At 47.4% G+C, this 252,952-nt stretch overlaps 3 protein-coding genes across 7 annotated transcripts; 2 read left to right on the top strand and 1 right to left on the bottom strand.

The window, feature by feature from the left end:
* The first annotated feature begins 37,026 nt into the window (after positions 1-37,026).
* SLC35F4 (solute carrier family 35 member F4) lies at positions 37,027-180,774 on the top strand. Of its 4 annotated transcripts, none has more exons than XM_083438033.1 (8): positions 37,027-37,170; positions 160,295-160,483; positions 164,312-164,609; positions 165,365-165,584; positions 172,077-172,202; positions 175,030-175,222; positions 178,720-178,809; positions 180,279-180,774. In XM_083438033.1, exons 1-8 carry the CDS (start codon positions 37,068-37,070, stop codon positions 180,518-180,520), a joined length of 1,461 nt encoding a protein of 486 aa, XP_083294159.1. In that variant the 5' UTR covers positions 37,027-37,067; the 3' UTR covers positions 180,521-180,774. The 4 variants fall into 4 exon arrangements, with proteins under 4 accessions (XP_083294159.1, XP_083294161.1, XP_083294162.1 ...); XM_083438034.1 differs by lacking the exon at positions 37,027-37,170 and adding an exon at positions 142,211-142,570; XM_083438035.1 differs by lacking the exon at positions 160,295-160,483 and having other exon boundaries at positions 37,028-37,170.
* A 10,400-nt stretch (positions 180,775-191,174) lies between these two features.
* Positions 191,175-205,210, top strand: CCDC198 (coiled-coil domain containing 198). Its single transcript, XM_083439524.1, has 6 exons — positions 191,175-191,805; positions 194,457-194,539; positions 199,557-199,643; positions 200,935-201,024; positions 202,789-202,951; positions 204,381-205,210. The coding sequence occupies exons 1-6, from the start codon at positions 191,580-191,582 to the stop codon at positions 204,626-204,628; spliced, it is 897 nt and encodes a 298-aa protein (XP_083295650.1). The 5' UTR covers positions 191,175-191,579; the 3' UTR covers positions 204,629-205,210.
* A 7,007-nt stretch (positions 205,211-212,217) lies between these two features.
* Positions 212,218-232,184, bottom strand: NAA30 (N-alpha-acetyltransferase 30, NatC catalytic subunit). 2 transcript variants are annotated; one of them, XM_083438753.1, is made up of 5 exons: positions 231,977-232,184; positions 229,058-229,969; positions 222,720-222,843; positions 220,523-220,578; positions 212,218-214,156 (listed from the first exon to the last, which is right to left on the bottom strand). In XM_083438753.1, exons 2-5 carry the CDS (start codon positions 229,964-229,966, stop codon positions 214,019-214,021), a joined length of 1,227 nt encoding a protein of 408 aa, XP_083294879.1. In that variant the 5' UTR covers positions 229,967-229,969; positions 231,977-232,184; the 3' UTR covers positions 212,218-214,018. The 2 variants fall into 2 exon arrangements, with proteins under 2 accessions (XP_083294879.1, XP_083294878.1); XM_083438752.1 differs by lacking the exon at positions 231,977-232,184 and adding an exon at positions 230,117-230,340.
* Positions 232,185-252,952: the final 20,768 nt, after the last annotated feature.

Raw genomic sequence — 252,952 nt, 5'->3', positions numbered from 1 at the left:
CACATCTGTTTAGGTGGAACGGAACGTCAATATCCTAACATTGACGGCAGGAAGAGAGGAGAACTGGGCATCCCCTTGGTGCTGTGTTTCTTCACAAGAAAACACAGTTATACTATGGAACTTCCCGCCACAAGAGGCAGTGACAGCCACAAACTTGGATGGCTTTAAAAAAGGATTTGACACATTCATGTAGGAATGGCCTGCGAGTGCTCCAGTTGGAGAACAGCCTTCACCAAAGGTGTCACGGGCTTTGAATACACTCGAACTCAGGACGCAAGGGAGAAACAAGCTAAGAGAAAGGCGCGTTTATCAAACTCTTACCATGATCAGCTCCCGCCTGGAAACCTATGTCCCCACTGTGGAAGGATGCATGGATCTGTGGAAGGATGCATGGCCTCCACAGTCACTTATGGACTCACTTTTAAGACCGTGTTTATGGAAGACAATCTTACTTGGCTACGAGTGATCGCCAAAGAAGAAGACATATCTCAACCCTTTCTTTTAATATACACAGTTTTCCTTGGAAATCTCCACTGTGAAGCCTGGAGAAGTGTGAATTTTTGAGGGACAGCTTCCATTTTTGTGCCAAAAATGGAAGCAAGAAGAATTACCGACGAAAGAAGAATGGAGGATGAAATTGATGGCCTATGCAGAGTTAGATAAACTAACAGGAAGAATTCGAAATCTGCGGAACCAGAGATTCACAGAAGACTGGAGTAAATTTACGGACTATTTGAAAAGTAATTGTGAGGGTCAGATTACGTTTGTAGGTTTGCAAGAAGTTTTGTGAGGTGAATTATTTGAATTATTGCAAAAATGGATAAAGGGGAGGATGGTTAGTTAAGATAATTAAAGGCAATATGAAATGCAGAAGAAGTGATAAGAATGGTGGATCATCAGAGGTGCTGATGGAAGTCCAAAAACAGATTGTATAAGATGTGAAGTTTTGTGGTAGGTATTATAATTTATACGTTAAATTTTATATATATATATATATATATATGTTGTTGTTGTTGTTTAGTCGTTCAGTCGTGTCCGATTCTTCGTGACCCCATGGACCAGAGCACGCCAGGCTCTCCTGTCTTCCACTGCCACCCGCAGTTTGGTCAGATTCATGTTTGTATCTTCGAGAACACTGTCTAACCATCTCGTCCTCTGTTGTCCCCTTCTCCTTGTGCCCTCCATCTTTCCCAACATCAGGGTCTTTTCCAGTGAGTCTTCTCTTCTCATGAGGTGGCCAAAGTATTGGAGCCTCAGCTTCATTTTGAAGGACAGCTGCATTTTGATGCACGAATTGGTTAGGGAATTGGGAATGAGGTGGGTTCAAATGAAAGCAAACTCTCCCAACCCCTAGGTGAGGGTGAACAGGGCCCCCTTCACAAGAGAATCTCTTTGGAGACTGGTCTCCTTGCTACTCAATTGCTGTTGCAGTTGATGATAAGAGTCCTAAACCCCAGGAACATTTTTCCTGTTAACCTGCAGATTGGGCTCGTACTGCTGCAGCCTTTCCGAAACTGATGAGAGTGTTGCTGCTGCTGCTGCTGCAGCAATAATCTACTGACTCAGAAAAAGGCCGCCTGTTATTTGTTGACATCTCCACCTGGCATTTCCTTATCTTGTAGAGCCTCGGTTTTGTCTCAGGATGGAAAAAGGAAGCTGGCAAGGTGACGCTTCACCTCCAAAGGGAGAAACAAGCTGACTTTATGTGTCTGGCATTTTGACAACGGAGGCCCTTTGCTTCCGACCAGCTCCTGGCTTTCAGAGATGTCCCAAATGCCCGATGCTCACCTGCTTGTAGATATTTCCTTGGACTGCGATGCTTCCTGCAAACGGCTGCCAGGATGCTTGCAATAACAACATCCCCACTGAAGCACCAAGGTTGCACTCCAGAATGGCAAAACGCAGACTATCTGTGCTTTCAGATGCATCGCCAGAATTTTGCAATTAAAGTGGTGCAACCGATCCAATGCAGAAAGACATAACAGACCTTTTGAAAACAGGGAAGAGAAGGGGAAATGAACTGAAAAGTGTGGGATGGATGAACGATCAGCAGGAAGACATGTAAACACCATGCAAGCAAATCTCGACGGATGCTCTTTGTCGTATCAACTCCCCACAAACAAATTAGTAGGAATAATCCGTGCAAACTTTGCACACACATTCCTCTGGGGAACTACACACAGGGACAATCTAATCTATAACAGGTTATACCCCATAATTTATTGACTGTATTTAGTTGAGGGATTTATGCTCTGCCTTTCAACAAGTTCCCAAGGTTGATTTGTTTGCCGGGGAGGTTGTAAAACGTTGTGAAAAACAAGTGTCACCCCACACATTTCCAGGACACTTTCCTTATTGCAAAAAGTCTGGTGTTTTTTTTGGGGGGGGACATATTCGTTATGCAAAATCAATTTAAGAACGTAAGGAGAGTTCTGATGGACCAGGCCAAGCTAGCATGAACCTTCTGGCAGAAGGGGAGATCTTGCTTCTTTTAAAGTTGGGGGGGCGGGTTTCAGCCTGGGGGCTTTCTTCCCTAGTGGGCAGCTTTCTTAGGGCTACATGCCAATGGTGGGTGAGGCAGCTAATAATAATAATAATAATAATAATAATAATAATAATAATAATAATAAAAACTACAGTGGTACCTCAGGTTAAATACACTTCAGGTTACAGATGCTTCAGGTTACAGACTCTGCTAACCTAGAAATATTACCTCGGGTTAAGAACTAATCTGTCAAGGTCGGAGAACTGGGCCAAAACAAACAAGATGAATTTTAACAGGGAGAAATGTAAAGTATTGCACTTGGGCAAAAAAAATGAGAGGCACAAATACAAGATGGGTGACACCTGGCTTGAGAGCAGTACATGTGAAAAGGATCTAGGAGTCTTGGTTGACCACAAACTTGACATGAGCCAACAGTGTGACGCGGCAGCTAAAAAAGCCAATGCAATTCTGGGCTGCATCAATAGGAGTATAGCATCTAGATCAAGGGAAGTTATAGTGCCACTGTATTCTGCTCTGGTCAGACCTCACCTGGAGTACTGTGTCCAGTTCTGGGCACCACAGTTCAAGAAGGACACTGACAAACTAGAACGTGTACAGAGGAGGGCAACCAAAATGGTCAAAGGCCTGGAAACAATGCCTTATGAGGATCGGCTAAGGGAGCTGGGCATGTTTAGCCTGGAGAAGAGGAGGTTAAGGGGTGATATGATAGCCATGTTCAAATATATAAAAGGATGTCACATAGAGGAGGGAGAAAGGTTGTTTTCTGCTGCTCCAGAGAAGCGGACACGGAGCAATGGATACAAACTACAAGAAAGAAGATTCCACCTAAACATTAGGAAGAACTTCCTGACAGTAAGAGCTGTTCGACAGTGGAATTTGCTGCCAAGGAGTGTGGTGGAGTCTCCTTCTTTGGAGGTCTTTAAGCAGAGGCTTGACAACCATATGTCAGGAGTGCTCTGATGGTGTTTCCTGCTTGGCAGGGGGTTGGACTCGATGACCCTTGTGGTCTCTTCCAACTCTATGATTCTATGATTCTATGATTCTATGATTCTATGACTTTGCTTCAGGATGAGAACAGAAATTGCGTGTTGGCAGCGAGAGGCCCCATTAACTAAAGTGGTGCTTCAGGTTACGAACTGTTTCAGGTTAAGAATGGACCTCCAGAATGAATTAAGTACTTAACCCAAGGTACCACTGTAACAACAACAACAACAACAATAACATACCACTTAAAATAATCTCTAAGCAGTGTAAAGGTAAAGGGACCCCTGACCATTAGGTCCAGTCGTGACCGACTCTGGGGTTATGGCGCTCATCTCGCTTTATTGGCCGAGGGAGCCGGTGTACAGCTTCCAGGTCATGTGGCCAGCAGGACTAAGCCACTTCTGGCAAACCAGAGCAGCGCACGGAAACGCCGTTTACCTTCCTGCCAGAGCGGTACCTATTTATCTACTTGCACTTTGACGTGCTTTCGAACTGCTAGGTTGGCAGGAGCAGGGACAGAGCAACAGGAACTCACCCCGTCGCAGGGATTCCAACCATCGACCTTCTGATCGGCAAGCCCTAGGCTCTGTGGTTTAACCCACAGCGCCACCCGCGTCCCTCCTAAGCAGTGTACAAGTGGCTTAATACAACAAAAATTCAAACCAGCAGTTAAAACTGTAAAATCAAAATTCAGTTAAAATGCCTGGATGAATTTTTGTTTCAAGTCTTCGGCAGCTGCCAGAAGTTCAACAGGTAGCGACTCTTACCTTTGCATAGTAGGCTACAGCCTAGCCATGCAAAAGTCCGGGGTTTCTATTCTACTCCTCTCTCCCTCCAAGCATTCAAGAGGCATCGTTCATAGAATCATGGAACTGTCAAGCTGGAAGGTACAATGCAGGAATCTCATCTAAAACTAAAGCATCCATGACAGGTGCCCATCCAACTTCTGCTTAAAAACCTCCAAGGGAATGAGAAATTCCAAAAAGAATGGTTCAGATTTATGGTGTACTTAGAGAAAACCGTACATCAATAAAGACACTCAGAGGACTGAAATAAAACTCACAACGTTTATTGTAAACATTTGATTAGACCACAAGATGTAATGCTGTAATATAATAAGGAATGTATGTCTAAAGTATAATACAAAAATTTATTAAGGAATTATATACTTTTATAGAATGTGTGTGTGTGTGTGTGTGTATACACAGTGGTGCCCCGCAAGACGAATGCCTCGCAAGACGGAAAACCCGCTAGACGAAAGGGTTTTCCGTTTTCAGAGGTGCTTCGCAGGACGAAATTCTCTATGGGCTTGCTTTGCAAGACGAAAATGTCTTGCGATTCTTGAGGTTTTTTTCCGCTCCCCACCCCCTTTTTCTAAGGCGCTAAGATGCTAATAGCCTTTTAGCAGCTAATCCGCTAATCCCTTAAGCCTTTAATAGCCGCTAATAGCCACTAAACCGCTAATAGCGCTAATCCGCTAATAGGGTTGCTTCGCAAGACGAAAAAACTGCTAGACGAAGAGACTCGCGGAACGGATTAATTTCGTCTTGCGAGGCACCACTGTATATCACGCTTAAGCAAGAGCAATGTAGAGATGTGAAGGGAAGTTAATTCGGATAAGATATAGATTTAAAGGAGAATAATATTGTTAAGATATTTGGAAAAAAATAATAAAAATTATTGGGGGGGGGGACCTCCAAGGAAGGCAAGCAAAAAACCAGAGGGGTGTGGCTTGGGTCCCCCCCCCTCCCCAGGGAGCCAGGTAAAAAGAGGTCTGGTGGGTTTTATTTGTCCCGCGAGACTGAGGCTCCCTGGACATTAAATGATGCCTGTTTGCCTGGATAGCTCAGTTGGTTAGACCATGGTGCTGATAACACCAAGGTTGCAGGTTCGATCCCTGTATGGACCAGCTGCATATTCCTGCATTGCAGGGGTTGGACTAGATGATCCTCAGGGTCCCTTCTACTCTACAGTTCTATGATTCTATGATTCTATGATGGATGACTCTCCCACAGCAAATAAATAACAAGGCATTTCTTTGGGGCAGAAATTACAAATTGCAGCCGCGAAAGCAGCCAGAGCAACGATGGGCTGTTCATCAACTCCCCCATTTTCCAAGGCAACCTGTCGCACGTTCGGATAGATAGACAGAAGACGACTGATGCTATCGGCCCATTTGCTGAAGCAGAGACACTGAGTTAGCTTCCTGTCAGCTTTGCCGTCTCATTGTCCTGAGCGAGGAGGACATTGTCTCTAGTCAGCAGGTTTCTTCAGCGGGTACCAAGCTCAGAGACCTGACAATTAGGGGATGTGCTTGGCTCTGTCAAACATGGGCGGGCGCCTTAGATTGAGTCAGAGCAAATCTAGTGCAGCATCTTCTGCAGATAGGGCTGGCGATAGCCTCTGCCTGAAACACTGGACAGCTGTTGCCAGTCAGTGCAGGGGATCTTGAGCCATCTGGATTATCATGTGTAGTGGCAATAATCATGCTTCAATTTATTATCTGCCATCAGGTCCCGGGTGGGCTGTTGTTCTTGTTTAGTCGTTTAGTCGTGTCCGACTCTTCGTGACCCCCCGGACCAGAGCACACCAGGCACTTCTGTCTTCCACTGCCTCCCACAGTTTGGTCAAACTCATGTTAGTAGCTTTGAGAACACTATCCAACCATCTTGTCCTCTGTCGTCCCCTTCTCCTTGTGCCCTCCATCTTTCCCAACATCAGGGTCTTTTCCAGGGAGTCTTCTCTTCTCATGAGGTGACCAAAGTCTTGGAGTCTCAGCTGTCCTTCCAGTGAGCACTCAGGGCTGATTTCCTTCAGAATGGAGAGGTTTGATCTTCTTGCAGTCCATGGGACTCTCAAGAGTCTCCTCCAGCACCAGAATTCAAAAGCATTGATTCTTCGGCGATCAGCCTTCTTTATGGTCCAGCTCTCACTTCCATACCTCACTACTGGGAAAACCATGGCTTTAACTAGATGGACCTTTGTTGGCAAGGTGATGTCTCTGCTTTCTAAGATGCTGTCTAGGTTTGCCATTGCTTTCCTCCCAAGAAGCAGGCGTCTTTTCATTTCATGGCTGCTGTCACCATCTGCAGTGATCATGGAGCCCAAGAATTTCAGTATTGTTTCCAATACTGAAATTTAAGCAGCTGTAGCCCAAGGGTGGGCTACAGCTGCTTAAATTTTGGTACTGGAAACAGTTAAAGCGAATGACAGTTGCGGGAATAGTGCCCTTGGAATTATAGGTACTCAAAATACGCATGAGAAGAACTAAGCAAGGGAAGTTTGGAATGCGAAGGTTGAGTTTGCAGGAGAACCACAAGAGAAGCACGGAACAACAAATGTGCAGGAGCTATGCCTTGTGATTAGACCAATAGAAACTAGGAGAAGAAAGTGCTGCCATTTTGGTACATAACTGTCCTTTAAAATAATAATAATAATAATAATGCAGTGGTACCTCTGGATGCGAACGGGATCCGTTCCGGAGCCCCGTTCTCATCCAGAGCAGAACGCAACCCGTGTCTGCACATCTGTGCATGCGCGGGTCGTGATTTGCCGCTTCTGCGCATGCGCGTGACATCATTTTGAGCATCTGCGTATGCGTGAGCGGCGAAACCCGGAAGTAACCCATTCCGGTACTTCCGGGTCGCCGCGGAGCACAATCTGAAAATGCTCAACCTGAAGCGACTTTAACCCGAGGTATGACTGTAATAATAATAATAATAATAATAATAATAATAGTTTTTAAAATATATATCCCTCCCATCTTGCTGGGTGGCTTACAATGCAACAAAGCATCAAACATTACAAAACTAAATAATAACAACCAGAATAATAATAATAATAATAATAATAATAATAGTTTTTAAAATATATATCCCTCCCATCTTGCTGGGTGGCTTACAATGCAACAAAGCATCAAACATTACAAAACTAAATAATAACAACCAGAATAATAATAATAATAATAATAATAATAATAATAATAGTTTTTAAAATATATATCCCTCCCATCTTGCTGGGTGGCTTACAATGCAACAAAGCATCAAACATTACAAAACTAAATAATAACAACCAGACTAATAATAATAATAATAATAATAATAATAATAATAATAGTTTTTTAAATATATATCCCTCCCATCTTGCTGGGTGGCTTACAATGCAACAAAGCATCAAACATTACAAAACTAAATAATAACAACCAGAATAATAATAACAATAATAGCAATAATAAACAGTTTACACTTACTGTATACCCAAATTAAAATAACCGCCAACCCCAACTAAACATGTAAGCAACATCAACCCGACAAAAACAAAACAGGAACCTCCTTTTGCTTGTAAGTATATATATGTTTACGGCATTTTTTTTTCATATCTGCACACTCTCCAACATTTCCCTGATTAAAATGGGGATAATAATAATAATAATAATAATAATAATAATAATATACCCCACCCATCTTACTGAGTTGCCCCAGCCACTCTGGGTGGCTTCCAACATATATAAAAACATAATAAAACATTAAACTTTTAAAAACGTCCCTATCCAGGGCTGCCTTCAGATGTCTTCTAAAGGTTGTATAGTTACTTATCTCTTCCTGCTGTGTGTTTAAAGGGGGTATGTAAAACTCGGCTAAGTTATAGAGCTTGCTAGCACAAGTTAGGATGGATATTGAGACATCTGAAGGCAGCCCTGTTTAGGGAAGCTTTTAATGTTTGATGCATTACTGTATTTTAATGTTTTGTTGGAAGCTGCCCAGAATGGCTGGGGAAGCCCGGCCAGATCAGTGGGGTATGTATGTATGTATGTATGTATGTATGTATAAATAAATAAATAAATAAACAAATAAATAAATAAATATTAAACAATATATCCTCTCCTGCCTCCTTGAACACTCCCACAGCAGTGACCCAAGCGACATCTACTCCAACCCCCTGAAATGCGGGAGATTCTGTCTAAAATCAGGAAGAGCTGCTTGACACTTGGAAAGTTGTGAGCTTTCCTTCCTTGGAAGTTTTTTAGCAGAAGTCGGAAGGCCATCTGTCATGGATGCTTCAGGTGAGATTACTGCATTGCAGCGGGTTGGACTGGTAGTTGAACCCTGGGGGTCCCTTCCACGATTCTACGATTCTTTGACAAGACGGCCTTGAACCCACTCAAAGCATTTTGAAATTCACTGCGGGCAGAAGTTGCTGGATTAGATTCGTGTTAAAGGGGGGAATTGGATAAATTCATACGTTTAAAGAAGATTGGAAAATGTTTATTGAATATATGGGATGGGAAATTGTGTACACTTGAAAATGGTGGCAAGCATTAATTCAACAGTGTAAAATTTTTTGATGGATGTAATAATGGAATACTGAATGGTTTAGTTTATGTAAAATATGCAGGGATTTATGTTATCCAAAATGAACCATGGAAAGAGAAAGAAGTCATTGATATTTAATAATAATAATAATAATAATAATAATAATAATAATAATAATAATAATAATAATAAATTTATTTATACCCCGCCCTCCCCAGCCAAAGCTGGGCTCAGGGCGGCTAACAACAATAATAGATTTATACCCCGCCCATCTGGCTGGGTTTCCCCAGCTGCTCTGGGTGGCTTCCAACAAAATATTAAAAATACAATAAAACATCAGACATCAAAAACTTCCCTAAACAGGGCTGCCTTCAGATGTCTTCGGAAAGTCAGGTAGTTCTTTATTTCCTTGACATCTGACATTTTAAGGTTGTTTAAATGAATACTCTAAATTGTAAAACAGAAAATTTAAGGGGGAAAAATATATATTTTTTAAAAAGTGTCATAACACTAGGATCAAGGGCAAACGGACCATAGCTCAGTCAATCTCTCTCCTGGCCTAACCTACTTTGCAGGGTTGGTGTGAGGCTGAAAGGATGCGCTCATGTACTTCACCGTGTTTGATAGATGGCCAAAGCCCAGCTGCAGCTCAGAAACGAGAGCTTTTAATATTGGGCATTGTTGCTGTCCAGAGACTCTTTTCATTAGACTATAGACAATCCATTCTTTGACAGCCTGGGTTACTCTTGTCATATTATTTACTACCTAAATGAAATATTTCTATTGATTGCTCTCTGAGTGGTGCAGTACAGGCATGCAGATCCAATGCGCTGGAAGAATTCCCGGAACGGTTGTTGTTTTAAGTCTGTTGTAGCAAGAAGCAAAACGCAGAGACTCTTGTGGCACCTTAAAGACGAACAAATTTAGGGTGTTGTAAGCCAGGGTTTCAGGGACGCGGGCGGCGCTGTGGGTTAAACCACAGAGCCTAGGACTTGCCGATCAGAAGGTCGGCGGTTCGAATCCCCGCGATGGGGTGAGCTCCCGTTGCTCGGTCCCTGCTCCTGCCAACCTAGCAGTTCGAAAGCATGAAGTGCAAGTAGATAAATAGGAACCGCGGGAAGGTAAATGGCGTTTCCCTGCGCTGCTCTGGTTCACCAGAAGCGGCTTAGTCATGTTGGCCACATGACCCGGAAGCTGTACGCCGGCTCCCTCGGCCAATAAAGCGAGATGAGCACCACAACCCCAGAGTCAGCCACGACTGGACCTAATGGTCAGGGGTCCCTTTACCTTTACCTTAAGCCAGGCTTTATCAACCTGGTACCCACCAGAGGTTTTGCAGGACTAACCTCACGACTGGATTACTGTAATGTTCTCTGTGTGAAGCTTCCCTTAGAGTTGATCTAGAACAGGGGTCAGCAAACTAACTGCACCTTGGGCCGGTGTCTCCAGCGCTGATCGTGCGGCTGGCTGGAGGACGGGGGAGCGCGTGCCCATACTTGTGCGCACACGCTATTTTTCGGTTTGGTGGGTGTGCGTCAGTAAACGAGGGGAATTAAGACTAAGAGAGCTGAGTGGGGGGAGCTTCCACACTGGGGACATAGGCTTCCAGGGGGGAGTTGATCACGGTGAGGGTTTGCCAGGAGTGCCTTCCTCTTAGCACGTTTCTCCCTCTCATCCTGAGTTTGAGCATCTTGAGTTGTTGGTGTATATACTACTTAAAGATTAGCCTTGAGAGAGTCTCTAAACCTCTGTTGTTGACCACCAGCATTATGCTTTCCATTTTAAAGTTCAGAGTAGAGTAGTTGCTTTGGAAGACGTTCATCAGGCATCTGCACAACATGACCAGTCCAACGAAGTTGAGCAGGTCTTCCAGCAATCACAGCCAACTTAGATTAGCAGAATCACTTTCTAGGCAAAGCCAAATAATATTCAGTAGGCCAAATAAGTTTGGGAGCCTCTGCTCTAATGGCTTTCTTCCCACTTCTGTCTCATCTCTCCCACTTTAGTTGCACACATTTTAAGCTTGCCTTTTGAAAAAGAAGATTTGGAAATCATTGCACAATCAACAGCACAAGTTCTTCTTCCACTGTCAGAAGCTGTATACTGGGCACCGTAAGGCGGGGAAGAATCCTGTTGCACTGTGGTCTTGCTTGCATGATATACCCATCTGGTTGGCCACTGTGAGAGCAGGATATTGGAAGAGATGGTTCTTTGGCCTGATCCAGCCCCAACAACCTCAGATATGCAGATGACACAACCTTGATGGCAGAAAGTGAGGAGGAATTAAAGAACCTTTTAATGAGGGTGAAAGAGGAGAGTGCAAAATATGGTCTGAAGCTCAACATAAAAAAATAATGAAGATCATGGCCACTGGTCCCATCACCTCCTGGCAAATAGAAGGGGAAGAAATGGAGGCAGTGAGAGATTTTACTTTCTTGGGCTCCATAATCACTGCAGATGGTGACAGCAGCCACGAAATTAAAAGATGCCTGCTTCTTGGGAGAAAAGCAATGACAAACCTAGACAGCATCTTAAAAAGCAGAGACATCACCTTGCCAACAAAGGTTCGTATAGTTAAAGCTATGATTTTCCCAGTAGTGAGGTATGGAAGTGAGAGCTGGACCATAAAGAAGGCTGATCGCCGAAGAATGGATGCTTTTGAATTATGGTGCTGGAGGAGACTCTTGAGAGTCCCATGGACTGCAAGAAGATCAAACCTATCCATTCTGAAGGAAATCAGCCCTGAGGGCTCACTGGAAGGACAGATCCTGAAGCTGAGGCTCCAAGACTTTGGCTACCTCATGAGAAGAGAAGACTCCCTGGAAAAGACCCTGATGTTGGGAAAGATGGAGGGCACAAGGAGAAGGGGAGGACAGAGGATGAGATGGTAGGATAGTGTTCTCGAAGCTACCAGCATGAGTTTGATTAAACTGCGGGAGGCAGTGGAAGACAGGAGGGCCTGGCATGCTCTGGTCCATGGAGTGACGAAGAGTCGGACACGACTAAACGACTAAACAACTACAATTCCCCATTCACTGTGTGTGCTTGTGCACAAGCTTGGAGTCAACTCTCCCTTGTGAAACTGGCCTGCTGGTGATTTATGCTATAATTAAATCCCCGGCAAGGCAGCAATTTATTACCGGCCCGACAACGTCGGCACTGATATAATTGAGTTATTGCCCGGTGATTTACAATAACGAAGCCGTCCCCTCCAAGATCAGGGGAACACATTTTGTGGAGAGATTATGGTAACAGGAACCTTGATTAAAATGTCTCCGAGGGGGGAAGAAGGCCGTGGCCACGGAAAGCTTTAAATCATCGCCAGAGATTCCCTCTTGGCCTGGCGGGGAAGGAATCCCAATGAATTTTATTTAATTCCTGTAACGCAGCTGCCTTTTCCGTGAGATGGACAGAGGTCGATGCTCTTCCAGAAACCTGGGGACCTGATAAGGAACAAGGACCCCCAGGAGACCAGACTGAAGATTGGTTGGATTAAGAAACATAAGGCACTCCCTTATATCTTTTTTTTTATATAAATAATTTTTATTCGATTTTTCCAATATAAAATTTATACAGTTCATACATCTTTTTTATATCCATTCTCTTTTTTGACTTCCCTCAACTTGACTGATACTCCTTCCCTTCTTAATTTCTTACACATTTCTAAAACCTTACTTCTGTTATTTTTATAAATTAAATCTTATTTTACTCATATTCTAATATTTCTTCTTACAGAGCTTCATTAAAGCTTACAAGCGTTATTTGATTTTCACTTAGTTTGTGCATATACTCTGTAAACTTTTCCCAGTCTTCTATAAATCTCTGATCTCGTCGATTTCGGATCCTTCCCGTCAGTCTATCAAGTTCTGCATAGTCCGTCATCTTCATTCTCCGTTCTTCTAGTGTAGGTAGCTTCTCTTGCTTCCATTTCTGAGCCATCAGTATTCTTGCTGCAGTCACTGCATATAAAAATAGCTTCCTTTCTTTCTTGTTTATCTCATTCCCTGTAATACCAAGTAAAAACGCTTCTGGTTTCTTAACAAAAGTGTACTTAAACATTTTCTTCAATTCATTATATATCATTTCCCAAAAGCTTTTTACTTTCTTACACTCCCACCACATATGATAGAATGTACCCTCTTTTTCTTTACATTTCCAACATTTGTTACATCCTTTATACATCCTTGCTAACTTCACTGGTGTTACATACCATCGAAAGGCACTCCCTTATATCAAGTCCATATCTGTCCATATAAGCCTAGCCTTTGCCAACTTGATGCCAGATGAGTTGGATTATAACTCCTAACAGCCCCGACTGGCATGTCATAGAATTACAGAGTTGTAGAGTTGGAAGGGACCCTGAGGGTCATCTAGTCCAACCCCCTGCAATGCAGGAATCTCAGCTAAAGCCTCCATGTCAGATGACCATCCAACCTCTGCTTAAAAGGAAGGAGAGTCTACCACCCCCCAGGGGAAGAAGAAGAGTTTGGATTTGATATCCCGCTTTATCACTACCTGAAGGAGTCTCAAAGCGGCTAACAATCTCCCTTCCCTTCCTCCCCCCACAACAAACACTCTGTGAGGCGAGTGGGGCTGAGAGACTTCAGAGAAGTGTGACTGGCCCAAGGCCACCCAGCAGCTGCATGTGGAGGAGCGGGGAAGCGAACCCGGTTCACCAGATTACGAGTCCACTGCTCTTAACCAATACACCCCACTGGCTCCAGGGGAGGCCGTTCCACTGTTGAACAGCTCTTGTTCTCAGAAAGTTCTTCTTGATCTTTAGTTGGAATCTCCTTCCCTGCAACTTGAAGCCATGGGTTCGAGTCCCACCCTCCAGTGCAAGAGAAAACAAGCTTGCTATATACCCTTCAGTCTCCTCTTTTCCAGGCTAAGCATGCCCAACTCCCTCAACCGTTCCTCATAAGGCTTGGTTTTGTTGCAGGAATTTATGTATAGGGGTTTTTTTTTTGGGGGGGGGAGGTTGCCCCTCCAGCAGATATCATGCACATGCAGCCCACTACCAAAATCAGCACAATTGCTTTTGTGACTTTTGTGATTTGTCCCCACAAAACACTTCATCACAGTTTCTTCCTATCTATTCAAAGGGCTTTTGCTGCACAATACCAAATGTAAGAATTCACCGATAAATGTATCTATGTACTGGCTCACTGGGAATATGTCAGAAATTCATATAGACATGTGAGCTCAGCTACTCAGCAGCCCCTCTGCCTGAGTGATAATTCCTGGCATCCTGATACCTGAGTGCCAGACAGGTAGCCATTCCAGAAATAATAAACCCAGATGAAGACAAAAGGGTGTGAAATAGGGAAATGTAAATAGCCTTTTTGTTCCACTTGATGGGTGTTTGGTGGAGGGCAAGGAGAACCATGGGGCAGGGTCCAGGATGCTCAGATTACTGCCACCAGACCTCCCCTTTCATGAATGTAACCGTGATGTATTAGTGATGTAGTTTGGGGGGGTGTAACATGGGGATTAGCAGCTAATAAAAGTTTGGGGGCTGTTTTGCTCAGGGCTTCCATCTTGTTCCACCTTGTGGCAGGTGGGAGTCCTGTCGTGACAGTCTTCAATCAAGACCAAGCCTACTGGCTGCTGTTTTGCTCTGGTATTCCTGGCTGGTGTCCTTGTTTTTTTGTCCAAGGGAGCTCTCAGATTTATCCGTTAACAGTTTCCAGACCCTTGATTATCTTGGTCACCCTCCTCTGCACACCTTCCAGCATGTCAACATCCTTCTTAAATCGGGGTGCCCAGAGTTGGACGCAGGACTTCAGTTATAGTCTGACTGAGGCCACAATTGTAGTCTTGGACTCTTCAGAAAATAAGGACTCACTCCTCTTCCTCCATTCTGCTCTCAGCTTGCTGCTTCTTCTTTCCTGTAAATGCAGGGTCAGTCCCTAGCATCTCCACACAGAGTGTGATGGCCTGGGATTCAGACTCGGAGGCTGAACCTGAGGAATCCCAGCCTGCTCAGGATTCCCCGCCTCCAGAACCAGCTAAGCCAGGGCTGGGGCATGAGCCTGAAGGGTCCTCACCTGTGCTGGGTCCTCAGGTGCAGGCACCAGCTGAGTCTGCTCTGGCTCCTGAGGTGATGGAGGACCCATTGCTTGCAGGTGCTCCACTCTCAGCCCCGTCAGAGGAAGCGGAGGTTGCCTCTGGGTCCGGTGACCCTCCAGCCTTTCCTGAGCTGCAGAGTCTCAGGGCAGAGAGGCGGAGGGAACTAAGTTCCCGCAGGAGGAGTGCTCGCCTCCAGGCCAGGAGAGGCGAGTCACCAGAGGATCGGGGCCACCCTATGCCTCGGAGCAGATAAAAGCCAGCCAGCCCCAGTCCCAGGTTGTGGGAGCAACATTGTTGGTAGCCTGTTCCTGCCTGCACCCTGTCCTGTTCTCCTCCTGGAGCTCCTGACCTCACCCGACTCCCTGCCTTGGACCCCGCTTCAGCCTTGATGGACAGCCTCCATACCGCACCATCGACCTCAGACTGGACTCAGACTTTGCCGCACAGTTAACCCTCGAGACCAGCACACAGAGCTTGAAACAGCTGCCAGCCAGTGTAAGTAAGGCTGAGCCAGATGGGCCAATGGTCAGACTCAGTCTAATGTAGCCACCTGTTTTCCTACATGACGCCCGATGCTGGTATGTTGTGGTGCCAGGCACGCATCCTGCCTGCTTCCAGTTAGCGTCTCCTGTAATTTGGTGCAGGGATCTGAAGCCAAGTGCAGGGCAGGTGAACGTTTCGCCACCAGGAGGAGCAGGATCCCAGTTTTTCTGCTAAGATACAGAGCGGACAAGGGAACAGACTTGCTCTGTTAAGCTGGCTGCTACTGCTTCACTCATTGCAAGTTTGCACAATTGCATGGATGGCAGTTTTGCAACAGCAGCAATTCAGAATCAAGGTATCTGCTTTGTCTCCAAGAATCAGGACCATCAAGTCCAGCACCCTGTTCTCAAAGTGGCCAACCAGATGCCTGTGGGAAACCCGAAAGCCGGATTCGAATACAAGAGCAATTCTCCCCTTCTGTGCTTTCCAGCTGGTGTTCAGAAGCACTGCTGCTTCTAGTTGTGGAGGCAGAGCACAGCACCAACGTGGCTAGCGGTACAGTCTGTTCAGGCTGTTAAGCCTGAGTGCAGGGACTGTCTGACTGCTGTGCTTGTAAGCTGCTCCTTCTTGACTAAAGAGCAAGGTAAACATGCTCTAAATAAATGAACAGGTCTCCTATGGGCCCCACCATCCCAGGGTGCAGCTCATGTTCTCTTGGTTTTCATTGCACACATCATTAGAGCTGTTCAGCAGAATCCTTGATCTGGACCTTAGCCAAAAAGGTTGCACTCTGGCAAAAGCGTCAGAGAAGGCTGGTATATTCCCATTAAACTTACAACAAACGCACATGTCCTTGGGAGACCCTAGGATCCCTCATTCCTGAACATTTCACCTGGTTGCCCAAGGCCTCAGAATGCTGGACTGCCCTCAGCTAAAGCATCCATGACAGGTGGCCATCCAACCTCTGGAGGTGAAAGTCCACGTCTTTCTTTCTCCATTGCAAAAACTGCCCGTTTACACTGGTCCTGTGCTTCAATGAGAGCCTTTGCTCTTGGAACATCCAGGCCCAAATATGTGGCCTTACAGGACTCCTCCAGTTTGGATGACACCCCATAACTCATCCTTTAGTAGCCTTCTACTGTAAGAGCCAGATACAGAACAGGGCAACTGTCCTTTAAAAGAGCAAGCAGCTCCTGAGAGGGGCCAGCTAGCCCTCCTAAGGCCTGAGAAAACTTGCCTGGCCACACCTGGTACATATCTCCACATGTGGTGGGAATGCACAAAAACCCAGCCTTTCTAGAATTCGATATTCCAAGAATTAATAAAATAACAGAAGGGAGCCCTGTGGGATCAGGCCAGGGGCCTCTCTAGTTCAGCATCTGGTTTTCACCGTGGTTAATCAGATGCCCAATGGCAATGAGACAGTGCCTGCTTGATGTGTAACCAGAGATAGCTCCAAGGCAGGCGTAGGTGCCACCACACCAAAGGCCCAGCAAAGGCCCTCACCTGCAAAGGGCAGTGATTGACTGGGTATATAAGCAGTCCGGAGGTGTATGCTAGAACCATCATCTTAAGCTTAGCTTGGTAGCTAATCTGCAGCCGGTGCAATTCTTTCAGCAGTGGCGTAACATGGAGGTGACAGTCTGCCCTGGTGAGGAGTTGAGCTGGTTACAGCTTTCAGGCCAACTTCAAGGGCAGCCCCACATAGAGCACATTGCAGTAATCCAGCCTGGAGGTTACCAGCCTGGAGGTTACCAGAGAAAGCTAAACTGGTACGACCTGGGATAAGAAGCTGTCTCCCAGGCAGGTTGATGGGGAGATGTTTTACCGGTTGCTGAGAAATGTCACAGCGGCCATTGCTGCAGCTGGTGTTCAGGCATCTTGGCTCTCCTCCTTGTCATCCACATGCACAAAGCAATCTGTTTCACGAAAGCACAGATCCAGGCCAGACAGGGTATAAAATGTTACAGGCGCAGCAGAGAGGATTCAACCACAACAAATGTCTGCGGCGCTCCTTTTGCTGGAAGAGTTACCAGCAGCCCTCGATTAATGGCCTTTGCAAAACACACGCAGGGCTTGCAAGGACAACTGCGTGCAAATCATTCCTTACGAGCAAAGCCAGCGAGAAAAGTTTATTAAAAGCTGTCTCGTTTCTCAGAACGACAGCAAGGAGGCCTGCTTCCAAACTCCTCCGAATCCATGCATATTTGGGGGACTTTCCAGACGCGGGTGGCGCGTGGGACGCGGGTGGCGCTGTGGGTAAAAGCCTCAGTGCCTAGGACTTGCCGATCGTAAGGTCGGCGGTTTGAATCCCCGCGGCGGGGTGCGCTCCCGTCGTTCGGTCCCAGCGGCTGCCAACCTAGCAGTTCGAAAGCACCCCCGGGTGCAAGTAGATAAATAGGGACCGCTTACTAGCGGGAAGGTAAACGGCGTTCCGTGTGCGGCTCTGGCTCGCCAGAGCAGCGATGTCACGCTGGCCACGTGACCCGGAAGTGTCTTCAGACAGCGCTGGCCCCCTGCCTCTTGAGTGAGATGGGCGCACAACCCTAGAGTCTGTCAAGACTGGCCCCTACGGGCAGGGGTACCTTTACCTTTACCAGATTTTGTAGGCTGCTGGATCCAATAGGCTCTGTCTACACCTGCACAGAGTAGACTGGATAGGAGCTGGTGCACCTCTCAAGTAGATAATTCCAGTAAGGCAAATCTTCTCCATTGTTGGAATAACTTATTATTGGGTTTTATAAACAAGGATCCTAGGAGTAGTAGATGATACAAACAAATGGACCAGGTCTTCCCATGTCACTTGTCTATCACAAAAATAGCACAATACATTTGCAGTAATGTCCATGACTTATTGATGCTCAGTGGGTAAGTTTTTGGTTCATGAACTGGTTTAAACAAAAACAAAGGGAAGCATAGTTTATTTGTTAATCTCTCAAGGAAGGCTGTTGTTATGTACTGAAGTTCTCACCCTGGGCCAGCAGGGGAATACTGTAGATAGTTTTCACTCAGGTCCGCATATGCGAATAAGGAATTGAAAGTGACGTTCGTGATTGGATAGTCACAAAAAGTTGTTACTGCTTCTTTGTAGTGGAGCTCTATATAAGCAGGTTGGCTGAACCCTTCAGTCAGTTCTGTTCTGGCCTTTGAATAAACAAGAGCTGTCTGAAGAACCGCTGTGTCATCTGATATGTTCACCCACAACTTAACAGCTGTCTCCCAAACTGCTTTGTACCAGTTGTCTACCATTATGCTGTAAAGGTATTTCTAGTATCTGGTTATGTTGCATCTCAACACTTGCAATAAATGGTTCATTAATTCTTTATTATGTAAATCCTGCTTCTTGTCGTGAAATATATTTAGTAAAGCGAATTCTGGTTCAACTTGTTGTTCTGTTATTTTATTAATTCTTGGAATATCGAATTCTAGAAAGGCTGGGTTTTTGTGCATTCCCACCACATGTGGAGATAAGTACCAGGTGTGGCCAGGCAAGTTTTCTCAGGCCTTAGGAGGGCTGGCTGGCCCCTCTGAGGAGCTGCTTGCTCTTTTAAAGGACAACTGCCCTGTTCTGTATCTGGCTCTTACAGTAGAAGGCCAGTAAAGGATGAGTTAGGGGGTGTCCTCCAAACTGGAGGAGTCCTGTAAGGCCACATATTTGGGCCTGGATGTTCCAAGAGCAAAGGCTGTCATTGAAGCACAGGACCAGTGTAAATGGGCAGTTTTTGCAATGGAGAAAGAAAGACGTGGACTTTCACCTCCAGACGTTGGATGGCCACCTGTCATGGATGCTTTAGCTGAGATTCCTGCATTGCTGGACATTTGACTAGATGACCCTCTGAAATTCTAGGGTTCCTTGTTCCTAAAAGACCCTGATGTTGGGAAAGATTGATGGCACAAGGAGAAGGGGACGACAGAGGACGAGATGGTGGGACAGTGTTCTTGAAGCTACCAGCATGAGTTTGACCAAACTGCGGGAGGCAGTGGAAGACAGGAGTGCCTGGCGTGCTCTGGTCCAAGGGGTCATGAAGAGTCGGACACGACTAAACAACAAATGACCTGGAGTCAACAGTGGGCAGTTAGGTGGCCATGTTTGAGGGTGACACCAAGGCAGTGAGCACTGAATCAGGTTGCTGTGAGCTCCAGAAGAGCTTGGAGCCTTTGCTCTTGGAGAGCCAGTGTGGTGTAGTGGTTAAGAGCGGTAGATTCGTAATCTGGGGAACTGGGTTCGTGTCTCCGCTCCTCCACATGCAGCTGCTGGGTGACCTTGGGCCAGCCACACTTCTTTGAAATCTCTCAGCCCCACTCACCTCACAGAGTGTTTGTTGTGGGGGAGGAAGGGAAAGGAGAATGTTAGCCGCTTTGAGACTCCTTAAAGGGAGTGAAAGGCGGGATATCAAATCCAAACTCTTCTTCTTCTTCTCCAACGTGAAGGAATGGTCAATGTTCTCCACACAAAGCAGGTGCTGTTCCGCTGAGCCACAGCCCTTTCCCTTGCCTTGCCAAAACTTACGACATGCGTCAAAAACGAAAGAGAGCAGGCAATTATTTGTTCACAGAATTAGGTTGCATTCATTAGCTCATGGGGAAATGCTCGTGTTTCTGAAAATAATAATAAATAATAATAATAATTTTTTATTTATACCCCGCCCTCCCCAGCCAAGGCCAGGCTCAGAGCGGCTTACAAGCAATAATAAAAACAAGATGAATGATTACAACTTAAAAACAAAAGTAAAATACAACATTAAAATAATGGAACATTAAAATATTAAAATGTAGCCTCATCGCAGGAGAAGGAAAAGAAAAAAGAAAGAGAGGGAGGGAGGGAATCAAATTGGCTCCAAGCCAAAGGCCAGGCGGAACAACTCTGTCTTACAGGCCCTGCGGAAAGAAATCAGATCCTGCAGGGCCCTGGTCTCATGAGGCAGAGCGTTCCGCCAGGCCGGGGCCAGTGTTGAAAAGGCCCTGGCTCTGGTTGAAGCTAATCTAACTTTCTTAGGGACTGGGACCACTAGGGTGTTATAAAATGCGATAACCACGTTGAGGTCCTTGTAGCATTTCGCTTGGTTATCAGTTGCACCCCGCGCATATTCTTCAGCCACTGCATTCTGTTAAAAGGCAATGACATCATTCACCTGGGTTGCTTGCTACAGGTAGAATTTGCTGGCCACGCTACTGCGGATATTTCTGCTCCCCTTTGCATCAGAACGTAGCAGAAGAGTCCCTCCCTTCCCTGCGCTTGGCCCTTTGCCCACCCGCGGCATGAAAACTGCTTCTGCTAACATTTCTGACTCTCCTGCTTAGTGGAGATGTCAGTCACTTGGATTGGTTCCATTTGCACGAGTCCCTCATTCTGCTTACGCAGAGCTTCTTCGAGGGGAGCAGCCCCACTATCTTCCTCAACTTGGTTCTTTCAGAGACAAGAGAAAGTTCACAGCCCCACTGGTTCACGAACGTAGGAGTCTGTGATGGCCCGGGATTCGGACTCGGATGCTGAACCGGAGGGATCCCAGCCTTCACAGGATTCCCCGCCTCCAGAACCAGCTGAGCCAGGGCTGGAGCTTGAGCCTGAAGGGTCCTCACCTGTGCTGGATCCTCAGGTGCAGGCACCAGCTGAGTCTGCTCTGGCTCCTGAGGTGATGGAGGACCCATTGCCTGCAGGTGCTCCACTCTCAGCCTCGTCAGGGGAAGGTGAGGTTGCCTCTGGGTCCGGTAACCCTCCAGCCTCTCCTGAGCTGCAGAGGCTCAGGGCAGAGAGGCGGAGGGAACTAAGTTCCTGCAGGAAGAGTGCTGGCCTTCAGGCCAGGAGAGGCGAGTCACCAGAGGATCAGGGCCGCCTCATGCCTCGGGGCAGATAAAAGCCAGCCAACCCCAGTCCCAAGTTGCGGGAGAAACATTGTTGGTTGCTAGTTCCTGTCTGAACCCTCTCCTGCTTTTCGGACAGAGCTCCTGACACGCCCTGGCTCCCTGCTTGCAAGCCTGTTCCTGACTTCACCCGGCTCCCTGCCCTGCACCCAGATTCAGCTACTACGGACTGCCTCCTCGTTGCACCTTTGTCCACGGACTGGACTTGGACCTCGCCTCTTGGGTAACCCACGGGACCAGCACAGAGTCTTTCATCTACTACAGCATTGACCTCACTGACGGGCAGTAGCTCTACAAAGGTTCAGGCAAGGAACCCTTCTAGTCCCCTACGGACATGCCAGGATTTGAACCCAGGACCTTCTCCATGCAAGGCAGATGCTCTGCCACTGAGCTACGGCCCTAGAATGGGAGAAGAGTCCAGAGCCCACCTCGCCCAGAATCCTGCTCTCACAGTGGCTGAGATGCCGACGGAAATCCTGAAAGCAGGACCTGAGCGGAACAGCATTCTCCTGGTTTGTGATTCCCAGGAACCGGTATTCAAAGGGATGCGGCTTCCATCAACTGGAGGCAGGATGCCTTAGTCATAACCAATAGCCGTTAATAGGTTGCCCACTGTCAGGAGTCAGCAGTAAGGAAGCAGAACTCCATTGCCAGTTAATGAACATACAACGTGGCCTAGTGGTCTCAGCAACACATTCCTGCAGGATTTATCTTCCTGCAAAAAACAGCATAAAACACATGTGTGGCTAGCGGTACAGTCTGTTCAGACTGTTAAGGCTGAGTGCAGGGACTGTCTGACTGCTGTGCTTGTAAGTTGCTGAATAACAATAAATTCAGAATTCAAAAATCAATTTAGGGGGGAAATCCACCCAATAAACATTAGATGATCACCAGGGCTAGCTGGCTAAATTGGTCCTATTTGGGCCAGCAAGGAGACCAGGGGAGAATTAGCTGTGGGATCCCAGAGCGGGTAATCTTTATAAAAAAGGGAGGGGGAGGGAAGGAAGGGGAATAAAAGATCAGGCTAAGTTCAAATTGAAAGCCAGGTGGAATAGCTCTGTCTTACAGGCCCTGCGGAAGGAGGTTAAATCCTGCAGGGCCCTGGTCTCCTGGGACAGAGCATTCCACCAGGTCGTAGCTGGAATTAACAACCACACCTGGAGACCCAGGGTTTTGTGACTCCTGATGTACAGGAAAAATTGTTTTGTTAAACTAAATCCTTACACAGTGCTTCAATACAAACAGATAACAATCCTAAAAGGAAGACTAGGTTGACGTCCCTGTAGCAGGAAAACCCCCCCCCCATCATTCAGTTTGTACAGACTTCACACACACTCACACTCACACACTACATACGCTACACTTCTGTTATAAATTCATAGAAAATCAACCATACATCAGATTTGCACTGTTCCACTTTTATTCTACTCCATATTTCAAGGACTAGCTAAGGGGGGTGCCCTGGTGATGGTCAGCCATAATCCCCTAAGCGAGCAGTCACATACCTGGCTACTGCACCTGGTGGGGCATGATAAGCGAGATAAGCATCCTGATGGGCTCAGGCTCATCTCATCATGGACACAATGGACTGCATACGGTTGTATATTCAGAGCAGACAGCAACAAAAGGACCATGGCCGGATTCCCCTCAGGGGAAAGGAAACTGCACCTTTTCTTTGTTATTCACAACTGGTTCATGGGAGGGGGAGAAAGGAGGAACCAGCCAGGTGACAAGACACTCAGGTTACCACCACAACTCCTCCCTCAACCCCTCCTTTCTGTAATGTATGCATGATGTTTCTGGGGGTGGGCTTGACCTAGAGGAGGGGAATTTCAAAAGTTTTTATAAGGTCTTGCACACCATTGTTCTGGGTCTTTCCTCTCTCCTGCGAGTGAGGGGAACACCCTGCTGCAACAGTACAATAAAGGCCAAGCCTACAGGCTGCTGATTTGCTCCAATTTACTCTGGTTGGTGTCTTTACTTTTTGTCCAAGGGAGCCCTCGGATTTTTCCTGCAACATCCCCGAAAAGCAGACACAATGGCAACAGCCAAGAGGCTGTTGACATTCTTAAGGAGTCTCTGAATGTCGCCTCTAAATGGACTACCATGTCCTGGCTGCGCTTCCTTGTGGCTTGGACAAGAGCCACAGAAGCAATTCTGCAGGATGAGTTTCTTCTACCTTATTATGACCGCCAATATTTATATATGCCCAGCATGTCTACGGAAGGAAAAGAAGAGATTCCCCGAACAGGAGGGCTTGGAAATGACTTGGAACTTTGCAGCTTGTTCCTCATCCTGTATTGTTATAACCTTCAGGTGCGTCTCCTTAGCTTCCCCTTTGTGCTCCAAAGGGTAGAACTCGAACCCATGGCTTCAAGTTACAAGAACAGAGATTCCAGCTAAACACCAGAAAAAACTTTCTGACAGTAAGAGCTGTTTGACAAGGGAACGGTCTCCCTTGGAAGGTGGTGGACTCTCCTTCCTATTAAGCAGAGGTTGGATGGACATCTGTCATGGATGCTTCAGTTGAGATTCCTGCATTGCAGGGGGTTGGACTAGATGGCCCTCGGGGTCCCTTCCAACTCTACAGTTCTACTATTCTATTGTCTACACAGATTGGCAGCAGCGCTCCCGGGTTTCATACAGGGGGTATCTCTAAGCCGTGGTTAGACAAACTAAGGCCAGGGGGCCAGATCCGGCCCAATCGCCTTCTCAATCCGGCCCACGGATGGTCCAGGAATCAGCGTGTTTTTACATGAGTGGAATGTGTCCTTTTATTTAAAATGCATCTCTGGGTTATTTATGGGGCCTGCCTGGTGTTTTTACATGAAAAGAATACAGTGGTGTCCCGCAAGACGAATGCCTCGCAAGACGGAAAACCCGCTAGACGAAAGGGTTTTCCGTTTTTCGATGCGCTTTGCAGGACGAATTTCCCTATGGGCTTGCTTTGCAAGACGAAAATGTCTTCCGAGTCTTGAGACTTTTTTTTGCTCCCCACCCCCTTTTTTTAGGCCGCTAAACCGCTAATAGCCTTTTAGCAGCTAATCCACTAATCCCTTAAGCCTTTAATAGCCGCTAATAGCCACTAATAGTCGCTAAACCGCTAATCCGCTAATCCGCTAATAGGGTTGCTTCGCAAGACGAAAAAACCGCTAGACGAAGAGACTCGCAGAACGAATTAATTTCGTCTTGCGAGGCACCACTGTATGTGCTTTTATTTGAAATACATCTCTGGGTTATTTGTGGGGCATAGGAATTCGTTCAATTCCCCCCCTTCAAAGTATAGTCCCCCCCCCCGAAGGTCTGAGGGACAGTGGACCAGCCCCCTACTGAAAAAGTTTGCTGACCCCTGCTCTGAGCTTTACCTTTCATACAAACTGCACCCAGCCGGAGCCTTAAAGTGAAGCAGAATTAAAACTTTCAGCTGCATATTAAAAGCCATTAAAAGCCACATGGAAAAGAGACGTCTTTACTGCCTGCCTAAAATCAATCTGGGATGGGGCCTGATGGATGCTGCGGCTGATTGTTTTTAGGGATGCTAAATTGTCCCAAACGGGGCGGTGTGTGAAATCAATCAAACACTCTCACCTATCTCAGCATAAAACCGAGAGGTCTTGGGAGGCTCCAGGGCCAAAGACCAGCTCGTTCAAAGCCCAGCTCAGGGAAAAGGAGTTTTGGCATTTCATTAGCCAGCTAATGCTTGCGCAGTCCTTTGATGCTGTTTCGAGATGCTAAGCCGGCAACAGTCAGTGGGGACGTAATGATTGCACCTTGGGCTGTTAAATAGCATTTTGATCATAATTGCTTTTCTTTCCTTCTGCTGATACGGAGGATCTGATTGTCGGACCGTCCAGGGATTCTTGACCTTTAAAATAAAATAAAAAATCTGCCTTGCACCCAGAATAAGAAAATGCAGAATTATCGGGAAGCCGGTTTCTATCGATTTCATGGGCCAAAAAGCTGGGGCCACACAGCTTAAAATCTGCCCCCCAACTCAGTAAAGGCTGTGTGGATGGATGGCTGGACATTTCATGGAATCAGAGAGTTGAAAATGATCCTGAGGGTTGTAATGCTTTGAAAGAGAATATGATGAAAATCATGTATAGATGGTATATTACACCAGTGAAATTAGCTAAAATGTATAAGACAAATAATAAATGTTGGAAATGTAAAGAAAAAGAAGGAACATTTTATCATATGTGGTGGGAATGTAAAAAAGTAAAGAACTTCTGGGAAAAGAAAAAGAAAAAAAAAGAAAAGAAAATGATCCACCATCATCATCCAGCCCAGACACTGAGGTCCAGTGCTGAGGGCCTTCTGGCGGTTCCCTCCCTGCAAGAAGTGAGGTTATGGGGAACCAGGCAGAGGGCCTTCTCGGTAGTGGCGGCCGCCCTGTGGAACGCCCTCCCAGCAGATGTCAAGGCAATAAACAACTATTTTACTTTTAAAAGACAACTGAAGGCGGCCCTGTTTAGGGAAGTTTTTAATGCCCGATGCTGTATTGTTTTTAATATTTGGTTGGAAGCCGCCCAGAGTGGCTGGGGAAACCCAGCCAGATGGACGGGGTATAAATAATAAATTATCATCATCATCATCTAGTCCAGCCCCCTGCTATGCAGGAATCCCTACACGTGGTTCCCAACCCAATTTGAAACCAGGAATGTGCCCTGTCTAAAAGCCAGGAGACCCACTGCCACTCTGTATGGCCTATTGGTCCAGCGTCTCATTCCTACACCGGAAGGAGGTGGGTGGCGCTGTGGTCTAAGCCACTGAGTCTCTTGGGCTTGCCGATCAGAAGGTTGGCTGTCCGAATCCGCGCAGCAGGGTGAGCTCCCGCTGCTCTGTTCCAGCTCCTGCAAACCTAGCAGTTTGAAAGCACACCAGTGCAAGTAGATAAATAGGTACCACTCCGGCGGGAAGGTAAACGGCGTTTCCGTGCAATCTTGTTTCCGTCACGGTGTCCTGTTGAGCCAGAAGCGGTTTATTCATGCTGGCCACATGACCCGGAAAACTGTCTGTGGACAAACACTGGATCCCTTGGCCTGAAAATGGAGAGGAGTGCTGCACCCCATGGCCAAATTCAACTGGATTTAGCTTTCCAGGAGTCCTTTACCTACAGCGGAAGGTCACAAACAGGACCCTGAGTGCAGCAGCTCCCTCCCCAAAACGATGGTGCCAGTGATTCTCTGTGTGAGTCTACGGAATGGCCTAGTATTGCTCAGAGGGGCATTATGGGGGGAAGGAATGGTGCCCCACTGTGTGCCATATATTGTTGTTGTTTAGTCGTTTAGTCGTATCCGACTCTTCGTGACCCCCTGGACCAGAGCACGCCAGGCCCTCCTGTCTTCCACTGCCTCCCGCAGTTGGGTCAAATTCCTGCTTGTAGCTTCGAGAACACTATCCAACCATCTTGTCCTCTGTCGTCCCCTTCTCCTTGTGCCCTCCATCTTTCCCCACATCAGGGTCTTTTCCAGGGAGTCTTCTCTTCTCATGAGGGGGCCAAAGTCTTGGAGCCTCAGCTTCACGATCTGTCCTTCCAGTGAGCACTCAGGGCTGATTTCCTTCAGAATGGAGAGGTTTGATCTTCTTGCAGTCCATGGGACTCTCCGGAGTCTCCTCCAGCACCATAATTCAAAAGCATCCATTCTTCGGCAATCAGCCTTCTTTATGGTCCAGCTCTCACTTCCATGCATCACTACTGGGAAAAGCATAGCTTTGACTATATGGACCTTTGTCGGCAAGGTGATGTCTCTGCTTTTTAAGATGCTGTCTAGGTTTGTCATTGCTTTTCTCCCAAGACATGCCATATATATATATATATATATATATATATATATATATATATATATTTATACACACACACACACACACACACACATATATATATGGCACATGCTTTCCTTTCCAAAGAATTATGGTATCTGTAGTTTGTTAAAGGTGCTGGGAATTGCAGTTCTGTGAGGGGTGGACTTGGGGCTTCCGTAATTTGACCATCCCCAAATGGGCTACAAAATACCACCCAGAAAATTCTGAGGATGCCAAATTCGTCACCTGGCAGCCTGAGCGCCCACCCTTTCCATCTTCCCACTACAAATACCCCATTCATTTTGCCCACAAGATATAATGTTGTAACTCTCAGAAGATAGCCTCTGAACAAAGAGAGGCTTGTCCAAACGCCCTTGGCAATTTTTACTCAAGTGACAGAATTGAGATATTATTGGATGGACTATGCATTGCCCTGAAGGACTTGGCATCTCACTTTACCGCTAGATTTTTCTCACGTATTTGACAGGTGCTTGTGTGCTTTAAAATGTAGGGAGGACACAGCCTTTTAAAGACAGTGCATGATGTTAATTACACGCCTTGTGGGGCTGCTGTAGGTTAGTCCAGGGTTAGATTTTGGTAACGTGGCGCTCTGTGCGGGAAGACGTTTTGGCGCTCCCCTAAATATTTCTGATTTTGCATGCCCTCTTCCCTTCTGTACATGCTCTCAAGTGTGCTACGCCATAGCTGCGGCAACTCAACCGCCCATCTCAACTGGGCCTGAGTAAAGGTAAAGGGACCCCTGACCATTAGGTCCAGTCATAGCCGACTCTGGGGTTGCAGCGCTCATCTCGCTTTATTGGCCGAGGGAGCCGGCATACAGCTTCCGGGTCATGTGGCCAGCATGACTAAGCCGCTTCTGGCGAACCAGAGCAGCGCACGGAAACGCCGTTTACCTTCCCGCCAGAGTGGTACCTATTTATCTACTTGCACTTTTTGGGGTGCTTTCGAACTGCTAGGTGGGCAGGAGCAGGGACTGAGCAACAGGAGCTCACCCCGTCGCAGGGATTCGAACCTGAGTAGGTACCCGTAGGGTTTTTAAAATAATAATAATAATAATAATAATAATAATAATAATAATAATAATTATTCTTTTGAGCTTCTTTAGCTCGGCACCCTGTGCGGGATAACTGCTTGCACCTCCCTAAATCTGGCACTGTCTAGCCTTTCCACTTACAACAATGGTGAGTAGTTGTTTTTTTAACCGAGGGCCACATTTTCTACTGTGCAACCTTGCAGGGGCCACATACAGTTGATGCTTGGGGCAATGAATATGCGTTTTACCTTTGCACAGTAGACTAGTATTTTGTGCACAGTTGTCTATATCTTCCATACAGCCAAGCAAGAGCAGTTGGGGAAACCCAGCCAGATGGCGGGGTATAAATAAGTAATAATAATAATCATAATAATAATAATCAGAGGCAATACCAGAGTTCAAGGTATGGGTGCCAGCTCCATAGGGCTGAGCCCTTTTGGTTCCCCCTTATATTTTGGGGGCTGGTGCTGGGACCCCCCAAAGTCCAAATGAAGCACAGAGTCTCCTTTTCCTCCTCCTGCTGCTACAGCAGAGGTTTGAAGCAGCCTCCTGCCAGTGGTAGCACCAAGAGGAGGAGATGTCAGCCATTGACACTGCACGGCCGCCATGTTTGGCCCCTCCAGATGTCCTGACATCACATGTGCAACATGCCCCCCCCCCAATCGCCCTCGCAAGCTGGCACCTCTGGTTCAAGGGCACATTCCAGTTAGGTAATGTTGTGGATTGGTTGGATGCAGAGGAATGGTGGGGAGGAACCAGCTGCGTAACCCCCAGGGGAAGGAGGCTCAGAGCCCAGGCGGTGGTGGTAGGACAACAAAGAGAGATCAGAGGGAGAAGATGGGGAGGAGGTGTCAGTAGCTGGAGAGCTAACCGGCCTTAGTGAGCTGGAGGAGTCTGTGGCAGAGAGCAGTCCAGAATCAGAGGTAGAAGCTGAAGCAGGAGAGGAAGGTGGCCAAAAGGCAGAGATGAGTCAGGCTGGGGAAGAAGCCAAGGGCTTCCCCCTCCTGCTGCTACAAGCTATGGTTACCAGATTTTTTTCAGTGAATCAGGGACCCTTTTTTTTTTTTGAAGCTGAGTAGCAACAGGGAGCCAGTAGTGGGGATGGTGAGGCAAAAGACCCCAGGCACAAGCACACATGCATTTTGTATAAAGGTGCAAAGCCCTTCTTTCTGTTGGGATACTGCCAGGGAGACGGAGCCATCAGGCAGGCCCCAATCATCTCCAGACGATCACCGGTCTCCCGTGGAACAGTGTCATTCAATGAGCCTGTCTCCCGTGGAACAGTGTGAGTCAATGAGCCTCAGGGACTCTAAGACTCGTGCACACCCTTTTCAGCAGTCTCCACAATGGAAGATTCAGATAGGAGAGCATATATACAGCTTTATTTAACGTAGATCAGAACAAAGGAAAAACATGACTGCTTGCCTCCGTGTCCAGAAAAACAGCCGGAACAAAAACTATATACAGTGGTACCCCGCAAGACAAATGCCTCGGAAGACGAAAAACTCGCTAGACGAAAGGGTTTTTCGTTTTCTGAGGTGCTTCGCAAGACGGATTTTCCTAAGGGCTTGCTTCACTAGACGAAACAGCCCTGCCTCTCCTGTCATGGCGACGGTCTCACGCTCGCTTCCCCGCTCCTCCGGCTCCCTCCCACCTTCCGGCTGACGGCTCCTCTTGCTCCCTCCCACCTTCCGGCTGACGGCTCTTCCGGCTCCCTCTGACCTTCCGGTTGCCTCGCGCCGCTGCCCACCGCCCTCGCGCCCTCCTCTGAGAGAGCCGCTGCCGCCAGCAGCCAGTGTTGCAGCCAGAGTCGCGCTCCTGAGCCCCGCCGCCCTCCAGCAGCCGCGTCGCACGGTGGCCACAAGGCGCGGGTGAGTCCGAGGTACCGGCTGCGGCAGCTGTCCTGCTTCTCCCCTCCCCTCCCCGCCGTTGTTAGTGTTAAAATGCAGTGGTGCTTCGCAAGACGAAAAAACTCGCACAACGAAAAAACTCGCGGAACGAATTAATTTCGTCTTGCGAGGCACCACTGTACAAAAGGGAAGTTCCCAGGCATGTGATACACAACAATCATGCCTGGCCATTTAAGGTGGAACGGAAATATCCTAACATCCTCCCCCTTTCCTGCGAAACATAAATGCGTAGGGTTTTTTTAAAAACTGGGCAATGGCGCTGTGCGCCCATGACTCCCGAGCCTTCCCCGATCTCCTTCCCCCTTCCCTCTTTATTTTGACAGATCAGGGGAGGCTCGGGAGTCACGGGCGGCCAGCCGTTGCCCAGGAGGGGCCAGCCTGGTAGTGCAGTTGGCTCTGGTTGGCTTCAGGAGCTGCTCGCTGCCTGCTGCCGTGGCGCAGGTAAAATGGTGGGTGCCACGGCAGCGAGCAGCACCTGAAGCCAGCCAGAGCCAACTGCACTAACAGGCTGGCTCCAGACTGCTGAGGCTGCCGCTGCCACATTTCCCAGAGACCGATTCGCAAATCTGGGGACATTCCAGGGACAGAATTTGTCCGGGGACAGATTTGCAAATCCGGGGACTGTCCCCAGGAACTGGGGATGTTTGGTAACCCTACTACAAGCTCCCTTCCTGCATGTGTGCTGGTCCCGGGGGGGTTAACCGTGCGGCGTGGTCTAAGTCCGGTCCTAGGTCGAGGGTAAGGAGGCTGTCCGTCAGGGGCGAAGCGAGGTCCAAAGCAAGGAGTTGGGCGTGGTCAGGAACTCAGGAGAGCAGGACAGGGTGCTGGCAGGAACAGGTTACCAACGATGTTGCTCCCTCAACCTGGAACTGGGCGGGCTGGCCTTTCTCTCCTCCGAGGCATAGGGCGGCCCCGGTCCACAGGTGCCTCACCTCCCCTGGCCTGGAGGCGAGCACTCCTCCTGCGGGAACTTAGTTCCCTCTGCCTCTCTGTGGAGAGGCTGGAGGGTTACTGGAACCAGAGGCAACCTCAGCTTCCCCTGACAGGGCTGGGAGAGGAGCACCTGCAGGCAATGGGTCCTCGATCACCTCCGGAGCCAGAGCAGACTCAGCTGGTGTCTGCTCCTGAGGATCCGGCACAGGTGAGGGCCCTTCAGATTAAAGCCCCTGCCCCGGCTCAGCCGGCCCTGGAAGCGGGGACTCCTGTGCAGGCTGGGATTCCTCAGGTTCAGCCTCTGAATCAGATTCCCAGGCCATCACAGCATGTCTCCCAGAACCAGAAGAGGTATGAAAAGGGCAGAGGAGAGGTTGGCTTCACGCAGGCACAGTCTCTGATTGCTTGGAAGAAACCTGGGACAGGAGGAGACATGGACAGCTCTGGGGAGGCATGGACTTTTAGCCTTGGCAAGTGATTCATGGGGCAAGACCTACCGGGGTGAGCTGCTGCGCTCATTCGGCCGACACTCTGCCAGGTCTGTGCCGATCCCGTTCTTGCTGATAAAGAGTTAACTCCAATGTGCCTGGTGTGATTTACAGCCAGCTCACTCCTGTCAGGTAAGAACACTCAAGGATGGGGAGCAGAGGCAGCAAGAGGCGTGGCCTGGGGAAAGAGGGTGTGGCTAGGCAGAGGGTGTGTCCTGGGGACAGTCAGGAGAGCCAGAGAAAGAGGACTGGAGAGTCCCCACCCCCAACCGGCTTACAAAAATTGTACAAACTTGACATGAGCCAACAGTGTGACGCGGCAGCTAAAAAAGCCAATGCAATTCTGGGCTGCATCAATAGGAGCATAGCATCTAGATCAAGGGAAGTAATAGTGCCACTGTATTCTGCTCTGGTCAGACCTCACCTGGAGTACTGTGTCCAGTTCTGGGCACCACAGTTCAAGAAGGACACTGACAAACTGGAACGTGTCCAGAGGAGGGCAACCAAAATGGTCAAAGGCCTGGAAACGATGCCTTATGAGGAAGGGCTAAGGGAGCTGGGCATGTTTAGCCTGGAGAAGAGGAGGTTAAGGGGTGATATGATAGCCATGTTCAAATATATAAAAGGATGTCACATGCAGGAGGGAGAAAGGTTGTTTTCTGCTGCTCCAGAGAAGTGGACATGGAGCATTGGAGCCAAACTACAAGAAAGAAGATCCACCTAAACATTAGGAAGAACTTCCTGACAGTAAGAGCTGTTCGACAGTGGAATTGGCTGCCAAGGTGTGTGGTGGAGTCTCCTTCTTTGGAGGTCTTTAAGCAGAGGCTTGACAACCATATGTCAGGTGTGCTCTGATGGTGTTTCCTGCTTGGCAGGGGGTTGGACTCGATGGCCCTTGTGGTCTCTTCCAACTCTATGATTCTATGATTCTATGAAAAATGTTTGTGCTTCAGGGGAATGAGTGCCTCTGAGCTCAACTGGAGTTCCTGAGTGGAGGGAATTTTCCTCACCAGTCCAGCTATGAGGTGGACTCTCCATCCGCCAGCCCCACCAAGAAAGCACAGACAATTGGGAAAGGAATTGAAAATAGAACTGTCAACATCACAATCCATTACCTGACCGCAGATGGAACACCGTGCGCTGTTCTGGTCGCCTCAAAAGGATATTGCAGAGTTGGAAAAGGTTCAGAAAAGGACAACCAAAATGATCAAGGAGACGGAACGACTCTCTGGTGAAGGAAGGAAGAAGAAGAAGAAGAAGAAGAGTTTGGATTTGATACCCCGCCTTTCACTCCCTTTAAGGATTCTCAAAGCGGCTAACAATCTCCTTTCCCTTCCTTCCCCACAACACTCTGTGAGGTGAGTGGGGCTGAGAGACTTCAGAGAAGTGAGACTGGCCCAAGGTCACCCAGCAGCTGCATGTGGAGGAGCGGAGACGCGAACCCGGTTCCCCAGATTACAAGACTACCGCTCTCAACCACTACACCACACTGGCTGCAGTGTTTGGGACTTTTGTCGCTTAGAGAAAGTGGGAGGAGGAAGAGACATGAAATTTATGAAATTATGCCTGGCACAGAGGAAGTGAATAGAGAAAAGTTGTTCTCCCTCTCTTGCAATATTAGAAGATTCAAAGGAGATTAAAGAAAGAACTTCTTCACACAGCACATAGTTAAAACTATGGAACTCACTGCCACAGTAACGGCCATCAACTTGGATGCCTTTCATGATTGGACAAATTTATGGAGGGGAAAAAGGCTATCAAGCTCTACCAGCCAGGATGACAATGTTCTATCAGAGCCACGTTCAAAATTCCCCAGGTGTCAGGCTTGTTTTGGTACTGGTGTGGGTCCAGTTGTAACTGTGTGGAGATTTCTAGGCACCAGGTTGGCAAGCACAGTTTAAAAACCTCTGCCTTAGTCCATTTCCACTGTGTGTGTTCCTCTTTCTTGCATACTGGGACGAGTGAACTGTTGTAAGAGCAAGCTACAGTCAAGCAATGCAGTTCAGATCATAGAAGTCCTTTGTGGCTTAGGGCCCTCGTATCTGCGGGACCGCCTCTCCTGGTCTGCTCCGCAGAGGACCTTAAGGTCCATGAAGAACCATAGTTTAGAGGTTTCTCCCTTGCATCCTGAGTTCGAGTGTCTTCAAAGCCCATGACACCTTTGGTAAATGCTGTTCTTCAACTGGAGCGCTCGCAGGCCAGTGTTTCCCAGTTGTCAGTGTTTATACTACATTTTTTTAGCTTTGCCTTGAGAGAGTCTTTAAACCTCTTTTGTTGACCACCAGCATTACGCTTTCCATTTTTAAGTTCGGAATAGAGTAGTTGCTTTGGAAGATGATCATCAGGCATCCGCACAACACGACCAGTCCAATGAAGTTGATGTCGAAGAACCATTGCTTTGACACTGGTACATATGTGAACATTTAGAAGGTAGCTACAATCAGACACGGGTGATTAGGGAATTAGGGTGATTAGGGAATTAGGGACGCGGGTGGCGCTGAGGTGCCTAGGACTTGCCGATCGTGAGGTCGGCGGTTCGAATCCCCCTGGCGGGGTGCGCTCCCGTCGCTCAGTCCCAGCGCCTGCCAACCTAGCAGTTCGAAAGCACCTCCGGGTGCAAGTAGATAAATAGGGACCGCTTACTAGCAGGAAGGTAAACGGCGTTTCCGTGTGCTGCTCTGGTTTGCCAGATGCAGCTTGTCACGCTGGCCACGTGACCTGGAAGTGTCTTCGGACAGCGCTGGCCCCCGGCCTCTTAAGCGAGATGGGCGCGCAACCCCAGAGTCGGACACGACTGGTCCGTACAGGCAGGGGTACCTTTACCTTTACAGACATACAGATACGGAGTATCTACCTCAGGGGTCGGCAAAGTTTTTGTGGCTTGGGCCAGTTTATGGTCTTGCAGACCATGGGGTGTGTGTGTGCGCGCGCATGCATGTGCAAACGCTATTTCCGGTGCTCCTTCTGGTGTGGAGGAGGCGTGTGCAAGCTTCCCATTGGCTACAGGAGCTTCCTTCAGCCAATGGGAAGTCGGCCAGCGTCGTGGAAGGTGGTCCCCTCTCTGCTCTGCACCAGTTTAGCATAGCACATGGGAGCCGGCCGAGTGGGCGGCGGGGGTCCATGGGCCGGTTAAATGACCCCCCCCATGGGCTGCTTGTGGCCCATGGGCCTTAGGCTGCCGACCCCTGATCTACCTGTTCATATTTTCTATCAATGAAATCCTGAGTGCCTGGTCAAATTCTAAGCCATACGAAATGTTTATTGCATATTTACAAAAGCAATGCACACAAGTTAATACATTAGCAGGATTTTTTTTAAAAACCACTTGTAATATTATAGAGAATGTACAAAAAATGGAAGTGATCAGACTTTATTGACGTGAATGAATGTAAATAATATAAAGTAACCAGGGGAAGGGTTGGAGGGAACTCAGGGGATTCAAGTAATCGCATACTGTGGATTCAATACTGATTGTGTATATAGTTGCTTTAAATGTTTTATTTCATGCTTTTTTAATGCAATGTTTTTGTGAAAATTAATAAAAATATTACACAAGAAATTCTAAGCCATGCTGTCTGCAGTTTCAAATAATGTGTATATATTTGTTTAAAAAATGTGGTCCTGCAGAAAGCAAAGACCAGAAGGAAGGCTCCTTAAAATAAATCATAAAAGAAGGCAGTGCATTGTAGGAATATAATGCCTAGTGTTGCTATTTTTACTGCACCTGCTCAAAGCTGAGATGGGTTAAAATAGAGGGTTTTAATGACCATGTGGCAACAGTGACCCGCTTTCCAATGGAGTAATTATACTCATGGTTGTACCTGGCTGGCCCACTGGGAGTGTGAATGCTTGGGCTGACAGCTGTTTAGAGTCAGTGGGGCTGATCAGGGATGCCAACTTGAACGAAATATAGTGGGGGCCCAGATAAGCCCTGCCGCACACAACTGATCACATGATGCAGGTGGTGCTGTGGTCTAAACCACTGAGCCTAGGGCTTGCTGATCAGAAGGTCGGCGGTTCAAATCCCCGTGACAGGGTGAGCTCCCCTTGTTCGGTCCCAGCTCCTGCCCACCTAGCAGTTCGAAAGCACGTCAAAGTGCAAGTAGATAAATAGGTACCTCTCTGGCGGGAAGGTAAATGGCGTTTCCGTGCGCTGCTCTGGTTCGCCAGAAGCGGCTTAGTCATGCTGGCCACATGACCCAGAAGCTGATCGCCGGCTCCCTCGGCCAATAAAGCTGCAACTCCAGAGTCATTCGTAACTGGTCCTAACAGTCAGGGGTCCCTTTACCTTTATCTATAACACTTCAGAGTGTTCAGTGTGCTTTTTGCTGATCAGAAGGACAGCAGTTCGAATCCCCGCGACGGGGTGAGCTCCCGTTGCTCGGTCCCTGCTCCTGCCCATCTAGCAGTTCGAAAGCACACCAGTGCAAGTAGATAAATAGGTACCGCTCCGGCGGGAAGCCTTTCTGTGCGCTGCTCTGGTTCGCCAGAAGCGGCTTAGTCATGCTGGCCACATGACCCGGAAGCTGTCTATGGAAAAAACACCATCTCCCTCTGCCTATAGAGCGAGATGAGCGCTGCAACCCCAGAGTCGTCCACGACTGGACCTAACGGTCAGGGGTCCCTTTACCTTTAGGTAAGCCCCGCCCCCACAATTGATCACATGATGCAGTGCACATACACCATTTGAGTGGGAGCGCCCATCAACTTTGTGGCCCCCCCCCAAATATTATATTGTAGGGGCCAGAGACCCCATACCCCCTGGGAGTCGGCTCCTTTGGTACTGATAATGTCAAAGGTTGCAGGTTTGATCCCCGTATGGGACAGCTGCATATTCTCTGCATTGCAGGAGTTTGGACTGAATGATCGTCAAAATCCCCCCCCCCCCCGAAGAAAACCTCTTGAGCTCACGTCTATCCTCTCCTGTCTTTTAAAAACTTTTGCTCCTCTCATGCTCTGGGCTTCAGTGAGGAGTCAGGATACCAACGTCCCCCCCCCAACAAAAGACGACACAGCCCCCCGGTCCATTTGCCCCCCCCCCCCAATCCCCACCTTTAGAACCCACGTTCCTCTTCCCTTCCCCCCTTACCCAAAACGTGGCTCTCCTGATGCTCTTAAGGGGTCTTCAACGAGGAGGCAAAACACGACCCACAACACGCTTGGTCCATTGCCCCCCCCCCATCCTACCAAACTTTTGCTCCCTGTCGGTGCTTTGCAGCTTCGTTGTGGCTGTGTCTCCCCCCCCCCCCATAAAAGGACCAGGAATAGGAAGGGGGACTGGATAGCCCTGGGGGAAAGTGCGCAAAAACTTCTAGGTGGCCGGCGTGGGTGCGTGTTGGGAGGGGGGCGCATTTGGACGGAGGAGGAGGTTGGCTCAGCTGGCGAGAGGGAGGGGAGGGAGAAGTGGAAGGGGGGGGGAGAAGAGAGAGAGGCTGCAGCCTCTGCGATCATGCGGAGGAGCCGCTCTTTCCACGGTGGAGAAGCAGCGATAGCAGCAGCAGCAGCAGCAGCAGCGCAGGCATCCCCGAGCGCAGACGGATCGCGCCCCTCCCGGGTCGTGTCCGCCTCCACCGCCTCGCCCCCGGCTCCCCTCTGCGCCGTCCCGGGCTGGCTCCGCCGCCGCTGTCCCCGGCCGAGCTGCCCCCGCAGCCGCTCTGCATGGACGTCAAGGCGGCGCCCAACGGGGTGGCCACCATCGAGGACCGGATCCTGCGCATCACCGGCTACTATGGATACTACCCGGGCTATTCCAGCCAGAAAAGTGAGCGCGAGTGCCGTGATCCGGGGAGGGGGGGGGGAAGGATCTTGGAAGGGGGGGGTATTTCGAAATATTATATGAAATATTATTTTTTTGGAGAGGGGGTCTGTTTCTCCGGTGGGGGGGGGGGAGAAAACTGCAGAGAAGTAAGTGACTCCTTGGTGGGGGGGGGGTCGGGGTGCGGGGGGGGGGAGAGAACAAGCCAGGATCCCTCCATCTCTTACGTTTGCACGCTCCCCCCCCCCTTTGCAGCTCTAAAGTGGGAGGGGGGGAGAAGAGAAAGTGCGATGGATTCTGGGGAGGGGGCGGTGGAGAGGGGAAAGTGGGGGGGGGGCTGGTCTGTGTCTTCCTTGCTTGTGTGTGTGTGGGGGGGTGTCCTCTCCAGACCCCTTTTGCATTTTAAGCCGCTTTGTGATGCGCTGTGGAGGGTGGTTGTTGCAAAATTGTGCACAGTTTTTTGTTTTAAAAAGGTTGTATTTGGGGTGTATGTGTGCGTAAAAGCACGAAGGAGCCTGCAGAGTGTGTGTGTGTGTGTGTGTGTGCACGTGTGAAAGAGAGGTTTGCTGCTGCTGCTGGCTAGCAGCTCTTGAGGACTTGCCGCATCAAGTGTCGAGGGGCACGTGGGAACGGGCTGCCCGTGGGATGGGGCTGCAGTAATCGTGCGGGGAGGTCGACCCTGCTGCACGTGTGAAGAGGGAGGCACAGACTGCGGTTGTGGAGGGTCTCCTGACAGGTGGCGGACACGACAGAGGTGCTTAAAGTGGTGCCTTGGGTGGAGAAACCGGGGGGGGGGGCACTTCTTTGCACATCATGAGCATGTGGGACTCACCGCCACATGATCCGCTGACAGGTTATCAGCCCAGAGGGATTTTGAAAGGGTTTTGGCCCCAGCCTTGGCTGGTGTTCGGGATGGTGAAATTCAGAGGTAGAAAGTGCTTTGAACCCCACCCTTTGCACTGATTTAGCATGCTTAAGCCTGCAGTCTTTTGCCTGCTTACCTGGGAGTAAGCCCCAATGCAGCCAAGCAGATATGTGCAGAATTGCATTGTGAAGACGGTCTTGGATTTCAGCCAAACTATTTGGAAAAAACACCCCGCGATTCCACATTCTGCAGCGGTGCAACTTTCCTGGAAAAGTTTCAAGATTTTTATTTATTTTAAACATGTATAAACCTCTTTAGTAGAAAGCCAAAAGTGCCTAAGCTGGTGTATTAATAACAGGCCCCGTGATTATTATTATTGTTTGGTGGAATAACAGCAATAATAATTTGCCACCTACAAATAAACATTAGCAGCATTATCTTTTATCATCTGAATCTACTGGGGATCTGTCACCGCTTTGATTTGCAGTCCAGAAAGGGACCACTGGCATTTATTAGAGCTCAACATGATCCTGAGAGGAGGCCAATATTCAAGTTTTACGGGCAACTTTTATAACCTTTCATCTACCTGCAGTGAGGAGTGCGGCTTGTTATGTGCAGAATGGAAAGGATTTTGTCTCTCTGCTAAGAAAACCACATGCCATTGGAACGATAAGATGAACGTTCATTTGTCTAATTTGTCTTGGCTTCTATGTCTTAATTCACTGTAGTGGAAATTCGGATGTAGTTCTTTGGCTTTTCGCTGCTTCTTCTTTTTTGCAATTCTGGCAGAAAGCATGAAATGGCACATTATGGGGGTTGAAAAGGCATTTTAAGGGTGGCTGTGCAACCTGAAGTTCTTAAATCACACGTGCAACCATGGCAGTGGTGAAAGTGAGCAGAAAGACTGCTACGGTTTGTGGTGTCGTGGGAATAGCATCGTAAGATATTGGATGTTTCCATTACAGTGGTACCTTGGGTTAAGTACTTAGTTCATTCCGGAGGTCTGTACTTAACCTGAAACTGTTCTTAACATGAAGCACCACTTTAGCTAATGGGGCCTCCTGCTGCCGCCGCACCGCTGGAGCACGATTTCTGTTCTCTTCCTGAAGCAAAGTTCTTAACCCGAGGTACTATTTCTGGGTTAGCAGAGTCTGTAACCTGAAGTGTATGTAACCTGAAGAGTATGTAACCTGAAGAGTATGTAACCTGAAGCGTATATAACCCGAGGAACTACTAGTTTTGGACCAGGCTTCCCAAAACACTACTTGGGCAGTGATTCATTTTTTAAAAAAGGAGGGGGGTGCTGGAATTTTTCACAACTGGAGTCCTTAATTGTGCAATCATAGAATCATAGATTCTATGATTAGGGACCCTGAGGGTCATCTAGTTCAACCTCTTGCAGTACATGAATCTCAAGCATTCAGTGGTAGAGCATCTACAATCACAGGTTCAATCCCCAGTGTCTCCTTGTAGGCCTCAAGGAGATGCCTGCCTGAAATGGCAGAGAGCTGCTGCCAGCCCGTGTAGACAATATGGAGCTAGATGGACCAGTGGTCCGACTCAGGAAGTATAAGCCAGTGGCCTCTGTTCCTAAGGAGTGCAGAAGGTAAAGGGACCCCTGACCATTAGGTCCAGTCGTGGCTGACTCTGGGGTTGCGGCGCTCATCTCGTTTTATTGGCCAAGGGAGCCGGCGTACAGCTTCCGGGTCATGTGGCCAGCATGACTAAACTGCATCTGCCGAACCAGAGCAGCGCACGGAAACGCCGTTTACCTTCCCGCTAGAGTAGTACCTAGTTATCTACTTGCACTTTGACGTGCTTTCGAACTGCTAGGTTGGCAGGAGCAGGGACCGAGCAATGGGAGCTCACCTAGTCGCGGGGATTCAAACCGGTGACCTTCTGATCGGCAAGTCCTAGGCTCTGTGGTTTAACCCACAGCGCCACCCGTGTCCCAAGAAGCACAGAAAAGGAACGGTTAAGTAATCCAATCTGGGGGACTGGATTTCCTTGGCCAAGCTCTTCCTGCCGATGATGTCGTTGCAGCTAGGAAGTGATGCAAAACATGCTCCTTCTTCCTGATTGGGTATTGTTGTTGTTGTTGTTTAGTTGTTTAGTCATGTCCGACTCTTCGTGACCCCATAGACCACACCACGCCAGGCACTCCTGTCTTCCACTGCCTCCCGCAGTTTGGTCAAACTCATGCTGGTAGCTTCGAGAACACTGTCCCACCATCTCGTCCTCTGTCGTCCCCTTCTCCTTGTGCCCTCCATCTTTCCCAACATCAGGGTCTTTTCCAGGGAGTCTTCTCTTCTCATGAGGTGGCCAAAGTCTTGGAGCCTCAGCTTCAGGATCTGTCCTTCCAGTGAGCACTCAGGGCTGATTTCCTTAAGAATGGAGAGGTTTGATCTTCTTGCAGTCCATGGGACTCTCCAGAGTCTCCTCCAGCACCATAATTCAAAAGCATTCATTCTTCGGCGATCAGCCTTCTTTGTGGTCCAGCTCTCACTTCCTTACATCACTACTGAGAAAACCATGGCTTTAACTATACGGACCTTTGTTGGCAAGGTGATGTCTCTGCTTTTTAAGATTTTAAAATGTTGGTTTCCCTGATTTCCGATTCTTCCCGTAATTTTTGCCATTTTGGCATAATCCGCCAACTTAAATCTGCCATTCGTCTCTGGTGGCCAAGAGGTCTACAGATAGCTTCAAGTCCTGGTGTCTCATCTCTCCCTTCTCAGTTGGAGACAGAGATGCTTTTGGGTACCAGTTGCTGGAAACCACAGGAGGAGAGAGTTGCTCTTGGGCTTGGATCCTGCATCTGGTTATCCACTGTGAGAAGAGGACTCTGGACTCGGTGGGCCACCGGCCTGATCCTGCAGCTGCTTCAAGGTAGCAGGGCCCTGCATTACCTTGGAGTTATCTGTGTTGTCTTCTTTTGGCTTAGGGCCCTCGTAGTTACGGGACCGCCTCTCCTGGTCTGCCCCGGAGAGGACCTTAAGGTCCATGAATACCGGTAATCATAGTTTAGAAGTCCCAGGCCCTAAGGAAGTCAGATCATCCTCCGCCAGGGCCAAGGCCTTTTCAGTGATGGCTCCGACCTGGTGGAATGCTCTGTCCCAGGAGACCAGGGCCCTGCAGGATTTAACTTCCTTCCGCAGGGCCTGTAAGACAGAGCTATTCCACCTGGCTTTCAATTTGAACTTAGCCTGATCTTTTATTCCCCTTCCTTCCCTCCCTCTCCCCTTTTTATGAAGATTCCCAACTCTGGGTTCCCACTGCTAATTCTCCCCTGGTCTCCTCGCTGGCCCAAATAGGACTAATTTAGCCAGCCAGCCCTGGTGATCATCTAATGCTTATTGGATGGATTCCTCCCTAAATTGATTTTTGATTTTATTGTTATTCACGTTTTATACCGTATTTTATGCTGGGGTTTTTTTTGTAGCATTAATTAGGTGTTTTAAATTTGTTGTTAGCAGCCCTGAACCTGGTTTTCTGAACCGGGAAGGGTGGGGTATAAATCAAAAATTATTATTATTATTATTATTTTGCATGGGGTCTGGGGGAAGTCTGGGGGAAGTGACTTCTCATTACTGCAAGCTCTGAGCAGGGTGTGGGTGTGATACATCTGGGCCCCCCCCCTACATGATTACAGCATTTGAGACCTGGCACCTTTGAGCAGAACAGAGCCCCCCCCCCCAAAATATATATGGGTGGGAGTTGGATATGGCTCCTGAACAGGTCTTGTATCACTTTTACAGCCCGTGGCTTCCCCTGAATCATCCTGGGAACCTTAGTTTGTTAAGGATGCTGGCAATCGTACCTCTGCCGGGCGTGGTGAACTACAATTCCCAGGATTCCTTTGGGGGAAGCTTAAAACGTCTTGCAATTGTATCGCGTGGATGTGGCCAGCAGTCTCTTCATATGTTCTTAACTACCCTTTGTTATAATGTCAAAAGGTTGCGCGTATTTGTGGGGGTTGGACTAAATGTCCTCCCGGGGTCCCGTTCCAAGTTGGTGGCTCTCTGGATTCTGGAAGAGAGAAAGAGAAAGATTCTAGAAAAGTGAAAGAGAATCTTCCTCAATGGATCTGGCTTGGCATATTCCCTTGCTTGGTAAATTAGAGGTGATGGGTTGCCATGGGAACCAAATAATAGGCCGATGGCCCTTAATGGTTGGCCTTATAAATGGGCGACTGGGATGCTTCTACCCCTTGCTAAGGAATGTGGTAACCCAACTGTCTGTGAGGAAAGGGCAGCCTCCAGCTGGTAACAGGCTGAGGGCAGAGGCATCGCAGGCTTAAGCTAGATGTGCCCTCGAATGTATAGTAACTTGGGACGGATCCTGTTTCTCCTCCTGATTCTCACTGCCAGATGTCAGCCTGCTTGCACTGTGACATCACAGGAAAGCCCCTTATGCAGACCCTTGGTCCATCTAGTTCAGTATTGTCTGCTCTGACTGGCAGAAGCTCTCCAGGGTTTCAGATGGGGAGCGTTTCCAGCCCTAACTGCTGACATTTGAACCCGGGACCCGCTGCATGCAAAGCTGACAGCTCATTCCCTTAACCAGGAGCCTTGAGGGGCAGCCATGGGATCTCTCCCCTGAATCTCTTCTCTCTATGGGGCGGGCAGGGTATCCATATTGTAGCCTTATTGGAGTTCACCGATTGGGTCTGCGTTGCTCCCGGACAGGAGGAAGGAAGTCAAATTACACCAAGGGTTGGTTCAGAGAAAGAGTTCTTTATTTCTGCTCTCCAGAACAGCAGAAAGGCACCTGCGTGGTCAGTCCACAGCAAGCCCAAAGAAATGAGAAGTTTCATGCAGTATATATATCCTCCAGGCACTCTCTCCCTCCTTCCCCAGGAATCCAGCCACATCAGCCTATACACGCAGGTTGACATCACATATGTTCCTGCTCCGGTATTCTTAACCATAAAAGGGTTTTCCTTCCTGTACTTCTGACCATAAAAGGGTATTCCTGTTCCTACTCTTATCTTGGAGCAAGAGGTCACCAACTCCAAGAACACACTCTGGCGCTGTTCCCGGACTAGGTCTGTGCGTCAGGACGTAAGATAAGACCTAGACATGTCATCCCTACTCCACTGGAACAGCCAAGGTCATCCTTGCCGTCACGAACTGATAAAGGAGAGGGCTCTGAGCACTTGTTTATACAGCCTGGTTTTTGTTTATACATTGACTCAGAGCTCAAGTTAATGGATTTTAGCTAAGGAAAAATAGGGATTTTGGTGCCTGTTTCAAACGGCCTGCACAGTCATTTTTGGGTTTGGGAAACCCGTTCCTTCAATATGGCTCAGTAAGCACTGCATCTCTGGCAGAGTCATGGGGTGTGTGTTTGTGTGTGTGTGTGGACAGTGTATGAACCTAACACAGCTTCATTCATTTTTGGCTGCTGTTTTGTTAACGTTGTTTATTTTGTTTTATAGATTTCAGGTGTTCCATTGATTCGTTAATCATATAGAACGACTCTTGCTTCAATTGTGACGTTTCGCCTATTTTGTAGTTGTCTCTTTGCAAACTGTGTTCTCTAATTGGTTCACTGACGGCCTGTTGATTCTTCACTGTGATTTATGCTGTATCTCTGATGTTCTGTTATTGTGCCACCAAGTTGCTATTATTTATTGTTTGTCGGCCGCTTTGGGAATCATTTGAATCACAGCATAGAAATATAAGCAATCAGTCAAATCAATTAATCGCCGGGGCAGGTCTAACGATAGTGTGACGATGCAGCGGCTCAGGGGTGTAGAAGAAAAACACACTGCGCATGCTCAGAGGCCTATTGAGTCTAGGACTTGGTTGCCAGCCATGGCCAGCCAGACTCTTGTAGGGTGTTAAAGCAAAAGACCCTTTACTGTACCTTGTCTAGAGGAGGGTTGGAAAGTCACTGGCCTTGCAGGTGTTTTTGGACTCCAACGCCCATCAGCTCTAGCCAGCATCTCCAATAGTGAAGGATGATGGTGTAGCCTTCTTAGACTTTACTGATTGGGTCTGCGTTCCTCCTGGGAGGGAGGAAGGAAGTAAAATGACACCAAGGTTGATTCAGAGAAAGAGTTTATTCTGCTGTCCGGATAGCAGAAGGCACTTGCGTGGTCAGTCCACAGCAAGTCCAAAGAAATGAGAGATACATGCAGTATATATATCCTCCAGACATCCTCTCCCCCCTTCCCCAGGAATCCAGCCACGTCAGCTTATACACGCAGGTTGACATCACAGATGTTCCTGCTCCGGCACTCTTAACCATAAAAGGGTATTCCTCTTCCTGTTCCTAAACTCTTATCTTGGAGCAAGAGGTCACCAACTCTAAGAGCACTCCTGGCGCCGTTCCTGGGTCTCTTGTCAGACCTGGCAAGGTCTGTGGTCTTTGTGGTCAGGATGTAAGACCCAGCTGTGCCATCCCTGCTCTACTTTGGAATGGACAAGGCCATTCATTGCCGTCACGGACGGATAAGGGAGAGAGCTTTGAGCACTTGTTTATACAGCTGGGTTTTGGCTCAAGAGCTCAAGTTAAAACATTTTAGAAATGCTCCCTTGGAGAAGGAAAAATGCGGATTTTGGGTCCCATTTCAAACTGACTGCCAGGTCAGGTTTTGGAGTTTGGGAAACCCATTCCTTCAATGGGAGTTGTAGTCTAGCCTTGTCTGGCCTGAGGAATAACAACACATATTCTCTGTTCCGGAAAAGCTGTAGCTGTAAAGAAGATTCTTTGTTTGTTGGCATTTATGTCCCACCTTTTTCTCCAAGGAGCTCAAATGATCACCTGTGGTTCTCCACCTCCCACACAACAACCCTGTGAGGCACGTTTGGCCGAGAGGCAGTGACTGGCCCAATGTCACCCAGTGAACTTTGTGGCCAACTGGAGATTTGAACCCTGGTCTCCCAGGCCGTAGCCCGACACTCTAACCACTGTGCCACCCTGTTACCCATCGGGAAGGTCTTGGGTTCCAATCTCCAGCCTCTCCTGACAGGGCTAAGAAAGACTCCTGCCTAAAACCTTTGAAAGCTGCCACCTGTCTGTGTACGGATGGTACTGAACAGTGCAGACAATGGCTTGGCTTTTTCCTATAATGGACCTTTTGTGTGGTCCTGTGTGTGAAAAGATTCTTTCCTGGACCACATAACACCGGTCCTGAAAGACCTACACTGGCTCCCAGTATGTTTCCAAGCACAATTCAAAGTGTTGGTGCTGACCTTTAAAGCCCTAAACAGCCTCGGCCCAGTATACCTGAAGGAGCGTCTCCACCCCCATCGTTCTGCCCGGACACTGAGGTCCAGCGCCGAGGGCCTTCTGGCGGTTCCCTCATTGCGAGAACTGAGGTTACGGGGAACCAGGCAGAGGGCCTTCTTGGTGGTGGCTCCCGCCCTGTGGAACTCCCTCCCATCAGATGTGAAGGAAATAAGCATCTATCCTATCTTTAAAAGACACCTGAAGGCAGCCCTGTTCAGGGAAGTTTTTAATGTATGACATATTAGTGTATTTTTGGTATTTGTGGAAGCCGCCCAGGGTGGCTGGGGAAACCCAGCCAGATGGGTGGGGTACAAATAATAAAGTATTATTATTATTATTATTATTATTATTATTATTATTATTATCCTCAGGTGTGCCGTTTACATTTTTCCTTCCAGTGTGTAAACTAGGCAGTGTGGGATCAAACCGTTTCCTTCTGTGCTGCCTTAACGGAGAACTTCTCCGGCGAAAGAAATTTCGTTTTAAAGAGCCGAGCCACAAGCGAGCCGCCCTTGCTGGAATAGAACATTTCTGCGCTGGACGGTTTCAATTAGAAACTCTTTGTTTCTTTAAGCTGTAAGACAACCTTCTCGCCCCAAGCAGAAGTGATTCATGTTTATACATGGACGGGAAATGACCCATCGCGGCTTTTACTGCTTTTGGCATAATTTCTCCATTTGGCACGGCCTGAGGTGGCTGTGGACAAGACACTTTTAAAAGGCAGTGATTTAAGGAATGTCCGAGGCGAAAATTCAGACAGAGCTGCACTGGGGAATGCAAAAGATAATCCATAGGTTTTGGGGGACAGGGAAGCTGTGTATATATAGGTCGGGAGACAGGGGAACGGTGACTCCCCTGTTGCTTGGGGACTGGGGAACTGCAAAAAGACCAGTTTCCGCGTCCCTAATTTTCAGAAAGCGGGTGTTTAGAAAGGAGAGAGGGGGATGCGGAAATCCACTTTCCAAATGAGCAATGCAGCTAGCAGTAAATTAAAAAAAGGACGATGCCCGTTACTCCCTCCTAAGCCTTTTGCTCGTGATGAAAGTAAAGAGAATTTGGCATCAAACAACTGTGCTCTTATTGCAGCAAACTGGCAAAGACGATTATGTAAGACAATTGTTTGTAGGGCGCGTCTGACGGCCTTCGCTGATTTGTCTCCTGCCAGCTGTGAGCTTTTGAAGAGGATACTTGAGGCAAAGAGAGAGGATAATGCTTCGGAACGGATGTGCACAAAAGGAGAACAATGTTTCTGTCGTGCGACGAGCAGCGTTCAGAAATGGGCAGAACCTCCCTCCCTCTGTGGCTCCCCCACCCTGGTTACCTGCCCACCACCAGGATTTTTGTTGGTCTGTCGCTTGTTGTTCTTTAGTCGTTTAGTCGTGTCCAACTCTTCGTGACCCCCTGGACCAGAGCATGCCAGACACTCCTGTCTTCCACTGCCTCCCGCAGTTTGGTCAAACTCATGCTGGTAGCTTTGAGAGCACTGTCCCACCATCTCGTCCTCTGTCGTCCCCTTCTCCTTGTGCCCTCAATCTTTCCCAACATCAGGGTCTTTTTCAGGGAGTCTTCTCTTCTCATGAGGTGGCCTCAGCTTCACGGTCTGTCCTTCCAGTGAGCACTCAGGGCTGATTTCCTTCAGAATGGATTGGTTTGATCTTGTCTGTCGCTAAACTTCTTTAAAAAGGTAAAGGGACCCCTGATCATTAGGTCTAGTCATGGCCGACTCTGGGGTTGCGGCGCTCATCTCGCTTTATTGGCCAAGGGAGCCGGCGTGCAGCTTCCGGGTCATGTGGCCAGCATGACTAAGCCGCTTCTGGAGAACCAGAGCAGCGCACGGAAATGCCGTTTACCTTCCTGCCAGAGTGGTACCTATTTATCTACTTGCACTTTGATGTGCTTTCGAGCTGCTAGGTTGGCAGGAACACCAGGAGCTCACCCTATCACAGGGATTGGAACCGCTGACCTTCTGATCAGCAAGCCCTAGGCTCTGTGGTTTATCCCATAGCACCACCCGCGCCCTAAAACTTAAAACCTAAAACCTAAACTTCTTTAAAGGTAAAGGTACCCCTGCCCGTACGGGCCAGTCTTGACAGACTCTAGGGTTGTGCGCCCATCTCACTCAAGAGGCCGGGGGCTAGCGCTGTCTGAAGACACTTCCGGGTCACGTGGCCAGCATGACATGGCTGCTCTGGTGAGCCAGAGCCGCACACGGAACACCGTTTACCTTCCCGCTAGTAAGCGGTCCCTATTTATCTACTTGCCCCCGAGGGTGCTTTCGAACTGCTAGGTGTGCAGGAGCTGGGACCGAAAGACGGGAGCTCACCCTGCCACGGGGATTCGAACCGCTGACCATACGATCGGCAAGTCCTAGGCACTGAGGTTTTACCCACAGCGCCACCCGCCTAAACTTCTTTAGGTTCCTATAAACTTCTCTCAACAGCCTTAGAAATTAGCCATGTGTGTTTTGCGACTGGCGTGTGTTCAATGGCGACCACGTGGAGATCTCTGGATGCCAGTTTGGCGACTGACATCTCCACCTGGCTGGCCCCTCCAGCTTTCTTATGCAGGTCAGCCGATTAGCTGATTTATGGCACCTTTTCCTCCAAGAAGTGCATGGTTAACCCCGCTTCTCCGTTAGTCCCTACGACGACCCTGTGAAGTAGGTTACGAGGCTGCGACTTGATTCTGAGGTCACCCAGTGAGCTTCATGACTAAGTGGGGTTTTGAACACTCATCTCCCGAATCCTAGTTTGGTGCTCTGACCACTACACCACACTGTCTTCCTAGAGTACTTCTGCTATGGGACGGCTCTATAAATTAAGCAGGTAAATAAATATAGGTAAAGGTAAAGGGACCCCTGACCATTAGGTCCAGTCCTGGCCGACTCTGGGGTTGCGGCGCTCATCTCGCTTTATTGGCCGAGGGAGCTGGTGTACAGCTTCTGGGTCATGTGGCCAGCAAGACTAAGCCACTTCTGGCTAACCAGAGCGCACGGAAATGCTGTTTACCTTCCCGCTGGAGCGGTACCTATTTATCTACTTGCACTGGTATGCTTTCGAACTGCTAGGTTGGCAGGAGCAGGGACCGAGCAACGGGAGCTCACCCTGTCATGGGGATTCGAACTGCCGACCTTCTGATCGGCAAGCCCTTGGCTCAGTGGTTTAACCCACAGCGCCACCCGTGTCCCGTAAATAAATATAGGGAGAGCCAAATGTCACTTAGAGAAGGATCTGAACTATTTCCCTTGAAGCTGGAATCTGTTTTATTCTGGATTCTTTTATTGGATGTTTAATGTGTTGCAAACTGTTTTGAGCCCCCCCCCCCTTTAAAACATAAAGCAGTATAGAAATGAAATGGATAAGAATAAATTATAATAATAATAAATTCCATTGCAAAAAAAGGGGCCCAGATATTGCATTGTGGCGACCACAGCCTAGGTTCAAGGTGCCATTAGGCAATTATAGCTTAAATATCTGAGTTTCTGTCACTGCTCAGAGGCACCTCAGAGGCATTGGTTTCTTTCGTAGGTTTTTGGAGGCCCCAACACCCCCTTGAACCTCCACATTTCTGTAACGCTGTCAAGATTTACAGACCTGCCAGAGTGCTTTATCCAAAGATCCATCGCGAAGAAATAAGCAATGAATAATCTGAAACGTCTTTTGGCACCAGCTAGCATCCTGTTTTTAGATACCGCGAGTCCGATTTCAGGTTACATATTGAAACGGCAGAGAAGAGGTCGCAAGGAGCAAACAATAATCTCGGAGAACAAACACAAATAAAAAGCGTCTGCTTTGAGCCGGGAGATCTGGGAAGTCCACGTCCCAATTTGTCGCATTGAAAATGTCAGCTTCTCCATTCCTGTGTGACACGCTAATCTTTTTTCTCAGCCTGTCATTCAGGGAGGTAGCGGAATCTGTCAGTTCTAGAGCATCCACTTTAGAGGCAGAAATACCCCGCCTGAAATCTTAGAGGGCTGAGCTGCTGCCGGTCAGTGTGGGCAGTAAAGGGCTAGATGGACCAGTGGTTTGACTTGGTGTGAATCCATTTCTGATGTTCTTCTGCTAAACAGTTTCCTGTGATCAAAAGCATCGCAATCCTGGAATAAGAGGAAGGGGTCTTCTTATGGATCCGGAATTGGTTAATTAATAATAATAATAATAATTTATTACAGTGGTACCTCGGGTTAAGTACTTAATTCGTTCCGGAGGTCCGTTCTTAACCTGAAACTGTTCTTAACCTGAAGCACCACTTTAGCTAATGGGGCCTCCTACTGCCGCCAGAGCATGATTTCTGTTCTCATCCTGAAGCAAAGTTCTTAACCCGAGGGACTATTTCTGGGTTAGCGGAGTCTGTAACCTGAAGCATATGTAACCTGAAGTGTATGTAACCCGAGGTACCACTGTATTTATACCCTGCCCATCTGGCTGGGTTTCCCCAGCCACTCTGGGCGGCTTCCAACAAAATATTAAAATACAGTCAAACATCAAACATTAAAAGTTTCCCTAAACAGGGCTGCCTTCAGATGTCTTCTAAAAGTCTGTTGTTGTTGTTTTCTTTGACATCTGATGGGAGGGCGTTCCACAGGGCGGGCGCCACCACCGAGAAGGCCCTCTGCCTGGTTCCCTGTAGCTTTGCTCCTCACAATGAGGGAACCGCCAGAAGGCCCTCGGTGCTGGACCTCAGTGTCCGGGTAGAACGATGGGGATGGAGACACTCCTTCAGGTATAGTGGACCAAGGCCGTTAGCAGAGAGTAGGAAAAAACCAGATAGTTCTCCGAATGGAGGGATGCAGAAGGTGGAGATTCCCCAAGGATCAGTATTGGGACCTGTGCTTCATAGCTCTTTCACAAAGTATCTGGAGTCTGAGTCAAGGAGTGAGATAGCCAAGTTTGCTGATGCTACTAAATGGTCCAGGGTCATTAAAACAAAAGGATGGCAAAGAGGTTCAAAAGGAACTCTCCAAATTGAGTGGATTGGCAGGGAAGTGCCGAATGCGAGTCAATGTAAATGGGTCCGTAGGGATAGAGGATGGAGCAAGCTGCTCCGGAAGGTAGGACCCAAATCAACGGCCTCAAGTTACAAGAAAGGAGATTCCGACAAAACACCAGGACAAACCTTCTGATGGTAAGAGCTGTTTGACTGTGGGATGGAAGGCTATGGTGTTGGGTTGTTGGTTTATTTCATCAATCTATGATTGATAGGGTGGTACCCAGAGATTATGTAGAGTGCACTTAACATTCTTCTAGTCTGCGGTGATAAACAGGGGATGTATATAGTTAGATAGGAAGGTCATGACATCACTTAGAGACTTGGAGCTATCCGTGCCAGGGTTGTTTGGAAGGCAATGTACAGAAGTACCACCTACGCAGGATCTCTAAGAATTCAACAGGAAGGCAACACAGGAAAGGAATACAGGAAGGCCATATTCCAGTAATACAGGAAAGGAATACTCTACACTATGGGTTCTCCTTCCTTGGAGATGTTTAAGCAGAGTTTAGATGGCCACCTGTCACTGATGCTTTAGTTGAGATTCCTACATTGAAGGGGGTTGGACTAGATGACCCCTGGGGTCCCTTCCAACTCTGTGATTCTATACTTTTGGGCTTCCCTGAAGAGGCAACTGTGTTCTGGGCCCGGGGGGAACCCGTGAAACGCATTCTAAGTCCAGTCCCAAATTCAAGGATTCCGGAGGAGTCAGTCTGACAGGGCCAAGGCAGGACACGAGGCAGGAAACCAGGCAAGGACAGGTACAGGATCTCAGGCAGGATCTGGCATACAGCAATGTTGCTCCCGCAACCTGGGGCGGGGTCCGACAGCCTTTTATCTTTGTCAGGGTAGCGGCCGGTCCTGATCCCCCGGCGACTCACCTCCCTGTTTCGCCAGAAGGTGAGCACTCCTCCTGCGAGTACTCAGGTCTCTCCTTCTCTCAGACCTTAGTCTCTGCAGCTCGGGAGACGTTGGTGGGTTACTAGACCCAGAGGCCGCCTCAGCCTCCCCTGACCCAACCGGTAGTGGAGCAGCTGTGAGTGATGGCCCAGCTGAAGGCAACGAGGTCATCCCCGCATCTGGAGCCAGGGCAGGCTCAGGCCCTGACTCAGCCCAGCTGGTGTTTGTTGCAGGGGAACCTGTGCAGACTGGGGCTCTTCAGAATCAGGCCCCAGACTTGGTTCAGATGATGCCTGAGGCAAAGGATCTGGTGCAGACTGAGTCTCCTCTGGTTCCGAGTCTGAGTCCCAGGCCATCACAATCTGGTTGGCCACCACAAAAGCAGGAATCCACCTCAGATGGCCCCTTTGCCTGATCTAACAGGGCTTCACTTACCTTCTCAGTGGGATGTTGTCTTTTCGGCATGGATGGAAAACGTTTATGTTTCTTCAGGTTGTGGACAGCATTTTAATGTGGTGATTTTATCCTGTTTTTCTCCTCTGCGACATCTACTCTCCGTCAGTGGGAAAAACCCCCCCAAATGCATCTGAAAGGCTGTTTGGTTAGAAAAAGAAACTAGCAAATTATTTCATCAGGAAGTGAGGATTTTCTTATTCCAACAGACTGGTTGCTTTTGATTTTGGGGCTGGTGCTGTGTTGTTTTTATTGTTAATTAGGTGTGTGTTGTGGGTTACACCACAGAGCCTAGGACTTGCTGATCAGAAGGTTGGCAGTTCGAATCCCCGCAATGGGGTGACCGTTGCTCGGTCCCTGCTCCTGCCAACCTAGCAGTTCAAAAGCACATCGAAGTGCAAGTAGAGAAATAGGTACTCCTCCGGCAGGAAGGTAAACGGTGTTTCTGTGTGCTGCTCTGGTTCGCCAGAAGCAGCTCAGTCATGCTGGCCACATGACCCGGAAGCTGTACGCGGCTCCCTCAGGCAATAAAACGAGATGAATGCCGCAACCCCAGAGTCGGCCACGACTGGACCTAATGGCTTAGTCATGCTGGCCACATGATCCGGCTCCCTCGGCCAATAAAGCGAGATGAGAGCCGCAACCCCAGAGTCGGCCATGACTGACCTAATGGTCAGGGGTCCCTTTACCTGACTACAATCTTCCAATACAGTCATACCTCGGGTTACAGACGCTTCAGGTTGCGCATTTTCGGGTTACGGATGTGCCGAAACCCTGAAGTACCGGAACGGGTTACTTCTGGGTTTCTGCGCTCGTGCATGCGTAGAACTGCCAAATCGCGCTTTGCGCATGCAGAAGACCAAATTGCAACCTGCGTGCGCGCAGACGTGGCGCTGTGGGTTGTGGACGCTGGAGGTTGCGAATGTGCCTCCCGCACGGATCATGTTCGCAACCCGAAAATCCACTGTATTTCTTAATTGCTGAAGCTAGACATTTCGAACGGGGAGGGAAAATAGTTCATTTACGCAGTCCTCATTTCTCGCTGTGCATTATGCACACTGTTCCAGCTCCTTTGAGTCAGAGGAGGGAAGATTGAGGGGAGGCAGAAAAAAAAAACCAGGGGGAAAAAAAGGGTATGTAGGCTTTTAAGTCATTTGGGTAATTTAGAAAATGTTACACTTAATCTTTTGTAAAAAGTACAGGCCTCTGTTTCTCTTAGCGGCACTCCTGCTGATTCTCTCTCCACCCCCTGTAAGGAAAAAAAGGACAAGCTGCTGTTTCAGGAGGTTTCTAAAGCAAACACCCACATATCGTACTCAGGACTAAAAGTGTGTGGGACACTCGAGGACCCTTTGCTTTCAATAACACTTGCACAAGTTGGGGTTTTTTTTTGGGGGGGGGGTAGGAGGGTGAAAATCCTGCTTCATTTCCAGTTCATGCACTGCAAGTTGCTGCTGAAATAATGCATTTTTTTTAAAACACCACAAACTGGTGTTATAAGAAAAATGCTGCTTCCTTTTCCTTATGGGGTATCTAAGAGCTAGTATAGAGTCCTTATGTAGGTCCTCTATCGGTAGGAGAAAATAACAGAGGCCAACCAGAGAATATTGAGGAGTGTAGCAGGAACCCCCCCCCCCCATCATTCAGTTTGTACAAACTTCACACACACACACACACTCACACACTACATACGCTACACTTCTGTTATAAATTCATAGAAAATCAACCATACATCAGATTTGCACTGTTCCACTTTTATTTTACTCCATGAAGGAAGGACTACAAAATGGGGAAGGTTTGATACAGGCCACCATAATCCCTTGAGCATAGCAGCACATCCACAGGAGCCCTGCCCAGTTGCTATGCCAACCCTGATGGTCCTAGACAGAAGACCATCAACTACACTACAGACTGCATTCAACACGGACTATAACAAAAGAACAGTGATTGGATTTCCCCTCAGGGGGCAAGAAACTGCGACTACCTTTGTCTTCAGAAAATGACTCATGGGAGGGGGGGGGAGAGGGGAACCAGCCAGGTGACAGGACACTCAGGTTACCACCACAACTCCTCCCTCAACCCCTCCTTTCTGTAATATATGCATGATGTTTCTGGGGGTGGGCTTGACCTAGAGGAGGGGAATTTCAAAAGTTTTTATAAGGTCTTGCACACCATTTTCTGGGTCTTTCCTCTCTCCTGTGAGTGAGGGGAACACCCTGCTGCAACAGTTCAATAAAGGCCAAGCTTACAGGCTGCTGATTTGCTCCAATTTACTCTGGTTGGTGTCTTATTTTTTGTCCAAGGGAGCCCTCAGATTTTTCCAGTAACAGGAGCAAAGCAGCTAGTAAGCCTGATCTTTATTAAACTGTTGCAACCGCCCATCTGTGGCTTCCCACATATTAATAATAATAATAATAATAATTTTTTAAAAACTTCCCTATACAGGGCTGCCTTCAGATGGCTCTGGGGTCGGATAACTCCATACTCTAAAGCATTTATCCAATGAAAATAGGAACGTCCCAAGGAAAGTGGGACATTCCGGGATCAAATCAGAAACGGTAAAGCCAGGACTGTCCCTGGAAAATAGGGACACTTGGAGGGTCTGGGACTTACATAGGTTTGATGATGCAAAGCGTGGAGATAGACTTTCTTCTCTCTCTCTTAAATCTTCCCACATTTGGCTTCATTTGGAGGTCCGCAAATTCTAGTGATGTGAGAGAGGGAGAAAAGCTAACCAAGCTATAGCTTAGCGGCCCCCATCTCTTGGGGGCCCCCAAAAAATGTAAAGGAAAAAAACAACAACTGGATGTACATTTCCAAAATCTAAGATAAAAAACAAATAAATTAAAACTTACATACAGCAACAGTGTTTGGTGTTGTGTAGGCTCCTGTGATGTAAGTCATGGGCCCCGCCTGCTAGCCTGCTCCCTAAAATATCACTGGTTTGCTCCTTTCTATATATAGGGTGCCTACATTTTGCATGGACTGGTTGCAGGGCAACATGTGCAAATGACTTGAGATACCGTATTTTTCGCCCTATAGGACGCACATTTCCCCCTCCAAAAATGAAGGGGAAATGTGTGTGCGTCTTATGGAGCGAATGCAGGCTTTCGCTGAAGCCTGGAGAGAGAGAGGGGTCGATGCGCACCAACCCCTCTCGCTCTCCAGGCTTCAGGAAGCTCTGCGCAACCCTCGGGAGACCGGCTCCGAGGGTTGTGCAGAGCTGCCTGCAGTCCTGGGCTCAGCGCAGCTCTGCATGGCCATCGGGAGCGGGGCGTGATGTCCCGCCCGGCTCCCGGTGGCTGCGCAGAGCTGCCTGCAGTCCTGGGCTCAGCGCAGCACTGCGCGACCATCGGGAGCAGGGCGCGAAGTCCCGCCCGGCTCCCGATGGCTGTGCAGAGCTGCCTGCAGTCCCGGGCTCAGCGCACTTCTCCCCATCACCAGCCCCACAAGCTCGGGGGACAGTGGGGAGGCGGAACGCGCCTTCCCGCTGTTCCCCAACCTGGTTCTTCCAGCCCCGCACCTGGGGGGGAAATAATTTTTTTTTCTTTATTCCCCCCCCCAAAAAAAAACTAGGTGCGTCCTATGGGCCGGTACGTCCTATGGGGTGCAAAATACGATACCTATCAGGTCCATAAATTACCATCTAGCATATATTCAACACAAAACACAGCGGTGAAAAGGGCCTGAATGCCGCAACTTTTCCTTGTGGGGGAGTCATTCCATCCCTTTGATCACTGGGGTGGCCGTTTTCTGAACCAGGGTGACGCTGTGGTCTAAACCACTGAGCCTCTTGGACTTGCCGATCAGAAGGTCGGGGGCTCGAATCCCCGCGACGGGGTGAGCTCCCGTTGCTTGGTCCCTGCTCCTGCCAACCTAGCAGTTCCAAAGCACGCCAGTGCATGTAGATAAATAGGTACCATGGTGGTGGGAAGGTAAACAGCGTTTCTGTGTGCTCTGGCACTTGCCGCAGTCCTCTGTGCGCCAGTAGCAGTTTAGTCCTGCTGGCCACATGACCCGGAAAGCTGTCTGTGGACAAACGCAGGCTCCCTTGGCCTGAAAGAGAGATGAGCGCTGTAACCCCATGCACTGGTACCTTGGGTTACAGATGCTTCGGGTTACGCATTTTCAGGTAATGGACGTGCCAAAACCCGGAAGTACCGGAATGGGTTACTTCCAGGTTTTGGTGCTCGCGCATGTGCAGAAATGCTGAATCGCACTTTGCGCATGCGCAGAAATTTTGAATTTCGAAATTTTGAAATACTTTATTGTCACTTGTACAACTTGTATACGGTGAGATTACACGAACACCCCCCACTCAGCTCTCTTAGTCTTAATTCCCCTCGTTTACTGACGCACACCCACCAAACCCAAAAGTCAGTTGCCCTGTTGTTATCTTTTCATTCATCAGCCTAACAGCCCACAGATAGAAGCTGTTCTTTACCCTGTTGGCGCGACTAATCATGCTTCTATATCTTCTGCCCGAGGGCAGGAGATCAAGAAAGTGCCGGCCAGGGTGTGAATCATCCCTGAGAATTTTCCTCACTCTCCTGCAGCAACGGTCTTCCGTGATGTCATCCAGCGGATTCATGGGACAGCCCATAATATCTTGTGCTGTATTCACCACCTTCTGTAGGCACTTCCTACCAGTTGATGTCAAAGCAGCGTACCACACCATGATGCAGTATGAAAGGACAGTTTCTATTGTTGACCAGTAGAAGGAGATCATCAAATGTTGATTGACAACGTTCTTTCGCAATACTCTGAGGAGATGGAGTCTCTGTTGGGCTTTCTTAGCCACCTGGGTTGTATTTATTTTCCATGTAAGGTCGTCACTGAGATAAACTCCTAGGAATGGTGTCACACATGCGCGCAGACGTGGCACTGCGGGTTGCGAACGTGCTTCCCGCACGGATCACGTTCATGACCCGAGGTTCCACTGTACAGTGGTACCTCGGGTTAAGTACTTAATTCATTCCGGAGGTCCGTTCTTAACCTGAAACTGTTCTTAACCTGAAGCACCACTTTAGCCAATGGGGCCTCCTGCTGCTGCCGCGCCGCCGGAGCATGATTTCTGTTCTCATCCTGAAGCAAAGTTCTTAACCCGAGGTAATATTTCTGGGTTAGCGGAGTCTGTAACCTGAAGCGTATGTAACCCAAGGTTCCACTGTACTCGCCTTTGACTGGACTTAACCGTCCAGGGGCCCTTAACCTCACACCTTTCTGAGCCTTTTTCCAACTCTGCAATATCCTTTTTGGACTGTGCACAGGATGTGGTCGCACCGTAGGTTTGTGCAACAGCATTATAATATTGTCCGTTTCATTTCCATTTCCTTTACTCATGATCCCTAGAAAGGGATTTGCCTTTTTCCACGGCTGCCACTCACAGGGCTGACCCTTGTTTGTCCTCTGCCATGGATGGCTCAGTTAGTCCTACTCGCTATATAAGTTTCCCCTCTTGTAAAATTTCCTTGCAGCTTTTAGCCCAAGGTGCCTTCCCTTGCAAGGAACAAACAAACAAATCTGCAAGCTGTTAAGAGTGTGCCTCTGTTTAGCCCAACTTGAGTCTCTTTGATCGTCTGCAGAAGCCGGAGGCTCAAATGGACCCCATCTTTTATTTATACAAATCCTTTGTTCTTAAAGATGTATGAATTACTTCGGTTTGCTAAGCTGCTGTTATTGCTTTGAGAAAAAGCCCGTTAATACGCTGTCTTTTCCACTTCCCCTTTCCACCTCCTCCCCTTTCTTCTGAGTTCTGCAATATGAATGCTGGACGAAGCCTGCCATTTCCATTTGTCATGTCATACATATGCGCTTGCTATACGGAAGTGGATTTTGGAAGTTTAAAATTAGGGTGCCCTTTAAGGGATCATAGAGCCGTAGTGCCGGAAGGGACTCCAAGGGCCATCTAGTCCAACCCCCTGCAATGCAGGAATCTCAGCTAAAGCATCCATGGCAGATGTCCATCCAACCTCTGCTTAAAAACCTCTAAGGAAGGAGAGCCCATAATTTCCTGTGAGAGGCGGTTCCACTGTCAAACAGCTCTTACTGTCAGAAAGTTCTTCCTGGTGTTTAGTCGGAATCTCCTTTCTTGCAACTTGAAGACATGGGTTCGAGTCCTCCCCTCCAGAGCAGAAGAAAACAAGCATGCTCCATCTTCCAAGTGACAGCCCTTGAGATATTTCACTAGCAGAAGGGGAATCCGGCAACAACTTCTTCTTCTTCTTCTTCTTCTTCTCCTCCTCCTTCTTCTTTTCATTTCTGTACCACTTTTTCTCCTTTTCCATGATCCTCTTTCTGCAAGCAGGTAGAGTTTGTTGGCACTAAAGGGTTAAGAGGTAACAAGTCGCTCTAATCACTGAGCAGCTGGAAGTCATTAAGCATCCAGGAAGGTGAGTTAGTTTGTATAAATAGTCAGTTCACCCGTGTGTTTTCCCTCCGCCCCTTTTTTGACCTGACTTGCAGACTCAGTTTGTGGCCATGGGCGTGTTTGCTGATATGAGTTAAGTTTAGAGTAAAAGTTTTCTTTATGCCGGAGATAAAAGCATGTGTGCTTTATCGCCAGGGTTTTTCTTTTGTAAATAAAGTTTTTTTTTCCTGAGTTCCAAATTGCTTGCTCCAGGATTCTTCACTGAAAGGTACTGACTCTCCTGCCTTCTTCAACCGCTGCACGAAATTCTCTGCTGAGATAAGATTTATGGCGTTGGAAGCGCACTGGACGTTTACTTAACATTAAACTAATTAAAGTTTAATGGACAGAGTTATTGTTGTGTCCAGAGGCTTCTCATAGGCATCTGTGAGAAAAGGATGCACGGGACTTTGCTCTGACCCTGCAGGCTGGCTCTTACGTTCAGAGGTAAATTACTTAGGTATCTGGTGAAACGTAGTGTGTTTCAGACGGCAGCCTTGGCGCGATCCGTTTCCAGTTCTGGCAGGAAGAGATATGTAAAGATCAGGCATTGACTCGCTCAGAACAAACCAAAATCAGGAACTGTGCACTGGATTTGAGCGGAAAGATGTCAAGAGAGAGAGAGAGAGAGAGAGCAGGGCTCCAGTACCTTTGTGTAGAAAAGCGAATTTCAACAGGTGCCGTTTGTGATGCAAGCTGCCCCTGCTGAAACCCCTTCTCTTGCACAGGTGGGATCTGTAGTTCAAAACATTGGAGGGCACCAGGTTGCAGAAGGCTGCCATGTTTCTTGGTTCTAACACCCCAGAGGACAGGATCACAATTCAAAACGACCTTGACAGATTAGAGAACTGGGCTAAAACAAACAAGATGAATTTTAACAGGGAGAAATGTAAAGTATTGCACTTGGGCAAAAAAAATGAGAGGCACAAATACAAGATGGGTGACACCTGGCTTGAGAGCAGTACATGTGAAAAGGATCTAGGAGTCTTGGTTGACCACAAACTTGACATGAGCCAACAGTGTGACGCGGCAGCTAAAAAAGCCAATGCAATTCTGGGCTGCATCAATAGGAGTATAGCATCTAGATCAAGGGAAGTAATAGTGCCACTGTATTCTGCTCTGGTCAGACCTCACCTGGAGTACTGTGTCCAGTTCTGGGCACCACGGTTCAGGAAGGACACTGACAAACTGGAACGTGTCCAGAGGAGGGCAACCAAAATGGTCAAAGGCCTGGAAACGATGCCTTATGAGGAACGGCTTGTGGTCTCTTCCAACTCTATGATTCTATGATTCTAGTCCAGCAATGCTTCCATCAAACCCACAAATGGGGAAGGGTAGCTACAGTCCTCTCCTCTGTGGTTGTCCCATAAGGAACTAGCATCTGGAGATCTGCACCCTCCAGACAACTGGTTTCTTGGGGATTCATCCTGGTTTGCTTGCACTAAGTTAACAGGGAGGTTAGGCTCATGTCAGGGGAACACCATATGTTTAAAGCACCTTTGGCGCTGTGGTCTAAACCACTGAGCCTCTTGGGCTTGCTGGTCAGTAGGTCGGCGGTTTGAATCCCCGCGATGGGGTGAGCTCCCGTTGCTCTGTCTCAGCTCCTGCCAACCTAGCAGTTTGAAAGCATGCCAGTGTGAGTAGATAAATAGGTACCACTGTGGCAGGAAGGTAAATGGTGTTTCCGTGTGCTCTGGTTTCCGTCACGGTGTCCCGTTGTGCCAGAAGTGGTTAAGTGCTGCTGGCCACAAGACCCAGAAAGCTGTCTGTGGACAAACACCGGCTCCCTTGGCCTGAAAGTGGAGATGAGTGCCACAAACCCATAGTTGACTTTGACTGGACATAACTATCCAGGGCTCCTTTACCTTTACATAAAGCACCTTTATGCCACTTTAACAGTCATTGTTGTTGTTGCTGTTTAGTGGTTTAGTGGTGTCCGACTCTTCGTGACTCCCTGGACCAGAGCATACCAGGCACTCCTGTCTTCCACTGCCTCCCGCAGTTTGGTCAAACTCATGCTGGTAGCTTCGAGAACACTGTCCAACCATCTCGTCCTCAGTTGTCCCCTTCTCCTTGTGCCCTCAATTTAACAGTCATGGTTTCCCCCAAAGAATGCTGGGAGCTGTTGTCTACCCACTCACAGAAGTACGGTTGAAAGCAGCCTTAACAAACTACATTTCCCAGGATTCTCTGGGGGATAAGTCATGTGAGCTAAACATGTGTTCATCCTACCTCTTCCTGAAGATATTCAAGTTCAGCTTGTTGCAATGCAGGAAATTGCAGTTGTCCTATACGGGGATCGAACCTGCAACCTTGACGTTATCAGCTCCACGCTCTAGCCAACTGAGCTATCCAGATGTTTAACTGGTAATCAGTCACAGCCAGTCCATCGTTTGAAAAATAAGACTTTAGAGCTGTCTCAATCTCAAATGGCAATTAGATGTTTTGTTTTGTTGACTATAACCTTGGTTTAAGGAGCCATCTGGTGCCTAGCTTATATATCTGCGTTTCTAACACTGCTTGTTTAACCATCTCCCATTGAAAACTGGGGGGCTTTCTAAAGAGATGGGACTTGTTGCAACCGCTTCATTCCTCTGATTATATTGAGACAAATGCTGGAGTCAGCTGTGCGCACATTAGATGAGATTTATGTCGAAGCGTCTTGGGGTGCCTGCTGATCGATGGAAAACACAGAAATTGCTTTATTGCGATCTGAGAAGCTGCTTTTTCTTGAGCTTGAGCATGTTTGTGCGGTTATAGGTCTTGACAGTCAAAGTGCTTGCACTTATCGCGACATTTTGTAAGTGCTCCTTTGCTTCGGCTGCGAGTGGCCCCCTGAGAAAAGTTTGGTGTGCGTGAATAAAAATATAGAGAGAAAAACATCTGGGTCACACCAACCCAGAACGAACAACAAAAGTGTCTTGCAGCTCCTTAAAGACTAAAAACTAGTTTATTGTGGTAGAACCTGTGTGTCAACCAGATCCCACTTCACAGGAAGCGTGAAACTGTGTCTTCTCTTGGCAGACATATTTGTGCATTGCCTTGGGAGCAGATGGGAGGGGAAAGAGGTAATCTCTCCAAGATGAAAGGCCATAAGATTATAAGAAGAGATTATTGGATCAGGCCCATGTGTGGTCCAGCATCTTGTTCTAACAGTGGCCTGAGGGACGGGTGGCGCTGGGGTCTAAACCACTGAGCCTCTTGGACTTGCCGATCGGAAGGTTGGCAGTTCGAATCCCTGCGACGGGGTGAGCTCCCGTTGCTCTGTCCCAGCTCCTGCCAACCTAGCAGTTCGAAAGCACACCAGTGCAAGTAGATAAATAGGTACCGCTCCGGCAGGAAGGTAAATGGTGTTTCCGTGCGCTCTGGTTTCTGTCACGGTGTCCCGTTGCACCAGAAGCAGTTTAGTCATGCTGGCCACATGACCTGGAAAGCTGTCTGTGGACAAATGCTGGTTCCTTTGACCTGAAAGCGAGATGAGCTCTGCAACCCCATACAGTGGTACCTCGGGTTGCAGATGCTTCAGGTTACAGACTTCGCTAACCCAGAAATAGTACCTCGGGTTAAGAACTTTGCTTCAGGATGAGAACAGAAACTGCGCGGCAGGAGGCCCCATTAGCTAAAGTGGTACCTCAGGTAAAGAACAGTTTCAGGTTAAGGACGGACCTCCAGAATGAATTAAGTTCTTAACCCGAGGTACTACTGTAGTCACCTTTGACATAAGAAGAAGAAGAGTTTGGATTTGATATCCTGCTTTATCACTACCCGAAGGAATCTCAAAGCGGCTAACATTCTCCTTTCCCTTCCTCCCCCACAACAAACACTCTGTGAGGTGAGAGGGGCTGAGAGACTTCAGAGAAGTGTGACTGGCCCAAGGTCACCCAGCCATAGCTGTCAACCTTCCCTTTTTTTGCGGGAAATTCCCTTATTCCTGTGCCATTTCCCGCTGCTTCCTGCTGCTATCCCGGATTGTAAGATATCCCATAGACTGTCCCCAGGACAGGTGAGGCTGCTGATCCCTTATTTTCGAGGCTGCTGATCCCTTGTTTTCAAATCTGAAAGTTGACAGCTATGCACCCAGCAGCTGCATGTGGAGGAGCGGGGAAGCGAACCCGGTTCACCAGATTACGAGTCTACCGCTCTTAACCACTACACCACACTGGTTCTGTACCTTCACCCTTACCTTCTAACAGGGGCCAATCAGTTGCCTGCGGGAACCCCACAAGCAAGATCCAACCGCAAGCTAAGCAGTTGGCTCCTTACCTCTCTCGCCCTGACCTAGCCACTGTGATCCACACGACGGTCACCTCCAGACTGGATTATTGTAACTGGCTCTACGTGGGGCTGCCCTTGAGACTGACCCAGAAACTCCAGCGGGTGCAGAATGCCGCAGCGAGACTCCTTACGGGGTCCTTGCCACAGGATCACATTCACCCGGTGCTATACCAGTTGCACTGGCTCCTGGTGGAGTACAGGATCAGGTTTAAGGTGCTGGTTTTAACCTTCAAAGCCCTATACGGCCTAGGACCCTTGTACCTACCGGACCGCCTCTCCTGGTATGCTCCGCAGAGGAACTCACGGTCTTCAAATAAAAACATCTTGAAGGTCCCAGGCCACAGAGAGGTTAGGCTGGCCTCAACAAGAGCCAGGGCTTTTTCGGCTGCGGCTCCCACCTGGTGGAACGCTCTGTCACAAGAGACTAGGGCCCTGCGGGTCTTGACATCTTTCCACAAGGCCTGCAAGACAGAGCTGTTCCACCAGGCCTTTGGTCAGGGTGCAGTCTGACTCCCTCCTTTGTCAATCTTTACAAAACTTTAGTTTATGGTTGCCATCAATTTTGATTTTAATTATTTTTTATAATGTTTTTATAATGTTGCACTATTTTAGTGTTGTTAGCCGCCCTGAGCCCGGCTTCGGCTGGGGAGGGCAGGATATAAATAAAATTTATTATTTTTATTATTATTATTATTATTATTATTATTATTATTATTATTAAGAACTCTCTCCCTTCCTGTGGTTGCTGGCAACTAGTAATTAGAAACATTACTGCCTCTACAGCGTTAGAAATTAGCCAGGCGCGTTTTTCGTTCTGCCACCTATTTCTCCAAGGAGTCCACGGTTCACCCTCTTCCTTCATTAATCCCTACAGCGACCTTGCGAGGTAGACTGCGAGGCAGGGACTGACTCCAAGGTCGCCCAGTGAGCTTCATGGCTGAGTGGGCATTTGAACCCTGATCTCCCGGGTTCCAGTCTGATACTCTAACCACTCCACCACACTACCGGTGTGCAGCACTAGTGGGGAGAGTGCTGTTGCACTTGGGTTTTGCATCTGGGCTACCGTTGTTGCAGACGGGCCGCTGCCTTGATCCTGTTTTGGAGTCTCTGGCAGATGAAACTGATGGACTACATGGAAATGGCGGAAATGACCGGCAGAATCCAGGGAGAAGAGTCGATGGAAGAAGATTGGAAAAAAATTAAAGTATATTTACAGAAATATTGCAAAATTAATGAATGTTAGAAGAATATTGGAATGAAGCTACATGGTTTTAGCAGAAGTGTTATTAAGAATTATATGAATATTAAGTGTTAATGTGTTAAAGTGGAAAATTTAAAGTTAAATTGTGTTAGGATAAATTATAGAACAAAAATTGAAGAAGAGGGAAAGGATTTGTTGAACCTGTTAATTTGAACTAGAATACAGAAAAGGGAGGTGCGAGGAAGTCGAGGAAATAAGCTAATGAAAGATATAGATATAAAATTTGGATGTGTGTGTGTTTTTTTTTTATGTTGTATTGTATTCTTTTTATTGTTGATGTATTGTTTGTTGAATCCATGTATTGTTTTTCTTCATTGTTTTTCTTTTTATAATTATAAAATATCTAATAAATATTATTATTATTATTATTTTAAAAAGATCCTGTTTTGGAGTCTCGCCTTCAACAATCAATAATATGTGCACTTTCTGTGTTTCCGTCCTGCATTTACGGAGTTCATCATCAGGACTCGAGATTTGTCTGGCTGGAGACCTTGATTATTTGAGATGCATGTGTTAAGGTCTTTTATTCTTCTGTTTTTAGAAGCAGGCGTTTAACCTCCGAGTTAACCTTCATTTCCTTTTTCTTGCTCTTGAGATAATGCTGCTGATTTCATTTGGATTTCACCATCTCCTCCCCCTTTTGTGTTTAATGCTGTTCTGTGCTTTGATAACTCATTTGAGTTGAAGATCCGATTATAAATCCCCAGAGAAATAAATAACTGTACACTGACGGGGCTTATAAAAGCGCTATTAATAACTTAGATCCCCTGAAAACTTGAGCTTTGGCTAACTTCTGTGCCTCTTGATCTCCCCCCAAGCCTCTGAGCATGTGCTGTGTGCTATTCCTCTGCCCAAGACCCTCCAGCGGGCTCTATTCCTTTTAGAAGAAGCGGGGTAGATTGCCTGCGGTCAGAGGGATCAGCTTCAGATAAGCCGAAGCCTCAGGAAATCTCCTTTTGCAAACAAATCCCCATTCCGCTGCCTCTGCCTACATTGGAGTGTGCGGCTTAGGGTATCTTCAATCTCACCGGAAGCATATTTTGAGCCTTGAGATTCCCTGGGGACTTTGTCCCTTCCCACTATTCTGTTGCAGGCTGCAAAGCAAATGTTGTTTCTGCTCGTTCGGTGGAAAAAGCCACGGCACCCCTGTCTGCAGCTCCTGAACATCACACACTTTCTCAAAGACGCTTTGCTGCAAGGTGCTTCTGGGTACCAGTTGCTGGAGGCTGCAGGACCTGTGTTCGAATCCTGTTTGTGGGATTTCAAGTGGGGCACCTGGCTGATGGGAAGCTGAACTAGAAGGGCCACCGGCTTGACCCAACAGAGTCTCTTCTGATGTTCTGGTGTCCTTAGGCAAAGGTCAAGAGTTGCAGACTTCATTTCAGAGCTCTGTATGTCTGCATTTTAAATTGCATTTTAACCTGTACTTTAAATTGGTCCCCCCCCATTATGTTTTTACCATTATTTTACTAGCAGTGGCGTAGCGTGGGGGGTGCAGGGGGGGCCGGCCGCACCGGGCGCAACATCTGGGGGTTAGGGTTAGGGGGCGCAAATCCACGGGTTAGGGGGCGCAAATTACTTGCCTTGCCCCGGGTGCTGACAACCCACGCTACGCCACTGTTTACTAGTATTAGCTGCCCTGAGCCCGGCTCTGGCCAGGGAGGGTGGGGTATAAATAAATTATTATTATTATTATTATTATTATTATTATTACTATCATCATCATCATCATCTTTATCGTTATCATTATTACTATTATTATAGCAGGGGTCAGCAAACTTTTTCAGCAGGGGGCCAGTCCACTGTCCCTCAGACCTTGTGGGGGGCCAGACTATATTTTGAAAAGAAAAGAAAAATGAACGAATTCCTATGCCCCACAAATAACCCAGAGATGCCTTTTAAATGGACACATTCTACTCATGTAAAAACACGCTGATTCCAGGACCGGACTGAGAAGGCGATTGGACTGGATCTGGCCCCAGGGCCTTAGTTTGCCTACCCATGTTTTATAGGATGGCATCAGCTTTCCTGAGTTTTTAAGGGATTATAAAAGAGACGAAGTGTCTTGAGCCTTGGTGTGAAGAGCTTGGGAGCGCCATGATCAAATATTCATGATGAACATTGGTGCTTATTTGAAACTATAAATCCTACAACAGTTTCTTGCACATTCAACAGTTTGCTGATTAGCATTCTTCTGTCTGGGCTTTACGAGGACAATAATAGCGAAGGGTTATGAGCACTTCAGAGTTGTCGTTAGATACACAAATACGTTGGCGCCACTTGAGAATGAAAAGGAAATTTTCCAAGCGTTCCTAAAATGAGAATAAGTGAGAATTTGCTAAGCCTGGCTACTTGCAGTCCAAGATTATTGTAGCCTCCTCCTTATATGAATAGAAGATTTTTTTTATATTATGGTCACAGACCAAAAACATGGAACGTACAATTAGAAACATGCAACTAGTTTAATACAACTAAAGATAAACATGCTTTTCTCAAAGAGCCAACAAGACAATTCTCCTGGAAAAGAATGTTTCAGCTGCCTTGGTAATATGGGAAGGAAAGTCCCTTTAAGTGAAACTGTACAAAATCTACTTAAAGTGTTCCCAGGAGGGTTCTTAATGGAGGGAGAGAATTGTCCTCTCTGAACAAGTTACAGTGCAGAATAACGTGTTCAGCAGCTCTGTTACTCTATCTCCACACAGGTAGAATCATTTGTTAACCAGGACCTTGTTTAAATCTTGATACCTTTAAAAAAAAATACATTTGTAATTAATATTTACATATGTATTAAGGTAAAGGGACCCCTGACCATTAGGTCCAGTCATGACCGACTCTGGGGTTGCGGTGCTCATCTCGCTTTATTGGCCGAGGGAGCCTATGTACAGCTGGCCAGCAGGACTAAGCCGCTTCTGGCGAACCAGAGCAGCGCATGGAAACGCCGTTTACCATCCTGCCGGAGTGGTACCTATTTATTTACTTGCACTTTGACATGCTAGGTTGGCAGGAGCAGGGACTGAGCAACAGGAGCTCACCCCATCACAGGGATTCGAACTGCCGACCTTCTGATCGGCAAGTCCTAGGCTCTGTGGTTTAACCCACAACACCACCCACATCTTTATATCATTTATATCATTGCATTTTTTGTACGTTTTCCAATTCTAATTACGCTCACTACAAAATGGCTCAAAATTTAAATAAATGTAGAAAGGTAGAAAATTTCTCATTACAAGTCTTCAGATAACCCTGCTAGGGATGTTAATTGCTAACAATAATCTTTCAAATATCATATACATTTACTCCAGTCCTTTGGGAATATAGTGGTACCTCGGGTTAAGTACTTAATTCGTTCTGAAGGTCCGTTCTTAACCTGAAACTGTTCTTAACCTGAAGCACCACTTTAGCTAATGGGGCCTCCCACTGCTGCCGCGCCGCCAGAGCACGATTTCTGTTCTCATCCTGAAGCAAAGTTCTTAACCTGAAGCACTATTTCTGGGTTAGCGGAGTCTGTAACCTGAAGCGTATGTAACCTGAAGCGTATGTAACCCGAGGTACCACTGTACTTGATCGTGCTGGTTTCAGATTTTTCCTGTCGGCTTCGCCAGTTCTGCAAAGCCCATCATCTTCATCTACTACTCTTCCCCTCAGCTAATACTCTCACTGGCTTGGGCCACGACCACCGTAATCCTAAAGCAGCAACACAGAGGTGGCTGAGCCATTGATGCAGACCCAACACGAGGAAATGCAAAACGAAAATGCTGCTCAGCATTGCGGCCGCCTTCTGAGGAGATTTCACCCCTCCCATACCCAAGAATCTCCTGAGCAGTCTGCTGATTCTGCAGAGAGGAGGAGGCGTGTTCTTATATCTACTTATTCTGCTCCAGCACCACATCAGAGAGAGAGTCGGTCAGTGAGTGAGTCGGTCAGTGAGAGAGTCAGTGAGTGAGTCAGTCAGGGAGAGAAAAAGACTGAGTGTTATCTCTGAGTAGATAAGGTCGCTGCAGAAAGCAGCTGTAAGACTCAGTGCAGTCCAGCATCTCCATTTGTATATAGTTTGTATAGTACAGTAGCTGTTAGTGAATAAAAGAAGATATTCTTCAGCGCTGTCGTCCGTGTGATTTATGCTCTGTACTCTGCTGTACAATGACTGTCTTCTTGTTGGAGTGATTTGCGGTGCTCACAGCTCTGAGTTGTGAGTCCACGGCACTTGGACCTGTTCCGCAGAGGAAGGTGGTCTCTGGAAGTGCCATCCAGCTCGCCTAGCCCAGTCGGGGCTGAGGTGGATGAGTCCAGTTGGTGACACTGGCTCAAGGGTGATGGTGACACCTTCAACCCTACACGGTGGGGCGGTGTCTCATTTCTGCGCAAAGCAGTGTTATAATAATAATAATAATAATAATAATAATAATTTATTATTTGTACCCTGCCCATCTGGCTGGGTTTCCCCAGCCACTCTGGGCGGCTTCCAACAAAGATGAAAAATACACTAAAATGTCACATATTAAAAACTTCCCTGAACAGGGCTGCCTTCAGATGTCTTCTGAATGTCAGGTAGTTGTTTATCGCTTTGACATCTGCTGGGAGGGCGTTCCACAGGGTGGGCGCCACTACCGAGAAGGCCCTCTGCCTGGTTCCCTGTAACCTCACTTCTCGCAGCGAGGGAACCGCCAGAAGGCCCTCGGCGCTGGACCTGAGTGTCCGGGCAGAATGATGGGGGTGGAGATGCTCCTTCAGGTATCCTGGACCAAGGCCGTTTAGGGCTTTAAAGGTCAGCACCAACACTTTGAATTGTGCTCGGAAATGTACTGGGAGCCAATGTAGGTCTTTCAAGACCGGTGTTATATGGTCTCGGCGGCCGCTCCCAGTCGCCAGTCTAGCTGCCACATTCTGGATTAGTTGTAGTTTCCGGGTCACCTTCAAAGCTCAGATATCTAAGCTAGGTGCCAAATCCTTAAAACAGGGTCACACTCGCCCAAACGGAACACTTGGTTGCCATTCTGGGGCTGGACGGCTCAAAAGTCATATTTTTCAATACAGGCTTTTGTCACAGTGAATCCAGATAAATATAATGGATAGCAATCTAGAGGATGTGTTACTCGGGTGTGAAAATAGTCCAGATTCATGGATCCCCAGGCATGGACCTTCAGATGGTGGAGGCTTCGGGTGCCATCCTAGCACCTGGGCATCTTCACTTGGTCACAAGTGGCTGATTTTGTTGTTGTTTAGTCGTTTAGTTTTGTCCCACTCTTCGTGACCCCCTGGACCAGAGCACGCCAGGCACTCCTGTCTTCCACTGCCTCCCGCAGTTTGGTCAGACTCATGTTTGTAGCTTCGAGAACACTGTCCAACCATCTTGTCCTCTGTCGTCCCCTTCTCCTTGTGTCCTCAATTGTTCCCAGCATCAGGGTCTTTTAACAACAACAATTTATTTATACCCCACCCATCTGGCTGGGTTTCCCCAGCCACTCTGGGTGGCTTCCCACAGAATATTAAAATGCAACAGTCCATTAAACATTAAAAGCTTCCCTAAACAGGGCTGCCTTCAGATGTCTTTTAAAAGTCTGGTAGTTGTTTTTCTCTTTGACATCTGGTGGGAGGGTGTTCCACAGGGAGGGCGCCACTACTGACAAGGCCCTCTGCCTGATTCCCTGTAACTTGGCTTCTCGCAGTGAGGGAACCACCACAAGGCCCTCGGAGCTGGACCTCAGTGTCTGGGCAGAACGCTGGGGGTGGAGATGCTCCTTTTCCAGGGAGTCTTCTCTTCTCATGAGGTGGCCCAAGTATTGGAGCCTCAGCTTCAGGATCTGTCCTTCCAGTGAGCACTCAGGGCTGATTTCCTTCAGAATAGATAGGTTGGATCTTCTTGCAGTCTATGGGACTCTCAGGTGGCCTATAGCCAGGTGCAATATGCGCCTGGCGAATTTCAATCACAAAGGATCCTGCCAAACCCTTGGAAGTTTTGGGGTGGTAGTTTTTTTTATGGTGTTACTCTTCGTGTCTCTTCTCTCAAATAAAGCCACCCACCGCCACCCCTCCCACCCCCGCGATGATTTCTGCACTGCCACAAAACAACAGCGGGATGCCTTTCTAGTTGTAGACGTCATGTAAAATCTGACATCCCTTTGAAGAACGCTGCTATTTTGGTTCGAGAGGGCTTTGTCCCCCTGCCTCCCCCCCCCCCCGGGTTTGTTTTTCCGCTTTACTTTGTCCTCGCCAAGCTGCTATTTTGCCGAAATGCTTTTCAGATCAGATTATGGCAAATCAATTGAGCTCTTTGCTGAAGACTCTGGTGTCGGTGGGCGCTGCGTCCGAACGGTTCCAAACTTTGTTGGTATACCATTCGCAAAATGGGTGGTGTCACCCTCCCCGGGGGGGGGGTCAGCGGGATTATTTTGGGGTGATGCCAAGAGGCAAGGGGGTGGCAGAGTGGCCGTAGCCAGAGGGGTAAAGGACTACAGACTTCGAATAGCTTCTCTCGCTGGATCGTCAGTTTTGTTGAGTTAATTAATGAAACTAATAGCTCAGTTGGTAGAGTGTAAGATGCTTAGGGTCATGGGTTCGAATCCTGTGTTGGTGGAAAGACTTCTGCTTTGGGCCAGATGACCGTCAGGGTCCCTTCCAACTCGTTCTAGGATTTTATGGGTTTTGTGCAGTAAAGGTGCAATTAAGGGTTACTGCATTGAATTTTATTGTGCTATCATCTTCCATAGTGGGTTATGCCAACAACGGTTCTGAATAATGCTTTTTTATAGGGCAAGGTAGGGGGCCCTGAGGGCTAGTTTATGGAACCAAGAGAGGGTGTGACCCCCCCAAATTTGGGAGCCACTGGGGCATAGTTATAGATGTGGTCATTACCGGGCCATATTTGGTGCCATGTTGAGTTCACTCAAATGCCCGAAGCATTTTGGGCTCATCCAGGTGATTTAATGTGGATAGCAGAGCTTCCTGTTGCCAGGAACGCCATCATACCTGACAGCTGTAACTCTGTTAACTGTCTGCATGATGTTCTCCTCTGAATCACTTCCTTTAAAAAAAGTAAAAAATATTTTCAGATATATACATTTCACTAGGGATGCGGGTGGCGCTGTGGGTTAAACCACAGAGCCTAGGACTTGCTAATCAGAAGGTCGGCAGTTCAAATCCCCGCGACGGGGTGAGCTCCCGTTGCTCGGTCCCTGCTCCTGCCAACCTAGCAGTTCGAAAGCATGTCAAAGTGCAAGTAGATAAATAGGTACCACTCTGGCGGGAAGGGAAACGGCGTTTCCGTGCACTGCTCTGGTTCACCAGAAGCGGCTTAGTCATGCCTGCCACATCAGGGGTCCCTTTACCTTTATACATTTCACTGATTTCACAATCGTTTTGACATTTTAAAACTTGACTTCCTTCCCCCTCTTTCTTTGGTTATTTAAATTTATTTTTATTATCTTCTGCATATCCAAATTAACATAACTTATTTATTTATCTTCTATAAATATATACTCTTAAGTAGCTGCAGGTTATTACAATAACCCCGCCAGTGTTTTCATCTATAATCTTACAATTTATCTGTAAATATTCAAGAAACCACTTCCATTTCTTATTCTTCTGAATTTTTTTTTGCCATTTCTCCATATTCCATAAGTTTCATACATTGCTGGGGCTTCTTCTTCTTTCCATTTTTGGGCAAGTAACATTCTTGACTCCTCTGAATCACTTGCTTCCCACATTTCCTGCTCAATAAAGTTTTTCTCCTCCTTTCTCCTTTTTGACGTATCCATTTCATGATAAAATCTGGATTCAGGGAGGGGGGAAGTGTCGAAAGGCGGCGACTCAGAGGAGACTGTCATGGGACAACGCAGAGGTACAGGGAGTTTCCTCTCCGCAAAACATGATGGTATGGAAGAGGCAAAGGGTGCGTGGAGACAAGCTGCCATTGCTACAATTCCCAGAGTTCCCTAAGAAGAGGGATTGATTGTTAAGCCACTCTGGGAACTCTGGTTTGTGAAGGGAACGGGAGCTCACCCCGTCACGGGGATTTGAACCGCCGGCCTTCTGATCGGCAAGTCCTAGGCTCTGTGGTTTAACCCACAGCGCCACCTGCGTCCCTTTGCAGCTATATAGCTGAGTCCATAATCAAAGTTCAGAGAGAGAGTGAGAGAGGTGAGGTGTGTGGCTGGGAAGGGTTTCAGCGGCCAGGTGGAATATATTGAGCATATGATAGTCTTAATGGGAGATACAAATGTGGTAGTCTCTCTAGAGATGGATAGAACTATAAGACAAACAGAAACTAAGGAAGGGAAACTACCCATAACTTTTTTCAAACTGGTAGAGAATTTTGATGTGATAGATATTTGGAAATTTAACCCCCCCCTGGACAGGGAATACACATTTCTCTCAGAACGGTATTAGTCCAGTGGAAGAATCGACCCAGTATGGCTTTTGAGAGAGTTAGTGACACAGGCCGAAAAGGTAGAGGTACAACCCAAAACACTTTCGGATCAAAATTCAATTTTATTAGCATTAAAAGGAGAAAAAAATATCCTGACTAGATGGAAATTAAATGAGGAGCTTTTAGACAATCAGAATATTTTACAAAAAGCAGAAAAAGCCCCGCGGGATTATTTTGAATTAAATTTAAACAAGGAAAAATCCAAAAAGGTTGTTCGGGATGCCCGCAAAGCGGTAATGAGAGGGGTTTTTCATCCAACAGAATGCTTATTAGAAGAAAATTAGGGAAGGAAAAAAGAAGTACAGTGGTACCTTGGGTTAAGAACTTAATTCGTTCTGGAGGTCTGTTCTTAACCTGAAACTGTTCCTAACTGGAGGTACCACTTTACCTAGTGGGGCCTCCCACCGCTGCGATTTCTGTTCTCATTCTGAAGCAAAGTTGTTAACCGGAGGTATTATTTCTGGGTTAGCGGAGTCTGTAACCTGAAGTGTCTGTAACCTGAGGTACCACTGTATTGAATGAATTGATTGAAAAAGAAAAGGAACTGGTCATAAAACCAGGGAACGAGGTAATAAAACAAACAATAAAAATGCTGGAGAGCCGCGTTCAAATCCTGGGGCTCTCCTCCCCCCCTCTGGCACAGAAGGAGGCAGACCTATAGAGCAGGGCAGCTGGGGCACAGTACCTTTTGCCTGGCATGCTATGCTAACACCGAGCGAATCTAAAAATAATTCTAAATGGGACTAAACGTGGAACACGAAAGAAAAAAGGCGGTGGCAGTGCAATGTTAATTGCTGAGCAAACCACCTCTCCGCAAACTGTTTGTTCAGCTCCAATTAAACTTTCAAATTTCCGTCCTGGCACCAGCAAAAACGAAATCGATGGAAACCATCGCCTGACTCAGGGCTTGCTGGACTGGATTGCAAGATTCTTACTCTGCTGCAGTTGTTTGATTTTAGGCTGCTTCCAAACAGACCGTCCCCGCCGGTGCATAAAGGGAGTTAATTTCGAACTTGGCTGGGCGCTTGTTTGCAGGTATCTGTCTATCAGTATTCTGGGTAGAATTGATTTTCCTTTCCTGGTTCGGTAATTACTTCTGCAAAGCCTAATTTGCAAAATTGAAAGCAGCGGAGGGGAACCAGGTCGTTCATAATGCGTTTAGGCATTGTTTAGCTCCAGTCTACTGCTTTTTCTACCTTACTTTCCCCCCATGGAAGATGGAAAAATTATAACCAGAAGTCCACGGGTCTTTGCTGCTAAAGCAATATAGGGACCTCCTACACAGAAACAGGAACTCGGATGGCATGTCATCAAGAGGGCAGCCCTAAAAGAAGCAGATAGATCATTTAAAACATTTATATTCTGCCTTTCCTGACAGTTCATGGTGTCTATAATAGTGAAATGGAATAAAGCGTAGATATGAATTGGGAGTGGGGTCAGTCTGGATGATTCCCCGAGTCCCTTTCAATTTTGAGGATCCTGTATTTGTGGGGTAAACTGCCAAACCGTTTCTTTTATTGAGGTAATTATTTTGGGTAGCTAATTAATCACCCCAATTAGCATAAGCAAGCGATAGCTCAGTCAATAGCATGCGAGACTCTTTTTTGTAATAATAATATTTTATTGAAAGGTTTTCGATTATAAAGAAATAAAGTGATACACAGAAAAAAGAAGAAAATAAAAATAAAAAGGCACAAAATGTGTAGAGAATATCTCCCCAAAATACCCTAACCCATTCTTTTTATAAGTTTGATATTGTTATCCTAATGCATATGTAAATATTAATAGCCTAATACATTTTGTATAAACTCACTCCAACATTGTCATATTTGTCCAAACAAAGTCTACGTCTGTAAGAAACCTGTTCATAAGTTGCGAGTGTTATCTTATTATTGATCCATTTGTTGACCATATCTTTATTCTTCCGATTCGTCACACATTTATTCAAAATCCAGTTAAAACTATTTCAGCTTAATTAAATCAACAGAACTGATGAACTTGATCCAGCGATACCAGCTTTTCAAAGACTGATGGTACAGCTCCATTGCCTCCCTGACACCCGCTTGCCTCTTTGCACCCCCTAAGCAATCCCACGGCCACCCCCCGGGGATGGCATCCTACGTTTTGGGGATCCCAGATTTGGACGAACTCGAGGCATTTGGCCCAGTGATGTGACTCTGTATAAGGCAGAGGCTTCTTTAAGCCTCACCCAAACCTCAAATGGGACAGGACGCGGGTGGCGCTGTGGGTTAAACCACAGAGCCTAGGACGTGCTGATCAGAAGGTCGGTGGTTCAAATCCCCACGACGGGGTGAGCTCCCATTGCTCGGTCCCTGCTCCTGCCAACCTAGCAGTTCAAAAGCACACAAAAAAGTGCAAGTAGATAAATACTTGCTCCAGCGGGAAGGTAAACGGCGTTTCCGTGCGCTGCTCTGGTTCACCAGAAGCGGCTTAGTCATGCTGGCTACATGACCCGGAAGCTGTACGCCGGTTCCCTCGGCCAATAAGGCGAGATGAGCGCCGCAACCCCAGAGTCCGTCACGACTGGACCTAATGGTCAGGGGTCCCTTTACCTTTACCTTTAAACCTCAAACAGGTGGGGGGGGGGGGAGGAATCCTGCAAAGATGCCAGAGCAAGACCAGGCAGCCTTCAATGAAGCTGATTGAGACCCAAAGGCTTCCTAATGAGCTTGCAGCAGAACATCATCAGGGGCTGAAGGGAGTCCCGGCTCCTTTTAATTGCAGCCCAGAGGTCTGAAGCTCCTTCTTTGCAGAGCAACCCAGGGGTAAGGCGACCGTTTGCAAAGACACGGGGGGGGGGGGAGAAAACAATGATTTGCATAGGGTGGTTGGAATACGGGCATGGACATTCAGTGGCCTAGCACACACTGCCGGTGCCCGGGGTGAGGGCACATGCCGCCCCTTGCGGTGCTGTGCGCTCTGGGGGAGGGGGATGCAGAGAGTGAATGGCGCTTCGCCGCTGATGCCGCTGGAACGACCACGCGCCAGAGCCAAGCAGGGTTGCATTGCGGGTGCAGCAAACAGCACGCTCATGCTCCCCTGCCAGCGCTGCACCGCTCTGTGATGCTGCAGGGCTGCGTGAGGAGGATGCAACAGGCATGCGCCCCTCCTGCTCAGCTTGCAACATCGCTCAACATGCTTGTTGCAGCCGCCAAGGGCCGTGGGCAGGCAGGGCGGCAAGGAGCCAAATACCACCTCCTCCAAATGCGCCTGGGGGGGGGGGGCCACAATCCCTCTGGTCCTCCCCTTGATCAGCATTGGCTAGCTCAGTGTCAGGAGTCCAGGTTCCCAGCTTGATAAGACAGTAAGCGTAGGTAAATAATAATAATAATAATAATAATAATAATAATAATTTATACCCCGCCACTCTGGGCGGCTTCCAACAGAATATTAAAATACAATAACCTATTACACATTAAAAGCTTCCCTAAACAGGGCTGTCTTCTAAAAGTCTGGTAATTGTTTTTCTCTTTGACATCTGGTGGGAGGGCGTTCCACAGGGCGGGTGCCGCTACCGAGAAGGCCCTCTGCCTGGTTCCCTGTAACTTGGCTTATTGCAGTGGGGGAACCAACAGAAGGCCCTTGGCACTGGACCTCAGTGTCCGGGCAGAATGATGGGGGTGGAGACTCTCCTTCAGGTATACTGGACCAAGGCCGTTTAGGGCTTTAAAGGTCAGACCCAACACTCTGAATTGCGCTCGGAAACGTACTGGGAGCCACTTCCTCATGAGCCATCGCTAGGGTGCTGAAAAGTGCCCTCTGCCTTGGAGCTCCTTGCTCTCCTACTTTCAAGGCCTGCCAGGTTCTGGGAGATGGAAGGGGTATAAATAATAAATTATTATTATTATAAGTGAGAGAGACAGAGTGGGTGAAGATTCACTCGGGGCAATGCCATTATTCAGAGAGGCTGCATTCCCGAGCCCCTGTCTGTGAATACTGAATAAAAGCAGATGGTAAGGACTTTTTCCTGGTCTTGTCCGTTCTTGGCAGCTTGGTTTCTTTGCCGCCTGACCTCTGGCTGGCCAGTGCGAGAACAGGATGCTGGTCTAGATGGGCCCTTGGCCTGATCCTGCAGGCTCTTGTCAGGTTCTTATGCATGGTGTGCAGTACAGTGGATCAAGCGGTCCCAGGGGACTGTGGCCAGAGCTCCACCTCTCAGACCCCGCTTGTCCCTGGGAGGGAACAGGAGTTCCCTGACCGCGCCTGCGTTTTTGCTCAGCTGCGGCCGGTTCCTGATTAAAAGCATCCCGGAAGCCTTGCTTCCTTCCAGCCTTGCCTGCTTTGCCAGGCGCTCCTATTGCTTCAATCAATTTTAAATTTGTGATACTGATGATCGCAACAGAAGCCGCTGCCTGGTCACGTGGCCACGGGGAGCTAAAAATAATACTCTCCGCGGAGCTTTACTTATTTCATGCTCCGAAGCCCCAGAAGTGTTTGTTTGAGGGGAAAAACATATTATGAAGATAGCACTTAATGCTATTCAGACACACTTCACAAATAATTTACCAGGGGAGGGGAGGGGAAATAATATTCACTGGAAATCATGAGCTCCTGGAGTGCCTGGCAATATTTATCCTAATCACGGCGCTAGTAAGCTCGGCTTGCCCTCTTCAGATTTGCGTCTTCTCTTTATCGTTTCTTTGTTGTTGTTTAGTCGTTTAGTTGTGTCCGACTCTTCGTGACCCCCTGGACCGAGCACGCCAGGCACTCCTGTCTTCCACTGCCTCCCGCAGTTTGGGCAAACTCATGCTGGTAGCTTCGAGAACACCATCCAACCATCTCGTCCTTTGCCATCCCCTTCTCCTTGTGCCCTCCATCTTTCCCCACATCAGGGTCTTTTCCAGGGAATCTTCTCTTCTCATGAGGTGGCCCCAAAGTATTGAAGCCTCAGCTTCAGGTTCTGTCCTTCCAGTGAGCACTCAGGGCTGATTTCCTTAAGAATGGATCGGTTTGATCTTCTTGCAGTCCATGGGACTCTCAAGAGTCTCCTCCAGCACCATAATTCAAAAGCGTCAATTCTTCGGCGATCATCCTTCTTGATGGTCCAGCTCTCACTTCCATACATCACTACTGGGGAAACCATAGCTTTTACTATATGGACCTTTGTTGGCAAGGTGATGTCTCTGCTTTTTAAGATGCTGTCTAGGTTTGCCATTGCTTTTCTCCCAAGAAGCAGGCATCTTTTAATTTTGTGGCTGCTGTCACCATCTGCAGTGATCACCCAATCTCTGTTTAAGAACCATCAAGGAAGGAGAGACCACTACTTTCAAAGGGAGTTCACTGTCAAATGGCTCTCAGAAAGTTCTTCCTGCTCTTTAGTTGGAATTTCCTTTTTTTTTGTCATTTGAATCTGTTGGTTGGGGTCGTACCCTCCTGAGCAGGAGAAAGCAAGCTGTTTTCCATCACTGGAATGCACAAAAATAGGACAACAATTCCCATATGTTACACAGTTAACACAAGCCTGGCTTTACTCCATCAACCTCACAAAAAAGATGGGGTTTTAAATTGCATCTAAAAGGATATAAATTTGGAAGGAGAGGCGCTTCAATGGGGAGGTCATTCCAAAGATATGGAGCCACCACAAAAAAGGCTCTTCCATGAGTCCCTGCTCCCACTGTTCATTGAACACCAGGACCACCAGCAGCTATGGACAAAAACATACTTGTAGATTCCAACTAAACATCAGGAAGAACTTTCTGACAGTAAGAGCTGCTCGCCAGCGAAATGGATTCCCTCAGGAGTTTGTGGACTCTCCTTTGAAAGTTTCTAAGCAGAGGTTGGATGGCTGTCTGTCATGGATGCTTTTAGTTGAGATTTCTGCATTAACACCCTCTTCTTTCTGTAACTGAGAAGACCACGCATTTCGCAAATTAAAAATTGTTTACTTACAAACTCCCCAAAGGTCAAATTCATGTGATTCAGAAATGTTGCACAGGCAGGAAGACTTGGCTTAGTTACAAAATGGTGAGAGTGTAAGACCTTTCCTTTGTTCCTTTCCCTTGGAGCGCTCAGGAGTGGCTTTCAAAGAGTCAATTGCCTGCAGTAATATAATTATTTATTTTGCCATGACAAAAATGGTACAGACAAGCTAATGCTCATTGCCTGCCCCCGAATTCTGAGCGAGCCAGCTTTTTATACATTAGCAGAATACAATACCACCTGATTTCTTGTAAACCACCTGATTTCTGGGAAATCGAAAGTTATAGTAAGTTCCTATTACCATGTAAGGTCTTGGCCTCCCCCCTTCCTGCAATCTCCCTCTTCCCTGCCATGACCCCCACAACACCACGGCCATGTGCATTCCTGAGTTTGCTTATCTCTTTACAACCTTGAATAATAAACATTTGAGCCTGTTACATCAATGCCAGCCTTGTTCTCTTGACGGACCTCTCCTTTCTAAGAAAGCCCTTTGGGGGGGGGGGTTCTTATGGCCCTACAAGAGTTCCTCAATAATGGCTTGTGAAAGCCATGCAGTCTGAGCTGGAACAACCAGCTCAAACCTCTTTATACACTGAGTGGACTCCTTTTAGATCTATTTTTTCCTTGCAAACCACACACAGGTTGACTGGAGGAGAACAAATTCCTCATAAGGTGAGGGGAAGTGACCTAAGCTGGCAGGAGAGCTTACTCTATGGTATTAACCCATTTGTGTGTTAATAATGTTGGTTATATGAGACTGGTTATCCCACAAATACAAGTCAGAAACATCACCAGGGAGAGGACGCCATAGTTGTTTCCAATCTCTGGTGATTCTAGCCCTTGTGAATTCTTCCTTGGTAAGCCTCATTCCTGGTTTCTGTTCCTTGGCTGCCCTAAATAAGCCCTCCCTAAAGCATTTGAAAGGGACGCGGGTGGCGCTGTGGGTTAAACCACAGAGCCTAGGACTTGCCGATAGGAAGGTTGGCAGTTCGAATCCCCGCGACGGGGTGAGCTCCCGTTGCTCGGTCCCTGCTCCTGCCGAAAGCAGTTCGAAAGCATGCCAGTGCAAGTAGATAAATAGGTACCGCTCCGGCGGGAAGGTAAATGGCATTTCCGTGTGCTGCTCTGGTTCACCAGAAGAGGCGTAGTCATGCTGGCCACATGACCGGAAGCTGTACGCCGGCTCCCTTGGCCAATAAAGCGAGATGAGCGCCACAACCCCAGAGTCGGTCACGACTGGACTTAATGGTCAGGGGTCCCTTTACCTTTATCTAAAGTATTTGAAACCGTTATTTTCATCTCTTATCATTTGCCACCGGACGTTCATGGTTCAGGACAGCCTTCCCTAGCTTGGTGCCCTCCATATTTTTTTGGACAATGACTCCCATGAGCCTGGTGGGAGTTGTAGCACAAAGTACCTGGTGGACATACAGCTGGGGAACGGTGTTCCGAACCCTGAACACAGGCGACAAATGGTGGGGGAATCAAGAGAAGGTTTCCAGTCATTGGAGGGAGGGAATATATCTACGACTTCGAAACATTTCGGATGAGAGCGAGTCAAAGGCAGTTGACTGGAGAAAGACGCTTCCTTTCTGCTGCCTGGCTACTTACCCTTCAACTCACACAAAGCTGCTTCCATCTGGCTGTTGACACAATAAATACATGAATCAAAGAAGCCAGCAAGCTGTTGCAATGTGCCCTCCTTTATTTGTTCTTTCTTTTCCTCCGCCCTCTCTCCTTTTTTCTCTTTAGCCTTGTTTTGTTTTGACAACAAAGAAGCTCAGGAATCCCTTGATAACAATTATTTAGATAATCATTCCATCTGAGTAATAAAGAGGCATTTCCAGCTCGCTACAAAGAGCTATCATTATTGTTAATTGTTCACGCAGCCCTTTTTCGCGGGCAAAACGCTTCTTCATTGGCTGCACACGGGCGATTATTTCTGCGGCGCAAATGAGGAGATGCCACAAGCGAAATTGCGCAAGTAAAACATCGGTGGATCGGGCAGCTGGCAGAATTAAAGGGAATCATAGAATCATAGAATCATAGAATCATAGAGTTGGAAGAGACCACAAGGGCCATCGAGTCCAACCCCCTGCCAAGCAGGAAACACCATCAGAGCACTCCTGACATATGGTTGTCAAGCCTCTGCTTAAAGACCTCCAAAGAAGGAGACTCCACCACACTCCTTGGCAGCAAATTCCACTGTCGGACAGCTCTTACTGTCAGGAAGTTCTTCCTAATGTTTAGGTGGAATCTTCTTTCTTGTAGTTTGTATCCATTGCTCCGTGTCCACTTCTCTGGAGCAGCAGAAAACAACCTTTCTCCCTCCTCTATGTGACATCCTTTTATATATTTGAACATGGCTATCATATCACCCCTTAACCTCCTCTTCTCCAGGCTAAACATGCCCAGCTCCCTTAGCCGATCCTCATAAGGCATTGTTTCCAGGCCTTTGACCATTTTGGTTGCCCTCCTCTGTACACGTTCTAGTTTGTCAGTGTCCTTCTTGAACTGTGGTGCCCAGAACTGGACACAGTACTCCAGGTGAGGTCTGACCAGAGCAGAATACAGTGGCACTATAACTTCCCTTGATCTAGATGCTATACTCCTATTGATGCAGCCCAGAATTGCATTGGCTTTTTTAGCTGCCGCATCACACTGTTGGCTCATGTTAAGTTTGTGGTCAACCAAGACTCCTAGATCCTTTTCACATGTACTGCTCTCAAGCCAGGTGGCACCCATCTTGTATTTGTGCCTCTCATTTTTTTTGCCCAAGTGCAATACTTTACATTTCTCCCTGTTAAAATTCATCTTGTTTGTTTTGGCCCAGTTCTCTAATCTGTCAAGGTCGTTTTGAAGTGTGATCCTGTCTTCTGGGGTAAGCGGGAAGCGGCAGGATTGGGATCTAGCTTGCGTTTTAGATTTAGATTTAAATTAAATTTAAATTTAGAAATTTTATTTGTCATTGTCCGTATATACACAGTATACACAACAACGAAAATCAAACACCCACCCAAAGACCGGCTTCACATACACATTTGCACGTACCTCCAACACTCTCATCCCATTCAGACATAATCTATAAAACATACATAATCCAGAATATAACATGACCTATTAAAAGCATAACATGACCTAAACCCTATCTCATTCCTTCCTACTCCCTACTTCCTATTTCTTACAACTGGCCCTGAGATCATTATTTAGTGCAATCAGAGCTCTTGGATAGAAACTATTCAGAAGGCGTGTGGTTCGTGTTTTCATTGTCCTATATCTTCTGCCCGAAGGCAACAGTTCAAAGAAGTTGTGAGCAGGATGGGTGGGATCTCTCAGGATATTGTGTGACTTCTTCAAAGTGCGAGACGTGAAGATCTCATCCAGGGTTGGTAGCTGGAGCCCTATAACATTCTGGGCAATTTTGTTATTCTCAGTAAAGCTTTTTTATCCATTTCAGAGCTGCTTCCATACCACGATAATATACTATAGGTTAAGACACTCTCGATGGTACTGTGATAATAGGACAGGAGTAGGTGCTGAGATAGATTCAGTCCCCTGAGCATTCTCAGGAAATACAACCTCCCCTGCACCTTCCTCACAACCATGTTAATATTTGCAGTCCATGAGAGGTCCTCAGAGATATAAATGCCCAGGTATTTAAAACTACCAACCCTCTCCACCTCCTCGCCATACTAGAAACCGGTCTCCGGAGTGCCGAGCCGCTGCAAGTGCTTGCGCCGCCATCTTGCGCCATCTTTAAACTAATGACTCAAATCCATCCTGCAGGGTTTGCGTGCGTAGACTAAAATGTGCATATTAGATAGATTGGAAATGGTTGTGGGTTTTTTAAAGCCATAAAATTGCAGAGTTGGCAGGGACCCCCAAGAGGTCATCTAGTCCAACCCGCTGCAAGGCAGGGATCACACCGTAAGAATCCCTGGCAGATGGCCATCCAACTTCTAATTAAAAACCTCCAGCAAAGGAGAGCCCACCACTTCCCGAGGGAGTCTGTTCCACTGTCAAACGGCTCTTGCCATCAGAAAATTATTTCTATTGTTTAGCTGGAATTTGTCCTTTTTGCCACTTGAATCCATCAGTCTATCCTATCCTCCAGAGTCCTGTCCTCCAGAGCATCAGAAACAAGCTGTTTTCTGTCACAGGGAAGCACAATTAAAAATAGGGCAATAATTCCCATAAGTCACAAAATTATCATAAGTACAGTCGTACCTTGTTTCTCAAATTTAATCCGTTCTGGGAGCCCATTCGACTCCTGAAATGGTTCGAAAAACTAAGGCGTAGCTTCCGATTGGCTGCAGGAGCTTCCCGCAGCCAATCGGAAGCCGCATTGGACATTCGGCTTCCGAAAAACGTTTGCAAACCGGGACACTCACTTCCAGCTTCCAGACATTTGTTCAGTGTGTCTGGGGCTGACTCAGGATGGCCGCCCATCAACAGACAGAGTTTGAGTCAATCAACCTAGCAGTTTGAAAGCACACCAGTGCAAGTAGATGAATAGGTACAGCTGCTGCGGGAAGCTAAACAGCGTTTCCATTCGCTCTGGCTTCCATCACGGTAACCCCTTGTGCCAGAAGCAGTTTAGTCCTGCTGTCCACATGACATGGAAAGCTGTCTGCGGACAAACGCCGGCTCCCTTGGCCTGAAAGCGAGATGAGCGCCACAACCCCATAGTCGCCTTTGACAGGACTTAACCGTCCAGGGGTCCTTTACCTTTTACCTTTTTTACCTGAGCTGCCCAAACGGCAAGACCACACCCTCCCGCATCCTCGCTGATGTGGTCCAAAGGAAAACAGAGCAAGATGTTTGGCACCAGCTTGGCTGCAGGAGTTGCCGGAAGGAGATGTAGAAGGCCCCATCCAACCGTCTTAGGGACTCTGGATTTGCATAGAGTTTACTCCTTAGGTCTTTCTTCTCCCAAAGATGTCCTGCAAGGCAGTGGAGGTTTAGGACCAGAGTCTTCCTTCTCTGAGTTGGGCTGCCTTCCCAGGTTGATGAGCCCCATCTACCTCTCGCTCCCATCTACAGCACGTGCAGAAACTGCAATCTTGACTGTTCAACCCACTCTTGGCCTCGTCTGTTCCATCTGCCAGAGCCTGTCTTCACGTACAAAGGAAGTCCCTAACTCACTGAAGGTTTGAGACCCATCAGCAACTCTCACCTGGTTTAGCTGCCCAGTCGAAGCCATTGTTGGGGTGTGGCTGCTGTTGCCTGTTGACAGCTTCTAGGAGCCACAAATGAGAACCACCCTGATCTTGAAGCAGAGCAGTTTCTAGTCTGCAAGTCAACCTTCCTCGCTGGTGGTGGCAGCTGCTGGGAGTTGTTCTCCAAAGCCCCCGTAGGGAATGAAGGCAGCAGATATTTCTCCTCCCTCTGGGTTTTCTCCCAAAGCCTTTCTCATGAATGAGTAAAGATACAAGGCAACGGCGAATCTGTCAGGAGTTCAGCCTACACTCGAGTAGGACCCTGGCAGAGACACATGCCCGACTGGCATGTTCCCTCCCTCCTAGTCTTTCGTTCGGGAGCTTCAAAAGCTTTCTTCTGCCCGAACATCACAGCGACCGATGCCAACAGACACTGGCACACATAGGGATCTGCAGAGTTTGCGCAGTTGCGTAACAGACCTCAGCAACTCAGCATTTTGGCTAATCTACTTTATTTACATATAAACACACATGGAGCACTGCAACATGGCTCCCTCTCTCTCTAGCATCAGACAGCAAAGAGAAAAAGAACAAAGGACAATAGTCCCACTTCATAGAACATGGTAACACAAACATCTTGTCTCCATCACTTCCCACTCTGTGGAGTCGAAACGTATACCGTCATGTGATAGACAACAATCCCATGACTGCAATCACGGAGCAGGAATTCTAACAGAATCAGCTATTCCTCAAGGTGCCATGGGTCTCTGTGTCGTCCTTCACCAACTTGTCGCCCTCCAAATGTTTCGGGCTACAACTTCTGTCAGCTCCAGACGGCACAGAGGGCACCAGGTTGACGAACAATGGCCTCAGTTGTTTTCGCTGCAATGTGCTAAAACAGCCTCACCCCAACCAGATACTTCAAACTACAGTCCCCACCACCTCTGATCAGTAGTGGGGCTGGCAGGGGCTGATGGGACTTGTGGTCCGGAAGATCTGGAAAGCGCCCAGCTGGGGAGAGCTAGGCTAAGCCCATTTCCACGGAGCCGGCTGCTCCATTTTTAGCACAAAACCCATCCCATCCCATGCAAAGAGGCAAACCTGGGCCCAGCTTCCTTCCAGCCTTGCCTGCTTTGCCAGGCGCTCCTATTGCTTCAATCAATTTTAAATTTGTGATACTGATGATCGCAACAGAAGCCGCTGCCTGGTCACGTGGCCACGGGGAGCTAAAAATAATACTCTCCGCGGAGCTTTACTTATTTCATGCTCCGAAGCCCCAGAAGTGTTTGTTTGAGGGGAAAAACATATTATGAAGATAGCACTTAATGCTATTCAGACACACTTCACAAATAATTTACCAGGGGAGGGGAGGGGAAATAATATTCACTGGAAATCATGAGCTCCTGGAGTGCCTGGCAATATTTATCCTAATTACGGCGCTAGTAAGCTCGGCTTGCCCTCTTCAGATTTGCGTCTTCTCTTTATCGTTTCTTTGTTGTTGTTTAGTCGTTTAGTCGTGTCCGACTCTTCGTGACCCCCTGGACCAGAGCACGCCAGGCACTCCTGTCTTCCACTGCCTCCCGCAGTTTGGTCAAACTCATGCTCGTGGCTTCAAGAACACTGTCCAGCCATCTTGTCCTCTGTCGTCCCCTTCTCCTTGTGCCCTCCATCTTTCCCAACATCAGGGTCTTTTCCAGGGAGTCTTCTCTTCTCATGAGGTGGCCAAAGTGTTGGAGTCTCAGCTTCAGGGTCTGTCCTTCCAGTGAGCACTCAGGGCTGATTTCCTTCAGAATGGATAGGTTTGATCTTCTTGCAGTCCATGGGAATCTCCAGAGTCTCCTCCAGCACCAGAATTCAAAAGCATCAATTCTTTGGCGATCAGCCTTCTTTATGGTCCAGCTCTCACTTCCACACATCACTACTGGGAAAACCATGGCTTTAACTATACGGACCTTTGTTGGCAAGGTGATGTCTCTACTTTTTAAGATGCTGCCTAGGTTTGTCATTGCTTTTCTCCCAAGAAGCAGGCGTCTTTTAATTTTATGGCTGCTGTCACCATCTGCAGTGATCAACCAATCTCTGTTTAAGAACCATCAAGGAAGGAGAGACCACTACTTTCAAAGGGAGTTCTCTGGCAAATGGCTCTCAGAAAGTTCTTCCTGCTCTTTAGTTGGAATTTCCTTTTTTGCCATTTGAATCTGTTGGTTGGCGTCGTACCCTCCTGAGCAGGAGAAAGCAAGCTGTTTTCCATCACTGGGATGCACAAAAATAGGACAACAATTCCCATATGTTACACAGTTAACACAAGCCTGGCTTTACTCCATCAACCTCACAAAAAAGATGGGGTTTTAAATTGCATCTAAAAGGATATAAATTTGGAAGGAGAGGCGCTTCAATGGGGAGGTCATTCCAAAGATATGGAGCCACCACAAAAAAGGCTCTTCCATGAGTCCCTGCTCCCACTGTTCATTGAACACCAGGACCACCAGCAGCTATGGACAAAAACATACTTGTAGATTCCAACTAAACATCAGGAAGAACTTTCTGACAGTAAGAGCTGCTCGCCAGCGAAATGGATTCCCTCAGGAGTTTGTGGACTCTCCTTTGAAAGTTTCTAAGCAGAGGTTGGATGGCTGTCTGTCATGGATGCTTTTAGTTGAGATTTCTGCATTAACACCCTCTTCTTTCTGTAACTGAGAAGACCACGCATTTCGCAAATTAAAAATTGTTTACTTACAAACTCCCCAAAGGTCAAATTCATGTGATTCAGAAATGTTGCACAGGCAGGAAGACTTGGCTTAGTTACAAAATGGTGAGAGTGTAAGACCTTTCCTTTGTTCCTTTCCCTTGGAGCGCTCAGGAGTGGCTTTCAAAGAGTCAATTGCCTGCAGTAATATAATTATTTATTTTGCCATGACAAAAATGGTACAGACAAGCTAATGCTCATTGCCTGCCCCCGAATTCTGAGCGAGCCAGCTTTTTATACATTAGCAGAATACAATACCACCTGATTTCTTGTAAACCACCTGATTTCTGGGAAATCGAAAGTTATAGTAAGTTCCTATTACCATGTAAGGTCTTGGCCTCCCCCCTTCCTGCAATCTCCCTCTTCCCTGCCATGACCCCCACAACACCACGGCCATGTGCATTCCTGAGTTTGCTTATCTCTTTACAACCTTGAATAATAAACATTTGAGCCTGTTACATCAATGCCAGCCTTGTTCTCTTGACGGACCTCTCCTTTCTAAGAAAGCCCTTTGGGGGGGGGGGTTCTTATGGCCCTACAAGAGTTCCTCAATAATGGCTTGTGAAAGCCATGCAGTCTGAGCTGGAACAACCAGCTCAAACCTCTTTATACACTGAGTGGACTCCTTTTAGATCTATTTTTTCCTTGCAAACCACACACAGGTTGACTGGAGGAGAACAAATTCCTCATAAGGTGAGGGGAAGTGACCTAAGCTGGCAGGAGAGCTTACTCTATGGTATTAACCCATTTGTGTGTTAATAATGTTGGTTATATGAGACTGGTTATCCCACAAATACAAGTCAGAAACATCACCAGGGAGAGGACGCCATAGTTGTTTCCAATCTCTGGTGATTCTAGCCCTTGTGAATTCTTCCTTGGTAAGCCTCATTCCTGGTTTCTGTTCCTTGGCTGCCCTAAATAAGCCCTCCCTAAAGCATTTGAAAGGGACGCGGGTGGCGCTGTGGGTTAAACCACAGAGCCTAGGACTTGCCGATAGGAAGGTTGGCAGTTCGAATCCCCGCGACGGGGTGAGCTCCCGTTGCTCGGTCCCTGCTCCTGCCGAAAGCAGTTCGAAAGCATGCCAGTGCAAGTAGATAAATAGGTACCGCTCCGGCGGGAAGGTAAATGGCATTTCCGTGTGCTGCTCTGGTTCACCAGAAGAGGCGTAGTCATGCTGGCCACATGACCGGAAGCTGTACGCCGGCTCCCTTGGCCAATAAAGCGAGATGAGCGCCACAACCCCAGAGTCGGTCACGACTGGACTTAATGGTCAGGGGTCCCTTTACCTTTATCTAAAGTATTTGAAACCGTTATTTTCATCTCTTATCATTTGCCACCGGACGTTCATGGTTCAGGACAGCCTTCCCTAGCTTGGTGCCCTCCATATTTTTTTGGACAATGACTCCCATGAGCCTGGTGGGAGTTGTAGCACAAAGTACCTGGTGGACATACAGCTGGGGAACGGTGTTCCGAACCCTGAACACAGGCGACAAATGGTGGGGGAATCAAGAGAAGGTTTCCAGTCATTGGAGGGAGGGAATATATCTACGACTTCGAAACATTTCGGATGAGAGCGAGTCAAAGGCAGTTGACTGGAGAAAGACGCTTCCTTTCTGCTGCCTGGCTACTTACCCTTCAACTCACACAAAGCTGCTTCCATCTGGCTGTTGACACAATAAATACATGAATCAAAGAAGCCAGCAAGCTGTTGCAATGTGCCCTCCTTTATTTGTTCTTTCTTTTCCTCCGCCCTCTCTCCTTTTTTCTCTTTAGCCTTGTTTTGTTTTGACAACAAAGAAGCTCAGGAATCCCTTGATAACAATTATTTAGATAATCATTCCATCTGAGTAATAAAGAGGCATTTCCAGCTCGCTACAAAGAGCTATCATTATTGTTAATTGTTCACGCAGCCCTTTTTCGCGGGCAAAACGCTTCTTCATTGGCTGCACACGGGCGATTATTTCTGCGGCGCAAATGAGGAGATGCCACAAGCGAAATTGCGCAAGTAAAACATCGGTGGATCGGGCAGCTGGCAGAATTAAAGGGAATCATAGAATCATAGAATCATAGAGTTGGAAGAGACCACAAGGGCCATCGAGTCCAACCCCCTGCCAAGCAGGAAACACCATCAGAGCACTCCTGACATATGGTTGTCAAGCCTCTGCTTAAAGACCTCCAAAGAAGGAGACTCCACCACACTCCTTGGCAGCAAATTCCACTGTCGGACAGCTCTTACTGTCAGGAAGTTCTTCCTAATGTTTAGGTGGAATCTTCTTTCTTGTAGTTTGTATCCATTGCTCCGTGTCCACTTCTCTGGAGCAGCAGAAAACAACCTTTCTCCCTCCTCTATGTGACATCCTTTTATATATTTGAACATGGCTATCATATCACCCCTTAACCTCCTCTTCTCCAGGCTAAACATGCCCAGCTCCCTTAGCCGATCCTCATAAGGCATTGTTTCCAGGCCTTTGACCATTTTGGTTGCCCTCCTCTGTACACGTTCTAGTTTGTCAGTGTCCTTCTTGAACTGTGGTGCCCAGAACTGGACACAGTACTCCAGGTGAGGTCTGACCAGAGCAGAATACAGTGGCACTATAACTTCCCTTGATCTAGATGCTATACTCCTATTGATGCAGCCCAGAATTGCATTGGCTTTTTTAGCTGCCGCATCACACTGTTGGCTCATGTTAAGTTTGTGGTCAACCAAGACTCCTAGATCCTTTTCACATGTACTGCTCTCAAGCCAGGTGGCACCCATCTTGTATTTGTGCCTCTCATTTTTTTTGCCCAAGTGCAATACTTTACATTTCTCCCTGTTAAAATTCATCTTGTTTGTTTTGGCCCAGTTCTCTAATCTGTCAAGGTCGTTTTGAAGTGTGATCCTGTCTTCTGGGGTAAGCGGGAAGCGGCAGGATTGGGATCTAGCTTGCGTTTTAAACTAATGACTCAAATCCATCCTGCAGGGTTTGCGTGCGTAGACTAAAATGTGCATATTAGATAGATTGGAAATGGTTGTGGGTTTTTTAAAGCCATAAAATTGCAGAGTTGGCAGGGACCCCCAAGAGGTCATCTAGTCCAACCCGCTGCAAGGCAGGGATCACACCGTAAGAATCCCTGGCAGATGGCCATCCAACTTCTAATTAAAAACCTCCAGCAAAGGAGAGCCCACCACTTCCCGAGGGAGTCTGTTCCACTGTCAAACGGCTCTTGCCATCAGAAAATTATTTCTATTGTTTAGCTGGAATTTGTCCTTTTTGCCACTTGAATCCATCAGTCTATCCTATCCTCCAGAGTCCTGTCCTCCAGAGCATCAGAAACAAGCTGTTTTCTGTCACAGGGAAGCACAATTAAAAATAGGGCAATAATTCCCATAAGTCACAAAATTATCATAAGTACAGTCGTACCTTGTTTCTCAAATTTAATCCGTTCTGGGAGCCCATTCGACTCCTGAAATGGTTCGAAAAACTAAGGCGTAGCTTCCGATTGGCTGCAGGAGCTTCCCGCAGCCAATCGGAAGCCGCATTGGACATTCGGCTTCCGAAAAACGTTTGCAAACCGGGACACTCACTTCCAGCTTCCAGACATTTGTTCAGTGTGTCTGGGGCTGACTCAGGATGGCCGCCCATCAACAGACAGAGTTTGAGTCAATCAACCTAGCAGTTTGAAAGCACACCAGTGCAAGTAGATGAATAGGTACAGCTGCTGCGGGAAGCTAAACAGCGTTTCCATTCGCTCTGGCTTCCATCACGGTAACCCCTTGTGCCAGAAGCAGTTTAGTCCTGCTGTCCACATGACATGGAAAGCTGTCTGCGGACAAACGCCGGCTCCCTTGGCCTGAAAGCGAGATGAGCGCCACAACCCCATAGTCGCCTTTGACAGGACTTAACCGTCCAGGGGTCCTTTACCTTTTACCTTTTTTACCTGAGCTGCCCAAACGGCAAGACCACACCCTCCCGCATCCTCGCTGATGTGGTCCAAAGGAAAACAGAGCAAGATGTTTGGCACCAGCTTGGCTGCAGGAGTTGCCGGAAGGAGATGTAGAAGGCCCCATCCAACCGTCTTAGGGACTCTGGATTTGCATAGAGTTTACTCCTTAGGTCTTTCTTCTCCCAAAGATGTCCTGCAAGGCAGTGGAGGTTTAGGACCAGAGTCTTCCTTCTCTGAGTTGGGCTGCCTTCCCAGGTTGATGAGCCCCATCTACCTCTCGCTCCCATCTACAGCACGTGCAGAAACTGCAATCTTGACTGTTCAACCCACTCTTGGCCTCGTCTGTTCCATCTGCCAGAGCCTGTCTTCACGTACAAAGGAAGTCCCTAACTCACTGAAGGTTTGAGACCCATCAGCAACTCTCACCTGGTTTAGCTGCCCAGTCGAAGCCATTGTTGGGGTGTGGCTGCTGTTGCCTGTTGACAGCTTCTAGGAGCCACAAATGAGAACCACCCTGATCTTGAAGCAGAGCAGTTTCTAGTCTGCAAGTCAACCTTCCTCGCTGGTGGTGGCAGCTGCTGGGAGTTGTTCTCCAAAGCCCCCGTAGGGAATGAAGGCAGCAGATATTTCTCCTCCCTCTGGGTTTTCTCCCAAAGCCTTTCTCATGAATGAGTAAAGATACAAGGCAACGGCGAATCTGTCAGGAGTTCAGCCTACACTCGAGTAGGACCCTGGCAGAGACACATGCCCGACTGGCATGTTCCCTCCCTCCTAGTCTTTCGTTCGGGAGCTTCAAAAGCTTTCTTCTGCCCGAACATCACAGCGACCGATGCCAACAGACACCGGCACACATAGGGATCTGCAGAGTTTGCGCAGTTGCGTAACAGACCTCAGCAACTCAGCATTTTGGCTAATCTACTTTATTTACATATAAACACACATGGAGCACTGCAACATGGCTCCCTCTCTCTCTAGCATCAGACAGCAAAGAGAAAAAGAACAAAGGACAATAGTCCCACTTCATAGAACATGGTAACACAAACATCTTGTCTCCATCACTTCCCACTCTGTGGAGTCGAAACGTATACCGTCATGTGATAGACAACAATCCCATGACTGCAATCACGGAGCAGGAATTCTAACAGAATCAGCTATTCCTCAAGGTGCCATGGGTCTCTGTGTCGTCCTTCACCAACTTGTCGCCCTCCAAATGTTTCGGGCTACAACTTCTGTCAGCTCCAGACGGCACAGAGGGCACCAGGTTGACGAACAATGGCCTCAGTTGTTTTCGCTGCAATGTGCTAAAACAGCCTCACCCCAACCAGATACTTCAAACTACAGTCCCCACCACCTCTGATCAGTAGTGGGGCTGGCAGGGGCTGATGGGACTTGTGGTCCGGAAGATCTGGAAAGCGCCCAGCTGGGGAGAGCTAGGCTAAGCCCATTTCCACGGAGCCGGCTGCTCCATTTTTAGCACAAAACCCATCCCATCCCATGCAAAGAGGCAAACCTGGGCCCAGGAAGCGTATCTACTGCTCTAGAAAGATGACATTTAATATTATTGAAATATGCCAGCTTTGCAGGCGCTTGTTTACATGCAATGTAGGTCACTAACCTAAATTTAAACGGTACCTTTCCTTAGGGACGCGGCAGGGTTCGTTCCCTCGGGGAATACTCCCAGGAAGGCACGGCTGGCGATCCGAGGGGCAGATGGATGACCTGCTTCCTAATTGCGCTGCGCACGATGTTTGCATAATGGGCGGAATTTGCAGCTGGAGTCAAAAGAGGGCAAGCCTGTGGCGCTGCCCTTAAATTGGTGGCAATGGGAGGCCGTAAATTATATGCTGCTACTGCTGAGCCCTTTCGTTGAGGCTCTTCCCCCAGTGTTGCTGAAGGAAGGCAGGTGAATGTAATGAGAGCCACTGTGGTGTAGCGGTTAGAGTGCTGGACTAGGAGCCGGGAGACCAGGGTTCGAATCCCTGCTCGACCATGAAGCTCGCTGGATGGCCTTCACTTTCAAAGAAGACGAGACAGATTCATGGAGGAGTGGGCTATCGATGGTTACTAGCCACAGTGGTTGTACCCAGTGCTTTTTTCCTAAAAATTGTTTAGGGGTACTCTCATTTTGACTCAAGAAAATCACCGTTTTATAGTTCAAATTGGGGGAAATAAATAACAGTAAATGGAGAGAGCTCTTGCGGTCAAATCCTGCTCCCTGGTTTCCCATAGGCATCCGGTTTGCCACTTTGGGAACACAATGCTATGCCTTCCAACATTTCTCCGATGAAAATAGGGATGTACTATTCCATCAACAACAACATTAATAATAATAATAATAATAATAAAACATTAAACCATTAAAAACCCTTCCCTATACAGGGCTGCCCTCAGATGTCTTCTAAAAGTTATATACTGTAGTTCATGGGTAGGCAAACTAAGGCCCTGGGGCCGGATCCTTCTCCTTCCCCATGTCACAACCCCAACCCCAGCTCTCACAAGGCATCTAGTGCTCCACTTCAAAGAAGCTTCAAATCAATACGATGCATTTTGCTGGGTTTTGGGCTTTGCCGTTTTCTGCCTCTCTCGTCCAGTACATTTCGAAAGCAAAGCAAGAAGGTTAAGATTTGGTCTCTGGAGTCTTCCCTGTAATGGTCTGAAAAAACTGACAGAAGAGTTGTCTACAGAAGCAAAAGATGAATGTGTGTTGGAAGGAATAAACTTTTATGCCTTGTTTTGATAATCAAGGCATTCAAATGCTTTTCTTTTTTAAAGAAAAGTTTGTCTAGGTCATCTCAGGCTGATGGGAGTTGTAGTTCACAACATATGGAGGGCACCAGGTTGGGAAAGCCAGGTGAGGAGTACAACTCCTTAGAATTCTCCAATGGAGGAGAGTTCACCATTTTCTGGGGGAGTCCATTCCCCTGTCAAACAGCTCCCACCTTTGCATGATATACAGATTCTTAACAAACAGAAGATGCCCATTTCGGTTAGAGCCAATTCCATATCAGGGCAGGATGAATGAAGAGATCTTGAAGAAGAAGAAGAAGAAGAGTTTGGATTTGATATCCCGCCTGTCAGGGGTTCAGGAGCAGAGGCACAGGATAAGGAGGAAATGGAGAGTGAAGGGGAGGAGTCCGAAGGAAATGTCAGCGATGACAGCGGTCCGAGGTCTCTGAGTCTTTCCAGTGAATCGGACGATTCACAGAAAGGAGCTCCCATGGTCAGGGCAAGGGGAGTGCCTAGGGGCACACCTCGGGAAGAAGGGGGCAGAGGGGACTCAGAGAGTAGCAGTTGGAAATCCGGGCCCACGTCCCCCCCAGAGTGCAGTAGGGGGGAGGAGTCCCAGGCATCGGGATCAGGTGGCGCGCTGCCAGCGGGAGAACATGAGGCAGGATTGACCACACCTCCGTCGGGGAGTGAGGAAATGGTCATCAGGAAAGTTAAACGCACGCGCGCGCCAAGTTCAAATGTACAGGAGGGAGGCACAGTTGGCAGCCCGGGAAGAGAGCCAGGTCCTAAAGCCCGCCGAAGAGAGCGGGAGGAGTCAGGGGGGTCATCGTCAGCCTCAGAAGAATCCAGGGAGACAGGGGCCCCGGAGGGCAGCAGGACCCAGAGGAGAAAGAAGAGGTGGAGTAAAGCTAGAGTCTTAAACTGGTGTACAGGGGGCGGAGACTCAGATGGAGCTTCACCGGTCTAAAGCCTAGACGTAGAGCTGGAGCGCTGCGGAGTGGAAATGGAAACTGTACTTCAATAAAGACTTTTGTACATAAATACCAGCCAGCGTTGGTCCTCTGTGAGCTGGGACCAGGAGCCAGCCCTGACACCGCCTTTCACTCCTTTTCTGGAGTCTCAAAGCGGCGAACAATCTCCTTTCCCTTCCTCCCCCACAACAAACACTCTGTGAGGTGAGTGGGGCTGAGAGACTTCAGAGAAGTGTGACTGGCCCAAGGTCACCCAGCAGCTGCATGTGGAGGAGCGGAGACGCGAACCCGGTTCCCCAGATTACGAGACTACCGCTCTTAACCACTACACCACACTGGCTCTCTTGAACCTGTTTGGTTGTTGGCATCCATCTGTCTTGGGAGACAAGAGAGCAGTGCTCCTTTGGGGGTGAAGTCAAACCATTGGAGAGCTACAGCTGTGACTGTAGAGACCGATACAGGACCACAGGTGGGCAGTAGGAGACCAGGGAGACATGATGATCTCTCCCACCAAGGAAGGCATCTCATCCCTTACACCAATCAAGTTGAGTTTATAACTTGTAACTGCTGCCTACTATGTTGTTTTTTGCTGTGCATGGAGGTCTTGGGACCCCCCCTCTCAACCTCGCTGATGTGATCCAAAGGAAAGGAGAGTGTAGGAATAACGGAGGACAACCAGAGGTTGGATGCAGGTGAGCTGTGCAGAAGCACACTGGCAAGCATGCTCCAAGACAAGCTGCTGGCTAGCTCTGTAGAGGCTCCTTTTATTAGCACAATATGCAAAACCAGTCAGATACATTTGGACTGTGACCTTTACACATCTTCCAATCCCGAGATCGTGGGGTGGTACAAAGTTATTTTGGCACCTGTTTCCACTGCATCATTTCCCCCTTGAACAATGTATGACGAAGGAGACAAAGGTCTCAAACAGGGCATGGCAGACCACTAAGAGAGCAAAGGTTAGATAGAAGGCATGATGTTCAGACAGCTGTGGCTTTGTCTGCAGATGGAAGTGTGCTCCACACCTGAAGGTCTCGCGGTCAGACAGCTGAGGCCTGACTGCGGTGGAAGTGTGCTCCACACCTGGCGATCAATCCTACAGCAGAGCAAAACATTTGGCGCCAGCTTGGCTGCAGGAGTTGCTGGAAGGAGGCACCATCCAACCACATTAGCAACTCCACTGCAGATTTGTGTAGGGTTTACTCCAGGGATCGTCAAGGTTTTACCTGCCTGGGCCAGTCAAGTCCCATGGAGATATCTCCATGGGCTGGATCCCATGCACACAATTTCCGGCATCTGGGCATGTGCAGACGTGATTCCCGGCACCGCGGAAGCAAGTCCCTGCACCGTGCTGTGCCCGTTTAGCACAGTGTGCAAGAACTCACTGAGCAGGTGGCTCAGTTCAGGGGTGGCTTGTGGGCCAGTTAAACTGCCCCTGTGGGCTGCTTGAGGCCCATGGGCTACACGTTGCCGACCCCTGGTTTACTCTTTAGCTTTTTCTTTTGCTGGAGATGTCCTGCAAGGCAGCGAGTATGGATTACTCCTCAAATCGTTTCTCTTGAATGGGTATGTACCGCCTTCTTGACCGTCGGACCCCCCTCTTGGTCTTGTCTGCTCCATCCTCCAAAGTCTGTCTTCACATGCAGGGGAAAACCCTAACTCAATGAGAGCCAGTGTGGTGTAGTGGTTAAGAGCAGTAGTCTCGTAATCTGGTGAACCGGGTTCGCTTCCCCGCTCCTCCACATGCAGCTGCTGGGTGACCTTGGGCCAGTCACACTTCTCTGAAGTCTCTCAGCCCCACTCACCTCACAGAGTGTTTGTTGTGGGGGAGGAAGGGAAATGAGAATATTAGCCACTTTGAGACTCCTTCGGGTAGTGAAAAAACGGGATATCAAATCCAAACTCCTCCTCCTCCTCAATGAGGGTTTGAGCCCCATCAGCTCCCCCACCTGGTTTAGCCAATCAAAGCCATTCCTGGGTTGTAACCGCTGTTGCCTGCTGCCAGCTTCTAGGAGCCACAGGTGAGGGCTTAGTGCCGGGTGGGGACCAAAGCTGGAGGACAAACCACCGCAGAAGGAGCATGATGCGTCCCGCACCAGAGGTACTTCCCCAGTCTTGAAACAGAGCAGTTTTTATTCTGCAAGCCTTCCTTCATCGCTGGCTTCTGGAAGCTGTAGTCCAAAGCCTCTTGAGAGAACCAACCAGACTGGGAAGAGGCTGTTCTATAAACTGCTAGTATAAAAGCCTTCCTTCCTTCCCGTTTACTGCAAGATAAGAAGAAATCATGTTTCCAAGATGCTTTGGCCAGACATGCTCACGGGAGCTTGACAGCCGGCTTGGGGGGGGGGGTTGTTATTGTGAGAAACAGAGACTTAGAACAGTTCTGCTTCAGGGCCCCGGACCACCAGAGCCGGAATTCTTCCAGTTATCTTCCATTTATCCTCTGAGCAGTTTACCCGGCTGGCATGGGCAAGGCTTGCAATGTGGCATGAAAAGCCCATCCTTCCAAGAGGCAGCGGCTGCTCAAATCGTTTATCTCTTGCTTTCTAACTGCCCCAAGGGGGATTGCAAGAAGAGTCTGGCTGGATCAGGCCAAAGGCCCTTCCTGCCAGTACAGTGGTACCTCGGGTTAAGTACTTAATTCGTTCCGGAGGTCCGTTCTTAACCTGAAACTGTTCTTAACCTGAAGCACCACTTTAGCTAATGGGGCCTCCTGCTGCCACCGCGCCGCCGGAGCATGATTTCTGTTCTCATCCTGAAGCACTATTTCTGGGTTAGCGGAGTCTGTAACCTGAAGCGTATGTAACCTGAAGCGTATCTAACCCGAGGTACCACTGTACTCTGCTGCTAACAGTAGCCGACAAAATGTTTCTGGAAAGAGAAACATTGCAGAATTTAGTTTCAGCTCGCATCTTTTTGGAAACCCGCTTAGTTCACGCTTGATGGACTGATATGCAGCGGTGTACTGGCACATTCAGTTGCGCAGGGTCTCTTCGCGATAGTCACAGCCATGTCCCTTTCTAAGAGGGTGCACTAATATTATAATTATGCAATGATGATAATTAGGGATGTCTTGCAACAATCCGTGCAAATCTCCGCGTGTTGCTTTTCAGCCAGATCTACTATATTTTTTGCATGGGCCATGGATATGGAGTGCTCCAACATCTTCTGGAATGATTTAAGTCGTGTTTTTTTCTTGAAACTGAAGCACCCTGAGTTTCCAGTGCCTCTTCTAGGAATGAATGTGAAGAATAGGGAGGGTGAATAGGCCAGTTTTGCCTCCTTTCCGTTTCTCGTTTTTCCAGTCCCCAGTTCAGAGCTTCACATTTCCACATCAGCCGGCTTTCAGAATAAATCCACATGAAAATTTGTTGACGTTTTAGTGGAAATTTATCCCAACGTACACAATCTTACCCTAGTGTGCACTCTTTCATACATGTTAACTGCTTGGCGAACTCACTGCAAAATTCAGGGAAGTGCAGATTTTGAAAAGTAGGCGTGTTTCAGTTCTCTTACTGCTCTGGAAAGTGCCAATGAGATCTGTTTGCCTTTCAGTACAAATTAAATCTAATTCTAGCCAGCCATTCCTGGCCATGGCTAGTGAAGAAGTCCTTTCTCCTGGAGACCCCTGACCGTTAAGTCCAGTCGCGGATGACTCTGGGGTTGCGGCGCTCATCTTGCTTTATTGGCCAAGGGAGCCGGTGTACAGCTTCCGGGTCATGTGGCCAGCATGACTAAGCCGCTTCTGGCAAACCAGAGCAGCGCACGGAAACACCGTTTACCTTCCCGCTGGAGTGGTACCTATTTATCTACTTGCACTTTGACATGCTTTCAAACTGCTAGGTTGGCAGGAGCAGGGACCGAGCAACGGGAGCTCACCCCGTCGTGGGGATTCGAACCACCGACCTTCTGATTGGCAAGTCCTAGGCTCAGTGGTTTAGACCACAGCGCCACCTGCGTCCCCTTCCAGCTGCGTTCGAAGGCCCCAAATTCTAATATTGCAAGAGAACAAAGTGTCGTGATGAGCAACGGGCACTGTGCCAGTGCTCAGCTGTGGCAAAGACATCCAGGAGCGGTTCTGCAATTCTGCAATTGCAAGGAAAGCAATTAGCGCTGGGTGCACTTTCCCCCAACTTTTGAGACGTGTCAGCATTCAGCGTCCGACTTCGCCAGCAGAATTCTCCTGAGGCCAGCGGACCTCCCTGGGGAGGCCAAAATAACACTGGAGGTGGGAGGGGGGTGGGGAAAATGGACTTTCTGAGAAGCTGTAATAATAGTTTTTAAGATGAGCGAGCCGGCAAAAAGTTAATGGCATTGCAGTCCCTTCTGCTATTCAACGGTGTCCCCCCCCCCCCGTTCCACCTTTCATTCCTCAGCCATTTGGGACTTATATAGGGAACAACTTACAGACCTCACAAATGAGCGCATTAGAATTCCAAGCAGTTTCATAATTCAGATTTTCAGAAATCTTGGGTGAGCTGCTGACACAAAGGACCTGCTTTATTGAGGTGAAACGGTTCACAGCGGCTCACTGGGGGAATTGTAATTTGAAAGGCATGGATATTTTCTCTGTGTTTGGATCCTGCATTGAGTTCCTGGGGGAAAATGAAGATTTCATTTCTCTTGTACTTACGTTAAGCTGTATTATATCATTGCAGGAGAGCTTAGAGCCGCCTTTCCCAACCAGGTGCTGCCAGATGTTTTGGCCCATGGCCCATGGGAGTATGTTTTGACTCCACAGAGTGGGAAGTGACAGAGACAGGATGTTTGTGTTACTGTGTTCCGTGAAGTGGGACTATTGTCCTTTGTTCTTTTCTCTCTTTGCTGTCTGATGCTAGAGAGAGAGGGAGCCATGTTGCAGTGCTCCGTGTGTGTTTATATATAAATAAAGTAGATTAGCCAAAATGCTGAGTGGCTGAGGTCTGTTACGCAAGCTGCGCAGACTCTGCAGATCCCTAAGTGTGCCGGTGTCTGTTGGCATCGGTCGCTGTGATGTTCAGGGAGAAAGAAGATTTTGAAGCTCCTGAATGATCGACCAGGAGGGAGAGAACATGCCAGTCCGGCATGTGTCTCTACCAGGGTCCTACTCGAGTGTAGAACGAACACTTTCAAACATTTTCAAAACCCATGACACCTTTGGGAAAGGCTGTTCTCCAATTTGAGTGCTCGCAGGCCAGTGATTCCCAGTTGTCGGTGTTTATACTACATTTTTAAAGATTTGCCTTGAGAGAGTCTTTAAACCTCTTTTGTTGACCACCAACATCATGCTTTCCATTTTTAAGTTCGGAATAGAGTAGTTGCTTTGGAAGACGATCATCAGGCATCCACACAACATGACCTGGCTGGTGTATGGCAGGGCTGAGGGATGAATCCTGAGGGCTGCATCCAAACCCAAGGCGTGAGGTTCTGCACTCCCTTGTCTAAATGCCTCCCCTTATTTTGTTGCATAATATCTATTCTAATCGGAACCATCTTCTTCCCAATGCTACGAAAAGGAACTGAACCATGGCACTGCAAAATATTTACATAATGCATAATCTCGTAGACTTGTGTTCTAGAAAATAAGCAAAGAAGATTTGCATAATGCATACATTTTGCAAAATTCAGCTTTTCTTGCTGCAGATTTTTATTATATAAATAGTGTGCACACAACTCTGATTATAATCTCCCAGCTTTCATTAACTCTCCGGTTGCTTGTCCCCACCAGCCACAAACAAGAACTCTCTCTCTTTTTCTGCAGCAAGAGCCTTGCTTATAAAAAAGAACATGATTTGGAGATTTGAAATGCAATATTCCAGTCACAGGCCGACGGGAAAGACCAGAAGGGGGCCAAAGAGAAGATTTGTCCTTAGCTTCTTTTAATCATTGAGTAAGACTTGCCGATCAGAAGGTCGGCGGTTCAAATCCCCGCGACGGGGTGAGTTCCTGTTGCTCGGTCCCTGCTCCTGCCAACCTAGTAGTTTGAAAGCACGTCAAAGTGCAAGTAGATAAATAGGTACCACTCTGGCGGGAAGGTAAACGGCGTTTCCGTGTGCTGCTCTGGTTCGCCAGAAGCGGCTTAGTCATGCTGGCCAAATGACCCGGAAGCTGTACGCCGGCTCCCTCGGCCAATAAATTGAGATGAGCACCGCAACCCCAGAGTCATTTGCGACTGGACCTAACGGTCAGGGATTCCTTTACCTTTTACCTTAAGGTGGCTGTTGCGGGAAAGTGGGCAAAGCAGCGATGCTGGCAATGTAACGGTCTATTTCTCCTCCCAAGAAATATCAGCTGTCCTGTCTTGTCTTAACTGTCCTGGATGGATTGTAGGATCAAGAGCAATTTGGACGTAGGAAAGATTCTGCTTTTAAATTCTGAGATCTGTCAAAGGTGAAGCTCGATTAGGACAACTTCTCAGGGGAGATTGAGGTTGAATCCTGATAAGATGGAAGTACTGTTTTGGGGGGACAGGGGGCGGGTGGGTTTGGAGGATATCCTGGTCCTGAATGGGGTAACTGCGCCCCTGAAGGACCAGGTGTGCAGCCTGGGAGTCATTCTGGACTCACAGCTGTCCATGGAGGCGCAGGACAATTCGGTATCCAGGGCAGCTGTTTATCAGCTCCATCTGGTATGCAGGCTGAGACGCTACCTGCCCACAGACTGTCTTGCCAGCGTGGTGCATGCTCTGGTTATCTCCCGCTTGGACTACTGCAATGCGCTCTACGTGGGGCTACCTTTGAGGTTGACCCCAAACTGCAACTAATCCAGAATGCGGCAGCTAGACTGGTGACTGGGAGCAGCCACTGAGACCACATAACACTGGTCCTGAAAGGCCCACATTGGCTCCCAGTACATTTCTGAGCACAATTCAAAGTGTTGGTGCTGACCTTTAAAGCCTTAAATGGCCTCGGCCCACTACACCTGAAGGAGCATCTCCACCCCCATTGTTCTGCCCGGACACTGAGGTCCAGCTCCGAGGGCCTTCTGGAAGTTCCCTCCCTGCGAGAAGTGAGGTTACAGGAAACCAGGCAGAGGGCCTTCTCGGTGGTGGCACCCGCCCTGTGGAACGCCCTCCCATCAGATATCAAAGAGGTAAACAACTACCTGACTTTTCGAAGACATCTGAAGGCAGCCCTGTTTAGGGAAGTTTTTAATGTTTGATGTTTTATTGTGTTTTTAATATTCTGTTGGAAGCCACCCAGGGTGGCTGAGGAAACCCAGCCAGATGGGTGGGCTATAAATAAATTATTATTATTATTATTATTATTAAAAATATCCGTGGGGAGGTGGCTCTTTTAGTCTTCCATGCACAGCCCTGAACATTGGCATCAGCTGGCGCAGATTTTGGAGATCTCAACGGCAAACCTTGAGCGTGTTGCACATATGCACGCAAAATTCCCCCGACGTTTAAAAATTCAATTTACTCTCCTTTTAAAAGAGAAGCATGGCGAGCCCATTAGCGGGGAAAGGGAACATATGTTTCCCCTTGCTGAGCAGCTTGGACACGCTGCAGGCGGCAGATCGCAAGAGACGCTCTTGGCACGTAGATTTTTAAAAAGTGACATCCCCCCCCCCTCCGCACCTCCAAGCAGCCATCGAGATAATTAATCACAAGGCAAATTAAAGTTCTGAGCCTGGAATGCCTGCGTGGTACCCAGGCCACAGTTTGAGAACGATGCTGAATAGGGCCTGCTGCTGATGCTCACCTGTTTGACCTCACCTGGGGAGGAATCCCAGGTGGACCTCGGATGTCAAACAGAGTGGATTGGCAAGGCCTCCTTTGCAGAAGGAGGTCCTTTATGTACTTGAAGATACTTCAAAGGTCTGGGCCTAATTGCTCCCAAATGTAGCAGAGATTCATACTGAAATCTTTTCAACTTTTATTATTTTTTTTAAAAAAGGCCCTTCACTTTTTTGTTTTGAAATGCAGGAAAATCACAGGAGAGGGTGACGCAGCCTCTGCAGATGGAAATTATCCCTCTTGTCCGTCATTAGGATGGTTATGAACACCTGTGATTGCAAGCACGATAATAATTGCAAACGTATTAACTTGCACGGAACATAGGAAATTGTGTGGAACAGGTGGGTGAAGCACATTCGTCAGGGATTGCTGGATAAGTCAAGCAAAAGGTCCCGAGTTCGGTTCCCAGAACATCCGAGTAGGACTGGGAAAAGATTCCCTGGCTGAAATTCCGGAGAGCTGCTGCCAGCCAGTGTTGGCCATACTGAGATGGATGGACTGGGGGTCTGGCTCAGTAGAAGGCAGCTTCCTATACACCCATGTTTGCATGGCAGGGAGAAAGTGTGTGTAGTCAGCTCACCCCGTCCCACATGGGGAGAAAGATGTCGGAGGGAGGAATGATCAAATACTGATGGCCCCAAACTGGGGGAGATTAGCAGCCAAACCTAACGCGTGCATATTCTTGCTAGTTAGCCTGAGAAGGGGTTAATACCATAGTGCTGAATTGTTGATAGGCAGATACTCAGACCACAGAAGTTCAATTGGTAGAGAGGGCTCTGTGCGATGTCATTTCCTCTCCTCTCCTGAAGAGGAAAGAGCATAGAGTACTTCCTGTTCCTCTTTTTTTCTCTTGCTTTGATCAACATTGAATGCAGACATGTCTCTGTTTGCCCCAGGTTTAGGCACATTCCCAAGGCTGGTTATACTGTAAATATAAATATTTTGCCGGCCTAGTTTTTACTGCTGCCATTGCTGCAAACTAACACAAGATTACAAGTAAGTAAATTATAATTTTAAGCTTTCCTCCCTGGTTGATTCTTTATTAAGCAGGGTAAGAAAGAGGAACCATTTTCCTTCATAGCATGAGTTGCTCAGAACAAGGTTTTACAGATGAATTCATTTTAATTTTGCTGCCAAGGATGAGATTTTGAAACACTGTTCAACCCACACACGTGAGTGCTTGGTGGGATAAATTGCAATTACTATATCCTCTCCTACCTTTTAAAACCCATTCCACACAAACTCCCAGTGGCTTCATATATATATTCAATAGCACAAAGGATAATACAGTGGTACCTTGGTTCTCAAACACCTTGGTTCTCAAACGCCAAAAACCTGGAAGTGTTCTAGTTTTCAAACGTTTTGCGGAAGCCGAACGTCCGATGCGGTTGCCAGCTATTGTTTCCGGGGCGCCTGCAGCAATCAGAAGCTGCACCTTGGTTTTCAAACATTTCGGAAGTCAAACGGACTTACAGAATGAATTAAGTTTGGCGCTTTTGCTTTTGCTATTTATTTTGTGTTTTTGAGACTTTTTCGGTTAATTTGTTTTTGTGGAACTCAGTTCGGCTACTGATTGATTTTGATTGTGTGACTGCGGAAATGGATAAAAGCCCCCCATCCAAACAATGACATCAGTGCAGGTAAGAAATTTTATTTTATTTTATTTTTATCCTCTACAATACTGTCTTCTTTATTTTATACTACAGTACATTGATTATTGCTTCCATTTTATGGTCTCGGTAGATAGTAAAATTCATGTTAAATTCATGTTAAAAAAGGTTGGAACAGATTAATCCATTTTGCATTACTTCCTATGGGAAAGTGTGCCTTGGTTTTGGAACGCTTTGGTTTTGGAACAGCCTTCCAGAACGGAGAACCAAAGTACTACTGTATTGAAGCTGCCAAAGAACTCTCCCAGTGCCACTCTCTGTAGGACTGGAACCATCACAGAACAGTCCCCCTGTTCCTCTCCCAGAGCCACGATTCCCAGAGTTCCCCTTGAAGAGGAATTGTCTGTTAAACCTCTTTGGGAATTGTAGTTCTGGGAGGGGAATAGAGGCATCTCCTAACAGCTCACAGCACCCACAAAAAACTACAGCTCCCAGAATTCTTTGGTGAAGCCACGACTGTTCAGAGCAAAGTCATACTGCGTAAAATCCACGGTCTAATGTGGTCCTCACTGCACACAGCATTGTCATGGGAACAGCACGCAGGATTATAACACAAGAGTTTGACTTTTTAAGCGCCTTTCCGTGAAGGTTATCGCAGCAGCACTAGCAAAGGAGAGACAAACTTCTCCTCTTCGAAACACTCTCTTGACTTAACATTCCTAGGCAATTTATAATTCATGGGGACACTGGGAAAGGTTTGAATTTCCCCCTGACCTACTTAGAGCAACAATGGCTACATCTGTGCAACATGCACAAAATCACAAATTCATGGCTTTGCAAATTTATTCTGCGGTGGCCAAGACCTCCCCACGACATCTCTCCACCCAAATTCAACCGCAGTATAATGCAGAATTATCTAAAACAGAGTTTTGAATGGAGCGTGCAATTAGTGAATGTGATTGGGGCAGTTTCAGAGGTAATTACCTCTCTTAAACAGTTGTCATTTGGGGTACGTAATTACTCTGCTGAAGCAGTGGCAAAATTGGAGCATGCTTACCCACCGGTTAACAGTTTATGAAAGTTTAGGGAAATTTTTTATGTTTTATCGTGTTTTAAATTTTCTGTTGGGAGCCGCCCAGAGTGGCTGGGGAGGCCCTGCCAGATGGGCGGGGTATTATTATTATTAATAATAATAATAATAATAATAATAATAATATAATTTTGATCAAACTGCGGGAGGTAGTGGAGGACAGAAGTGCCTGGCGTGCTCTGGTCCATGGGGTCACGAAGAGTCGGACACGACTAAATGACTAAACAACAACAACAACAACAATAATTATAGCGGGTCTTTTTCAGGACAGTGGAGAAGATTTCTCCAGAAAAGTGGACTAGAAAAAGTATTAAGAATTTCTCAGATCTTGGGGGAGGGGGAGAATTCAGACATTTTGATTTTCAAAGTCAGCATTCTTTGAGGGATACTTGCAAAGAAAATGACTTTTTAGGTTTCGTTAGCTGTTGCTGTTTAGTCATTTAGTTGTGTCCGACTCTTCGTAACCCCATGGACCAGAGCACGCCAGGCACTTCTGTCTTCCACTGCCTCCCGCATTTTAGTCAAACTCATGCTGGTAGCTTCGAGAACACTGTCCAACCATCTCGTCCTCTGTTGTCTCCTTCTCCTTGTGCCCTCCATCTTTCCCAACATCAGGGTCTTTCCCAGGGAGTCTTCTCTTCTCATGAGGTGGCCAAAGTATTGGAGTCTCAGCTTTAGGATCTGTCCTTCCAGGGAGCACTCAGGGCTGATTTCCTTAAGAATGGATATGTTGGATCTTCTTGCAGTCCATGGGACTCTCAAGAGTCTCCTCCAGCACCAGAATTCAAAAGCATCAATTCTTTGGCGATCAGCCTTCTTGATGGCTCAGCTCTCACTTCCATACATCACTACTGGGAAAACCATGGCTTTAACTATATGGACCTTTGTTGGCAAGGTGATGTCTCTGCTTTGTTAGCTATTCAGTACCTTACCCTGTGGCTTGCAGGACATCTTAGGAGAAGGAACGGCTGCACAAATTGACCTTTCCTTCAGCTAAGGCTTCCCGTTTTATCCTCACAACCTTGAGAGGTCAGCTAGGCTGTGAAACTGTGACCAACCCAAGGTCACCCAGTGAGCTCTGTGGCTGAAAGGGGAGATTCGAACCCAGCTCTCCCCGCTCGCGGTCCCTAAACGCTTTCTAACTACTACTCCACGCTGTCCCAGATCTTTGGCACTTTTGTATCTTGAAACAAACCAGGTTCCTTCTTTTGGTGCAACGTTAATTCCAGCCACGGGACTTTGTGGTTTCCTTGGCCTATAATCTGGATAGTTATTGTTGCTGCAGACTCATAAACCTCCCTAATATTCCCTCGCTTTTCTCCCAGCCTCAGCAATAAAGCCTTGGCTGCCCCTGCAGCAATTTCAGCTGATTAATCGATGGAGTACTTGACGTCTGCCATATGTTATGCTTGAAACTCCTGCACTTTTTTTTTAAAAAAAGAAATTTATTATAAGAAATCTGAGCGGTTGGTAGAATATATATTTTTTTGCTTTACGAGCAAAAAGTTCCCCTAGCGCAGCTTCGGCCGAACAGGGCGGTCATTAAATCACAGGGATGTTTGTTTCACTGTCAAGCTCAGGTTTGGACCACGTGGAGCCTAAAAATAAGAGAGCTTTCAATTTTGCATGTTCAGGCGATCCGTCACCATAAGCTAAATGGATGGGTTAAATGTGCTATTTAAATGTGCTCAGCAAAGCGGTGGATCGTTTTCCTCCGCTGAAATATACTTTCCGGTGCCGGAGCCAGTGCTGCAAATCTGCGGCGGTTTAATTATTTACGGGCAGAAATGTCAATGTTTGGAGATGCCGAATGATCTTATTGATAGAAGCAACTTCAGCCTTTTGATGCTCTATGATGTTTTAGAATTTATTCTGTTGGCTGTGGGTGGTTGTTGTGCTTCTCCTCTTTTGTTTTGGTGGCATCCATGCAGCATTTTGCCACCCAACCGAGTGTGCAGAAAGCAATGCGCAGCACAGGATTGGGAGGGGTCTCGGTGGTCATCTAGACCAACCCCGGCTAATGAAGGAAGTCTGTTCTCACAACAGCCCTGACAGGTGGGCATGCAGCCTCAGCTTGGAAACTAGTGTCACAACCTATTTGCAAATTCAGTGGGCAGGATTTGATTAATGAGAATTCATTAAGGGATCTCATCCAGTCCATTACAGAGGCAAGACAATGGTCCAGCACTGCAGAGCTGTGTGTCACCAGCGTATTGCTGACAGTGTATTCCAAACTCCAGATAACCCCAACCAGCAGTTTCATGTACTGTATTTTTCCGTGTATAAGACGCTGCCTCCTTGTTGGGTTGAAATAAACGACAGACGAGTGACAAGTGTCATATGCGAGGCATCTCTCGAGCATGTCTTGGAGAGTCCCTTTTATTGAATATTACAGCATTGCCACATATGTGCTTGTTGCTGATTGGTTAACACAAATCATGTGCAAGGGTTGCATATACCTGTCCAATTCTGTGTTGCTCTATCAATCACTAGTAATAGTTTAATAAGGAGGTTTTCATACCTGTCCAATTCTGTGTTCCCTTTCCCAACCTTTAATCTATTGATGATTAATGATCCTCATTCACTACCCGTGTATAAGACGACTGGCAATTTTTGCCTATAATTACCGTATTTTTCACCCTATAGGACGATACGATACAATATCTTTATTGTCATTGTCCCTTGCGGAACAATGAAATTGAAAAACTACATAAGGCTACATAAAAACTACATAAAAACTACCACGAAACTACATAAAACTACATAAAAACTACATAAAACTACATAAAAACTACATAAAACTACATAAAACATTCAAAAACCCCTGAAAACTCTAAAACCCCATTTTAAAATACACTATACTACAGAGACCCCTTATGCTGCGTTTAGAACCAGAATTGCATTAGCGTAGAAACTGTTTTTCAGGCGGCTAGTCCTGGCCTTTATAACCCTATACTTTCTTCCAGAAGGCAGAAGCTGAAAGAGATAATTTCCGGGGTGCGTACTATCATGTGCTATCTCTGCCGCTTTCTTATGGCACCTGGCATAAGTTAGTACGCTCTCCACAGTGCAATGGTAGAATGCCATCAACAGGTCCTTTGAGAGATTGTTTTTCCGGAGGATTCTCAGAAAATATAACCTCTGCTGTGCTCTCTTCACCAGGTCTTTGCTGTTCTCTCCCCAGATTAGGTCGTCTCTCAACTCCATTCCCAGAAATCGAAACACTGAGATCTGTTCCACGCACTTCCCCTCAATAATAAGTGGCTGAATATTCAATTTACATTTCCTGAAGTCCACCCCTCTTCAAGTTCGCTCTTTCTATGCCATACAATACCATACTGGAGAGGGGGAGACGGCCTATAGGAAGGAAGTTGAGCAGTTGGGGGAGTGGTGCAGGAAAAACAACTTACTGCTTAACTTAAAGAAAACAAAAGAGATCATTGTGGACACCCTTTCCCCCCTCCAAAAATGAAGGGGAAATGTGTGTGCGTCCTATGGGGCGAATGCAGGCTTTCGCTGAAGTTGGAGAGCGAGGGAGGTCGGTGCGCACCGACCCCTCTCGCTCTCCAGGCTTCAGGAAGCTATCCGCAAGCCTTGGGAGCCCATGGGAGTTCCCGCCAGCCTCACAAGGCTTGCGGACAGCAGCCTGCAGCCCGAAACCTGGGGAGCGCAGCGGAAACCTGGGGAGCGCAGCGGAGCGCGCCCCGGGCTTTGGGCAGATATCCGCAAGCCTGGGGAGACTGGCGGGAGTTCCCTCTTGCGCAACCTCGCCATTGCTCCCGGACCCCCAGCCCCGAGGCTAAAAATGAAGCCAGGACAGCTAGCGGGATCCATCACCAGAAGGATACTATGGTCAATGGTATCGAGAACAGCTGAGCGGTCCAGGAGAATTAACAGGGACACATTTCCCCTGTCTGTCTCCCGACAAAGGTCATTTTCGTTCGTACTTGTGAATGCAAATATTGCACCTGCTTCATACAAATCTGCAGCGTGGGCCTTCCTTGCGCAGCCGGTGTGTTGGTAGGCAGCTAATGCACATTGCAGAGACCCTTAGTTGCTCCCCTCAAAAAACCTATTCTGCCGCTTGTCTTATCAGGCTGATTTTGCTGCGTCAGACCACACGAGGTTCGTGCAGGTAGTGGAACACACTTCTCTTCCTCGTAGAACCTTGTGCTTATCGTCGGGGTGGGAAGGAGAGAGAGAGAGAGAATGGAGCTATTTGCTGCATTATTCACTCGCCCAGAAATAGATTATGTTCCGAGAGTCATCTTTGGGGAACAGATGGCCTCAGGTAACAGCAAAACTCCCAGTTCAATCGTGACGTCCTTTCCCAGGTATGCTTTTGTGGCAATCACACAGGGTCCCTGGACGTTTGACGGTCTATTGATCCCTGTGCCACCACTGTGATTGCCTCTTCGCTGCCACCAACCCGTTTCCCTCGGGTACACACGGAGTCCAGACAGTTGTTCACATTAACAAATAATCAAGTTTATTTTTATAAGCACGAACAAGTTTGAGGTTTCAGTTAATTTTTCTTGTCAGTTTCTTAATCTTAGTTTCTTTTTTTAAAAAAAATAGTATTTATTAGAAGTTTGATAGTTACAGAAAAATAAAAAAACGAAAAAAACAATAACAATTTTAACATACAATACATCAAAAATAAAAAGAAAACAGAAAAAACAATACATCAGAACAACAAGAAAAACAAAAACATTTAAAAACACATCCAACATTTCCTTATCTTTACCTTTCATTTACTTGTTTCATCGACCTCCTCACACCTCCCTTTTTTGTATTCTAGTTCAATCAGCTATTTCAGCAAATCGTTTCCATCTTTCTCCATTTTTTGTTCTATAATTTATCTTAACACAATCTAACTTTAAATTTTCCACTTTGACAATCAGTTTTTACTTAATTCTTTATAACATTTCTGCTAAAACCATATAGCTTCATTCCAGTATTCTTTTAACATTCATTAATTTTGCAATATTTCTGTAAATATACTTTAAATTTTTCCCAATCTTCTTCCACCGACTCTTCTCCCTGGTCTCGGATTCTGCCAGTCATTTCCGCCAATTCCATGTAGTCCATCAGCTTCATCTGCCATTTGCTTAATCTTAGTTTCTATACTGACCAAACAACTTCAAACTGATTATCCCAACTATCTGTCTGACTCCACCTAACAGTTCCTCTCACTCTCTCACCACACAACTCCAACTCTCACTCTAACTCCTCCCCTCAAGTTCCCACTGGCCAATCACTTCACACTCCTTTAACCCTTTCCTTATGACCCACCTAGGAGGCAAACACCACAGCTGCTTCGAGGGAAGGGCACAACTGGAACCTTTATTTTGCGTGTGGGGTAGGGTGAAACTCGGGTTCAGGGACTGAATGTGACCCCCAAGGCCCCCTCTATCTGGCCCTTGGAAGTCTCACCAGATCACGCACCTCATTGGCCTTGAGTGTCTTGGCTTTGCCAGGATGTGCCCTTGAAATTCCTTCAACGATCTGGAAAACGCTTTAGCACGTGCCAGGTGTACATGAAAATGGCTCAAAGTGAAAGCAAAGAGTCACAGCATTTTACAGTGTCCCCCCCCCCCATTTTAAATCTGCAAAGCACGGGTTGATCGTCCAAAGACATAAAAAGCCACCATCATTTTGGAATTAAAACTGATTTAGCATGGGAGTCACTTGAAGCGCAAGTTTTTTGCCTCCCTCTCATAACGGGCATGTGGCTTTTAACTTGTTTGCAAATGATTGAGAGTTAGGGGTTAGTAGGAAGGTTGCCAAGTTTGCTGAAGGTATTAACTATAAACACATAAAATAAATAATGGGTGCAGATAGTGTTGACAGCTGGCCTGCTATCAGGGCAATCGGTATTTTAACGCTGGTTCTAAATAGGTTTTCTTTTAAGTATTGTCTTTAGCTAATTTCTTTTCTTTACATGGTATTTTAAATTTGAGGTTTTTAAAATAGCGTAAGCCGCCTTGAATCCCAGCTTGGGAGAAAGGTGCGATATAAATAGAATCAGAGAATCACAGAATTGTAGAATTGGAAGGGACCACGAGGGTCATCTAGTCAAACCCCCTGCGATGCACAAATCTTTTGCCCAATGTGGGGCTCAAATGCACAACCCTGAGATTAAAGAGTCTCATTCTGTGCCGAGTGCAGGTATACCACTGCCTTGGAGATTTTGGACCATCTCTAAATGACATCCCACTAAAGGAAGAATCATGGTCCTGGGCTGTACTAACAGATGAATAATGAAAGTGGCTTCTGCGAGCCCTTCTGGTTTCAAAGAGATGTCTAGAATGGTAAAGGTAAAGGATCCCTGGACAGTAAAGTCCAGTCAAAGGCAACTATGGGGTTGCGGCGCTCATCTCGCTTTCAGGCCAAGGGAGCCAGCGTTTGTCCACAGACAGCTTTCCGGGTCATGTGGCCAGCAGGACTAAACTGCTTCTAGTGCAACGGGACACCGTGACGGAAACCAGAGCGCACGGAAACACCATTTACCTTCCCGCCAGAGCAGTGCCTATTTATCTAATTGCACTGGTGTGCTTTCGAACTGCTAGGTTGGCTGGAGCTGGGACCGAGCAACGGGAGCTCACTCCATCGCGGGGATTCGAACCGCCGACCTTCTGATCGGCAAGCTGAAGAGGCTCAGTGGTTTAGACCACAGCGCCACCCGCGTCCCCAGAACAACCACTACTCCGTGATCTCAAGGGCTCAGTGCCCTTTCTATGTAGGAACGCAAGGCTTATAGTCCTAGAACTGTGTAGTTGGAAGGGACCCTGAGAGCCATCCTTGCAATGCAGAAATGACAGGTAAAGAATCCCTGATAGACAGCCATCAAATCCCAGTTTGAAGCCACTATTGAGGTTTTTAGTCATCAATCTAGATTAGATACCTATTTGAATGTGTGGGCTGCCTATATAAAATACAGAAAATAAATAAATAGAAATAAATAGAAATAAATAGAAATAAATTAATAATAATAATATAATAATAATAATAATAATAATAATAATAATAATAATAATATAAATAGGAATAAAAATGGTGACATTCCCTGTTCTACCTGGAGATGTCCAGGGTCAAACCTGTGACCTTCCGCATGCAAGGCAGGGGCTGTAGCTTTGAGCCATAGCACTTTCTTCAAAAGGGCCTTTTGTTCTCCTTTTCATACCAAATCAAGGACTAGACTTTTTTCAGAGAGTTATTTGGGTTTTTGAAAGCATCTTAAACACATACACAAGCGTGATTTTTATTTCTTTCTCCTGCTTCTTTCATTCCACTTCCTATAAAAGATCTCAAAGTGATTCAACGACTTTAAAGAAATTAACCGTAAAAATCAGTTACAACGATTTCAGATGCAAAAGAAATGGAAAGGATTTTAGATAAGAAACCATTAAAAATAAGTTCAAATATAAAAACAGTTTCGAATCCAATGAAGATTGGAAGCAGATTAAAGAAACAGCGACACTTCCCCCTAAAAGGTTTACTTGCCTTTTCTGTCATTAAGGCGGCTAACATCAAAAATCAGTAGAAACGACACATTTATGCAACAGGTCAAAGGGACAGTAAAATTAATCAGAGTGCCGCATGCAGTCCATGGTCAAAGGATCAGAGGTCAGCAATCAAATCTCAGGCTCAGTTAAGAAGTCTGCTGAAGTTACGAAATGAGAAAAGGTTTGCTGCTGCCCAAGAGGCAAACAGTTATGTGGCCAGGCATAAGATCCGCACATTGCTGCATTGAGTATATATCTTTCTATATAAATAAAAATGCAAGGCTGTCATCACGCAACCCCATTGGGGGATTCTGCATTTGCATGAAGGCAAGGGAGGGAAGGGGAGCAAAAGAGAAGGCAGGTTTTAGAATGGCAATCTTAAACAACATCAGGTTCTTTAATAAAGCAGGTATCTGAGGAGCTCCGAGGATATGGAAGGGCTAGAAGGAGCTGTGAAGGAATGGGAGTTTGGGTGAGTTGTAAAGGGAGTGAGGGGTAAGGACCACAAACTTGACATGAGCCAACAGCGTGACGCGGCAGCTAAAAAAGCCAATGCAATTCTGGGCTGCATCAATAGGAGTATAGCATCTAGATCAAGGGAAGTAATAGTGCCACTGTATTCTGCTCTGGTCAGACCTCACCTGGAGTACTGTGTCCAGTTCTGGGCACCACAGTTCAAGAAGGACACTGACAAACTGGAACGTGTCCAGAGGAGGGCAACCAAAATGGTCAAAGGCCTGGAAACGATGCCTTATGAGGAACGGCTAAGGGAGCTGGGCATGTTTAGCCTGGAGAAGAGGAGGTTAAGGGGTGATATGATAGCCATGTTCAAATATATAAAAGGATGTCACATAGAGGAGGGAGAAAGGTTGTTTTCTGCTGCTCCAGAGAAGCGGACACGGAGCAATGGAGCCAAACTACAAGAAAGAAGATTCCACCTAAACATTAGGAAGAACTTCCAGACAGTAAGAGCTGTTTGACAGTGGAATTTGCTGCCAAGGAGTGTGGTGGAGTCTCCTTCTTTGGAGGTCTTTAAGCAGAGGCTTGACAACCATATGTCAGGAGTGCTCTGATGGTGTTTCCTGCTTGGCAGGGGGTTGGACTCGATGGCCCTTGTGGTCTCTTCCAACTCTATGATTCTATGATTCTAAGCTGGCAAGGCAAGGATAGGGGTTTGGTGTGGGGAGGGGATGTTGGTAAGCAATCTGAGCAGGGGCAACAGCCCCTAGTGTATATTACATAACTGATGGTGATGATAAAATGTGGTTTTCCTGGAACAAAAGGTTGCTTTCTTTCTTCTCTCCCTCTTGTAATACAGCTGCAGGTTTCCTAATAGCCCCCCCTCCTCTCTCTCTCCACACATGAAGAATCAATGAGGACTTTACCTTTTGCACAGCTCCCCTGCAGTTTTTATTTAGTGTCATGGCCACAGGTCACTTTGCAACGTAGCCTGGGGATTTGTAGTGTAGCGCTGCTTCTTATTGCTTGAGTAATACTATCAGAACAAGCGTTCCCACCTCGCCCCAAGCACGTTAAAACCCCCCTCTGACTTGTCTGCCAGCGCTGAGCTAATGTTAAGCATAAATTCTCCTCCTTAACCGAAGCCAAGAATAGAAAACAAGCCGGTTTGAAAACGAACCCTTTGAGAAGCTGAGCATCCTCTGCTCAAGCGAGGCGTCCTTATTTCAACTGCAAAGATGAAGCAGTGGCTTGGGCACGCGCCAGAGGTCGGCAACAGGATCAGGCCAATTTGCTCATCTAGTCCACCATCCCGTTCCCTGATGCCCTGGTGGGAAAGCCGCAAGCAGGATCTCAGCACAAGATCACCTCCTGCGGTTTCTAGCAGCTGGTATTCAGAAACTTTACTGCCACTGACCCTGGAGTCACAGCATAGCTGTTGTGGCTACTCACAAATTCCCGATTTCTCCCAATTGAGGTGCAGAGTGTTTGAGGACCGGAACATTCGCAGGAAAACCAAAATGCTTGTTTGCAAATCTATGGTCCTACCAAACTTACTGTATGCTTGTGAAATGTGGACCACTTATAAACACCATCTCCAACTCCTCAAAAGATTCCATCAACGGTGTCTCCGAACAATTTTACACATCACTCAGGAAGACAGGCAGACTAACGCCAGTGTACTGGAAGAAGCAAAGATCACCAGTGTTGAAGCAATGATTCTTCAACATCAACTTCGTTGGACTGGTCATGTTGTGCTGATGCCTGATGATCGTCTTCCAGAGCAACTACAGTGGTACCTCGGGTCAAGTACTTAATTCGTTCCGGAGGTCCGTTCTTAACCTGAAACTGTTTTTAACCTGAAGCACCACTTTAGCTAATGGGGCCTCCCGCTGCCACTGTGCTGCCGCCGTACGATTCCTGTTCTCATCCTGAAGCAAAGTTCTTAACCTGAAGTACTATTTCCGGGTTAGCGGAGTCTGTAACCTGAAGCGTATGTAACCCGAGGTACCACTGTACTCTATTCCGAACTTAAAAATGGAAAGTGTAATGTTGGCGGTCAACAAAAGAGTTTTAAAGACTCTCTCAAGGCAAATCTTTTAAAAAATGCAGTATGAACACCGACAACTGGGAATCACTGGCCTGCGAGCGCTCCAGTTGGAGAACAGCCTTGACCAAAGGTGTCATGGGCTTTGAAGACACTCGAATTCAGGACATCAATAGCTTTCCTCTTCAAAATGAACCTTACCTTGATCAGGAATGTCAACCATCCTGGAGTCCAGGGGAGTCTTAGCAGGTTGAATATAGCCCACTGGTTTTATTGTTCATAGGGCTAACCAGGCAGGCTCTTCCTCTTTTCTCAGGGCCACAACTGTCTGTGTTTACCATGGACAGCTCCTGTTTTCTGGCTTCTCAATGTCTTGTGCTGGTGGGAGGCACCAGTTGGGGAACCCTCAAGGGAACCCCTGGGGGAGCAGCTGGGGAACCCCCCAGGGGAAGAAGGCTCATAGCCCGGGGATTGGTGTTGGGACGATGATATGTGGTCAGAGGGAGAAGATGGGGAGGAGGTGTTGGAAGCTGAAGAGGCAACAGGCTTTAGTGAGCAGGAGGAGTCTGTGTCAGAGAGCAGTCCAGAATCAGAGGCAGGAGAGGAGAGGGGCCAGGAGGCAGAGATGAGTAAGGCTGCTGAAGACGCCTTGGAGTCTCCCCCTCCTGCTACAACCAACTGCCCTCCGCCCTTGTCTCTCAGGACAAGAAGAGGTATGAAGAGGAAGGAGCAAAGAGAGACAAGATGAAGGTGCCTCAGGCTGCGGGGGAAATACCCTGGGAAAGGAGACGTAGAGAGCACTGGGAAGGCGAGGACCTTCAGTCCCCACAACTGCCTCATTGAGGCAAGACCTACTGGGAAGGGTTGCTGTAACCACTAGGCATGAGCTGTGTTGTTTCTTTGAATGAAGAATTAACTTCATGGACACTGGGTGTTTTGTTCCTGACAACCAACCACTCTACACCGGCAGGACTAAGCTGTGCTTGGGGTTGGCTGCAGACATTCTTTCTCCGCTACCGCCCCTTCCACTGACTTCCACCAGGCGCCATGGCCACTAGGTTGGTGGTGGCGCTTTTGAGTAGGCACTAAGCATGCAAAGCTCCCTGTGATCACATTGCACCCGACATTTAAAGCACATTGGTGCCACTTTAACCGACAGGGAATCTTGGGAACTGTAGTTTAGCCTTCACAGTACTACAATTCCCAGCACGCTTAACAAACTCTTCACTTTATAACTTTTATATACCACTTGATTGTAAAAAAAAACAAAACCCTCAAAGCAGTTTACAAAAACGATAAAACAAACTAAAAAACAGTTAAGAACAAAAAATAATCAAAGCAAGTGACAAAAAACAATTTAAACCAGTGACTAGATAAAAACTAGATTGAAACACACGCCCCTATATTCTACATGTCTGGAGAGTCTTGCCTAAACAAAAATGTTTTTCATTGGCACCAAAAACAATACAGTGAAGGCCTGACTTCAATACAGTCATACCTCGGGTTACAGATGCTTCAGGTTGCGTTTTTTTGGTTTGCAGACCGCCAAAACCCAGAAGTACTGCAACGGGTTACTTCCGGATTTCAGCAGTTGCGCATGTGCAGAAGTGGCGAATTGCAACCCGCACGTGCGCAGACGTGGTTTGCGGATGCTGCTGGCTGCGAACGTGCATCCCACACGGATCACGTTTGCAACCTGAGTGTCCATTGTAGTCATGGAGTACCAAAGTTCAGATGTGGCCACACAAATACATTATGTGGGACCTGTGACACTGACAGTTCTGCAGAATTCTTTGGGGGGAAGCCATGTGCTTTCAATGTGCTTTCAGTGTGCGGTTAGATGTCAGATATCTCAAGGGCTGTTACATGGAAGAGGGAGTAAGCTTGTTTTCTCCTGCTCTGGAGCGTAGGACCCAAACCAGTGGCTTCAAGTGACAAGAAAGGAGATTCTTCCTAAACACCAGGAAGAACTTTCTGACTTTGGACTCAGCTTCATTAGTAATTGGGAGAAAAGCAATGACAAACCTAGACAACATCTTAAAAAGCAGAGACATCACCTTGCCAACAAAGGTCCATATAGTAAAAGCTATGGTTTTCCCAGTAGTGATGTATGGAAGTGAGAGCTGGACCATAAAGAAGGCTGATCGCCGAAGAATGGATGCTTTTGAATTCTGGTGCTGGAGGAGACTCTTGAGAGTCCCATGGACTGCAAGAAGATCAAACCTCTCCATTCTTAAGGAAATCAGCCCTGAGTGCTCATTGGAAGGACAGATCCTGAAGCTGAGGCTCCAATACTTTGGCCACCTCATGAGAAGGGACGACTCCCTGGAAAAGACCCTGATGTTGGGAAAGATGGAGGGCACAAGGAGAAGGGGATGGCAGAGGACGAGATGGTGGGACAGTGTTCTCGAAGCTACCAGCATGAGTTTGACCAAACCGCGGGAGGCAGTGGAAGACAGGAGTGCAGTGGAAGACAACAACACATTAGTAAAGAAAAAGCGTTTTATACGCGTTATAACACTGTGACACCAGATGGCGCTGTGGAGTTCCGTCTTTTGCCAATGTAGTTTCCCAATTTGAGGTTTACAATGTGCTTTTTTTGAAAGACAATTTTGATGTGTCTAGATCCAGCCAGGAAGAGCTGTCTGCCAGTGGAACGATCTTCCTTGGGAGGTGATGGGCTCTCCTTCCTTGGAGGCTTTTAAGCAGAGGTTGGGCAGCCATCTCTCATCTATGATCTAGTTGAGATTCCTGCCTTGCAGGGGGTTGGTCTAGATGACCTTTGGGGTGTCCCTTCTGGCTCTACAGCTCTATGATTCTATGCTATATCTATGGGTGGGTACAGAGTCTCGTGCAGCAGCATTTTTGTCGGATATTTGGTGCCCATATGCTTCCAGGGGGTGGGTGTGTTAGATCAGAACGTTGCTCTTTAAGCTCTTCTTCCAAAGAGGTAAAAAGAACATAAATAATTACTTCAGCTCTGGAGAGTTCTCCAAGAACCGCAGCTTTCATTAAAAGGGAAGATTTCTCTCTCTCCCCCCCCCCCCCCAGCCCTGGCCTGCTAAATCCCAAATGTTATGTTAATTCAAAACCTAAAGCATAGATTTTAATTGCAGGCAAGTCAAGCAACGCTCTTCCCAGAACAGCTTTTAACTCTGTGCCCGGGTACAGATCTCCACCTCCCTCCCCACCCTGCTACCCATAATTACACATTGTAGCTGTGCTGGTTTTAAAATGTTCCCATGTTTGCATGTTAGGACGCTTATAAAGGGTGTGTGATGGCCTGGTTCAGACTCAGAGGCTGAACCTGAGGGATCCCAGCCTGCACAGGAGTCCCCACCTCCAGAACCAGCTGAGCCGGGGCTGGGGCCTGAGCCTGAAAGGTCCTCACCTGTGCTGGATCCGCAGGTGCAGGCACCAGCTGAGTCTGCTCTGGCTCCTGAGGTGATGGAGGACCCATTGCCTGCAGGTGCTCCACTCTCAGCCCCGTCAGAGGAAGCTGAGGTTGCCTCTGGGTCCGGTAACCCTCCAGCCTCTCCTGAGCTGCAGAGGCTCAGGGCAGAGAGGCGGAGGGAACTAAGTTCCCGCAGGAGGAGTGCTCGTCTCCAGGCCAGGAGAGGCGAGTCACTTGCGTAGGGCCGCCCTACGCCTCGGGGCAGATAAAAGCCAGCCAGCCCCAGTCCCAGGTTGCGGGAACAACATTGTTGGTAGCCTGTTCCTGCCTGAACCCTGTCCTGCTCTTCTGCCAGAGTTCCTGACCTCACCCGACTTTCTGCCTTGGACCCAGCTACAGCTTTGAAAGACAGCCTCCATACTGCACCATCGACCTCGGACTGGACTCGGACCTCGCCTCTCGATAGCCCCCAGGACCAGCACAGGGGGGCATGTTTTGGTTTGAAGCAGTTAAGTGATGCTCAGCGCTAGTAAAATTGGCACGTTGTTCACGAATCTGCTGTCAGGAGCGTCAGGCGCAGGTCTGCGATAACTCAAAAGGTGTCCACGAAGTTAACTCTGTATTCAAAGAAAGTAACATCTCGGGCCTAGTGAGCAAAGCAACTAGGACTGAAAGTTCCTGCCTTCCCACTGCTCTCTAAGGCTCCTCCCTAAGCAATCTGAGACGGTCTCTCTTTGCTCCTCCCTCTTCCTCCCTCTTCTGGTCCTGGGAGATCAGGGGGCAAAGGAGCTGGTTGCAGCAGGAGATGGAGACTCCCTGGATTATTCATAACCTGACTCATCTTTGCCTCTTGGCTCTCCCCTCTCCATCCTCTGCTTCTGCCTCTGAGTCTAGACTGCTCTCTGCCACAGACTCTTCCTGCACACTAAACCCTGTTGCTTCAGCTTCCGACACCACCTCTGGATTTGGGTGCTGGCAAGCATTGTAGTCTAAGGCGGGCTACTGTCCCCTCGGTTCCATAAACTTGTCCCCTTACCCTACCCTATAAAAAGCACCATTCAGAACAGCGGTTTGCACGACCCACCAAGAAAGAAAGCAACGCAATGAGATTCAAAACAATTAATTGCATACTTATTCAAGGTCCGGTTAGAGCTATTTAGTTTAGTTAATTCAACAAAGCTGATGACCTTGATCCAGCCATGCCAGCTTTTCAAAGCTGGATGGTCATTTGCACTTCCAGCTCCCGCTTAGAACCGTCGCCTCCCAGGTCCGACACTGTGACCACTATACCACACTGTCCTGCTTGCAAGCTTCCCGTAGCACTAGGATGGGGAAACCTGTTGCCCTCCAATTGGACTCCAACTCCTATCATCTCTGACTATTGGGCAAGTTGGCTGCGGATGATGGGAGTTGGAGTCCAATTGGAGGTCAACAGGTTTCCGCTGCCCCAAATTATCAGTCCTTTGAAGTGTTGGAGAAGGGGTTTTTCAATATGTATATATTTCACACAGGGACGCGGGTGGCGCTGTGGGTTAAAGCCTCAGCGCCTAGGGCTTGCCGATCGAAAGGTCAGCAGTTCGAATCCCCGCAGTGGGGTGCGCTCCCGCTGTTCGGTCCCAGCGCCTGCCAACCTAGCAGTTCGAAAGCACTCCCGGGTGCAAGTAGATAAATAGGGACCGCTTACTAGCAGGAAGGTAAACGGCGTTTCCGTGTGCGGCTCTGGCTCGCCAGAGCAGCGATGTCACGCTGGCCACGTGACCCGGAAGTGTCTTCGGACAGCGCTGGCCCCCGGCCTCTTTGAGTGAGATGGGCGCACAACCCTAGAGTCTGTCAAGACTGGCCCGTACGGGCAGGGGTACCTTTACCTTTATATTTCACACACACACACACCTCAGCATGTGTGTATTTTTCTCCCCGCTTGTGTTTGTGTGCCATTTGCTACTTCACGTCCTAAAACGTTTTGGACTAACGGTGGCATCAAATTGCATTAAGTTGCTACTCTGAAATGTGTGTGTGTGCGTGTGTGTACGCTTGCGTGCGTGCGTGTGTTTAAGAGGTTGAGTGTTAAAAGCATCACCCTGGGGAGAGTGTCACTGTCTTGAAGTAATTCCTGCTGAGGCCACTGACAGCTCTCTGAAATTCAGGTGCTGAAATTCAGGAATTGTAAAAAACCTTTTTTTTCAAAGCGCTGCTACGACTCACACAGACCCCCCTCCCTTTGCTGTTGGATGGGGAGAATCATTCCATGCCTGATCTGCCCCCCAAACCCTAAATAATTCCCCCCCCCTCTTGTGACCTGGTTAGGAATAATTTAGCAGTCTGTCTGTCCTGTCTGTCTGTCTGTGTCTCAGGTGATGCTTCCTAACTCACTCTGAGCACTAAAGCCTTGTCAACTGTGGAGATTGTGGTCTTCCATCAGGACCTTCTCTTTATGGAAATTTATTCCAGTATAAAATATGCACACGCCAGAGAATTCTTCACAAAACTGTTTTTTTCCTCCCCTTAGTTTGCTGCCAGCTTATTACCACCGTGGGCGATGAAGGCAGCCCTGAGGCCTCGGATTTTTAACCTTGCCGGTAGATTAAAAAACAACGTTGCATTTGAACAGGAGAAAGTTTGTGGTTTTCCCCCTCGCCCCCATAAACTCCCCCCCCGATAAAGTAGTTCTGGTGCCTTGTGCTTCCTTTCTGAGGTGAGGGGTGGATTGTATGCTTTGCACTGCAGGTTTAATGTGCAGTTTTAAATGTCTGAGTGATGGAAGGAAGGGTGAATCTCTGGAATGCAGCCAGGCATTGAGAAGAAAAATGGAAAAGTTGCAGAATCTGTATTGTTTGTGGCAGCCTGACGCCTCAGGCACCGACTGGCTGAGCTGAGCATCCCAGCAATAAAGCGGGTAGAGAATGTTGGCAGTTCGGCTTATTTGAGGGAAGGGGAAATTGTCGGTTTGGCTGGGATGAAAATCTAACAGGGGCCACAAGAGGACTGTGGCGATCACACAGGGCCCCCGGACGTTTGACGGTCTATTGATCCCTGTGCCACCACTGTGATTGCTTTCCCGCTGCCACCAACCCGTTTCCCTCTGGTACACACAGAGTCCAGACAGTTGTTAACATTAAATCAAATAAGCAAGTTTATTTTCTAAGCCTTAACAAGTTTATGGTTTCAGATAATTTTTCTTGTTAGTTTCTTAATCTTAGTTTCTATACTGGCTTATCCTTTCCTGAACTGCTAACTGATTGCCCCAACTGTCTATCTGACTCCTATCAGTTTCTTTCACTCTCTCACAACACAACTCGACCAACCCATAGACTTATCCACGTTTCACAAGCATACAGTAAGGTTGGTAGTACCATAGCTTTGTAAACAAGAATTTTGGTTTCCTGCGAATGTCCCGGTCCTCAAACACTCTGCACTTCAATCAGGAGAAAGCTGCACTCATAGATCCTAGATGATGCTGGATTTCAGCATCAATGTCTGCCCTTGTGGAAAGATGGACTTGTTTCCATTTCCCTCCTCCAAAAGGCCATTTTTCAGGGACACCCCCCCTGAATTCTCCCCTCCCTCCCTCACAAACAAAGTTCTTCATGTTGCTGGTAAGATCGTCTACTCATCTTCCACGAGCAAGCCCTTCCTCGCTTTGTAAAATGTGCCTCCCTCTGATCTTGCGGCCTTATTCCTTGGCACTGCTCCAGAAGAAGTTAGAGGGTCTAAAATCCATTTGCTTTCCCTGAAAATAGCTGCCTATCGATTGACCGGCGTCCAGTGCTACAGGAGGGTGCTAAAATGCTTCCCCTTCTACAGACGGGAGGCTGGGAAGCTGTGTCCCAAAGCGGCTTGGCTTTCAAATGATAAGGCATTTTAGCAAATCTCTGCAAGTAGCTTCCAAGTTTTGGGTTGGGTGTTTTGTTTTGTTTTTATATGTGGGGCTTGGGATGCCTTCAATGGGATGCAATCTCTGGGTTCCCCCTCTCCTCCTTGCCACTATTGCTGGTGCCCGTTGGTTTATCACCATCACCATCATAGAATCATAAAATTATAGAACTGGAAGAGACCCCCCCCCCCAAGGCTCACCAACCAACTGCATTGCAGGAATCTCATTCATTCATTTCATTTCAACACCGCTTTATATTTTAAAGAAAAAGTCTAAAAGTGACTTGCATCACATTAAGATATCCAATAAAGCAGAAGAAAGTAAAAAAAACAAACCCAAAGTATATGTTGAGAGTGACATAATTAACAGGAAAGCAAAATACTATCTTAAAGATTTCAAAATAAAACATTACAAAGAAGCCCAACTACAGAGTGCACATTTGACACAGCAACTCTAACCAATTTTTTTTATCTTAAACATTTCTCAAGAAAAAATACTGTTGTTGTTGTTTAGTCATTTAGTCGTGTCCGACTCTTCGTGACCCCCTGGACCAGAGCACGCCAGGCACTTCTGTCTTCCACTGCCTCCCGCAGTTTGGTCAAACTCATGCTGGTAGCTTCGAGAACACTGTCCCACCATCTCGTCCTCTGCCGTCCCCTTCTCCTTGCGCCCTCCATCTTTCCCAACATCAGGGTCTTTTCCAGGGAGTCTTCTCTTCTCATGAGGTGGCCAAAGTACTGGAGCCTCAGCTTCAGGATCTGTCATTCCAGTGAGCACTCAGGGCTGATTTCCTTCAGAATGTATACATTTAATCTTCTTGCAGTCCATGGGACTCTCAAGAGTCTCCTCCAGCACCAGAATTCAAAAGCATCCATTCTTCGGCGATCAGCCTTCTTGATGGTCCAGCTCTCACTTCCATACATCACTACTGGGAAAACCATAGCTTTCACTATACGGACCTTTGCTGGCAAGGTGATGTCTCTGCTTTTCAGAATGCTGTCTAGATTTGTCATTGCTTTTCTTCCAAGAATCAGGCGTCTTTTAATTTCGTGACTGCTGTCACCATCTGCAGTGACCTACCAATGGTGGTTCATGGCAAATAGTGGCTATGGAAGCTCAGGCTTTGTACCAAGAGGCAGCCAAGATGGTCTCCAGCCTCTCCTCCAGCCTCTGCTTTTGTAGCTGGAGTCAGTCCGGGCCCTGTCCTCCCAGGCCAGGTGGGGAAAGGCCTGCAAGGCAGGGAGGTGGTCTTCCAGGACTCACAGCCAAGGTGGTTTGTCCACCCTCTGAAGGCCCAATCCGTGAGAGAACAGGTAAACAGGTAGCGACAGCAAGGAGGAAGCCGTGTCGGCCCCCACCCCCTGTAACAATTTGGTCTCCCTGGCCTGGAATGGAGAATTTGGGGGTGCATTTCCATGCAACACCCAAAATGATGGCACTGTAGAGGGCTGAACTAGATGATCCCCTGGGTCTCTTCCAACTCTGCAATTCTGTGATTTTATAGTCTGCCTTTCTGGGGAGGCTTCGTTGAACTCCGGCGTGGTGTAGCGCAGCGATGGGGAACCTCAGCCTCAGGAGGGGCAAATGTGCCCCCCCCAGACCTCTCCATCTGCCTGCTCAGGCCTTCTTTTCACTCCCCCCCATGCCATGCGCACTTGGGACCCTCTGTTCAAATATATAAAAGGATGTCACATAGAGGAGGGAGAAAGGTTGTTTTCTGCTGCTCCAGAGAAGCGGACACGGAGCAATGGATACAAACTACAAGAAAGAAGATTCCACCTAAACATTAGGAAGAACTTCCTGACAGTAAGAGCTGTTCGACAGTGGAATTTGCTGCCAAGGAGTGTGGTGGAGTCTCCTTCTTTGGAGGTCTTTAAGCAGAGGCTTGACAACCATATGTCAGGAGTGCTCTGATGGTGTTTCCTGCTTGGCAGGGGGTTGGACTCGATGACCCTTGTGGTCTCTTCCAACTCTATGATTCTATGATTCTATGATTCTATTTGTGTGGGGTCGGTTTGCACGCACCCCTTGCTTCCTGCAGAGGAGGTTAACAGCACTCCAGCCATTGCAGAACCTGCTTTTGTCTCGAGCTGCAAACTGCCGCCACATCAGCAGTCCGGTCACAAGCACACCTGCCTGACTTCATTCCTCAGGCAGGCTCTGCCGCCCGTCTGCCTTCTTAGCTGGAGGCGATGCGCGCTCAGGAAGGCAGGCGAGACGTGCCGAAGGAGCATCAAATGCTGCCAGCTAGCGGTGCTCGCTTTCCTCTCTTTTGAAATCCGAGGCAAGGCCGGGTTATCAACCCAGGCAGCTGTCTTGCAAGAAGATCGGCACTGGCGAGAGGGCTGGAGATTCTCTTCTGCTCTGCCGGTTGCAAAATGGTTTTTCTGTCCACTGGCCTGGTTCTGGGTGTGGGTTCTCAGCCCTGGAATTGCCTCTGAAGCCCCAGAGGCAGAGGAACAGCCTTCTCTTCACTCACAGAGTTTCTAGCTCAAAATAGTTCTGGCAGTGAAGTCTGGCTGGGTGAGAAAATGGGACGGAGACAAGGATGGAGCCAACTTTTCTGCAGCTTCTCCTTCAGCTTAGTGGGAGAGCATCTCCTTTGCATGCAAAAGTTCCCAGGTTTGATCCCTGGCATCTCATAGAATTGTAGAGTCGTAAGGGATCCCCAGGGGTCATCTAGTCCAACCCCTGCAATGCAGGAATCTCAGTTCCGGCATCCACGGCTGATAACCATCCAACCTCTGCTTAACCCCCCCCCCCCAAGAAAGATTCACGAGGAATCTGCTCCACTTTTGAACTGTCAGAAAGTTCTTCCTGATGTTTAGTCGGGATCTCCTTTCTTGCAACTTGAAGCCATGGGTTCGAGTCCTACCCTCCAGAGCAGGAGAAAACAAACATGCTCCCTCTTCCATGGGGCAGCCCTTAAGATAGTTGAAGATGGCTCTCATATCTCCTCTCAGTCTCCTCTTTTCCAGGCTAAACATACCCAGCTCCTTCAAGCGCTCCTCATGAGGCTAATAATAATAATAATAATAATAATAATAATAATAATTTATTTATACCCCGCCCATCTGGCTGAGTTTCCCCAGCCACTCTGGGTGGCATCCAATCGAGCGTTAAAAACAATACAGCATTAAATATTAAAAACTTCCCTTAGTTTTCAGACCTTTGAGCATCTTGGTTGCCCTTCTCTGCGCACCTTCCTGCTTGTCAACATCCTTCTTAAATTGTGGTACCCAGAATTGGACACAGTATTGGAGATGTGTTCTGACCAAAGCAGAATAGAATGGTACTCTTACTTCCCTTGATCTGGACACTATACTGTCCAGTATATGAAAGCGTAATGCTGGTGGTCAACAAAAGAGGTTTAAAGACTCTCTCAAGGCAAATCTTAAAAAATGTAGTATAAACACCAACAACTGGGAAACACTGGCCTGCGAGCGCTCCAGTTGGAGAACAGCCTTGAGCAAAGGACTTTGAAGACACTCGAACGCAGGACGCAAGGGAGAAATGTGCTAGGAGGAAGGCACACCTGGCAAATCCACACCATGATCAGCTCCCGCCCGGAAACCCATGTCCCCACTGTGGAAGGACGTGTGGGTCCAGAATTGGCCTCCACAGTCACTTACGGACTCATTGTTAAACCAGTGTCTATGGAAGGCAATCTTACTTGGCTGCAAGGGATCGCCGAAGACTGGACTTCTGTTGATGCAGCCTAGAATAGCATTAGCTTTTTTAGCTGCTGCATCACACGGTGGACTCATGTTCAGCTTGTGGTGCACCAAGACCCCGAGATCCTTTTCACATGTACTACTAGCAGGTGTCCCCATCTCCAGGTATGGCTGCGAGTTTTGCTGCCTATCTGTTTGGCCAATCCTCAGATAAATGGACCACTGCTCTGACTTGGGATAAGGCAGCTTTCAATGTCCCTGCGATTCTGCATTCAGCGACTTTCTCAGGAAAATTTACAGTATTACATTCTCTGTTCTGGATCACTGCCATTGCCAACTGACATCAGTTTTTTAAAAACCAAAAAAAATCTCAGCAATTTGCTTAATCTACATTTCCATTCTTCAAACAGAAATGGTCGCATAACAAATTAAAAAGCCTCTTTTAATCTCATAATTTATTTTTCACTTTAATCTTATTTTTGTGTGGTTTCTCCAAAACTGCTATAGTCTGTACATGTAAATTGAAATGTTTGGATATTCTATTCTCTTTTCTTTTGTTTTTAAGTTATTTACTGAAATAACTTGGGGCAAATGATTGTTCTGTGTGGAGTAACGATGCACAACTTCAGCCGCATCTTGGCTGAAGTTTTGGGCGAGGTTAGCGGGGCTTTAGGACCCGGTGGAAGAAGCTGGTGAACATGCTGTTCTTTCCACCACCATAAAAAGGACCGAAATAGGTTCGCTCATGTTCTTTGGAAGAGGAAATATTGCTCTGCAAAGTGTTAATCACTTGGAGGAGGTTGGACCCAGAATGTTCAGACAGGAAAATTCATTTCTCTGGGACACAGAGCTGTTAATACAGGATGTTCCCTTAACGAGATGGGCTTCTCCGATTTAATTGAATAAATCCCTGCCACTGAACACCTCTGATTTGTAGCTGCCAAGCTCAAGCGCCATCTGATCAATATTGTGCCCTGTCCGAGAAAATGATCCTCGTTTGAGAACAGACCACCATGTCCTCAAGGTGAAAGGCTCATCTTTCAATGGGTACAGAAGAGGCCTCATCAACTCTCACTGAAGTTTTCGGAAATTGCGAGGGAGATGGAGGGGCAGCACTGATGGTGGGGTGCAGAGACCAGGTGTGGTGAAAGTATGTGTGTGGCCATTTTCATTTCACCCCCCCCCCCGGAGGAAATTCATCATACACACAAAAGGACACTGGTTTGCATAACATTTGCATATGATAATTGAGAGGGGCAGTAGTGATGTATGGAAGTGAGAGTTGGACCATAAAGAAGGCTCTTACTGTCAGGAAGTTCTTCCTAATGTTTAGGTGGAATCTTCTTTCTTGTAGTTTGGATCCATTGCTCCGTGTCCGCTTCTCTGGAGCAGCAGAAAACAACCTTTCTCCCTCCTCTATATGACATCCTTTTATATATTTGAACATGGCTATCATATCACCCCTTAACCTCCTCTTCTCCAGGCTAAACATGCCCAGCTCCCTTAGCCGTTCCTCATAAGGCATCGTTTCCAGGCCTTTGACCATTTTGGTTGCCCTCCTCTGGACACGTTCCAGTTTGTCCGTGTCCTTCTTGAACTGTGGTGCCCAGAACTGGACACAGTACTCCAGGTGAGGTCTGACCAGAGCAGAATACAGTGGCACTATGACTTCCCTTGATCTAGATGCTATACTCCTATTGATGCAGCCCAGAATTGCATTCACTTGAAGACTCTTTCTCTCTTCAACAACACAAGGCCCAGACCTAGCACTTCTTTGATCCCTTGGGGCGCCCCTCAGAGAGTTGAGTGCTAATTCATTGTAAGTACGGGTAATCCAACTCCACCGCCCAGACTGATTACAGTGACTTTCCTTTCCTCTCTTTCTTTCTGATTTTATATCGTAGTTAGCACCTAATCCTCCTTCAGTCCTGCAGGCTTTGCTATGTTATCTTCTCCGCTACAATATGGTGAGAGAAAGCAAGATTTCCAGGGGAAAGCATTAAGGAGGATTATATGGAGATTAGACCAGAATTAGAATGAGAGACAGACAGACGACAGGGGGAAAACACCCTCACAATGCTACAAGTCATTTGCAAAAGGAATTTTAAAATTTCAGCTTTTGGAATGCGTTGTTTTGCGATGGAGGGGCATTCGAGACTCCTTCTGTTCACGGGCTAGGTGGACAACAATATCTTCCGCCCTGACATCTTAGGGCTCTTCCAGACGGACCATTTATTAAATCTGCATCCTGATTTGCTTGCAAAAGCTTCCTCGGTCTCCTTCTGATTTGTTTGCGAGGCGCTTATCTGTTGTTTGCGAGGCGCTTATCTGGCAATGAGCATTCAGCCTGATTTGCTTGCGGGGTGTTTGCATGTCTTCCCAATTAACCTTCCGTTCATCCCACGCTTCTCAAAATTCTGAAGATCAGGCAGATCCCGAATCCAAGACGTATTAGCTATTTATGTTTGTGTGTCTCATTTCGCAAACGGATCGCCCCGGTGCCACCCGATTAAAATTCACAGGGCATCCTGTATCGGTTTCAAGCTTACCTTCCTCAAAGGGTGTTTCGGGGGCTGCTGGCATCCTTGCAAGGTTTCCGTGCGAGCTTCTTGGCTTTTGAAGTGAGTGTGTATCAAGAAGTCTGAAGTTCAGGGCAGGGGCAAAGTCACATATTAAAGGTAAAGGGACCCCTGACCATTAGGTCCAGTCGTGACCGACTCTGAGGTTGCGGCACTCATCTCGCTTTATTGGCCAAGGGAGCAGGCGTACAGCTTCCGGGTCATGTGGCCAGCATGACTAAGCCGCTTCTGGCGAACCAGATCAGTGCACGGAAACACCGTTTACCTTCCCACCGGAGTGGTACCTATTTATCTACTTGCACTTTGACGTGCTTTCGAACTGCTAGGTTGGCAGGAGCAGGGACCGAGCAACGGGAGCTCACCCCGTCACTGGGATTCGAACCGCCGACCTTCTGATCAGCAAGTCCTAGGCTCTGTGGTTTAACCCACAGCGAGTCACATATTACGGAGGCACAAACTCAGCTCTCCCTCTCAAGGTGGACAACTCAGTTGGTGAGAGCGGGGTGCTGATTGTTGCCATGCGTCCAAGAGAACAGGGACAATTGGCAGGCCCCCAGCTGGCTCCAGCCCACCGGCCAGCAGCCGGTCGAACTCCAGTCCTCGGTTCTGCATCAAAACTGCGACTCAGAGCTTCAGAAGCCTTTCAGAAGCTGAACATGCAAACCAGCAGAGATAACAAACGCTTCGCGACAGAAGGGCAGACAGAGGTATATGTAAAGCATATTTACAAGCAGTTTATTCAGTATAGATCAGGACAAAGGAAAAACATGTCTTCTCCCCTTCGTGTCCAAGCAAGAAGCATAAGGCAAAAGCTATACACAAACGGAAGTTCCCAGCAAGCTGTGCTGGAATGTAAACAGACATGTGACATACAACAGCTCCACACATCTGTTTAGGTGGAACGGAACGTCAATATGCTAACATTGAGAGCGGGGTGCTGATAACACCAAGTTTGCAGGTTTGATTCTCCTTATGGGACACCTTCAAATTCCTACATTGCAGGGGGTTGGACTAGATGATTGCCGGGGGTCCCTTCCAACTCTAAAAAATTACTGTGATTCTAAATTCTAAGTGTCACCTGTTTGACACACATGCTTGCCAACAAGTACCTGTTGCATTTGCATTTTACAACAGTACATTACTACAGTAAAAAAAGACCCCATCCAAATGTTATATGCAAAGCAGCCTTTTGTAGTTTCCATAGCTGAGCCTTCTGCACCAGATCTTGTGATTCCATCAGGATCCTGGGGCAAGGTCTAAACAAGCTTCCCCAATCTGGTGCCCTCCAAATGGTTTGAATGAAAACTTCCACTATCCTTGTCCACGGGTCACGTGATCTTCTGGAGAGTTTGATGAAGAATGCAGTGCGACTCAAAAGCTTGCTCGCTGAATTGCTTGTAGGCAAGGCGTAATACTTCCCCTTTTCTCCCCCTCTCTTTCGCTTTCTCAGCTTTTTGTCGGGCACAAAAGGGAAAGCACATATTTGTCTAATTAAGTGTGGAGTGTCTAAAAAAGGAGATATAAGGCTGGGATGCTCACCACGCCGGCACTCTGATTAGTGGCTTCTTCACAGATGCCCTGCGATAAAGACAAAGTCCAGAATTAGAAGACGTAAGCAGCTTCCCCCCCCCCTTCGCCCCAGATTTGTTCGTATATAATTATTTGACATCCAATTACAACCAAATTATTCTTGCTCCAACTCATAAAATAAATAGAAATCTATTAGTGCGCCCGACAATGTCGTGCAGCACACTTGAAATTAATAATACAGATTTCTTTCTCTGTTGACGCCGCAGACAGTCTCTGCCCACCCGCCCGCCCCCAATGGTAGTTTATTCTCACCATGTTCCGCTGTCAGTGAACAGCTAAATTACTATGTTGAAAGATTAAGGAGCCCATCATCTCTCTTTCGGCAGGAGAATCCTTTGAGACAGCCCTTTGCTGAGAACGAAAGGCTTGCAAGATGCCTGCTTCGTGAAACTGCGCCTCAGATATATTGGGTGCTCTGATGTCTGATTTTGCATCCTTGGGGGCTGTTCTAGCCTAGCGAAGCTTGCTCGGGGGCTAAAACCATCTAACTCCTTCCTGGGATGTTCAAAGTCATAGCAGGAAGTTGCGTTATACAGTGGTGCCTTGGTTCTCAAACGCCTTGGTACTCAAACAACTTGGTACTCAAACAACTTGGAACCCAAACACTGAAAACCCGGAAGTGTGTGTTCTGGTTTGCGAACTTTTTTCAGAAGCCAAACGTGTTCCGTTTTGAGTGTTACACTTCCAATTTGAGTGCCACCCTTCTGTTTTGAATGTTACACTGAGGTCTGTCAGTTTTTGCTATTTATTTTGCGTTTTGTTGCGGCTCTTTTTGTTTTGTTTTTCTGACTGTGTGGAACCCAGTTCAGCTACTGATTGGTTGGTTGTGTGACTGCAGTTCACGGTTTATTGCTTTCATTTTACAGATCAACAGTCTCGTTAGATAGTAAAATTCATGCAAAGTTGCTGTTTTAGGCGTTGTTTTTAAAAGCTCTTTGCCACAGCAACACGTTCCCTGCCTTGCTGCATTTGGCTCCTTGCTTCTTGATCCTCAGACCCCTGACTTCGTGACCCCTTGCTTCTTGATCCTCGGACCTCTGACTTCATGACCCCTTGCTTCTTGATCCTCGGACCCCTGACTTCGTGACCCCTTGCTTCTTGATCCTCGGACTCCTGACTTCGTGACCCCTTGCTTCTTGATCCTCGGACCCCTGACTTCATGACCCCTTGCTTCTTGACCCTCGGACCCCTGATTTCATGACACCTTGCTTCTTGATCCTCGGACCCCTGACTTCGTGACCCCTTGCTTCTTGACCCTCGGACCCCTGATTTCATGACACCTTGCTTCTTGATCCTCGGACCCCTGACTTCGTGACCCCTTGCTTCTTGATCCTCGGACCCCTGACTTCGTGACCCCTTGCTTCTTGATCCTCGGACCCCTGACTTCGTGACCCCTTGCTTCTTGATCCTCGGACCTCTGACTTTGTGACTCCTTGCTTCTTGATCCTCGGACCCCTGACTTCGTGACCCCTTGCTTCTTGATCCTCAGACCCCTGACTTCGTGACCCCTTACTTCTTGATCCTCGGACCCCTGACTTCATGACCCCTTGCTTCTTGACTCTCGGACCCCTAATTTCATGACACCTTGCTTCTTGATCCTCGGACCCCTGACTTCGTGACCCCTTGCTTCTTGATCCTCGGACCCCTGACTTCGTGACCCCTTGCTTCTTGATCCTCAGACCCCTGACTTCGTGACCCCTTACTTCTTGATCCTCGGACCCCTGACTTCATGACCCCTTGCTTCTTGACTCTCGGACCCCTGATTTCATGACACCTTGCTTCTTGATCCTCGGACCCCTGACTTCGTGACCCCTTGCTTCTTGACTCTCGGACCCCTGATTTCATGACACCTTGCTTCTTGATCCTCGGACCCCTGACTTCGTGACCCCTTGCTTCTTGATCCTCGGACCCCTGACTTCGTGACCCCTTGCTTCTTGATCCTCGGACCCCTGACTTCGTGACCCCTTGCTTCTTGATCCTCGGACCCCTGACTTCGTGACCCCTTGCTTCTTGATCCTCGGACCCCTGACTTCGTGACCCCTTGCTTCTTGATCCTCGGACCCCTGACTTCGTGACTCCTTGCTTCCTGATCCTCGGACCCCTGACTTCGTGACCCCTTGCTTCTTGATCCTCGGACCCCTGACTTCGTGACCCCTTGCTTCTTGATCCTCGGACCTCTGACTTTGTGACTCCTTGCTTCTTGATCCTCGGACCCCTGACTTCGTGACCCCTTGCTTCTTGATCCTCAGACCCCTGACTTCATGACCCCTTACTTCTTGATCCTCGGACCCCTGACTTCGTGACCCCTTGCTTCTTGATCCTCGGACCCCTGACTTCGTGACCCCTTGCTTCTTGATCCTCGGACCCCTGACTTCATGACCCCTTACTTCTTGATCCTCGGACCCCTGACTTCGTGACCCCTTGCTTCTTGACTCTCGGACCCCTGATTTCATGACACCTTGCTTCTTGATCCTCGGACCCCTGACTTCGTGACCCCTTGCTTCTTGATCCTCGTACCCCTGACTTCGTGACCCCTTGCTTCTTGATCCTCGGACCCCTGACTTCGTGACCCCTTGCTTCTTGATCCTCGGACCCCTGACTTCGTGACCCCTTGCTTCTTGATCCTCGGACCCCTGACTTTGTGACTCCTTGCTTCTTGATCCTCGGACCCCTGACTTCGTGACCCCTTGCTTCTTGATCCTCGGACCCCTGACTTCGTGACCCCTTGCTTCTTGATCCTCGGACCCCTGACTTCGTGACTCCTTGCTTCTTGATCCTCGGACCCCTGACTTCGTGACTCCTTGCTTCTTGATCCTCGGACCCCTGACTTCGTGACCCCTTGCTTCTTGATCCTCAGACCCCTGACTTCGTGACCCCTTACTTCTTGATCCTCGGACCCCTGACTTCATGACCCCTTGCTTCTTGACCCTCGGACCCCTGATTTCATGACCCCTTGCTTCTTGATCCTCGGACCCCTGACTTCGTGACCCCTTGCTTCTTGATCCTCGGACCCCTGACTTCATGACCCCTTGCTTCTTGATCCTCGGACCCCTGACTTTGTGACTCCTTGCTTCCTGATCCTCGGACCCCTGACTTCGTGACCCCTTGCTTCTTGATCCTCGGACCCCTGACTTCGTGACCCCTTGCTTCTTGATCCTCGGACCCCTGACTTCGTGACTCCTTGCTTCTTGATCCTCGGACCCCTGACTTCGTGACTCCTTGCTTCTTGATCCTCGGACCCCTGACTTCGTGACTCCTTGCTTCTTGATCCTCGGACCCCTGACTTTGTGACCCCTTGCTTCTTGATCCTCGGACCCCTGACTTTGTGACTCCTTGCTTCCTGACCCTCGGACCCTTGGCTTCTTGAATTCCGGCTCTCTGACCCTCGGACTCTTGGCTTCCTGACTCCTGGCTTCTGGACTCCCGTTCCTGCTCCCACCCCGCCATCTTGCCCCCCAGTCCTGACGTCCCCAGCCGGGACTTTGATCACCCATGAACTGGACCGTGACACCTGAAGCTAGGAACAGGAGAAAACAAGCTTGGTCCCTCTTCTGTATGACAGCCCTTGAGATATTTGAAGATTGCTATCATCTCTCATCTCAGTTTCCTCTTTCCCAGGCTAAACATACCCAAGCTCCTTCAACCATTCCTCATCAGGCTTGGTCTCCAGACCCTTGATCATCTTGGTCTCCCTCCTCTGCTCACCTTCCAGCTTGTCAATATCCTTCTAAAACTGTGGTGCCCAGAACTGGACACAGTATTCCAAGTGTGGTCTGACCAAGGCAGAACAGAGTGGTAACTATGACTTCCCTTGATCTGGACACTTGACTTCTGTTGATGCAGCCTAGAATAGCATTCAATTTTTTTGCTGCTGCATCACCCTGTTGACTCGTGTTCAGCTTGTGGTCCACCAAAATCCCTAGGTCCTTTTCACATGTAAAACCAGGTGTTCCACGTCTTAAATTTGTGCATCCGGTTCTTCCTTCCTAAGTGCAGAACCTGCCGTTTGTCCCTATCGAAATTCATTTTGTTATCTTGCACCCAGTTCTACAATCCGTCAAGGTCACATTAAATTCTGAGTCTCCTGCGGCATTAGCTACCCCTCCCAGTTTGGTGTCACCTGGAAATTGGATGGGCACCCCCTCGATTCCTTCATCCAAGTCATTTATAGAGACGTTGAACAACAACGGGCTCAAGACAGAACCCTGTGTTACCCTGCTAGGCCAGTGGCTCATCCAGTCCAGCATCCTGTTCTCACAGTGGCCAACCAGATGACGCAATGGGAAACCCACAAGCAGGACCTGAGTGTCAGGCTTCAGGGAATCAGCTTCCTCCTCCGTGGCAGTAGATACCATATTTTTCGCTGCATAAGACGCACCTGACCATAAGACACACCTAGTTTTTAGAGGAGGTAAACAAGAAAAAAATATTCTGAACGAAACAGTGGATGTATGATTTTTGTGGTTCATGCTGTGGCCACAGACAGAGTTTGGGGTAGCCCAATGCAAAAATCCTGAGGATCCATGTGGATCCATGCTTTGTAACCACGTTTTTGCGCCATTGCAGCCCCACGAAACAGTGGCTGCATTGGGTTTTTTTGGTGCAGGCTGTAGCCATGGACATGCTATGTGATCTGATGGTGAATTTGGGGTGACCCAATGCAAAAATCCTGAGGATCCATGGGCTTTTACCTTCCCCCTCCCAGGCAGCATCCGCTAGTGTCCCTTATCTCTCTCCCGATCACTTACCGATCAGCTGCTTCCTTTCAACACCCCCCTTCCCTCTTGTTTGCCTTAGTGTCTTTTCCTTAGCTGGAGCACTTTTTTGCTCCTCCTTTTCTTCTAATTTCTCTCCTCATTGCCTTAGTCTTCCTGTCTCCTCTCCTTGCAAGTTTGCTGTCTTTACCTCTCCCCTCCCAGGCAGCCTGCTTTATTGCTGGCGTCCCTTATCTCCCTCCCCGATCACTTGCCGATTAGCGACTTTGTTTCAACACCCACTTCCCTCTTTAAAAAAAAAAAAAAAGGCATGATCTGCTTTTCTCCCCTGGGCAATTCGGCTCCAGGGACCATGCATTCGCTCCATAAGACGCACAGACATTTCCCCTTACTTTTTAGGAAGAAAAAAGTGTGTCTTATGGAGCGAAAAATACGGTAAGTAGAACAAAGGAAAAGGAGTCTTCTTCTCAGTTAGAAACTTTAATAATAACAGCGAGAGAACAAAGAACACATCTCCTAGAAATGGCGGTGCTCCCAATTAAGGATACCACCCCCTTACGTCTCTATTAATCTACATCACGCCTACGTTTTGTAATCTGAGCTTGTACCCTCTGTGCTTTCTGTTCTGACACTTTCTGAGCTCTTCTTGACCTTGGGGAGAGCAGAGGAAAGATTTCCAGAGACAGTGAATATGTTAACCCCCCCCTCTATGTTTCTTCTCCTAACTGCTCCCCATCCGGTATTTCCCAGCTTCTGCCTTCCGAACTACGTCCCTCTGCAAACCACTGTTCCAAATCTATACTGTCCTCCTACTCCTGGGAAGATTCAAGAGCAGGGGAGGCGTGTGGCTCCCACCATTCCTCCTCAGTAAAGCCTTCCTCAGCACGGTCCCTGATACTGAGCAGAAGAACAACTCTCTCTACTTGTGATTGTCAACCACTGGAAAACTAATAAATTTGTCTTCAGCTGGCAGTAAGGCAGGGATGGGAGACTGTCAACTTCCAGGTGTTGCTGGACTACAAGTCTCAACTTGGCTGATCATTGGCCACTCTTGGCGGGGTTGATGGTGTTAGGATATTTCCGTTCCACCTTAAAAGGGAGCAGGATGTTTGTGTCACAGCCTGCGCATTTCCTGTCTCACAGGATGTTTCTGTTGTGTCTTTGCTTTCGTTTCTCTCTCTCTGCCGGAACTCTCAAGCAGGCAGTCATGTTTTTCTTTGTTCTGATCAACGCTGAATAAACTTCTATATAATGCTCTCCCGACTGCATCTTTCGCTGTGTGCATATCTGCTGATAGAGTGTGCTCGGCTCTGGAATGTGGGAAGCTATTTCTGGAGCTCGTGTCGCTAATTGCTGATACTGCGTGTCTACGGGAGATCAATGGACGTCCGGAGACTACGTGGAGTCGAGATGGACTTTGTCTCCCTGGCAGTATCCCAACAGATGGGAGTTGTAGTCCAAGAACATCTAGCGGGCAAGGCTCAAGGTAATATTAATATATAAAGCCCTAAACAAACTTGGGACCAGTTTACCTATGAGATCGCCTTGCCCCCAATTGGCGGAATTGGCACTCTTACAGGTGTCACGTAATATCCGTTCTGCATTCGGAAGAGATCAATCTTTTAGTGTGGAAGCAGTTACACTTTGGAACTCGCTGACGATTGACACCAGGCAGGCTCCTTCGCTGTACTATTTTTGGCGCCTGCTAAAAGCGGTTCTGTTTGGAAAAGCCTATGTGAGTGCTTAGAAAGTGGAGGTCAATCTGTTTCAGTATTTTAAAGTTTTAAATAGGGCTGTGATTCCTCCCCCCCCCCTCAATTTTACTCTTTTACCTTTTGCAAACCGCTTTGAGGTTTTCTTGCGTTTTTTACAGTCAGGAGGTGTGGAAACAAAGGGAATAAATAATAGAGGACCACAAGTTTCAAGGTGGAGCTTGAAGTCAGGTACCCACAGGTTGCGGAAGCCCATGTCTGGAGTTGGTAACAACATCCCTGACAAGTGGTGATGAGGAATTCATTCAAATTCTGGGCCTCTTCAGCAATATGTGGGGAGTAAAAGTAGGGTTAGGGGGTCTCCAACCAGGGAGATTTCTGGGACAGGGAGGTGAAATTTGGGCAAAGCTCAACGCTGCCACCCAGAGCTTCTCCAGAAGACTTTTTGTTTCTAGGTGACCAGGGATGATGGAAGCTATAGATCATGGGTAGGCAAACTAAGGCCCGGGGGTCCGGATCCGGCCCAATCGCCTTCTAAATCTGGCCCATGGACAGTCCGGGAATTGGTGTGTTTTTACATGAGTAGAATGTGTGCTTTTATTTAAAATGCATCTCTGGGTTATTTGTAGGGCACAGGAATTTGTTCATATTTTTTTCCCCAAAATATAGTCCAGCCCCCCACAAGGTCTGAGGGACGGTGGACCGGCCCCCTGCTGAAAAACTTTGCTGACCCCTGCTATAGATCTCCAGATGGGGTCCACTGGTTCCCTTGCATAGCTGCCAGCTCCCCACTGCCTTGCCCTCTCTCCCCATAAGCAGCAGAGCCCAAGAAGCTAGTGGGGCGGCTCCACCCCACTGAGAGAGCCTCTCCCCCCCCCCCATTATTTTTTGGTTGGCCCAAGTCTGTCTCGAGAAAAAATGGAGTGTGCGTCCGGGGGGGGGGGGAGTCATTCCACTGGTACCTCATTTAAGCAGTTGTCATCCGGGGTAATTACCCTGCTTAAACAGTGGTAAAGTTGGAGCAGGCTTACCCATCGGTTGACAGTTTATGACGGCAGGATTGTTTTCAGGAGAGTGGAAAAGATTTTTCCAAAATAGTGGGCTAGAAAATGTATCAAACTTTTCTCAGATCTGGGGGGAAGGGTCAGAATATGAGTTTGACATTTGGAGCTTGGTTATTTTCACATTTTTAAAGTTTGCATTCTTGGAGGGATACTTACAAAGAAAATGACTTTTTAAGATTTATTGGTTAAGGTTTACTCCTGAGCCTTTTCTACTGAGTAGCTAACCCTACACAAATCCAGAGTGGAGTCCCAAAGGCGTTTGGAATTAGTATTACAATTATAATTAAAGGTAAAGGGACCCCTGACCGTTAGGTCAAGTTGTGGCCGACTCTGGGGTTGCGGCACTCATCTCGTTTTATTGGCCGAGGGAGACGGCGTACAGCTTCTGGGTCATGTGGCCAGCATGACTAAGCCGCTTCTGGCGAACCAGAGCAACGCACGGAAATGCCGTTTACCTTCCCGCTGGAGTGGTACCTATTTATCTACTTGCACTTTGACATGCTTTTGAACTGCTAGGTTGGCAGGAGCAGGGACCGAACAACGGGAGCTCACCCCGTCACGGGGATTCGAACCTCCGACCTTCTGATTTGCAAGCCCTAGGCTCTATGGTTTAGACCACAGCACCACCCGCGTCCATCCACACAATTACATTTATTTAAATTTCTATACTGCCCTGCATCTAAGAATCGCAGGGTGCAGTTTACAATATAAAAACACAAAAATACACACCATAGTAACAAACAATACTGCCACACAGTTTAAAAGGCCATAAGTTGTTTAATTAGACAAATGCCTGGTAGAAGAGCAATGTTTGCTCTAAAAGGATGACTTCCAATGAACCAACCTGTTTAAAATCAAATCAAACCTGACAGTGCTGTCAGTTTAATGCGTGATCAGTCCTCACCGGCACACTCTCAGCTTTGCGAGGATTGCTGCTGTTATTACCTTAAAGTGTTTACCTGGATTGGGAAGGAAATTTAAAATCACACACCGCCTTTTTCCCCTTGAGTGGCACTTAAAGTGCGGAGCCTGAAGTTCCCTTCGTATTTCTTCCCCGCCCAACTTTGCATTGTTTCCTTGTTTGCTTCCATAAATCACATTAATATTCCAGCCCTGTGAAATGAGCAGATAATGGCCCTGTCACTTGTCATCTAGTGTCTTAAAAGCACGGAAGATATGACAGCAGATGGTGAGATTGTCTCATCCTGCTGGCTGGCTGGCTGGCTGGCTGGCCTCCCTGCGAGCCTTTGCAAAGGTTATTTGGGGAAAAGCCAACTTGAACCTGGAAGGCTAAGGATGCCTCGGTCTAGGATCGCCGCAAACCTAGACAGCATCTTAAAAAACAGAGACATCACCTTGCCAACAAAGGTCCGTATAGTAAAAGCTATGGTTTTCCCAGTAGTGATGTATGGAAGTGAGAGCTGGACCATCAAGAAGGCTGATTGCCGAAGAATTGGTGCTTTTGAATTCTGGTGCTGGAGGAGACTCTTGAGAGTCCCATGGACTGCAAGAAGATCAAACCTATCCATTCTTAAGGAAATCAGCCCTGAGTACTCACTGGAAGGACAGATCGTGAAGCTGAGGCTCCAAGACTTTGGCCACCTCAGGAGAAGAGAAGACTCCCTGGAAAAGACCCTGATGTTGGGAAAGATGGAGAAGGGGACAAGGAGAAGGGGACGACAGAGGACGAGATGGTGGGACAGTGTTCTTGAAGCTACCAGCATGAGTTTGACCAAACTGCAGGAGCCAGTGGAAGACAGAAGTGCCTGGCGTGCTCTGGTCCAGGGGGTCACGAAGCGTCGGACACGACTAAATGACTAAACAACAACAACAACATGATCGCCGCAGATCTCCATCACTAGAGGCAAGTGGCTCGGGTTCCTTGGTTTGGTGTTTTGCGAATGAGAGAGGCAGTGGTGTATTGGTCGGCATGTCAGATTAGGACCTGGGACAGACCAGAGTTCGAATCTCCACTTGGCCATGAGGCTCAATGGTTCACCTTGAGTCTGCCCTTGCCTCTCAGGCTAGCCTACCTTGCAGGGTTGTTGAAGAGATCAAAGGAAGAGAGGAAGAAACATGCACGCTCCTTACGGGATGATGGGATACCAATGCAACAAGCAAGCAAACAAATCATATCCAGCGAACACTTGGGATTGTGCACTCTGCCTGCTCCCCTCCATGCATATGGTAGTTCCTATGCACCTAGGCAGGGACGCAGGTGGCGCTGTGGGTTAAACCACAGAGCCTAGGACTTGCCGATCAGAAGGTCGGCGGTTCAAATCCCCACAACGGGGTGAGCTCCCATTGCTCGGTCCCTGCTCCTGCCAACCTAGAAGTTTGAAAGCACGTCAAAGTGCAAGTAGATAAATAGGTACCGCTCCAGCGGGAAGGTAAACGGCGTTTCTGTGCGCTGCTCCGGTTCGCCAGAAGCGGCTTAGTCATGCTGGTCACATGATCCGGAAGCTGTATGCCAGCTCCCTCGGCCAATAAAGCGAGATGAGTGCTGCAATGCCAGAGTCGGTCACGACTGGACCTAATGGTCAGGGGTCCCTTTACCTTTATGCACCTAGGCACTGCCAGCATGAGACAGCAGCCATATGCCAGGTAATGAAAAAATGAACCTATGCTGCTAATTCTTGTAGTAGACCAGTGAAGTGGTACCTCGGGTTAAGTAAAGTGGTACCTCGGGATGATGGGAGTTGTAGTCCCAAAACATCTGGAGGGCTGAGTTTGGGCGTGCCTGGACTTGACTATCCCCTGTATGCAAAGAATGGCTCCGGTGGATTGCTGGTTATAACCAATTGTGAGGGGCAGATGAGGTTTGTCAACCTGGGAAAGTGGCCCATCTAGGAGAAGGAAATTTCTGGTGCTTAAACCTCCGGTCTCTTGCGGCTATACTCATTCATGGGAAAGGCTTTGGGAGTAAAACCCTGAGGGATAATCAACATCTTCAGGAGAAGAAAAGGCTACAGAGCAAACCCTACACAAATCTGGACGAAATGCCGTTTTACCTTCCCGCCAGAGCGGTACCTATTTATCTACTTGCATTGGTGTGATTTCGAGCTGCTAGGTTGGCAGGAGCTGGGACAGAGCAATGGGAGCTCACACCATCGCGGGGATTCAAACTGCTGACCTTGCAATCGGCAAGCCCAAGTGGTTTAGACCAGAGCGTCACCCGGTTCCTGGTTTCTTCTTAGGCTTGCTGCTGTGGCAGGAAGGTAAATTGCGTTTCTGTGCGCTCTGGTTTCCATCACGGTGTCCCATTGCACCAGAAGCGGTTTAGTCCTGCTGGCCACATGACGCGGAAAGCTGTCTGTGGACAAACACCGGCTCTCTCGGCCTGAAAGCGGGATGAGTGCCACAGCCCCATAGTCACCTTTGACTGGATTTAATGTCCAGGCATCCTTTACCTTTACCTTTACACCAGGCATCCCTAAACTCAGCCCTCCAGATGTTTTGGGACTACAACTCCCATCATCCGTAGCCAACAGGACCAGTGGTCAGGGATGATGGGAATTGTAGTCCCAAAACCATCTGGAGGGCTGAGTTTGGGGATGTCTGCCTTACACAAATCCAGAGTGGAGTCACTAAGACCGTTGGATGGTGCTTTGTACGCCTCCTTCTGGCAACTCCTCCAGCCCAGCTGGTGCCAAAGATCTTGCTTTGCTTTCCTTTAGACCTAATAATAATAATAATAATAATTTATTATTTATACCCCGCCCATCTGGCTGGGTTTCCCCAGCCACTCTGGGCGGCTTCCAAAAGAATATTAAAATACTGTGATACATCAAACATTAGGGACGCGGGTGGTGCTGTGGGTTAAAGCCTCAGCGCCTAGGACTTGCCGATCGAAAGGTCGGCGGTTCGAATCCCCACGGCGGGGTGCACTCCCGTCGCTCAGTCCCAGCGCCTGCCAACCTAGCAGTTTGAAAGCACCCCTGGGTGCAAGTAGATAAATAGGGACCGCTTACTAGCGGGAAGGTAAACGGCATTCCGTGTGCTGTGCTGGCTCGCCAGATGCAGCTTGTCACGCTGGCCACGTGACCCAGAAGTGTCTTCGGACAGCGCTGGCTCCTGGCCTATAGAGTGAGATGAGCGCACAACCCTAGAGTCTGGCAAGACTGGCCCGTACGGGCAGGGGTACCTTTACCTTTTTTTACCTTACATCAAACATTAAAAGCTTCCCTAAACAGGGCTGCCTTCAGATGTCTTCTAAAAGTCTGGTAGTTGTTATTCTCTTTGACATCTGGTGAGAGGGCATTCCACAGGGCGGGCGCCACTACCGAGAAGGTCCTCTGCCTGGTTCCCTGTAACTTGGCTTCTCGCAGTGAGGGAACCACCAGAAGGCCCTCGGTGCTGGACCTCAGTGTCCGGGTAGAACGATGGGGGTGGAGACGCTCCTTCAGGTATACTGGACCGAAGCTGTTGAGAGGTGGGTCTTGTCCTTTGGGCAGCCCAGGACCTCCAGCTACCCTGCCCAGTCTTGTGCCCTGGGGGGGTCGCTTCAGTGCTGCTAACACAGCAAAAACAACCTGGGGGGTGCAGCAGTTACAAGTTATAAGCTCAACCTGATGGTGCGAGATATGAGGACGACAGGTTGCCTTCATCGGTGGGAGAGATCTACTGCCTACCGTAAGCTATGCTTCACGAATAGCTGCCCCACCTGCAACAAAACATGTCCCTCCCCTATCAGTCTCTTCACCCCCAAAGGCGCACTCCTCTGTTGTCCCCCGAGACAGACAAATTCTATGAACCAAACAGGAAGCGCTGGAGGAACAGGAACCTGGTCAGATCTCAACTCCCTCTATCTCCCTGGTGACCTTGGGCCAGGCAATCTCAGTCTAACCTACCTCAGAGGGTTGTTGTGAGAGTAAATTTGGGCGCGAATGGTGGCCACAAGCCCTGTGAGCACCTTGAAGGAATCACATTATAATTTTTTAAAATTCAGTCATTGGAAACATTTGCCAATTAATTTCCTTTCTCCCCCCACAACCTAAAATGGGAGTTCTATAATGCTTCTTGATCTTGCCGTTTAAGTGTACAGCGGTACCTCCGGTTAAGAACTTAATTCGTTCCGGAGGTCCGTTCTTAACCTGAAACTGTTCTTAACCTGAGGTACCACTTTAGCTAATGGGGCCTCCTGCTGGCGCCGCGCCACAGGAGCACAATTTGTTCTCATCCTGAAGCAAAGTTCTTAACCTGAGGTACTATTTCTGGGTTAGCGGAGTCTGTAAGCTGAAGCATCTGTAGCCTGAAGTGTCTGTAACCTGAGGTACCACTGTATTGGATTTAGATTTCTCCTGCTGAAGATGCTATTTGCTCCAGTGATTCCGGGATGAGCTCTGCAGCCGTGTGTTTTTCTATTGTCTCCTCCGAAACACTGCTTCTGTCTGCTGTTTCCAGGATTTCCCCCTCGCTCTGTGATATTTAACTAAGCAGCTGAGAGCACCGGTCCCCCTGTCTAATATTAGACCTCACCGGCAGAGAAGTGCTTTCTATTCTGGTGAGATGCAGCCGACCTAAGCTCATGCATTTTCATGGCACGAAGGGCTCACAAAACAGCGCCGCATCTTTCCTTTCGCTTGTGCCGTTGCCGAAAGATAATATGCCTCCTTTGTGGGCTTTCGGGGGGGTCGTTTCATTGCTAACGGGGTGCCTTGATTCAGAAGGGGCTTGCTGTCTCTTGGAAGTGGAAAGAGGGTTTTTTTTTGGGGGGGGGTAGGAATAAAATATTAAGGGGGTACTGAATCCTGCGATCCCTGGCCATGCCCAAGAACTGTGCAAAGTGCGGGCTCTGAGGTCAAGCCTTGTCTGAATGTGTTGCAAATGGTTTCTCCGGGAAACAGCAGATCTGACGGCAGCGTCTTCCGAGCAGCATCTCCAGGCACGGCAGAGAGGTACCTTGTGGCACAGGGCAGGGAGGGGGGCAGCCCTCTCCCCCCCAAAAAAAATGTGCGGGCAAAAGGCGGCGAAGAGGACGTAGCGTCTCAGTGGAGGGCGATTTCCACAGAATGAAGAAACATACCGCGAGAGTGGCACCTTTGCAGCCCTTCAGTATTTCCACATTAAATTCAGCTAGATCAGACGGTAAATGCCATTTTATTTCCTCCTACGTACCTTCCGACCTATTCCACCCCCGCCAAAGAAACCAGTAATTTTTCATTTAGATTTTTGTGTGTGCGTGTGTGACGGAAAGGCCATTTGTTGGAATGTTGATGGAATACTTTTATTTCTTAGTTTTGGTCATGCGGTCCCCATAATGTCTAGCTTTTTCACTGTATTGAGATCCATTTCTGGCAATGAGGGTGGGGGGGGGGAGGAGAAGGGGGGGGAGACCAAACAAGGGCAAAAAAAGGGGGGGAGTTGTTAATCTTTCATTTTTAGTTTGTGAAGTCCTCACAAACCAGCTCTCTCAGTTTGCCTCTGTCTCCCAATACTATTTCAGTGGGGGAATCTTTAATTTCTCTCTCTCTCTGTGTTAGGAGTATTTTATTATGTTGCAGCCGGTTGTGAAGATCGTCTACTTATCCTGAGTTTCAAATAGTAGAAAATGGGGGGGGGGAGAGAGAAAAGGACAAGAATCAGTTTTCTCAAATGACATCCCCATGAATAGCTTTAATCCAGGAATGTGAAAGAGGATGCACTTTGCACACCTGTCCACAGGTGTGCCCTGTTGATGGAAGAGATGGAGGCGGAATCCACAGAACTTCCAGAGTGGGCTCACCTGATCTGGGGACTCTCAAGGGCTACTAGCCAGGATGGCTGTGCTCTGCACGTAAGGTTGGGGGGCAGCAATTTCTGGAAACCAATTTCTGGAAACCACAGGAGGGAGGAGGGCTCCTGTGCCAATGGCCTCCCTACAGGCATCAGGCTTGACCACTGTGAGAACAAGATGCCGGACTTGATGGGCCATTGGGTTCTTATGAGCCAGAGCAGATCATGAATCGGCTTTAGTCCACTGTGGAATCCTCAGCCTTGAGTGGTCCAAGAACTCCAGCCATACCTCCGTCCATTGTATGCATGTGTGTGCGTCCGTATGTGTGTGTGTGTGTGTGTGTGTGTGTGTGTGTAATGCGATGCGGGTGGCGCTGTGAGTTAAACCACAGAGCCTAGGGCTTGCCGATCAAAAGGTTGGCGGTTCGAATCCCCGCGATGGGGTGAGCTCCCGTTGCTCAGTCCCTGCTCCTGCCAACCTAGCAGTTCGAAAGCACGTCAAAGTGCAAGTAGATAAATAGGTACTACTCCGGCGGGAAGGGAAACGGCGTTTCCGTGCGCTGCTCTGGTTCGCCAGAAGCGGCTTAGTCATGCTGGCCACATGACCCGGAAGCTGTATGCCGGCTCCTTCGGCCAATAAAGCGAGATGAGCGCCGCAACCCCAGAATCAGCTACGACTGGACCTAATGGTCAGGGGTCACCTTTACATATAATATATATATCACCTAGTTTTCCCATTGCAAAACTCCAGAAGAGGTCATCCAACTGCCCACGGTCTGAAGGACCTAATGTGTGGGTCTTCTTCTTCAGACCATGCACTTTGTATAGAATACAGCAAGTCCCCCATAGGAACTCAGATACGTAAGCTAATCATCATAGGGCACCTTAAGGGGACGTGGGTGGCGCTGTGGTCTAAACCACTGAGCCTCTTGGGCTTGCCAGTCGGAAGGCTGGTGGTTCAAATCCCTGCGATGGAGTGAGCTCCTGTTGCTCTGTCCCAGCTCCTGCCAACCTAGCAGTTCGAAAACAGGCCAGGGTAAGTAGATAAATAGGTACCACTGCGGCTGGAATGACGTTTTCATGCGCTCTGGTTTCCATCACGGTGTCCTGTTGCTCCAGAAGCAGTTGAGTCCTGCTGGCCATATGACTCGGAAGGCTGTCTGCGGATAAACGCTGGCTCCCTCGGCCTGAAAGCAAGATGAGCGCCGCAACCCCATAGTCGCCTTTGACTGGACCTAACTGTCCAGGGGTCCTTTACCTTTAACTTTATCATATGGCACCTTAAAACCATGTTACAATCTCCACAGTGCAATGTCTCACCCTGACCTAGCCACTGTGATCCACGCGACGGTCACCTCCAGACTGGATTATTGTAACTCGCTCTACGTGGGGCTGCCCTTGAGACTGACCCAGAAACTCCAGCGGGTGCAGAATGCCGTGGCGAGACTCCTTACGGGGTCCTTGCTGTGAGATCACATTCATCTGGTACTATACCAGCTGCACTGGCTCCCAGTGGAGTACAGGATCAGGTTTAAGGTGCTGGTTTTAACCTTTAAAGCCCTATATGCCCTAGGACCCTTGTACCTAGTGGACCGCCTCTCCTGGTATGTCCCACGGAGGACCCTACGGTCTTCAAACAAAAACACCTTGGAGGTCCCGGGCCACAGGGGGTTTAGGCTGGCCTCAACCAGAGCCAGGGTCTTTTCGGCCGTGGCCCCGATCTGGTGGAACGCTCTGTCACAAAAGACTAGGGCCCTGCGGGACTGGACATCTTTCCACAGGGCCTGCAAGACAGAGCTGTTCCACCAGGCCTTTGGCCAAGGCACAGTCTGACCCCCTCCTTTGGTAATCCTCACAGAACTCTAGCCCAATGGTTGCCATTAATTTGACTCTGAATTGAATGTATTTCAATTACGGTAATTAATTGTGATTTTATGTAAACTGTGTTACTGTTGTTAGCTGCTCTGAGCCCGGCTTCAGCTGGGGAGGGTGGGATATCAATAAAATATTATTATTATTATTAACAAGATTACAAAGCTGAAAATGAATTGTGCCTATCGTCAGCACAATGGAGATGTCAGTCACCAGCCTGGCATCCAGAGGTCTCTACATGGTCGCAGTTGGACACTCACCAGGTGCAAAATGCGCCTGACACCTGGGGAATTTCTAGCACTGGTTCCGTCGTCCTTGGAGAAAGCTACAGGAAAGCAGCTTGGCTTCCTCCCCTGCAAAAAATGCCTGTTTGGAAAATGGATGAGGGTCTAGTGGAGGAAGGTCTTATCTGTACCAGCTGGAGGGTTTATTACGGCAATTGTGACTGGGATCCAATTGGAGAGGTGGCGGCAGCAGTGGTGGGCTGAGCCAGTGTGGTGTAGTGGTTAAGAGCAGTAGTCTCGTAATCTGGGGGACCGGGTTCACGTCTCCGCTCCTCCACATGCAGCTGCTGGGTGACCTTGGGCCAGTCACACTTCGCTGAAGTCTCTCAGCCCCACTCACCTCACAGAGTGTTTGTTGTGGGGGAGGAAGGGAAAGGAGAATGTGAGCCGCTTTGAGACTCCTGAAGGGGAGTGAAAGGCGGGATATCAAATCCAAACTCTTCTTCAAAGTGGATCTGGTTCCATGGATGGGTCAAGTAGTATCCTTAGGATCTGGTGTGGCCAGCTGGTTCCAGGATCTGTTTGCTGGGAAGTCCCAAGTGTGCGGCTGCATGGTGGATTCACACAAGTCAGGGAATCCATGCCAAGATCAATTCATAATCTGGAGTGGCTTTCCAGTGCAGGTGCCATCTTGCAGGTAGGCCAGGAGGTTCTAATTTCAAGCCAGGATAAAAACCAGGTTTGCAGTCCCGTTTTGGGGAGGTGAGGTGGCTTAAAGTGCAAACTGTTGTTTCCTAGTTTAGGTGGAACGACAAACAGTGGTTTGCAAAAACACCCCGAAGCAACTGAACACTCTGACTGTACAAGGGAAGGCGAGTGTGGAAGTCCACTTCTGAGATCGTTCTTACGGTTCCATATATTGGTTTGGAATTATGTCCAAAATGAGCAATTGAATAATATATGCACATACCGTACATGATATAGACGGAGCCTCTCAGTTAAAAAATAAATAAATCTGTGTTTATAATTTGGGCTGGTGGAGAGCTATGTCTGTTGCATTGATATAGTGTTTCATTTGATAGTTGTCTTTCTTATTTGGTATTTACATCCCTTGAAACTTGCAACTCGCCTGGACCAGGAAGCATAGCTGTCAACTTACAGATTTGAAAATAAGGGACCAGTGGCCTCGAAAATAAGGGATCAGCAGCCAAAATAAGGGATTTTCCAAAGCACAGGTGTGTTCAACTTCTGAGCCCCTCCAAACCAAAGGCAGAAAGCCAAGCCAGCAGCCAAACGAAGCCTCAAGCGGTGGTTCCCACAGCGCAGCAACCCGGCAAAGGGGATGCAGCAAGGAAAACCACCGTCACCTCTCCGCTGGGAAGCGCTGAGCAAAGGCGAGTCCCCAGGCAACGCGGCCGATTTGATCGGCACAAGGCATGCAAGCTCCACCCCCCAGTCGTTCTTAGACTCCTTGTTGGGTGAGCAATGCAGCCAAGCAACACAGTTGGAGCCTCCCTCCTCCCTGGCCGGCAGGGAGGGAGGGAGAGGAGCTGCTTCCTTTGAAACCCGGGAAATTTAAGGGACATCACCAATAAGGGACAGCAGCGGGAAACGGCGCTGGGATAAGGGAGTTTCCCGCCAAATAAGGGACAGTTGACAGCTATGCCAGGAAGTGGAGTGGGAAGATTCCAGCTGATCAAAGGGAGCAATTGCTGATGGGACACAGTTCATACCTAACTTAAGAAGATCTCAGACTATTGCCCCTTTCTTACACCACAGAAAACTAGTTTATTTTGCTTCTCTCTCTCTCCTCACCCTTTATAAGGGGTGATTCATTCATGACTCGTGCTGACGACAGATGCATTGTAAATCCCACGCCCCTCAGAAAATGTCATTTTCAGGTGGGCTAAAGGGACCGTTTGGGATATCCTGCTATGTTTGGTCTTTGAGCACACAGAACGTTTTGAAGAGCCTTCCATGAACTACGTGTGCTGGATTTTTCCCTCGCTGTCCACACGACATCCTACGTAATCCAAACAGATCCCGACGCTTTGGGTAAATTAATGCCCTCATTTTCCTTCCCTGTGTAAATCCGCATTGTCTCCTGGTGTGGAAGAACAAGAAATCTCCTTTAAAAAAAAAATTTGAATCAAAATCTGGTGCTCTAAGCCGATGACAGGATAGCAGACCAAAGCTGCATTTTTATATTTGAAGGATGTTCTGGCAGCCTAAAATCCCAGCACAACACCTTCTTGGTTTACAAATCAAGCTTCTTCTTATTTATTTATTTTTTAAAAAAACAATATGGTGCTGGGTTGATTCGCAAAGCAGGTTTGCTTCACTGGTGCGCGACGGCTGTAAAGAAAGAGAATGCATCGCATTTTTGTTTTAAAGCCGACACGTAGAAGAATCACAGGAGAGGGAGAAGGAGCTCCGGCTGATGGAAATGATCCCTGCTGCTGATCATTAGGATGGTTAATAACCCTGGTGATTGCAAACACCGTAATGATTGCAAGCGTATTAAATTGCATGGGGCAAGTGGATGAAACACATTCGTCAGCTCCTGCTGGATAAGTTAAGCCACGGGTCCCGAGTTCAGTTCCCAGAACATCTAGATAGGACTGGGAAAAGATTCTCTGGCCGAAATCCCGGAGAGCTGCTGCCAGCCAGTGTTGGCCATACTGAGTTGGATGGACTGGGGGTAGAAGGCAGCTTCCTATGCACCCATGTTTGCATGGCAGAGAGAAAGTGTGTGTCGTCAGCTCACCCCGTCCCACATGGGGAGAAAGATGTCGGAGGGAGGAATGATCAAATACTGATGGCCCCAAATTGGGGGAGATTAGCAGCCAAACCTAACACATGCATATTCTTGCTAGATAGCCTGAGAAGGGGTTAATACCATAGTGCTGAATTGCTGATAGGCAGATACTCAGACCATAGAAGTACAATTGGTAGAGAGGACTCTGTGTGATGTCATTTCCCCTCCTCTCCTGGAGAGGAAGAGCATAGAGTACTTCCTGTTCCCCTATCTCTCCCTTTGACCAGCGTTGGATACAGACATGCCTCTGTTTGTCCCAGCTTCAGCCACATGCCTGAGGCTGGTTATACTGTAAATATAAGTGTTTTACTTGAATAGTTTTTACTGCTGCCATTGCTAATCAATGTGAGTAAATTATAATTTTAAACTTACTTCCCATGTTGTGGTAAGAAAGAGGAGCCAGCTTACTTCATAGCTGGACTTGCTCAAATATCTCAAGGGCTGTCGCATGGAAGATGGAACAAACTTGGTTTTTTTTCTTCCTGCTCCTGAGACCAGGACCCAAACCAATGGATTCAAGTTTAAAGAAAGTAAATTCCGACTAAACATCTGGTGGAACTTTCTCAGGGTTTGACATGATTCTGCGATCCTCTGTTGTTGGCAATGGAGGTGTGCGCCTGAAATATACTCAGAGTCGCAAAGTGATTTCATGCTCTTTATTCAGCTCATAGTGGTGAGGAGGAATGAATGAAAGTCCCCTCAAAGTATCTGCTTTATATACATTATTTACACAATGGGCTGCACATGATTGGCTAATTCCGGAATTCTACGGTAAGCCAATCAGGTTGTGGATTCACTTCTATCTGGAGCATGATTGGGTGGTTCCTGCCAACCAATCATACTGCTGCATTGTTCTAGGACCAATCAGACTGCTGCATTCTGAATCCTATTGTTCTAGGACCAATCAGACTGCTGCAATTTGGATCCTATTGTTCTAGGACCAATCCGACTGCTGCAGTTTGGATCATATTCAACTCAGTACATAACAGCGCCTTTGGAGATGAAGTCAAACTCAAACTGTTGGAGAGTTACAGCGCCTGCTGTGGCTGTAGAGACCGATACAGGAGAGACATGTTTCGTTGCAGCTGGGGCAGATGAAGGCGTCTGGTTGTGCTGCTGCACATGCACCACAGCGTTTCTTCTCTCTATGCTCCTCCCAGAGGTCATTCCTCCTCTGGTCACTGCTTATTCTAACCTCACATAGAATCATAGAATCATAGAGTTGGAAGAGACCACCAGGGCCATCGAGTCCAACCCCCTGCCAAGCAGGAACCACCATCAGAGCACTCCTGACATATGGTTGTCAAGCTGCTGCTTAAAGACCTCCAAAGAAGGAGACTCCACCACACTCCTTGGCAGCAAATTCCACTGTCGAACAGCTCTTACTGTCAGGAAGTTCTTCCTAATGTTGAGGTGGAATCTTCTTTCTTGTAGTTTGGATCCATTGCTCCGTGTCCGCTTCTCTGGAGCAGCAGAAAACAACCTTTCTCCCTCCTCTATGTGACATCCTTTGATATATTTGAACATGGCTATCATATCACCCCTTAACCTCCTCTTCTCCAGGCTAAACATGCCCAGCTCCCTTAGCCGTTCCTCATAAGGCATCGTTTCCAGGCCTTTGACCATTTTGGTTGCCCTCCTCTGGACATGTTCCAGTTTGCCAGTGTCCTTCTTGAACTGTGGTGCCCAGAACTGGACACAGTACTCCAGGTGAGGTCTGACCAGAGCAGAATACAGTGCTGTGTACTGATCGAAACTCAGTGTTGATCGAAACTCTGCAAACCTGTAAGGTGAATGGCCTGGGTGGGGACGGTCCAACGCTCTGTTGGAGAGCACACACTTTGCTTGCAGAAGCTCCAATTTGTGGCGTCTCCAGAACCAGCAGCAGTCTTCAAGGAAAGATCTCTGTTAGAGCAGAAAATACTGGGGTGGGCAGACAAAACAGCTTTCGCGATGCACAGAAACTGGGTTTCAGAGGCATTTTCTGCATCTCGGACTCTCCTCTCCCTTGGCTGCCCTCTCGTTTGTCTATACAAACTGCCAGGCGACTTCAGGAACTTCTGGACCAGGCTGCACTTCTGTTTGGGTTGAAATAAATAAATGAAGCCCTTGGAATATTTACCAGAATGCATCGGTTCACCTTGAGGGTCAAAGCACATCCTTGCAGCACACTTAGCTGTGTCAGTCTGAAAGGAGACAGTTCGGAGCTTCGCAGCTGCTGTAGGATGAAATATTGATAAGCTGTCGCTCCTCAAACATCCGGGAAGAATAGTTTCCCCGGTCAAGACGATAAAGAGATGGTCAGAGCTCTCCATTCTTTGAAATGCATTGGGGGGTGGGCAGGGGATTAAGAAAACAGGCTGGCCAAAACTTCGACGTTGGATTTTTTTAAATATTGAAGACACCTTTGGTCGTGAAAGGGGCAAAATAAATAAATCAGCTGCGACTCCGGCAGCCAGGTAGCCTAACCTTTCTGCCAAGTCCTTTGTGGGCTGAATTCTGATGCTGCCCGTTTCACTGCCTCTGCAATTCTCGAGGTAAATGCTGGCTGTCTCTTTCAATTATGCAAACAGCCTTCGCAGACCAAGTCTAGATTTGGCCCTTTCGGAAGGGAGGGAGGAAAAGAAAGCCTAGATTTGATTTGGAGCATTCCTGCCCAATCAGGGTGTAGCTGGATGTTACAGGGATGTGAAACTGCTGAGTGGCGGCAACAGAGCTGATGATTAATAGTGCTGATAAATAATACCTGATAATGTAGGAAAAGCTTTGGAAACAGGAGAAGCTTATGGATTGGACAGAGGTGGCTGCCTGTTGGTATCCTGTATGGTTAACTATTCCTGTCTTTCACCCTCCCAGCAGAGCATGTGCAGAGTACAGTGGTACGTCGGGTTAAGTACTTAATTCATTCCGGAGGTCCGTATTTAACCTGAAACTGTTCTTAACCAGAAGCACCACTTTAGCTAATTGGGGCCTCCTGCTGCTGCCTTGCTGCCGGATCACGATTTCTGTTCTCATCCTGAAGCAAAGTTCTTAACCTGAAGCACTATTTCTGGGTTAGCGGAGTCTGTAACCTGAAGCGTATGTAACCTGAAGTGTATGTTACCCGAGGTACCACTGTATGTTGATGGCTGGAAAAAAACTGGTGGCACAAAAAGGGTGTCACCTCTATCCTTAAGGGTTGGTAAATCGAGTGGCAGAGGTGATAATATTGACTGAGAGGGTTGTTGTTGTTTAGTCGTGTCTGACTCTTCGTGACCCCCTGGACCAGAGTACGCCAGGCACTGCTGTCTTCCACTGCCTCCTACAGTTTGGTCAAACTCATGCTGGTAGCTTCGAGAACACTGTCCAACCATCTCATCCTCTGTCATCCCCTTCTCCTTGCGCCCTCCATCTTTCCCAACATCAGGGTCTTTTCCAGGGAGTCTTCTCTTCTCATAAGGTGGCCAAAGTCTTGGAGTCTCAGCTTCAGGATCTGTCCTTCCAGTGAGCACTCAGGGCTGATTTCCTTCCGAATGGAGAGGTTTGATCTTCTTGCAGTCCATGGGACTCTCAAGAGTCTCCTCCAGCACCAGAATTCAAAAGCATCCATTCTTCGGCGATCAGCCTTCTTTATGGTCCAGCCCTCATTTCCATACATCACTGCTGTGAAAACGATAGCTTTAACTATATGGACCTTTGTTGGCAAGGTGATGTCTCTGCTTTTTAAGATGCTGTCTAGGTTTGTCATTGCATTCCTCGCAAGAAGCAGGCGTCTTTTAATTTCGTGGCTGCTGTCACCATCTGCAGTAATCATGGAGCCCAAGAAAGTAAAATTTCTCACTGGTTAAGAAAAGCATTAAGGGACCTTTTGTATGAAGTGGTTTTCTTGTGCCGAATTTATGAGGACCAGCTATAATTTAGAATAGGGGGTGGGGAAACATTTGGCGCTCGGGGGCCACATTCCGTTCAGGATATCCTTTCAGGGGCCACAAGATGTGGGCGGGGCTAGTGGCAAAAGTGGGCGGAGCAGTGAGTGCAAACAGATTATTGGTTTGTCTTTGTTCTGATTTTTAATTATGTATTTTGCGGTTTTGGTATTGTAATTTTAGGTTGTGAACCACCCTGAGATCTACGGGTATAGAGCGGTATACAAATAATAACAATAACAATAACAATAATAATATTTTGTACAGAAGTAAGGCCTGCTGTGTTCAGTAGACATTTTCTCTGATAGGTAGAGAGTTCCTAGGAAATCTGAGTTGGACCCTGTGTTCCAGGTCTCTTTCTGTTTTGGAATGTGCGAATTATTAGGCAGGTTTATCTGTCATTGAGAACTGAATCTACTGAGGAGGTTAAAATATTAGCAGGATTTTAACCACATGGGTGGCGCTGTGGGTTCAACCACAGAGCCTAGGACTTGCTGATCAGAAGGTCGGCGGTTTGAATCCCCACGACAAGGTGAGCTCCTGTTGTTCGGTCCCAGCTCCTGCCAACCTAGCAGTTCAAAAGCACGTCAAAGTGCAAGTAGATAAATAGGTACTGCTCCAGTGGGAAGGTAAACGGCGTTTCCGTGCGCTGCTCTGGTTTGCCAGAAGCGGCTTAGTCATGCCGGCCACATGACCTGGATACTGTACACCTGCTCCTTTGGCCAATAAAGCGAGATGAGCGCCACAACCCCAGAGTCGTCCGCGACTGGACCTAATGGTCAGGGGTCCCTTTACCTTTACTTTACTATGGATAATTTTGAAGGATAAAATTTGGATAGTATTGGTATGCAGTTGTAAATATTATCACAAGCACCCATGGAAGAGATGGGGGAAGTCAGGAAATTCAGAGTAATCTCGATATTTGGATTTTGAATTTGTTGTTGTTGTATGTTTATATTGGCTAAAATCACATGTGATATATGTATATATATATATGCTTTCGTAGATTTTCACGGGTACAGGAATGCAGGTTTTGGTGTCCTCGGGTGTCTTCCCGTGTAAAAGTTGGGGTGTCTAGGCGACGTTTCGACGAGGTCTCACTCGTCATCTTCAGGCTGGTGCTTTCGGCTTCTTGTTACTGGAACAGAGCAGGATCTCAGTGTTTGAGTTCCTATAAATACTGTTGAGGAGGTGTGGTGTATAGCCTCCAATGTTCTGGGCAGAGAGGAGGTTCCCAGGCTAATGTGCCTTTTCTTCTTTTGTTCCTTAATTACTTGAGGGATATCTTGAGTGATTTCTTGAGTGATTTCCTGAATCCCACTTAGGTGGGTCATTAGGTGTGGATTAGTTGCTAAAGCCTTCGTGTCTTGAACTCTTGAACTTTGTGAAGAGTTTTTCTGAGAAGATGGCTGTACTGCACTTGGTTGTGCTCTGGCTTGGCTTCGTGTATAGGGGCGAGCTGTGGTTTTGTGGCCTGTGCCAGCCAGATCTGTGTAGGGATTGCAGGGGGGTGCAGCATCCGGAGGTGCCACCCTGGTTTGGCTACTGGATGGTGTCTGTAATTTATCTGTGGAGAGGGTCTGGGTTTGGGTCTGGTGTGGTTGATTGGTGATGGCGTTCTGTGTGCCTCTGGATCTGGTGTCAGATTTTGTGGGGAGATCCGGACAGATTTTGTCCGGATGCTGCACCCCCCTGCAATCCCTACACAGATCTGGCTGGCACAGGCCACAAAACCACAGCTCGCCCCTATACACGAAGCCAAGCCAGAGCACAACCAAGTGCAGTACAGCCATCTTCTCAGAAAAACTCTTCACAAAGTTCAAGAGTTCAAGACACGAAGGCTTTAGCAACTAATCCACACCTAATGACCCACCTAAGTGGGATTCAGGAAATCACTCAAGAAATCACTCAAGATATCCCTCAAGTAATTAAGGAACAAAAGAAGAAAAGGCACACTAGCCTGGGAACCTCCTCTCTGCCCAGAACATTGGAGGCTATACACCACACCTCCTCAACAGTATTTATAGGAACTCAAACACTGAGATCCTGCTCTGTTCCAGTAACAAGAAGCCGAAAGCACCAGCCTGAAGATGACGAGTGAGACCTCGTCGAAACGTCGCCTAGACACCCCAACTTTTACACGGGAAGACACCCGAGGACACCAAAACCTGCATTCCTGTACCCGTGAAAATCTACGAAAGCAAATATCTCACCTCTACGGGGAGGAAACCTTCCAGCTGACAAGAACCTACGAGAAACTAGAAATCCGAAGAGCCACCATCTTATGTGATCTCTTGTTCCTACGCAACTGCCGAGACAACAACTTAATTCCCACATGCTTCCAACTTAAATTCCACTCTAAAACCCCAGCTACCGAAAGGATCCTGAAACGAACTGAACTATCTCTAATCAGAAACGAACTACACAAGAAAAGATACCTACTAAACCAAACCAACAAAGATCTACTCACTCTTCACCTCAAACTCTGTAACAAAATCCACCCTGCACTCTGGGACAAATGCAAACAACTAGCCGTCTGGAGAGCTGAAACGGAGACCTCACACAAGACAGACACACACACCAACAAACTCCACAAACTAGAGAAACGCCAGAAGCCCAGCCACCCTCCACAACAACCCATGAAACAAACAGTACATAACATATCAGACAGGATCCTCACCTCAACTGAAACCAAAGTACTCTCCAAAGGTTTCAACTTTGCAGTCGCCCCGAGACGCATCCCCACGGAAAACATCATATGCGGAGTCGAAGCTAGCCTAACCAAAATCAATCCAGATGAAGCCAATAAAATCAGACTTGAAGTCACCAACATCCTCTGCTCCAGCAAACCACCCAGAAGCAATTTACACAAAGAAGAACAGAAAGCACTCACCAACCTGAGGAAAGACAACAACATAATCATTCTCCCAGCAGACAAAGGTAATGCCACTGTTGTGATGAACACATCGGACTACCAAGCAAAACTATCAAATCTACTCCAAGACCCTACCTACCAACCTATAAAAACAGATCCCACCACCTATCTGGAAAAAACCACCAAATCCAAAATAAAAGCCTCTCCTATCAGTGAAGAAATCCAGCTAAGAATCATCCCCAGAGAAAAATCATCCAGATGCCCCAAACTCTACGGCCTCCCCAAGATACACAAAGAAGGAACACCACTCAGACCAATAGTCAGCTCCATAGGCTCACCTCTACAAAATCTCGCTAAATTTCTCGCCAAGCAACTTCAGCCCTATGCAGAATCCATCTCTTCACACGTTCCAAACTCCTTCCAGTTCATAGAAACAATAAAGAAGCAAAACCTACAACCCAATGACCTACTTGTGAGCTTCGATGTTGTATCTCTCTTCACACAAGTGCCCATTAATGAAGCCTTGACAGCCATTCAAAACAAATACAATCCCCCCGAATACATCTTGGACCTGACCAACCACTGCCTAACCAACACGTACTTCATCCACAATGGACAAAGATACAAACAGATAGAAGGAGCACCTATGGGATCACCCCTCTCACCGGTCATCGCTAACCTGTACATGGAACACTTTGAAACCAATGCTTTAGACAAGTCAGAACACAAACCCAAACTTTGGCTCAGATATGTTGACGACACCTTTGTAATTTGGCCACACGGGAAGGAAAAACTGGATAGCTTCCTCACACATCTCAACAGCCTACACCCCAAAATACAATTCACTATGGAAATAGAAGCCAACAACCAACTTCCCTTCCTTGACGTCCTAATCTACAAAAAACCTGATGGCTCCCTAGGACACACTATCTACCGAAAAAAACACACACCAACCGCTACTTACATGCACAATCACACCACCACCCTGCACAAATAAACTCCGTAGCCAAGACTCTCATCTCCAGAACCAAACGCCTGGCTGACGAAGACCACTTGAACACTGAGTTACAGAATCTCTCAAATGTGTTAATTGCCAATGGATACCAGCAAAACAGGGTTACGAAGCTAATCCAAAAAGAAACACCCCCCAAAAACCAAGACACAGAAGAAAACAATGGCATAGCCCTCCTTCCTTATATCAAGGGCACTACAGATAAAATTAGCAAAATCCTCCATAAACACAATATCAAAACAGCCTTTTGCACCAACCAAAAAATAGCCAATATCCTCAGAAACCCCAAGGATAAAATTCAGTTGGAAAACCAAGGGGTCTATGAAATACCCTGCAAAGTCTGCCCAGCCACGTACATTGGACAAACAAACAGACGAATAAATGCACGTATCGCAGAACACAAGAATGCCGTCAAAAAAGAAGAAAAAACTTCCTCTCTTTTCCAACACATGAAAGAAACAGGACACGAAATTAATTTTGCAGATTCCAAATTGCTCTTTAACATGGAACATCACCACAAGAGAATAATCATGGAAGCCATCGAGATAGAGAAACACCCTCACAACATGAACAAGCGTGACGACACATCCCGCTTGCCAGACATCTGGAAATTAGCCCTCCCCACAAAATCTGACACCAGATCCAGAGGCACACAGAACGCCATCACCAATCAACCACACCAGACCCAAACCCAGACCCTCTCCACAGATAAATTACAGACACCATCCAGTAGCCAAACCAGGGTGGCACCTCCGGATGCTGCACCCCCCTGCAATCCCTACACAGATCTGGCTGGCACAGGCCACAAAACCACAGCTCGCCCCTATACACGAAGCCAAGCCAGAGCACAACCAAGTGCAGTACAGCCATCTTCTCAGAAAAACTCTTCACAAAGTTCAAGAGTTCAAGACACGAAGGCTTTAGCAACTAATCCACACCTAATGACCCACCTAAGTGGGATTCAGGAAATCACTCAAGAAATCACTCAAGATATCCCTCAAGTAATTAAGGAACAAAAGAAGAAAAGGCACACTAGCCTGGGAACCTCCTCTCTGCCCAGAACATTGGAGGCTATACACCACACCTCCTCAACAGTATTTATAGGAACTCAAACACTGAGATCCTGCTCTGTTCCAGTAACAAGAAGCCGAAAGCACCAGCCTGAAGATGACGAGTGAGACCTCGTCGAAACGTCGCCTAGACACCCCAACTTTTACACGGGAAGACACCCGAGGACACCAAAACCTGCATATATATATATATATATATATATCACAACTGAATCTACTGAATCTGCTGCCATCCCTAGTCACAACACTCTTTGGCTTTTGCTGCAAGAGACTGACTCATCTATAACTTTGGAAAACATATATTTTGCTCTCCGCTATATACAGTACCAGGTACACAGGTGGAGCTGTGGGTTAAACCACAGAGCCTAGGACTTGCCAATCAGAAGGTCAGCGGTTCGAATCCCTGCGACAGGGTGATCTCCCATTGCTCGGTCCTTGCTCCTGCCAACCTAGCAGTTCGAAAGCACGTCAAAGTGCAAGTAGATAAATAGGTACCGCTCCGGTGGGAAGGAATACAGCGTTTCCGTGCGCTGCTCTGGTTTGTCAGAAGCGGCTTAGTCATGCTGGCCACATGACCCGGAAGCTGTATGCTGGCTCCCTCGGCCAATAAAGCGAGATGAGTGCTGCAACTCCAGAGTCGGCCACGACTGGACCTAATGGTCAGGGGTCCCTTTACATTTACCTTTACCTTTATCTTTATATACAGTACCAACCTTTCCTTCTTCTTCTGCAACTCATATGCTTTTGTAGCATTAGATGCTGCAAATTTTCAGTCTGATTAAGCAAGGAGTAGTTGGGTTGGGTTTTGAGCTACCATCCTCCCTCTCTGCTGTAACCTCAAAATGCATCTGCCAAAATGAGAAGAGGCAACGGCCGTGGACGATGCCGTCATTCCAGGCTAATGTCCCCACCTAACTTGTCAGATGCATCTAGCAAGGACTCCCTGGACCAGTTTGAGCAAATGGCATCAACTTCAGCAAAGATACTTCAGATAGTTCCCAGCATGGGAAAACGGGAAATTCTGCCTGGGTCAAAACTGCCATCACCAGAAGACTGTGAGAAGGTGCTTTCTAGGTAAACCTGTTGGGATACTGCCAGGGAGACATCATACTTCCGATGTCTCCGGATGTCCATTGATCTCTCGTAGACACGCAGTATCAGCAATTAGCGACAGGAGCTCCAGAAATAGCTTGCCACATTCCAGAGCCGTGCATGCTCTATCAGCAGATAATGCACAGCGAAAGATGCACTCAGGAGAGCATATTTACAAGTTTATTTCTGCGTTGATCAGAACAAAGAAAAACATGACTGCCTGCTTCAGTGTTCCGGCAGAGAGAGACGAAAGCAAAGACACAACAGAAACATCCTGTGAAACAGGAAATACGCAGACTCTCAAAGCCTGCTCCCTTTTAAGGTGGAACGGAAATATCCTAACAAAACCACCATGGGATGGTGGCTCCCAGCTCTTGCTTCTCAGGGGCTCAGGGTGGAATATGTTTCATGCAAATAATAATTCTGGAGCTAAGACCACATCTTTGGATATTGAAGTCCTCAAGCAAGTCTGGCCAAGGCTGTCCACCATGAGGAAAAGGTCTCGTGGAAGTGCTGAGAAGACCTCTCTTCTTTATGAATGCATTGCCTGCCCCTTTACAGACATGGCCATTGGGGCACCCCCAAAACCTGACTTGCACACCCACAGTGTGACTTATCTGCCTTGTTGAGAAGGCCGGTGGAAAGGACTCGAGTGAGCTAGCGTGAGGCTCGCTGTTGTCTTTGTCATCTGCACACGGGCAGAGTCTGTACTGCGCATGCACGATCACATACATACATAATTGCATGCCTTTGTAGAAATGTTCTTCTGATTTGTTTTGGTTCTAGATGATGCAATAACAGTGTTTTCTGGTCCATGAGTTACCATATCGTGGCACTTCAATTGATGGCTATTTGTTTTCAGGTGGACAGTTTTCTTACACTCACACAAATGATTTGATAGAGGACAATATTAGCCAAGTAGGTGGTGCCCATTGGACTGGTAGGGTGGAAGGCAGACAAACCAACTGTACCGATGACAGGGTTGAGGCCACAGCCAATAACAGGCCAGAGCCAACTAATTCCAGTTTTGCTCCCACCTTCCTCCCCGCTGAGTGTCCAACACTAAGGACACATGCGCAGCATACATTTAAAGGATGATTCCCACCATGGCGTCCCTCAAAGCATTCTGGGAGCTGTAGTTTGTTGATGGTCCCATCCCAGAGCCACAGTCCCCAGACAGGTTAATCAACCAGCCCCTCTTCCCATTGTAGCTCTGTGAGGGGAATAGAGGCCACATTCCCACAACTCTCAGCACCAGCCACAATCTACGTTTCCCAGAATTCTTTGAGGGGAAACCATGACGGTTTAAGGTGGTATCACAGTGCTTTAAATATAATGTGTGCAAGTGCCCTGAGATGGAAGAGGAGGAGGAGGACAGGCCAGCTCCCTGGACTGGTTGTAAGTAATGATACGGAAGGGGGGGGCATGTCTTCTTCACCTCCTTCTTCGCTACAATATAGCCATTTATTTCCAATTGTCAATGTCAAAAGGGACTAAAATCTATAAAATTCATAGAAAATCAACGTGCCAATTTGCTCAATTTCTCTAGGACTCCATGACACCTCCCCTGTCCTCCATAATCCCTCAAGCAAGGTGTCAAGATCCTGTCAAATCAGTCTGCCAAGCCTTTCCTCTGGGCAATGCCAGGTGGCAGACTATGCATACATGGACCATTGTCTTCTCATCACCGGTACTCAGGATGTGCTTATCTGCGCATATCTCCAGCTCTGCATATTCCCCCCTCCCTCCTCCATATGTTAATCCTGTGTAACCCAACCTCTTCTTAATGTATTCATGATGTAATCTGTGTAACCCAACCTCTTCTTAATGTATTCATGATGTAACTGGGATGTATTTTGCACTGTATTCTGGGACATGGAGGGAAGTTTCAAAAGTTCATGTCACCCCTTTCTCGCTGTTCAATCTCGCCTTGAACCTGTTGCGCAATAAACTTGGACCTTCTGCAGTTTGCTCCTGTCTCCGGCTGCGCTCATTTTCCTCCGCAGGGACCCGCGGACTTAGTCCGACGAGCTGGGTGGCAGAGCAGCCTCGCACCCAGATTTTACCGTAGCAGTAAGCAGGCAGGCAGGTAGGTTGGGGGGCTGGCTGAGGGTTGGTGGAGTGGATCCCCATTTGCCCAAACAGGCCAGCTTGCACCGGCCCAGTCCTTTTCCCTCCCAATTTTGGGGAGCTTATCCGCCAAACTGATACACGCCTCTTTCTCCCCAGGTGCCTCACGATCCTCTGTCGTCCGATGCAAGCCGGGAGCCAACTGCCCCAGCACGCAGACTGGCCTCCGCAGGCAACATTCCCCCTTGTCTGCCGCTGAAGATTCTGCTGCTCCCATTCTAGAGCTGCAGAGTCGAAGTCCCTCCGGATTTTGCCGGCACGGCAGAGGAGAGAGGCAGAACAGATCAGGTAGGCACCCCGTAGCCTGAGCGTCACGGCTTCCTGTTGTGCCTTGGGTACCAAAATAAAATTTGAAAAAAGCCTTCCCTGCCCCAACAAGGCATGAATAGTTTATTATTGATGATGATGATGATGATGATGATAAGGTAAAGGGACCCCTGACCATTAGGTCCAATCGTGGCCACCTCTGGGGTTGTGGCGCTCATCTCGCTTTACTGGCCAAGGGAGGCGGCGTACAGCTTCCGGGTCATGTGGCCAGCATGACTAAGCCACTTCTGGCGAACCAGAGCAGCGCACGGAAACGCTGTTTACATTCCCGCAGGAGTGGTACCTATTTATCTACTTGCACTTTGACGTGCTTTCGAACTGCTAGGTTGGCAGGAGCAGGGACTGAGCAACGGGAGCAACCCCCATCGCGGGGATTCGAACCGCCGACCTTTTGATCGGCAAGCCCTAGGCTTTGTGGTTTAACCGACAGCGCCACCCGCGTCCAATAATAATAATAAGAATAATAATTGCATTTATATCCCACCTTTGTCTCCAAGGAGCTCGAGGTGGCCTCCTCATTTAATCCCCCACAACAACCCTGTGAGGTATGTTAGGCTGAGAGGAGGTGGTGACAATCTCAAGGTCAGCCAGTGAGCTTCATGGCCGAGTAGGGATTCGAACCCTGGCCTCCCAGGTCCTGGTCCGAAACTCTAACCGCTAGCTCTCACTGACCCCTACACTGGACCTGCATATTTTGGGAGTGGCACAGCAAGGGAAGGAAGGTTGTGTGAAGAAAGACACTCTGCTCTCTGTCCTCCATCCCGGCCCAGTTCAGAGGCAAATTCCAGCCAGGCAAAGACCGCTGCGGAGGGGGCAGAGAACGCTGAGGGGTGTGGTTTGGGGAGGGGTATAGCCTGCAAAGAGTCCCAAGGACAAAAGGCCTGGAGGGCTGCATCTGAATCCTGGACCTGAGATCTACTACCCCTGAGTAAAGAAACTAACCCAAAATATGGTGGGCTCCCAGGTTGATTCGTACCCCTCTCTTGTGGATAGGTTGTTTTTTGGTGGGTACGAAGGATGGCTGGTCAAAATGAGATGTGTCGAGTCACGTTGCAAGTTTGCAGCGAGCAAGTTGCATCGCAGAAGACTTCTCAAGTAGGACATATGAGCCCCGGGGACAGAGGTGGAGCTAAATCGGATCCCGGGGGCCTCTGAAAGGCAGCTCAGTTCTGCCACCGAAGCAGCGATGCTTTTTCTTTCATTCATAGGCGGAGAGAAGAGAAAGATGAGAGAAAACCAGAGGAAGTACCCATTTTTGAGATTGTTAAAAATTGAGAGTTGGACTGGGGGGAGGTCTTTTTGTTTGCTTTTTTGGAGGATATTTTGAGTAGCTGCCTGTGTGTTTTTTTGGGATGGGTAGTGGGCTTTGATTCCTATGTTTTGTTTGTTTTTTGGGGGTGCCGATGTTTTACCTATTGTTTAGGGCGAGGTACAGTGGTACCTCGGTCTTCGAACGTAGTCCGTTCTGGAAGACTGTTCAACTTCCAAAACGTTTGAAAACTGAGGCGCAAAGGGAACTGAAAAAAAATAACATGTACACGCAGGAGGAGCCGTTTGACTTCCAAGGCGCGTTTGAAAACGGAAGCATTCAGGTTTTCGGCATTCAAAAACTGAAACATTCAGCTTCTGAGATGCTTGGAAACCGAGGTACCACTTTATTGCCAGCTTTCATGCTGTGAAATGGGCGCTTTGTGGTGCCCGTGGCAGTTTCTTAGATTTCCAAATGTGCCCTTGGCACATTTTCAACGCCACAGAAAGCTGGGGACCTCTGGCCTACTCCGACTGGGAGCAGTTTTCCAGGGCCTCTGGGAGAGAAGGGCTTTTCTTGTCCCTTCATGCTGGAGACTTTTTCAAGTTGAGGTAGCATCAGGGACTGAAGCTGGGAGCGCCACGCAAAGCATGAAGTACACCCATATCTCGAACGGAAAGGAGTCTCAGCGGGTATTCATTGTTTGTTGTTGTTGTTGTTGCCTTTGATCTGCAGGTGATACGTAGTTGGCTGTCTCTCCACTCATGTGTGCTGCGTTACGTTTGCGTTAAAAAGAATATGGTGGAATAGCGAAGTGACAACATAATTTTACATAACGAATCGCGCAGATTGCTTAAGTTGTGTAATTTCACCTGCGGCAGACGGCAATACGAATAACATCATTTTGGGCAAACTGTTTAATCTGACCTTGGGGGGCCTCTCCAGGCTGGTGGTTTTGTGTGGCAACGTGTCTCTGAAGCGATGGTGATAATGCGTTAGTGCTGGATTTATACAGTGGTACCTCAGGTTACAGACGCTTCAGGTTACAGACTCCGCTAACCCAGAAATAGCACCTCAGGTTGAGAACTTTGCTTCAGGATGAGAACAGAAATTGCACAGCGGCGGCACGGCGTCAGTGGGAGGCCCCAATTAGCTACAGTGGTGCTTCAGGTTAAGAACAGTTTCAGGTTAAGAACGGACCTCCAGAACGAATTAAGTTCTTAACCCGAGGTACCACTGTACTGGACTTCCCACACACAATATTCTGCTTTATTAGTTGTTCGACACAAGATAGTATCACCAAGGCAACTACAGTCATACCTTGGTTGATGAACGCCTTGGGACTCGAACGTTTTGGCTCCCGACCCCCACAAACCTGGAAGTGTTTGTGAACGTTCTTTGGAACCCGGATGTCTGTTCTGGCTGTTGGTATTGGGGCCCATCAGCCAATCAGAAGCCGTGCCTTGGTTTGCGAACGTTTTGGAAGTAGAACGGACTTCTGGAAGGGATTCTGTTTGACAACCAACGTACATCTGTATCTGTAAACAAACAATGGTAAAAGTAGTTTCTTTCCTAAATAGGTGTTATGTTAAACAATAGCAAACAGAATAAAAAGGGCTTACTTGTAACATACCAGTGGTTCAGTGCTCATTTCTTCTCTTTCCAAAATAGATTTTATATTGAACAATTGCAAAAGCAGTAATAAAGAGTCCACTTATGATATATCAGTGGTTCGGTGCTCAGACGTCGTTCCTGTAATCAGATGTTTCGTTGCATAAGAGCTTAATCATCACACTTTGTAGTAAATAATATACAAGAGAAGACAGTATGTAAACGGGACAAGGGGGATGGGTTTGGTCAGGGAGGGAGGGGTCCATTGAGGCCATTTTGACTGCACCTGACACCCCTCTCCAAAAAAACACAACAACCCTGGAATCAGCACTACGTACAAGCAAAGCAGCGGAGGGGGAAACAGCTGCCACAGGCAGAGACGTATGGAAAACATACAGTGAGAGTGTTTGCCCCACCCAGGAACCATTCTGGGCCCAGACATTGGGGGCAGTCACACATAATGCTAAACCATGGTTTGTTCAGCAAACCTCAAGTCATCTCACAAAGAATCCTGCAGTTTGGGTTGCTTTTGCCTTGTGCCTCCATTGCAAGGCTGTCAGGCTCAGACATAACAGCAAACCATCGCTAAAGTGATCCATGGTCTGCAGGTCATCAACAAACCATCGCTCCAGATCATGGTTTGTTGCCAGAAAACACACAATCGTTCATCTACTGGGCTGGGTTCAGATGTCCAAACAAACAGCGTTTGGGCTAAACAACCATGGTTTCGCTTTGTGCATGAACCAGGTTACTAGTGTGAACCAAATTCCCAGAATTCTCTGGCCTGGTGCTGCTCGCTTTCAGTCTACAAATGCATCTGCTTCCATGCCCTCTTTTCAATACCAGCTGTGTGGCCTGGGGTTCCTCCTTTCAGATATCGGAGGTGGTCTCGATCCCCCTTTAACAGTCGCCGCTGCCTCTTTTTGCAGGGGAAGACGGGACCCAGGGCCACGGAGAGAATGGCAGCCAAGAGAGCAACGTGCAGACGCGGTGCGAGTCCTGCACGTCCACGTTCCTTAAGATTGTCTGGGGATTTCTGATCATCCTCTCCGTCTCCTCCTCCTGGGTCGGAACAACGCAGATTGTGAAAATCACATACAAGAACTTTGATTACCCGTTTTTCATGACTTGGTTTTCCACAAACTGGAACATTATGTTTTTCCCAGTGTATTACTCCGGGCATCTTGCAACGGCGCAGGAAAAGCAATCTCCAATCAAAAAATTCAGGTAGGCCTATCATTTATTTCATCCCCATCCCACCATTTTCTCCAGGGAGCCCAAGGTGACTGACATGGTTCTCCCCCTCCTCATTTAATCCCGACAATGACCCTGTGAGGTAGGTTAGGCTCAGTATACCTGAAGGAGCGTCTCCACCCCCATTGTTCTGCCTGGACATGGAGGTCCAGCTCTGAGGGCCTTCTGGTGGTTCCCTCCCTGCGAGAAGTGAGGTTGCAGGGAACCAGGCAGAGGGCCTTCTCGGTGGTGGCACCTGCCCTTTGGAACACCCTCCCATCAGATGTCAAGGAAATAAATAACTCTCTGACTTTTAGAAGACATCTGTTTAGGGAAGTTTTTAATGTTTGATGTTTTGTTGTGTTTTTAATATTCTGTTGGGAGCAGCCCAGAGTGGCTGGGGCAACCCAGCCAGATGGGTGGGGTATTAATAATAATAATAATAATAATAATAATAATAATAATAATAATAATTGAGGCACTCGCTGGCTCAAGGTCACATTTAGTGAGAGTTTCATGACTGAGTGGGGATTCGAACCCTGGCCTCCCAAGTCCTAATCCAGCACTCTAAACCACTACGACATTCTGGTCCATTACGATGGTAAGGAGTCTTCCTGGGTAGAATTGATCGAAGGCAAACGCAAAGCTGGGAAGATGCTGGACTCAGGTCACACTTTGTCATTTATTTTTGTGTGTTTGTCCACACCCTGGATTTTAAGACTCCTGTTTTCTTTCCCTTGTGTGTGCAGGGAATGCAGTCGGATCTTCGGTGAGGATGGTCTGACGCTGAAACTCTTTCTTAAAAGGACAGCTCCCTTTTCTATTCTCTGGACTTTGACTAACTACCTTTACTTGCTGGCTTTGAAGAAGCTGACGGCCACGGACGTCTCGGCCCTATTCTGCTGCAACAAGGCCTTTGTCTTCCTGCTCTCCTGGATTGTGCTGAAGGATAGGTTCATGGGTGTAAGGGTAATGACCTCCGCCATTCCCTCTCGTTCTCGCTCCCCATTGTGCATGGTGGCTTTGCAGGGAATATAACCAGAAGGGGCATCAACTTTGGTAGAAACGGTTTTGGTGACCTGTGTGATTTAACAGCCCCCAGGCGATTCTGAAAACCTTGGGTTGCGTTCACGGGAGTCATTTTTATGGAGAAATCTCACCATCAGGTTGCTTTTCCTTGTGATTCTTCCACAAGGAAGGTCTCATAAATGTTGCCCTCTGGTGAGGAAACTGAGATACAACAATGGGAAAACTAATCCACTAAAAATATATATATACCATATTTTTCGCTCCATAGGACGCACCGAACCATAGGGCACTCCTAGTTTTTAGGGGGAAAATAAAGAAAAAAATTATTCCCTCCCCCCAGCCCCAAAGAGCAAAGAAGCCAAGACAACAAGCAGGATCCATCCCACTGGCTGTCTTGGCTTCCACTTTAGCTGCACACAACCTCTCCAGCCGGGAGAGGCTGCGCGTGGCTTTGGCAGAAGCCAAGACACTGAGCGGGATGGATCCCGCTCGCTGTCTTGGCTTCGTTTTTAGCCGCAGGGCTGGGTCAGGGGAAGCCCGAGATTCCCCCGACCCCATCCCCCAAAACAGGTCCAGGAGTGGCGGCAAGATTGCGCGCAACCTCGCCGCCGCTCCCGGAGCTTGCGGATAGCTGCCCGAAGCCCGGGGAGCGCAGCGGGAGTTGGTGCTGCGCTCCCTGGGCTTCAGGCTGCAGGGTGCTATCCATAAGCCTTCGGACCGCTCTCCAGGCTTCAGCGAAAGCCTGCATTTGCTCCATAGGACGCACACACATTTCCCCCTCATTTTTGGAGGGGAAAAAGTGCGTCCTATAGAGTGAAAAATACGGTATACAGTGGTACCTTGGTTCTCGAATGGCTTAGTTGTCAAACAAATCGGCTCTCGAACGTCAAAAACCCGGAAGTAAGTGTTTCGGTTTTGGAACGTTTTTCGGAAGCCAAACGTCCGAGTGCAGGAAGCTCCCGCAGCCAATCGGAAGCCGCGCCTTGGTTTTCGAACGGTTTCAGGAGTCGAACGGACATCCAGAACGGATTACGTTCGAGAACCAAGGTTCCACTGTAATGCAAACTTATTTGCATACAACCGGGGTTGTATCTTTCTTTAACTCCTCAGGAACACATTTTTAAGGAAAACTAATGACTGGTAAATGTTGGATTGTAGACATTGCTAGTAGAATTTCACCCTTATTGGGGGGTGTGGGGGGCGCAGAGGCACTCACCTGACCTCCCAAGAACTAGGTCCCTTTTGCTTCTCTGTAAAGACCGGGGTGGGTGTTGGTATTCTTGAGAGTGTATGGATCAGGGCCATTGTGCAAAATGAAGAAATACAGCTAATCCGCCACCTGCCTTGTATCTAGTATCACCGATGCCAATAAGGACATGGTGGGAAATATTTCCCTTAGAATTAATGACAGTGGAATAATAATAATAATAATAATAATAATAATAATAATAATAATAATTTATTATTTATACCCTGTCCATCTGGCTGATTTTCCCCAGCCACTCTGGGCGTCTTCCGATCAAGTGTTAAAAACAATACAGCATTAAATATAAAAAACTTCCCTAAACAGGGCTGCCTTCAGATGTCTTATTATGCACATTTAATAATAATAATATCTGGCCGGGTTTCCCCAGCTGCTCTGAGTGGCTCCCAACAGAATTAATGCTAATAATATTTTTTTAAAAAAACGATAAAACATCATACATTAAAAACTTTCCTTAAGAGGGCTGCCTTCAGATGTCTTCTAAAAGTCAGATAGTTGTTTATTTCCTTGACATCTGATGGGAGGGCATTCCACAGGGCGGGCGCCACCACCGAGAAGGCACCCTTTCGGAAAGATTGAAAGATGTGTGCTGTAAGGGATTGTTTAAGAAGCAAATGCTACCCATCAGTATTAAAAGGAAAGGCTTTCTTTAACGCCACCGTTCCTGATTTCTATTTCTGTAGCACAACAAAGCCCCAAATGCTCTCCCAAAATAACCCGTGCATCTTTTCAACTCGCGGCACCAGCAATTAATGTTTGCCCTCGCCAGTTAAAATTGTCCTCCCGACAGCGAATTAACTGAATGAAAGCTTTAATGGGTTAATCCGTTGATTAAACCGCTTTGAGCCTCCTGCTCCAGTGTTTATTCCATGGTTCTCTCTGTCCAATTTACTCTGGCCCTTAATGAGCACATGTATAAACTAGAGGAGGCAGATAAGCAAACCGGTGGGATGAGCCGATGGAGGAGGATGCCTTCTTGTGCCGCGATGCAGAATGAAGGAGCCGGGAGATCGTTGCGGGGAATTGCAAGGAGAGTGCGGCTGTTACACTCAAGATCAGCTTGTGGGCTTCCCAAGGGCATCTAAGACGCTGGAGTGGAGAGTGTGGAGGGAGAAATTTGGTTCTGTTTGTATTTTAATATCTGCACTTCTCTGAATTTTGTGGTGCAGTTCTGCAGCCAAGGAATGTACAGTGATACCTCGGGTTACAGACGCTTCAGGTTACAGACTCTGCTAACCCAGAAATAGTACCTCGGGTTAAGAACTTTGCTTCAGGATAAGAACAGAAATTGCACGATGGCGGTGCAACGGCAGCGGGAGGCCCCATTAGCTAAAGTGGTGCTTCAGGTTAAGAACAGTTTCAGGTTAAGAACGGACCTCCGGAACAAATTAAGTTCTTAACCCGAGGTACCACTGTATGGGGATGCAGGTGGCGCTGTGGGTTAAACCACAGAGCCTAGGACTTGCCGATCAGAAGGTCGGCGGTTCGAATCCCTGCGACGGGGTGAGCTCCCATTGCTTGGTCCCTGCTCCTGCCAACCTAGCAGTTCGAAAGCATGTCAAAGTGCAAGTAGATAAATAGGTACCACTCTGGCGGGAAGGTAAACGGCGTTTCCATGCGCTGCTCTGGTTCGCCAGAAGCGGCTTAGTCATGCTGGCCACATGACCCGGAAGCTGTACACCGGCTCCCTCGGCCAATAAAGCGAGATGAGCGTCGCAACCCCAGAGTCGGCCACAACTGGACCTAATGGTCAGGGGTCCCTTTACCTTTACCACTGTATACAAAAATGCATTTTTTGGTGAAAATACCATGTAAGCGTCTCCCGATAAACCCAGGGGTTATATTCCTGGGAACAAGGCATATATGTGAAATCATATATGGTGGGGAACACCACCTAAAAAGCCTGTAAACTGCCTCTAAACCCCTAAAAACTCTTAAAAATCCACCAAACTCCACCACAATCACTCCCTCCAAACTTCCTTTCTCAAACTCCAACTCTCCCCAGGTCTCAAAGGTCGGTGCGCCATGCTCCTGGAATTGCAGTTGCAAAGGCCCCTGCCGTTTCCCCACACTTTTCGCACTTTTCGCACAATTCTTGCAGTTTCCCCGCTCTTTCTGGGCCATTCTAGCCCTTTACGCAGCTTTCTGCAGTTTTAAATCAATTTATTTGATTATTTTGCAGTGTCACGCGTTATGCACGAGCTCAAGTGGGGAGACGCTTGCACAAAAGAGCATTATAGTAAGGGAGACTGCTTAGCAGAAATGGGTGTGTTTGGAGAATGAATTTGTGGTAGAATGCTTTCGAAGAAGATTAGGAAAATTCACGGAGGCTAAAGCTATCGTGGCTGCTTCTGCTCTGCTTGGAGGCAGTAATGCGGCTGAACATCGGTTGGTGCAAACCACAGGATGGGAGAGGGCTCTCGCACTCGGGTCCTGCCTGCAGGCTTCCTATGGGGACCTGGTTGGCCACTGTAAGAAAAGGATGCTGGATTAGACTGACCATGGGCCTGGTCCAGCAGGAAGGCTCTTCTTGGGTTCTCATGGCTCCAAGGCTCTTCCCCAAGAAACAGTCTCCTTCTTACAGTGTAGCCCAAGTTGGCTCATGCCTCCTCCTCCTCCTCCTTCTTCTTCTTTGGTGATCCCTCATAGCTGAGTAAGATTGTCTTCCATAAACACAGTTTTAAGAATGAGTCCGTAAGTGACTGTGGAGGCCAATTCTGGATCCACACGTCCTTCCACAGTGGGGACATAGGTTCCCGGGCGGGAGTTGATCACAGTGAGGGTTTGCCAAGCGTGCCTTCCTCTTAGCACGTTTCTCCCTTGCTTCCTGAGTTTGAGCATCTTCAAAGTCCATGACACCTTTGGTAAAGGCTGTTTTCCAACTGGAGCGCTCGCAGGCCAGTGTTTCCCAGTTGTCGGTGTTTATGCAACATTTTTTTAAGGATTTGCCTTGAGAGAGTCTTTAAACCTCTTTTGTTGACCACCAACATTATGCTTTCCATTTTTAAGTTGGAAATAGAGTAGTTGCTTCGGAAGATGACAATCAGGCATCGGCACAACATGACCAGTCCAATGAAGTTGATGTTGAAGAATCATTGCTTCGACACTGGTGATCTTTGCTTCTTCCAGTACACTGGCATTAGTTCACCTGTCTTCCCAAGTGATGTGTAACATTTTTCGGAGACACCGTTGATGGAATCTTTCGATTTCTCACCCAAATGACAGTGGGCTATCATAAATAGGCAAGTGACAAAGATGTAGCAAGATCTCAGAGGCTGCCTGCACCGTCGAGAAACACACACCAGCCACAGGTTCCCATTCACACTGTGTACCTTACAAAGTCCTTGATGAGTATTCCTCTTGCCCTGTTAGCCCCCCAAACCGTCATTCCTTCGTCCATTGCAAAAGACCGATAACAGAAACAAATCTGGTTTGGGAGCAGCCTTGCCCAAATTGCTTTTAAATCTAAAATATCCTTAAAAATCAAAGAATTGTAGGGTTGGAAAGCTACACCAAAGAGTTATCTAGTCCATCCCCACAAGGCATCCATGACTGATGGTCATTCATCCTATGCTGTCGAACAGCCCCTACTGTCAGAGAGTTCTTCCTGAAAAAGTCCCTCCACCAAATTTTATGAAAAGAGGGGATGCACTATAATAATAATAATAATAATAATAATAATAATAATAATAATAATATTTATTCCCCAGCCACTCTGGGTGGCTTCCAACAAAACACTAAAATACCGTAATGCATCAACCATTAAAAGCTTCCCTAAACAGGGCTGCCTTCAGATGTCTTCTAAAAGTCTGGTAGTTGTTGTTCTCTTTGACATCTGGTGGGAGGGCGTTCCACAGGGCGGGTGCCACCACCGAGAAGGCCCTCTGCCTGGTTCCCTGTAACTTGGCTTTTTGCAGCGAGGGAACCACCAGAAGGCCCTTGGAGCTGGACCTCGGTGTCCGGGCAGAGTGATGGGGGTGGAGACCTTCAGATATACTGTTACCAAGACAATCCCCTTGTTGTCCCCATAGTCTACACCGTGTGGGGTGGGGGTCCCCAAGTGGGCAGTGGGGTTACCGGGGTGGGGAGCGCTAAGGGATAAAAATGACTACCAGACTTTGCAAAGCTGGTATTGCAGGACGAAGTTCGTCCATTTCGCTGAATGAATTAAGCTGAATAGTTTCAACTGGATTTTGAGTAAACATGCAATTAATTGTTACTGTTCTGAATTTTATTTAGCCATTACCTTCCTTAGGGAGTCCTGCAAAGCACTATTCTGAATAAGAATGCTTTTAAAAGGGTAGGGTAAGGGGCACTGGGGAGGGGTTTGTGGAACAGGGGCAGAAGCAGTGTCCCAAAAAAGTTTGGGAACCACTGGCCTGTGCTTCCATTATGTTGGTCTGTCCCCACTCAGAGCCCCCTATTCCAGTGGCGTAGCGTGGGTTGTCAGCACCCGGGGCAAGGCAAGTAATTTGCGCCCCCTAACCCGTGGATTTGCGCCCCCCTAACCCTAACCCCCAGATGCTGCGCCCGGTGCGGCCGGCCCCCCCTGCACCCCCCACGCTATGCCACTGCCCTATTCAGAGGGAAAATATGAGAGAGAGAGAGAGAGAGAGAGAGAGAGAGAGAGAGAGAGAGAGATTAGTTTCTGGGCACAATTCAACATGCTGGTTTTGATTTATAAAGCCTTAAACAGCTCAGGACCTCAATACCTCAAGGACCACCGCTCACCATAGGAACCTACCCGGACCCTAAAATCATCTTCTGAGGCCCTTCTTCATGTGGCCCAGGGGGTGGCAACACAAGAACAGGCCTTTTCTGTGGTGGCTCCCCATTTTGAGAATGTTCTCCCCAAGGTGTCTTGCCTGGGGCCTTCATTATATATTTTTAGGTGCCAGGTGAAAACATTCCTCTTCCACCAGGCGTTTGGCTAATTAACATTATATGCCCTTTTAAATGTGGAGTTTTTTTGAGGGGGAGGCTATTGCTGTGTTCATTTGCTTATTTTTTTATTAAGTATGTTGTGTTTTTTACATTGTGAACTGCCCTAAGATCTACGGATGAAGGCCTGTACGCAAATTTAATGAACAAACCAACCGACAAACCTCACAGCATCATTTTCCGAGTGACACAATTGCTCTAAATTTCTTTCCTTGTGGATTACGCAGATAGTTGCTGCAATCATGGCCATCACTGGAATCGTCATGATGGCGTACGCAGATGGTTTCCAGGGCGATTCGATTATCGGGGTCGCCTATGCTGTTGGGTCTGCATCGATGTCGGCGCTGTATAAGGTAAGTCCTTGCACACTTCCTTGCTATCTTAATGCTTTGAAGGAGGAGAGGAGCAAAATTCGAGCTGCACAAGAGCAAAGCAAGCTCTCCATACTGTGAAGGCCCCTTCCTTCTCTTCCCTCACCTGATTTACATTCTGCGCCAGGTGCGTCAGGGGAAAGTTACGACGGAGATAATTACTTTTGTGGCCCACCAAGGAATCAGCTTGGCTTCCCTTTATCGAGTCTTAATGAAAACTCTATTATTCCGCCGCGGTGAGATTAGCATCTGTGAGTCCCTCATTTTCCGCACCGGTGTTTTTATCGACGCTCACTGTGCATGAGTGGGAGAGCATGTTGAAATGTCGAAGGAGGACCCCTCCGGTGAGAGGAGGAAGGTCTAGCCCACGACGCCCCGCTTTTTTGGAAGTCCAGCCTTACAAGGACGAGAGGGATTCTTGCCACGGCGCTAACAGTCAAGAAACAGTGAGGAATCAACTCTTGTCAAAAGTGCACCCTTACAAAGCTAGGAGAAGGCTTGTCCGCCAGTCCTACTGGGTGGAGCTGTAGTCTAAACCACTGGGCCTCTTGGGCTTGCCAATCAGAAGGTTAGCGGTTCGAATCACCGTGATGGAATGAGCTCCCGTTGCTCTGTCCCAGCTCCTGCCAACCTAGCAGTTCGAAAGCACGCCAGTGCGAGTAGATAAATAGGTACCACTGTGGCGGGAAGGTAAACGGGGTTTCTGTGCACTCTGGTTTCCATCACGGTGTCCCGTTGCGCCAGAAGCGGTTTAGTCCTGCTGGCCACATGATCCGGAAACCTGTCTGCCTGGCTCCCTCGGCCTGAAAGCGAGATGAGCGCCAAAACCTCATAGTTGCCTTTCACTGGACTCAAACGTCCAGGAGTCCTTTAAAGGTCCCCTGACCATTAGGTCCAGTTGTGGCCGACTCTGGGGTTGTGCGCTCATCTCGCTTTATTGGCTGAGGGAGCCGGCGTGCAGCTTCCAGGTCATGTGACCAGCATGACTAAGCTGCTTCTGGCGAACCAGAGCAGCACACAGAAACACTGTTTACCTTCCCGCCAGAGCAGTACCTATTTATCTACTTGCACTTTGATGTTCTTTTGAACTGCTAGGTTGGCAGGAGCAGGGACCGAGCAATGGGAGCTCACCCCGTCGTGGGGATTCGAACCGCCGACCTTCTGATCGGCAAGTCCTAGGCTCTGTGGTTTAACCCACAGCGCCACCCGCGTCCTTTACCTTTTACCTAAGTCTCTCAGCTTCTCCTAGTTGCGCGCTCGACGAGGCAGTTGCTGCCACAGAGCTGTATGCAACCTGTTTCTGCTCCTCTCTCTTCAGTCCTCTCCTGGTCCTTGGAGACAATGGGAGCAGGAGGAGAAGGTGTGGAAGTCCTTGAATCTACCTCAGACTGACCTCTCCTTCCCTCCTCCGGCACCCATTCTTCACTCTTCAGTCCTGCAGTTCCTCCTGTCTCTCCCCCTCGTCTCTCAGCTGTTTCTCCTGGTTCACTGACCCTTCCTTCCATGTCACTCTCCAATCCCTCTTCTCCCAGTGCCCACTCTTTGGTGCCCAGCCCGTCCCTGACCATTCCTCCCCACTTCAAGAGCTCTCTGGTATCTTCTGCAATGGGCACGGCAAACTTCCAGCCTATGAACTCAAAGCAGCACCCAAGAGCTGGCTGGTTTCCCCTCCGGACTCTCCCAGGTCATGCCCGCACAGGCCACGCCCCTCCATCCAGACCACGCCCCTCCACACAGGCCCCACCCCTCCTCACAGGCCACGCCCCTCACCAGCCCTGCCCTTGTTGAGCAGAGTGAGGTGGCCACTTCAGGTCGGAGCTTTTGTGCGTCCCAAAAGGACAACAAATTGCTATTTCAATGGGTAGATAGTTGTAGAACTGTTGGGTTGGAAAGGGGTTCCAAGGGTCATCTAGTCCAACCCCCTTAAATTTAATATTGTCGCCTTCTTGCTCCCAGGATTCTGTGCCTCAGGTGTCAAAATACCGTATTTTTCGCCCTATAGGACGCACTTTTTCCCCTCCAAAAATGAAGGGGAAATGTGTGTGCGTCCTATGGGGCGAATGCAGGCTTTCGCTGAAGCCTGGAGAGCGAGAGGGGTTGGTGCGCACCGACCCCTCCCGCTCTCCAGGCTTCAGGAAGCTATCCGCAAGTCTTGCAAGCCCGGCGGGAGGTCCCGCGGGCTCGCAAGGCTTGCGGGCAGCAGCCTGCAGCCCAAAAGCTCGGGGGACAGCGGGGAGGCGCAGCGCTGCCACCCCGTTATTCCCCGATCTGATCTGGAGGCTGGTGGGGGGTGGAGAAGCAAGCTTGCTTCTCCCCCCTGCCAGCCCCACAAGCTCGGGGGATAGCGGGGAGGTGGAGCACCGCCACCCCGTTATTCCCTGGCCTGATCTGGAGGCTGGCGGGGGGGTGGAGAAGCAAGCTTGCTTCTCCCCCCCTGCCAGCCCCACAAGCTCGGGGGACAGCGGGGCAAGCCGCTGCCCCAAGGAGGCTACAGAGGCTGTCCCTGAAGGCAGAAGAGGGAGACGAAGCGCTCCATCTCCCTCTTCTAGCTTGGGGATGGCTGCGCAAACCTGGGGGGGGGGGTTTCCTTGATTTCCCCCCAAAAAACCTAGGTGCGTCCTATGGGCCGGTGTGTCCTATAGGGCAAAAAATACGGTAACTTGACCAGCTTTGGGGAAGTTGCACCATGGCTTTGGGAGGGAGGCTAACCCTTTGCTGCGCTGCCTCGGGCACCGAAATATCTTGAGTTACTCTGTTCCCCAGCGGCTGAGGAGGTTGCACTCAGCCTGAACTGTTTCCCCCACTTTAGGTTCTGTTCAAGATGTTCCTTGGGAGCGCAAACTTTGGAGAAGCGGCCCATTTCATATCTACGCTTGGCTTTTTCAACTTGGTCTTCCTTTCCTTTACACCGATCATCCTGTATTTCACCAAGGTGGAGTATTGGTCTCCCTTCTCGGCCGTTCCCTGGGGCTACCTGTGTGGAATAGCCGGCCTCTGGCTAGGTATTTATCCCTATTTTATTTCTTTACCTGAATGTTTACGATTTGCACAACCGTATCAAGGTGGCTGGGACGCGGGTGGCGCTGTGGGCTAAAGCCTCAGCGCCTAGGGCTTGCCAATCGAAAGGTTGGCGGTTCGAATCCCCGCGGCGGGGTGCGCTCCCGCTGCTCGGTCCCAGCGCCTGCCAACCTAGCAGTTCGAAAGCACTCTTGGGTGCAAGTAGATAAATAGGGACCGCTTACTAGCGGGAAGGTAAACGGTGTTTCCGTGTGCGGCTCTGGCTCGCCAGAGCAGCGATGTCACGCTGGCCACGTGACCCGGAAGTGTCTTCGGACAGCACTGGCCCTCGGCTTCTTTGAGTGAGATGGGCGCACAACCCTAGAGTCTGTCAAGACTGGCCCGTACGGGCAGGGGTACCTTTACCTTTATCAAGGTGGCTGCGTGGCAGGAGGAGCAAGCTTGCTTTCCCTGCTCCGGAGGGCAGGATCCGAACCAACGGATTCGAATGACGAGAAAGGACTAAACATCAGGAAGAACTTTCTGACAGCAAGAGCTGTTCAACAGTGGAACAGACTCAGTGCCAGTTGTCAGGGGTGATGAGAGGTCCAACAATATCTGGTTGGTCGCAGGTTTCCCATCCCTGACCTATATTATTATTATTATTATTATTATTATTATTATTATTATTATTTAAAGGTAAAGGGACCCCTGACCATTAGGTCCAGTTGTGGCCTACTCTGGGGTTGCGGCACTCATCTCACTTTATTGGCCGAGGGAGCCGGCGTGCAGCTTCCGGGTCATGTGGCCAGCAGGACTAAGCCGCTTCTGGCGAACCAGAGCAGCACACGGAAACGCCGTTTACCTTCCCGCTGGAGCGGTACCTATTCATCTACTTGCACTCTGAGGTGCTTTTGAACTGCTAGGTTGGCAGGAGCAAGGACCAAGCAACAGGAGCTCACCCCATCGCGGGGATTCGAACTGCCGACCTTCTGATCGGCAAGTCATAGAATCATAGAATCATAGAGTTGGAAGAGACCACAAGGGCCATCAAGTCCAACCCCACTGAGTCCTAGGCTCAGTGGTTTAGACCACAGCGCCACCCGCGTCCCTTATTATTATTATTTGCTAAATGTATTGGTTGCTTTTTTCTTGCCAAAGGCAACTGAAAGCGACAAACAAACAACTGACAGCCCACCCACAGATCCGTTAAAACGAAGAAAAAAACAGAAAAAATAATATATTTATTTCCTTGATGGATTACATGTTGCATAGTTCTTACCTGAGGGCTGTCAAGAGGGAGGGGCAGTAAGATGAAAGTGACGCATGTTTTATGTTTATTAGCTGCAAGCTGGGAAAGGGTTGTAGCTCAATAGTGGAACAACTGCTTTGAGTGCAGAAGGTCCCATTAAGGCAGAGTGAGGGATGCACCTAACTTTCGGACGGGATCCGTTCCAGAGCTCCGGTCAGATCCCGAGGTTTTCGCAAGTGGAGGTTCCTGTTCTGCGCATGCACGTGGGGCGAAACCCGGAAAAATACCGTATTTTTTCCTCTATAAGACTCACTTTTTCCCTCCTAAAAAGTAAGGGGAAATGTGTGTGCGTCCTATGGAGCGAATGCAGGCTGCACAGCTATCCCAGAAGCCAGAACAGCAAGAGGGATCACTGCTTTCACTGCGCAGCAATCCCTCTTGCTGTTCTGGCTTCTGAGATTCAGAATATTTTTTTTCTTGTTTTCCTCCTCCAAAAACTAGGTGCATCTTATGGTCTGGTGCGTCTTATAGAGCGAAAAATACAGTACTTCCGGGTTTGCCATGAGCATATCCCGAAGGATACGTAACCAGAGGTGCTCGTAAGTAGAGGTACCTGATTCCTGAAAGCTTATCTCACTCAGGAATGCAGCCTGGCAGTTCTGAAAATAACACAGAGAAGAGAGAAGAGGATGGAACAGAAGAGGGGGAAGGGATCATAGAATCATAGAGTTGGAAGAGACCACAAGGGCCATCGAGTCCAACCCCCTGCCAAGCAGGAAACACCATCAGAGCACTCCTGACATATGGTTGTCAAGCCTCTGCTTAAAGACCTCCAAAGAAGGAGACTCCACCACACTCCTTGGCAGCAAATTCCACTGTCGAACAGCTCTTACTGTCAGGAAGTTCTTCCTAATGTTTAGGTGGAATCTTCTTTCTTGTAGTTTGGATCCATTGCTCCGTGTCCGCTTCTCTGGAGCAGCAGAAAACAACCTTTCTCCCTCCTCTATGTGACATCCTTTTATATATTTGAACATGGCTATCATATCACCCCTTAACCTCCTCTTCTCCAGGCTAAACATGCCCAGCTCCCTTAGCCGTTCCTCATAAGGCATCGTTTCCAGGCCTTTGACCATTTTGGATAGTAGGAACAGAGTCTCCGAAAAGTCGGAGATTGAGTTGTTTGGCAGAAAAGCGCATGACAGGAAAGAGGTGGGGGGAAAGGTGGAGAGTATCTTGCTTCAACCGGAAAAAGAAGCTAGATCCGTCAACTAACTCCGAAGGTGACGAATGAGTGAATGAAGCTCAGACTGCTGAGCCCTGTAATTGCTGAATAAATCTGAAGTAATAAATCTGTCAGAGGCTGCGTCTTGTGTGGGAGAGACTATCAAACCTGACAAACCCCCCCCCCCAAGCTTTTTAGACTTTCAAATGGGTGACATTCCCAACCCAATCTCGAGATGCTAGGTAATCCGTTTGTATCCTCCGTGAATTTGTTTAATCCTCTCTTCACGCCATCCAAGGAGACGGCAGTCACTTTCTCCAGTGGGAGGGAGTTCCACAGTCTTTCTTGACTTTTCCCAAAATTCAAAGTCCCAAACTCTATAACCTTTCCTCATAGGGGAGTCGCTCCATCCAATTCATCATTTTGGTTGTCCTTTCCCTCAGACCTTGTGGGGGGCCAGACTATATTTTTTTGGGGGGGGGGTGAACGAATTCCTATGCCCCACAAATAACCCAGAGATGCATTTTAAATAAAAGGACACATTCTACTAATGTAAAAACACGCTGATTCCCGGACCATCTGCGGACTGGATTGAGAAGGCGTTTGGGCCAGATCCAGCCCCTGGGCCTTAGTTTGCCAACCCATGATCTAGAACCTTAGGAGGACAAGGCTCTCTGGAAGAAAGATTTATTTCCCGTATTTTTTTGCTCTATAAGACTCACTTTTTCCCTCCTAAAAAGTAAGGGGAAATGTGTGTGCGTCTTATGGAGTGAATGCAGGCTGCGCAGCTATCCCAGAAGCCAGAACAGCAAGAGGGATTGCTGCTTTCACTGCGCAGCGATCCCTCTTGCTGTTCTGGCTTCTGAGATTCAGAATATTTCTTTTCTTGTTTTCCTTGTTGTCTTGTGGTCTGGTGCATCTTATAGAGCGAAAAATACAGCGTTTGCCGGTTCTGATCCTGGTGGTGCAGAAGATCTCTTTTTCTTCTTCTTCTTCACAACCTCATACTTTGCTGTTTTTCTCCACAGCTTTCAACATCCTGGTGAATGTCGGAGTTGTGCTTACGTACCCAATCTTAATATCTATCGGGACATTGCTCAGTGTTCCTGGCAATGCAGGTATAAATAATGCCTTTTGATCAATGCAGTGGCTCTGCGTGTGGCCCAGGTTACTTGCTTATTTATTTACATAAAATTCCTAAGCCACACCCCCTAATGAATTGGAAAAAAAAATATGTTTAAAAGCACCTTTCCAAAAAAACAACAACCCCAGAGTCCTTTTTGTTGGGGATAATTCAGGTGGAAATTCCCATGTGTCAAAAATCGTTATTTATGTATGCCACTACTGCGGCCTGTGTATTGTTAGCCCCAAAATGGAAAATGAGTGAGGTCCCAATCAAAGAAGAATGGCAACTTAAACTGATGGAATATGCGCAGTTTGCGAATCTAACATATAGAATAAGAGAACAAGAATAACTTTCGTTTAAAGAAGATTGGGAAATCTTTATTGACTGTATGGGGGGAAATTGTGTACACTTGAAATTGCTGGCAGCATTCAGATAGATTCAACAGTGTAAATAAGTTTCAATGGGTGTAATAATGGAACGTGCTGAATGATTTAGTTTATGTAAAATGTGCAGGTATTTATGCTATGTAAAATGAACCATGGAAAGAGAAGAAGGGAAGTCATTTTATTTTTTAAGGTTGTTTAATGAATATTCTTAATTGTAAAACAAGAAATTTAATTTAAATATATACATAAATTCTAATAATAATACATAGGGTAGGAGCAGGGCTTGATTTAGGTTTGATGAGGCTCTAAGCTACTGAAGGTAATGGGGCCCTTTATATGTCCAGCTGTCCTTTGTCAACAACAAATTGTCACTGCTTTTTGTGTTGAATATATTCTATATGGACCTAATAAGTATCTAAAGCACATGCAGAATGTAGGCACCCTATATATAGAAATGAGCAAACCAGTGATATTTTAGGGAGCAGGCTAGTAGACGGGGCCCATGACTTCCATCATAGGAGCCTTCCCAACACAAAACACTGTTGTAGGTTTTATTTTATTTGGTTTTCATCTTATATTTTGGAAAGGTTCATCCAGGTTTTTTTCCCTTTAAATTTTTTGGGGGTCCCCAAGAGAGGCCCCCCCCCAAGCTCTAACTTGTTTAGCTTATACGTAAATCCAGCACTGGTAGGAGTAGGAAAGGTGGAACATATATGTAAATAATAATAATATAAGAACCTCTGTCTTTCGCTGTACAAAGACAGAAGCCGCAAGAGTCCACCCACTTTCCCCTCTGCCCACCCATGGCATGAGGCCCTCAGGATGAGACTGCTCCCCTGACCATAGCTGTCAACCTTCCCCTTTTTTGTGGGAAATTCCCTTATTCCAGCGCCATTTTCCGCTGCTTCCCGCTGCTATCCCGGATTGTTATATATCCCGTAGACTCTCCCTGCGACAGGTGAGGCTGCTGATCCCTTATTTTCGAGGCTGCTGATCCCTTATTTTCAAATCTGAAAGTTGACAGCTATGCCCCTAGAGTTGACAGCTAATCTCCTCGCTCCCCTTTTCTCCCCAGCTGTCGATCTTCTCAAACGCGAGGTGATCTTCAGCGTGGTCCGCTTGGGGGCCACCACCATCATCTGCCTCGGGTTCCTGCTTATGCTCCTTCCGGAGGAATGGGACGAGATCACGCTGCGATTCATCAACAGCCTGAAGGAGAAGAAGGGCGAAGACCACCCTGAGGACGTCACGGACTCCAGCGTCCACTTCCGAAGCAGAAGTCGAGTCAACGGGACTGTGTCTATACCGCTGGCTTAGAGCCGGCCGGGCTTCAAGTTGCGTGCACGCCAATGTATATTCTGTGAATATGATTTCTTAATTCCCTCCCCTCGCCCACTTGTATGCTTTAAAAAGAGACAGCTTTATTTTAAACAGGAATGGATTGTAAATTCAGCGCTAAACACATCAGATACCTAAGCTGTTTACATTTGTACACTTTATCCAGGAGTAGGTGCAAATAAGGACAATAAATTCCTTTTTATACAGAAACGCAAATAAAAGAAAGCTATATATGTCTGTGTTTGGTTCTGGAGGTTGGCGGGGGGTCGGCGTTTGGAATTTGCGAAAAGCGCCGCGGGCACCAGCTACAAAATGGCTGCCGTGGGAGTGTTGGGGGACACAAAATGGCTGCCATGGGGTGGGTGGGACGTGGTGGGACACAAAATGGCTGCCACATCTAAAAGAGCGGAAGAAGAGGCCGGTTCACAAAAAGCAGCTCGCCAATGGGAAAAGGCACCTACAGCACCCACCACTGCGATTGCGGTCAGAGGGGGCCCTTGGAGCCTCTTCTCTGTTCAGAAGGAAAGGGATGGAGGGAATCGAGTCGTGGCATTTAATGAAATTTTGGGGGGGTTTCCCCTGAAGGGGGTTGGCTCAGTGTAGAAGAGGCCAAGTGAGTGCAAATGGGAACCGATTGGGTAGATCGGGAGCTACTGGAGGGTGCTACTGTGGGAGCTACTGGAGGGTGCATTGTGATATAATAATAATAATAATAATAATAAGAAGAAGAAGAAGAAGAAGAAGAAGAAGAAGAAGATAAATTTATACCTCGCCCATTGTGCTGGGTCTCCCCAGCCACTCTGGGCGGCTTCCAAAGAAATATTATTTTTCTTCTTTGGCGATCACTCCTAGCCGAGTAAGATTGTCTTCCATAAACAATGAGTTTAACAATGAGTCCGTAAGTGACTGTGGAGGCCAATTCTGGATCTACACGTCCTTCCACAGTGGGGACATTGGTTTCTGGGCAGGAGTTGATCATAGTGTGGATTTGCCGAGCGTGCCTTCCTCTTAGCACGTTTCTCCCTTGCGTCCTGAGCTTGAGCATCTTCAAAATCCCAACAGAATATTAAAAACACGATAAAACATTATTCATTAAAAACTTCCCTAAACAGGGCTGCCTTCAGCTGTCTTCTAAAAGTCAGATAGTTGTTTATTTCCTTGACATCTGATGGGAGGGCGTTCCACAGGACGGGTGCCACCACCGAGAAGGCCGTCTGCCTGGTTCCCTGTAACCTCACTTCTCACGGGGAGGGAACCAGCAGAAGGCCTTTGGAGTCCAAAATGACTCCCAGGCTGCACACCTGGTCCTTCAGGGGCACAGTTATCCCATTCAGGACCAGGGAGTCCTCCAAACCCGCCGTCCCCCTCTCCCCCCAAAACAGTACTTCTGTCTTGTAAGGATTCAACCTCAATCTGTTAGCTGCCATCCATCCTCCAACCGCCTCCAGACACTCACACAGGACCTTCACCACCTTCACTGGTTCTGATTTGAAAGAGAGGTAGAGCTGGGTATCATCTGCATATTGATGGACACCCATCCCAAACTCCCTGATGATCTCTCCCAGCGGCTTCATATAGATGTTAAAAAGCATGGGGGAGAGGACAGAATCCCGAGGCACCCCACAAGTGAGAGTCCAGGGGTCTGAACACTCATCCCCCCCCCCACCACTTTCTGGACATGGCCTAGGAGGAAGGAGCGGAACCACAATGCCCCTATAACAGATCCCATGACTGCCACAAGGTTAATAAAAGCTTTGGAGAGTTTATCCTGATCAGGGAAACAGCACCAGCAGAGTGTTAATTAAAGGTAAAGGGTAAAGGGACCCCTGACCATTAGGTCCAGTCGTGGCCGACTCTGGGGTTGCGGTGCTCATCTCGCTTTATTGGCTGAGGGAGCCAGCATACAGCTTCCGGGTCATGTGGCCAGCATGACTAAGCTGCTTCTGGCGAACCAGAGCAGTGCACAGAAATGCCGTTTACCTTCCTATCAGAGCGGTACATATTTATCTACTTGCACTTTGACGTGCTTTTGAACTGCTAGGTGCGCAGGAGCAGGGACCGAGCAATGGGAGCTCACCCCGTCACGGGGATTCGAACCGCCGACCTTCTGATTGGCAAGTCCTAGGCTCTGTGGTTTAACCCACAGCGCCACCTGCGTCCCTAGAGTGCTCATTGCTACAGCCCAAATCCACTTCACAGACACACTTTTATAGGTGCTTTAATGTTGGAAAAACCAATCTCAGATCTCTGTTGGTGTGTTGAGTTTCACACCAGCATGAATTTTCCAGAATGGTAAAGGTAAAGGACCCCTGACAGTTAAGTCCAGTTGTGGACAACTCTGGTGTTGCAGTGCTCATCTGGCTTTACAGGCCAAGGGAGCCGGAGTTTGTCTGCAGACAGTTTATCCGGGTCGTGTGGCCAGCATGACTAAGCCGATTCTGGCGCAACACAACACCGAAACCAGAGCAGCACACAGAAATGCCATTTACCTTCCCGCCGGAGTGGTACCTATTTATCTACTTGCACTTTGACGTGCTTTCGAACTGCTAGGTGGGCAGGAGCAGGGACCGAGCAATGGGAGCTCACCCTGTCGCGGGGATTCCAACCGCCGACCTTCTGATCAGCCAGCCCAAGAGGCTGAGTGGTTTTAAACAAGACTCCACTGAGGATTTAGGGGTGAGACTTCATTTTTAAGTGAACTGAGCTGGTTCACACCCCTTGGACCAATACACAGACTGGAACATTATTATTATTGTCATTTCAGACTTTTCTCCATTTGAATTCAGTCTCTGGCACCACAAAAGTACCAAAATGTGTTAGAACAACAATAAGCATTTGGGGATGAGATATGGTAAGACCTATGTATATTGCGATAAGATATATATATATTAAATACATAGGTAAAGGTAAAGGTACCCCTGCCCGTACGGGCCAGTCTTGACAGACTCTAGGGTTGTGCGCCCATCTCACTCAAGAGGCCGGGGGCCAGCGCTGTCCGGAGACACTTCCGGGTCACGTGGCCAGCGTGACATCGCTGCTCTGGCGAGCCAGAGCCGCACACGGAAACGCCGTTTACCTTCCCGCTAGTAAGCGGTCCCTATTTATCTACTTGCACCCGGAGGTGCTTTTGAACTGCTAGGTTGGCAGGCGCTGGGACCGAACGACGGGAGCGCACCCCGCCGCGGGGATTCGAACCGCCGACCTTTCGATCGGCAAGCCCTAGGCGCTGAGGCTTTTACCCACAGCGCCACCCGCGTCCCATATTAAATACATGCTTTGTGGTTAAAAAATATGAATTTTCACATGGATTTTTTTTTTTATGCAGAACAGGACAGGACAGACCTTTGAATAAACCCATGTGGAACTGATAAGGATTTGAAACTGACTGATCCATTCATTTCTAGAACAACCCAGGCTAGGGATGGGGAGAAATTTGATTCAGATTGCATATAAAGGTGAACCTACCTAAGCCACATATTCCAAAACACTACATGAACTGAAACGCAGCCATCTTTTGAAATCTGCACTTTCTCAAATTTTGCAGTGCAATTCTCCATCCAAATAATGTGTATTTAAAAAATAAAACAAAATGCATCTGTTGGAATAGAAGTTCACACACTCGTGAAAATAATATAAATTAATTGTGTTGGGCAAAATTACATACAGATATGTGTATATCAGAAATTCAGAGACATCACCTTGCCAACAAAGGTCCGTATAGTTAAAGCCATGGTTTTCCCAGTAGTGATGTATGGAAGTGAGAGCTGGACCATAAAGAAGGCTGATCGCCGAAGAATGGATGCTTTTGAATTCTGGTGCTGGAGGAGACTCTTGAGAGTCCCATGGACTGCAAGAAGATCCAACCTCTCCATTCTGAAGGAAATGAGCCCTGAGTGCTCACTGGAAGGACAGATCGTGAAGCTGAGGCTCCAAGACCTTGGGCCAGCTCATGAGAAGAGAAGACTCCCTGGAAAAGACCCTGATGTTGGGAAAGATGGAGAAGGGGACAAGGAGAAGGGGACGACAGAGGACGAGATGGTGGGACAGTGTTCTCGAAGCTACCAGCATGAGTTTGACCAAACTGTGGGAGGCAGTGGAAGACAGGAGTGCCTGGCGTGCTCTGGTCCATGGGGTTACGCAGAGTTGGGTACGACTAAACAACTAAACAACAACAATATCAGAAATTCACACTAAAATGCTGGTGAAGAACTGATGCAGAATTGTAGAGGACCGAAGACTAGAAAAATGAGAAAGTGAAACTGACAGATTTCCCTGTCCTTAACCCAGACAGAGTCTTACTCTCACCACCTATGAAAACAAGGGCGTAGATATCCTATTTTTGCAGACGAGCTTCAATGATCCGGAAGCAAAGCAATCCGCTAACTTAATTTTTTGCTGGGCGAAAACTGCCTTGGCGCTCCGAGCAAAGAAAAATACAATTTGACAAATGAGGCGGCTGTGAGATTGCATTCCTCGGCTCGTAAGGGCAATCAAGCCTCTCTCTGTCTCTGACGGGGAAAACAAAACGTGTGGCGAATAATGTCAGCTTGAGAAGCTTCCCAGAAACACAATAATGCATTTCCAAAAAGCTCTGGAAGGAAGCTGTGACAGCGGCGATGGCCTCTCATCGCAGTTCATATGCAACAGTTTATTGCTCTTCAAATTCATCTCTGCTGCAAACATGCGGCCCATGGTACTTGAGTTCACAGGCAAGACCTAATGAAATCTAGGACACAGAGCGATGTGCTGTAATCTCTGGACTATCACATTATACCACAATATTTCTCAGAGTTATTTGATCAGTTTCATGGTGTGACACGGGGCTTGACTGCCGTGCTTTGCTGCCACAGGGTCTCAGAATTGAAATCAGGGCCAGATTTAGGTTTGATGAGGCCCTAAGCTACTGGAGGTAATGGGGCCCTTGATATGTCCAGCTGTCCTTTGTCAACAATAAATTGTCACTGTTTTTTTGTGTTGAATATATGCTATATGGTAGTTGATGGACCTAGGTAAAGGTAAAGAGACCCCTGACCCTTAGGTCCAGTCGTGACCGACTCTGTGGTTGCGGCGCTCATCTCGCTTTATTGGCCGAGGGAGCCGGCGTACAGCTTCTGGGTCATGTGGCCAGCATGACTAAGCCACTTCTGGCAAACCAAAGCAGCGCACGGAAACGCCGTTTACCTTGCCGCCTGAGTGGTACCTATTTATCTACTTGCACTGGTGTGCTTTCGAACTGCTAGGTGGCAGGAGCAGGGACTGAGCAATGGAAGCTCACCCCGTCGCAAGGATACGAAGCGCCGACCTTCTGATCGGCAAGTCCTAGGCTCTGTGGTTTAACCCACAGCGCCACCCGCGTCCCTAATAGGTATCTAAAGCCATTTGAACATGTGGCCATGCTATCAGTCCATGCAGAATGTAGGCACCCTATATATAGAAAGGAGCAAACCAGTGATATTTGAGGGAGCAGGCTAGCAGGCAGGGCCCATTACTAAACTACAAGAAAGAAGATTCCACCTAAACATTAGGAAGAACTTCCTGACAGTAAGAGCTGTTCGACAGTGGAATTTGCTGCCAAGGAGTGTGGTGGAGTCTCCTTCTTTGGAGGTCTTTAAGCAGAGGCTTGACAACCATATGTCAGGAGTGCTCTGATGGTGTTTCCTGCTTGGCAGGGGGTTGGACTCGATGGCCCTTGTGGTCTCTTCCAACTCTATGATTCTATGATTCTACTTACATCAGAGGAGCCGACACAACACAAAACACTGTTGCTGTATGTAGGTTTTATTTTATTTGTTTTTTATCTTATATTTTGGAAATGTACATCCAGTTTTGTTTTCCTTTATTTGGGGGGGGGGGGCAAGAGAGTGGGGCCCTAAGCTATAGCTTGTTTATCTTATGCGTAAATCCGGCACTGATTTAAATGAATATTGGAGGCCATGATCCGAAGTCAAATGGCTCTCCTTTGGATGTTTCAAAAAATAATAAAACCAAAAGTATCCAGGGAAGGACCAAAGCTCAGTGTTAGAGCATTTGAATAATGTCATGGGTTCAAGCCCCAGCATCTCCTGGTAGGGCCGGGAGAGGTCTTTGTCTGAAACTCTAGTGAACTGCTGCTGTTGGTGAACTGGGTGGCCTGTCAGTGTCACTCGGTATAAGGCAGGATAAAACTCTCTCTGGGTATCAGCAGTCCAGTCCCCGGCTTGATCACACAGCAAGCGTAGTTAATTAAAAAGGAGGATTTATTGTCAAAACAACAGATCGCTCCGGATGGCTCGTAATACAGCCTCCTGGCATCATCAGTCATGATGACCCTTCTGAAGACTCCTTCCGGTTACAGACGTCAGCTTCACCTTTGAGCCAGTGCTAACGACTAGGCTCAACCTCTTCAGCCCCGACTGGGCCAGGCGAGCTAGAAAAGCACTCCCAGAGACCTTCCATGCAGGAAGCAGGTCTAAGGGTTGTGGACTCACAACTTAGAGCTGTGAGCACCAAACTTAGTTCCAAAAGTCAGCGGAGCACAGCAGAGTATGAACCACACGAACGATAGCTCTGAAGTATAACTTCTTTTATTCTCTACAGCTACTGCATAAACTAACTAAAGACTAATCGAAGACGCTGGACTGCACGAGTGTTACAGCTGCTTGAGCAGTCACCTTATCTATATACAGATAACACTCAGACTCCCACAGGCTGGAGCGGAAGAAGCAAGCGATGAGCAAAATCCGCCCCCTCCTTTCTGAAACATTGTCAGCAGATTATTGCAATGGGAGGGGTGAAATATCCTCAACAGAAGGCATTTAACTTTCTCACTTTGCGCCTCTTGCTTTGTTTCCGGTCCAACAGCCCTCCCCTTAGCCTACTCTTAGGAGGGATTGGCTCTGCTCCAATCTCTTCCCATTCTGACAAGCTGCTTCCTTCTCTGTTTGTGCCAGTTTGCACTCCTTGAGAGCGTTGGCTGGGTTCCGGCTGGCTCTCAGCCATTCCCTTATCAATTGGTATTCCAAGGGGCGGGGGAGTTAGCACTAGCCAATGCTCATCCTGCCTGGCAGTTAAGCCACTCTGTTCCTGGCTGCTTTCTTCAGCTGGTTGCAAACCTTCACTGGGAGCTGGCTCATTCATGACACTGAGTCACTTTTATCTCTCCTTCCTCAGTCCAAGCAAGCATCAGGCATCAGAGGCACCAACTTGAATTTTAAAAAGGGGGGGGGGGGGAGGACACACACACAGAGATAAGTCCTGCCCCCGATCCTAGCAATGGTGATACCTACTGCTGGTGAAATGGATTATTCCCACTGCACCCCGTTTTTTATCCCCTGAACAGTCCTGTGAGGTTGACTGATCTCAGAAACAGCGACTGGTTCAGGGCTACTCTGAATTCTTAAAGCTAAAAAGGGACTTGAACCCAACTCTTCCCCGAGCTCAAGTTTCTAGATACAGTGGTACCTTGGTTCTCAAACTTAATCCATTCCGGAAGTCTGTTCCAAAACCAAGGCTTGCTTTCCCATAGAAAATAATGCAAAAAGGGTTAATCCTTTCCAGAATTTTAAAAGCAATCCCCAAAACAGCAATTTAACATGAATTTTACTAATTAACGAGACCAATGATCCATAAAATGAAAGCAATAAACAATGTACTACAGTCACACAATCAATCAGTAGCTGAACTGGGTTCCATGCAGTCACAAAAACAAAACAAAAAAGAGCTGCAAAAACAAAAGCGCGAAATAAATAGCAAAAACAGACAGACCTCAGTGTTAACACTCAAATCGGAAGCGTGGCACTCAGATCGGAAGTGCAACACTCAAAACGGAGCACGTTCGGCTTCCGAAAAGAGTTCACAAACCGGAACACTTACTTCCGGGTTGGCAGTGTTTGGGTTCCAAGTTGTTTGAGTACCAAGGCGTTTGAGAACCAAGGTACCACTGTATCTGGTTGCCTCCCCACTGCCACCCAAAATCAGCAAGGGCTGGCTGCAAAATTGCTTGGGCATATTTTTAGGACCCACCTTTAAGTTGTTTTACACTGCTTTGAAATAAAGGTTGGGGGACCATCTGACGGGGATTGTTCAGCTTTGATTATTGCATTTCAAGGGGTTGGACTAGTTGACCCTTAGAGACCCCTTCCAAGTCTGCAGTTCTGGGCTCCTAACTCCTCACATTGATGCAGTAGCCAAGGCTGCGCATTCAACAGCCTTTAAAAAGCTGCTATCTGGCCAGTCTGCTGTCCGGGAAGGGAGAAACGTGTTGGAATAAATCTCCCCCCCTCCCCTTTTCTCTTCCTTGCCCAAAAGCTGAATTGCAGGATTCCAGAATTTAAAAGACGGGTTTTATGCATGCAGACCCTGAGGGCTGCACACACTGCCTGTTGGCCCAGGTTTCTGAGTGTGCGTTCTTATGCACACACAGAAGTAAACACCACCAAACTCAGCAGGACTTAATTCTAATTAAGGATGCACCGAACTGGATTGTCAGTGTCAATATTCAGCAATTTCCCAATTCGCCAGGGGGAAGAATATCTCCTTTGCAGCAACACTGCAAGTGTGTGTTGGGGGATTATTTCCTTGCAAAATGCATAACAAGTGCGCAAAGACGTCTGGTAACTAGCGCACAATGCGTAAAACAAATGGCAAGTTCCTGGTAATTTATCTACAAACTGACTTTGAGGTTCAGGGGTCTCGGTTGCAATGCTGTTCCATGGCAAAACGGTATCTGAACATGACTTTCCTTCCCCATTGCTAGCTCTTCAACGTCTCCTTCCCCTGTTGTTTTCCCCCCTCCCGTCCAAAATGCATTTCCCACCCAGCTGGTAAGGAAAACCACCCGCAACTGCAGAGCGAACGCTTTGCGGTATAGACATTAAGCTGGTGGAGCATGAAGAGTGTTTTCGTGTGGGTGAGTAACCTGCGCTGGGGAATGTGGCTCGGAGTCATGAATTTCATTACTGCATTATGCAGCAGCGCCGCTAAAACGATCGTTCCCCAGCTTGCGGGGTGCCCTAGCCTAACAATCGCTTATGAGGGGAGTGGGGTGGGTGGATGCGCTGCAGAGCAAGTGTTGTGGGATGTTAGAGGCAAGGATCTGCAGAGGAAGCTGCCTTCTAGCAGAACAGGCTATCTATCTAGCCCAATATTGTCTGCACTGACAGGCAGCAGCTTGCGGTCTCCGTCCAGTATACCTGAAGGAGCGTCTCCACCCCCATCGTTCTGCCCGGACACTGAGGTCCAGCTCCGAGGGCCTTCTGGCAGTTCTCTCACTGCGAGAAGGGAGGTTATAGGAAGCCAGGCAGAGGGTCTTCTCGGTGGTGTCGCCCTCCCTGTGGAACACCCTCCCACCAGATGTCAAAGAGAACAACAACTACCAGACTTTTAGAAGACATCTGAAGGCAGCCCTGTTGAGGGAAGCTTTTAATGTTTGATGTATTACAGTATTTTAATATTTTTATATATATATATATTTTGGAAGCCGCACAGAGTGGCTGGGGAAGCCCATCCAGATGGGTGGGCTATAAATAATAAATTATTATTATTATTATTGCCAGCTCTTTCCCGTATGTGCACAAGTGATCCTTTTAACTAGAGAGGCCGGCGGGTGAACGACTTCTGCTCTGCTGTTGAACTATGGTAGTTTTCCTGGGGGGGGGGGAGCAGGGATGCTGTGGTCCACTGGCAAACTTGTGGAATATCCCCACATGCATGCTGGACACTGGCAATTTGCTCAGGCTGTTGCGCAAGGTTTGCAAAGTAAGGTAAAGGTAAAGGGACCGCTGACCATTAGGTCCAGTCACGGGCGACTCTGGGGTTGTGACGCTCATCTCGCTTTATTGGCCGAGGGAGCCGCCATACAGCTTCTGGGTCATGTGGCCAGCATGACTAAGCCGCTTCTGGCGAACCAGAGCAGCGCACAGAAACACCGTTTACCTTCTCGCCAGAGCGGTACCTATTTATCTACTTGCACTTTGCACTTTGACGTGCTTTCGAACTGCTAGGTTGGCAGGAGCTGAGACAGTGCAATGGGAGCTCACCCTGTCATGGGGATTCGAACCACCGACCTTCTGATCAGCAAGTCCCAGGCTCAAACAATAAAGCAGAGACATCACCTTGCCAACAAAGGTCCGTATAGTAAAAGCTATGGCTTTCCCAGTAGTGATGTATGGAAGTGAGAGCTGGACCATAAAGAAGGCTGATCGCTGAAGAATTGATGCTTTTCAATTCTGGTGCTGGAGGAGACTCCTGCAAGAAGATCAAACCTATCCATTCTTAAGGAAATCAGCCCCGAGTGCTCACTGGCTGCAACTTGGCTGCAGTAGTTGCTGGAAGTAGGCGTACAAGGCATCATCAAAGTTGTGGGAATGTTCAGGGATGCAAGAGAGGATATATTGTTTGATTATATCCTGTCCCTTCCCAGGTGGAGAAGCCCCATCTGTCCCTCACTTCCCTCTACAGCACATGCAGAAACCACCTTCTTGACCATTGAACTCACTCTTGGTCTCGTCCCCTCAATCCACTGGAATGCTCCAGGCTGGCTTGATGTTCAGTCCCCGTGAGACGGCTCATTCTTTCATAACAGGAAGTTCCCAGACCAGGTCAATGTTTAACTGGACTTACCAAAGTGTGGAGATGGGAAGAGTCTGTGAGGGAGTTGCCATGGGAATGGGTGCACTTTTGGCTCTCCTGTGCGCCAGGGAGCGTCCTGAGGGGAAAATTCCACTGGGAGACCATCAGTAGATTGCGTTAGAAATCCAGTTTCATCTCAAAAGGTGGTCGGTCGAACGAGTGGCTCTGAAAACCTGCCGATTTTTTTCCCTTCTTGGGCTTCACCCTTCCTGGTGGAAATTGAACTCTGTGTTTTGAACTCGTCTTCAGCTTCAAACCTGGAAATGTCACCCCACTGCACGGAGGAATTCTCAGTCTGCGGGTTTTGTTCTTTTGGATCTTGCCCCCATTTTGATGACTCCACACTTATGGACCTGCGGAATGGAATGTAGGGCAGTTTTGGGAGTTGGGGCCCTTGGCTGTTACTTCTTTTCCACTGCTGTCTGGAAAGATGGGCTTGAATTCCTCAAAGGCCCGTCGGAAGGTGACTAAAGTAGCCCCCATGCCCATGAAAGAGGACTGGCCCCAGGTCCCGGGCAGGGTGGCCGTCTACACGTTCCAGAGCCCTCAGGGGGAGACAAGTCGAAACACATTTGCCTCCTGGACGGAGAGGAATCCAGCGTCAGACAGGCACCTTCCGCCCCTGAGAGAAATGGGACAAGGGGCATATCCCACAGGTAATTCTTTGTTCCTTTTTAGGGTGTAATGAAAAGGACAGAGGTGTCATTTTTATTGTGCCTTCCTGATGATGATGAGTGATATCATTTCTTATTATTGTTGTTGTTTAGTCGTTTAGTCGTGTCCGACTCTTTGTGACCCCCTGGACCAGAGCACGCCAGGCACTCCTGTCTTCCACTGCCTCCCACAGTTTGGTCAGACTCATGCTTGTAGCTTCAAGAACACTGTCCCAACATCTCGTCCTCTGTCGTCCCCTTCTCCTTGCGCCCTCCATCTTTCCCCACATCAGGGTCTTTTCCAGGGAGTCTTCTCTTCTCAGGAGGTGGCCAAAGTCTTGAAGCCTCAGCTTCAGGATCTGTCCATCCAGTGAGCACTCAGGACTGATTTCCTTCAGAATGGATAGGTTTGATCTTCTTGCAGTCCATGGGAATCTCAAGAGTCTCCTCCAGCACCAGAATTCAAAAGCATACCCTCCAATATTTCTCTGATGAGAATAGGGACATCCCATTGCATAATGATAATTTTACTGTTTATATACCCCAGCCTGGTTGCCCCAGCCAGTCTGGGCAGCTTCCAACATATATATAAAACATTAAACATGTTTTTATAAAACCTTCCCTATTCATGATTGCCTTTAGATGGTTCGGGGATAGGATAACTCCATCCCCTCCAACATTTCTTTGAGAAATAATAATAATCTTGCGTGGAGAATCATGGGTGTCTCTCTCCTCGACACCCCCCCCCGGTTGATCTCATGGTAGAGGCTGCCTTGCGCACGTGAAAGGGAATGTTACCCCCCCCCCCCGAAGAAGACATGGCGGTGAATACAAATGAGTCCTGGGCATTTGGCAAGCTCACATAAAAACACCTGGCAGAAAGGTATAAGAAAGCAGAAATGTTGTTTCCTCCTCTCTTTTTTGCACAAATGTTTTAACGTGCTCATTATGCCATAGTAGCAAATCTGTGAAGCTGCTTGGGGGGGGGGGCTCTCCTGTGCTTTTCCTCCATCCCCTCAGTTAAAAAGAAAAAGGAAAGCGAAATGGATCTGTGTGAGAGGAAGAGAGCTCTGTTCTGCACACAAGGGGATCTGCATCTTCGAGAGCTAATTGACTGTTTGGGGTTGCCACTTTCCCCAGAAAGCACTCTCCCTCTCCAAGTTCTAATTTCTGGGCGTTATGAATAATTTGCAAATTAGACGCCGTCCTTATTAAGTCGTGCGAAGATCCTGCAGGTGGCATAAAATGAAGCAAAAAAACAAAAAACCAAGCCAATTTAATAAGCAAAGACAAACTGCCAAAAGGGTCAGTATGATGGTGGTGTTGGATCATAGAACTGTAGAGACGGAAGGGACCCGAGGGTCATCTAGTCCAACCCCCTGCAATGCAGGAGGCACGGCCTCCCATGTCCTCTCCCCCATGCTTTTCAACATCTACATGCAGCCACTGGGAGAGACATCAGGGAGTTTGGGCTGGGTGTTCATCAATATGCAGATGATACCCAGATCTACCTCTCTTTCAAATCAGAACCAGTGAAGGTCCTGTGTGAGTGTCTGGAGGCGGTTGGAGGATGGATGGCAGCTAACAGATTGAGGTTGAATCCTGACAAGACAGAAGTACTGTTTTGGGGGGACAGGAGGCGGGCAGGTGTGGAGGATTCCCTGGTCCTGAATGGGGTAACTGTGTCCCTGAAGGACCAGGTGCGCAGCCTGGGAGTCATTTTGGACTCACAGCTGTCCATGGAGGCGCAGGTCAATTCTGTGTCCAGGGCAGCTGTATACCAGCTCCATCTGGTACGCAGGCTGAGACCCTACCTGCCCACAGACTGCCTCGCCAGAGTGGTGCATGCTCTAGTTATCTCCCGCTTGGACTACTGCAATGTGCTCTATGTGGGGCTACCTTTGAAGGTGACCCGGAAACTACAACTAATCCAGAATGCGGCAGCTAGACTGGTGACTGGGAGCAGCCGCTGAGACCACATAACACCAGTCCTGAAAGACCTAAACTGGCTCTCAGTACATTTCCAAGCACAATTCAAAGTGTTGGTGCTGACCTTTAAAGCCCTTAAACGGCTTCGGTCCAGTATATCTGAAGGAGCGTCTCCACCTCCATCGTTCTGCCCAGACACTGAAGTCCAGCGCCGAGGGCCTTCTGGAGGTTCCCTCACTGCGAGAAGCCAAGTTACAGGGAACCAGGCAGAGGGCCTTCTCGGTAGTGGCACCCGCCCTGTGGAACATCCTCCCACCAGATGTCAAAGAGAAGAACTACCACCTGACTTTTAGAAGGCATCTGAAGGCAGCCCTGTTTAGGGAAGCTTTTAATGTTTAACAGACCACTGTATTTTAATATTTTGTTGGAAGCCGCCCAGAGTGGATGGGAAAGCCCAGCCAGATGGGTGGGGTATAAATAATAAATTATTATTATTGTTGTTGTTGTTTATTATTTTAAAAATTGTTGTAAAAATTATATGTTGATGCAAACACAGGATGCCTTTAGCTTCTGCAGTGAAATGTTGGAGGATATTGAGTAAGTTGGGTTCCTCAGCCCTCACTTCAGGAAAAAAGCATGTTAAAAATGTTATTATTTATTTATTCAAAAGCCTTTCGCAGAAACTCCTGTGATAAAGATGCTCCTCTTTCCTCCCTCTTTCTAAGTGCCAAGGTCTGTTCCGCTAGACCTGAAGATGGAAGCGGGAGGACAAAGCATCATCAAGCAGCACCCTCCCCGAAGACCCCAGGTAAGAGGGGGCAGAGCAGGCCAGTGACGTCAGGGGCGGGTGCCAGGAACAGGTCAGCAATAACTCACACGGCGCCTGTGACATTAACTCTTTATTCAAAGAAACAAACAGCTCGGGAGGCCAGGCCTACGAAGCACAGCAACTCATCCCGGTAGATCTTGCCCCTATGAAGCAGTTGTGGGGCCTTCCCACAGTATAACTGAAGGAGAGTCTCCACCCCCATCGTTCGGCCCGGACACTGAGGTCTAGCGCTGAGGCCTTCTGGCAGTTCCCTCACTGCGAGAAGCCAAGCTACAGGGAACCAGGCAGAGGGCCTTCTCAGTAGTGGCACCCGCCCTGTGGAACGCCCTCCCATCAAATGTCAAGGAAATAAACAACTATCTGATTTTAGAAGACATCTGAAGGCAGCCCTGTATAGGGAAGTTTTTAATGTTTGATATCTTATTGTGTTTTTAATAATATTGGGAGCTGCCCAGGGTGGCTGGGGAAACCGAACCAGATGGGCGGGGTATAAAAAATAAATGATGATGATGATGATGATGTCTATCAGCTGTCTCTCCCCTGGTGCTTCTTATTCTTCTTGCTGTTCCTCTTCCAATATTTCCCAGCTTCTGCCCTCTGCAACCTCTGAACTATGCCCTTCTGCAAACCACTGTTGTAAATCTATAATGTCCTCCTGTTCTCAGGAAGGTTCAGAAAAATTGGGGCAGTCCCCACCATTCCTCCTCAGACCAGACCCTGACCCTCTGATTCTGGACTGCTCTCTGCCACCGACTCATCCTGCTCACTGAGTCCTGTTACCCCTTCAGCTGCTGACACCACCTCCTCCCAGTCTCCTCCCTCTTCTCCCTCTGACCACTCATTGCCGCCCCATCACCACTCTCCAGGCTCTGAGCCTTCTTCCCTTGGGGGTTCCCCAGCAGGTCCCCCCCCCCAGCATCCAGCTAGTCCATGACTAGTGAGGAGGGGTGGAACTGGCTGAACGTGGCCCAAGGCTCTCGGCACGGGATGTTAGAAGGCATCATTCTCCTTTCTACCCTGTATCTGTCAAGCACACCGCCGTTTCCGTTGTGCTGCAGTTCACCTTCTGCCAAACCCCACCCAATTCATCTCGCTTCCCACTGTGGCGAATTCACATAACTTGTGCAATATTGTTGTTGTTGTTTAGTCCTTTAGTCGTGTCCGACTTCGTGGCCCCATGGACCAGAGCAGCCAGGCACTCCTATCTTCCACTCCCTCCCGCAGTTTGGTCAGACTCATGTTTGTAGCTTCGAGAACACTGTCCCACCATCTCGTCCTCTGTTGCCCCCTTCTCCTTGTGCTCTCCTTCTTTCCCAACATCAGGGTCTTTTCCAGGGAGTCTTCTCTTCTCATAAGGTGGCCAAAGTATTGGAGCCTCAGCTTCAGGATCTGTCCTTCCAGTGAGCACTCAGGGCTGATTTCCTTCAGAATGGAGTGGTTGGATCTTCTTGCAGTCCATGGGACTCTCAGGAGTCTCCTCCAGCACCAGAATTCAAAAGCACCAATTCTTCGGCGATCAGCCTTCTTTATGGTCCAGCTCTCACTTCCATACATCACTACTAGGAAAACCATAGCTTTATACGTCTATTCATTAGAAGCCGCCCATGGGCTTCTCCTCGAATTTGCCGAATCCTTTTTCAAAGCCTAGAAGGAAATGTGACTCTCATGCTTTCAAGTTTCCTCAGTACGCTATCCGGTTTAGCACTCGCGCCGAAGTTAATTTGGCGACATGGTTAGTGCAGCAGCTAACGGGAAGCTTTCGTGATGACAGGTCCCCTGAAGGCAATAACTGGTCCCTTAAAACAGCCGTTGCGCAGTTGAGATTGAAATTCACAGGCCCACGTCCTGGCAAACGTCCCTCAAAGCCATATCGAATGATGCGGGTGCCCGCAGGAATCTTCTCCCTGGAGAGATCCCCGTTACCGTTCTCTTGACAAGATCCCTTTGAAGGGCTGCCTCTCTTTCGCTCCTTTGCCTTTTCTTCCAGTGTGGCACTCGTCCCTTTTCATACGAGATCCCACCAGATGCTTTTAGCTGGCTTGCTGATTCCTTTTGCTCGGCCTACTTCCTCGGGCTTTGAAAGTCTCGGGGGTGAGTAGGCTGGAAGAAGACCGCAAAAGGCGTTCCCAGGAGGACTTCCGGCCCTGGATCCCATGCAGATTCCTCACAGCTGTGTGTGAGGATCTCTGATGCAGCATATAGCAGAATCGGAAGCCCTTCTTATTCACACACACTGATCAAGCAGCTAGAAAGCTATATCATCACCAGAACCAATCCATTTTAAATGCCACCCATCTGACCTGGTTGGCCAGCCACTCTACGCGGTTGCCACAAAGAACAGTAAAAGCACAGGGATAAATATTTTAGACCCTAGCAATACAAACCAATTGGCCAAAGAAAAACCAAAGTAGGGGTTTTTTTCCCAGCTGGGAAAGTTATGACGGAAATGAGTGTGGGATTGTCCAGGGCTCTTCCCTGCAGAGGGTTCACTCTGTACAGTGGTACCTCAGATTAAGTACTTAATTCATTCCGGAGGTCTGTTCTTAACCTGAAACTGTTCTTAACCTGAAGCACCACTTTAGCTAATGGGGCCTCCTGCTGCTGCCGCGCCGCCGGAGCCCGATTTCTGTTCTCATCCTGAAGCAAAGTTCTTAACCCGAGGTAATATTTCTGGGTTAGCGGAGTCTGTTACCTGAAGCGTTTGTAACCCGAGGTACCACTGTACAGTGGTACCTCAGGTTAAGTACTTACCGTAATTCATTCCGGAGGTCCGTACTTAACCTGAAACTGTTCTTAACCTGAAGCACCACTTTAGCTAATGGGGCCTCCTGCTGCCACTGCCGCACTGCCAGAGCACGATTTCTGTTCTCATCCTGAAGCAAAGTTCTTAACCTGAGGTAATATTTCTGGGTTAGCGGAGTCTGTAACCCGAAGCGTATGTAATCCGAGGTACCACTGTATTGTAATTGATCACATTTACAGCTCCGGAAATCACTTCTGCACAGGTGTAGGTCACGCTGCACTGGCCTGGCCTACGGAGGATTTCCGTGGGAGTCACCCAGCCCATGCCCGGTAAGCCTTGCCAACCTCTGGTCTCGCCCTTTTATGTTTTTGCGTATGCCCAAAAAGAAGGGTTGCAGCTGAGCGGCAGAGCACCTTCTTTGCACGCAGGAGGTGCTGGGTTCAATTCCTGCCATCTCCAGGTAGGGCTGGGAGAGATCCTTGCCTGGAACCCTGGAGTTCCACTGCCCGTCAGTGCAGTGCAGCCTCCGATGTTCTTATGTGTAAGGAAAAGTTATGATTTGTGAAGAGCGTTCCAGCTGAACTGAGCAGCTGGCAGATTTTCCTCCCTGGGTGCCTGGGCAAAATGGTTTGAAGTTAGCTATGCAGTGTTAGGTGCTGCCACCTAGTGTCCACACTCAGAAGGCAGTTTCTGCAGAGGGACAGATGGGATAGAAAACTCTGATCCTAAACATCCGCAGTCCTGCAAGGTACCGTATTTTTTGCTCCATAAGATGCACCTGACCATAAGATGCACATAGTTTTTAGAGGAGGGAAACAAGGGGGGGAAATATTCTGAACGAAACAGTGGATGTATTATTTTTGTGGTTCAAGCTGTGGCCACAGACATGTGATCTGATGGTGAATTTAGCAGAGACATCACCTTGCCAACAAAGGTCCGTATAGTTAAAGCTATGGTTCTCCCAGTATTGATGTATGGAAGTGAGGGCTGGACCATAAAGAAGGCTGATCGCCGAAGAACTGATGCTTTTGAATTCTGGTGCTGGAGGAGACTCTTGAGAGTCCCATGGACTGCAAGAAGATCCAACCTCTCCATTCTGAAGGAAATCAGCCCTGAGTGCTCACTAGAAGGACAGATCCTGAAGATGAGGCTCCAATACTTTGGCCACCTCATGAGCAGAGAAGACTCCCTGGAAAAGACCCTGATGTTGGGAAAGATGGAGGGCACAAGGAGAAGGGGACGAAGGACAAGATGGTTGGACAGTGTTCTTGAAGCTACCAGCATGAGTTTGACCAAACTGCGGGAGGCAGTGGAAGACAGAAGTGCCCGGCGTGCTCTGGTCCGTGGGGTCACGAAGACTCGGACACGACTAAACGACTAAACAACAACAACAAATGCAAAAATCCTGAGAATCCATGTGGATCTGTGCTTTGTAACCACATTTTTGCGCCATTGCGGCCCCACACAACAGTGGGTGCGTGATTTTTTGGGTGCAGGTTGTAGCCATGGACGTGCTATGTGATCTGATTTGGGATGATTTTGGGGTGACCCAATGTAAAAATCCTGAGGATCCATGGGCTTTTACCTGTCCCCTCCCAGGCAGCCTCGGCTAGCATCCCTTATCTCTCCTCCGATCCCACTGATTAGCTGTTTCCTTTCAACACTGTATACAAATATTGAAAAGCACTCCTCTCCTGAAAGATACCTGCTATGGCGGGCGCCCGAGGTCTCAGGAGCTCAGAAGGGCTCCAGAAAGGTCTTGCCGCCTCTCAATGCCCTCCATTCTGGGTCCCGTCCCCTGGCCACCTCAGAGCCATTTCAGGGCTGGGCGGATGGCAAAGATGCTTTACTGAAGAGGCATCTGGCTGAAAGAACCTTAGAGCAGAATTTACCATGTTTGGGAGACAGTGACAGCTGACAGGGTCCTGCTTCCCTTCAACATACAGAACCAACGCACAAAACAACACTGATTAAGAAGGGAGTTCTGGTTGTCTCATTACTTATTTCTACATACATACATAAAAAGGTAAAGGTACCCCTGCCCGTACGGGCCAGTCTTGACAGACTCTAGGGTTGTGTGCCCATCTCACTCAAAGAGGCCAAGGGCCAGCGCTGTCCAGAGACACTTCCGGGTCACGTGGCCAGCGTGACATTGCTGCTCTGGCAAGCCTGAGCTGCACACGGAAACGCCATTTACCTTCCTCAAAGCAAAACAGTGTTGAACAGTCCAACTCTCTCTTCTTGGCTTTGCAGAAGTTGGAGCCTTTCATTCTTGCAAAGGACATCCCTGCAGACAAGTTCTTAAGCCTGCCGTGTGGAGGAATAGCATACAAAGCAAAGGTTGGTAGAAGTTCCTGAAGGAAGGAAGGATGGAGGGAAACGTTTATGCTGTAAGTACAGGGTAATCTTAGTATCCAACCGCATGCTGCAGTTAGCAGTTTTTAAGGAGGTGCGGTTAACATTCTGGTAATGGAAGTATCATATCAAGCACATGCACAGCTCTGCTTGGGCATGAACCCCCATCATCCCTGACCATTGGCCATGCTGGCCAGGGGTGCTGGGCGTCCAGCAACACCTGGAAGGCTAGATGTCCCCTTTCCCAGATAGACCAGGGTTTTCCAAACTTGGGTCTCCAGCTGTTTTTGGACCACAGCTCCCATCATCCCATCATCCCTGGCTAGCAGGACCAGTGGTCAGGGATGATGGGGATTGTAGTCCAAAAACAGCTGAAGACCCAAGTTTGGAAAACCCTGAGAGAGAGAATGGCCTGCCCATCCAATAGGGCTGTTTAATTTCCGTGCCCTCTTTTTGAGGAGGGGATTAAACTTTCCTAATTTAGGCCAATGCTTCAATCTTTTTCAGTTTAATAATCCTCAACACATACTTCCTCCAGAGACATAATATGTAGAACTTTAGCGTGGGAATCTGCTTCCTATGTCCCATGGTTGCAAATACTCACTAGTTGGACCAGGTTTTGCTTCAGCAAACCAGTTCCTATGCCCATTGCTTGCCCATTCCCAGGAAGAACTATGCTTATACTCACACTAGGGATGAATGGATAATTTTTTTTTGCATTTTAAAGCAAATTGGTCTCGTTTGCACTTCCTGGCCCTAAGTCACAGATTGGAACATAACGATCCTTTGGTTTTTTACATTTCTCTGAATTTTGCAATACATTTCTCACCCCCCAAATACATTTAAAGAGTGTGCATTTTAGGATAAAACACATTTAGGAATGAATGTATTTGGAGATTAGATGCATGGATTTAAGTAAATACATATGTAAGTATGAATTTAAATAAGAATTTTCTTGTGGGCTTTTTTTTTTTTTTTTTTACAAAAAGAAAGATAAAAACCCACAGATTAATTCAGAAACCGGATTCAGATTTATGAATGTACGCATGCAAACCTGCAACAGACCAGAAACAGTGATCCATCATCCTTATATCACCACCTAAGAATCTTTGATTTTAGAGAGCATGAGAATAGAACACCAGTCGAGCGTGTTTTTTGCGTCAGCTACAAATACCCTTGTTCACCTTGCCCAACGAGTGATGGATAGGATCGCGATGGAATCATGAGTTTGTTTTGCAAAATATGGGTCTCTTCCCCCCTCCTTTTCCCTTGGAAGGAGCAAGATAAAGGAGGGAAGACTGTTCAGCACCCTGCTGGAAGACGGCAGTATCTACTGAAGATGAAGATGCTGGAACAAAAGAAAGAGGTAACGGCCATGGGATGCCCTTGGTGGATTTAAGAGGGAGACGTGGATAATTAAGTAAAACAATGGAACTTCCGTTTTGTGCATTAGAGAACACCACTGCAGGAGGGACCGTGATAAGAGATGGTATCATTCTGAATGGATTCACTGCCATAACCATAGGCTTATGACATTCAGCTGCTTATCAATTCCATTAATTGTAGAGAAGTCAATCCCATTAAGCAGATTTTAATCGATTCGTTTTATTTGACCGATTTAAGGGGGTTTTTTTATAGCGCGACTGTATACAGGTCCAAGGGATGCGGGTGGCGCTGTGGGTTAAACCACAGAGCCTAGGACTTGCTGATCAGATGGTCGGCGGTTCGAATCCCTGCGACGGGGTGAGCTCCCATTGCTCTGTCTCAGCTCCTGCCAACCTAGCAGTTTGAAAGCGCGTCAAGTGCAAGTAGATAAATAGGTACCGCTCTGGTGGAAAGGTAAACGGCGTTTCCGTGCTCTGCTCTGGTTCGCCAGAAGCGGCTTAGTCATGCTGGCCACATGACCCGGAAGCTGTATGCCGGCTCCCTCAGCCAATAAAGCGAGATGAGCGCCACAACCCCAGAGTCGGTCACGACTGGACCTAATGGTCAGGGGTCCCTTTACCTTTTATACAGGTCCAAATCAGAAGTGGGTTTGGTGGGATTTACTCCCAGGTAACCTCCATAGGACTGCATCCTTAGGGCCAGATCCAGCTGCATAGTTGTGCTAGCGGCAGCCAATGCAACGTGTGCAAGTGTAATAGAGAATCATAGAATCATAGAGTTGGAAGAGACCACAAGGGCCATCGAGTCCAACCCCCTGCCAAGCAGGAAACATCATCAGAGCACTCCTGACATATGGTTGTCAAGCCTCTGCTTAAAGACCTCCAAAGAAGGAGACTCCACCACACTCCTTGGCAGCAAATTCCACTGTCAAACAGCTCTTACTGTCAGGAAGTTCTTCCTAATGTTTAGGTGGAATCTTCTTTCTTGTAGTTTGGATCCATTGCTCCGTGTCCGCTTCTCTGGAGCAGCAGAAAACAACCTTTCTCCCTCCTCTATGTGACATCCTTTTATATATTTGAACATGGCTATCATATCACCCCTTAACCTCCTCTTCTACAGGCTAAACATGTCTCCTCTCTCCTCCACGCACTGCACCCCCCCCCAAATTGGCTCCAGGAAGTTGAGATAACACCCAGAATAGCACGCAGGGTGAAGGTGAGGTGTGATCGTCTCACCAGGCAAGCAGAAATCTTTGTGCCAGTGCAGCACTACTTTGAATTCCACCCAAAGTCAAATGATCTACCAATTAAATGCACACATGGGTTAAAACAGCATTGCAATCTCTTTTTAATTGTGACCTGTATTCGTTGCGACTTGCCCCGAGACCTTAGGGTGAAGGAAACAAAATCAAAATGATAATAATTATTCTTCTTATTTCTGAAGCAGGAAGCCTATTTTCTTTTCAAAACTGCAATAATGCTTACAGTTCAAACACTGCACCACCCTTTAGTTAGAGCAAGCGACCTGCTGCATCCTTTGGATGTAAAAACGAAGGTCAAATTTATTCCTCCTGAATTGGTGCAGCATCCCTCAAAGGATCATGGGAACTGTAGTTTGGGGAGGATTCCGACCGCAACCCTCCGGCAGCTGCACTACAGCTCCCAGGTTCCCCTGGGGAGAGCGAAAGACTGCTAGACCTGCTTAAGGCCCTCCTGTGCATATAACTAGCTATTTATTAACCCAGGCAGAACTGAAGAGATGCTTGCAGCAGGAGGCAAGACTTAACAAGCCAAAAGCGAGGGACCTCAGCATCAGCGAAACTCTTGGGTGTGTGCCGGGAAATAATAGCTCCGAAGATGAGGAGCTTCTCGCCCTTGAGCGTGACCAGACATTTGACGGAGACCACGGTAAGTGATACTGGGGAGCTGAGCAGGTTTTCCGGTTTAAGCAACCTGCTGTGGTTCACACTGCCATGTAATTAAGACACCACTTCCCGCAACCCAAGCGTCCACTGTAGTTTAGTGTAACAATTTGTCAAAGAAGCACGCTCCAGAGCCTTCCAATAGCTTGTTACTATGAGCCTGGCCACTAGTCAAAGAGAACTCCTTAAGTGATTTGAACTGTTAAGTTAGCATCACCTCCCACAAAAAGACTGAGCAGTGCCAGCTCTGGACATGTAAGGACTTTCGTCCAGTAATTGCATTTACATCCACAAATACTTCCGGAAGTGAACCACTTTCTCACGTGTCTGCCGCATATGCTGATCAGACAGCAAGTCCCAGAACTGCAAGATATATCGGCATTCAGGTCAAATGCCCACAAGCCACCAAGTGCCATTTTGTGACTTTCCTGATTGTCATCGGGCGACAAGGCAGAAGGTGGGAAAATATTTTCCACTCCGATGTCAGAAGTCCAGTCCCCGGCTTGATAACACAGTAAGCGTAGTTAATTAAAAAGGATGATTTATTGTCAAATCAAACAGATAGCTCCGGACGACTTAACACGGCTGCCGCCATCATCAGTCAAGATGACCCTTCTGAAGACTGCCTCCCACATGGCCAGAAGCAACTGAACTTTTGCTTCTTATGTCTTGTGTTTTACTTCCTATCTTGCAACCCTCCCATTCCCCGAGACCTCGGACCTCAGCTCCCGCCTCTTCCCCATTCTCTGAGAGGCTGTCTCATAACTCTTTCCTGCCTGTTTGTGCTTCTGGCGAGCTTTGACTGTGTTCTAGCCTGTTCTCCGTTACTGTCTTATCAGCTTGTATGTCAAGGTCAGGAGGAGCCAGAGTATGCAGCTTTCCTCTGTCTGACTAACATCAAAGCAACCTCTCTGATCCTGGCTATTTTCTGCAGTTAGCTGCAAACTTTTGCTTGGCGCTGGCTTATTCCTGACACCCGAGGACCACATTTGTTTCTGGGCATCCTTCCCAGGGTCATGCACCAGGGGCAGGTGGGGGCAGAGGCAAAAGGGGGCGGATCAATGGATGCAAATTTGTACTGAAGGCTAGTTTCTGCTCACACATCCAAACACCCCTGCTCTGGCTTCCACCGAGGCAAGGAAGAGGCATTCTCAGAGTTCCAGGACACATTCCAAGCAAGCAAACACATTTCAGGTACAAAACAGAACCAGGGGACAGTTCCAAGGGCCTGGTAGAGAGCCCTGGAGGGCTGCATTGAGCCCCCAATCCTGGGATTCCCCACTCTTCCTCTAGGCAAAAACTACTGCAATCAATGAGCCACTCCAAGGTAGCCAAACCCATTACAGTGTTGTTATTAAGCTTCCTGTGGCGATCAGATACCCAATGCAGTAGAGCTTCCTGTTTCTTTTTATTAGGCGATCGGTGGAGCGGCGAATTTCCAAAAGAGCTTGGACCTTCTGAACCCCACCAGGGACAGAGGGGTAAAGTGGAGACATGGTTGCTAAAGCAGCAGGCAAGAAGGGAATCTTTCTGGGATGCATCAAGCACGGACTCCGAGAACTGGGAAGGCGACTTGGGGAAACCTCGCCGGAGACCAGCCTTAGTGAGGACTAAGACGGAGAGGATTGCTCTGTTCGACGAGTTTTTTGATAGAGAGTTCTGAGCTAGAGAGTCCCCAGAAAGCCGCCAGAGGGAAGGTCAGGTTAGCGAGGAAGATGGAGCGAGCCTTCTAGCCAACAAGGAAGGTGTCCTGGCGGCTGAGAGACTGGCACACTCTCATCTCACTTCTGCAAGGGACTCGCAAGCTACTCTCTTGCTCTGCAAAATGGGGGGGGGGGGGTTCAACATCTTACCTTACAGGGTAGGTGTGTGAAGCATTGGGCATACTTGGAAGTGTTATACCAATGCTAAGTATTATTACAAAGCCCTCAATGGCTCGAGACCAAAGGACCTGCAGGAGTGACCAGGGGAGGCCCTGTTCTTGATGCTTCCTGGTTGGCATTGACCCAATGACAGGGCCTTCTTTGTGGTGGTCTCATTGTGTAATGCCTTCCCTGGTCAACTGAGTCTCTCTCTCTCTCTCCCTCCCTCCCCGACTTTCAGGAGAAATTTAAAGGCATCCCTGTTTACCCAGGCCTTTGAGGGCCAAGAGACCTTGACATTAGGAGCTGCGAGGGAAATGTGATTGCTTTTCAATGTTGTTATATGTTCTCAATGGTTTAAAATGGTTTCTAAATGTTTTAAATGTGTTTTATTTTAAACTGAATTGTTTTAACATTTGCTATGTTTGCCACCTTGGGCTCCTTTGGGCAGACGGGCGAGATACAAATTTAATAATAAAATAAAATGATAAAACCCTGGTTCAGCTGTTGGCATGGCTTGGTCAATAACTAAACTAAGTGGCATGGGAACCACAGGTTTTGCTGCAGGGCTCTGCTGAGATAAGCACATTTAACAGCCTTTATTCAAGCTCAGCTGAGTATGGTCTGTTGTCGCAGCGCCTCTCCACGATTTCTGGTGGAGACTTTTGCCATCCCAGCTACCTGAGATAATTACCTGTTGAGTGGAGAGTTACCATTTTAGCAGAGCTGCTCAAAGCTACAGCAAGCTGTCAACCTAGCTGGTTTGGGAGTCACTCCTGGTTCTGGTGCAGCTCAAATAAACGAGCCCCTGCCTTCATTTTCTTCGATTCAGGCGGATGTCTAGGGCAGCTCGGAAGGGTTCTCATGCAAAGGTAGAGCCCTGGCTGGAAAGCTTAAATCCTGCCGCCACTACACTGGAGAGGGATTGAAGAAAAGGAAATATGTGACCAATTGTGGGTAGGAGCGGCTAGGAGCCAGGTAGAGTCATAGATCTAAAAAGAAAAAAGGTGTAGACTCGCACACACTGGCCAGCTTCCATTTTGACTTGAAGTGTTTATGTTGGGCTTCTCTGAAGCATGTAAAGGCAAGAGTGGGCTGGGGGAGCGCCAGCTCACAATGGTACCCACCCGAGAGGTGCAAGAACTGCTCTCTGGCCCATTCCAAGCCGAAAAAAGCAGTGTAAATCACTATCAGTCTTTGAAAAGCTAGCATCACTGGTCAAGCACTTTGGTTGAATGAAACGAAATCATTTTATGTGTGTTTTGAATAAATATGCAATTAATTGTTACTGTTTTGAATTTTATGGTGCTATTTGTCATGTGACAAAGACACATGAGAGCAGAAGCAGCAAAGCAGGCTGGCAAGTGCTGGGACTGCACAATCATTTGGGCTCACAGTGGTGCCTCGCAAGACGAAATTAATTCGTTCTGCGAGTTTTTTCGTCTTATGAATTTTTTCGTCTTGCGAAGCACCACTGTGCATTGACGGTTTCCCATAGGAATGCATTGACGGCTTTTTAAAAAAGGCGCAAGACGTTTTCGTCTTGCGAAGCAAGCCTATAGGGAAATCCGTCTTGCGAAGCAACTCAGAAAACGAAAAACTCTTTCGTCTTGCGAGTTTTTCATCTTCCGAGGCATTCGTCTTGCGAGGTACCACTGTACTAAAGTTAGTCAGGTTATGGGTCCAGCGTTTTATGGATGGCGAATTGCTAAAGCTGGAAAATCAGGGTGTTGTTGATGAGGACCTCGAAGGGACTGAAGGTCCAGTGGTGAGGCCACGTACCGGTGCAGCAAGGAGCAAAAGCCATGACAGCTCAGCAACCTGCAGCGTTTATTAATCTTGGCAACACTGAATGGTAAGAACTACCTGACTTGGGCTCTCAAGCTTGAACTGGTTCTAAAACGTGGTAAGACTTTGGCATTGTGTGCAAACTGGTTTGAATCATGCTGTTTATGAAGAAGTTTATTTTAACTCAGTAAAGCTTTTATTCTTTAAAACTCTGCATCATTAATTTACGCTGCGCGTCACTATTATCTTCCTTAGTGGGTTGTGCAAACTGCTGTTCTGGGTACTATGCTTTCTATAGGGTAGATTAGGGGGCACTTGGGGTGAGTTTATGGAACCAGGGCAGCAGTGACCCGCAAAGGTTTGGGAACCACTGGTGTAATTCAGCTTTGTGTGACATACATCCTGTGTGTGCTTGCCACATGGTATTAATCACTGTATGATTCCAAACTCAAGTCCCCCTGTGTGCTGTTCCAGGGGATCTCCTGAGCACCCGAGCCAATTTTAAGCGCAGGGGTGGTGGGGGAGAAAAGCGAGGGGATGCCCCACTGCACATATAACTCTGAAATATTTGCAGATACCTCGAGCCACCTAATCCAGAACATGGGAGCTAGACTGGTGACTGGGAGCGGCCGCCGAGACCACATAACACCGGTCTTGAAAGACCTACATTGGCTCCCAGGACGTTTCCGAGCACAATTCAAAGTGCTGGCGCTGACCTTTAAAGCCCTAAATGGCCTCGGTGCAGTATAATTGAAGGAGCGTCTCCACGCCCATCGTTCTGCCCGGACACTGAGGTCCAGCTCCAAGGGCCTTCTGGTGGTTCCCTCACTGCGAGAAGCCAAGTTAAAGGGAACCAGGCAGAGGGCCTTCTCGGTAGTGGCACCCGCCCTGCGGAACGCCCTCCCACCAGATGTCAAAGAGAAAAATAACTACCAGACTTTTAGAAGACATCTGAAGGCAGCCCTGTTTAGGGAAACTTTTAATGTTTGATGTATTATAGTATTTTAATATTTTTTTGGAAGCCGCCCAGAGTGGCTGGGGAAGCCCAGACAGATGGGTGGGGTATAATAATAAATTATTATTATTATTGATGTTTTCATGATTTCCTGTTCCGTTCCCTTCACCCCCCAGGTAAGGGTTCCGGCACTCCTAGGTGAGGTTGGAGTGAAATGCCTCTCTATGTTTTTGACCTGGCTCAAATAAAGGAAACTAATGGGCTTTTTGAACAAAGGAATAAGCAACTGTCCAAAAGTGAAAAATAGTATTTATTTCTGTATAAGGGCTGGGAAGGGAACTGGCATGTGTTTTGAAAAGGAGAGAAAGAGATCCGGCTTCATTTCAGTGAATCAATATGTAAGTAGCTGGCATTTAACCTTGACGGAATGTTTCCTTTCCTCGCAAGCCGTTTAAGTAACCCAACGCCAGGTGAAGAAAGCCTAGAACCGACTCTCTTCTCAGATAAGAAACGTCAGGCTAAATGCTTTAGATGAAGATAACTCGCCACGCTGAAACTGCGAGCTACCCTTATGCTGCCTTCCTCTCAATTTGTTAAGACCGACTGCCGTGATTTGGTTGATGGCCTGGGTGGGTGTCTAATCCGATCCTTGCAGTTTATCTTCCACCAGCAAACCTCCTTCTTCCTGAAGTTGGCACTGGCAGAAGTCTCATAGGAATGTGAGAAGAGCCTGCTGGATTGGGTCCATGGCCCATCGCAGTCCACCCTCAACCATGGTCAATGAGATGCCTCCATGGAAAGACCACAAGCAGGGCACAACAGCCCTCTCCTCTCCTGTGGTTTCTAGCTACTGGTACAGTGGTACCTCAGGTTACATACGCTTCGGGTTACACACTGCGCTAACTGAGAAATAGTGCTTCAGGTTAAGAACTTTGCTTCAGGATAAGAACAGAAATCGGGCTCCAGCGGCGTGGCAGCAGCAGGAGGCCCCATTAGCTAAAGTGGTGCTTCAGGTTAAGAACAGTTTCAGGTTAAGAACGGACCTCCAGAACAAATTAAGTACTTAACCCGAGGTACCACTGTACAGGGGACGCGGGTGCCACTGTGGGTTAAACCACAGAGCCTAGGACTTGCCGATCAGAAGGTCGGTGGTTCGAATCCCCACGACGGGGTGAGCTCCCGTTGCTCGGTCCCTGCTCTTGCCAACCTAGCAGTTCAAAAGCACGTCAAAGTGCAAGTAGATAAATAGGTACCGCTCCAGCAGGAAGGTAAACGGCGTTTCAGTGCGCTGCTCTGGTTCGCCAGAAGCAGCTTGGTCATGGTGACCACATGACCCGGAAGCTGTACGCCGGCTCCCTTGGCCAATAAAGCGAGATGAGCATCGCAACCCCAGAGTCGGTCACGACTGGACCTAATGGTCAGGGGTCCCTTTACCTTTTTTACCATTGTATTCAGAAACATCACTGCCTCTGACTGTGGAGGCAGACCATAGTCATTGTGGCTAGCAGCCATTGACAGCCTTCCCCTCCATGAATTCGTCCAGTCCTTGTTCAAAGCCATCCAAACTGGTTGCCATCACTGCCTCCTGAGGAAATGAATTCCATTGTTTAAAATGTGGCACGTGAAGTTCTTTATTTTCTGTCCTGTATCTTCCAACCTTCTGTTTCATTGGATGCCCAATTCAACATAGCACTATGACAATTCAGCGCTGCATTATCCCGTCTGTGCTAACATTCCAGCTGGCCACATGCGGCAATCCCCCGCTCTATTCCCCCCCCCATGTGTTGTTCCAGGGGTTCTCCTGATCCCGAGCCAATTTTTGGAGGAACGGGATATTATGTGGGTTTTTCTATCCACTTCCTCCACGCCACGTATAACTTGATGGGCTTTGATCATGTCACTTCTGGCTCAGTTTTCTCTAGATCTTGATTCCCCAGAGGTCCTGTTTTAAAGACCAAGTGGGATGCATGGAAACCAGATGTGCTTCTTAAGAGTTTCTTACATGAGTCAGTAGGGATGCAGGGAGACACAGTTTTCTGTTCTGCTCTCCACTTCTCACAAGCAACGCTGCTTCCATTCCTCTGCAGTCCGACTTCAGCCAAAAACTTTATTATTCATTTCACTGGCTGCTGTAGCCATATCACGTAATTGACCTAATTATGTAAATTACATTGTCATTACATTATTCCACCCCATTAATTTCAATGCATTAGCTAGCTAGCAGGACCAGTGGTCAGGAATTGTAGTCCAAAAACAGCTGGAGATCAAAGTTTGGGAATCCCTGGTCAAGACCAACATCCTGTTTCCAACGTTGACCAACCAGATGACTTTGAGAACCTAACAAGTAGGGAAAGCATGGATCTTTAACAACGAACAGTGCGATCTGGAAAAATAAACCATTTTTTTTTATTCTGGAACTCATGGACTCAGCATTTTGGGGAACTTGGAAGCAAGTCACTCTGCTTTAATGGCAAAGGGCAGTGTGCACTGAAAATTCAACATACTAAATCTAGCCTTGTCCAACCTGGTGTCCTCCATGAGACTTGGGACTATAGCCCTCCATCAGTCTGTTGCTTCTTGGGGCTGTAGTCCAAGATATTCGGATATTCAGAGGCTATGCTAAGCAGCTGCAGAAAGGGGCAGATTACCACTTCACTTTTGGGGTTACCGGGATACAGAACGGTAGGCAAAACCACAGATGAGAGAGGTAACCACTACATATTATGGCAGATAGTCCTTACAGCCAGGGTCCAGTCATGACCGACTCTGGGGTTGCGGCGCTCATCTCGCTTTATTGGCTAAGGGAGCCGGCATACAGCTTTCGGGTCATGTGGCCAGCATGACTAAGCCGCTTCTGGCGAACCAGAGCAGCGCATGGAAACGCAGTTTACCTTCCCACTGGAGCAGTACCTATTTATCTATTTGCACTGGTGTGCTTTCGAACTGCTAGGTTGGCAGGAGCTGGGACCGAGCAATGGGAGCTCACCCTGTTGCGGGGATTCGAACCGGCGACCTTCTGATTGGCAAGCCCTAGGCTCTGTGGTTTAACCCACAGCGCCACCCGCATCCCTTACAGCCATTGGCTACTTCAAATTAAATACAGAAATGCAGCACTGTCATCCAGCAACAGGAAAAAACCAAGGCAAAATCAGCTGTATTTTTTGTTTTGATATCTGCTTGAAGTTTTCAACTAATTAACATTATCTGAATCACGTTTTTCCCCTCACAGTGATTTGATGCAATGCAATTGTCAGGACTGCAAAGAATGTTTTTGTACTTGAAGACAAATCTCTTTTGGAGAAAACATTAGAAACTGATTTGTTAGTTGAAACTTTTTGTATATATATATATATATAAAACCTCATATTGCTGCTGCAACAGCCCTTCAGAACACGCCTTTTGCCTTCTGAAATTGGGAATAGATGAGTACCTCAAACATGGTCCCAGTACTGTTTTGCTACAGTTACTAATACTTCAAGCAGCATTCTTCCAAAACAGGAAAGATGTACACAGCATGCTCAAGATTGTATTTGAAGTGGACTCAGTAGTGGAGTTCTGGAGGACTTCAGCCAGCTGGGAAGAAAAAATACAGTCTACAGATTAAATATTACTAAAATGCACAGGGACAGATTGTTCAGGATTATGGCACTTTGGATTTTAGACGAGAGGTTACCGTGGGGGAACAGTTAAATATGCAAGCGCAAAAATGATAAACTTTCTGTATGTAGAGAGCTAGCATATTAAGAAGTAATTGAAGTTAAAATGTTTCATGACATGCTGATTTTTATATTGCAGTGGGTTCCCCCCCCCAAAAAAAACCCCCCAGTGTATTCAAACATGCAATGTACACCTACAGTTGAAAAGTTATATAGTCCAGGAAGATTTATCCTTTGTTTTTAAAAAGAATTATTTCTACAGTGGTGCCTCGCAAGACGAAATTAATTTGTTCTGCGAGTTTTTTCGTCTTGTGAATTTTTCGTCTTGCGAAGCACGGATATGCATTGACGGTTTCCCATAGGAATGCATTGACGGTTTTAAGAAAAAGGCGCGAGACGTTTTCGTCTTGCGAAGCAAGCCCATAGGGAAATTCGTCTTGCGAAGCAACTCAAAAAACAAAAAACTCTTTCGTCTTGTGAGGCATTCGTCTTGCAAGGTACCACTGTAATTTGTCACCGAAAGCCTCAATAATTAAATAAGAGGGTTACGAACACTTTGAAGAAAATCTCATGATTTTATACTAGAAAACTCACATCAATTACTCTTGCGGTGGCTAGACGCAGAGCTCCAATCCTCCTGGCTTACTTTCTGTAGTGTCAAACAAAATTATATACTGGGGTGGGAAGCAGTAACAAAAAGATGCTTCCATTATGATGTCTTCGTAGCATTTACTTAGGCACCCCATTGCCCAAACTCTTGGCTTTATTAGCGGCAAAGATGGACTTGCACGATTGTTCGATAGCTAGACCCTGGTAGTAAACAGATGCCTGGTAGATGCTCAACAGGACATTATCTGCTGCTGCAAACATGGTGAGTCCTGCTAGCAGAGCACTCACTTGAATAAAGAGCTACAACTAAGGCCTGATTCAGATTGGGGGGCCACGGTGGAGGGAGAGGTGAGCCACACAAATTGTGTCCAGAGAGAAGTGCCAGTTTTAAATTAAAATCCTTTATTTTTCCCAAATACAATTCACAACTTATACATAGTGGGGAAGATGCTCAGTCTGTGCAAAATAGGGGTGGCCTTCCTTTAAACTTACTAAGCTGTCCAGAATGGGTTCTCCTTCTCCAAAGGGTGACTGGAAATCAGGTACTCTCAAATGTACAGTTAACTCAAACCATTGCTGCTGTTGTTGTTGTTGAAGACAGGTTGAGTCCTTAACAAACAACATAGTAAGGCAAAGTTGAATTCTGAAGATTTTCCTTCCGATATAAGGAAACGGTTTATTTTCCCATGAGTCATCTAGGGTCATTTTAATGTTTTGCTTATATATATATATATATATATATTGTATATAATATATATACCAACGCTGTCATTGCCGAACTGCCAAAAAGAAATGATTTGCTTTACATATTGCACTGACAGACAGAAGTACACACTGTGCCGCTGCTGAAAAAGGATACTGGTTTTAACAAGCCGATGTAGCCCATTCTGAAAAGGGGGTCGGGGTTTGCATCAAACCTTTGAACACCTCTCTGCCAAATTAATCCGAAGAAAATTAAAACTGCAAGAGTTTTGGCTTTCGTTAAAAGAAGAAAAAAAAAGGAGAGAAAGCGAATGCAGCTTAAAGATGGGTACGGTGCAACTTGAAATTTATTTCCAAGACCAAGAACTGAGAACTGAAACATTTTTAAGAACACGGAAGCAAAGCAATGTGAATCCAAATCAAAATTACGTTCTTCCAACTGCTTTAAAATAATGCCTCTTTCGCTATTCTAGTGATAATTTTGATTAAACAAAAATTGATCCAATCTACATTAATTTACTGCTTTGTGGTTGTTGTTTTTTTTATATATAAAAAAAGATCCCTCACTCTCTTTAAAGGAAAAAGTGCATCAGACTCCCTTTTAGCAGCCACTCAAAAAAAATAGCTTACACTTCTTGCTGTAAGAGACGGGCTTTTTAAGCCCTCACCTGGGAGAAGTTTCCAAATCATAAATGAAATAATTTATTATCAAATCCAGAATTTAAATAAAATCTGTTCTTGCAAAGACCAAAAAAAAGGGGGGGGGGGAATCAAGAAAAGAAAAGCATGCACTCAAAAGTCAGCGGTGGAGACAAATATACTATCTATACAGGCACTGGCAGACGCAATTTTATTGTCACCGTTACTCGATGTAACACACACCCCACCCTACAATACATTTTTTCATCCACTAATCACTGAGGTACCAATATTTAAGAATGAAAAGTTCAATATTGAAAAATAAAACCTAAAGTTGAAGCAGTTTTTATTTTCCCCAGAGAAAAAAAAAACCTATGGTGAGTTTTGTATGAAATGTTAGTATACTTATAGTATTTTTTTTTAATTTTCTTTTTACAATCTACATTGGCTTATCTCTTTCTCTCTCTCTGGAACCGGGGGGGAAAAAAGAGTTGTGTTCCACATTACACAGGTTCTTGGATAAAATGTTCACCATCTTATATATCAGGAGTCAGTAGACTTGCAAATGAACAGGGATCTTGGCTACCTACTGGCACATCTTCCTGGTTACCAAGAGGATCTGAAGTCTGAAACAACCTGTTGCAAATTCAGAACAAGACGTGCCATGCCACACAGTGCAACGATTTAGGTGCGACGTTCGATGAGACACTCACAGAGAAGAGCTGCATGGAAGTTATTATGTCCACCTGCAAAGCAATTTCACACAAATTGCATTGCATGCAAAGGACGCCGCTGCCCAGCTGGTTGGGGAGAGGAGTCCTGGGCGCAAGGATGGCCTCCTATCAACGCAGCCACAGTTTAAGACGCAGTGCATCAACTCCATTTAAATAGTATCTGAACAGCCTCTTGTCTCGAACAAAGCCAAGGTTTTCATAAAGTTTCAACGCGGACTTGTTTGTGATCTCGGTCTCCAAGACAACCTGCAAAAGAAGATGACAAAATTTTCAAGCGATACTGCATTTTTCTGAAACTCCGAGGTTCATCAGATTGATATATATATATATATATGTTTAACAGCAGACAGATTCTTGTATTTCAGCTTCAAATCATCTGTAGTCCCGTAGAATATCACTATAGAAACCCCCAGAACTGGCCAAGGAATCAATTTGCTGATTCAAATGTGCATGTTTAAATCGCCTGTCCAGCATGCAGGTTTTTTGTGTGTTTTTTTTTTTGAAAAACAACAAATGCATTTACAAAGGAGGACCAAGGTTTGCAACTACAACAATTCAGAGTATTGACTGCGACCAGAAAGATGTGGGTTCATATCTCCACTCAGTCATGAAGCACTTCAGGGGATCGTGGCTGAGTCATATCCTCAGGCTAACAATTCCCTCACAGTTTTGAAGGAGACGGAAAAAGGGGGGACACATTTCATCTCTTGAGCTCCTGTGGCATAAGGATGGACGACAATGTTATTTTAAAACAAACCAACAACCACAATTTCAAATGGTGATACATTTTCACTGATAAACTGTTCTTCCATTGACAGGATGTGAACGTAGCAAGCTAAATCTGGGATTGTTGATCTGAGAAAAGGCGTTTCATAGAGCCAAGATATGCAACAAATAACTTATGTGTGTACGCGAATCCATACAACCGGTTCTCTAAAATGCAGAAGGACATATTCTATCTTCTCCTAATGGCAGCCTGGTGCCAGAACAATCTAACCATCTCTCAGATGGTCAGACATTATATAGTTAAGCTGGCGTTACCTAGATGAGGGGCTGCCCAAGACCATAGAGGGTAATGGAAAATGATGATGGATCCTCTCAAGAAGGGAAATTGGCTGTAGCCCTCACAGTGAAAGTACATAAGGCAGCAACACGCTTTATCTTTCTGAGCAAACACACTGTGTATGTAAGTAGGTAAGTCTCTCTCTGTGTAATACAAACATTTGTTTTATTTATGACATTTGTCATATCATTACTTTAAAAGTACAATACACTTGAGACGTGTTTTTTCTTACAGGAGGAACAGAAAGCTAAAGTTACACATCTTGATTGAAGTTTCTTAAGAGACACTAGAGCCCTGATTTAGCCTGCCAACGGTCAACTGGCCATCTAATAATAATAATAATAATAATGATAATAATAATAATAATAATAATTTATTTGTACCCTGCCCATCTGGCTGGGTCTCCCCAGCCACTCTGGGTGGCTTCCAACAAAGATACATCAAAATGTCACACATTAAAAACTTCCCTGAACAGGGCTGCCTTCAGATGTCTTCTAAACGTCAGGTAGTTGTTTATCTCTTTGACATCTGATGGGAGGGCGTTCCACAGGGCAGAGCCACCACCGAGAAGGCCCTCTGTCTGGTTCCCTGTAGCTTTGCTTCTCGCAGTGAGGGAACCGCCAGAAGGCCCTCGGAGCTGGACCTCAGTGTCCAGGCAGAACGATGGGGGTGGAGACACTGTTATTCCTGATTACCTCCTGTCCCTCCCTGAAACCTTTCAGCATCCTGAGAGGCTCTGAAGTGGAGACCGATCTTCAGAGGCAGTCTGAATCTGGGAGTCGTTTTACTCTTTTCTGGAGACTCTGAAGCCTAGTGCAATTCAGAGACGGTCCTCTAGGCCACTTTGTACAGGGGCAGGTGGTTTGGCTGATTAAAGTTTTATGGTTTCCTCTGACAGCTGCATTTGCAAACTCTTGCCTATGAAGCATGCACATAATGATGATAATCAGCAGTACTGCTTCTTGTATGCACCTCTGCCCCTTCTTGCTATCCACTGCCGCATGGGTAGTCCACAGCCCTCCTGCTTCACTGCCCCACCTAGGAAGTTTCCTATTTCCCCAATACCCTAATTCACTGCCTCCTCTTCCACCAAATGTATCCAGCCATCACTACCTACTGCAAGTTAAGCATATCCACAAATGAAGCTGCTTCACGTCCATCAGCACCGTCATGAGTGGAAAACCACAGTTCACAGTTGCCTCCCAAAATCTCCATAAAGCCAATTTATATACGTTGAGCTGGGGTGGCCAGGAATGAGGGAGCCGAAGTTTCAAGCTGCAACAGATTTTGTGATTAACAACGCTATGTCCACCCTGAACTCTAAGGATGGAATGAGCCATAAACCAAACAAACTCCACTAACATCATCTCTAGAAGTATTTGCTTTTCTAACTACACAGGCAGCATTCACTTCCACCAGTGCTATTTTAAGACACTGGCTGTGCTCAGACATTCAAAAGGCCACAGAAGCCTGGGCTCTGCCGCACCACTGTGATAGTCCAACACTGCATTGCCCACAAATGTGTATTAATTACTCTGTAACTGCATTAGATTATAATATTATGGTTATGATTTGATAGTGAGAAGAAGGGGAGAACAACTCCTCCGTGGAAAAAGGAGTGGCAAGCCAACCAAAATGAGAAAAGATGAAATTGTGTTTTGAATGTATGTGTTAAATGTTGAAACTCAACATACCGTATTTTTCACTCTACAAGACGCACCAGACCACAAGATGCACCTAGTTTTTGGAGGAGGAAAACAAGAAAAAAAATATTCTGAATCTCAGAAGCCAGAACAGCAAGAGGGATCGCTGCGCAGTGAAAGCAGTAATCCCTCTTGCTGTTCTGGCTTCTGGGATAGCTGCGCAGCCTGCATTCGCTCCATAAGAGGCACACACATTTCCCTTTATTTTTTAGGAGGGAAAAAGTGAGTCTTATAGAGCAAAAAATACGGTGTGTGTATGTATATGTGTGTGTGTGTATAGTAATAGTAATAGAAATAGTAATAGATCCATCACCGCAGAGAGAACTTTTATTACTTGCAACATCAAAATACAACACTTTTCAGCACACATTGTTTAGATCAGACTAAAGCTGCTGAGTAGCGAGAAATGTGCACACATGAATGGCTCAGATCCAAATGCACCAGAATTAAATATATGGCAAGGTAAGAGGACGCATCATCATAATCAGTTTATTACGGTCGATAGACCTGAAACAAAGGGGGTTCATACTGAATGCTCCTGTTTCAGCCTTCTAATTTACTGCACCAGGAGAGAGAAAATCTACTATAAATGCAAACTGGAATTTATAAATCCGAATAATCCAATTGTTCGGGAACTTCAAGCTCTTCGAGGAATAGTTCAATTCAAAACAGCTCCAGAGAAATGCAGTTCAAAATATATCTAGGGCTCCAGGGTTGGGAAAGGATGCTGCAGACTGATTAATAAGGATGTTGCCAAGCTGGGATGGGTGCAGAAGACAGCAACTAAGATGATCAAGGGTCTGGAAACCAAGCCTAATGAGGGACAGTGAAGGGAGTTGGGTGTGTTTAGCCTGGGTAAGAGGAGACAGGCTAGCCATCTTCAAATATGTAAAAGGCTGTCACATGGAAGAGGAAACAAGCTTGTTTTCTCTTGTTCTGGACGGCAGGACCTGAACCCATGGATTCAGGTTACAGAGGAGATTCCGACTAAACATGAGGAAGAACTTTCTGGCAGTAAGTGCTGTTCAATAGTGGAACAGATTTCCATGAGATGTGGTGGACTCTCCTTCCTTGGAGATTTTTAAGCAGAGGTTGGATGGCCATATATAATACAGTGGTGCCTCGCAAGACGAAAAGAATCCGTTCCGCGAGTCTCTTCGTCTAGCGGTTTTTTCGTCTTGCGATTTTTTCGTCTTGCGAAGCAACCCTATTAGCGGATTAGCGCTATTAGCGGTTTAGCGGCTATTAAAGGTTTAACGGATTAGCTGCTAAAAGGCTATTAGCAGCTTAGTGCCTTAGAAAAAGGGGGTGGGGAGCCAAAAAAAATCGCAAGACATTTTCGTCTTGCGAAGCAAGCCCATAGAGAAATTCGTCCTGCGAAGCGCATTGAAAAACGGAAAACCCTTTTGTCTAGCGGGTTTTCTGTCTTGCGAGGCATTCCTCTTGCGGGGCACCACTGTATATGATTTAGTTGAGATTTCTGCATTGCAGGAGGTTTGGCTAGATGGCCATCGGGATCCCTTCCAACTCTACAATTCTACGAGAAAAGCAATGGGGGTTCAGGGAAGAAAAGAGAAATGGGGCAACAACTAGGACAAAATTGATCCCCTCAGTAATACGTAGCAAGGCTATCATTTTAAAGCTGAAGATCACGGGTAGGCAAACTAAGGCCCGGGGGCCGAATCCGGCCCAATCGCCTTCTCAATCCAGCTTGCGGACGGTCCGGGAATCAGCGTGGTTTTACATGAGTAGAATGTGTCCTTTTATTTAAAATGCGTCTCTGGGTTATTTGTGGGGCTTAGGAATTCGTTCATTCCCCCCCCCCAAGAAAATATAGTCTGGCCCCTCACATGGTCTGAGGGACAGTGGACCGGCCCCCTGCTGAAAAAGTATGCTGACCCCTGCTGAAGATGTATCTCATTGGTTTTCATTTTAATTAGAATTGTCTCTGTATTTCTTTTTTCTTTTCCTTTTTTGGCTCAAGCAATGGTCATTTCCACAATGATTTTTTTGCTATTTTTCTGCCTGAGTGGGCTTATTTGTACTGTTATGTTAAAATGAAACAAACAACTCAGTCTTTGATAGCTGTCATTATTTTCCTGGCCTTTTACAGGTAAAGGGAGATATTTATTAACTTCCACAGTGTTTTTTTTTTAAAATTTTGTGCATTTATGAAGCAAATGAATCTTTAGCTGTCATATGCAACACCTTTGTTTTCAAGGCAGGGCAATAAATTCTCATTGCAAGTAGTCAGCACAACCAGCAGCATTCATTCCATTGCTTACTCTGTTGGTTCAGCAGGTGTGAGTTAATGTTGAAATTCTTGTTTATTGGTATTCTAAGTACTTCAAGGTTCTCTTTTGTAGTTGTTCAGAAAAGCCTTTCTACCAGTTCGCCCTTTCAAAAACAAGCTGCTTCCAAGTCAAGATTTCAACATTAGTTCTGATCGGTTGATTTTATTAGGTTCCTATTCAGAGCTCCTAAAAAGCAAGGCTTTTAAGATGACTGAGGATGTTTGGCTCGATGTCCGATTTGATAAGCCATGGTTTGCAATTTGGCAGCGAGTTGGAATTAGAAACCGTGGCCTGTGAGGCGATGTGAGTTTGCAAACTATAGTTTGTATTGGTTATGGTTTGGTGCGATGCCAAAGCTGAATAAGTTACAGCTGCTGCTGTATGTCTGGAAGCCACTAAATCTTGAGACAGGAGTGCTGAGCAAAGAGGGAAGAAATGGGAAAGAAACTCTAAACCATAGTTGGGACATTTGAATGCTCAGACCAGGGCTGTGAGCAGTGGTTAGCATAAACCATAGATAGGTTACGGTGCCTGAACCAAGCCATAATTTCAGATTTTTCGCCCATTGACCTGGTTTGGTCCTAGTTCAGTGGACTAAATTTGGGCAGCAAAACACAAATCAGTTTTAAGAGAGTTCAAGCAGATCAAGGGGAGGAGGCAGGGAAGGCTGCAGGGCAGAGCACCAAACCAGGAAGATTAGCAAAACAGATCAACAAAAGGATAGCCCACTGATCAACAAAAGGAATGGTATCCTGTATTGCGCTTTTAAGGGTGGGTGTCTCCCTCTGGGTCACATGTAGTTCCTCCAGCAAAGGCCCAACATTATTTTAATCAATGTATGCCACAATAAAATCCCAAAGCTTTGCTCATAAACAAAAGGATGGGGAAAAAATGCTTTCAGATGATGTGTGAGAGAGAGATTTCATGCTTTTACATGGTAAATTTCACTGCCAGGTTTTTAAATGCAACACATCAGCTATGCGCAAGCGATGCGCTTTATCGGTTCTTCTTGCTAGGTAGCACCAACTTTATAATAAAGCCTGGTGGCTGCTAAGGGGGATGTTTGGGTGGAAAACCACTTCTGGGCCCAGACTATTGAGAAGAGAAAGCATTAGCCCTAGAGAATACTGAAGCTGCTGATACCCAAGATGTGTTTTCATGTAATAAAGCCTTATTAGTCATGTGATTTTTTAAGAGTAAAAACTGTCACAGTTTTGCATAGTCTACAACACCTTAAACTTTTAGTACACAAGCCAGAAATGCCACTTTAAGGTGCCCTTACTCCAGACAACTGTTAATTTTTCCAACTGTTTTTTGATGTTTGTAAAAACAGTCTTTATAGACATCACTGCCCTGTCTAAAACAGTCAAACAGATGCTAACTCATTTCCTGGAGTCACAGAAAGATCTCAGAATAATGTATCTTTCTGAATGTGTTCTATATTCTGCTCTAACAGAACAGTTGCTTACATAGCAAATGGCATTTGAAATGATGGCCTTCTAGTGAATCGAGGAATGAAAACATACTCCCTTCAAATGAAGAAAAGACTCACCTCATCGCAATCTCCTTCTACCATGGCATAAATAGCTTTCTTAACCAAGTTTGTACCTGGAATAGAGATTAAAAGCAACAAATTTAAACCACTGGTACAAATTATTTCAGCACCAATTAGCTCCTAGAGTTCAGGCTATGGCATAAAAGCAAATGTACATAATTAATGATTACTATGACTATTCTGTACAACCAAGATAAAATACCTTCTCTAATTCAAAATAAAAAGGCCTCTTAGCCCTCTGCATCAAATTGGGCTGGGCATTTCCTGTCTCCTAATTCAAACTGAAGCACTGGCCTTATTGAAGTCTTTTTTATTTTGTTTTTACTGAAGAAGAAGGACAAAGCAGCTTCCAGGAAAACAACCACAGAACAATAAATCAGATTTAAAATAATGAAGGTGTTACAACAACCAGGGCCATCTAGCCTGCAATACTATAATGTACTGTATGGCCAGGGAAGATTCTGGGGCACAGGATAAGGGGCTAAAAGTGTGAGGCATCATGGGTGGTGCAACTAAGGCCTTGGCATTAAAAAACAACAACCTTCAATTGCCTGCATTGTCAGAGTTTTGCTTCTCACAACATGTCATGCTTTGGATCCTCCCCTCCCCCACGTTTTGTATTTGTTCCCTTAGTGTAGTTCAGATTTCCGTCCAGACGTGTTTTAACCGAGGAAGTCTACCATCTGAAGATGTCTTACAAGGCAAGGCAACCACCTCGAAGAGCATGCACTGCACATAAAAGAGGCATGCCAATCTTCAATAGGATGCAACTAGAATGAACGCTGGGGGCAAGATAATAAATGAGTTTCTATGTCAGTGAATAAGCAGGGAACCAAGCTGTGTCCAATAAGTTGCTGCTGTGGACAGAGAAAACCAAAGCACCCTGGTGTGCCTGCACAAGGGACTCTTTAGATCCCTGCCAGTCAACAGTGTGCTGTACCAGCGATCTGAAGCAATGGCCCGTGAATTCACTTACTCCCAACTGCCATGGCAAGCTTTCTTCTCCCAGTTCCCCGCAAAGCAAGCCTTCAGAGCTCAGAGGGCCAAGGCAGAGCACAAGTGTGGGAGCTAGTCCCATCTCCTTGTGGAATCCTGGTCTGAACAAGGCGGCTGGGATTAAATTGGAAACCGCCAATTTCTGTAACCAAGCCTAAAGCTGAAGTGTATTTGGGGAGGAACGCCTAACAAATTCCTTCTAAAATGGGAGTGGGAGAGTAGTTTCTGCTTCATATCCAATTTACCATTCATTCATGGCGCCTACATTTGCATTAAGGGGGGGGAGGGGTCCCCCTCTGGCTTTTGGTTCATTTAAGGCATACATAAAACGGCTGGCAACTGGTAGTTGTCAGGCTACATCTGGCCACCTGAGGGATGCCATCTGTTCACAGCAAATGTAGGTAGATAGATTAGGGGTTTTATCGTGTAGCAGCCACGAGGCCCCGTAGTGCCCAACACTGGCAATTTCCTTCAAAATGAAGCCATGACACACTTCAATGAATTCATGATGGCTCAATTTAACAAACACAGGAAACTTGCTGAGAAGGTGAAGTTATCACCTAGTGGTGGGCAAGCTGGTGATCTCACAGAGGCCCGGTTTCAGCTTTTTATTTAATTTTTGCTTGCTGTTCCCTCAACACAGACACACATATACTGGAGGGCTTTCGGTGATTTGCATGATTAAGTGGATGTCCTTAAGACATGGTTTTCATAACACGGCTTGCATATTATTTTTATGAACATGGGATGCACCACACAGCTGTAAGTATTCCACAACACAACGGTGCAGCTACTCTAAATAAAAAAAGATCAACTCTCTTTTCTCCCCATGATGGAACTCTAAACTGGGTATCTGAGAACTCAGACTGAGACCCAGACTGGTGCATCTTATGTTTTCCGGTCATGCCCAGTTTCTCCATCTTTTGTGTACGTTATGATTATTTAAAAACAAACCACAGTCATATGGAATTGTTAATGAACAAGAAAAACAGATTATTATCAGGAGTCTATTATGGACTTCAAAGACTGTAGAGATGGGCTGGAGAACTGCAAGTTTTCTCACCTAAAAACAATAACGTTCAAAAATAACTTGTAACACAAGGGTGTAATCAAGATTTCATCCCAAAGCAGCAACTTATCAGCAACTTTTAGATATATTTTTATTTATTTTAAAAAAGGACACAAATGCTATTCTTACCTATGCCTTTTCTTCTGTATTTGGAATCCACTGCTAACATGGCTATATAACCTCTGCGAAACATCTTTTTGTGCATATCCAACTTGCAGACGATGGCACCTACACACTCGTCTCCTACCATTGCCTTGAAAAAAACAACAACCCAAGAACATTTTTGTAGATTAAGAGGGCAATATGCAGTGCCAGAAAACTCACCATTCTATAGGTACATTTACAGCAAGATTGCTTTCTGGAAGTTATTTGCTTTACAGATAAAGGCAGATGCATCTCCCAGGAACTAAAGCGTACACTACACATTTTGTAGTATGTCTAAAACTACTGCTAGAGGACAAGAAGCCCATGATTACATTAAATGTAGCTAAATTCTGTGCGTCTGCAATCAATCGCAGGAAGCAAGTGGTATCCCACAATGCCCAATCCCCTAAATGTTAGTTATAGGGGGCACGTTAACAATTAATTTTAATTTTTATATTTAAATCCTTGTCATTGTCATATTGTCACTTGTATTTCTGATATTTTTATGATTTGTGATATTGTGCGTGTTGAAGCTGGTCTGTGACCGTATTAATAAATTCATTCATTCATTCATTCATTCATTCATTTTGTAGTATGGCAAATTTTGAGGATGTTTCTCAAATTGTTACATTGACTGGCTTGGATTCTAAGTAGCACAAATTTAAGAAAGCTCGCTTTCCTGTTCCCTCAAAGCCCCACCGTCCTGAGAAGTCTCTCTCTCTCTCTGAGGGGTGGAGGACCCTCTCCACTGTGGAAAACAGGGCAAGGAGAGCCGCTAGGGGAGTAGCCCCCAACTGAACAGAGGGACTGTCTGCGAGCTTCATCTGCAGAAGGCATCTCTGCTCAAAAACATGTCCCCCCCCCCCAAGCCTTATAGGAACACCCTCCTGCCTGGCCTCTCCTCAGGGGCTTTTGGGTGGATGCAGAAGAGACAGGGAAGTCCCCTTGTGCAAGCTTGTTTCTGCTTGTCATTTAGGATACACACTACTGATTTCAGCCTAGTTCCTATTCTACACAGAACTCCTAAAAGATTATGTAAAGGAAGGCCTCATGCAATTCAAAAAAGAATGCATCGATACCAGTACAGTGGTACCTCGAGTTGCAAACACCTCTGGATACGTATCCTTCGGGTTCTGCACGTGGCAAACCCATAAGTAATGGAAAGGTTTCCACTCCATGCGCATGCGCAGAAGCAGGCTTTCGCCCCACGAGCATGCGCAGAAACAGCGCCTCTGGGTGTGAATGTTTCGGGGTAAGAATGGACCCCCTATTACTCGCCTGAGGAAAATAATTTTGAAATCCCGAGAAGGGAATACACAATCTAAGCATTATTTAAGTTAGCAAGCTGTTCTAATGATATACAGCCACTGTCCTCTAACCATGAACTAAACTGGAAGTCACAAACAAAGCTGCAGTCAGAGAACTCCAGAAGCTATTCTGGAATAACTGGTTTGAGGACTGCAAAGAAGGACTGCGAAGAAGGGAAAGAAAAATCTACACTCCCCAAACCACCTCTTTCACACAGATATACACAAAGGTTTTCGATATATACGTGGATCACTTGCCATAACTAAATTTGTTTCAGAATTCTTATCCTTTCAACAAAATACTAATTACTGATAACTTAAGCACTCATGGAAGTTAATTGTACATTTCCTAATCCACTTATGACACACCTGCACACATAAAATATTGAGTGAGGAAAAGAAGCTGCAAAATCAATTCATTTGAAAAGATTCATAAACCTATGTGATAAAATATACTGAACATGTAAAATTTACCACCAAGGAATACCTTAAGGGGAGATTCCTTGCTAAATCTGCACCTCTCTCCTCTCAGATCCAAGTCTCTACCCACAAAACCTGTGCAGCAGGACAATGCAGAGACCAACCCAAGCACTCTGACTCAGAAGGAAAAGTTACTGGATTTAAAATTCAATCCATCACTTCAAAATGTTCTCTTCATAAAATCTGGCATAGAGGGGCCCCATAAGTTTTTTAAGATATAAAAAATTAAGCAACAACAGTGAGTTGCAGAGGAGTTCAACTACCTTCTCAAGTTCTCAAACACAGGGGAGGGGGAAATCCCCAACCTATGCTAAATTCTTGCCTTAGGGCTGAAACCTTGCACAGTATACAATAGGCTTACTCGCCTCTTGCCAGATCCTGAGAAGTGTCACTGAATATGCTAAGAGAACACCAATTTTTGCGCAAAGAAGCTCAAATGTATTACGTGACTGTTCATGCTATAATTTCTTTTGTTAAAGAGACACCAAGGGTAATAATGCATTACAGGCCAAACCACTTGGAATCAGGCAGCATTATAGGCTAGCAGCACAAACCAATTACAGTTAAGCACCCTGAATTCTGATCAAGTTCAACAGGAGGGATTTAAGCAGGCACTTAACTCTCCCATTGTGGTCAATGGGGGCACGGTTTTTCTTCCTAACAAACCTCTTGGAACAAGTGTGCATTCATGTAGTGAGTTCAAGGGCACACGCACACACACACACACACACAGTATACAATAGGCTTACTCGCCTCTTGCCAGGGGAACAGCGTTTGCATAGCAGGATGAACAGAGCCAGCTGCTTGAACTTAGAAATGCTTACGCTGGCATACAACATAAGCATTTTGTGCCCTCATGCTGGCACAGCTGTTCTCTTACATTCTGTCCTTAGAGGTTACATGGAGTCTTAGATTTGGTAGGTAGGCAGGCAAGAGTAGATTTCATTGTGCAGCAGCAGCAGAAGCACCCAGGCTATGTTATGACATACAGAAGATGACATTTCAAGCAGCTTTCTCTTAAGATTTCACTCAAGTCATGAATAAAAGCAGGTCTCACTTAGTTCCTAATGTCTTAAAAGGGCACCCAGCCAATTATTGTTAGAAGCATGAAGAAAGTATGCAAGTTAGAATCCACTTCGAAGTGAAGCTAGGGTCACAGACATGAAGATAACAAGACCTGCAGAAAACTTTGGTAGTATTTTAAGAAGTGGGCACAAAGAGCCCTGCCTTAAACTTCAGCCGCAAATCACTTCTCACTGACATACTGATGGCCTTGCAATAGTGAAGACAAAAAATTCTAGCGATAAGCAGCTGTAAGCTAACGTCTTTCATCTTTGAAGCCAATGAGCAATACCTGAATTCCTGTTGTCACTTTATTATCCGGAAACAATAACTTTCTGTCTCTAGTTCCAGCAACACAGCTAAATGAACAGCGTTTCACTTGGAGCTCAGAATTTAACCAAAGCTGCTTAGAATTTACTTCTCCAGCTTTTATTCACGGGCCTCATTCAGTCACCACCCTAGTTCAATCTACAAACCATAGTTTAGAGATCAGCAACATGTGACAGGTTTCCATTCTCTTTCTGCCTTTCCTACTCTCAAATGTGTGCATATACTTCCTTTCTTCCATGGTTGGTTTTGAGGTAGCGCTAGTTAGCATTTATCATTGTTTGCATCTGAATCAAGCAAATCATGGAAAGAAGAGAGAATCTTTGAGAGGACAGGGCTGCAGCTCAGTGATAGGGGATCTAGAAAGTCACAGCTTCAATTCATGACATCTCCAGGCAGGGTGGGAGAAACCCCAGTCTGAAACCCTAGAGCCACTACTGGTCAGTATAGACAATACTGAATTAGATGGACCAACAGCCCGATTCAGTATACAGCAGTTTCCTACGTATGTTTCTATGACAGATAGAAGGGAGCAAGCATTACTGAATGCTAGGTTTAGACTAGGCCACTGGACAATAATCTATAAAACACAAACTGCAACCAAACCAGAAGTTTACCATCAAGTAGCACCATTTAGAAACTTGGCCTAGTAAAAATTTGGCCCTTATGAGGTCACCTTTAAATTTCTCGTTTTATGTTCTGTTACCATTCATGTTCAACATTCACAAGGGTCCAAGCTCACCAGACTTCTAAACACACAAGCAGGGAGAGACTATGGCGTATCGCCAGCATTAAAACTTTAAGCAAGGAAAGTCCCATTACTTTAGGAAGCTTAGTGCTTCACTTCAACACTACCATTTAAAAAAATAATAAAAATCAAACCTGACTTCAGGGATGTTGAAAGTGTCAAGCACAGACTACAGACAGATTAATTTTGTTAGAGGCTAATCAATCCGGGAGGACTAAGCATCTTGCAGCATTATTAGTTTTAATATGTTCAGAGAAGAGAAGCCATAAAGCTTCAGGAAGAACATTTCGTATCTGATAATTAGAACGTCCACAGGTCTATTAGCACTGATAAACCGCTGAAACCCATAAATGCAATGTCTGCTTGCTAGAAGGCCTTCCCAAAATTCAGTTTTGTTGGGTGCTCTTGTTCAGCTTTCTGGAACATCAACCCTGCAAATGAGTGTTTAGAAACCAGCCTCACAAGTGCCAGAAGCTGTGTAGAACAAAGGTATTGGCTCACTGAAGTTGAAATGCTTAATCACTTTTCTTAAAAGCAGGTGCTTGCGAACACCCTCAGTCCCTTTACCAAATGCAGCATGTAGGCAGCATTATACTAAAACAACATGGTGTTCAGTTTTGTTACTGAGGCCCAGCCAGTGGCTTCTGAGGTCACATAACCAATCTGCTGCAGCGATGCACAATGCCTGTGTGATTCACAGACCTAACAAGAAGTGTGGTGAGCATTTGGACTGATGCTGCCCGTATGAAGAACCACCCCTTAAGATTTTTCCCGCAAACCAATTTTGTTCTCTACCTAGCCAATTGATGCTTGCCCATGAGTGTTCTCTTCTCCACATCACAAGGCCTTAAAAAGCTGTCCAACTAGCAGTTCATAAACGTTTTAAAATCAACTGATATAAAATTTCATAGGTGGCGTTTCCTTGTAAAAAATAAGGAGAAATCTTATTACACTCCTCATGAAATAAATTCCAAGGATTATATTAAAAGGCTCAACAAAATACCTGTACAAACAATATCTATAAACCAGAAACAGTTCACAAAGTCTATTTTATGTCCACTTATAATTGTCTTTAGAGACATAATATTTGCCTTTCTCTTGAATGTAGTTTACCTCTACTCTCATCATCCGGTAACAGCACAGCTTTGACCCTGAAATTATTTACTACTTCTGCATGTGCATCCATAAAAATAAACATAAGAGGGGCTGACAAGTCTGAGCTCTGACCATATAAGTCTGCAGTCCAGTCTGATTGTTATTTCGCTATATGGTGGGACACTAATATTTCCCTTTAGCATTGACAAGTTCTTTAACATATATAATGCAGTAGGAGCACTTGATTAGGTGCTCTCTAACATATCACAAGCAACAGTTACCCTTCAATAGAAAATTCCCCAAAGCTTCCACACACAGTCACTAATCTATATGGGTGGACCAGCTGCTGTTTCAGTAACTAAAATGTGTACTTCAGACATGCATTTTTATGAGACTTTTGATGATACAAAAAAGTAAACTTTCTATTTAAAATTGGCACGCCACAGAAAAAAGGAGAAACCATCAAGTTTCTAGCTCTGTGATCACTTCTTTCAGCATTCTGAAATCTCTACAGGCCTCAGTACTCTACCATCACAGAATAAAAGAAGGTGAGGCAGCCAAATGAATAATAAAAATAGCATCATTTGGTAGAGACTAAGGAGAAACACAATTTTCAATGTATGACAGATGACAGCTGTGTTCCAATTTCATTAGGGAGAATAAGAACTGAATACAATGCAAAAGAGATTTTCAGCACAGCACAGTTCCAAGTGGAAATGTATTACTATGTAATGACACAGAAGATCCATTTTAGAGGCTTTTAAAAGGTGTTGAATTGCTTTTCAGAAGTAATGTGGGCTTAAATCCATGCTAGTCTGAAGGAAGATGGGACTAGACAATATCCAGGCTAAAATGTTTCCAAAAACTTCTCTACAGATATGAAAGCTGCCAGCTGTCAATTGATACCATTAATATGGCTATTTCTCATTTTTACTGGGCTGAAGTTGAGAGAGGGAATGCTAAAAAGAAATCAAATGGGAAAGTAATGTCAATGACAACTAATGCACACAGAAGGTTGAGGGTCTTGTACACGCACACCCCAAATTTGAAGTTACACAGAAATCTGCATAAACCGAAGACTTACACATTCCTATGTCAAATCAGCTGAGCCACAGAGGTCACCAAGCCGCTTCTGCGTCTCATTTATTTCAACCACAAAGTGACCAAATGTGGACTTGCTTCCCCTGCGACCACCGCCACACCACCCGCCGCTCCCCAACCCTGCACCGGCCACCCTTCCTCTACACCCCACAACGCCAACTTCCTTCACCATGCCTCCTTCCTCGCCCCCTCCCCCAACTTACCAAAAAGCAAAGCTGAGGCCAGTTGTGGATAAAATACCTATATGTGTAAATGGAGTAGGGTTCAGACAGATCTTTGGTGATCAGTCTCATGATATCGGGCATCTGCAGCTCGGACTCATAGCGGACGTATCGTATCGTCAGGTCCCCTTCCTCCTCCTCCACCTGCTGGGGGCCCCAGGAAGAGTCCGTGGTGGGGGGCCCCGGGGAGCATTTCTGCAAGCTGCAGTTGGAGGCCAAGGACCGGGACAGGAGCAGCAGGGACTCCTCCTCCTCCTCCTGGTGGCCTCCTCCTCCTCCTTCCTCTTCCTCCACCCCTCCCGCTCCAGCCAGCCCATTCCTGTCCCCTTCCGAGGGGGCAGAAGCAGCGTCATGGCGGCGCTTTTGCTCCGGGGGCTGCGCAGTCCTTGCTTGGGAGCGGGGGACCCGGTGGGGGTGGGGGTGGTGGTGGTTGCTGAGCGAGGAGGGAGGCTGCTGCTGCTGGGGGGGCAGCTCCGGACCCTCTTCCTCCTGCTGCTGCCCGTGTCCCATTGTCTTGCCAGCGGAGCCGGGGCTGGGGCTGCTCCTGCCGCCGCCTCTCTTGCTGCCCGGCGGGCGCTGCTTCTCGCCGCCGCTCAGGACCTTGCCCTTGAGGGGGCCGCGCAAGTGCCGCAGGTCCGGCCCGGAGATGAGCCCGTTGAGCTGGTGGTTGCGCCGGTGCGGCGGGCAAGGCCGGCGGCGGTCCCGGGCGCCTTCATCCCCGGCCTCCTCCTCCTCCTCTTCTTCCTCGCGAGGCCTTCTTCTTCCTCCTTCCTCTTCTTCTTCCTCCTCCTCCTCTTCCTCGGCGGCTCCCGGAAAGGGCAGGAGGAGCGAGGCGGCGTCTCCCGGCGGCGAAGCGAGGAGGCTGCTAGGCCCGGGCGGAACCTCGGCCATGTCCTGAGGCGGGAAGAGACCGGCAAGGGGTGGGGAGAGGGAAGGGGGAGAAGCGTGAGAAAGAGAGGCGACCCCCGCCCAAGACTCCCCCCTCGCCCACACGCCCCCCCCCGCGGCCGCCCCTTCCCCGCCGCCCCGTCTCCGCCTCACCCCAAAATCCCCTCAGCAGCAGCAGCAGCAGCCGCGGCGCCTCCCGCTCCCCTCCTCCGCTCCTCCTCATCCAGCGGCCGTAAAGCGAGGGCAGGTTTCCCGTCAGGCCAGGCCGCCGCCGCCGCCGCCGCTCTCGCGCGAGGGCGGACGAAGGAAGAGCGCGACACTTCGCGCCGGCGCCTCGCTTTACGGCCGGGCCCCCTCAGGAAAGGGCTGCGAGGGAAAAGGGAAGGAGAAACGGCGTAAGGAGGGGCGGGGCCTCGCCGAGAGGGCGGGGCGCGGCTTCTGCGCGCGCCGCCGCGGCCCCTCCCACCCTGCTGGGCGACGCTTCCGCTCGCGCGCTCGCTTTGTGCTAACGGTCCCCGTCCTCCTTTTCTTATCTCTATGGTCCTAAGAAGTCGCGGAGACTCTATGGTCAGCGAGAGAAAGAGAGGCCGATATATATCTATTTCTCTTTTAAAAAGCTGTCCCTTCACGGATAGGCCCTCGCGACGGCGGGAGAGCTGCGCAAGCGCAGATCGTGCTTTGGCTGAGGGCTGGGCGGGAACGAGCTTGAGGGCTGGGGGCGGGGCTAGCGGTAGGCAGACAAGGGAAAAGCGACCCTGTACACGTTTCTCACGACAAGGGGGGGAGACGCGTGTACATATGCATGTGAGTATGGGAGTACACGTGTGCGGTTTTCGTGAACTATATTTCTCGGGTGACTACTTTGCCTAAAGCTCTTCATTACATCCCCCTCAAATTAAGATGATGGATCATCACCATCTGTTAATTAAATCACCCTTTATCTCCATGGAAGCCAAGATGGCATATAGTAAGAACAATTATAATTATTAACTACATTTGTATACAGTGGTACCTCGGGTTACATACGCTTCAGGTTACAGACTCCGCTAACCCAGAAATAATGCTTCAGGTTAAGAACTTTGCTTCAGGATAAGAACAGAAATTGTGCTCCGGCGGCGTGGCGACAGTAGGAGGCCCCATTGGCTAAAGTGGTGCTTCAGGTTAAGAACAGTTTCAGGTTAAGAACGGATCTCTGGAACGGATTAAGTACTTAACCCGAGGTACCACTGTACTGTCCTCCATCACAATGTAAAAATGCAAAATGAAAACACAAAATACATAATAAGACAGAATCAAACCTACGGTATAACCCCCCCCCCCAACACAGGCCATAGAATGTTAGTCAGCCCATAGCCTGGTTATAGAGATTGTTGTTGCTGTTGTTTTATTCATACCCTGCCCACCTGCTTCCCCCCAGAGTGGTTTCCGCAGCCACTCTGAGCAGCTTACAGTGTACATATGAAAACATGTTTTTTTCCTAGTCCATAAACATATAAAGGGGATGCGGGTGGCGCTGTGGGTTAAACCACAGAGCCTAGGACTTGCCAATCAGAAGGTCAGCGGTTTGAATCCCCGTGACGGGGTGAGGTCCCGTTTCTTGGTCCCTGCTCCTGCCAACCTAGCAGTTCGAAAGCACAAAGTGCAAGTAGATAAGTAGGTACCGCTCCGGCAGGAAGGTAAACGGTGTTTCCGTGCGCTGCTCTGGTTCGCCAGAAGCGGCTTAGTCATGCTGGCCACATGACCCAGAAAAACTGCCTGTGGACAAACGTCGGCTCCCTTGGCCAGTAAAGCAAGATGAGTGCCGCAACCCCAGAGTTGGCCACGACTGGACCTAATGGTCAGGGGTCCAGGGGTCCTAAAGGTCAGATGGTGGCCCACCTCTGGCAAGTCCCCTCAACCCCTGGTATGGGCTGGTGGGAGTTGTAGTGCAGGACATCTGGGCAGCACCAGGTTGCAGAATCCTTTCCTCTCCATCCCCTTGGATCCCCAGACCCTCCCATTCTTTGAGGCCACCTGTTTGCTACTCAATGGACAGTTGCCTCCATGAATCCCGCCGTCTCTCCTGCCATGTGCAAAGTGGCCGGTGTGCCATGGAGATCAAGCAGGACCACCTGTCCAGGTTTCACGAGAAAATGTCCCCTGAAAGGAACTTGGGTCATTTGCTTCAGGTAGCAGAGGCCGTGTTCTCTCGGCCTGAAGTCACAAAGCTTGTGGTGATGTCAGAACCAGCTGCAGGGTGGATGTCTGTGATCGATACTTCAACATCAATTTTGTGTCTTTTCCTTAGCTGAAGCTAAGGAAGGAAGGAGAAAGGTTGTTTTCTGCTGCTCCAGAGAAGCGGACACGGAGCAATGGATCCAAACTACAAGAAAGAAGATTCCACCTAAACATTAGGAAGAACTTCCTGACAGTAAGAGCTGTTCGACAGTGGAATTTGCTGCCAAGGAGTGTGGTGGAGTCTCCTTCTTTGGAGGTCTTTAAGCAGAGGCTTGACAACCATATGTCAGGAGTGCTCTGATGGTGTTTCCTGCTTGGCAGGGGGTTGGACTCGATGGCCCTTGTGGTCTCTTCCAACTCTATGATTCTATGATTCTATGAAGCAGTTTTTTGCTCCTCCGTTTCTTCTATTTTCTCTCCTTGATTTTGTGTTCCTGTCTCCTCGCCTTGCAAGTTTGCTGTTTTTACCTCCCCCCTCCCAGGCAGCCTCCTTTTTTGCTAGCGTCCCTTATCTCCCTGCCTGATCGCTTGCCATAGAATCATAGAATCATAGAATCATAGAGTTGGAAGAGACCACAAGGGCCATCTAGTCCAACCCCCTGCCAAGCAGGAAACACCATCAGAGCACTCCTGACATATGGTTGTCAAGCCTCTGCTTAAAGACCTCCAAAGAAGGAGACTCCACCACACTCCTTGGCAGCAAATTCCACTGTCGAACAGCTCTTACTGTCAGGAAGTTCTTCCTAATGTTTAGGTGGAATCTTCTTTCTTGTAGTTTGGATCCATTGCTCCGTGTCCGCTTCTCTGGAGCAGCAGAAAACAACCTTTCTCCCTCCTCCATGTGACATCCCTTCATATATTTGAACATGGCTATCATATCACCCCTTAACCTCCTCTTCTCCAGGCTAAACATGCCCAGCTCCCTTAGCCGTTCCTCATAAGGCATCGTTTCCAGGCCTTTGACCATTTTGGTTGCCCTCCTCTGGACACGTTCCAGTTTGTCAGTGTCCTTCTTGAACTGTGGTGCCCAGAACTGGACACAGTACTCCAGGTGAGGTCTGACCAGAGCAGAATACAGTGGCACTATTACTTCCCTTGATCTAGATGCTATACTCCTATTGATGCAGCCCAGAATTGCATTGGCTTTTTTAGCTGTCGCGTCACACTGTTGGCTCATGTCAAGTTTGTGGTCAACCAAGACTCCTAGATCCTTTTCACATGTACTGCTCTCAAGCCAGGTGTCACCCATCTTGTATTTGTGCCTCTCATTTTTTTTGCCCAAGTGCAATACTTTACATTTCTCCCTGTTAAAGTTCATCTTGTTTGTTTTGGCCCAGTTCTCTAATCTGTCAAGGTCGTTTTGAAGTGTGATCCTGTCCTCTGGGGTGTTAGCCACCCCTCCCAGTTTGGTGTCATCTGCAAATTTGATCAGGATGCCCTTGAGTCCATCCTCCAAGTCGTTGATAAAGATGTTGAATAAGACCGGGCCCAAGACAGCCATCAGTGGCTTTGTTTCAACACCCCCTTCCCTCTTTCCAAAAAAAAGAAAAGGATGATCTGCTTTTATCCCCTGGGCAATTCGGCTCCAGGGACCACACATTCGCTCCATAAGACGCACAGACATTTCCCCTTACTTTTTAGGAAGAAAAAAGTGTGTCTTGTGGAGCGAAAAATACGGTACGTAAAATAAAAACAACAACCCAACAACCTCCCACGTGAAAAAAAAAAATCACATTTTAAAAGGGCATAGGATCCTGGCAACTTTTAAAGTAAGGCAATTAACAAACTGCTCATTGGAAAGATAATGATCTCAGAAATGTCTGCAGCAATATTTGTTGGCAACCCAATTGGCTGAGTGTCTGGTTTACTCCTGTGGCTTTTCTTCTCCCAAAGATGTCCTGCAAGGCAGCAGGTATGGGTTTTTCCTCGGGGTTTACTCCCGAAGCCTTTCTGACGAATGCATATAGCCAGAAGGCAGCAGAGGTTTAGGACCAGAGTTTTCCTTCTCCTAGATGGGCTACCTTCCCAGTGGACAAGCCCTACCTGCCCCTAAGGGCGGTGTAAGTAATAAACAAGCAAGCAAGCAAAGCCATCTCCATCTTTCACCTAAGATGCGCTCCTCTCCTGTCTTTCACCTGGCTGGGATGAAAAGGGGCAGGCAAGTTTCACCATAGGAAGAGAAGAAGAGTCTGTTAGATCCAGCATCTTTTTCAGCCAGTGGCCAAATGCCCTCAAGGGAAACCCATAAGTTTCCTCTGCCTGAGAGCTATGAATTGCTGCTGGCAGCCAAAGCAGACGATACTGAGTTAGGTGGCTGAAAAACATTATATATCGCTTGGGAAGACAGGTGAACCAATGCCAGTGTACTGGAAGAAGCAAAGTGTTGAAGCAATGATTCTTCATCATCAACTTCATTGGACTGGTCATCTGGTGCGGATGCCTGATGATTGTCTTCCAATGCAACTACTCTATTTCCAACTTAAAAATGGAAAGCTTAATGCTGGTGGTCAACCAAAGAGGTTTAAAGACTCTCTCAAGGCAAATCTTTAAAAATGTAGTATATAAAGAGAAATTTCCTGGAAGTAAAAATTAGGCTTAGGGGTAAAATAAGATTATGTTGTCAATAAATATTAAGGATTGGAGTATTAATAAAGGTGAAGAAGTTAGTAAATGAAAGAAGTTAATATTATTAGAACTGTGAATTTGCAGAACTGCTAAACAGGTGATAGAATGAAATTCAGTTAGAGGGGATTCGAGGAAGTCAGTTATCAGTGTAATGAAATTAGGATTGGGAAGTTAAAATCTTTTTTTTTCTTTTTTTAATGTGTTTTTATTTATTTTTATGTATTGTAATGTTTTTGTTTTTTGTTTTTCCCTTGTTTATTTCTTACGTCATAAATGTGAAAATCAATAAAAAAATTTGAAAAAAATTAAAATGTAGTATAAACACTGACAACTGGGAAACACTGGCCTGCAAGTGCTGCAACTGGAGAACAGCCTTGACCAAAGGTGTCATGGGCTTTGAAGACACTCGAACTCAGGACAAAAGGGAGAAACGTGCTAAGAGGAAGGCACGCTTGGCAAACCCTCACCATTATCAACTCCCGCCCGGAAACCAATGTCCCCACTATGGAAGGATGTGTGGATCCAGAATTGGCCTCCACAGTCACTTACGGACTCATCGTTAAAACCGTGTTTATGGAAGACAATCTTACTCAGCTACCAGGGATTGCCAAAGAAGAAGATAGCCCAAGATCACATGGAAGATGGAGCAAGATTGTTTTCTCCTGCTTTGTAGAGTAGGACTCGAACCCATGGCTTCAAGTTACAAGAATGGAAATTCCGACTAAACATCAGGAAGAACTTTCTGACAGCAATAGCTGTCTACATTTTATATGTGCCTTGTTCAGATGTTGTGAGTTTGTACTTATCTTCTATCCATTGGTTGGAGGGAACCCCATTTATATTTTTCCAGTTCTTTAATACCTGTCTGCCATGCTGGTGTTGGTGCAAAAAAATGGAAAACAGATAACGAAAGAAAAGAGGCGTCTCGAACTGCTAGAATATGTGGAGTTAGCAGGCATGGCCACCAGAATAAGAAACCAAAATGATGATCCCAGGAGTAAAAAAAGGTTTTATTTAAATATGCAACGACAGCAGCATGAATATTATTAGCTAAGTACTGGAAAGAAGCACGTGTTCCAGCGAAAGAAGATTGGCAAATCAAATTAATGGAATATGCTGAAATAGCTAAATTGACGTTAAAACTAAGAAGAATAGACAACAACGGATTTAAAGAAGAATGGAAGGACTTTATTGCATATATACAAAAGCACTGTACACAGGTCAATCAATACATTGGCAGGATTTTGAAGTACTTGTAATGTGATTATGAATAAGATAATAAGTAAAAACAATGACTTTTCAGGCTACAGAGGATGTGAAGAAATACAATGTAACCAAGGAAGGGTTCAGGGGCAAGTCAATTTTTTAAATATTTGGACATGAGTATATATTGTTATTGTATAAGTTTGTTATTTTTGGAAAATTAATAAAATGTTATATAAAAAAGGAAAGAAACCAAAATGATAAAAGATATAAGGAAGACTGGGTATTATTTATTGATTATATGAACAAAAATTATAAGCAGGCAATTAGCCTAGCAGGATGGTAATATTTTCAGCAGCATAAGTTAGAACTAGAATTAATGGGATGAGCAGAGAAAGATTGGGGAAACTAAGAAGACGCGAAAGGAAGTGGAAGTCCGTCAGTTACCGTATCGTTTTTAAAAATGTAATAGAATATCTAACATGTAATTTTATTTTTCCTATTTCCTATTGCTTTCGGGGGCGTTTCTTGTGTTGAAATGTATCAGAAATGCAAATTTAAAAAATAAATACCTGTCTTTTTGCAGTAGTAAGGGAGTTCATTCTTATTGTCCCCTTGTTAGGTCCCATGTATTGGGGATATAATTCAAAAGGGTACTTTCCTCTGCAAATTTAAGATATTTCCATACAGTTACATTAATTGTCTCTGTTACCCTATGCTAAAAATTTGCGAATACATTGGTAAGAACATATGTTTAAAAAAGGTATTGACCCTGTTCAGGGTGGATTTGATTTAAATCAAATCGATTTAAATCACTAGTCAATAAGACTTGATTTAAATCACTAGCCAATAAGACTTGATTTAAATCACTTTCTGTTTCTTTTTTACAGAAAGACTCATTCTTGCTGGTATAATCTTAATATTTACAACCAGATGAAGGTTTCATTTTTGGAATAACAAATTTTCAGAATAGTTTTTACAGTTATATCAAAAATTACTGATTTGGTTATACTATTAGAAATACACTGACAGATAATTATGAAATTATTGTGAGGTTTAATAAGTTAACTGCTTATATTTGGACAACTTTTCTGCTGTACTTTATTGGAAGGAGAAAAATGATCATTTCCTTAATAACAATTAAAATAATTTATTTAATGAAAACAATAACATTATAGCAGATGTATCAATGTTTGTTAACTGATGTGGTTAAACTTTTTTTTTTAAAAAAATCCTTTTTAAAAAATCTGATTATTTTGATTTTTTTAAATTAAAAAAATCATCAATTTTTATCCACCCTGACCCTGTTACATCTCTAGCAGCTAATGTTTTGTGCCTCTTGCACCGCTTTGATCTGGAATATGGAAGGCAGTTTGCATTAACAAACGTAATAGCGCTAGAGGGCAATGTTGCATAGCTTTCTCTGCCAGCGCTGAAAAGCACCCAGGATAAATTCCCTTTCAGTTGCTCTGGGCACGTCTCCCCTCATTAAGTTTTGATATGCATACCCCTAAAAAGCGTGAATGCGGTGTACAAGTTTGCAAAGATAGGGTCTCATTGTGGGTAGGGATAGTCAAGGAATTCAATTCAGTTTACATTGAGAGGTGAGCTTACTCGATCCACACTCACGGAAGCAAAATGTAAACCAGAACCAAAACAAAATTTGCACTTCTCTGGATTTTGCAATGCAGTCACCCAGCTAAGCCTTATGAACGAAAGTGGGATGAAGACTGTTGAAAAAATGCACTTGTGTGAAAATAACATCCAAAATGCATTATATTGTGGGTGGGGATCCTTTGAGAGCGCAAAATATGGTCTGAAGCTCAACATCAAAAAAACGAAGATCATGGCCACTGGGCCCATCACCTCCTGGCAAATAGAAGGGGAAGAAATGGAGGCAGTGAGAGATTTTACTTTCTTGGGCTCCATGATCACTGCAGATTGTGACAGCAGCCACGAAATTAAAAGATGCCTGCTTCTTGGGAGAAAAGCAATGACAAACCTAGACAGCATCTTAAAAAGCAGAGACATCACCTTGCCAACAAAGGTCCGTATAGTTAAAGCTATGGTTTTCCCAGGAGTGATGTGTGGAAGTGAGAGCTGGACCATGAAGAAGGCTGATCGCCGAAGAATGGATGCTTTTTGAATTATAGTGCTGGAGGAGACTCTTGAGAGTCCCGTGGACTGCAAGAAGATCCAACCTCTCCATTCTGAAGGAAATCAGCCCGGAGCGCTCACTGGAAGGACAGATCCTGAAGCTGAGGCTCCAATACTTTGGCCACCTCATGAGAAGAGAAGACTCCCTGGAAAAGACCCTGATGGAGGGCACAAGGAGAAGGGGACGACAGAGGACGAGATGGTGGGACAGTGTTCTCGAAGTGACCAGCATGAGTCTGACCAAACTGTGGGAGGCAGTGGAAGACAGGAGTGCCTGGCGTGCTCTGGTCCATGGGGTCACGAAGAGTCGGACACGACTAAACGACTAAACAACAACAATCCTTTGAAAATGTGTATATCAGGCAAAATGGAAAGAAATCAGTCTATTGACGTCAGGCAGATGCCTTCACTGTACTTTTTCGGGCACCTGCTAAACACATTTTTGTTTATGCAAGACGTTTAGAAAGTTGATGTGTGTTTTAAATATGTTCTTGGTTTATTGCTGACCATTCTTCCTTAGTCTTGGTTTCCAGACCAGTTATTCTCCTGGCCGCCCTCCTCTGAAGCTTGCTTCTTTTGTCTGACTGACGAAGAATTCAGCATAACTTGTAAGCCTGCATGCTCTTATATTGGCAGATAAAGAGACACACATCTCAAACCTTTCTTTTTCTTTTTCTTCTTCTTAACTTACATCTCCGATTCTCCCCCTGCCCCACACCCAGCCATTCGACTTCTGGATATCACATTGCAAAAAATCAATTGAGAAGTCAGAAGGGACCCATTTGTTTTATTTCTATGGCATGGGTAGGCAAACTAAGTCCTGGGGGCCGGATCCAGCCCAACCGCCTTCTTAATCCGGCCCACGGGAGTCAGCATGTTTTTACACGAGTAGAATGTGTCCTTTTATTTAAAATGCACCTCTGGGTTATTTGTGGGGCATAGGAACTCATTCATTCTCCTCACCCCCCCCAAAAAAAATACGGACACAGATTTGCAGAATTTGCGTGCACTGCTGTTTATGTATAGATGCAAATTTGCACTGAAACACGGAAGAATTTTCATGAGTATTCTTTTATTCTTATTATGAAAACTGAATTTTTGTAGAAACATGGAGAACTGAATTTGCAACTGGGAAATTGAGAAGTTGGGACAGATTCATCTGTCCTTACAACTTAAGGGAAAGCAATGGCTTTTTCCATTCTCTGGCCCTGGGAGCCTTTCCCAGACCATGACTTTGGGAACAGCACAAGCAGCTGGGAAAAGGAGTTCAGGGATATATATATATATATATATATATATATATACATATATATTCCTAAGTTATGTGTCCTTGTTTCTCAGTGTGATCCTTTTCCATGGATTTGTATGTTTTGTGATATTTTATGCATTGTGTCTTGCCGTTATTTTGATTATAGTTTAGTAATTTTTTATCGTAAGTGATAAGTGTAAACTGTTTAATTATTATTTGCTGATATTTAATTTCACTGTTTACTATTTTATTCTAATGGATCATTGAATATTGCTTTATTTGCTATAAGTTGCTCATTTTAAAGTTATTGTGGCTTATTGCATTGGATCAGATGGTTATTAGGTGTGTGATCTTCGCTGGCTATTTTGTCACTTCTTCAGCTTCTAAACCGCCTTGTGTATAGGAATATAGAAAGGCAGTATACAAATTAACAGTGAAATGCAATGAAATGCAACTGGCTGGGCTTGTCGGGGCTTATTGTTCCTTGCGAACACCGTTAGCTGAATCAGAAATCATGCAGCGTTCAGAAGCATCTCTGCCTGGAAGTGGTCCAGTACTTAAGAGTTGCGCTTATGTTGCAGTTGGGGATTAAATGGAAAGGGAGCAGATGGCCGCAGTGACCCCTGATGAAGAATCTTTTTCTTTTTTTTGCTCAAGAAGGATCCTCCGCTAAAATTGCTACTGTTCTCCCATGTTGTGCAAGCACCCTCTGGTGGAGAAAGATAGCTAGTTCAACCAATTGCAACAAGGAAAACTCACTGTAAACCATGGGTAGGCAAACTTGGGGCCGGATCCGGGAATCAGCTTGTTTTTACAGGAGTAGAATGTGACCTTTTATTTAAAATGCATCTCTGGGTTATTTGGGGGGGCTGCCTGGTGTTTTTACATGAATAGAATGTGTGCTTTTATTTTAAATGCATCTCTGGGTTATTTGTGGGGCATAGGAATTCGTTCATTACTTTTTTTCAAAATATATTCCGGCCCCCCACAAGGTCTGAGGGACAGTGGACTGGCCCCCTGCTGAAAAAGTTTGCTGACGCCTGTAACCATCTCGTACCTACGGGACCGCCTCTCCCGGTATGTCCCACGGAGGACCTTACGGTCTTCAAATAAAAACATATTGGAGATCCCGGGCCACAGGAGGTTAGGCTGGCCTCAACCAGAGCCAGGGCTTTTTCGGCTGTGGCTCCGATCTGGTGGAACGCTCTGTCACAAGAGACTAGGGCCCTGCGGCACTTGACATCTTTCCGCAGGGCCTGCAAAACAGAGCTGTTCCACCAGGCCTTTGGCCAAGGCACAGTCTGACCCCCTCCTTCTGTAATCCTCATAGAACTCTAGCCCAATGGTTGCCATTAATTTGACTCTGAATTGATTTTAGAGTGAATTAATTTTAGAATGTATTTCAACTAATTGATTGTGATTTTATGTAAACTGTGTTATTTTTACTGTGGTTAGCCGCTCTGAGCCTGGCTTCAGCTGGGGAGGGCGGGATATAAATAAAATTTTATTATTATTATTATTATATCAATCCAGTGAGCAACCTGGCCTCTGTATTCTGCACTAGCTGAAGTTTCCAAACCGTCTTCAGATACAGCCCTACGTATAATTCATTGCAGTAATCTAACCTTGAGGTTTACCAGAGTACAGGTACAGTGGTGCCTCGCAAGACGAAAAGAAAGCGTTCCGTGAGTCTCTTCGTCTAGCGGTTTTTTTGTCTTGCGAAGCAAGCCCCTTAGCGGATTAGCGCTATTAACAGTTTAGCGGCTATTAAAGGCTTAAGGGATTAGCGGATTAGCTGCTAAAAGGCTATTAGCAGCTTAGTGCCTTAGATAAAGGGGGTGGGGAGCGGGGAAAAACCCACAGGAATCGCAAGACATTTTCGTCTTGCAAAGCAAGCCCATAGCAAATTCGTCCTGCGAAGCACCTCCAAAACGGAAAACCCTTTCGTCTAGCGGGTTTTCCGTCTTGCGAGGCATTCGTCTTGCGGGGCACCACTGTAATTAGGCTGTCCATGTCCAGACAGGGGCGTGGCTGGGCCACCAGCCGAAGCTGATAGAAGGCACTCTGCGCCACTGAGACCACCTGAGCCTCAAGAATCCAGGACCTGCTCCTTGAGAGCGAATGTAACCCATCAAGAGCAGGCGACCTCCCACCCATCGGGTCTAAGGGGCGACCCATAAATAGTGCCTCTGTCTTAATCCAGATTGAGCTGCGGTTTGTAGCTTGCGGAGACCAGAGAGCAAAATGAAAGCCAAAGACTGCAATCAGCTGGCGATCGGAGCAGATGTGTTTGTCATGCATGGCATGTGCTTTTGTGAGAAGGTGGGAGTTCAAGACCAGCCCTGCAAGATCAGGCCAGTGACTCATCTCATCCTGAATCCTGTCCTCACAGTTGCCAAGCCAGTGCCTCTGGAACACCTACAAGAAGGAGTTGAGCAGGGCTGGGCGATATATCTATATATTGCCCCAAACCCGTTCAAAGTCCATATCGTGATACCAGTTTTGTAATTTTCGACCTGGCAATATATCGCAAATCATGGGGTTGGTGTGTGTGTGTGCTTGCATGCAATGCAAAAATTACAATGCGGGGGAAACCGTGAAGCCAGCCAATGTCTCTACACAGCACCATCCTTGTTTCAGACATTGTGATATATCATGATGTTTAGCTGGTGATATAGCACAGGGTTGAAAACCAGATATCCCCCCAGCCTTACTGTTCGCCTCTACATGTTGTTGTTTAGTCGTTTAGTCGTGTCCGACTCTTCATGACCCCCTGGACCAGAGCACGCCAGGCCCTCCTGTCTTCCACTGCTTCCCACAGTTTGGTCAAACTCATGCTGGTAGCTTCGAGAACACTGTCCAACCATCTCATCCTCTCGTCCCCTTCTCCTTGAGCCCTCCATCTTTCCCAATTTCAGGGTATTTTCCAGGGAGTCTTCTCTTCTCATGAGGTGGCCAAAGTATTGGAGCCTCAGCTTCAGGATCTGTCCTTCCAATGAGCACTCAGGGCTGATTTCCTTCAGAATGGATTTCAGAATGGAGAGGTTTGATCTTGCAGTCCATGGGACTCTCCAGAGTCTCCTCCAAAAGCATCCATTCTTTGGCGATCAGCCTTCTTTATGGCCCAGCTCTCACAGTTCCATCCTTATTTCAGACATCATGATATATCAATGTATCGCGATGTTTAGCGATATGGATATGTTGAAGTATCACCCGAAGTATCACTTTTCTCTAAACCAAAAGGTCCCAAACGCAGCAGCTTCTCATAGGGGAGTCGCTTGACCTCCACAATCATTTTGGTTACCCTTTTGGGAACCGTTACCAGCTCTACAATACAGTGGTGCCTCGCAAGACGAAAAGAATCCGTTCCGGGAGTCTTTTCGTCTTGCGGTTTCTTCGTCTTGCGAAGCAAGCCCATTGACGGAGTAGCGCTATTAGCGCTATTGACATTTTAAGGGCTAAAAATGGCTTTTTAAGGGGTGGGGGATTAGCGGTTTTGCTGCTAAAATGCTTTTAGCAGCTTAGCGATTCAGAATAAGGGGTTTTGGAGCAAAAAAAAAAATTCAATTTTTTCGTCATTTTTCGTCTTGTGAAGCAAGCCCATAGGGAAATTCGTCTTGCGAAGCGCCTCTGCAGACAGAAAACCCTTTCGTCTTGCGGGTTTTCCGTCTTGCGAGGCATTCGTCTTGCGGGGCACCACTGTATCCCTTGCACACAGCTAAACATTCAGGTGGATGGATCGCACCCTACAAAACAGCTGGACGACATTGTCAGCTAACAGTAAGGCTGGCTTTGCTAGAAACACATATTTAAGTTCTCCGATTCCAGAAGTCCCAGTTGCTCACAAAGGACACCGTTTCAAGGAAAATACAAGAACAACGGCATCACCTGATGCATGTTATCGTTTTATTTTGCTGCTGGTGGGAAACTTGCCATATTTGCATTTTTGAGCCTGAATAGTTCTAATTTCCCATTTTTTAATTGCAGAAGCTCAAGAGGAACATTTACTTTGTTTTCACTGAGCAGTTATACAATTATTCCTTTTCAGATACTATGTGAACCATGAACCCTAATAGGCTAGGCTTTGTTAATGCAATTTGGCAGAGGTATTTACATGAAAACAGAAATCTAATGAATTTTTCAAATGAGTACATTGGTAACACAAAGTAATTACTTTTTGGGAGGTGGAGGAACCCAAAATTCATTAAACTTTTTTTTTTTTTTTCTCAATTAGCAAAGTGACTTGCTAAATAAGCTGGGGATGGATGGAGAAGTGTTTTATTATAAACATGTTACACACATACCGCTCCCCAGCCAAAGCAAGCAAATTTGCTTAGAGAGGGCAAGCTTGCCTTGGTGTTTCAAGGCCAACTGAGGGCTGAAAGTTTTTGGAAGAATTCGCATAGAGCTGGGAAGGGGAAAGGCTGTGGCATTGTAAATAGCAGCAGCCGCAGCAGATGGTGCCCATTGGGTCTGATAGGATGAAATGCAGGGAGGCCAACAGTAGGTGGCGGCAGAACTTAAGGCTAACCTGCTGGATCTGACCAATGGCCCATCTAGTCCAGCATCCTGTTCTTACAGTGGCCTGTGGGGAACCAGCAAGCAGGATTCTAGCACAAGAGCCCTTTCTCGTCGTTTTTAATGATGATGATGGAGGCTATCCTCCAAACCATGTGGAGAGGAATTTTTTCTGAACTCCCTCCCTTGTTTCTCTGGGCCTCTTCATCTCTTTACTACAGGGTCATCCTCCCAGATATATCAAGAGTGTTGACTTTCAAGAACCGACAACACTGTACCTTCATTCTCGAACTTAATCTGTTCCGGGAGCCTGTTTGACTCCTGAAACGTGATTCCGTTTGGCTGGAGGAGCTTCCTGTACTCAACCGGAAGCCGTGTCAGTCATTCGGCTTCTGAAAAACGTTCACAAACTGGCACACTAGCTTCTGGGATTGCGGCGTTCGGGTGCCGATTTGTTCAGGGTCCAAGCCGTTTGAGTACCAAGGTACCACTGTATCATCTAGTCCCACTCTCTTACTCTCCGCAAGATCTAGGCTCAATCGAGACCAGAAGCAGCCCGCTGAGGGCAAGCATGGATGGGGGAGAGGGGGTGCACCCTCCATTTGTGTGCTATGAACAAGTCAGTATGTACGCAGCCCAGAGCTTCGCTTGCATGTAAACCTTGCCAGTCTGTTTCTTTTAAACATTCAGCCTTTGTTGTTGTTGTTGAGTCATTTAGTCGTGCCTGACTCTTCGTGACCCCCTGGACCAGAGCACGCCAGGCACTTCTGTCTTCCACTGCCTCCCGCAGTTGGGTCAAACTCATGCTGGTAGCTTCGAGAACACTGTCCCACCATCTCGTCCTCTGTCGTCCCCTTCTCCTTGTACCCTCCATCTTTCCCAACATCAGGGTCTTTTCCAGGGAGTCTTCTCTTCTCATGAGGTGGCCAAAGTCTTGGAGCCTCAGCTTCAGGATCTGTCCTTCCAGTGAGCATTCAGGGCTGATTTCCTTCAGAATGGATTTCAGAATGGAGAGGTTTGATCTTGCAGTCCATGGGACTCTCAAGTGTCTCCTCCAACACCATAATTCAAAAGCATCAATTCTTCGGCGATCAGCCTTCTTTATGGTCCAGCTCTCACTTCCATGCATCACTACTGGGAAAACCATAGCTTTTACTATACGGACCTTTGTTCAGCCTTTGGGAAGTGGTAAATCTGCAAGCAACACAAAAACCTTTGATTTCTTTCAGTTCGGCGGAGAATACCCGAAGCCTTTACGATGGCTCTTGATGCACAGTGTTAAATACATCGGTTGGTGGGGGTCCCCTTTGTCTCTTCCCCCAGTGACCCACTATACTTTCCATAAGCAAGGCCGGCAAGGGGGGGGGGGCGAGGTATACGCTCTTTTCTGAATATTCTCTCATTAGGCTGGAGGGGTGCACTCCAGAAGGGCTAATTGTTGGAATCTTTAATTGTTCCCCTATGACCCCGGCTTCCCTCGGGTGATAGTGGGCCACCACTGGATCTAATAGAGAGAAAATCTGACTGCCGCTCCGGCTAATGGAACACTTTCCCTTCATTTTCTCCGTAGGGGGGGCTGTGGGAGTGCAGCGTTCTAATTGTTGCTCTTACGGTAATTGGAGGTAGTAGGTGTACGAATAATTTCATTGTCTTTCCTGCAAGGGGGTAGGTTTATTTACGACCTCTTTGACGCCTCTTAGACCCCGGCAGCAGCGCGGTGAAGATTGCATTAGCTTTCCTTGCTGGTTGAGCAAGGGCTACCCGAAAGCTGTCATTAACTCGGGAACCCGGCTGGAGAGGCAGGTCTGGAGCAAATCGCGGCAGCGCGAGGTGCTAGAGAAGGGTGCCGTCCTGCCACAAATCTTGGGGGTTTTCTTGGAGCCCCCAAGCCCTCCCTGCTCCGGGGTGAAAAGCAGGATGGTTTCAGGCTCTTTCCGGAAAGGAAGCTAAATTGCAAAAGCCTCCTCCTTCCTCGAAAAAAATCCCAATTTCCTGCCACTTTTGCCACTTTTCTGTTCGCCCTAATAATGCTTCGATCATCTTCTGCAAATGCAAGAGGGAATCCCAGGATGGTGTCACAGCACCATGCGGCCAATCAGAGGTGGCCGTGTGACTAAAGGACAAAGAAAGCCAATTGAGAGAGAGGACAACGCGCCCAGGATCTTGCAGTGATATTGCTGTGGCTAACCTACGGGAGGCTGGCAAGCAGGACCTGGGTGCGAGAACACCCCAACTGTGAATCCCAGCATACTGTCTCCGATATTGAAGAATATAGCCTTGTTATAGAAATATAGCGTGTTGCGCTGTGGTCTAAACCACTGAGCCTTGGGCTTGCCGATCGGAAGGTCGGCAGTTCGAATCCCCTCGACAGGGTGAGCTCCCGTTGCTCTGTCCCAGCTCCTGCCAACCTAGCAGTTCGAAAGCACGCCAAAAAGTAGATAAACAGGTACCACTCCAGCGGGAAGGTAAACAGTGTTTCTGTGCACTGCTCTGGTTCGCCAGAAGCGGCTTAGTCATGCTGGCCACATGACCCGGAAGCTGTCTGCAGACAAACGGCAGCTCCCTCGGCCTATAGAGTGAGATGAGCACGCAGCCCCAGAGTCGTCTGCAACTGGACCTAACAGTCAGGGGTACCTTTACCTTTAGAGTTGGAAGGGACCACAAAGGCCATACAGTCTAAGCCTCTTCAATGCAGGCATACTTTTTGCCCAATGTGGGGCTTGAACCGATGACCCTGACATGAAGAGTCTCGTGCTCTACCAACTGAGCTATTGGATGAGGCTCATGATAAGGCTCAGGGAGCTTCATTATGCTCAGGAGGCTGCTAGTATAATGATGATGATGATGATGATGATGATAAGGTGCCATGGATGCTTTAGCTGAGATTCCTGCATTGCAGGGGGTTGGACTAGAGGACCCAGCTCTATGCGTGTGATGCGGCAGCTAAAAAAGCCAATGCAATCCTGGGCTGCATCAATAGGAGTATAGCATCTAGATCAAGGGAAGTAATAGTGCCACTGTATTCTGCTCTGGTCAGACCTCACCTGGAGTACTGTGTCCAGTTCTGGGCACCGCAGTTCAAGAAGGACACTGACAAACTGGAACGTGTCCAGAGGAGGGCAACCAAAATGGTCAAAGGCCTGGAAACGATGCCTTATGAGGAACGGCTAAGGGAGCTGGGCATGTTTAGCCTGGAGAAGAGGAGGTTAAGGGGTGATATGATAGCCATGTTCAAATATATAAAAGGATGTCACATAGAGGAGGGAGAAAGGTTGTTTTCTGCTGCTCCAGAGAAGCAGACACGGAGCAATGGATCCAAACTACAAGAAAGAAGATTCCACCTAAACATTAGGAAGAACTTCCTGACAGTAAGAGCTGTTCGACAGTGGAATTTGCTGCCAAGGAGTGTGGTGGAGTCTCCTTCTTTGGAGGTCTTTAAGCAGAGGCTTGACAACCATATGTCAGGAGTGCTCTGATGGTGTTTCCTGCTTGGCAGGGGGTTGGACTCGATGGCCCTTGTGGTCTCTTCCAACTCTATGATTCTATGAAGAAAAAGAATTTGGATTTGATATCCCGCTTTATCACTACCCAAAGGAGTCTCAAAGCGGCTAACATTCTCCTTTCCCTTCCTCCCCCACAACAAACACTCTGTGAGGTGAGTGGGGCTGAGAGACTTCAGAGAAGTGTGACTGGCCCAAGATCACCCAGCAGCTGCATGTGGAGGAGCGAGGAAGCGAACCCAGTTCACCAGATTACGAGTCCACTGCTCTTAACCACTACACCACAAAAGGTATGGGATTTCCTTCTTCACACACTGTATGTATGTATGTATGTATGTATGTATGTATGTACAGTATGATTACCAGATTTTTTTCAATGAATCTGAGGACACTTTTTTTTTTTTGAAGCTGAGTAGCAACAGGGAGTCAGTAGTGGGGATGGTGAGGCAAAAGACCCTGGGCCCAAGCACACATGCATTTTGTATAAAGGTGCAAAGCCCTTCTTTCGCACCCTGCGAAACATAAATGCACAGTTTTTTACAAAACTGGGCAATGGCACGCTGCCTGCCCATGACTCCCGAGCCTTCCCCGATATCCTTCCCCCTTCCCCCTTTGTTCTGACAGATCAGGGGAGGCTAGGGAGTCACGGGCGGGCGGCTGTTGCCCAGGAGGGGCCAGCCTGATAGTGCAGATGGCTCTGGCTGGCTTCAGGAGCTGCTCGCTGCCTGCTGCCGTGGCGCAGGTAAAATGGCGGGTGCCACGGCAGCAAGCAGCTCCTGAAGCCAGCCAGAGTTAACTGCGCTACCAGGCTGGCTCTGGACTTCTGAGGCTGCCGCTGCCACATTTCCTGGGGACAAATTTTTCAAATCTGGGGACATTCCGGGCAGGGAACTTGTCCGGGGACAGATTTGCAAATCTGGGGACTGTCTTCGGGAACGTCTGGTAACCCTAATGTGCAGTATGTATGTATGTATTAAATTTATATACCACCCTCCATCGAAAGCCCATAGGGCAGTCTTCAGTGTAAAAATACAGAATGAAGAAGAAGAGTTTTGGATTTGATATCCCGCTTTATCACTACCCGAAGGAGTCTCAAAGCAGCTAACATTCTCCTTTCCCTTCCTCCCCACAACAAACACTCTGTGAGGTGAGTGGGGCTGAGAGACTTCAGAGAAATAACATGAAATAATATCATAACAAGAAACAACAACAACCAATAACCCCCTCCCACAAACAAATTTAAAAGACTATAAAATGGTTTTAATCAGCCAAATGCCTGGTAATAAAGGAACGTTTTCTCCTGGGAACTTTAACCCTCTCATCGCGGCTTATGTGGGGTGATGTTTGCTGGAGCAGCCAGCGGTACCTGTGTGTGTGTGCAAAACTTACCTGCTTACCTTTATAAACCTTTCCTATTCCCACTCCTGCTTCCGTCGCAGTTGCCTTCCTGTCACCCTTACACCAGAGCCCTGTTCCAGGAGAGCCAATCCATACATGAAGGGGATTAGCAGGCAATACGTGGACAATAACATAATGCTATGAACCAATGGTGCCCTTTTTATGGTTGAGATGCTAATTTGTACAGTGGACACGGGTGGCGCTGTGGGTAAAAGCCTCAGCGCCTAGGGCTTGCCGATCGGAAGGTCGGCGGTTCGAATCCCTGCGGCGGGGTGCGCTCCCGTTGCTCGGTCCCAGCGCCTGCCAACCTAGCAGTTCGAAAGCACCTCCGGGTGCAAGTAGATAAATAGGGACTGCTTACCAGCAGGAAGGTAAACGGCGTTCCGTGTGCGGCTCTGGCTCGCCAGATGCGGCTTTGTCACACTGGCCACGTGACCCGGAAGTGTCTCCGGACAGCGTTGGCCCCCGGCCTCTTAGAGTGAGATGGGCGCACAACCCTAGAGTCTGTCAAGACTGGCCCGTACCTTTACCTTGGTACCCCGTACCAAGACAGGGGTACCTTTACCTTTTACCGCGGGTTACAGACGCTTCAGGTTACAGACCCCACTAACCCAGAAATATTACCTCGGGTTAAGAACTTTGCTTCAGGATGAGAACAGAAATCGTGCTCTGGCGGCGCGGTGGAAGCAGGAGGCCCCATTAGCTAAAGTGGTACTTCAGGTTAAGGACAGTTTCAGGTTAAGAACGGACCTCCAGAACGAATTAAGTTCTTAACCCGAGGTACCACTGTATAGCATTTTCCTAAGTGCTCAAAAGCCCTTAGTTCGCCCAGCATCCCTTGGACCTGTCCAGGATATTCCCCCCAACATTATTCCAGGTTTCCGACATTACTTTGGAATAATTTTGGGATGGGGAACCAGAGACCCTCCACCTGTACTCAACTACAACTCCCATCATGCTTTGTTCATTGGCCATGCTGGGGGGGGGAGTGTCTGATGGGAACTGGGTTCCCCTTTTGAGATCCCCTTTTGTTTTTCCTGGGTGATGGCAGGCAGGTGGTTGATTTGTTCCAGGGCGAAGGTGCTCCTAACATGTTTAGACTGGTGAAGCTGTTTTGGAAATCTCTTTGCTGCAGTCATTCCAAATATATTCTGGGCTGAACTACAAAACGACAAACTCTCTAAGTTGAAGTTCAAAGATTCAGCATGTTATGGAAAAATCTAGGTGCGAGGCTGCTCAGTCCCTCAGCTGGTTGGGCAGAGCCCGCAGAGTCCCTGAGGAATAAAGGAAGGTGTCCAGCCACCAAATAGCTGTAGACCAAAGTTTATTGCACAAGAGATTCAAAGAGGAATTTTGAACCCCGAGGATGGGGTGACAAGGACTTCTAAAACTTTCCCACCGTATCTCAGAATACAGTTCGTACAGCATCATTGCTACATCACTGACATGTCACGAAAGGGGAGGGGTTAACTTTGGCAAATATGTCCAGACAAGTCCTTGGTACAAGATTAGCATAAGCAGACATGGCAGGGCAAGACTCAGGTATAAGATTAGCATAGACAATTATGTCTTAAGCACCCACCACTCAAAAGTACAACAGAAGTTCCTTTGCATGTCTGGAGCCTGAGGCGAGTCAGGTGATGAGATTTGGCTTCCCTTGGCTAACAATGAGCCCAGCAATTGTCACCTCTGGGAACTTCCTGGAGTCCTTTTTCAAGGGGAAAATAGCTTTGGAATGGAGGAAACTGGGAAAGGAGATGATTTTATATTATTTCTAAAGCTAGGTAACTTCCCTGAGCTGTCAAGTTGAAAGGATACATTCAGGCATAATATTTGTAATGTTGTTGTTTAGTCGTTCAGTCGTGTCCGACTCTTCATGACCCCATGGACCAGAGCACGCCAGGCACTCCTGTCTTCTACTGCCTCCCGCAGTTGGGTCAAACTCATGCTGGTAGCTTCGAGAACACTGTCCAACCATCTCGTCCTCTGGCGTCCCCTTCTCCTTGTGCCCTCCATCTTTCGCAACATCAGGGTCTTTTCCAGGGAGTCTTCTCTTCTCATGAGGTGGCCAAAGTCTTGGAGCCTCAGCTTCAGGATCTGTCCTTCCAGTGAGCACTCAGGGCTGATTTCCTTCAGAATGGAGAGGTTTGATCTTCTTGCAGTCCATGGGACTCTCCAGAGTCTCCTCCAGCACCAGAATTCAAAAGCATCCATTCTTCGGCAATCAGCCTTCTTTATGGTCCAGCTCTCACTTACATACATCACTACTGGGAAAACCATAGCTTTAACTATACGGACCTTTGTTAAATAAAGTTAAATATTTGTAATATTTAACTTTAAAGATGTGCCCCCCCCCCCCGTAATTTCCGTAACAAGCATTTACTGGCTATCACCTATAATGGCATGGGAGAGGGCGGAAATCTCCCAGTTACCAGAGCAGTTGTGGACTTTTTTCTCCAAAAAAAGGTGTTTGCTTAATTGAGTGTTGAGTAAACCGATATATGTTCATGCAACACTTTAAAATTAAAAAGGGCAGATAACTTAAATGAAGCATGGGGGAGAGGTAGCTCAGTCGGTAGAGCATGAGACTCTTATCTCAAGGTTGTGGGTTCGAGTCCCAGCTTGGGCAAAATATTCTTGCATTGCAGAGGGCTGTTACCGGAAAAATCCGAGGGCTCCCTTGTGCAAAAAGTAAAGACACCAACCAGAGTAAATTGGAGCAAATCAGCAGCCTGTAGGCTTGGCCTTTATTGAACTGTTGCAACAGGGTGTTCCCCTCACTTGCAGGAGAGAGGAAAGACACAGAAAATGGTGTGCAAGACCTTATAAAAACTTTTGAAATTCCCCTCCTCTAGGTCAAGCCCACCCCCAGAAACATCATGCATACATTACAGAAAGGAGGGGTTGAGGGAGGAGTTGTGGTGGTAACCTGAGTGTCCTGTCACCTGGCTAGTTCCCTTCTCCCCCTCCGCATGAGTCATTTTCTGAAGACAAAAGGTAGTCGCAGTTTCCTGCCCCCTGAGGGAAGATCTGATCATTGTCCTTTGTTCCAGTCCATGCTGAATCCACTCCCATATGCAAGTTCTTTGTGATCTTGATTGTCTTCTGTCTGGGATCATCAGGGTTGGCATAGCACCTGGGCAGGGCTCCTGTGGATGTGCTGGTATGGTGAAGGGATTACGGCGCCCTGTATCAAACCTTCCCCATTTTGTAGTCTTTCCTTCATGGAGTAAAATAAAAGTGGAACAGTGCAAATCCGATGTATGGTTGATTTTCTATGAATTTATAACAGAAGTGTAGCGTATGTAGTGTGTGAGTGTGAGTGTGTGTGAAGTTTGTACAAACTGAATGATTGGGGGGGGGGGGGTTCCTGCTACAGGGCCAAACTCCTTCCAACTCTATAATTCTACAATATGACCAGCGCTGTATTTGTTAGTTTGCATGTCCGTCATTTTGGTTGCAAAACGGCCCGCTAGCCTTTTCGATTTGCCTGTGGTCACGCAGGATTCTGAAACAATTTGGAAAGGAAGTCTGCAAAGGGTGGAAGATGAGTATGTGAGCTCCGATTCCTCTTTCAAGCTATTTCAGCTCTCCGGAACGGATGGGAAGATCACATTTCTCTGGCTGTTTTGAAGACGAAATGGTTGTGCTGAATACAGATTTATTTTAATCTATTTATTTGCAAAAAAATACTAATGTCCGCCCCACCAACCTTAAGAAAAAAAAAGGTGTCATGGCGGCGAGCAGAATATGATCCACAATAAAACTGCATTCATGGAGCGAGTGCAAAATGCATCGCTAATCAGTAGAGCAGCTTAATACACCAAACTTAGCAGGATCACCCCTCGGGGGAAGCCTGGATGAGCAGATGAGCTTTAAGCAGGCGCCGAAATGCCAGTTCTGTAGGTGGCTGGCTGGTGCACATGGCATCTACCTTTCAAAGCACACAGCGAAGAAAATCCAGCCCCTGTCAGTTGGCAAAGAATACCGCACCGGAATGCCGTCTTCTTGGCTCGCTGTCCATCTTTGGACAACTCCCCCCCCTCAAATCACACACACACTCCAGCCCCTTTCCTAACATCTCCTTCTCAAGGTGAAGCGAAATCAAGACAATCCGCCAGC

This window comes from Podarcis tiliguerta, assembly GCF_965153285.1.
Source record: "Podarcis tiliguerta genome assembly, chromosome: 1".
NCBI lineage: Eukaryota > Metazoa > Chordata > Lepidosauria > Squamata > Lacertidae > Podarcis > Podarcis tiliguerta.
The sequence above is the reverse complement of the archived record's forward strand: the minus strand, read 5'-3'. Positions and strand labels throughout refer to the sequence as shown.

Excerpts from the sequence above, each read along its gene's own strand:
- CCDC198 (XM_083439524.1), top strand. The coding sequence starts at position 191,580 with ATGGGCTTGAATTCCTCAAAGGCCCGTCGGAAGGTGACTAAAGTAGCC. Across the intron at positions 201,025-202,788 it reads TGCTGGAACAAAAGAAAGAG|GCAGAACTGAAGAGATGCTT; the intron begins GTAACGGCCATG and ends TTATTAACCCAG. Across the intron at positions 202,952-204,380 it reads GACATTTGACGGAGACCACG|GCGATCGGTGGAGCGGCGAA; the intron begins GTAAGTGATACT and ends TCTTTTTATTAG.
- SLC35F4 (XM_083438033.1), top strand. The coding sequence starts at position 37,068 with ATGGACGTCAAGGCGGCGCCCAACGGGGTGGCCACCATCGAGGACCGG. Across the intron at positions 160,484-164,311 it reads AGAGAGGCAGAACAGATCAG|GGGAAGACGGGACCCAGGGC; the intron begins GTAGGCACCCCG and ends CTCTTTTTGCAG. Across the intron at positions 175,223-178,719 it reads AATAGCCGGCCTCTGGCTAG|CTTTCAACATCCTGGTGAAT; the intron begins GTATTTATCCCT and ends TTTTCTCCACAG.
- NAA30 (XM_083438753.1), bottom strand. The coding sequence starts at position 229,966 with ATGGCCGAGGTTCCGCCCGGGCCTAGCAGCCTCCTCGCTTCGCCGCCG. Across the intron at positions 222,844-229,057 it reads GGCCTCAGCTTTGCTTTTTG|GCAATGGTAGGAGACGAGTG; the intron begins GTAAGTTGGGGG and ends GTTTTTTTCAAG. Across the intron at positions 220,579-222,719 it reads ATACAGAAGAAAAGGCATAG|GTACAAACTTGGTTAAGAAA; the intron begins GTAAGAATAGCA and ends TCTCTATTCCAG.